Consider the following 288358-nt stretch of genomic DNA (forward strand, 5'->3'; position numbering starts at 1 on the left):
CGTGGGTTATTTTTACCAAAGATATGTAGCAGTATAACTTTTTGTCAAAATTTATGAAGAAAAAGGACTAAATTTGCAAAATGTTAAAATCGAAACTAAGAAAAATGCATTTTTTGATAATGATTACAACAAACAAATTGTGATATTATGGCTCAATCTTTTTTGGATAAGATGATATCTTGTGTAGATAGATAAATTAACAAGTGGTCTTGATACTCCTTTTTCCAGTCTTTTAAAATGTCTCAGCAGTATCACGTTTGTTTATAAAAATATTGCAATACCTTCTTATTGTCAGTATATCTGTATATCTTCTATAAACCTTTTTGTTTACAGTGCCCATGTTTTTTAAAGTAAAGCCCCGTACACACGTACCGATCGGCCGATTGTAGTATTGTTAGTATGATGCTTCCGACAGCGCACTTTCGGCCGAAAAGAATCTGTCGTGCAGGCATTAAAATTTTTGTTGGCCAACACCAGAACGGCCGATTGTTCGCCAGTCAGTACAGAATTCGGCCGACAATCAGCAGATTTGCAAGACTGGGCATGCTCAGAGAAGAAAAAACACAGGGAAAGTTAACCATCACATGGCATCACTTCTGCAGTCGGCGGACAAAATTCTTGTGCAGTCTTTTGCACTTTTCAGCGGACAGGACAGCCCTGGACAAAAGACGGCCGATCGGTCGACCGACGATTGGTACGTGTGTACGAGGCATTAGCCTTTGTAATAAAACCCATTAGGTTTAACATATTTTGTCATAAAGTGTCTCCAGTAACATTTTTTCTCGTAATCAGGGCTCATGTCTTCTTTAGTTTATCTCCAAGAAGACAATGACCAGCTGTGTACGCAGAAATTTGTGAATAGAGCCATAGCTTGTTCCCTTCAGCTTGCTTGTTGGTTTTTCTCATTGCCCAGAACAACGTTTTTACCACCGTACAAAGATTTTGTGTACCACTAGTAATAACTGATAGTTCCTTGTTTGGGAAGTAATTGTCTCCATTGTTCATCGCATGTAAAACGTCTTTGCAATGATTTGCTCTGTACACACTTTGTTTGCAGAGCACACTATGCAAGCTGAAAAGTCACTGTCTGTGATATAACTCTAAATCCCTGTACACACGGCCAGAATTTTGGGAGACATTTGCCAGTACAAAAAAAAACCGGCTGACATTCTGACCGTGTGTATGTCGGTCTGCCGACAAGCCGGCCATTCAGCTGGCTTTTGTCAGGTGTGCATGCCGGAAAACCAGCAGCCGACCGACTCCCACTTAGCACTCTCAGGGTCGTCCCCCTGTCAGAACACAACAGCTCAGCGGGGGAGATTGCTGGACTAACCTTGCATTGGTTAGTACAGCGGCTCCCAGGCCTGAGCTGTCAGTTTTTTTTTCCGCACATGAAAAAATAAACTGTAGCTTAAGGCTGGCCAAACATGGTGCAAATTTCTTTCCTGCAACCAGAAATTCTCACGATTCCCCCGTCCACACAGACAGCGCTGACAGGGGACTCCGCAATTATCTTCTTCTGGCAGCTATAATCACTGTCTGGGAGAAGACAGTGATTATAACCGCTAGCAATAATCGCAAGAGTATCCGGCATGCCGGTTATACTTAAATTGATAGATCAATCAACTTGGCACATTCAGCCTGCCCATTGACAGTTGGAATCCCAGCTGGGTCCTGCTGAACCACTTGAGATTTGAACCTTGTATGGCGGCCTAATACTGGGAAACCTTAACCACTTACCCACTGGGCACTTAAACCCCCTTCCTAACCAGACCAATTTTCAACATTCAGTGCTCTCACATTTTGAATGACAATTACTCATTACAACACTGTACCCATATGACATTTTTGTCCTTTCTTCCACACAAATAGAGCTTTCTTTCTGGTGGTGTTTAATCATCATTTTTTTTTTTTTTTTTGCACTATAAATGGAAAAAAAAAAGGAAAATGTTTTATTATGTAGATAGACTCAAGCAGTGAAAAGGAAATAGTAAAGGATAAAAATGATTGTTTGGTCTATAATTAATATTTTAATACAGATTGCTGGATGAAATTACACCTCCTTGTAGCTAAGTTTTCCCATTTAGATGCTGCTATACCAAAAGATTAAAAATTGCGATTAATGCTGCCTGGCCCTCAAAGACATTTTCATACCTCCTGAATAAAATAACATCGTTTAAATATTTATAGAATAAAAATTAGTTTTTCCTATAAAAATGGGATCCTATAAAATTAATTCTCTCCCTGAAAACCTGAATAGGGATAGTCTTCGAGTGCCACCTGGTTGAGCTAGTGTTTGTGCAAACAGATAGTCAATAACAATAAGTAAGCAGAATGACACCAAATCCACTTTTCTCTTACGTCCTCCGACAGTCGCCGCCTCTTCATATTCGTCACTAATGGGGTTATTGACCTTTTCTCCGTAGGAGTAGCTAGTCAACAGAATATATTAATATCAAAGCTTTTAGCATATCCCACCCCCAGGGGGTGGTCCCCTCAGTCAATACCTCCCTGCTTCCTGCATTTCCAACTCAGTTTCTAATGCCTAGCTCAGGAGTAGGTTGGGCTGTTCCTGTGCTGGGGCTCTTAGTCTCAGCTTCTTTTCTCTTTTTGATTTTATTTTAAGTTTTTTCTCTTTCTTTTACTTAGCTGTTTATTTTCAGCGTTAGTTAGTCTCTTCTGATGAAGATGATCGTGCGGAGCTGGGTCTCAGTCTGGCCACCCTGGATCCCAGGGCTCAGGGCCAGGGGCTTCCCAGCCTGCCATCGAGCGTTCAGCTTAGGTTTTGCCCTGGCACATTGAACGACCCATCCCTGTTTGCTGCAGGGATGCTATCGGTGAGGTGGCTACCTCACTGGACGCCATTGCGGTTTCGCACCGCAGTTCCGCTGCGTCATGCTTGCGACACTCCCTGTCCTCAGTGCAGCGGTTTGGTCGCTGGAGCAGGCTCCCCACGCCATCCGGACTGGTAAGTGTAACTCTATGTGGGGACCTGTCTATTTGGGTGTCAGTCTGGGACTGTGTGACCCTGCATGTCTGTGTGGCTGCTGTGCTCCCTGTCAGTTCCTGTGTGGACTTGCTGCCTGTGTGGGCTGTGAAGGGGGGGGGCTCTCCCCCTCTGCTGGGTGTCAGCATGAAGCAGTCAGATTTTAGGCATGCTGTGCGGCGATCCGCCATTTTTTTTGAGGCAAAATCATGGTGGCCGGTCCTGTGTGGTAATGCACGGCGTTTTTGGCGCCAAACGCCGCCATTTTGGCGGTGATCGATCAGGCCACATGTCGGCGCCGTGTTCTATTTGCCCAAGGAATCCTCAGCCGAGCGGCCATGTTTGTGTAGCCTTGCATAGGCTTCATAGGGGCGGTCAGTCTTGCATCACTTCCTTTTGCTCTGGGACAGTGATCGGTGCAGCAGCCTGTGTGATCTCTCCAGGTTTTTATCTTTCCTTTTTTCCTGTATCCCTTGCCCAGTTTCTTGTCCCTGCGGGGGTCGGTGTATTCAGTGGTTGCGGTGGGCTACGCTCGCCGCGATCTTAAAGGGGCAGTACCCCTTTCTTATTTTGCTGGGGCATGGATTCTCAGGATTGCAAGTTTCCTCCCACCTTGGTGGGGGGCCAAGGGGCTGCTGCTTCCCCCGAGGGGGCTGATCTGGCCACTATTGTGGCAAACTTAGCTGCTCAAGTGCAGATGCTGGTGGCTGATCGATCCACAAAATGGCCCAGAGTGTCTATTTCCTCTGATTCAGAGGGCGATGGGGCTGCTATGGCTGGAGTGCCCTTCTCAGGGTCTCACTCATCCCTAGATCTTGTGGGGTCTGACGGGGAGGCTGAGGTGGAAGGGGTTGATCATTCTCCCCCTGGCCCGTCTGAAGAGCTTGCACTCATGAATGAGTTGGTTGCTTCTATCAAGCAAACGCTGCATTTGCAGGATGAACCATGTCCTCCTGCTTTGATGTCCTCTTATGGGACGCAAAGGAAACGCAAAACATCGCAGGTTTTTCCTTGCTCTACGGAATTTCAGCGCTCGGTTGATGAGCAATGGCGCAATTTAAAGAAGCCTTTTGCTGTGCAGAGTAGGTTCAAGCTGCGTTATCCCTTTACACCAGCTACTGATGAGCGTTGCTGTGTGCCGCCTCAGGTGGATCACGCAGTGGCGATTTTGAATAAATCAACTGCGATCCCTGCTGAGGATACCCCGGTGTTCCGGGACCCGACGGACAGGAGATTGGAATCTCTGGCCCATCATGCTTATACGGTTGCTGGCTCTATGCTGAAGCCTATTTTTGTTTCCATTATGGCAGCCCAGGCTATTGCGGATTGGACGCAGGTGCTCAGGCGCACTCTGGTGGCTGACTCTGCCCCGCCGACAACTTTGGCTATGGTGGATCAGATTCATCAGGGTGTCATGTATTTGTGTGATGCGGACTTGGATTTAGTCCCTTTGGCTGCGCGTCTTTCTAGTGTGGCGGTCTTGAACCGTCGCCTGATATGGCTGAAATGTTGGTCTGTTGACCAATCTTCCCGCAAGACTTTGGCTAATTTGCCCTACGCGGGATCTCGCCTTTTTGGCGAATCTTTGGATACTCTGATAAAGGGTATTTCTGGGGGAAAGAGCACTCTCTTGCCCCAATCTCACAAGAATAAGTTTGTTCGTGGTAAGAAGAATGCCTCGTTTAGGCCCTCTCAGGGGTCCTTTCGTGCCTTTCGGTCGCACTATAAGGGCAAGCCCTTCAAGGGTCAAGGCTCCCAGAAGAAGCCGTGGACGGGTAAGCAGAAGTCTGGCCAGTCCGGGCCCGCTGCCCACAACAATGCGGCCTGAAGGGACGCCCTCACCCGGCTCTGGGGTGGGGGGACGTTTGCTCGGTTTTCTTCAACCCTGGCTGGACCGCATTCGGGACAGATGGGTTCAGGAAATCGTTCGATCTGGATACAAGATCGAGTTTCTTTCTCGGCCAGCGGGCAGGTTTTCCCCCTCAAACCTTCAGCTGACTCCGGAGCGCTTGCAGGATCTGCACCTGGCGGTGCGGGACCTGCGGGCCCAGGGAGTGGTGGTTCCGGTACCTCATCGGGACAGATTTCGGGGGTTCTATTCCAATCTGTTCACTGTGCCCAGAAAGGAGGGCAAGGTACGTCCGATTCTGGACTTAAAAGCTCTGAACCGCTTTGTGCGGGTTCGCAAGTTCCGCATGGAATCCCTGCGATCAGTGGTGGCTGCCCTGGTTCCGGGGGAATTCATGGCCTCCATCGACTTGAAGGATGCATACCTTCACATCCCCATTTTCGAGGGTCACCAGAGGTACCTTCGGTTTGCCATCGCGGAGGATCATTATCAATTACCGATATTCCATCCTGCTTTACAGTCGCTGGCTTTAACGGCTTGGCTGTTGAAAGCCAGGTCCTGAAGGATAGTGGTCTTTCCCCTGAGGTCATTCCTACCTTGATCAAGGCTAGGAAGGCTTCTTCGGGGAAGATTTACTACCGTACTTGGAAGGCTTACTTTGCCTGGTGTGAGTCCAGGGGGTATTCCCCCTCGCTCGTACTCGGTGTCGAGAGTGTTGGCTTTCCTTCAAACAGGCGTGGATCAGCGTTTGGCACTGGCCAGGATAAAGGGCCAGATTTCTGCACTGGCTGTTCTCTTTCAACGCCCTGTGGCGTCAAATTCCTTAATTCGCACCTTTGTTCAAGGGGTGCGGAGAGAGAGAGAGAGAGAGAGAGAGAGAGAGATTCTGGGCATTTATTTATGCATTTGCACCAATATATTGGTATTTATAACACCATTCATTTTTTGTTTTTTTCACTTATTTGTTTACCGGCACTGCATATACATTATATATTCCCCCATACCAACCACGGGGTGTCTTACATAAAGCACTTTAATTAGTGCATACAGTGGGTACGAAAAGTATTCAGACCCCCTTAAATTTTTAAATTTTTCACTCTTTGTTATATTGCAGCCATTTGCTAAAATCATTTACGTTCATTCTTCTTCCTCATGAATGTACACACAGCTCCCCATATTGACGGAAAAACACAGAATTGTTGACATTGTTGCAGATTTATTAAAAAAGAAAAACTGAAATATCACATGGTCCTAAGTATTCAGACCCTTTGCTGTGACATTCATATATTTAACTCAGGTGCTTTCCATTTCTTCTGATCATCCTTGAGATGGTTCTACACCTTCATTTGAGTCCAGCTGTGTTTGATTATACTGATTGGACTTGATTAGGAAAGCCACACACCTGTCTATATAAGACCTTCCAGATCACAATGCATGTCAGAGCAAATGAGAATCATGAGGTCAAAGGAACTGCCTGAAGAGCTCAGAGACAGAATTGTGGCAAGGCACAGATCTGGCCAAGGTTACAAAAAGATTTCTGCTGCACTTAAGGTTCCTAAGAGCACAGTGGCCTCCATAATCCTCAAATGGAAGACGTTTGGGACGACAAGAATCCTTCCTAGAGCTGGCCGTACGGCCAAACTGAGCAATCAGGAGAGAAGAGCCTTGGGGAGAGAGGTAAAGAAGAACCCAAAGATCACTGTGGCTGAGCTCCAGAGATGCAGTCAGGAGATGGGAGAAAGTTGTAGAAAGTCAACCCTCACTGCAGCCCTCCACCAGTCGGGGCTTTATGGCAGAGTGGCCCGACGGAAGCCTCTCCTCAGTGTAAGACACATGAAAGCCCGCATGGAGTTTGCTAAAAAACACCTGAAGGACTCCAAGATGGTGAGAAATAAGATTCTCTGGTCTGATGAGACCAAAATAGAACTTTTTGGCCTTAATTCTAAGCGGTATGTGTGGAGAAAACCAGGCACTGCTCATCACCTGTCCAATACAGTCCCAACAGTGAAGCATGGTGGTGGCAGCATCATGCTGTGGGGCTGTTTTTCAGCTGCAGGGACAGGACGACTGGTTGCAATCGAGGGAAAGATGAATGCGGCCAAGTACAGGGATATCCTGGACAAAAACCTTCTCCAGAGTGCTCTGGACCTCAGACTGGGCCGAAGGTTTACCTTCCAACAAGACAATGACCCTAAGCACACAGCTAAAATAACGAAGGAGTGGCTTCACAACAACTCCGTGACTGTTCTTGAATGGCCCAGCCAGAGCCCTGACTTAAACCCAATTGAGCATCTCTGGAGAGACCTAAAAATGGCTGCCCACCAACGTTTACCATCCAACCTGACAGAACTGGAGAGGATCTGCAAGGAGGAATGGCAGAGGATCCCCAAATCCAGGTGTGAAAGACTTGTTGCATCTTTCCCAAAAAGACTCCTGGCTGTATTAGATCAAAAGGGGGCTTCTACTAAATACTGAGCAAAGGGTCTGAATACTTAGGACCATGTGATATTTCAGTTTTTCTTTTTTAATAAATCTGCAACAATGTCAACAATTCTGTGTTTTTCTGTCCGTATGGGGTGCTATGTGTACATTCATGAGGAAGAAGAATGAACTTTAATGATTTTAGCAAATGGCTGCAATATAACAAAGAGTGAAAAATTTAAGGGGGTCTGAATACTTTCCGTACCCGCTGTATTTGCACATAAGGAATGCACGTTTGCACAGATATCTTTATTACTGTAAGGCTCCATTCACACCTGGGCGTTTTTGAGTGTTTTTCAGCTCAAAAAACGCTAAAAAAACGTTCCAAACCGCCCAACAAGTAAAACCCTATTCATTTAAATGGCCCCTGTTCACATCTGAGCGTTTTGCAAAACACCTGTAGCTGAAAAAAGTAAATGAGCTTCTTTTTGGGCTGATTACCAGCGTTTTTGATAGATGTCAATGCCTGCCTCCAAAAACGCCTGAAAATCACGGTTAAAATTGCGGTAAAAAAACACGGTAAAACGCTATGCTCAAGTATGAATGCAGCTTAAGTGTAAAGGTTTTACGTGAATAATTCAATACTCATATTGGATTATTTGTTTATTGTACTTATCACACCATCAATAGCTCTCCCTTCTATATATATATGAGCATTATTGAAGAAATATATTAGCTTACCTTACGCATCTATATCCCTGAAGCGCAGTACTCCCCCCCCCCCCCCCCCCCTATAATTTATACTCAGTGGGATGAATCTAGCCCAAGGATCCTCAAACTATGGCCCTCCAGCTATTGTGAAACTACACATCCCATGAGACATTGTAAAACTCTGACATTCACAGACATGACATGATGCGAATTGTAGTTCTTAAACCACTGGAGGGCCATAGTTTGAAGACCCCTGATCTAGTCTTTTCTCCTGTCTAATCTGAACCAACATCTGTACTTGAGTACCATCAGGGGGCAAAATCTCAGCCCCAGGTATTCTCTTCCAAAGACTGTTTGCTTCCTAAACCCAACATAGTTGTAGTAGTTACATAGACTCCAAGCCTGCCCCCCCTTTCCCCGGGGGGGGGGGGCTTCTACCTCCCCAAATGAAGAGTGCCCTATTGCTCTTCTCAGGCTTCATCTTCAAAAGCCAAAACTTAGCCCTTCTTTTTGGTGCAAGACTCCAATCCACAAAGTCTAACCCAAAGCCTTTTTCAAAATGAAGAGCACTCTCACTCCTAAGAGTAGGGGTATGTCTATTACAGTTTGCCTTTCTCTGGGTCACAGACATTGCAGACTTGTGTGTTCAACAGGTGGTTTCCAAATGGTGCAAAATAGAATTCCAGACTCTACCCCTCATAGTTTTTCTTCTCTCAAACCAACCAAAGTCTGCTCAAGGACAGTCTGATTTCCAGGCTGCCCTGAACCATCTCTTGACCCAGGGAGTGGTCACCCTGGTCCCTCAACAAATGCTTTTATTTTCCAAAGTTTCACATGGAATCTGCAGGGTCAGTTATTGCCTCTCTGATAGATGGGAATTTTAGCATCAATTGACAGCCAAGCTGCTTATCTACATATTCCCATTTACCCAACTCCTAAGTGCTCCCTTTGCTTTTCAGTAGGAAACAAACACTTCAGTTTTTTGCACTGCCATTGGCCTATCATCTTTAGTCAGAGTATTCACAAAGGTACTTGCACCCCTACCTGCCCTCTTAAGGGTATCTAGTTGACCTTCTTCTAAAGGACTTTGCAGCTATCTTTAAATGTCTAAAGGTCTCTTCAGATATTTTGGGACTTCAGGTGGGTAATCAACCTTCAGTTCAGTCATCACTGTATGGACTATGGGGAGTGGGCTCTTTATTCCAACATCTTTAATCCCCTATGTCTAATGGGGGGCCTCCAGATATGAACATCTTTGCCTCCAGGCTCAGCAACTAATTACCACTGTTTGTAGCTTGGGCCAAGGATCCTGTAGCACTGTCAATGGACGTTCTGGTAATTACCTGGACCCAGTTCAACTTGATATATGCCTTTCCTCAAGTGCGAGAGCAAGAGAGAAAAGTGGCGATTCTCATTGCACCAAAGTGGCACAGAAAAGCCTGGTACACAGACATATTCAAACTTTTCAAAGATTATCCCTGGTCTCATCCAAACAGAGCAGGCTGTCTCAGGACCACCTGTTCCACCCTGCTTTTCCCTTATTGGCTTTAATAACATGGCTGTTGAAATCCAGGCCTTGAGGGACAGGGTATCGACTTTTATGGAAATCCTTCTTTGCTGAACACAGGCACTTCATTCCCAGATATTAGTTTGTGCCTTGCATTCTCGTCTTCATACGATTGGGACTTGACCAGAATTTGAACCCTAACGTGGAATTCAAGCCTTATACTAACTGTTCTTTAAAAACTTCCATTCCCCCTTCACCTACCTATTCTGCCTATCTTGTGTAAAAATGATCTCTATACTTATCATTTTTAGTCTGGGCACATGATCCAGCAGCTCCAGTTCCCATGTCATGGAGAGCTTGACAGTGGCTGGTAATTCTGAGAACCATGACATCTATAGAGTCCTATGGCCCAGCCGTTTTCAGCACTTCCTCCTCTCCCCTGCAGTCGCACAGGGAAGCTGAAGCAGGATCACATTGCCTGTGCGGACTAAAGAAGGTAATTATACATATCCTTTTTACACAGGGTAGGAATAGTCGGTCTTAAGGAACCGGTTTTGGCCTTTTAGATTTTATTCTGAAAAATTTTGGCCTTGTTTTCTTTGGTAAAAATCTTTATTCAAAGTGTTTATTGGATCAGACCATCCTTTCAGCACCCTGTACTTCTTTGGGATCTTAATTTTATTCTCTCTGCCCTCCAGAAGCAACCCTTTGAACCCAACTGGGAATCCCCCCTTGGGGCTACTTTAAAGGTAGCCTTCTTAGTTGGTATAAAGTCTCTCAGGCATGTCCCTGGGGTAGTGGCCTTGTCTTGTAAATTGCCTTTCTGGATTCTTCACGAGGATAGGTAGTCTTGCACCCAAGGCCTTCCTTTCTACCTAAGGTTGTATCAGCCTTTCGTCTCAATAAAGACATGTTCTTTCCCTTTTTTGTGCCTTGCTTCTAAGCACCCCAAAGAGATTGATCTTCATTGCCTGGATGTTGCCAGAGCTGTCAGAGTTTATCTAAAAGCCACAACTTCTATCGGAAAGATGGACTCTCCCTTTCTTTTAATGAAAGGTCCTCACAAAGGCATCATCTATCAAAATCCACTATTGCTAGGTCGATAAAACCATCTCAAGGACTTACACTAACACAATTACATGCTCACTTCTCCATATGATTGGGTGTTTCTTAGGCATTCCAACCCCAAAACCTTAGTAGTTCAAAATTTTAAGGCTGCCCTCTGGTCTTCTGTTCTTATTTTCTCTTAGATTCTACCAGTTGGACATAGTTTTTTTCGAAGAGCACTCTAGATTGTGTCAGGTATTGCAGGGACATCCCAGGGTCTATGAAAGCCTAATAAAGGGAAAGGAATTGGCAGCACTCCAGGTTGAGTCAAAATCCAGATTTATTGACTGGACATCCAAATATGACAATCGTGACAAGATAGATGCATTTCACACACTGACTGTGTGCTTAATCATTACTAATGAAAGCCTAGCCTGTGTCCTGTATAAGATAAGGGTCTGATATTGATATTTAAGGATGGGGGACAAAAATGTGTGCATTTTATTTTTTCACCAAAGGTGAACTTTAATCCTTGCAGCGTGGCTGGGGGCCTGCTGCAAGAGTAGCTTTTTTTATTGTGCCTTAAGTTGCGATTGAATAAATTTCTCTTTTGCCAAATATCAGATACTTTTTTTTTTTTTTTTTTTGGTACGTCCCACTCAAAATTATATTTTAGGTTCTAGTAAATGCATGAAGGTAATTAACTCCTTTTTTTTTTTATACCCACCCCCTCTTTATCTGGATCTAAAAACACTTTAAATGATGTATCCAATGTGCTCATGTATTAAGTTAAACTAACAAGCCCTCTTTTTTTTCTTTTTCTTTTTTTTGCAGAATGGTTTGCTGTGCTGGATGATGATGTCTGGGTAAAGAGAGAGTTTCCTTTATCAAGTGTAAGATGGAAACTAACATGGTACAAACCTATAAGGAAGCTTGCTGGCCCATATTGTTGATATGGGAACGCATAACCCAGGCATATACTTCTGATTCTCCTCCTACGGACTGGGGTCTCCAAAAAGGAGAATTTGGATTCCAAACCTGGAAGTTCTCCTCAAACAACGAGAGATACACCGTGGGCTGGGATAAGGATCACTCTTACTGGAAAGTGAATTCTCCATTTGAAACGCATCTGTTTTTTATCGGGCCCCTTTTTATAGATAAATCAAGGGCAGGTCTACCTGTACCTCCTTTATTTACTGTGATAAACTCAGATAAGGATACCTTACTCCCTGCCAATCCTGCAAGGATTTCAGAAAAACTTGTAAAAATTGCACAATATGTGTTTAGGCCATTTACAACAAAGGTTGCTGATTCTACTACATCACAGCAGTGACCATTACTGTTAAGGTGCTGTATTTCCAGATGCCCTCAAAATGGCAACCCTTATGGACATTCTAGGTTTTATACAGATCAGGGGCACTTCTAGATGATGAGGTTGAAAGGTATATTCTTAAAATGATAGCTGATTTTATTTTATGCACTGGCTGCTGAACTGTTGGCGATTGCGGTGCGTTCTCACCCTGATATAAAGGGATTCCGTATAGGCACATTGACTGAGAAGATCAGTTTGTATGCGGACGACACGTGACTTTATCTTGCGGATATGGAGACCTCCTTAGCAACAGCCCTGACATTTAATCACCTGCTTTCGGGGTATTTTCAGGACTAAAGATTAACAGGGATAAATCTCACTGTTGACAGTGGTCCAACTTCCTTCTCCCATACTGCTATCCCTTTGCAAAGAGTGAGTTGTTTTAATTACCTTGGGGTTAAAATGACTAAATTCCCTTCAGACTACATCTCAGACAATTTACACCCTCTGACTTCACTGATTAAATCCAAATTGCATACCTGGGCTCGCCTGTCGATAGGGGTGATGGGGCTTGTGAACCCCATTAAAATGGTGCTTCTTCCCAAATTGTTGTATGTGTTATGGCATTCTCCAATTTATTTACCCCTCAAAATTTTAAGTTACTGGAGGCGCTACTTGGACCTTTTGTCTGGGGGAATACCGGGCATAAACTTCCGTGGCAGAAACTGAAATGTCCCACAGACCTTGGCGGAGTGGCACTTCCCGATATCAATACCTACTATTTGGCAGCACAGCTATCCCAGATGTTTCATGTCGATAAGGAGGATGGACATAGATTTCTGTCTCTGACCTGTCCGGTGTGGGATCCACACCCTAACAATCCCTTGTATGTCATACTGAGTGGGCTGCGGGGTGCTGAGTCATTGGGAGATCGTAACTCCTTATTACCAGTAGAGGAGGATCTGGGATGGGGTATCATCCAAGTTACAATTGACACAGGTTCACACGCACAGACGCTGCTGTGGCACAACACTTCCCTAATTTAGGCGTATACTGGACTCCCATGTATGGAATATTAGGGGGATATACTACTTGTCACATATTTTTTCCAATGCCTCTATGAAGTCCTTTAGCAGCCTGCAGGAGGAGTTTCACCTACCGAACACTATGCCCTTTAGGTATCTACAGATCCGCCCTGCCTTTCAAACACAATTTCCTACCTCTTTTCCATGACTGGATTCTGTATGTGTTCGAGATAGTTAGGGACGATAAATCTAGAGTGTTGATATCAACATTTTACGCGTTTCGACATGCGACCAGAATAGCGTATGCACTAAAGCCCTGCTGGGAGAGAGATGTAGAGGGTATGGATGATGAGGAATGGGGGGGAGACATTGGAGGCTGGTCGACTGATCGCACCTAAGCTATCACACTGCCTTACTCAGTTGTATATCGTACACCGCTCATATCTTACCCCTGTATGCCTTGCAAAATATAAGCCAGAACTGACTACTCTCTGTCCTCTGTGTGCAGAGAGCCCGGGCATTTTCTTTCATCTACTGTGGCAATGTATTCAAATTCAGGAAGCAAATAAATACATTTCTTCATGATTACATGGGTTCCCCTATTGCCCTACACCCTAAGCCCTGTTTATTGGATATACTTCCGGAGGAGGATAAAGATAAATTCACGAAGATCTTTCTTCATGAAACACTGTTTCTAGCTCGAATGCAGATAGCAAGACAATGAATGCCTTCACTGAAAGACTGAATTGCTGCAATAAATGACACCTTGCCTTATAAAAAGTTTCTATATACACATAGGGCATGTCCCCATAAATTTCATAAAATATGGGACAGATGGCTCCAAACCGCAGAGACTTGTATATAGCATGATGATCGAAATGTCAGGGCCCGGAGTATTCATAATGCCGCATGGTCTGTCTAATAGGATCTCTATTGTCCTCGCCTCGCTTTTTTACTCAGGGTATATTCATGTCTTATACATTTTAATCACTTTTATATATGGTGTCAAGTGCTCCTGCAAGGAACATGGTGATGACAGAAATGCAAGTTTATGTTATGTACTCCGTATCTTCTAAGTCACTGATGTGTATTGTACCCTATGGTTGTTAATTGTATAAAGTTTCAATAAAATATGTTGTTGAATTAAAAAAAATAAATTATAGCTGATGATTTTAAAATAATTATAAGATGTCTTCTAAAAGCTAACCTTTTGTCTTTATGTTTAATGCACACATGTGCAATTTGGACATCTGAGTGTAGAAGAATATGGCAACAAGGATCCTGTTAAGTCTTGGGACATTGAATCATAAAATTATAAATTAAGATATGCAGAATCAGCTAAAAATCCCCAAGATTTATCTGAAGACATCATCAACATCTGACCAGTGACCAAAGACTGCATAGTTTACACCTTTCTTCTTGTTAATGCTCATATCAATCATCCAGTAAATTGGGACACCTTTCAGCATACATCTGATGTCTGTTAATGATAGGCTACACTGCAATATGTCTTTAAATTAGACCTCGCTGACTATCTGTAGACTGGTAGCTGTACCTGTACTCCAAAAAAGGCTACAACGGTGACCACAGGGTATGTACTGTTTATAAGTACACCTAAGTATGCATCTTTGTGTAATAAAATACATTTTTTTTTTTTACACAAAGAATACTGAAAGAAGGCTTTGGCAGTGTCTTTATATAGACAACACTAAAATTCCACTTACTCTTATGGTGAAAGTCTGCCCCAGTGCCATTCCAAGTATCCTGATGAGCGATGCTTATATTTGGGGGCAAATAAAATGTTCCCTCCCTCGCTCAATGGTTACGCATGGTGGATTACTTAAGCCTTAAGAGTGAACATATGTAGCCAGGGGCTTCAACACTAAGCACTCTAAGATATGGGCCTGTTGGTTTGAGTTTAACCCCTTCCAGCTGCCACCTCCTGGCCCTTTAAGAAGTTCTAGATGCCGAGAGTTGGAGGTAGGCATATGGGTCATGTGACTGCTTTGATCAGCTGTCACATGATCCAAAAGTACTCGATCACGATTACGCGGGAACACGCAGAAATGGATGCACTTATTGGCTCCATGAAGGAGACTTTGAATCTTGACCATGAGCCATCTCAGTCAAGTTAGCTTGCTGCCTTCGGGTTCCGCAAAGCCCAGAAGTCGAGTCAGGTTTTCCCCTGCCTCGAGGAGTTTCACAAAATAGTGAATGACCTATGGCGTTGCATTAAACATATGCTGGTGGTGCCTAAGCGGTTTAACTACCGATATCCCTTTTGCGGATCCTGTAGACAAACAGTGGACAGTGTCATCTAAGGTGGACCACACTGTTTCTAGGCTGAATAAATCCACCTTGATGCCGGTGGAGGACTCTCTGGTGTTCAAGGATCCAGTAAATAGGTGTGTGGAGGTGCTTTCCCGCCACATGTATTTGGTGGCGGGCTCCCTGCTCAAACCTGTTTTTGCCTCGGTGATGGTGTCTCAGGCTGTCACAGCATGGTCCAAGGTGCTTCGGAGCACCCTGGTGGCAGTATCGGCCTTTCCGACTGCCCTTGACATGGTGGATCAAATGACCCAGGACGTGATGTACCTGTGACGTGGCCTTGGACGAGGTTCCGCTAGTCACATGGTTGTCTGCGTTTGGGGTTGTGGTCCGCCACATTATTTGGCTGAAGAGTTGGTCGGCTGACCACGCTACCAAAAAGACTGTCTGATGTCCCTTATGTGGGGAGTCGTCTTTTTAGGGATACTCTGGATGAATTGATCAAGGGGCTTACGGGCAGTAAGAGTACTCCTTTTGCCCCAAGCTTCTAAGGGAAAATCCACCCGCGCTAGGTGGGGGCCCTTCTTTTTATAGCTCATCGTGGGTCCTTTCGTGCCTTTTGGGGTACAGGATAAAGGAAAATCCTTCAAGGCCTCTGGTGGTCACAAGAAGCCGTGGTCGGGGAAGCCAAAGGCCGGTTCGGCGGCCCAGTCCACCTCTTCCTGAAGGGACGCCCTCACCCATTTCATGGGCGGGCGTACGTCTGCATTGTTTTCAGGAACCCTGATTGTCCAGAATTCAGGACAGGTGGGTTCACAAACCTATTCGTTCAGGGTACAAGATTGAGTTTCGATCTCGCCCCGCAGACAGGTTTTTTCCATCAAATCTCCATCTGACCCCAAATCGTGTCTTAGATCTCATGGGGGCGGTACAAGATCTTCTCACCCAAGGAGTCATTGTGCCAGTGCCTTCACGGGACAGGTTTCGCGGTTTTTATTCCAACCTGTTCATAGTGCCCAGAAAAGAGGGAAAAGTGCGTTTGATTCTGGACCTAAAGTCTCTGAACCGCTTTGTGAGGGTACAGAAGTTCCAGATGGAATCCATCAGGTCGGTGGTGGCGTAGTTGAGTCCAGGGGACTTCCTGGCCTCCATTGACTTGAAGGATGCGTATCTGCACATCCCTATCTACGAGGGTCATCAGAGATATCTCCGGTTTGCAGTGGCAGAGGAGCATTAACAGTTTGTGGCATTGCCCTTCGGTCTCGGTTCGGCTCCCATGGTATTCACCATGGTTTTGGCTCCAGTGCTGGCTTTACTGTGTTTAAAGGGGATTGCGGTCCTCGGTTATCTGGGCGACCTCCTGTTAAGGTCTAGCTCATGTGCCACTTTGACGAGTGATCTGTCGGTCACGGATCAGATGCTCCAGGAGTTCGGGTGGACCATCAACTTTCAGAATTCGGCTCTGACTCCTTCGGTTCGCCTCCCGTACCTGGGGATGGTCCTGGACTCCACTCAAAAGAAAGTCTTTCTCCTGGAGGACAAACTCCAGACCCTGCGGGATGAGATCAGGTCCCTCAGAAACAACAATCTCTCCTCTCTACGGGCCTGTATGTGGTTTCTGGGTCTGATGGTTTCGGCTTTCAAAGCCATCCCATTTTCTCAATTTCACACGAGAACTCTGCAAGTAGAGATCCTTGCCAGAAGGGACAGAACGCCTCAGTCGTTGGACAGGAGGATTTCTCTAAGCCACCTCGCAAGATCAGATCTTTTGTGGTGGCTCCTGTTCCCAACTTTGACACAAGGCAAATCCTTCCACCTCTGCTGTGGACGGTGCTCACCACGGATTCCAGCCTGTCGGGCTGGGGTAGAGTTCTGGGCACGCTTTGTGCCCAGGGGACATGGTTGGTGGAGGAGGCCTCCTTACCGATAAACGTCTTGGAGCTCCGTGCAATCAAACTCTGCCTGTTCCATTGGTCAACTCGGCTTCAGGGTTGCCCGGTTCGGGTATAGACAGACAACGCCATGGCGGTGGCTTACCTCAATCATTAAGGGGGCACCAAGAGTGCACAGGCCGCCAAGGAAGTGGCCGAGATCCTCTCTTGGGCTGAAACGCACGTTCTGGCGATTTCGGCCGTTCACATTCCCGGTGTGGAGAACTGGCAGGTGGACTATCTGAGTCGCCAGACACTGGACCAGGGAGAATGGTCCCCGCATCCGGAGGTGTTCCGTGCCGGGTGGGGGTCTCCGGGCGTGGACCTGTTCGTGTCTCGTCTCTACAACAAGGTGGTAAGGTTCGTGGCCAGAACCTGCGATCCTCTGGCGGACGCCCGATTAAACTGTTATCGAGGTTCCTCAGCAGGTTGGCATCATAACGGATGCAGGTTATTCTGGTAGCCCCAGACTGGCCGCGTCGGTCTTGGTACACAGACATCGTATATTCCTTTTCAGAGAAGCCTTAGTCTGACAAAAGGATCATATGGCACTATTACCATTCAGCACAATTTTTTATTGTTATATTTACTGTGGAACCTAAGGTGTTAATCCTCTGCCTTGCGTAAAAAGGCAGTTTGATCCTGTCTTCTCTGATCCTCCCCTTCTTCCACAGTCCCTAATCCATCTCCTGATAAGACCGAGCCTTTGGGGGCATTCTGCATATGCTCAGTTTAGTGTGTATTGGTAGAGAGTTTTTTTTTTCCTGGGAGGGGGCATGTAATTCGCACAGGTTCAATCAGCAGTGTCCACACAGAGGGTCAGGAGCCATGCAGCCTCATAGGACAGTAAGAGGAGAATGAACTCCTCCTACAAGCTTTAACCAGTGTTCAGCCGGACACTGATAGAAGTCACAAGACTGCTATATACTGCTTATGAAAAAGGGTTTTTAGCAGTTTATTTACTAAAATAATTGCATTTCCATGTTCTGTGTACTGTGGGTGACCAGATATAGTGAATGCAGGGTCCTGGCTTTAGTAACACTTTAAAGGACAGAAATAAAGGAACATTAGGGCTGGCCATACATAGAATATTTTTTCAGCCAGATAAAAAATATTGAATGGATTTCCCCATCCACACAGGTGGGATCGATGGAGGAATCTTCCACGCTGTGTTGTTGTATTCTGGTAGTGGAGATTCCTCCGCCGTCAGAATACACAACTCCATGAAATATGTCAAACCATGGCCTGGATGGAGCTGGGCTGAAGGTGCTTTTACTACCAATTGTCGAGTTTTGGTGTGCGGTGATTGGGACTCTTCTATTCTAATGTGTGTATTGAACCAGGGAGACGGGCTCCTCCCAAACAAACACCCTGTGGTGTAAGTCACCGAACCTGGATATTAAAACCTGGAGCGGCACCCAAAGTTTTTTCCTATATGGGATCACAGCTTAAGATGCAGCTAAAATTTTCTTCTGTTCTCTAAGCCTAACTTTTACAAAGTAAGGGAGGAAATTGGCATGGATTATAAAGTTCTTGATATAAAGCTATTTGCTCAGGTGTACTTTGTTCTTTGCCCTTAATTTACCGCTTTTTATTTACAAAGAAAAAACTGAGAGAGATGAGTTGGCATACAGAACTATTGCACGCTATGGAAAAATAGATCAGTTGCACATATAGCCTGCAGAAAATGGATTTCAGTACAGAATAAGACAGCAAGATGAAAGATGATAAGAGCAGTGACAGGGATGTTTGTGCAGTTGCAGTTCATTTTTCAAAAAAAGATCACAATCATTTGAAAGCACCCTTGGCAGCATTATAGCTTATCCCATCTCCTCTCACATTTACTTTTGCTTAATACCTTGGTCTGCATATAAATCTGAAAAAAACATAAATGCAAACACAAAATAAATATACTGCATTAACTGTATACAATTTTAAAAAATTTAATATTGTTTATGACCGTGGCCCTTCTAGCCTTTTCATGTAATGTGTTCGCAATGAGATTTCTGACAACCATTTGAACCAGTTTAAATGTAATTTAGTAATTAATAAAGTACAGCTTGTTACTAGGATTAATATATATGATTGCACATTATATTGTACAGTAGATTCCTACTGTTTGTTATTCTGAAGAAATAGCTGTTTGTCTGTGTCCATGTGCAAAGTTAATGGGAGTAATTTTATAATTATCAGTCAGCTGCTGCACCGTCAGGGCTCTAATGAGGAAAGTGGCAGGATCTGCATCCCTTTAAATGTGATTTCCCTTTGGGAGTATCTCACCAAAAATGAAATTTTTCTTGCAGGGGATGCCAAAAATCTGATATGTATCTTCTAGGAAAATCAAAGCCAATCACACAAGCACTAAATAGGGTTGCCACCTCATCCTTTTAAAACTGAGCACAATAATTACTCAGGTTCAGGGGCTAATTTAATGCAGATAAGGCACTAAGTGAGTTTAATTACCACCTTAATCAGCCACAGAAAAGGTGTAATTAGTATGTATTTGGTTTTAAAGGGATGAGATGGCAACCCTAGCAGGAAATTACATTTCTGGAGGGGTGTTCTATACACCATCTGTGTACAAAACTCTTCCAGGTTGCCATATTGCATTACATTTTACAGAAAACTACAGTGCTACAGATTGAAAAGGAAAGATCATTTTTAATAACATTTAATTACGATATTTTGCAATTGTATATGCTATATTTGTTTTTTTTTGGTATTTTCCCCCCACAGAAGTAGATGTGCCCTAATGTCGTGAGGTACAGCCCCTATGGGTGTGTCAAGTGAAAGCTTTCACTTCCTAGCTACTCCTAAAGAGGGCGCACATTACCCATTCATGAAGAAACATTAAGAGCTGCGTCTGTCAGAGGACTCAGAGAAAAGGATCCAATTATTTTTGTAACGAAACTTGGTTTTACATAGTAAAGATGTTACAGTGGGTACGGAAAGTATTCAGACCCCCTTAAATTTTTCACTCTTTGTTATATTGCAGCCATTTGCTAAAATCATTTAAGTTCATTCTTCTTCCTCATGAATGTACACATAGCACCCCATACTGACAGAAAAACACAGAATTGTTGACATTGTTGCAGATTTATTAAAAAAGAAAAACTGAAATATCACATGGTCCTAAGTATTCAGACCCTTTGCTCAGTATTTAGTAGAAGCCCCCTTTTGATCTAATACAGCCAGGAGTCTTTTTGGGAAAGATGCAACAAGTCTTTCACACCTGGATTTGGGGATCCTCTGCCATTCCTCCTTGCAGATCCTCTCCAGTTCTGTCAGGTTGGATGGTAAACGTTGGTGGACAGCCATTTTTAGGTCTCTCCAGAGATGCTCAATTGGGTTTAAGTCAGGGCCCTGGCTGGGCCATTCAAGAACAGTCACGGAGTTGTTGTGAAGCTACTCCTTCGTTATTTTAGCTGTGTGCTTAGGGTCATTGTCTTGTTGGAAGGTAAACCTTCGGCCCAGTCTGAGGTCCAGAGCACTCTGGAGAAGGTTTTTGTCCAGGATATCCCTGTACTTGGCCGCATTCATCTTTCCCTCGATTGCAACCAGTCGTCCTGTCCCTGCAGCTGAAAAACACCCCCACAGCATGATGCTGCCACCACCATGCTTCACTGTTGGGACTGTATTGGACAGGTGATGAGCAGTGCCTGGTTTTCTCCACACATACCGCTTAGAATTAAGGCCAAAAAGTTCTATTTTGGTCTCATCAGACCAGAGAATCTTATTTCTCACCATCTTGGAGTCCTTCAGGTGTTTTTTAGCAAACTCCATGCGGGCTTTCATGTGTCTTACACTGAGGAGAGGCTTCTGTCGGGCCACTCTGCCATAAAGCCCCGACTGGTGGAGGGCTGCAGTGATGGTTGACTTTCTACAACTTTCTCTTATCTCCTGACTGCATCTCTGGAGCTCAGCCACAGTGATCTTTGGGTTCTTCTTTACCTCTCTCACCAAGGCTCTTCTTCCCCGATAGCTCAGTTTGGCCGGACGGCCAGCTCTAGGAAGGGTTCTGGTCATCCCAAACGTCTTCCATTTGAGGATAATGGAGGCCACTGTGCTCTTAGGAACCTTAAGTGCAGCAGAAACCTTTTTGTAACCTTGGCCAGATCTGTGCCTTGCCACAATTCTGTCTCTGAGCTCTTCAGGCAGTTCCTTTGACCTCATGATTCTCATTTGCTCTGACATGCATTGTGATCTGGAAGGTCTTATATAGACAGGTGTGTGGCTTTCCTAATCAAGTCCAATCAGTATAATCAAACACAGCTGGACTCACTCAAATGAAGGTGTAGAACCATCTCAAGGATGATCATAAGAAATGGAAAGCACCTGAGTTAAATATATGAGTGTCACAGCAAAGGGTCTGAATACTTAGGACCATGTGATATTTCAGTTTTTCTTTTTTAATAAATCTGCAACAATGTCAACAATTCTGTGTTTTTCTGTCAGTATGGGGTGCTATGTGTACATTCATGAGGAAGAAGAATGAACTTAAATGATTTTAGCAAATGGCTGCAATATAACAAAGAGTGAAAAATTTAAGGGGGTCTGAATACTTTCCGTACCCACTGTATATAATGGGTAAATCTGTGTCTGTGTAGTTTGTTCAAACCTTACCATAAATAATAACATATTAGGTGTTTTTTTTTTTTTTTTTTTTTATCCCAGGAATGTGTGAGTTTTGAAATTCTAGACAAATGCTTAAATAATGCATTACATCTTAACTAAACACATTGGATTTTAGTCGACTAAAATGTAGGCAATTGCAGATGACTATGGGACTAAAACTAAAATAACGTTTTAGTCAAAAGACTAATACAATCACAGCTGATCACATGTAAACAAACTTGCTGTTTATCTGTAGTCCTTTCCTCACGTGCTGTATCTGTGTGAGTAAGGGTCCATTCGCGCAAGCTTTCCGATTCGGTCCGCCTGTCAGTTTTTCTGGCGGACCTGATCGAATGCTCCGTGCACCCCCATGAAGAGCTGGATGTCAGGACCCTAAGGCTCCTTTCACATGGGCTTTCCGATCAGGTCCGCCTGTCAGTTTTTTCAGGTGGACTTGATCAGATGGTCCATGACATGTTCGCTGACACCCGCTGCTCTCCGATCCTTTCCATGAAATCCAGACGAATGAAAACCCTATCTTCCATTCCTCTGGAGGATCTGATAGGATAGGATTGGTTGGAAATGAACAGGCGGTCTTTTTTCATCCGATCTCCCATAGAGGAGAGCAGGGATCTGACAGGTCTGTCTCTGCACACAGAGCGGAGACGGACCTGTCATCCGCTTGCTCAGCTGGGATCAGCAGGAAGATCCCCGCTGAGCAAAACTGAGTCAATCGGAAAGGCCCCTAAAGGAGGTCCGATAACCGGCAAGCCTGTCAGGACATTGTTTACACTGATAATCAGGGCAACGATCATGTCCTGACAATAAGTGCAGCCCCATCAGTGCACATCAGTGAAGAAGAAAAATTACCTATTTGCAAAATTTTATAACAGAAACTTAGAAACCCTTTTTTTTCCCTTCAAAATGTAGTCTTTTTTTTTTTGTTTAACAGAAAAATAAAGAAAACCCAGTGGTGAATAAATGCCACTAAAATAAAGCTCTATCTGTCTCAAAAAAATTATAAAACTTTCAAATGGGTACAGTTTTGCATGACTGAGCAGTTATCATTCAAATTGTGACAGGGTTGAAAGCTGAAAATAGGCCTGGGCTAGAAGGGGGTGAAAGTGAAAGAAGTGGTTAAACCCCCAAGTGTTTTTTTAAACCACCAATTTTCCTTTATAATGGCATTTCAAAATAACAAATAAAATTATACAGACAGATAAAAGATTAGGAGGTTAGGAGCTGCAGTGACTGGTCTTGAACTGGGAGGATCAGAGATTAGGTATATCTTGGCTCTCCAATTCTCTAGACAAAAACGAGCAGTTAACCCATGCAGTGAAGGCACAGCTTTAAGCCTCGTACACACGCAACGATTATCGGCCGACCGATCATCCAACATTTGTCCAAGTTGTGTTTTGTTGGTTGGAATGTGCCTAGACTGCACACTAATTTTCTCGGCCAACAAAATTCTACTTCAGAAGTGATGTCATGTGTTGGTTTGTTTTCTTTGTGTTTTTTCTTCACTAAGCATGCCCAGATTTGCTCATCAGATTTTTCCCTGTCGAAATCTGTACTGACAGCACGAAAATCTGCCGTTGTGTTGACGGCCAACAAAAATTTTATAGCCTGCACACCAGATTTTTTTCGGCCCGAAAAGTCGGAGTTGGTTGTCGGAAGCATCATACTAACAAGCCGAAAATTGGCAGATCGGACGTTGGCCGAAAATTTCCTGACAATTTTCGACGTGTGTGTACGGGGCATAAGTTTAATTATATTTGCCATCCTTTACCTCCCCGCTAATTAAATTTTTTCAATAAATCTTTCTGTTTTATTACATCCCTTATTCTCTATGCTTATCTATACAATGCAAGTAAATCATGACTGGTGGGGGGGGGGGGGGGTGTGGCTGCAGATTGCTTCCTGAAAACAGTAGACCACCCTAGGAAAAGCCCAAATGTGATACTAAGCCTTCATGATTGACAAAACAGAAATCCAGAGAGGAAAGGGTTAGATCAGGATTATGTGACCTTGGTACTCCAGCTGTTCTAAAACTACAAGTCCCACAAAGCTCTGTAAGACAACCACAGGCATGACTCCCAACGGCAGGATGGGATTTGTAGTTTCAGAACAGCTGGAATGCTAAGGTTGCCTATCTCTGGTTTAGATGATACTGGACATCCTCCAGCCAGGAAATGGGGTGGGCTTTTTCTGACTTGGGTTTCCGTTTATGAAACTGATTTTTTTTCTCATTTCACTTCTCGGCAGTTCTCCGAGGAAAATTATCACCTCTGGCACCCTGTTTATGAAATGGAGAACTTCACTTCTCACAGGGTAAACAGAGGAGAAGTGTTTCCTCGGAGAACGGCCGAGATCTGTGTACAAGTGAATGGGCCCCTGTAATCTCGTGAGACAAAGCGAGATTACAGTACGAGAAAATCACTGGTGCCCGTTTTTTAAGCAGTGATAGATTATCACTGCTGAATACACTGCATTTCACCCCCACTAATGTTAATAAAATAATTAGTCCCCATATATATATATATACTGTACACACACACATACAGTATCTCACAAAAGTGAGTACACCCCTCACATTTTTGTAAATATTTTATTATATCTTTTCATGTGACAACACTGAAGAAATTACGCTTTGCTACAATGTAAAGTATTGAGCGTACAGCTTGTATAAAAGTGTAAATTTGCTGTCTCCTCAAATTAAATAAACACATAACCATTAATGTCTAACGCACTGGTAACAAAAGTGAGTACACCCCTAAGTGAAAATATCCAAATTGGGCCCAATTAGCCATTTTCCCTCCCCGGTGTCATGTGACTCGTTAGTGTTACAAGGTCTCAGGTGTGAATGGGGAGCAGGTGTGTTAAATTTGGTGTTATCACTCTCACTCTCTCATAATGGTCACTGGAAGTTCAACATGGCACTTCATGACAAAGAACTCTCTGAGAATCTGAAAAAAAGAATTGTTGCTGTACATAAAGATGGCCTAGGCTATAGGAAGATTGCCAAGACCCTGAAACTGAGCTGCAGCACCGTGGGCAAGACCATACAGCGGTTTAACAGGACAGGTTCCACTCAGAATGAGCCTCGCCATGGTCGACCAAAGGAGTTGAGTGCACGTGCTCAGCGTCATATCGAGAGGTTGTCTTTGGAAAATAGACGTATGAGTGCTTCCAGCATTGCTGCAGAGGTTGATGGGGTGGGGGGGTCAGCTTGCCAATGCTCAGACCATACGCCACACACTGCATCAAATTGGTCTGCATGGCTGTCATCCCAGAAGGAAGCCTCTTCTAAAGATGATGCACTAGAAAGCCCGCAAACAGTTTGTTGAAGACAAGCAGACTAAGGACAGGGGTTACTGGAACCAAGTCCTGGGGTCTGATGAAACCAACTTATTTGGTTCAGATGGTGTCAAGAGTGTGTGGCGGCAACCAGATGAGGAGTATAAAGACAAGTGTGTCTTGCCTACAGTCAAGCATGGTGGTGGGAGTGTCATGGTCTGGGGCTACATGAGTGCTGCCGGCACTGGGGAGCTACAGTTCATTGAGGGAACCATGAATGCCAACATGTACTGTGACATACTGAAGCAGAGCATGATCCCCTCCCTTTCGGAGACTGGGCCGCAGGGCAGTATTTCAACATTATAACAACCTAAACACACCTCAAAGACGACCACTGCCTTGCTAAAGAAGCTGAGGGTAAAGGTGATGAACTGGACAAGCATGTCTCCAGACCTAAACCCTATTGAACATCTGTGGGGCATCCTTAAACGGAAGGTGGAGGAGGGCAAGGTCTCTAACATCCACCAGCTCCGTGATTTCGTCCTGGAGGAGTGGAAGAGGACTCCAGTGGCAATCTGTGAAGCTCTGATGAATTCCATGCCCAAGAGAGTTGAAGCAGTGCTGGAAAATAATGGTGGCCATACAAAATATTGACACTTTGGGCCCAATTTGGACAGTTTCACTTAGGGGTGTACTCACTTTTGTTGCCAGCAGGTTTAGACATTAATGGCTTTGTGTTGAGTTATTTTGAGGGGACAGCAAATTTACACTGTTATACAAGTTGTACACTCACTACTTTGCATTGTAGTAAAGTGTAATTTCTTCAGTATTTTCACATGAAAAAATATAATAAAATATTTACAAAAATGTAAGAGGTGTACTCACTTTTGTGAGATACTGTACTATATATATATATATATATATATATATTTACAGTATATACATGTATGTGTGTGTATAATATACATAAATATGGCAGGGAGACATGTTTACTGTGTTGGGGGGTCTGATCGAGGAAGAAGGATGTTGATAATCTTCCCTCTTCCCCCTCAGTTCTTCCCAGATTTACCACCTCTGGGTTGGGGAATCTGGGTGTGGGAATTCTGGCACAGATCGCCAGTGAAGTTCGGAGATCGCAGCTTCATAACCTTGCCGTTTCTGTGTCAGTCAATGACAGATTCTCTGTCACATGGGCTTTCCGATCAGGTCCGCCTGTCAGTTTTTTCAGGTGGACTTGATCAGATGGTCCATGCACCTCTATGGAGCAGCGGATATCAGCGGTGACATGTTCGCTGACACCCGCTGCTCTCCGATCCGATCCTTTCCATGAAATCCAGACGAATGAAAACCCTATCTTCCATTCGTCTGGAGGATCTGATCGGATAGGATTGGTTGGAAATGAACAGGCGGTCTGTTTTCATCCGATCTCCCATAGAGGAGAGCAGGGATCTGACAGGTCTGTCTCTGCACACAGAGCGGAGACGGACCTGTCATCCGCTTGCTCAGCTGGGATCAGCAGGAAGATCCCCGCTGAGCAAAACTGAGTCAATCGGAAAGCCCATGTGAAAGGCCCCTAAAGGAGGTCCGATAACCGGCAAGCCTGTCAGGACATTGTTTACACTGATAATCAGGGCAACGATCATGTCCTGACAATAAGTGCAGCCCCATCAGTGCACATCAGTGAAGAAGAAAAATTACCTATTTGCAAAATTTTATAACAGAAACTTAGAAACCCTTTTTTTTTCCCTTCAAAATGTAGTCTTTTTTTTTTGTTTAACAGAAAAATAAAGAAAACCCAGTGGTGAATAAATGCCACTAAAATAAAGCTCTATCTGTCTCAAAAAAATTATAAAACTTTCAAATGGGTACAGTTTTGCATGACTGAGCAGTTATCATTCAAATTGTGACAGGGTTGAAAGCTGAAAATAGGCCTGGGCTAGAAGGGGGTGAAAGTGAAAGAAGTGGTTAAACCCCCAAGTGTTTTTTTAAACCACCAATTTTCCTTTATAATGGCATTTCAAAATAACAAATAAAATTATACAGACAGATAAAAGATTAGGAGGTTAGGAGCTGCAGTGACTGGTCTTGAACTGGGAGGATCAGAGATTAGGTATATCTTGGCTCTCCAATTCTCTAGACAAAAACGAGCAGTTAACCCATGCAGTGAAGGCACAGCTTTAAGCCTCGTACACACGCAACGATTATCGGCCGACCGATCATCCAACATTTGTCCAAGTTGTGTTTTGTTGGTTGGAATGTGCCTAGACTGCACACTAATTTTCTCGGCCAACAAAATTCTACTTCAGAAGTGATGTCATGTGTTGGTTTGTTTTCTTTGTGTTTTTTCTTCACTAAGCATGCCCAGACTTGCTCATCAGATTTTTCCCTGTCGAAATCTGTACTGACAGCACGAAAATCGGCCGTTGTGTTGACGGCCAACAAAAATTTTATAGCCTGCACACCAGATTTTTTTCGGCCCGAAAAGTCGGAGTTGGTTGTCGGAAGCATCATACTAACAAGCCGAAAATTGGCAGATCGGACGTTGGCCGAAAATTTCCTGACAATTTTCGACGTGTGTGTACGGGGCATAAGTTTAATTATATTTGCCATCCTTTACCTCCCCGCTAATTAATTTTTTTCAATAAATCTTTCTGTTTTATTACATCCCTTATTCTCTATGCTTATCTATACAATGCAAGTAAATCATGACTGGTGGGGGGTGTGGCTGCAGATTGCTTCCTGAAAACAGTAGACCACCCTAGGAAAAGCCCAAATGTGATACTAAGCCTTCATGATTGACAAAACAGAAATCCAGAGAGGAAAGGGTTAGATCAGGATTATGTGACCTTGGTACTCCAGCTGTTCTAAAACTACAAGTCCCACAAAGCTCTGTAAGACAACCACAGGCATGACTCCCAACGGCAGGATGGGATTTGTAGTTTCAGAACAGCTGGAATGCCAAGGTTGCCTATCTCTGGTTTAGATGATACTGGACATCCTCCAGCCAGGAAATGGGGTGGGCTTTTTCTGACTTGGGTTTCCGTTTATGAAACTGATTTTTTTTTCTCATTTCACTTCTCGGCAGTTCTCCGAGGAAAATTATCACCTCTGGCACCCTGTTTATGAAATGGAGAACTTCACTTCTCACAGGGTAAACAGAGGAGAAGTGTTTCCTCGGAGAACGGCCGAGATCTGTGTACAAGTGAATGGGCCCCTGTAATCTCGTGAGACAAAGCGAGATTACAGTACGAGAAAATCACTGGTGCCCGTTTTTTAAGCAGTGATAGATTATCACTGCTGAGTACACTGCATTTCACCCCCACTAATGTTAATAAAATAATTAGTCCCCATATATATATATATATATATATACTGTACACACACACATACAGTATCTCACAAAAGTGAGTACACCCCTCACATTTTTGTAAATATTTTATTATATCTTTTCATGTGACAACACTGAAGAAATTACGCTTTGCTACAATGTAAAGTATTGAGCGTACAGCTTGTATAAAAGTGTAAATTTGCTGTCTCCTCAAATTAAATAAACACATAACCATTAATGTCTAAAGCACTGGTAACAAAAGTGAGTACACCCCTAAGTGAAAATATCCAAATTGGGCCCAATTAGCCATTTTCCCTCCCCGGTGTCATGTGACTCGTTAGTGTTACAAGGTCTCAGATGTGAATGGGGAGCAGGTGTGTTAAATTTGGTGTTATCACTCTCACTCTCTCATAATGGTCACTGGAAGTTCAACATGGCACTTCATGACAAAGAACTCTCTGAGAATCTGAAAAAAAGAATTGTTGCTGTACATAAAGATGGCCTAGGCTATAGGAAGATTGCCAAGACCCTGAAACTGAGCTGCAGCACCGTGGGCAAGACCATACAGCGGTTTAACAGGACAGGTTCCACTCAGAATGAGCCTCGCCATGGTCGACCAAAGGAGTTGAGTGCACGTGCTCAGCGTCATATCCAGAGGTTGTCTTTGGAAAATAGACATATGAGTGCTTCCAGCATTGCTGCAGAGGTTGATGGAGTGGGGGGGTCAGCTTGCCAATGCTCAGACCATACGCCACACACTGCATCAAATTGGTCTGCATGGCTGTCATCCCAGAAGGAAGCCTCTTCTAAAGATGATGCACTAGAAAGCCCGCAAACAGTTTGTTGAAGACAAGCAGACTAAGGACAGGGGTTACTGGAACCAAGTCCTGGGGTCTGATGAAACCAACTTATTTGGTTCAGATGGTGTCAAGAGTGTGTGGCGGCAACCAGATGAGGAGTATAAAGACAAGTGTGTCTTGCCTACAGTCAAGCATGGTGGTGGGAGTGTCATGGTCTGGGGCTGCATGAGTGCTGCCGGCACTGGGGAGCTACAGTTCATTGAGGGAACCATGAATGCCAACATGTACTGTGACATACTGAAGCAGAGCATGATCCCCTCCCTTTCGGAGACTGGGCCGCAGGGCAGTATTTCAACATTATAACAACCTAAACACACCTCAAAGACGACCACTGCCTTGCTAAAGAAGCTGAGGGTAAAGGTGATGAACTGGACAAGCATGTCTCCAGACCTAAACCCTATTGAACATCTGTGGGGCATCCTTAAACGGAAGGTGGAGGAGGGCAAGGTCTCTAACATCCACCAGCTCCGTGATTTCGTCCTGGAGGAGTGGAAGAGGACTCCAGTGGCAATCTGTGAAGCTCTGATGAATTCCATGCCCAAGAGAGTTGAAGCAGTGCTGGAAAACAGGGCCGATCCTAGGGTAACAGACGCCTGGGTGCAGAAATATTTATGGCGCCCCCCGTGTGGGCGTGGTCATTTTACTAACCCCTCCCCTTTCCTAATGGGACCTGGAGGGGGGTCTCTCCAAGGTACACAGAGAGGGCCTCTGTTAGAGAGTCTGTTAGAAAGAGCCTCCACCAGGCCCCATTAGAGACTACAATGGGGTTGTATCATGGGACCTGGAGGGGGGTCTCTCTAACAGAGGTCATCTCTGTGTGCATTTTAAAGTCTATGTTAGACAGACCCCCCACCAGGCCCCATTAGAGACTACAACGGAGTCTAATGGGACCTGGAGGGGGGTTTATCTTACAGAGGCCCTCTCTGTGCCTATTGGAGAGTCTCTGATAGAGTCCCCTCCAGCCCCCATGAGAAACTACATTAGAGTGTCACCGAACAATAGAAAAATAAACCATATTATATAAATTAATAGCACTTTGATGCCCAGGCCCAAGACTAGAAGACTTCACTTACCTTAAATAATGGGTACTGGGGCTGGTTGCTGGTCCTGGGGCCTGGCTTCTGGGGCTTTGCTGCTGGTCCTTAGGTCTGGCTGCTGGGGCTGGCCTGCTGGTCTTGGGGTCTGGCTGCTGGTCCTCCTGATTCCTGGTTGCTGGTCCTGGGGTCTGGCTGCTGGGGCCTTGGGGCTGGCTTCTGGTCCTGATTCTTGGCTGCCTGTCCTGATTCCTTGCTCCTCTGTGGTGTGCCGGTCTCTGTGGTATGCTGGACTCTGGGGTGTGCTGGACTCTGGGGTGTGCTGGACTCTGGGGTGTGCTGGACTCTGGGGTGTGCTGGGCTCTGGGGTGTGCTGGACTCTGGGGTGTGCTGGACTCTGGGGTGTGCTGGACTCTGGGGTGTGCTGGACTCTGGGGTGTGCTGGGCTCTGGGGTGTGCTGGACTCTGGGGTGTGCTGGACTCTGGGGTGTGCTGGACTCTGGGGTGTGCTGGGCTCTGGGGTGTGCTGGACTCTGGGGTGTGCTGGACTCTGTGGTATGCTGGACTCTGGGGTGTGCTGGACTCTGTGGTATGCTGGACTCTGGGGTGTGCTGGACTCTGGGGTGTGCTGGACTCTGGGGTGTGCTGGACTCTGTGGTATGCTGGACTCTGGGGTGTGCTGGACTCTGGGGTGTGCTGGACTCTGGGGTGTGCTGGACTCTGGGGTGTGCTGGGCTCTGGGGTGTGCTGGACTCTGGGGTGTGCTGGACTCTGGGGTGTGCTGGGCTCTGGGGTGTGCTGGACTCTGGGGTGTGCTGGACTCTGGGGTGTGCTGGACTCTGTGGTGTGCCGGTCTCTGTGGTATGCTGGACTCTGGGGTGTGCTGGACTCTGGGGTGTGCTGGACTCTGGGGTGTGCTGGACTCTGGGGTGTGCTGGGCTCTGGGGTGTGCTGGACTCTGGGGTGTGCTGGACTCTGGGGTGTGCTGGGCTCTGGGGTGTGCTGGACTCTGGGGTGTGCTGGACTCTGGGGTGTGCTGGACTCTGGGGTGTGCTGGGCTCTGGGGTGTGCTGGGCTCTGGGGTGTGCTGGGCTCTGTGATGCTGGGCTCTGGGGTGTGCTGGACTCTGGGGTATGCTGGGCTCTGGGGTGTGCTGGACTCTGGGGTGTGCTGGACTCTGGGGTGTGCTGGGCTCTGTGATGCTGGGCTCTGGGGTGTGCTGGGCTCTGGGGTATGCTGGGCTCTGTGATGCTCGGCTCTGGGGTGTGCTGGGCTCTGGGGTGTGCTGGACTCTGGGGTGTGCTGGGCTCTGGGGTGTGCTGGACTCTGGGGTGTGCTGGGCTCTGGGGTGTGCTGGACTCTGGGGTATGCTGGGCTCTGGGGTGTGCTGGACTCTGGGGTGTGCTGGACTCTGGGGTATGCTGGGCTCTGGGGTGTGCTGGGCTCTGGGGTGTGCTGGACTCTGGGGTGTGCTGGACTCTGGGGTATGCTGGGCTCTGGGGTGTGCTGGGCTCTGGGGTGTGCTGGACTCTGGGGTGTGCTGGACTCTGGGGTGTGCTGGACTCTGGGGTATGCTGGGCTCTGGGGTGTGCTGGGCTCTGGGGTGTGCTGGACTCTGGGGTGTGCTGGGCTCTGGGGTGTGCTGGACTCTGGGGTGTGCTGGGCTCTGTGATGCTGGGCTCTGGGGTGTGCTGGGCTCTGGGGTATGCTGGGCTCTGTGATGCTCGGCTCTGGGGTGTGCTGGACTCTGGGGTGTGCTGGGCTCTGGGGTGTGCTGGACTCTGGGGTGTGCTGGGCTCTGTGATGCTGGGCTCTGGGGTGTGCTGGGCTCTGGGGTATGCTGGGCTCTGTGATGCTCGGCTCTGGGGTGTGCTGGGCTCTGGGGTGTGCTGGGCTCTGGGGTGTGCTGGACTCTGGGGTGTGCTGGGCTCTGGGGTGTGCTGGACTCTGGGGTGTGCTGGGCTCTGTGATGCTGGGCTCTGGGGTGTGCTGGGCTCTGGGGTGTGCTGGGCTCTGGGGTATTCTGGGGTGTGCTGGGCTCTGGGGTGTGCTGGGCTCTGGGGTGTGCTGGGCTCTGGGGTGTGCTGGGCTCTGGGGTGTGCTGGACTCTGGGGTGTGCTGGGCTCTGTGATGCTGGGCTCTGGGGTGTGCTGGGCTCTGGGGTATGCTGGGCTCTGTGATGCTCGGCTCTGGGGTGTGCTGGGCTCTGGGGTGTGCTGGGCTCTGGGGTGTGCTGGGCTCTGCGGTGTGCTGGGCTCTGGGGTGTAAAGCTCTTGTGTGATATCTCAGCGGGGCTGCGGCTGTCACTGTGAGAACGGCGCCTCCATAGTCATGGCTCACAGACGGAGTGATATCACTAAGCCTCCATATACATGAGTTCTTTAGAGCCCATTCATATGTGGTGCAAACGTGTAACCTGTGCAGGGCGCTCTGTTATCAGCACAGGGATGTACGGGCGCTGTGTGCGTCCCTGTGCCAGCGCCCCATTCATTTCTATTGGAACCCGCATCTGTGTGTCATATTAGAATACAGAGGCTGTGTCCATGCAGTCTTATGTCCCAGTAGAAATGAATGAGGTGCTGGCACTGGGATGTGTACACCTATGTACCCCCCGTGCTGATAAAAGACAGCCCAGCATGGGAGACACATTGTTTGCACCCCTTGTTAATAGGTTTTTACTAAAAATAGAACAGCTGTCTGCACAGCTATATCAGTGACTAAAAAGCCTGAACTTTTTACCTGTTAGCTGAGTAGAGTGGTAGACTCAGCAGCACAGACACAGGAGGAGAGAGAGCACCATTCAACTTTGTTATACAGCTAGAGAGGAGAGGGTCAGAGGAAAGGGCACAGGAGGAGGGGTCACTACAGAGGAGGGATGAGCTCTGAGATCGTCCAGAGCAGGGAGAGATAAAAACAGAAGGCTGGGGGGGGGGAGGGTGCTGATGTCCCACGGACATCAGGAAACTGTGAGAGAAATCAGGAGTGATGAAAAGGATTAGATAGGGAGGGGGAAGCCGCTGTTCAGAAGCAGGAAAGTTATACAGTGAGCATCTATTCTGGAGTCATCAGGAAGCACTGATAGTCGGAGCTTTCCATCCTCACCTGCCCCGCCTCCTCCACTCTGTCACTTGGGGAATAGTACAGCGCGCTGTGCAGGCAGGGGGTGGGTGATACCATCTACTCTACATGTAGGTACATAGCCGCTCTCTGTCTCTTACATTCGGCAGCATATTCTGTGCAGGGCAGGGTTTTACCCATCAAACTGCGCCCTCTTCCCATACTGGTCCTGCTCAGTACTATGTGGAGCAGCGGCGATTCAATGAGAGGCAGAGTGGTGACACCCTCCCCCCGTGGACACCCTGGTGCGGTCCGCCCCGCCCCTCCCCTCAGCTCACAACTGCAATGTATATAGCAGCTCCGAGGCTGCAGTGAGAGACTTGCGGCCAGGAGAGGATAGTGCGCCCCCCACCAGGCGGCGCCTGGGCGCACTGCACCCGCAGCGCCCGCCTGGGATCGGCCCTGCTGGAAAATAATGGTGGCCATACAAAATATTGACACTTTGGGCCCAATTTGGACAGTTTCACTTAGGGGTGTACTCACTTTTGTTGCCAGCAGGTTTAGACATTAATGGCTGTGTGTTGAGTTATTTTGAGGGGACAGTACATTTACACTGTTATACAAGTTGTACACTCACTACTTTGCATTGTAGTAAAGTGTAATTTCTTCAGTATTTTCACATGAAAAAATATAATAAAATATTTACAAAAATGTAAGAGGTGTACTCACTTTTGTGAGATACTGTACTATATATATATATATATATATATATATATATATATATATATATATATATTTACAGTATATACATGTATGTGTGTGTATAATATACATAAATATGGCAGGGAGACATGTTTACTGTGTTGGGGGGTCTGATCGAGGAAGAAGGATGTTGATAATCTTCCCTCTTCCCCCTCAGTTCTTCCCAGATTTACCACCTCTGGGTTGGGGAATCGGGGTGTGGGAATTCTGGCACAGATCGCCAGTGAAGTTCGGAGATCGCAGCTTCATAACCTTGCCGTTTCTGTGTCAGTCAATGACAGATTCTCTGTGTGCAGGGATGATCAATAGAGAACATATTCTCTCCCGATCATCTCTGTTTCATAAACCAATAATCATCCGAGATGAGCTGCGATCAGCAGGATCACTGTTCATCTCAGTTTCATAAACGTCACCTGGCTCCAACTTTTAATGCACGCTGTGTGAAGCTCAGAGTGTGCAATTGAATCAGAGTACGCAATTTCTGTACAGGAGAGGAACCTGCACAGCCATGCAACTATAAAAGTGAGGCTGGAACCTGGAACCAGCTCCTTTTCCTTGAAAATTAACCCTTGCTGCTGCAGGAAAAAAATGTGTTCTGCAACACAGTTCAATGATTTGAACAGCCTGCACAGATATTTATTTTTTGACTGCTTTTACCTGACAGGGCTGCTGATAGGGGAGGACCACCAGTCCTCCTGTAGGGGGCCCGGGCACACAGGGGGCCCAGATAGCAGGAGGATCGGTGGAGCAGAAAAGGAACAATGCCCTCTGTGTCACTCACCCAGCAACTGAAAGCCAGTTTCTCCCCCTCTTTCCCTCCCCCTCCGGCTTTCAGTTGCTGGGTGAGAGACACAGTGGGCTGGATTTAGGGGGTGCTGGGGTGGGTTGTGCCCACCCAGAGTTCAGTTTTGCTGGCTGCTGCTGAGCTCCTTCCCCCGCCCCTGCTCCTGGCCGTACTCACAGCCAGGACTAGGAGATGGGAGGATGGGGCAGACAGAAGTGGCAGAGAGGAAAGAGCCAGGAGGTGTGCTGTGTTGTTTTCTCCCTCCTGTCAGAAGAGCATTTATCTATACAACACATGTGACAGGATCGCAGATTAAAAAAAAAAAATGACGTGGGGTATGATAAGGTATAAGGGGGAGGGAACGAGTGAGCGCCCCCCCCTCCTGAACCATACCAGGCCACTTGCCCTCAACATGGGGAGGGGTTCCCCCAAAGCACATTGTCCCCATGTTGATGGAGACAAGGGCCTCTTCCTGACAACCCTGGACTGTGGTTGTGGGGGTCTGCAGGTGGGGGGCTTATCGGATTCTGGAAGCCCCCTTTAACAAGTAGCCCCCATATCCAGCCCCCCCCCCCATGTGAATGGATATGATATCGGGTAGATCGTATCCTTACCCATTCACCAAAAAAATAAAAAAAAAGGAAAAACCACATAAGACAGTTTTTGACAAGTCCTTTATTAAAAAGTAAAAAAAAAATAGTGTCCATCGATGTAAATCCATCGTCAACCACAGCGAAACCCGCCAACCCGTAAAATAGAAAAAAATTCAAAAATGCTTCCGCCACTTCAGAGGCATCTCGCTGTATGCCATTCTTCAGCTTTGACAGCTGTTTTATAGGCAAGGGGCGGGGCTACCCAGTTATGCCACCCGGTGGCACCGCCCCCCTTCTGACGTCACTTGACCCCCAAAGCACCCTCCCCAGCCTGGTATGGTTCAGGAGGGGGGGGGGTGGGGTATTCGCTCATCCCCTCCTTATCCTGGCCTGCCAGGCTGCATGCTCGGATAAGGGCCTGGTATGGACCCCACACGTGGTTTTTTTTACATTTTGGCGTGAAGGGCCTGGTATGAACTGGGGGAGGTGGCTCTACGCCGTTTTTTTCTTGTTTTTTATCTGTAATGGCGGGAGCCGACAATACATTACAACTGCCAAGAGGTGTAAATTACATTTTTTCTATCGTTCATTGACAGACACGGCTCCAAATTCTTCTTTACCATTGGGTTATGCTGCCCCCTACAGGAGTAGGACACTAGGCAGGAAAAATCTTTACCACACCGATGGGGCAGTCCCTGGGGATATACACCCACTCACTTTGCTATAGGCATTCCGTTTTTTTCTGCCTAGTCAGGAGTAAGGACCCCTGCTGGGATTTCGGTCCTAGCATGTTTTTTATGTAAAAAGGGAACCTTTTTTCTCAAATGTTTTTTTTTAAGTTAGTTATGTTCCTGAGAGAACTAAAATCAACAGCTGGACTGGGCGTCGGACTGGATATTCTAGATCCTTATGGTCTCCCAGTCTGGCCAGCAAGCGTGTGCAGGTTGCAGCTCCGCACCAGGCCTCGCTACGACATAGCTCCACTGGACGGGGGCTGGGCCGCAAGTGAAACACCTCGCCAGAACGCACATGACCTGGTTTAACTTGAGTCGCAGCGTACCCCTTGGCCGACAGCACCCCCACCCTGGGTGGAGAGGTGGTCTGTCCAGAGTGGCACCCACCCTAATATCGTTGGTTTGGTGAGTAGTGTCCCCCCACATCTCTGGCAGCCTCGGGGTGGATGTGGGCCCTTCCCTGGTATGGTCGGACCCTCAGGTTATCTTCCATCCCCCATCCCCCCATATCTGGGGGGTCCCTAGGGACTGTTCCCCAGGGCTCCTCGGCAGGCCATCCTCCCCACTATTTCATAGGGGGGTTCCTACCTTAGTCAGATATGGTGACGGGGCTTGTAGTAGGCAACCTTGGGCAGGGCCCCCCTTGGGCGACCCTGCCAGGGCCCCCAATGCTGGATAGAACGCTGGACAACTCAGGGGATCCTGTAGACCGCATGGCGTGCTGAGGACACCACCATTTTCTTGTAGATCAGCTGTACAAGGCTCGGCAGCCATCTTTTAGTAGTTTCCTATTGAAATGCATTGGGAGGTTATTTTGTTGTGGTCTCCCTATTGAAATGCATTGGGCGGCCATTTTCTTGGCGCCCGAGAATGCTGTATAGCAGTGAGTGGCAAGTCTTTAACTCTGGTGCTGACCTAGGCACTTCCTCTTTCTGTGAGGATCGTTTTCTGAACACTTCAGACCGGCTCTGCCCTCCCTAATATCGGGCAGTGGTGAGCCTATTGGGGTCCCTGTAGGTCGCTCTATCACTCTGCTATATCGCAGTTTAGTGTGCTGGGACTTGTAGTACCGCTGGTGCAGCAGTGTGGTGCCGTTTTTTACAGTATGCCTTAAGTGATACTGCGCTGTCCCCGGGTTAACATGGAGTCCCAGGAGCAAGTATCACCTATTGATCCCCCTCCTTGGTGTTGCGGGGACCTCCGGGTTGCAACCCTTGTCTGCCTTAATGGCAGTTTTGTAGACCCTGGTGTCAAAAGTGGATATGGTCCTAAAAAAGTGGACTAACTGCCCTCACCTGCCTCATCTGTATCCTCAGATTCTGAGGTTGATATGGCCGCCACAGACATGAGTCACCCTGAGGGATCTGCGTCATCGTACTAATGGCGAGGATGAAATATCTTCATCTGCAGCTGTGCGGGAAGACGCGCTGGTGGAGGCACTTATAGTGTAAGTGTGGGAAACTGGCAGAGGATTTTACAGCGTCAGGGACGCAGGTGTATTTCGGCACACACAAATCTCCAAAGTTAGGCAAGTTTTTTCCCTTGTCTGGAATTTTTTGACAAACAATTGTCACTGAACAGTGGGGGAGCCTTAAAAACATGTTAGTGGTGCCGAAGCGCTTCAAGAGGCGCTATCTCTTTGCGGACGCTGTGGTCAAAAAATGGACCGTTCAACCGAAGATGGACCATTCGGTCTCCAAACTGAACAAATCTACTGTGGTCCCGGTGGAGGAGTCTCCAGTCTTTAAAGACCCTGTGGATAGAAGGATTAAGACTGTCCCACCACTTACATGTGATAGCGGACTCAATACTTAGACCGGTCTTCGCTATCACTCTGGTGTCCCAGACCATATTGTAATGGGAAAGTTAATAAAAAGGGGATTGGAAGCAGAACAGCTTCCACCTGGCCTAGCAGAGCTAACAGATCAAATGGTCTAAGCCTTACTGATTTGGAAGCAGAACAGCTTCCGCTGGGCCTAGCAGAGCTAACAGACCAAATGGTCTCAGCCTTACTATTTATATGTGATGCATCTTTAGATGCGGCCCCCCTTGCGGCTAGAGTATCCGTGGTAGGGGTAACCATTAGACGCATGGTGTGGCTAAAAATCTGGTCCAGGCTTCTAAAAAGGCTCTGTCAGATTTCCCCTTTACAGGGGACCGCCTGTTTGGTTCTTCTTTGGATGAACTTATCAAAGGACTTACTGGTTGGAAGAGTACTCTTCTTCTTAATCCACTAAGGGCAAGTCTCCATGTCAGACGGGGCCCTTATTTTTCAGCACACAGGCGGCCCTTTCATGCCTTCAGCATGCAGGAGAAAGGATCTAAGCCATTTAGATCATCTGGGAGTTCCAAGAAGACGTGGTCGGGTAAGCTGAGAGCAGTCCCCTCCAGATCTGTAGACAAGTCCCCTTCTGCATTATCCATAACTGGGGTGGGGGGGCGCCTTCGTTTCTTTCCGGGAACCATGAACCTTCTTGATTCAGGACAAATGGGTCCACTAACTAATTCAATCAGGTTACAAGATCGACCGTCGGACAGATTCTTCCCGTCCAATCTACACCTACCTCCAGATCGGTTAAGGGATCTACAAGAGGTGGTACAAGATCTGCTGTCGCAAAGGGTGATTGTGCCGGTTCCCTCTCAGGAACGCTTTCAGGGGTTCACTGTTCCCAGGAAAGAAGGCAAAGTGCGTCCAATCTTGGACCTCAAGGCTCTGAATTGCTTTGTACGCGTACAGAGGTTTCGAATGGAGTACATTCGCACGGTAGTAGCAGGGAGACTTTTTGGCCTCTATCGCTATCAAGAATGCATATCTGCACATCCCTATTTACGCTGGACACCAGCGTTTTCTTTGCTTCGCTGTAGGAGAGGAGCATTATCAATTTGTGGCATTACCCTTTGGTCTTACTTCCGCTCCAAGGGTCTTCACCAACGTGTTGGCTCTGATATTAGCATTACTGCGACAGCGCGGGATTGCGGTACTGGGGTACTTGGATGATCTCCTCTTAGGAGCAGGCTCATATTCAGGCATGTTGGGCAACTTATCAATCACTGTATGGACTCTGCAAGAGTTCAGTTGGAACATCAATTTCAAAAAATCTGCTCTGGTCCCATCTTCCAAACTGGATTATCTGTGACTGACTCTGGACTCACCCTCAGCCTCTGGAAAAGCTGCAAAAATTGCAGAGGGAAATTGCGCTTGCTGTTATCCATCAATCTGTCCTCTCTGCAGACTTGCATGCGGGCACTAGGCCTGATGGTGTTTACCTTTTGAGGCGGTTCTGTTTGCTCAGCGGTTCTGTTTGCTCAGTTACACACGAGACCTCTGCAAAGAGTAAGTTTTGTCAAGTGGAACAAAGATCCAAAATCTTTGGACAATCTGATTTGGCTGAGTCAAAACACAAGAAGTGCTCTACTGTGGTGGCTCGGTTCCTTGGCTCTGCGTCAGGGCAAGTCCTTCCTTCCCTTGTATTGGACCGTGGTTACCACGGATGCCAGCCTGTCCGGTTGGGGTGGAGTTCTTGGAAAGATGTGTGTCCAGGGGACCTGGACTCTGGAAGAGTCAGACTACCGATCAATATTCTGGAACTCAGAGAACTCAAATCGTCTGCAAGTATGCTAAATTCAGATTCAATCAGACAATGCCACGACCGTTCCTTACGTCAATCAAGGGGGCACCAAGAGTGTCCTGGCATCCTGGGAGGTGGTCAAGATCCTAAAATGGGCAGAAAACTTTGTTCCAGCCCTCTCCACCGTGCATATCACCGGAATGGAAAATTGGCAGGTGGATTACTTGAGTCGTCAGGTGTTGGATCAGGGGGAATGATCCCTTCACCCGGAGGTGTTTCACCTGTTGGTGGGGGACACCCGATGTGAACCTGTTAGCCTCTCGGCCCAACAAGAAGGTACAGAGATTTGTAGCCAGGTCTCAGGATCTTCTGGCCGACACCACAGATGCACTGGTGGTTCCTCGGGGTCAGTATCGGCTGATCTATGCGTTTCCTCTGCTAAAACATCTGCCGAGGCTTTTGCTCAGGATAGAGGTGGAGGAGATTTCAGTCATTCTGGTGGCTACAGACTGGCCTTGCCGGATTTGGTACGCCAATCAGGTAAGGTTGGTTGCCGGTGTTCCTTGGAGACTTCCTCTCAGGGAAGATCTGCTGTCTCAAGGGACGATCTTCCATCCTGCTTTACGGTCGCTAACTTTAACGGCATGGCTGTTGAAAGCCAGGTATTGAAGGATAGGGGTCTTTCCTTCCTACACTGTTGATGGCTGGAAAATCTACCTCTAGGAAGATGTATCATCGTACATGGAAAATGTACATCGCATGGTGTGAATCGATTAAGGTGCATCCACCCTCATTTTCAGAGGCTAGGATATTGGCTTTCCTCCAAAGAGGAGTTGAGCAGCGGCTGGCCTTGGGTACTAATAAATGCCAGGTGTCGGCCTTGGCGGTGTTTTTCAACGTCGTTTGGCTACGCATTCTTTGTTTCGCACCTTTATCCAGGGAGTTTGCCATATGACTCCTCCGATACAGTCCCCGTTATCTTTGTGGGATCTTAACCTGGTACTGTCAGTCCTTCAGAAACCTCCTTTTAAAAATATTAGGCTCTGCTTACACTGTCACAAAAGGTAGCCTTTTTGGTGGCTATTACCTCTGCGTGTAGAGTGTCTGAATTGGTGGCTCTGTCCTGCCGTTCACCTTATCTGGTGGTCCACAGAGCTAATCAGTCGTTTCTTCCTAAGGTGGTTTCTGATTTCTTTGAATGAAGACATTGTGCTGTCTTCACTTTGTCCTAAGCCCAAGCATCCTAAAGAAATTGCTTTGCTTTCTTTGGATGTGGTTCGGGCAGTTAGGGTTTACCTGGCGTCTACTGAGTCTTTCAGGAAATCAGACTCTTTTTGTCCTCATCGAAGGACCTCGGAAGGGATTGGCTGCGTCTGCTGTGACCATATCCAGATGGATCAGGCAGACGGTGGTACAGGCTTATTCACTTAAGGGTCAGATTCCACCTTTCCCTGTGAAGACGCATTCTACTAGGGCGCTGAGTGCTTCTTGGGCTTTTCGCCATCAGGCTTCAGTAATACAAGTTTGCAAGGTGGCAACTTGGTGGTCTGTGCACACATTTACAAAATTCTACAAAGTAAATGCGTTAGCATCCACTGGATGCTTCCTTTGGCCGCAAGGTTTTGCAGGCTGCCGTTAAAAAGAGAACCTGTTCTCTTTGAGGGTGTAGATTTTTTCTAGGTGATCTCCAGTTATTCCTGGTTGAGCTAGATGTTACCTTGTTGGATAGGTTGTAGCCTTTGGGAATTACGTTCTTTTCTGTGTTATTTTCCAACCCCTAATAGTAAAGATGAATATGGAGCTGTGTCTGTCAATGAACGATAAAGAAAACTGGATTTTTGACTAACCGAGAAATCCTTTTCTCTGAATTTCATGAACAGACGCAGCACCCACCCCTCTAAATATGAATTGGGTTGGGGTTATTTTCTTCTGACACTGCTTGCAACAAAACTGAATCCCTATAGCAGAGTGAGTGGGTGTATACCCCCAGGGACTGCCCCATAGGCATGGTAAAGATTTTTCCTGCCTAGTGTCCTACTCTTGTAGAAGGCAGCATAACCCAATGGTAAAGAAGAATATGGAGCTGCGTCTGTGAACAAACTTCAGAGAAAAGGATTTTACGGGAAGTCAAAAATCAATTTTTTCCTTTAGAAATGTCAGTATTGCTGCAGCTGGCTACATACATTGTACAAATGTGCCACTTTGCAAGCACATTAAGGGAACCCCCCAGGCACGATATTTAAAGTAATTTTTCATTTTTATTGTTTCACATTAAGCATTATTAAAATCACTGCTCCTGTAAAAACGATTGTTTAAATTTTTTTTTTTTCATTAATACATGTCCCCCAGGGCAGTACCCGGGTCCCCATACACTTTTTATGGCAATAACTTGCATATAAGCCTTTAAAATAAGGACTTTTGATTTTTCATGTTCGTGTCCCATAGACTTTAATAGAGTTCATATGTTCGCTAGAACTTTTCCCCTGCTTGAGATGCTCTGGTGCGAGCCGAGCAGGGGGGTTTTTGGCCCATCACTACTAGTTTCTTAATGTTCCTAGATCTGCTTACATTCACCATGATAAGGTACACCTCCTGGTTCCCTGAAAAGTTCCTTTTTCCTAGTGCTTCAATAGTAATGTAAAATATGTGAAAAGAGAGATATAAACTGATTTATAAAGGTTGAGCAGGGGGGTAGAAATGAGGAAGCAAGTTTCAAGCATCCCAGAGAAAAACTGTATTAACCGGTGAGCCATTAATCTCCCTGACATCCACTCAAGCCTACAATATACGTTTTGGGTGGATTGATGCTATAATATCAAGTAAGCAAATTACCAGTGAAAAAAAAGTGTATTAAAAAATTATGGTTTTACAAAATGAATTAATAAAAAAAAGTATTGAGTTAAATGCATTTTATATACACAGTGTTGCAATACATTGAATTCAAGCCTATCAGGTAAAAAAAAATCAATGAAACCTCAGAAAATGGACTATGAATTGGAAAACAGCAAGCACCCAATAGGAACAGAGCAAGTCAGCATCCAGAAGCACATCATAGGTATCATTGCCAAGTACTGGTAATGTTCCAGACAGTAGATAACCAATTGCAGACCAGAATTTTTGTGGTTTAGGTTCCACCTACTTTTTTCTAACTTCAGCAAGTTATGTTACAAGGTTAGTACCAGACTTTTTAACTTTGGAATTAGATCAGAGGATTTAGTGCCACTACATTATGCAGCAGTACAGGCTGCCAGATAATTTGACACGTACAGTATACAAGATTTATTATACATTTAATTAGAAGTAGTAATGACTGAAGCAGGAGAATCGCTAACAAATTTTTGACTTGCCTAATGAAAATAATTCAGATCTGATTTGCAGAGAATCAAGAAATTCAGGAACCTAGGCAATTGTAATTCATGAATATTATCATCCTCAGCATGAGCATGACCTCCGAATACAGATGCATTGTTAGGGGGCTTTCCATAAGAAACCTGGGCCCCTTATTTCCCATTGCCATTTGCAGGACTGGCTGACTATTACAATATTTTACCCCCTATCAAGGCCTTTTAAACCATGTGCTCAGTGCGCACTCTCCTTTAGCTGAACTCAACTAGAGTAGGAATGCATACTGCGCATGGTTGCAGCTTGAACATACCAGGGCAGTTGCTATGGATCTTAGTTGAAGCAAGTTGAGCACAAGTACAGGCATGGGCAATAAACGGCCTGAAGCAGCTGTTAGGGGTACTTATTTGTAATGTTTATCCCATCATGCAAACGGTAGGATGAAAGTAGGATGAGGAGTCAGCAGTTTTATAAGAGAGACCCCCCCCAACAGCTGCATCTGTAATGGAAGGACATGCACCATTTAAAAAAGGGGGAGCACTGGTGTGTACTATTCAGAGAATATGACATTGCAAGGGGATTTTTGGAAAATCTTAGCTTATGGTGAACTTATACTTTTACATCACTGGGAGCCTCCAGGGCCACACGACTAAGTTTGCCCAAGCTCAGGGCACACATGAAGCAGTCAAAGGGCTCTCTGAGTGGGAGTGCTGAAACTTCAACACCTCTGGGGCACCCATTCCAGCTGCACTTCAACTGAGAACTGCACTTCAGCTTTCAGGCTCACTCTGGGAGGTTGAAACAGGTGTATGGGTGCTCCACCTTCATGCATAACAGCTCTGCCTGGTGCTTAGACTCTGAGGCTGTTGACACCTCTATAACACATGGATCAAAGGAAGGATGGTTTGCACTCAGGATAGTATCCAAAAATAATCTTCCTTTATTGAAAAAGCATGTACAATTGCTGTAAAACATTCAACGCGTTTCAGCCATCAGGCCTTAATCATGGTCGCTCACATCCCCCTCCAGGAGGCCCAGATTCCTGTAATAGCATGAAAGACCCACAGACAGGAAGACATATTAACCTTTCTTGGTGTGACACAGGTACTGTAAGTGTGATAGGGTTTCCCTGTCACATTGTTCACAATTTCACATATTTGGAATAATTTTGAGGTTATGAATATGCAAGGGAAAATTAACATGTTACATTTTGTACTGACTGAATCACTTTAATCCAATCATCAGCATGGTGTCTATATTTAAACTGTATATGTAATACAGTATGTGAACTTCCAATAAACTTTAAATATGTGTTTTATCTGTTCACAATCACCCAGTACACTTGGCAGCTGTAAAGAAATCCTTTCACTGTGGCAGCATTCAATTTCAGCTGCTGTCATGTGATATGAGGGTCTCGGCTGAGAATTGCTGATCCAAATGGGTGACATCTATGTCATTTCCAATAGCACTATCGTGATGTGCATGAAGTAGGATGTCCCTGAAAATCAATACTATTTAGTCACATTGGTTAGTGATAAGGTCACAAAAGTCACTTTCAGGCTTTTTTACAGATAAGAGTAAAATAATTGCTACATGAGTTGGCTCTGCAGGACCTAAATTGCTCCACGATCCTGTTTTTCTATTGGCTTTATTTCTTCATTTCCTATGTATGCTTATCCACTCTTTATTTTACTCTCATTCTGCATGCCTTTTCATTTTATTCTATATGTTCATTAGTAGATTTTAGTCCATACTGTATTTATGGTGCTAGCTATAACCCTGTTCAGAAGACTCCTTAAACTAAATACTTCTTAGCTTGCATAGGTATACTGTATATTCTATAACACAAGATAATAACCAAATCTCAATGACATGGGTAAACTATTAACTAAATTGGTACTACTAGCTTAAAAAATGGGTACTATGCAAGGTAAAGTTTAAAGTGGTACTAAAGGTAAAATAAAAAATGACATATACAGTATGATGCAGTCTATTACCGGCATTAGGGCCAGGTTCACACTAGCTGTGCCTGTGGCTCACAGCAGGGCGTCTGGTGCATCCCTGCTTTCCGCTTCAGGTACGAATCTGGTCCGAATTTTTTTTGCCTGAATTCAGACCTGAAACTGAGCCAAAAACACACAGGACCCTTTCCTAATGCGGACCGCGGGCGCTCTCCATTTAGAGCCGGCCACACTCTCCTGTCATGCGATAAACTCTCATCCAATTCACATAAGTGCAATCCTAGCTTTAAAGTGGTTGTAAAGTCAGAATTCTATGCATTGAGATAAAGAAAACCTTCCATGTGCAGCAGCCCCCCTCAGCCCCTCTAATACTTACTGGAGCCCATCTCTATCCAGCGATGTTGCAGGAGTGCCTCGGCTGCCTGAGACTCTCCCTCCTCCTTGGCTTAGACAGCAGTGTGGCGCCATTAGCTCCCGCTGCTGTCAATCAAATTAAGTGAGCAAATAAGGAGAAAGAGGAACGGGACCGAACCGCAGCTCCATGTCTGAATGGTCACACGGAGCTTTGGCTCGGTTTGGGTGCCCCCATAGCAAGCTGCTTGCTGTGGGGGCACTTAACAGGTGGGAGGGGCCAGGAGAGCCAAAGAGGGACCCGAGAAAAGGAGGATCCTGGGTGCTTTGTGCAAAACCGCTTCACAGGGCAGGTAAGTATGACATGTTTGGTGTTTTTAACAAAATAAAAAAAGCAAGGCTTTACAATCCCTCGTCTGGCTGTACTTCTTCTGTGGATCACAGGAGTCCCATTCGTTCTGCACTCTTGTGACCAGGCCTGGCCTTTGGGGTGTGCGAGCTGTGTGGCCGCACAGGGCTCCATGGGCAACAGGGACGAAGTGCAGCCATCACAGCTCGCAGCAGTCAGTTACTCACAGCCAGGACGAGTCACAGCAGGACTGTCTGAAGATGGGGCCGGCTGAAGATCAACGCACCTGGAAAAAAATGGCCACGGCTGGCCTGGCAGGTGCACTGCGCATGCAGCTCGAGAAAGCCCATACATGCTTGGCTATTCTCGGGCAGATGGTGCATGCGCGGTGACGTGTTGGCGCCGGGCGGCGCCATTTTTAAATGCAAGGCGCCTCACCAAACGGTAAGTGAGACCCCTCTGCAGCCCCTCCATCTCCTCGGGAGATGCAGTGCTGCGGGCATGGTACAGGAGATTCTCCATATTTCTATGGTCTGGTAACCTGACAACCCTGAGTCACATGATCGGCGGCCATATTTACATAGTTTTGACTCGCTAAGGTGAATATCCTTTATAATATAACAAGCGCATAATACGTGTCAAAAAGATTCCATATTTTAACAGTATATGCTCCAGAACTGATATTAAAAAGGGGGAATATATGTATCACTTGAAAATTACTTGATATTTCATCCCTGGGCTCACTTCATCATTATAGTCTCGGGGGGGGGGGGGGGTGTCATATGGTCAACCAGCCCTATTAATGTTATTGCAGGGGCATACATTACAGCAATAGTCCATATGGAAGGGGCATGCATGTTGCAACAATTTACCATATAATACATTTATACATATTGTGGTGGACGCTCATTGCTTGAAATTAGTATATATAATATATATATATATACCATTAAAACCAATAAAATTTAATTTAAAATTGAAAACACACTACAATTTAAAAATAAAAATAATAAAAATACAATTACTAATGTATGAAGAGGAATATGAATATAAATTAGACCTATGTTAGGATGCTTAATAAAGTGTGTAATAATAGTGGATATATTGGAACAAGAGGTGTACAAAAAAGGAGGTTCTTTGAGATAAACAGAAACTGCTCCCCAAAACAGTGTACATGTAAACAAAATGTTGGTTGATGCTAGCAGGTGGTTAGCTGGTAAAGGTTATATTCTACTAATGCATGATCACATAATATTAACCACTTGCTGCCGGCCCACTGTCAAATGATGGCGGAGCGTTGTGGCTCTTGTTCTGGGAGGACTTCATATGACATCGCCCCTGAACGACTACTCTTGCGCGCCCGTGGGGCACGCAGCGTGGCGAACGCAGTCACGCTGTGTTCCTAGGACACGGTGCAAACCCCGATCTTGGTAAAGAGCCAATGACATGGCTCTTTATCCATGTGATCGGCTGTGTCCAATTACAGCTGGTCACATGTAAACGCAGAAGTGCCATTTATATTAAGTATAAGTACAATAAATTGTCCCTAGTATGTATGTGTATGAATGTTTAATGTAAATGTATACTATATGTAAAGTATATGTAAATGTCTACACTGTAAAGTGACGACCCTATATAAGTACCTGAAGTAAATAAATAAAATTCACCAGGTGAAAATAAAAAAAAAAGAATAAAAAAATAAAAACAAAAAAACGAATGACATTTAAGGATAGGTAAACTGCAATATATTAAATGTTTGTTTTTGTGTTAAGCTATGACATTAAAGCATATCTAATCTGTTCATTCTGTAACTGACCAGCAAACAAGCAGGTTTCATATTCATCCAGTACACTTGGCAGTTGATAAGAAACCATTTCACTGTGGCTGTGTCAATCGCATTCCAGTCGCTGTCATGTGATATGAGGGTCATGGCTGAGTGTTACTCAAACCAAATAAGTGGCTTCTATGTCCATGATTTTCCAATACTGTTATGATGGATGATTTATAAAATGATGTCTGTGAAAATCAAAACTATTAATCAGATTTCTTTGTGAAATTTTCAGAATAGTCACTTTTAGGCTCTTATAAAGACTATTATTGTTCTTGCTACATTGGTTGGCTCTGCAGCTCTTAAAATGCTCCAAAAACATCTTACCTAAATGTATTTCCTAGGCATCCTTAACCACTTTAAGACCGGAAGGATTTGCTCCCTTAACCACTTAAGCCCCGGAGGATTTGGCTGCTCAAAGACCAGGGCCTATTTTGCGATTCGGCACTGCGTGACTTTAACGGACAATTGCACGGTCGTACTCAAATGAAATTGACATCCTTTTTTTCCCCACAAACAGAGCTTTCTTTTGGTGGTATTTGATCACCTGTGCGATTTTTATCTTTTGCGCTATAAACAAAAAAAGAGCAATAGTTTTGAAAAAATAACAATATTTTTCAAATTTTTTTATATGAAATTCCCCCCAAAAAATGTAAAAATCATCTTGTTTACATAAGCAGGCGGGTCTTCTCACACTTTCCCCGACGATCGGAGAAGAGAGGAGGCAATCGCCGCCTCTCCTCCTCCGGCCCCACTCCCGCTTTGTCTAAACGCAGCGGGAGTGCGCCTCCGGCGGCGCGTGTGTGCCGCCAAATATTACTTGGAGTCCAGATCTACGTCGCTGGACCCAGGGGAGCCGCAATGCCGCAGTAGGATTACTGTCGGCAGTCGGCAAGTGGTTAACAAAGTATATAGTACCCCTAGCCAATCACCAAAAAAGTGAATAACCAACATGACAAGCATTTGACAATTTCTTTATTAAAAATAAAAAAAGAGTGTCCCTTGATGTAAATCCGCTGTCAATCACGCCGCCCGCTGCATCACCAACCCGAAAAACAAAAACACTCCTGCCTCCTGTGAGGCCCCCCGTCAAATGCTTCCTCTGCGCTTTGACATTTCTTATATAGGTAAAGGGGCAGGGCCACCGTGCCACGTCATCCAGTGGCACTGTCCCCTTCTAACGTAACATGCCCAGCATGCACCAGTCTGTGATGTCAGAAGGAGGCGGTGCCACCAGGGGACGTAGGCACATGGCCCAGCCCCTTACCAATATAAGAAATGTTAAAGGGCAGAGGAGGCATTCGGCGGGAGGCCTCCCAGAAGGCGGGAGCGTTTTTGATTTCTTTGATGTTTTGGGTCAGCGGGCAACATGATTAACGATGGATTTACATCGGGACACTATTTGTTTATTTTTTAATAAAGGATTTGTCAAAAACTTGATTGTTTAAAAAAATAAAATAAATATTGATACATGTCTCACAGGGCAGTGCCTAGATCCACATAGCCCTTTTTTGGCCAATTACTTGCATATAAGCCCCAGAATTGATTTTTCCTCTTCAGCTCCCATAGACTTTAATGGGGTTCACTGTTCAGGTTAGAACATTTCCCCTGTTCGGGAATTCTGCTGCGAACCAAACAGGGGTGTGTTCGGCCCATCTCTAATGATAACCATACCCCAACAACGTGTATTAACTATCAACCATACCTGTAGAAAAAACTCTCAAACAAATCCTAACTACAAACTTTACAGAATTATACAAGATATATATATAGCTTACTACTGCCAAAGAGAACCTGTTAGCTCATGCTAATATCGACCAGAATCAAGCTGTATTGTCCATTATCTACTAAATAAAACAATAAAAAAATTATTCTTAATGAATGAAAAGCCATCTCTCCATTTACCTAATTTTTACTCTATAGTTTGTATATAGTGTAACTCAATCAATAAAATGTATGTGTTTATAAGTCATATGCTACCTAAAGAGGTAGACTACACTACACTCCTCTGGTATTTTTTTCATTCCTTCTTTTCTGTTGGTTTATCTGCAATAAACATACTCGCACACCCAGCAAATCCAGTGCTGATCTGCTGTGATCCGCCACTCCGCTGCACACAAGGTCTTGGGCCACCATGTTCCTCTGTGACGTCACTAGGAGATAACTGCCTTTTCCTGGTTCTTACAGCCCCTCCTCCCCCTCACCCCAAATACACACCACCAGTTCCACCCTCCTCCAGCGTTATGTATGCATCAGCTGAAGCCACCAGGGTTATGTAATGTGGACATGCCAGGAGGCTGCAGCAGCAGGGTATCATCGTGTTTGCCTAGAGGAAAATTGAGGCAGAGGGGTGGACTGGGAAATGAAAAGAAGGTAAATAAACACAAAAAAAGTTCAAAAGTCATTTTATCTTTATTGCAGAAGGGAAAGGATTTCATTTTTTGTGTAAAGGTCTGCGCTAAAGTACATGTAAACCTTTGACCAAATGACATGTAGATTGCTAAAGCAATGTGTATCATAAGGAACAGGGCTGGTACAAGGATTTTTATTATTTTGCCGCCCCCTTGGCTTCGCCCCTGACTCCACCCCTTTGCCCTGCCCATGTATACGGTAAGGATGGCGAAGGGGGGAAGATTTTGCGGCGTTTCTCCACTTATTTCTTCAGCCGTGGTCTGCAGGCCCACACCTGCGCCTCTTGACCCAGCCTGAAGAGAAATAGCGGCAGCCCTGGCTCGCTTCTTCACACCAGTCGTGGTCCACAGGTATATGGACAGGCTAGGGTAGAATATAGAAAGGCTAGAGTCGAATATGGACAGGCTAGGGCAGTAAATAGACAGGCTAGAGTAGTAGATAGACAGGACGGGGTAGTAAATGGACAGGCTAGGGTAGTATATAGACAGACTAAGGTAGTATATAGACAACCTAGGGTAGTATATTGACAGGCTAGGGTAGTTTACGGTCAGGCTAGGGTAGCATATGGACAGGCTAGGGTAGTATATAGACAGGCTAGGGTAGTATATAGATAGGCTAGGGTAGTAAATGGACAGGCTAGGGTAGTAAATGGACAGGCTAGGGTAGTATATATAGACAGGCTGGGGTAGTATATAGACAGGCTAGGGTAGTAAATGGACAGGCTAGGGTAGTAACTAGACAGGCTAGGGTAGTAAATAGACAGGCTAAGGTAGTATATAGACTGGCTAGGGTAGTATATGGACAGGCTGTGGTAGTTTATGGACAGGCTAGTGTAGTATATGCACAGGCTAGGGTAGTATATGGACAGGCTAGGGTAGTATATGCACAGGCTAGGGTAGTGTAGAGACAGGCTAGGGTAGTAAAACGACAGGCTAGGGTACTATATAGACAGGCTAGGGTAGTGTATAGACAGGCTAGGGTAGTATATGCATGGGCTAGGGTAGTTTATGGACAGGCTAGGGTAGTAAATAGATAGGCTAGGGTAGTATATAGACAGGCTAGGGTAGTATATGGATGAGCTAGGGTAGTATATGGATGGGCTAAGTTACTATATAGACAGGGTAGGGTAGTATATGGACAGGCTAGGGTAGTATATAAACAGGCTAAGGTAGTAAATAGACAGGGTAGGGTAGTGTATAGACAGGCTAGGGTAGTATATGGACAGGCTAGGGTAGTATATTAACTTTTAGCTTGAGCATTACAGGTTAGTAAAATTTGGGCTTATCTATAAATAAATGACCTTAGCAACCAGTCAGCAGATCAGCAGCCACTACTAAAATATGATGGATTCCCTCTGTGCTCTCTCATATATCCTGCTGCTACAGTACTAACCTACCAGGTAACCTTCCTGATGCTCTTGCTCTCTCTCAGTCTGCAGAGTTTCACCTCACGCATGAACTAGAGAAGGAGGCAGGCTAGGAATGAGGCTGATTACAACCCTTTCTCCAGTCCAGTCCAATGGAAATACTCGCCTCGCATGCTCCACCCCTGTTTTCTGTGTCTTGTGGGTACCCCAGCCCCTACAGTGGCTCAGCTCTTCATGAGTGACAGTATGACTCTATGTGCAAGCAGCCCACGGTACTGCCTGTGCTATATTGAGGGCAGCATGGCGGCCTTTTAAAAGAGCCTCAGCGTGTAGCAGAATTCGCCACCCTGTCCCACTGGCCCAGTCCGCCCCTGCCGGCATGGCATCCTTGACTGATGTGCACTCTAGGCCAGCGCCGGACCTGATAAGAAATTGTCTCTTATTATGCATAACATACAGTGTTGATGTACTTTTTATGTAATCATGTTATTTTTTTCCTGTTATTCTTCTGTATTATCTGGCTGATTATGCCGGCTTACCACTTCCTGGTTTAAATCTGACCACAGGTGGGCTGTGCAAGCAAACACCCCCATCTGATGTTTGCATGATGCTATGTCCCCACCCCTCTGATGCGTGTGTGTAACCATGCCCTCTGCCCAGCCAATGTAGCCATGCCCCAGCCCATACAATGTGGACACACCCACCTGCAGGTTCATGATATGTTAAGGAAGGAAAAGTGACCTGCATCTCACAAGCTTCAAAAAGTTATAAATTAGCAATATGGATTATTTTTAAGTCCATATTTTTCTATTTGTATATCAATATAGAAATACTTGTATTCACAACTACTTTTTTCATCCTTTGTTGCTTCATCTTTGCAGCCACTTCATATCTACATGCACCCCTTCCAGCAACTGCTGCATGTCGTTTTTCATGGTGGGTTTCCCACAGTGGAACATGCCTGTGCAATGTCAAGAAAGCCGGAGGCAGGATCAATAGATATAAATTTTCTGTAATTAAAGAGACAAATTTAAAAATATTGTTTTTATATAAAGATTTAACACACATTTTTGTGTAAACAGTTGTCTAGAAAACTTAAGCAATCTATGACTGTACAAACAGGGGACTTTACTTCGGAATAACAACCATATATCTGTATGTGACAGACTGTCTGGCACCCCGCCTGGTTGCCTCCGCCAAGGTACAGCTCCCTTTACACTGGAACCAAGAACTAGATGAAACTAGCTTAGGTGCAAACTGGAACTCTTCATTAAAGATTTACACAGAACATACAGTATACCTAACAAATGCAGATAAGAACTGAACTTGATCACATTATCTTAAACAATGCAAAACTCAAACAATGTTCCAGCAGTCTGAAAAAGTTGAATTAATTATTTTTTTTTTTACATTTCTTGAGGGATATTGTTTTATAAATAATACTGTCCTAAGTGGAGGAGCTTCTCTAACCCAGACTGCAGGAGGGCCACCATATTTCCTCTGACCATTAACCTTTACAAGTTTAATATTACACATTTCCATCCACTGCAGAAGGGAAGCTTTATTGTCTTAATTCGGAGAATTATTCCAAGCCTCGCTCTCAGCATTCATCGCGTTGTCCATTATTAGAGAATGATCTGCTCTCTCCATGGGATCAGAGGCTGAGCTGAGCTCTTTTCCATTCTCTGATTGGGAGAAGCAGAGAAAACCCCCAGTCTCCTCAATGGGCTATAAATAGTGGGTAGAAGGCTAGCCCTTAGTCCCCTCCAAAAGCCCCTGGCCTGGGTTTGTCATACCACATATACACTGAAACTAAAAAATGATGAATCATGAAACCAATAGTTCATTATTATTCTTCTTATCTCAGATTAAAAGCAATGATAAAGAACTATGCATGGGTAACTTTGTTTAAGAAAGGGAGAATTCTAATAAAGAAAAATAAACATTTGTTTTATTCATTATAATTTGTTAGTTTTATTAGTTTTAGTGTATATATGGTTTTAAAATAGCATGTCCCACACATACTGCAGAATGTTTAAGGAAATCAAATTCCCTTATTTTTGCATTTTTACAGAGGTCAGGATTTCAACTTCATTGCTTTGAAGGATCTTGCTGATTCTACCTGAACCTGTTGAGAAATATCTGTCTGAAGGTAAAAAGGGAAACTTCAAGAAATGCTTTGTCAACATGTAAAATAGGCTTTGAAATATTTTATTTTGTTCTTTTGCAGGACCAAAGACAGGTTGTTATGTGCTCCTCAAGGTAGTCACCCTCATGATATAGCATGTGACATAATGCATGTGACACTGTAGACAAGTAGAAGCCTGAAAAAAAAAAAAATGATGCCAGTATGTCACATGATTCAACTGGTATCCTAATGATGTATCTGCAAGAGAACTCTATTTCTGCAATTTGTTTTTCAGGTTAAAATTTTCCATAGCTGTCATGTGAGGTGATAAGCCTTGTGATCAGCAACCCTTAAACTAGATTGCAAAATGTGCTTTTTTCTAAATTCCCCCCCCCCCCCCTCTTTAAATCCCTTTTATGAAGCTTTGCTATGGATGGCTTCCAAATCATCACCCTTCCCACCTATCCCATTCTCTACACACCCACCATCCCTGCCAGTAGAAAGCCAGAATTATAGAAGTTACAAAATGTACTTGTCAGGGTTCTTCATGCATATTAGAGGGGAAAAAGAGAGAAAAACACACATGTATACAAAACATGCTGTTCAAATATATTTATTTTATGTTGATCAGTTAGACATCTCTGTCTCAATGTACACATGGCATATAGGTTTATCCCTAGAGCACCCTTAACAAGGCAAAGAAATATTGATTTGAAAGTGACTGCAAAACAGTCTGTACTTTTGAATACATTGGGTTTTGAATCAGAGCAGGACATTTGTCAACACAAAATCCTCAACACTAATTATCTATCAGTCCGGTAGAGTTAAATATTTTATGGCAGACATCATTGTTCGATTAGGAAGTGCAAATTCATTTGTGCTATCCACTTCACCAGAACTGTGTTTTGAAATAGCTAAACAATATCTAACAATTTCACTCTTTACCCAGCCCTGGACATTCTGTAACCTTAACTATTTCAAAGCACCAACAAGGGAAGCTTTGTGTGCGGCCGATGCCAGCCACCCCTGCACTGCTCATCTCCAGGGATTTGAGATTTGAATTGGTCATCTGGCAAATCACATAGGTGCCAAAAAATATTTGCCTGCCCAAGTGGATCTCTCAGTCTGAGATCTATACTGGACATCTTAGCTTTCATAAGTCTTCTTTATAAAAACAATAAAATTCTTGGCATTGTATAGGTTTTCTTATAGCCATTGTTTTTAGACACAGATATGGCATCAGTTTATTTAATACTGGCCCTAAATTGTTTGTGCACAAATGTAGGCTGGTGGCTTTTGTATTTCAGGGCTTCATTTTTCTGTCTAGTTTTCACCAACACCCATCTGTAGTGGAACAAGGACCAATTCAGGATCTTATTAGAATTTTGTAGTATGGCATAACAACAATTGGCAATATCACAAGTTGTGAATGTAACTAGTGCCAGTGGTGTCCAAGTTGTGATGAAGCCAGCACCAGAAACGTCAGACCACGTGTACCTGAATTGAATGGGTCAGCAAGTGCTGGAACATGACCGAAACTGGATGCAAGGTGGAAAAGAGCACCTACAAAGCACTTTCAACTGCATTTGTGTCCTCAGGTGTTTAGTGTATCTTTCTCTAAGAACAAAAGTGTAATATGTTAAATTTTTATGTTACCTGTAAATCCTGGCAATAACACACTAGGGTGACATTACACTGTACATAGGAAGTAGCAGTGCTGTCATCAGGTTTGTTTGGACTAAAGAACACCCTGCTCTCCTCACCTCTCTGACATGGGGGAAGGTATTCTGTAGTTCAGAGTGGTGAACTGGGCAAAGCTGATAAAAATGCTCCAAAGAGAGTGCACAGAAAGTTAGGAGTTCACTAGATTTCCTGAAAGATTATTTATCTAGCAGATATAACAAAATGCATTTAATGGTATAATTAACAGACCTAAAGGAGGATTATAAATAAAGTTCACTGTTAGCGTTTAAATACAATTGAACCAAATTGACAGCATCCTGCTAGTATAGCAAGATATTAAAGTGGTTCTAAAGGCAGGAGGCAGAAAGTTTTTTATCCTAATGCATTTTACGCATTAGGATAAAAAAAACCTTCTGTGTGCAGCTGCCCCTCTCAGCCCCCTAATACTTTCCTGAGCCCCATCTCAATCCATTAATGTTGCACTAGAGCCTTGGCTGTCTGGGACTCTCCTTCCTGATTGACTGAGACACAGCAGTGGGTGCCATTGGCTCCCGCTGCTGCAAATCAAAGTCAGTGAGCCAATGAGGAGAGAGGGGGCTGGGCCGAGCTGCGGCTCCATGTCTGAATGGACACACATAGCAGCGGCTTGGGTGCCCTCATAGCAAGCTGCTTGCTGTGGTGTCACTCGGCAGGAGGGAGGGGCCAGGAGCACCAGCGAGGGACCCTAGCAGAGGAGGATCTGGGCTGCTCTGTGCAAAACCACTGCACAGATCAGGCAAATATGACACTAGAAAGAAACTCCCAATAGCTAGTATTCAACGAGTAGCTTAAAGAGTAGCCCTATGCGCTTAGGAGTATATAACTCTAGATGACAGTATGCTGCTACTTGATTGGTAAAGTCTTAGTAATAAATGAAATTAAATTTAGATGGTATGATCACATATATCAAAATTTCAGGAGCGCAAGGATGGTGGTAACGCCTAGCCACCAAGAAATTGCTTATGAGTAACTTTAGGGACACAGACCTTAATGCAAAATAAATGGCTGTAAAATATAACCTAAAACCAACAATCAATCATAAAAAAGTCCATAAGCGTTCATCTACTCAAGCAGAAAATCAATGCAGTTTTCCTCCAGGGAAGGAAACATCAGTGATCTTAATGGGGATACCCCCACTCTCTACCACCACCATGCCAGGGAAAGTAGCTGGATAGGGAACTCACTAGATATCAGTGCCTCCCCACTCTCGTGGAGCAGGCATATAAGGCATAAAATGAAGAAATTCCTCCTGCACAGCTCTGCCAATGTCTCCAGCACAACTCCTCTCTCCCGTATATGTGAAGAAAAAATGTACCTCCACTAGTGTGATACCGTTTTTTATCATTTATTCAAATAAAACGTCACGTAGTACACTCACTTGTTATTAGATGAAACGTGCACAAAAAGCGAGAGATGATGGACCCCTTCGGTCATTCAGTTAGCTCCATGCCAAATCAGAAGTCCCTCCGGATGTAACCACGACTCAGCACTACAATCTCTATGGACGCCGTATGGTCACGCCCGACGCGTTTCATCATATAAGACTTCGTCATTGCGGGACCCCCAATGACGAAGTTGGATATGACGAAATGGGTCGGGCGTGACCATACACAAAGTCAACTAAAGTCAACTAAAAAGGTTAAAATCACAAAAGAAAGACATACTGAACAAAGCATACCCTGCTTTGGGGGTTCTGCTCAATACAAGAGAGCAAGTTGCTCCCCGGAAGGTGTGAGGGTAGGGCACCAGGAAAAGTGCATAGTGAACAAAGCATAGAGAAAGCTAAAGAAGGTAGAAGAAAAAGAAGAAGGGAAGGAGTGATAAGGATAAAAAGAGGGGGAGGGGAATAGAAAAGGGGGGCAGCATTGGCGGGTGAAGGGGTAAGGCCAGAGGAAGTATGATCAGAGACATGGGCGTTAATGGTCAGCATAGGCGATATACAGCACATTAAGTGGGCAACTGGATTCCCCACCAACATAGGGGATAGTCCAGTTGTGTTTAGCTCTCTAGAAGTGGCCAATATTCTGAGGAAAAAGGTGAAATCCAGCCAGAAGAACCACACTTTGCTATATTGTTCCTCCTTGTATTTCAAGCCGAAGACCTCAAGACAGAGGAGTGGTTTGTTTCCAACAGAGGGAAATACAGACCCCACCTACATTGAGGAGGGATCTTTTCATGCAGAATGGTGTCAGGTGAAAAAGGAAATCCTCTGGGTTGTCTCCCGGGTAATGTTGGCTAATTTGAAAATAACCTGTCCTGTTTCACTGATTTTCAGAAATCATGGCTTTGTGGACATGTTGATAGGTTGACCATGACTCCAGCAGAGGGGAGAGCATCATGGGAATTTCTTGTTCAGGGTTGTAGGCACCAGATACCACCTAGAGAGAATTCTGAACTCTGATTTGTGCTGCACATTGAGGCTTCGTGGGCAAAGAATAGAATGCTGTCATTTTGTGCAAGGGTAAACTCTCTGCCTATGTTTTTTTTTTTTTTCCGAACAGTGTTCTTTTAACCCTTTCCTGCTCTATCCAAAATAATAAATATGCATTGGCTTCGGATGTCCTTTAATTCAGCAATATCAATGACCTGAAAGATCAACTTCTCAGTAAGGACATAGATCTTTAGCAGTGCTGGCTAATTTAATACAAGTTTTAACCACTTTACCACCGGAGGATTTTGCTGTCTTACGTCCAGGCCACTTTTTGCGATTCGGCGCTGTGCGACTTTAACTGACAATTGCGCGGTCGTGCGACGCCGTACCCAAACGAAATTTACGTCCTTTTTTTCTCACAAACAGAGCTTTCTTTTGGTGGTATTTGATCACCTGTGCGATTTTTAATTTTTGCGCTATAAACAAAAAAAGAGCGTTTATTTTGAAAAATTAACAATATTTTTTAACATTTTTTTATATGAAATTCCTCCCAAAAAATATGTAAAAATCAATTTTTTTTTAAATTTTTGGCCAATTTGTTTTCTGCTACCTATGTTTGGTAAAAAAATCACAATAAGCGTATTTTGATTGGTTTGCGCAAAAGTTATTGCGCTTACTAACTAAGGGAAAGATTTCTGTCATTTTTGGTGTTTTTTTTTTTTTAACGAGTAATGGCGGCGATCTGCGATTTTTTTTGTGGGACTGCGACATTGCGGCAGACAGATCGGACCCTTGACTGACATTTTTTACACTTTTGGGGTTACCAGTGACATTACTGCAGTAATCAGTGCTATATATATGCACTGTTACTGTAAAAATGACACTGGCAGGGAAGGGGTTAATTTTATTGGAGAGGGAGGGGTTAATGTATGCCTGGTGCTTACTGACGTGTGGGGGGGGGGAGGTGACTGAGTGAGTCAGGGACAGATCGGATGTCCAGCTATGCTGAACACTCCGATCTGTCACTCCCTGTCATTTAGGAGATCCGCCCGCTCTGTTTACACAGGCGGGCGGATCTCCAAACTAGATTTACCGTCGATCGGGGAAGAGCGGCGGCGATCGCCGCCGCTCCACCCCTGGCCCGACTCCCGCTGTGAATGAAAACAGCGGGAGTGCGCCTACGGCGGCGCGCGAGCGCCGCCTACAGGGGGAGGAGTCCAGCGACGTAGGTCTACGTCGCTGGACGATAATGAGCCACTGTGCCGCAGTAGAGGCACAGTGAGCGGTCGTAAAGTGGTTAAAGGCTGTTCCTGATTTCCAAGCAGCTATATGTAAGGGTACACTGGTGCAACCTTCTTTCTTCCTTTCACTATGTTTTTTTGTGGGTGATTTACCATCAACTCAAAAATCAGAAAGTATACAATGGAGCAAAGCAATGCCTACTTGCCATATGGAAATTATTTTATTAAATACTGTATACTGTACATTGTATATTTTAAATAGAAATAGTTTTATAATATTTTCTTAACCGTTACATTGCCGCCAAATGTTTATGAATGGCCAAGTGGCAGACAGTTATTTCCTCAGTGCCATGCATACACATTGCTGGAGAAATCACCTGTGTGCAACCATTGCATCCATTAATGGTGATCTAAGCTGTCAATAGACAGCTCAGTTTACAGACACAGTAAATAGAGCCAATTTGAGTGGCTCTGTACCAGAGGATCATTGAAATCAGCAATCAAAGAAATCACAAACATAAACACACTACTGATTATATTGTTAATACTATCTCTTCCTTATATCTCGTATTGTCCTGGCAATTTTTTTGATTTGTTTTATAACAGAATGTAAGGGAAACTGATTTTTTTTTTTGCAAAATGTTTCTTCTTCTTTTCTTTGTAAGTATAAAAAAAATATATATAAACAGTGGCTATTAAAGAGGATCTTCACTGCATTTGAGCACCACAAACTAAAAATGCTGTTTTAATATTCAAAGCAAACATCCCCATCCATCCATGTCTAATAGCAAATGATTCATGTAGCATTTACTTCCTGCCCTTAACTCAAGTATGCATGCAGGAGAGTGTGCTTAGCTGAGAAAACCCCTCCTCCCCTCCTGAAGACTCCTGCAATGTAGGACATCATTTGCCTAGGCATGGAAACCAGGAAGTAATTAAAGAAATGTAAAAAAAAAAAGTTTAAAACAAGTAAATATAATATACTTTCCTATCTATTTACTAATATTAGCAGCATGAGGATTAAAATGTTGATTGGGAGAGTGAAACTCCTCTTTAACTACCACCAAAAGAAGGCTCTATCTGTCTCAAACAAACTGATATAAAATGAATTTGAATACAGTGCTACATGGCCGAGTAGTTGTCAGTAAAATCTATCACAACACAGTATATTAAAAAATGGCCCATATAAATATTTACACCTAATCAATAAAGTATGATTCTTATTCTTAAAGGAGTTGTTAAGTCAGAAGATTTTTTATCTTTATGCATTCTATGCATTAAGTTTAAAAGCCTTCTGTGAGTAGCAGCCCCCCTAATACTTACCTGAGTCCCATCTCTGTCCAGCGATGTCCACGAGTGTCTCTGCCAACCGAGACTCTTCCTCCTGATTGGCTGAGACACAACAGCGGCACCATTGGCTCCTGCCAATCAAAGGCAGTCAACCAATCAGGAGAGAGAGGGGGTGGGCCGGTCTGCAGCTTCATATCTGAATGGACTTAGGGAGCTGTGGCTGGGTGTCAGGGAAATGGCCCTAGGAGAACTGGCAGCATTGCCAGTAATAGCAATGGACGCTCCTGGCTCAATTGACACAGCCCTCTGCTGGCCTGTCAGGGAAATGGCCATGGGAGAACTGGCAACATTGCCAGTAATAGCAATGGATGCTCCTGGCTCACTTGACACAGCCCTCTGCTGGCCTATAAAAGGTGGCCATAGGATCAGACTCATTGCTGGATTACCTCTCAGCTTCCCTATGTTCCTGTGCTTCCTGTATTCTGTTTGGATTTCCTGTTGTGACCTCGGCTTGTTCCTGACTCCGTTTGATCTCCTGCTCCTGGTTTGACCCTTGGCTTCTTCCACTGACCTTGGCTATTCTGGTTGTCTCCTGTGCATGACCTCGGCTTGTACCATGGTTCCTGCTGCCTGCTCCAGACCTCGGCCAGTTTCTGTCTCCGCTACCAGAGACTATTCCTCGGCACAAGGTAGCCCACCTGCTCCAGAGCCCTTGAAGACTCCTACCCTGCTTTGGTTCCAGTTTGTTCCAGTTCACTCTTGGATTGCTCCTAGATCTACCTACCTGCCTGCAGCTGGTAACCCATGCCACTTTGGACACCACACCCTCTGTACCATCTCCAGGGGTGTGCCGCACTAAGCCGCAAGGGGAGCCCTCTCAGCATCTCGGCCTTGGATCAGGTCACCCTGACCCTGGGCTTGGGTGCTCCCATAGCAAGCTGCTTGCTGTGGGGGCACTCACCAGGGGAGAGGGGCCAGGAGCACAGAAGAGGGACCTGAGAAGAGGAGGATCTGGGCTGCTCTGTGCAAATCCACCTGCACAGAGGAGGTAAGTATAACATGTTTGTTATTTTTATTGAACAAAAAAAAAATGAGACTTTTCAATCACTTTAAGTGCACTAAACCATAGCAACCAATCAGAATCAATCTACTGCCTGTCTAACCTCAGAAGAGTTATTTCTGAGTTTATAAAAGTTTAAACAAATTCCCCCACACAAGTGAGGTGGATGGAGGAGTTTCCCCAACTGTGCTACTGTATTCTGACAGCAGGGACTTTTTGGATGATTGAATGAAAGTTTTTCAACAGTCCCATTCGATAGCAGTTGATCTACCAATCGACCTCTGTTGAAGAGGGGGGACCACCAACACAGATCATGTGTACTCAATTTAATTAAGCCAAGCAGGATCCTTATTTGACTTATGGTTGTTGATTTGAGGAAAACAAATCACCGTCAGCATGTTAGTTTACTTTCTCTTACTTACCTTGCTTTTAGTACGAACATTCATACAAAAAAATCTCATTGGTATATTCCATAATGCCATCAAAGACTTGACAAATGTTGTTCAAATGTATTTTCAAATTTTGTTTGCTTTTTACATTTGATTTTGGAATGAGTGGACTTTCCAAAAGGAAAACCACATGGACTGAAATTATTTTCGAATGAATTTTCTCATCACTGTGGTTGGAGACAATTGTCGATTTGGCCCCATTAAAAATTAGAAAACCAATAAACGTTCCAAAATTCAACATTTTCATAAGAAATTTTACAAGTGCATGGCCATTCTTACTGTGTGTATATCAATAATTAATGAAATGCTGCAGGAGAGTGAGGGCCAAACATTTATATTTGCATAGTAGTGTTAATTGCTAAGGATTTAGGTGCACCCTAGAAGATAATAAAGGATATGTACAAACACCTCTGGTTGCTCACACTAATAAACTGATATCAGTTTGCATTATCTGTTTAAGAATATCTAATTAAATAAGACTATTTGCTAAATATCAGTGCTGAGTACATTTTTAAATGTAAGCAGTGTAAGTATTTGAATTTGACTTGGTATCAGCTTCTTGCAGTCCCTATATGACTGGAATTGGAGAGGAAGAAGCAGTACAAGGAGACAATAAGTTCATGTACCAGCAAGAAGCATGTTGATAGGAAGAGAAATCAAAGTGACAGAAAGATGAGTGGGTGGTCTGGCGGTCCCTGATCTCCCTCTGTATTACTTGGCTGCTCAGCTATCCCATTTCTACCACTTGGATAAACAGGACAATCTGAGGTGCCGTCTTTTGGTTTGTGTAGACTCTGGTTTCTCTGTTCCCCACCCATTCTGTGACCTCCTACGGGGGGTGAGGGGATCCCACAGGTCCTCACCGCGTGGGGGTCTCTTACATAATTATAGACGTGTCTGGGACTTGGCGATGCAGAAACTGGGCTGTGAGGTCTTGCACGCTGATACACCATTGTGGTTTAATAAAACTTTGCCTGAACTTTTGCAGATACCGGATCCTGGAGTTTGGGTGTCCAGGGGCGTCTTCCTGCTCTCCCATGTGTTACATCGGGGGGCAGTGAAGACCTACAGCCAACTTAAGCAGGAGTTTGCCCTCCCGCCTCATATGTATTTTCGATACCTGCAGCTTAGTCACGCGCTGCAGGCCCAGTTTCCGGTGGACTGTCCGGTGGTGGAGCCCTTAGACCTGACTAGGGTTCTCATGGGCGCAGACCACTGTAAACTAATTGCCCTACTGTATGAAATGTTGCTTACACCCGCGGCCACCAATGTACTGCTGGGTGCCAAATGTGCTTCCCCTAAAATGTCAGATCGTTTCACTCAAGTTTGTATCCTTCATCGTGCATATCTTACTCCTGAACGCATGGCTAAGTTCCGACCCACCCAGACGTCCCATTGCCCCAAATGCCTGCTCTCGACTGGCACATTCGACCATCTGCTGTGGCACTGTCCGCGTGTGCGTGGGTTCTGGGCCCAGGTGGTCCAGTTCCTCCATGACCAGATGGGTGCGCCTGTGACACTCGACCCCAGACTATGCTTACTGGGACTCCTTCCAGATGTTGAGATCAACAAGCACATGGCTCAGTTCCTACAGGAGACTCTGTTCCTGGCCCGTAAATTACTGGCCAGGAATTGGATCCAACAGGTGGTGCCTACCTTGGCAGCGTGGATTAGTGAAATTAATAGCACTCTCCCCTATAAGAAAATTATCTATATTAACAGGGGCTGCCCGGGTAAATATATTAAAGTGTGGGATAGGTGGCTTAATTCTTCCACTACTTGTACGTCATGATCTCCAATGTAATGTGTGGATGCCTGCTGCTTATGTACATGCATTGCTTCATTATTGCTTTGTATTGTTGTCAGATGGCATTGAGTGTCAAGTTTCACAGACTGGATTATTTTATGTTGATTATCTTGCAGCCATTTATTGTTGTATATCTTCTGTTCTGTCTCAGTACACAATAAAGTTGTTTTGATTGAAAAAAAGATGAGATCATCACTGTGCTGCTTCTTCTTTCACTGTCCAGTCTCAGCCTGGGGCAGGTCCAGGGCGAGTTGGGCTCAGAAAAAGTGAGATGAATGATGTTGGCCATAAGACTGAGGGCATATAGTTGTATGATTATGAATAATATTTCTCTGATCACCCTAAATTCAATTAGGCCCTGGATTGGTTAATTTCTTAGAGTTTATTTTTTCTTTAGCTTGCTACCAGTAAAACCATAAAAAAGCAGTTTCCCTGAGAATTAAAATGGGAATAGGGGTCGTTCACAACACAGAGCACATTACTGTGCACATAATGGGATTGATTTACTAAAACTGGAGAGGGAAAAATCTGGTGCAGCTGTGCATGATAGCCAATCACCTTCTAACTTCAGCTTGTTCAATTAAGCTTTGCCAAAAAAATAAAAACGGAAGCTGATTGGTTTGTTTGCAGAGCTGCACCAGATTCTGCACTCTCCAGTTTTATTAAATCAACCCCAATGTGTGTGCACTGGTATGTGGTGTGAAGGCTTGCTGCCATGTGCTACTATGCATTGTTAAAACGCATTGCAGTGCTTGTTTTTTTTCCATCTTTTTTTAAAAAAAACCTCCATGTTATTCTTTGTTGTGCCGCGTGTTGTGATGCCCAACACAGTCCAGTGCTGCTGGGTTCAACAACCTCTTACAATGAACATATAAAAGACTCCTTGCAAACCAACAACTTAAAAAACATGTCTTAAATGTGCTTTCCATTATTTAGATTATTTTTTTTTTTTTACTTACCAGATAATTAAAAAGGAGTCAAGCTTCAATTACTTTAACACCAGGCACTTTTACCCTCTTCCTGCTCAGGCTAATTTGCAGATTTCAGAGCTGTCAAACTTTGAATGACAATTGCGTGGTCATGCAACACTATACTCAAATTACATTTTTATCATTTTTGTTTAGATAGATAGAGCTTTCTTTTGGTTGTATTTAGTCACCACTGTTTTTTTTCCCTACGAAAAAAGATCGAAAATGTTAAAAAGAAAATGTTTTTCTTACTAAGTAATTTTTCTTCTTCACTGATGTGCGTCTGCATTAGTGGGCACTGAGAAGGCTGCACTGATATGCACTAATGAGGCTGCGCTGATGAGGCACTTTTGGGCACTGATGAGGAGGCACTGCACTAATGAGGCGGCACTAATAGGTGTCACTGATAGGCAACACTTATAGGTGGCACTGATAGGCAGCACTGATGGGCATTGATAAGCTGAACTGATGGGCACTGATTGGCACTGATGGAGCTGCACTGATAACCAGGGCACTGATGATTAATGTAAACAATGTACTTACTGTGCCCTGTCAGCCTTGCTGGTTATCTGATCTCCTTTCCTCACATAGAGACAGCCTGTGAGGAAGGGAATACTGATATCTGGCAAGTCTGTGTACATATGACCAGCTGTGATTGGACACAATTGATCACATGGTAAGGGACCACTGCGATTGGCCCTTTACCACGATCCGTGATCAACAGTGGTTAAAGAGCGTGCCCATGGACGTCCACCTATAACTGGAAAGCCGTTCTGTATACCTTTTCTGAAGCCACTCTGGTCCAGGATCCAGCGGCAGATGCTGTGTGCAGGAGACAGCTGACAACAGCTGTGAAATGCCTGGGAAGTGACATATGTTTTTTCAACCCATAGAGTTATTATGGGGCTTCCGTTGTTGGCTTCCTCTCCTGCACACACCTACACACAGAACTCGCCGCTAACAGCTCAGCGTGGGACTGGACCTGAGTGGCTGCTGAAAAAGTATGTACAGCAATTTTTGCTTTACAGGGCTAGATAGATTAGTCTTAGAATGTGGCTGCAAGTAGATTTATAGTTAGTTAGTTTTTGGCTGAACTTCTACTTCAAGAAAGTTTGATACTGGAGTTTATTACCCTCCATAAATCTTCTTGTACACACATCTACTTCCTTTAACCTAATCATATCTATTTTGCATTGTTATTGGTCATAGGACTTTGTATTGTTACCTTGATGCCGTAAGATTTTTAATTAAATTGACTGGATAATATTTTAAATAGAGTACTCTTAACTACTTGAGTACTAGTGACCTTGTGGCATCACCGTTCTGGCATGCTGGGTCAATGATGTCATCAGGAGGCAGGGTCCCCCACTGATGTCATTGGGAGACTCCGCCCCTTACCTATTTAAGAAATGTTAGACGGAGGAGCAAGCAGTCGTCGGGGGAATCTTTTCTTTTTTTAGGTCCCCCTTCTCTAAAGTACCCCCCCATGTTGAGGGCATGTGGCCTTGTATGATTCTGGAGGGGGGCAGCTCACACATCCCCCCCTTTCCTGGCCTGCCAGACTGCATGCTCGAATAAGGGTCTGGTTGTGATTTTGGGGGGGACCTCTCGTTGTTTTGTTTTTCAATTTTGGCAGGGGGTTCCCTTTGGAATCCATATCAGGCCTGAAGGGCCTGGTATGGGTTGGGGGGGCCCCATGCTGTTTTTTTTTTTAATTTTCTAGTCCCAAAATTCTTTTGTTCACATTTCAGCTCTCAGCGGGAAAGCCCGCTGACAGCTGATGAGCCATCGTTTGTGAAGGACAAGGTTGCCGCCTTCCTGACCCCGCTCCTCAACAACCAGCTACAGTATTCTTCACACAGAATTTGAATCAGTCGACCAATTTTCAACGGATCCAAATTCAAATGGTTTCAAAAATTTTGAATTAGTTAGAAAATGAATACAAGAAAATAAATTAAATGAAATTCATTACTATTTCATTCGGTGATTCGGATACATCCGAATCTCCAAATACCCAAAAATCTGTCCGAGTTTACATTCGGACTGAAACGAATTGCACATGTCTATAAATGAGATTTGTTTTTTACTATGTCTCAGTGCCTCCCCTATGGGTTGGTTCAAAAGGGCCTGCGAAGGAGATTTTTTTAGGTTTAAGCAGTTATATTTGACTTTGATGCATTGCTAGTCAACTTATTCCATTTATTCAGATCTCGATTCTCGTCCAAATCTCGTTCCCTAGTCATGTAAGATGGTTTTTCAGACCTCAAGTTGAGCAAGACATATTTTGCTGAAATGTAACCTGGTATCTTGTCAACATTTCTACAACAATACTACATTGACATCATGGTCATTAAATCTGATTGACGTTCTATCTTGCTTAAGAAATCCGTTAACTGAGTATGGCGAAAATGTTCCACAGTGGGCAATTGATATTTTTTGTAAATATTTTCTCGACAAGATTCCCTGGTCATTGCAAATATCAGCTATTTGTATATATCTATTTGTTGAAGTGAGGCCTGGGGTGAAAATTGGATTGTTTAGTATAGCGGTCTAACAGGCTATAGTGAGATATGAAATTATGAGCTGTAATCAAGCAATTCCACATATTTACAAAAAATTACAAAGATGGGCATAAGATTGTAGGCCCGTCTTTAACTGGCATCCACATAAGGTGACTGACTGATCTCAGACTACAAGAATATGATTCAATTAACATCCAAGTTGGGTTTGATTGTTTTGAGTGGTATTTAATGAGATGTGACAATTATGCTGTCTGAAAGTATTTCAACAGATCAGGCATTCCTAAGCCCCTTCTGTATTGGAGAGGAAACTGATATCCTTTTTAATAATCTGTAACCCATCTGAAACAGATATGCATAGAGAATGGAACTATACAGTCAAGCAGGAGAGAGCAAGCAGTATAACCCAGCACCATCCATGCCTACTAGGCCTCCTGTTTAAATGTTAATATAGTAATAGGTCACAATGGATAGAATAAAAAATACACTTTGTGTCTCACAGTCTATAATTCTACAAGGGTTTTGAAAGTGTTGATAAATTTTTCTAAACTAAAAATCATTTAAAATCTCAAATAACTCTATGGGGAAGATTGAAAACTGGTGCACACAGAATCTGGCGCAGCTGTATATTGTAGCCTATCAATTTCTAGTTTTGAACAAACCGATCGGCTACTATGCACCTGATTCTGTGTGCACAAGTTTTAGTAAATCTCCCATTATATGTTTTAAAAAAATATAACTTGGTACATTTACTTATGCTCATTGCGAAATTTATTCATCATAATGTTTTTGCTGTGTTCTCTTATGTGTGCATAGACTCAAAACTAAGGAACTCTTTAGTTTATTGTACTTTTAGGTTAAAAAGGCTGTTTCAGGACAGTGCAATAGTTTATGTTGTCCTATTCTATTGATTGCCTTACATAGGCTAGTATGGTTTTACTGATAAAAAAGCAGAGGTCTTATTGAGTTGTCTGTTTGAACATCACTTCAAAAGATAATGTTTATTCTATGTTGCAACCAAGTCACACAGACACGTATAATATCAAGGATTGAGTTCAGTGTAAAAGAGGGTGGTGATACAGGCAAGGCGGAGTTTGGCTTCAATTTATTTAATGCCCACATAGGTGCAAATATTAGCAAATGTGACTTGGGCACAATTCTCTTTCTCACCAGCGGCTCTGAGGAAGAAGCATCTCATACCACCTCTTGATCAGAAAGAGCTGAACAGCACCTCAGGGCCCCAAACATGACTCGGATTTTGTCTGTGTTTAAGACAGCCAAGACAGGGGTTCTCAATGCAGCAGCCCATCGTTACCGGGGCTTTTCCAAAGCCGGCGTTCGGCTTATGAGCGTCAAGGTATAAATCTATGTTTTACTTGTTCAAACATTACTATTTTTTTTAAACTTTCAGCTTATGGTATCTATTTGTTTTATTATTTTCGCTTTGATTAAATGTATTGATTGTCCATGCCAAGCAAAAAGGTGTAAAAGATACACTATATCATATAGGTGTATCTTAACCTGAAACCAATGCAGAGCAAACTGTTTGCACTTTCCTAACACCAGCCCATGTTTAATCCATTTAACATGGCCAACATTTTTTGCAGTAATTGAGAATAGATATCACCCCATTTTTTTACTCAATATATTCTGTAGTATAGGAAAAAATTATTGATATTGCTGTGCCTATAGAAGTATGAGGTCTTTACTCGTGAAAAATATTAGACTAGTAGGTACCTTACCAAGAGTCAGTTGGCACTGGGAACAATTTTGATTTTCTTCTTTGTGATTTGGCCTATAGATACATAGTTACTTAGTTAGTGAGGTTGAAAAAAGACACCAGTACATCAAGTTTAACCTATGATGAGTATGTGTATAAGTGTTTATGTCAATAGTACATTGTATACCCTTGTATGCTGTGGTCGTTAAGGTGCCCATCTAATAGTTTTTTTTAAAGTATCGATGCTACCCGCTGACACCGCTGCTTGTGAAAGAGAATTCCACATCCTTACCGCTCTGACGATATAGAACCCTTTATGCAATTAAAGGTTAAACCGCCTTTCTTCTAATGGCCACGAGTCCTTTTATATTCCCTTTCGCTGAATAGTTTGTTCCCTATGCTAGGGTAGTCATTTTAGTATTTGTACATTGATAACATATCCCCTCTCAAGCGTCTCTTCTCCAGAGAGAAAAGGTTCAATGCTTGTAGTTTCTCCTCATAGCTGAGATCCTCCAGTCCCTTTATTAGCTTTGTTGCCCTTCTCTGGACTCTAACCAGTTTCAGCACATCCTTCCTTAGGACCTTTGCTCAGAACTGGACAGCATACTCGAGATGCCGCCGGACCAGAGTCTTGTAGAGTGGAAGAATTATCGTTTTATCTCTGGAGTCAATCCCATTTTTAATACATGCCAGTATTCTGTTGGCTTTGCTTGCAGCAGTTTGACCTTGCATGCCATTGCTGAGCTTGTTGTTTACTAGGACCCCCAGGTCATTTGCCATCTTAAATTTCCCCAAAGGCTTTCCCCCTAGTGAGTAACTTGCGTTCATATTTCTGGTACCCAAATGCATTACCTTCAATTTTTCAACATTAAACCTCATTTGACATGTAGATGCCCACCCCATTATTTTGTTCAGGTCTTCTTGTAGGATTTCCACACCCTGAGTAGAAGTTATTGCCCTGCTTAATTTAGTACTGTTCGCAAATACGCAGCTATGTGTTTTTTTTCCGTGTGCTACTTTAGCCGCCTTGATTGCTCTCTTACATTTCTTATTGCATTATTTGCAATGTTGGAATACTGCAAATTACCCCTCAGCCTTGTATTTTTTGAAGGCCTTTTCTTTAGTTTTTATATGCATTTTTACGTTGGAGTTTAGCCACCCAGGGTTTATTTTAGCTCTTTTAAACGTTTTCCCCATTGAAATGCACTGGCCAATATATTTTTTTAGTATGTTCTTAAAGCACTCCCATTTTTCCTCCGTGTTCTTTGTTCCTAGAATTTTATCCCATTGTATATCATCTAACAAAGAGTGCAGTTTAGGGAAGTTGGCTCTTTTTAAATTCATTGTCCTTGTATTTCCCTTGTGTTTCCTATTTCTATGAATTATACTGAAACTAATTGACCCATGGTTACTGTTTACTAAGTTGCCCCGTATTTCTACATCCGTGATCAGGTCTGTATTTTTAGTAATGAGTAAGTCTAGTAACGCATTGTTTCTTGTCAGTGTGTTCACCATCTGACCCATGAAATTGTCCTGTAAAACATTTAAGAAATGGCAAGCCTTAGATGAATGCACGGTACCTTCTGCCCAGTCTATATCTGGATAATTAAATTCTCCCATTATAATGATATTTCCCATTCTTGCTGCCATTCCAAGCTGTGATAGGAGGTCCCCCTCCCCCTCCTCCACCTGGTTGGGGGGCCTATAGAATACGCCCAATATTACTTTCCCCATAGTACCTTCCCTTTGAAGCTAAACCCATAGGGATTCTACCTCCTCCCTAGCTCCATTCTTGATATTGTCCCTCATATTCACTTTCACATTGTTCTTGATATACAGGCATACCCCTCCCCCTTTTTTACCCTCTCTATATCTGCGATAAAGGGAATACACCTGAATGATTACCAGCCAATCATGAAAGCTGTCAAACCAAGTCTCTGAAATTCCCACAAAATCGAAATCCTCCTCATACATTAGCAGCTCCAGTTCTTCCATCTTGTTGGCCAGACTTCTAGCATTGGCATACAAACCTCGTAATTTTGTCCGGTTGCATACTATATCTTCGTTAGATGTTATGAGGCTGCACTTTCGATTTGTCAGCCTACCTACCTTGAGTTTTGGATCTCTGGTCACCCTACTGCTAATGCCCCCAATAATGCCCACTGAACCTTGCTCCCCGCTGGCTAATTTTACATCTACTCAGGTACTCACACTACTCAGGTACTCAAACTACTCAGGTACTCACAATCCTCAGGTACTCACAATCCTCAGGTGCACACATTACTCAGGTACTCACACTACTCAGGTTCTCACAATCCTCAGGTCCTCACACTACTCAGGTACACACAGTACTCAGGTACTCACAATACTCAGGTACTCCCGCTACTCAGGTACACACATTACTCAGGTACTCGCACTACTCAGGTTCTTACAATCCTCAGGTACTCACACTACTCAGGTACACACATTACTCAGGTACTCACACTACTCAGGTACTCACAATACTCAGGTACACACTACTCAGGTACTCACACTACACCCCCCTCAACCAGCATCCTCACTACACACAGTCATTCTTCACAGTCACAGTCTTTTTTACTATTTTGTGTCTCTGTGCTCCTGCTCAGCCGGCCCTGTAAACTGACACTGACACTTGCAGGACTTGTCAGCGGCTTCGTTCTCCCTCAGTCAGCCTGCTTCTCTGTCACAATTCCACACTCCCTCGCACAGCAATTTCACTTACCCGCCACCCCAGTCAACCTTTCCCTTCTTGGTCTCCCAGTCCCGCTGTCACTCCCGCCGCACTTGATCTCCGGGTTGCCTGCCGCTGCTCCTGGTACCCTGGTCACCCGCCGCCACTGCCTCTAGTGATACGCTTCTTGGCCCCCCGGGTCCCCAGCCACCGCTGCCTCTCATTCTCGGTCTCAGTCAGCAGCAGCTATCATTGAGCACAGCTCTCACTCCACATCATGCTGTCTCAGTAACAGCACTTCCACCTTCCTCTTGGCAAGTAACAGCACCACCAGCTGGACGAGTGCAGCCTTTGCTTTGGATAAATCACTACTATATTTTTTTATTGTAAAAAACATCCACAAGCATGGCAATGATGGACTTTACCCTAGCGCCACCCCCATTAATGCATTTCACCCAACTGGACTTAGTCGAAGAGTCAGGCCTAGTCATTGAGTTCAAAAACGAAGGGATTTCCAGTCACTACTTACCAACCAGCCAGCAACCAGCCAGCAACCAGCCAAATTAACCTGTCTAACAGTATGCGTTAAAAACAGGGGTTTAGTTGCACACATTTGCAAATACATGCGTAAGCTGCAGGCCGCGCCAAGGCACCCTGATATCTGCAGTCCCTAACTCTACCTTTAAAGAGTCTCCACAATGGGAGCACATGCATTCTGATGAGATAGATGGAGGACAGGTGACTGGAGGGAGCCCACCCCTCCTTAAAGGCGCAGGGTCACACTGAACACCCAGCACATAGCACAATGGCATCGAAGGTGTCAGTGCGTTGCCTGACCAATATAAATGTTATATAATATTGCAAAAAGTGGTCACCTCCTCCACCTATAACTGGTTTAGATAGTAAGGAGCGCTGGAAGGGCAAACGCAGATCAAAAACGAAGGGATTTCCAGTCACTACTTACCAACCAGCCAGCAACCAGCCAAATTAACCTGTCTAACAGTATGCGTTAAAAACAGGGGTTTAGTTGCACACATTTGCAAATACATGCGTAAGCTGCCGGCCGCGCCAAGGCACACTGATATCTGCAGTCCCTGACTCTACCTTTAAAGAGTCTCCACAATGGGAGCACATGCATTCTGATGAGATAGATGGAGGACAGGTGACTGGAGGGAGCCCACCCCTCCTTAAAGGCGCAGGGTCACACTGAACACCCAGCACATAGCACAATGGCAGCGAAGGTGTCAGTGCGTTGCCTGACCAATATAAACGTTATACGATATTGCAAAAAGTGGTCACCTCCTCCACCTATAACTGGTCTAGATAGTAAGGAGCACTGGAAGGGCAAACGCAGATCAAAAACGAAGGGATTTCCAGTCACTACTTACCAACCAGCCAGCAACCAGCAAAATTAACCTGTCTAACAGTATGCGTTAAAAACAGGGGTTTAGTTGCACACATGTGCAAATACATGCGTAAGCTGCAGGCCGCGCCAAGGCACCCTGATATCTGCAGTCCCTAACTCTACCTTTAAAGAGTCTCCACAATGGGAGCACATGCATTCTAATGAGATAGATGGAGGACAGGTGACTGGAGGGAGCCCACCTCTCCTTAAAGGCGCAGGGTCACACTGAACACCCAGCACATAGCACAATGGCAGCGAAGGTGTCAGTGCGTTGCCTCACCAATATAAACGTTATACGATATTGCAAAAAGTGGTCACCTCCTCCACCTATAACTGGTCTAGATAGTAAGGAGCACTGAAAGGGCATTGAGATGATAGTAATTCACAAGCAGTGAACTCTTTTTTTAATATTCATGTATATTAAATTGCTTGAGCTGTCACAAAGAGATTGTATATAATCCCTCTTACAATGAATTACATCTCTCACTAATGACTCAATTGAAAATTTTCTTGCAATAAAATACATATGTTTTGCTTCATGGAAATGCAGTTCAAATAGAGTTTCCTTTTTTTGCTTATGTAGCTAGTTTACAGAAGTACTGCAGTTAAAAAAAAGGGTTGTTTAGCATTTTTTTGTGTGGTAATATAGATCAACTATACTAATTTCGATATATTAACAGAGGCATGGACTCCATACAGTATATATATTAACAGAGAAATGGACTCCAGAGATAGAGAGATATAATTTTACCCCTGTACAAATCATTAGTAAGACCCCATCTGGAATATGTAGTTCAGTTTTGGGCACCAGTTCTTAACCTCTTTACGACCGCCTGCCCACCGCAGATGTACTGCGGCAGGCAGCCACTCCTGTACGAATCGCCATAACTGTACGGTGGTCGCGAGCAGGAGGCTAGGGGGTTCGTTCTGTGGGGAAGCCGATGCAGCGGGCAGGAGGCTCCGATTGCCCCCTGACACCCGCGATTGTTCCCCACTGATAAAGAAGAACGGTCAGCTGTTGTAAACACAGCTGACCGTTCTTCTCCCTGGAGTGATCATAGAGCCCATGTGTTCCTTCTATATAGGATCACATGTCTCTATGGTCATTTCAGAAACCACGCCAACCGACAGTTAGAATCACTCCCCTAGGCTCACATTTAACCCCTTGATCACCCACAGGGTTAACCCCTTCCCTGCCAATGGCAATTATTACAGTAACAGTGCATATTTCTAGAACTGATTACTGTAGTAATGTCACTGGCACCCCCAAAAGTGTCAAAAATGTCAGTTAGGGGTCCGATCTGTCCACCGTAATGTTGCAGTCCCGAAAAAAATTGCAGATTGCCGCCATTAATAATAAAAAAAACAATAAAAATGACAAATCTTTCCCGTAGTTAGTAGACGCAATAACTTTTGCACAAACCAATCAAAATACGCTTTTTGCAATTTTTTTTGCCAAAAATATGTAGCAGAAAACAAATTGGCCTAAAATGTTAAAAATTTAGATTTTTAATTTTTTTTGGGGAATGTTATATAGCAGAATTTGAAAAATATTGATTTTTTTTCAGAATTGTCGCTATTTTTTTGTGTATAGCACAAAAAATAAAAATCGCACAGGTGATCAAATACCACCAAAAGAAAGCTCTATTTATGGGGAAAAAATGGCTTAAATTTAGTTTCGGTACAGTGTTGCACGACCGCGCAATTGTCAGTTAAAATCATGCAGTGCCAAGTTGAAAAACTGGCCTGGTCTTTAAGGGGGCAAATCCTTCCGGTCTTAAAATGGTTAAAAAGGATATCGGGGAACTGGAGAAAGGACAGAGAATGGCAACTAAACTGATAAGAGGCATGGAGGAGCTCAGCTATGAGGAAAGATTAGAGGAACTGAATTTATTCTCTCTTGAGAAGAGGAGAGTAAGGGGGGATATGATCTCCATATATAAATACATAAGGGGTCCATATAGTGAACTTGGTGTTGAATTGTTCACTTTAAGGTCAGCACAGAGAACAAGGGGGGCTCTTTATGTCTAGAGGAAAACAGATTTTGTCTCCAAATACGGAAAGGTTTCTTTGCCGTAAGAGCTGTGAAAATGTGGAATAGACTCCCTCCAGAGATGGTTCTGGCTAGCTCAGTAGATTGCTTTTAAAAAGGCCTGGATTCTTTCCTGGGCGTACATAATATAAATGGGTACTAATATTTATAGGTAAAGTTGATCCAGGGAATATCTGATTGCCTCTCGGGGAATCAAGAAGGATTTTTTCCCCCTGCTGTAGCAAATTGGATCATGCTTTGCTGGGGTTTTTTGCCTTCTTCAGGATCAACTGCGGGTATAGGATTGTGTATATGGGATTGTATGGTTGGGTTTTCTTTTCCTGTTTTTTTTTTTTGTTTTTTATTGGTTGATCCTGATGGACTTGTGTCTTTTTTCAACCTGATTAACTATGTAAATGACAAATGCACAAAAACATATATATCATGCAGTTTTGTGCATTTTAACAGCAGGTGTACACAGGAAAATGATTATTTTAACAGCAGGTGTACACAGGAAAATGATTATTCTGAATGTTTCTCTGATAAGCCTGCGTAAAACATGAGTGTAGGCATATTTTATGCATTATGCAAAGTGAGAGAAACATTCAAAATAGGGATTTCCATTGTTCCATGCATTTAAAATCCACATAAAACATGTTACTACTAAACATAGAGGCAGAAGAGCAGTAAAATACCTCTACATTACCCAAATTAAATTGACAGCATTGTTTTATTCATTATGTCATTTGTGGCCAGGCGTAAATTGCACTCAAAATCTAAACTTGTTTGTTCAGTAAAACAGTACAAAGAATAATGATGCTGTCCCAGGTGCAGCAGCACATAGCATCCATTCCGATTTTAGTTGTAGGTGACAGGCTACTGTGGGTTTAATGCACGGTAATGTTCTTTAAATTGATATAAGAAAATCCATAAATTAAGCACAAAGCTAGATTGGCACTTGTATTTGTAAGGTACGCTTTTTAAAAAAATAAATCAATTAACATTTTGTAAAGTAATCAGGGAAGAGAGAGTATCACATAGGCAAACAAAAGCAGGGATGTTTTTTTAGCATTCAGTATGTAGCAGTGCTAAATCACCTCTTCAAACTACAATGTTTTTTTTTTTTTAAAGAAAGATAGCTCATGCATTTTTGTGCATTTATTTAGGTGACAGGTGAGCCATTGTCAATGAATGTCCTGCCTTGGTAGAAAGTGCTGACATGGCAAAAGTTGGCTTCATGATAAGTTATCTTTTACGCTCACTGCCCATGCACACTGCTCATGTATTTACATTGTAGTTATTACTAAATAATGGGTGCAAAGTAAGCATCAAATATTTAACCATTGTGTTTAACATCAACAGACTACCAGCATTCCGTTCTGCCATGGAATCTCTTAAAATATTTTTGTATGGCTGATGTTGAATGCTCATATATCATATTCATTTTTAAACTGATTTTTTAAACTATAATAAACAAAATATTTAATTGAATCATTCAAAATAATTTCACAAAACCATTTAATCATTAAGCAGTTCGAATAAGGTATGTTCTACAGCATGAGGCATCGGGTCGGAGTTCACCAATGTCATTCATCACTCAATGACTCCTGTTGGAGTCACAGTGAGATTTTATCTCAGATTTGCTTGACACAGCACTCTGAGGAGAGGTCAAGGACAGATAATAGCAAAAATGCAAAACTGCAGAATTAGGCAGGCAGATGTAGACTATATAGGTCAAACATCTCTTGGTTTATACACAAAGAAGCAACATCAAGGCAAAATAACTTTAAAATCTTGTTTTAAAGGTCTGAATTGTTCTCCCAGCTTGTCTGTTGGATTAAAGCAATACTAAGTCCTAAAGCAAAAATGTTATATATTGCAGCTTACCTGTTCTTAGATGTCGTGGCTGCCTTTTTTTTGGGGCTTTTACCTTTTATTTTAAATTGTTGATCCTGACACTAAATCTGTTATTTTTTATTTTTTGTATAACTTTGATCCCAAAAGGAAAAAGCCTGTTGCTGTTAATGCCTAAAATGTATTAGCTGAAGTTCCGCTTTAATTGATTAGTAAAATCCATCTAAATCTGTTAGTGCATCTAACACTACCATCTCTGCAGATTGACAATGCTGCTGTCCAAAGGTGTCTCGGTTACTCCTCGTTCCAGCGTAGAGACACCCTAAGACAGGAAGTGTGTTACTGTCAGAATTATCAAGTGAAAATAAAGGAAAAAACTTAAAAAAAAAAGAATGCAGCCCTCATATTTAAAGGTTTGTTAAGCTGCAATATAATAAATTTAAATTAGTATTTTTAAAATTCTGTTTTTGAGTTTAAAATCGCTTTAATGGTACTCAGAAAGGAGTGAACTTGAATTTTCCGATGCCATGTAAAAAGTAAGCTGTTACTATTCTCACCTTTGACTTGGATCCTTGATAGTCTGTCTTTAGTTTCTGATCTATAGTCTTTTGGAATTTATGTTTGGTTTCCTAACATAAATTGCTCATTGGCAACTGAACATCATTGATTCAGAGAAAACATTCCTGGCAACAAACATGAGGAAAAATTTCCCCCCAAGTTGGTACTCTTTTTGTCATGCAAGTTACATGTAATCAGAATAATATATAAAAATATTCTCTCAACTTTCATATTTTATTTTCATATTTAAATTTGTATTTTTTTATATAGATTTTTTTAGTATATTTTTTTATATACAGTTTTTTACATTAAACATGTTCCTTTTTTATTTTTAATTTTTTGCATATATATTATTTTTTTCATACATAAACTGTTATTATTCTTACATTTGACTTGGAGCCTTGATGGTCTGTCTTTAGTTTCTGATCTATAGTCTTTTGGGATTTATGTTTGGTTTCCTAACATAAATAGCGCATTGGCAACTGAACATCAATAATATAGAGGAAACATTCCTGGCAATAAACATGAGGAAAAATTTTCCCCAAGTTGCTACTCTTTTTGTCATGCAAGTTACATGTAATCAGAATGATGTATAAAAAGATTCTCTCAATTTTCATATTTTTTTAATGAATGACCTTTAGTTTTCCAGTGTATTGTGTCAAAGGAGAATCGTATTTCATATACACATAGAAAAAATGCAACACCACATCTCTCCCAAAAATATGTTTCAGTACAGATACTGATATCAATTATCACACTTTTTTTGGCTCCACATATGGGGATTGTTTTACTAAAAACAAATAGGCTGTTCACTTTGCAAGAGAAGTTGCAGTTTGCACAGTAACTTTCCCCAGTGTTTAGTGAATGTTTTTCTTTTCTCAATAATTTTTATTATTTTCAAATCAATTTTACACACATCAATTAAAAAAAAAAAAGAAATTCCTTCAACATTACAAACTCATCACCTTCCCCCCCCCCCATGTCCCACCACTCCTCATCCCTTAATCCCCCTACCATCCACTCCCTTCCCCAGTTGCGCTCTGCTCCACCCGTATGTGATTTAGCGTACCCCAGTCTTTAGTCGCCCCCCTGATTTTTCCATATGTCTATGTAGTCTCTTGTCTTTTTAAAGTCTGTCCATTTTCTCCATTTATTGGATAAATTGTCCACTTGTTCCTCATCTCTGCTGCACAAATATTCCATATCATAAATATATTCAACTCTACCACACCATTCCCTAAAGGTAGGGCTTTCTGTGTCGAGCCATCTTTTTGGCATTGTCCCTTTCGCTGCATTTAACAGGCTGGGAACTATTGAATTACTGTATTGCTTTTGGGGTCTATTTGTTCTATGAAATAAACATGTCCAGAGGTTATCCATAATATTCTCACCTGTGATTTTTCAGCATCAATTGATAGCAAGAGGGCTGGGGCTTCTCGTTCTATAGATTTATGTAATAACAGTTGGGTTCTTCTCTTATTGTCCTTACCTTCTCTTCCCGAAATAAAACCTGTCTGATATGCATGGATCCATTCTACCATTAGGTCCCTCAGTTGAGCTGCTAATATTTTTGCATTTTGTTTTGTATTTGTATTTAATAATGCTATTGGCCTATAATTAGAGCATAGGGTTACATCTTTCTCATCTTTAGGTATTACTGTTATATAAGCCTGCAGTAATTCAACTCTCACCTCCCCCTTTTCACTTATCTCATTCATATATGAGCAAAGTTTTGGGACCAATATTTCCTTAAATCTCCTAACGTAAAGTAACAAGTGGTATATCCGTCTGGCCTGGGGCTTTTCCCAGTTGGAGAGTTCTTTAATGCTTCCCGTACTTCCTTCTGAGAGATTGGTGTCTCTAAAGCTAATAATTTTTCTGTTTCTATTTTAGGTAGCTTTGAATCCTTTATATATTCTTGTATCTCATGTTTTCTATATTGTTTGGTCTCTTGTGTATCTTTTTGGCGAACAGTATATAAAGTTTTGTAATAATTTTGAAAGGCTCTAGCTATGTCTCTTGTTGAAAACACCATTTCCCCTTTACCATTCTTTATTTTTTCTATATAGTTATTTGATTATTTTACCTTTTAATAATCTTGCTAAATATTTTCAGAGTTTATTTCCCCATTTGTATCTTTCCCCCACGACTCTATTAACGCATCGTCTGGTCGCTTCCTCCAACAATTCCCTCAATTTATCTCTTTTTAACACTAAGGCTTTTTGTGTCTCAGCATCCAGGTTCCCTTTATGCTTCTGTTCTAACTCATGTATTTCTGTTATTATTTTATTCATATAGATAGTTCTTTCCTTTTTTTTTTCTTGAGCCTATTGAGATAAATATTCCTCTAATATATGCTTTATGTGCCTCCCAGATTGTGGCTAGGGAGAAATCAGGGATTTCATTTATTAGGAAGTATTTATCCAGTTCTTCCTTTACTCTTCTTCCAACTTCCTCATCCTGCAGTAGTTGTTCATTTATTCTCCATGTATTAACCTTTCTATGGACCTCTGGGAGTTTTATTTCCATGGCAATTGGAGCATGGTCAGAGATGGTCAGTGTCCCTATTGATGTACTAACCACTGTTTCTATCAGCCTATGCTCTATCATTATGAAGTCTAATCTTGAGTACATTGAGTGCACGGGGGAGTAGAAAGAGTAATCCCTCTAACCCGGGTGTTGAATTCTCCATGCATCTACCAACTGGCATAGAAAAAGTTTATTCTTTACTTTCCTGAGCTGGAGTCCTCCCATCGCCCGCACACTCTATGTACAGTTCTGAGATGGATCCATGCAAAAATTAAAATCTACCGCCAAGAATAAGTTACCTTTTTTAAAGAAAGACCATTTGTTTAGTACTTTCCTTAAATACTCTTTTGGATTTTTATTTTGTCAATATATATTTGCTAGGGTGCAGTCTATACCCTGTAATTGTCCCTTAAGAAGATGTCAGGGTCGACCAGTGGCGTACCTAGAGCATTTGGCACCCGGGGCGGATCCTATATCTGGCACCCCCCCCCCCCCCCCCGACTTTAAAATGTAAAAACACCCACAAAAAAATGTAATGTTTTCAAGAATATTTTTTGCACAAATTTCACAGCCCCCCATCCCCCCATCACAGTGCCCCTTGCAGTCTGCCCTCCGTCTCTCTAATCACAGTTCCCCCTTTTGCACTCTCTGCCTCCCCTGCACAGTCCTACCTTCAGCATAGATAGATAGCTAATATTAGCAATGTGTTTAAGTTTGAGTAAGAGATTGGAGACTTGCTAAAGGAGATATTCAGAGACTACAGACATGATACAGTAGATGGTCAGAGACTGCATACGTGATACAGTAGATGGTCAGAGACTGCATACGTGATACAGGAGATGGTCAGAGACTGCAGACATGATACAGGAGATGGCCAGAGACTGCAGACATGATACAGGAGATGGTCAGAGACTGCAGACATGAAACAGGAGATGGTCAGAGACTGCAGACGTGATACAGGAGATGGTCAGAGACTGCAGACGTGATACAGGAGATGGTCAGAGACTGCAGATATGATACAGGAGATGGTCAGAGACTACAGACATGATACAGGAGACGGTCAGAGACTACAGACATGATACAGTAGATGGTCAGAGACTACAGACATGATACAGTAGATGGTCAGAGACTACAGACGTGATACAGTAGATGGTCAGAGACTGCAGACATGATACAGTAGATGCTCAGAGACTGAGGACATGATAGAAGATAGAAGAGCACTAGGGGGGCCGGAGAGCACAGACGAAGCAGAGAGCACTGGAGGTGCTGAAGGGCACGGTGGGGGGGGGGGAACTGGAGAGAATTAAGAGGGTTTGGAAAGCTTTGTAGGGGGGTTGGAAGGTGCAGGGGGTGGATTGCACTGGGGGGGACAGGGAGCACTTGGGGGGGCGAGCAGGGAAAACCAGGGGGGTGGAGAGCACTGGGGGGACAGGGAGCACTTAGGGGGGTGGGCAAGGAAAATCAGGGGGGTGGAGAGCACTGGGGGGACAGGGAGTACTTGGGGGGCGAGCAGGGAAAATCAGGGGGGTGGAGAGCACTGGGGGGACGGGGAGCACTTAGGGGGGTGGGCAAGGAAAATCGGGGGGTGGAGAGCACTGGGGGGACGGGGAGCACTTAGGGGGGTGGGCAAGGAAAATCGGGGGGTGGAGAGCACTGGGGGGATGGGGAGCACTTAGGGGGGAGGGAGAAAGCACTGTGGGGAGTTGAAGAGCATGGGGGGGGCTAAAGAACAGGGGGGGGGGTCTAGTGCACTGGGGGGAGAGGGGCTAAAAGCACTGAGGGAGGGATTAGGAGCACTGGAGGAGGTTAAGAACTTTGGGGGGGCCAGCAAAAGAAGTTGTATAGGAAGGGGATGGGGCAGCTGCATATAGATGAATTGATCTTTCCCTATTCTTCCTGTAGGAGGGAGAGGAGGAGAATCAGTTATTCAGCAGGAAGCTGCAGGAAGAATAGAGAAAGATGAATTCCTCTATATGTAGCAGCCCCATCCCCCTCCTATCCAGCACACACTTTTGCAATGGGCACTCACCTTCTTCCCGCCGAGGCTCCGCCCCTTATTCCCGCCGCGGCTCCACCCCCTTATTCCCGCCGCGGCTCCACCCCCTTATTCCTGCTGTGGCTCCGCCCCCCACTAGCAGCACGGACTGAAGGAGCTGCCAGCCACTGCAGCTGCCTTCACACTGTGGGATCTGTCTGACTCTGAACACACCGGGCAGGACACCGGCTGACACCCCCCAGTGAGTGGCACCCGGGGCGGGCCGCACCCCCGCCCCCCCCATTGGTACGCCACTGGGGTCGACCAATCTTTCCTCCAGTGAGAACCTTATATCTCTAGCTAGACCAATTGCCACCCTCTTTGCTCTCTTAATTGGTGAATCACCATAATACCAAGTCGGATAATATTTTGAATATACTTTCACTTTCCTGCAGGAAGACAATTTTAGCAGAGTTGCATCTAAGCTCCGCCAATTTTTTATGTCTTTTAGATGGCGTATTTAGTCCTCTAACATTATATGATAGTATTTTCAAGCAACTAATTTTATCTCCCTGTCTCCTCTCACTTCCCGCCATTAGTTACCCCCCCCATCCACCATCCAGACATGAGGAGACAGGGGGCCACTTCCATAGCACTTCTACAGGAATCCGCAATCTAATTTATTAGGGGTGGCAACATCAAGTAGCATAACCACATATTCTACACAACTGTATTTTCCCTTTCCCTAAACAAATAACCTCCACATCCCCCCCCCTTCTCCCCACCTTAATGTTGTTCCAACCAATTTTTGGTTGTCAAGTGGAAGATAGAAGGTTTACCCATTGGTTCCCACCACTCCTTTACCATGGGGTGATGCTCTACCTACCAGTTTGTAAGATACCCTCCCTCTCATTGAGTGAAAGGAATTTGGGCCCAGTCGAGCTGCCAAACTAAAGTTACTCCTCCATCTTTAAATTTCTCCTTCCTCTGCCATCTCACTCTCCGGCCCCCTGCCTCCTCCAATCCCTCACCCGCTCCCCCTTCCCCTCTGAGTGTTTAGTGAATGTGATGAAAATTCACTTTGCAACGAATACCCAATCACATGCAAGGAAAATAAAGAACAGCATTTCTGCATGCACACAATTGGATAATAGAAGAAAACTCGTTTACAAAGGTCTGGGGAAAATCCCCTTGCAAAGTGAACAGTCTATTTGCCTTTAGTAAATCAACCTCAATATGTCAAGCATTTTGTCCGCATCTGTATGTAATCCACCACCGCTTTAGTGCCAGCACTTGCCCTCAAATTTACATCTCTCGCTATATGAGAACTAGGTCACATATGCCCTTGATCAGTATAAAGCCATCCTCTCAATGCTCTCAAAAGTCTTAGCACAGTTTAATCATATATGAAGCAAAAATAAAGCACAGTGGAATACTAAAATAATATAAAGTCACCGAAAGCCACTCATCATAACAGGTCCACACAACACTACTAAATGCACTTGTTCATCCACGATCCTCTTCTAAACATACAGACCTGAAGTGTAAAAGATAAAGAAGTAGTGTATAGCCCTAAAGAAGTGGTGGAGGAAATCTTTAGACTCAGCTTTGATGGTTTAGACAGTTTTGATACACAGAGTTGTAATATTGATATATTCGATATTAGAATTTGCAGTGGATAATTTTTTTAAGAGATGTTGTGTTCGTGAGGCCCTAAACTCATTAAATATATATATATATATATATATATATATATATATATATATATATATATATATATATATAAAATGTTGCTAAGGTGCTTAATATGTGGGTGTAGACAGCATTATCTAAAGAAGTGACCATTTGTCTGCATTATTGGTGTTTTAAATTATTAAATATAAAAATTTGCAAAAGGTTATGGTATTTTTTTTACTGCCCATCTGTACACCCATGTGATGGGTACCTTTGCAACAAACAGGCTGTTTTGAGCACCAATATTACTTCTACTATTCCAACAACTCTTACTGAATTAAGGGCAGGGGCCCCTGAGCATCGAAAGTGACCACAGAGTGACCCATTAATCTGCATTCATAAGGTAAAGATACACCAAGTGCAATTGTAATCTAAAGCACTACAGGCTTTTTTTTCCCCAAAAGCCATTGGTCAAGCTTCTGCACATTTACAAAGAATGTTGTTGCAGTAACTGAAATATGTTACTATACAAAAGCTTCTGTACTGAATTATGTTTTTGTAGTGTTATTTTCTCTGAAAAAGTAGGAAATGGGATTAAATAAAAAAAGAAACAGAATTAGAACAGGAGAGTCCCCTGCAATATAGCATTACCATGGTAGGTATTAGATGTAATTATTTGGCCTCAAATACTAATACTCCAAATACTATGTACCTTACATCCAGGGAGATTGATATAAACCACAAATAAGGTAATGTAAACTTAAGTGTAGACACAGTGGATCACAAAACAGCCTGTAGTGCTTTAGATTACTATTGCACTTAGTGTATCTTTACCTTATCACACATAAGAAATGCATTAGACTTTATTGTCCTATGATGCAGGCATGCTTCAAAATGCAGCTTTTATGTTAGTATCAGGCATCAAATGATTTAAATGTATACATTTTTACCATGTATTCACTTCAGGGCCGGTTTTAGACAAAGTGTGGCCCTGGGCAAACCTAAAAGTGGGGCCCCAAATATTTTTATATTCTACCAAAAATATAGGCACCATATATGGTGATATGCTGCGCGGCACCCAATTGCACCAACCGGCAAGGGAAAGGGAAGAGAGGGGCTGTGTCCTTCCACAGGTACGCTAGGAATCTGTAAGATCGGTGCTATGGGCTCCTGACAGTGACGTGGCCCCTTTGTAAAATCTTTAGACACAAGGAACAAAAGTGCAATAATTTATAAACAAGTGCAATATAAATAATTCACAAACCAAGACCAGTGCATTACAAAAATCATACATAGACAAAACCAGAGCATTACAATAGTAAATTGCCAGGTCTAGGTGGGGTAGGGTTGCTACCTCACCCCTTTAATCCAGGACACATACGAATTACCAGTGGCGGCTGGTGCTCAAAATTTTTTTTTTGGGGGGGGGGGGGGGGGGCGCAAACAGAAAAATGTAATAGGCATTGCTTTGCGGCAAAAAACGCTGTAAAAAATTGCGTGACTTAACAAACAATCATTAGGTTGGTTCAAGATTGACCAGCGTGTCCCCATTCACTGCACAGTGACCAGCATGTCCCCCATCAATGCACAGTGTCCACAATGCACAGTGACCAGCATGTCCTCCATCAATGCACAGTGACCAGCATGTCCCCATTCAATGCACAGTGACCAGTATGTCCCCATTCAATGCACAGTGTCCAGCATGTCCCCCATCAATGCACAGTGACCAGCATGTCCCCCATCAATGCACAGTGTCCAGCATGTCCCCCATCAATGCACAGTGTCCAGCATGTCCCCCATCAATGCACAGTGTCCAGCATGTCCCCATTCAATGCACAGTGACCAGCATGTCCCCCACCAATGCACAGTGACCAGCATGTCCCCATTCAATGCACAGTGACCAGCATGTCCCCATCAATGCACAGTGACCAGCATGTCCCCCATCAATGCACAGTGACCTGACCAGCATGTCCCCATCAATGCACAGTGACCTGACCAGCATGTCCCCATCAATGCACAGTGACCAGCATGTCCCCCATCAATGCACAGTGACCTGACCAGCATGTCCAGATCAATGCACAGTGACCAGCATGTCCCCCATCAATGCACAGTGACCTGACCAGCATGTCCCCTATCAATGCACAGTGACCTGACCAGCATGTCCCCATCAATGCACAGTGACCAGCATGTCCCCCATCAATGCACAGTGACCTGACCAGCATGTCCCCCATCAATGCACAGTGACCTGACCAGCATGTCCCCATTCAATGCACAGTGACCTGACCAGCATGTCCCCCATCAATGCACAGTGACCTGACCAGCATGTCCCCATTCAATGCACATTGACCTGACAAGCATGTCCCCCATCAATGCACAGTGACCTAACCATTATGTCCCCCATCAATGCAGTGTCCAGCATGTCCCCATCAATGCGTGACCCCCCCCAGAGGACTTCACTTACCTCTGGTGCCACTGCCGTCACCGTGTCTGGCGTGCTGCTCGGGACTCGGTCGGACGTCTTCTCCCTCCGAGTCCTCGTCTCGACCTGCATGCGCGCTGCCCGTCACCGTCCCGACTCCCTGGCGACCGTGCTGCTCGGGAGTCGACTTCTTCCTCCTCCATGGCGCTGCGACTCGGTCGGCGCCGCCCGCTGCCTCTTCTCTGACGGCGTACGGGAAGGTGTGGTGAATTTGGTGGGGGGATCACATATTAGGGTGGGGGTGTCAGTGGTGAATTGTGTGGTTTTGGGGGGGGGGCTACACCGCCACTGTATCATACCCCCCCCCCCCGCACACAATTCACCACTGATCTCCTCACCAAATTCACCACTACTGTGTCATTCCCTCCGAATGACACAGCAGTGGTGAATTTGATGAGATTACATATTGGTGGGGGTGTCAGTGGTAAATCGTGTGGTGGTGGGGGGGGGGGGAATGACACAGCGGTGGTGAATTTTGTGGGGAAATCACATATTGGTAGGGGGTTTGTGCCACAGACAGACCCCCCTACCAATATGTGATTTCCCCACAAAATTCACCACCGCTGTGTCATTCCCACCCCTACACCACCACTGACACCCCCACCAATATGTGATCATGTCCCCCAAATTCCCCACTGCTGTGTCATACCCCCCACACCACCACCAATATGTGATGTCCCCCAAGTTCACCACTGCTGTGTGTGTCGTTGTCCCCCCATCACACAATTCACCACTGACAAACCCACCAATATGTGCTCTCCCCCAAGTTCACCACTGGCACTATGGTGAATTTAGGGGAGATCACATGTTGGTGGGGGTGTCAGTGGATGTGGTAGTTAGCTGGGCTTGCTTATTATCTACTCACTGACCTCTGTCACCACTTATGAGGACACCATAGAAAGGCAGCGCCGCCGGGCCCCTCCTCCCACAGATGCAGCGCTGGCCACCGGGCTCCTCCTCCCACTTCCATAGCACGGCCGCCGGGTCCCTTCCCTCCTCCCACTTCAATGCCATTGGCCGCCGGGTCCCTTCCCTCCTCCCACTTCAGTAGTGACAGCCGCCGGGCCCCTCCCCTCCTCACACTTCAATATAGAACTGGCCGCTGGGCCCCGCCCCCTAATTCTATAGCGGCGGACGCAGGGCCCCTCCACTCCTCCCACTTAGCGCTGGTCGCCGAGCGGCAGTTCCCGGCGATAGCCCGATGTTGTCTCACTCTGAGACAACATCAGGTGAATTAGTGCTGTACTGGGCGGCGGGTTCCCTTCCCGTCCGAAGTGCCCGACCGACCGGCGACCGCTCAGTCCGCCCCTGGAGCCCGCTGGCCGCTGCTGACAGTGGCCCGGGGTCCCTGGACATTCGGGGGCCCTGGGCAGTTTCCCAGTTTGCCCCCCCCCCCTAACGCCGGCCCTGATTCACTTACTGCCCAAATTGCTGATATTAGCCCCTTAGACCTCTGCTTTTGTTAGAACATTAAACATAGCTTATTTGTAGCTTTGCCAGCTATCAGGGCTGAAAACTGGACAATTGTAAGTTGTGCAGTTAAAATCAATTTGCACATTATTAGTTATATATATAATAGTTGTATGTTGATTGTCCTGCTTTTTATTTGCTACTTTTGGTGTGCCAGGTATGAACAAGAGGTATGCTGGTGCCCTGTGAGAAGGTTTTAATACCAATGCCAGAAAACTTGTTCAAATAAAATCAATCACAGTTGTGGCTAGTAGGACTTGCTAGAGAGATTTGAACTGTATAAGTCTGTGAAAAAGTTGAAGTAGGATATTATTTACACAAAAGTTTTTCTAAACATAATATTACGTCTAAGAAGAGGAAATCAATTTAGATATAAAATATTACTGATTTTTGCTAGCAGACATTTAAATATAAATGTATTTTATGGACTAGGTTAGCACTAATATTGCCATCCCCTTATGGAAGAATCACTTAATCTGGAAACCAGTTTTTATCATAATAAAGACCTAAATATTAAATAAATTCCATGCACACTAAGGAAAGGTCAGACACCAATGCTATTCATATAGTAATTTATAGTAATGTTTTCATATAATATTTTCATCTTCAATGTTTTATTGTAAACCAAACTTTAAAATATGTAATGAATGTATTTTTCTTTATTATTTACTATATTTATAAAATCAAATATACTTTAAACTTCATACTATTGATTGTGTGTTTGTGCTAATGATTACACTTGTTCTATTTAGGCGCACACTGCTAATTTAGTGTTGGAAGATGGTACAAAAATCAAAGGATATTCTTTTGGGCACCCTACATCTGTTGCCGGTGAGGTCATCTTTAACACTGGATTGGGCGGGTGAGTAAAACCTAAAATTCTAAAAAAAATAGTTTTAAATACTGTATATTGGAACTGGCCATACATAAGCCTACATGTCCACTTAGTGTAAGAGATCATTTTTTTTCCATCAACACTTTAAATTGTTTTATTTTGCTTTATCATAGATAAGTAATTATATATTAAAAGTACGCAACAAGTATAAAACAGTATATCATAAGAAAGATTTGACCAGCCTACCCTTAATATGTTAGTTCCTCCTTCAAGTGGAGGCACTGATCCTTATTAAGTGTATGTGGATAGATGTTCTCTTAGGACCTATGGAAATAAGAAATGATTGAGCAGTGCTGCAGTGGGTAGTTAACATGGAGACAGTAAGGCGAGATTAACACTAACCTGTGTTAGTGCTTTTGTAGTGCACCGAATGCAAACCATTTTAAATACATGTAAACCCTAACTGAACCCCATTTACTATGCTAAAGCACCGTATATTACAAGCTTTAAAAGCCATTTTTTTTATATAAGATGCTGTTGTCACAATAATTAATTCTTTATTGCATTTCAGGGCTACTAATCTCAAACAGCCTCATGGCAACTATATTTTGCCCTCCAGGAGCTGTTGCAAGTTATTTCTCAGAGTGGGTTTCCTCAAGGTGACAACTGTGAGCCATGCCTAAGCAATGTGTATTGGTCACAGCGGAAGATTTCCAAAAACTGGAGCACTCAGAATCTGGTACAGCTGTGCATGGTAGCCAATCAGTTTCTAACTTCAGCTTGTTCAATTAAGCTTTGACAATAAAGCCTGGAACCTGTTAGGTTTTGTGCAGAGATGCACCAGATTTTGCAGTCTCCAGTTTTAGTAAATCCCTCCCATAATGTCTAACATGACAGTGTGTGTGAAAGTGTGACAAAGCAGAAGACCAATTGGAAGATAAGGACAAACCATAGTCACACTAGTGCCAGAACAGGGACTTCCATGGAGGATCATCAGGTATTATTTTATTAAGAAAGTATAACCCAACAGATTATAGTGCAGGGGGCTGCATGAGCCAAAACATTTTCAACTGAAAAGCAGTGAGAAATTTTCTTTCTACTGAGAGACGAAATAAGGCAGAGAATGCAACAGAATTTCCAGACTTTGTGAGCATACTCAGCGAACAATGGTTGTGGAGAGGACATGGATGTTGTTCAATGTACAATTGGTGTGGTGGAATTTTGGGCTCCACACAATAAAGAATCTCTTTAGGGGTAATTGAACTTGTGTGTTCAGGAGAAGGTTACATGGGAAACCAATGTGTGTTTAATGGGGGTATGATATCGCTGTTTAAAGTATATATGTAGGCAAAACTTTAATTTTATTTTGGACGGTTAGACCCTCTGTTAAGTTGTTATTGCTGTCTTTGTCTTTCTCTTTGTTACTGAGAAAGAAAATTCTAAATTTCGTCCCCATACCAAGAGATATAGGGAAATCTTTCAAAGGGCACACCATAAACAGGGACAATGCTCTAAGATGGGGGAAAAAAAACTCACTTTGGGAGATTTCCTTCAACATCCTGTTACATCTCTGTGGCGTAAAGGAAAAGGAAATAACCCCAACGGTACACAGACAGCAAAAGATAAGATGGCAGGGCTTTTAATCATACCCTACTCTGTCCAAAACGTAATGTTTTGTTATATGTAGCCAGATTCTGGACTACAGTTACAGAAGAAGACCTTTCCCTCTTTACAATTGGTTTACTTTCATGTTCTGCTGTTTTGCTGAATGTTGTGTTGCACTATCCCCTCCAGTCAGGAGAGGGATAACTATAGTTTGAAAAGCCTATGGATTCTTATGCAGAACGCTAAGGGTCATAGGATTTGAAGTCCAAGAAGTAAGCCATGTTGTGGACCTTATTTCACTGTAATTCCCAAGAGACATTGGGGCGAGGAGGAGAAGGAGTGCAGCTGTTTTTTTGAGATTGTTCAGCCAGGCTATCTCTTTTGATGCTGAGGGAACTGATGGAACTGATGGGAGCACGTCTGCTGCACACAGACCAGACTCCTGAGAGGCCAGACCAGCAAAGACATCCGAGGCAGCACAGACGACAGCGATCGTATCTGCACCGTTACTGCAGGGAGACCAGAGCATCCTATCACCCTCTACTTCCCATCACTGGATCTCCAGAGGCAATCTGAGGAAAAGGGGCCCCCTTTGTACAGTGAGAGTGGACAGCGGCACCACAGGGACTGGTGAGAGGCACTATCAGTTGTTCACACTGCTAGCAGGAAGTAACTGGAGGCAGGACATTAGGTATACTGCACCTATACTGCACCTATATCACACCTTTGCTGCATTTTTACTGTAGCTATACTACATCAAAACTGTTGTTAAGTGCACCAATGCTTCTCAAATGGCCCCAACGGTATCTGGCAGAAGAACAGCCCCTCCAAAAAACGATCCATTTGTTTCCTTCTCTCCTTTCCTTCATTTCTCTAGACTATGTTTTAGGGCGCCATCAGCAACAGAGGTGCTCAAAGATCTGGCATCCCTGCCAGTACCTTACATCAGGGCCATCTTACCGAATGGGCATGCTGGGCAGTTGCCCGGGGGCTCCACTTGGCCAATGACCCAGCCCCTGCCAAGCATTAGTCCCAATTCCCGTGTGCATCCTGCTGATGAACTTAGCAGCTGGCAAGCACCTGTCAGCCCTGCACTGCTGTCAGGCCACTTGGGCCTTGGAGTGGGAGTCCACAACTGCAGGAATGCCTGTCAGCCTCCATGGGAACAGGCACACACAGGACAGTCGAGTCTGACTCCTGTCTGTGTGTGTGTGTTCACTGAACCCAGCCGCCCAACTTGGAAGCTGTCATTAGCCTGGCACTGCTGCATCAATAAATATAGCCTTAGCGATAATTAGCATTTTTATTCTCATGGGTGATTGTGTAGGCAGGGCCCCAGAGCACTGCATTGCCCGGGGCCCTTTAATGCTCTTAAGATGGCACTGCTATACATGGCTGCAAGAATTTGCACTGGCACATAACAAATGCACAGGTTCGGGCCATAACACGGTGCAAATTTATGCACATCCACAGCTTAGTTTGGCACCAAACGCCCTTTAAGGAAGCCAGTCAGTATCTGCTAAATTATATATGAAAATCTAGCCAAGGCATTCATCCGTCCCTCTTTCTTACCAGGTATCTTCTTTGTCAAAAATAAAGATCGTTCTCTCAGACCATGTGTTGATTACAGAGAACTCATTAAAATTACTATTAAAAATAGGAACCCGCTTCCTCTTGTCCCTGAGCTATTTCAGAGATTCCGAACAGCCCGAGTATTCATGAAGTTGGACTTATGGGGGGGCCTACAACCTAGTTCGTGTTAGGGAAAGTGATGAATGGAAGACAGCCTTCCTATCGCGCTTCTGTCATTTTGAGTACATCGTGATGTCCTTCCAGCTTGGTAATGCTCCCGCAACGTTTCAACACTTTGTGAATGACATCTTCAGAGAGTACCTTGATCTGTTCCTAACTGTCTTTCTGGATGATGTACTAATTTTTTCAGCTTCACTTGAACTCAACATCAGTAAAGTACTAACTACTCTAATAACTCATGGCTTATATGCCAAAGCGGAGAAGTGTGAGTTTGAGAAGCAGTCAATCCAGTTTTGAGACTCATAATCTCCACTGAGGGGATTTATCTAGGTCCTCAGAAGGTCTCAGCAATTCTGGAGTGGCCTGAAACTTCTGACAGAAAAGGCGTCCAAAGATTTGTAGGCTTCGCCAACCTATATCGGAAATTTATTGTAGATTTTTCAACCATCATTGTCCCAAATTCACTCAGCATTCACGCCAGCATACATGTTTTCTCTGGAACCAGGAATCTCAAGCAGCGTTTGAACAGCTCAAAGCTCTATTAACCTCTGCTCCTTTGTTGCAACATCTGGACTCAGCCCTCCCCTTAGTCTTTAAGGTAGACGCATCCGAAGTGGCAACAGGAGCCGTGCTCTCTCAGCGTCAGGGCCCAAAGGCTCTGCTTCATTTGGTAGCCTTTTGTTTTAGGAAACTGAACCAGGTTGAAAGAAATTACTATGTGGGCAATAAAGAACTCCTGGCAATCAAAGTAGCTTTCGAAGAATTGAGGTACCTGTTGGAGGGCGCTAGTCACCCAATTATGATCTTTACGAATCATAAAAATCTGGAATATTTACAGATTTATTTCCACTTAACCTATCGCCCAGGATCCAAGAACAGGAAGGCTGATCCAACCCAGTCTAAAGTTATCCATCAAGCAGGCTTCTACATTATATTTTGATTCTGAACATGACTCATTAGGGAGGCAGGATGGATTGTTGTGGCACCAGGATAAGGTCTTCGTACCTCAGGAGGCAAGATTTCAAGTTCTCAGGGCATTCCATGACCACCAAATGCTGGACATTTTGGGACTCAAAAAACAAGTGAGCTCATCCAGCGGTCCTTTTTGTGGCCTAACCTTAGTCGGGACTATAGAGCCTATGTCAAATCTTGCACAGTATGTATATGTAGCAAAGGCAACAAAACTAAGGCCTGGGGAATATTGAGACCCTTACCTATCCATAATCATCTCTGGGAAATAATTGCCATGGACTTTATTGTAGACTTGCCCCCCTCTTTGATAACGCCCATAATAGGCGGGCAAAACGTGTTGACGTAATTCCGGGCAGACGATCATCACACCATGTCACTTCCTGAAACCACCGTGGAACGCGCGTCGGCAGCGTACCCGGAAGTGGACCGAGTCGGTGTGTCTTTTGGCTGTACACAAACGCTGATATATGTTTTACTTCTGTGAGTAGTTTCAGTTTATTTTTATCTATTAAACACCTTACGGGCTTCACTATATTTGGCTCCTTTCCTCCTTGTATGAGTATTTTACCAAGAGGAAAACATAGAGAAAGCTGGAGGTGTTTTGGAGGCTATGTTAACTCATCCATCCCTACTGGCACTGTGGAGAATCACTGCATCTTAAAGGCTTGATCATATTTTAAGTCTGGTGAGTGCACCCCCAAAAGGGGTTCCCTTGAAAGCACCTTGGCACGTGTGTGAAGCACTTCAAGCACTTATTTCAGCACTTTTAGCTCAATTTCAAGTGGATTATTAATTTTGGACTGCACAGTATCCAGCACTTTTGCACTATGAACGTACTATGAAAGCACTCTAATTTACCTTATTTGTGCACTTTATTAATTATTATTTATTTATCTGACACTATTGTATGAATTGGTTTTTATATTTATATATTTGAGATTTTAGCACTGGTACACTTTATTATCTATTATTATTGTGATTACTTATGCCTGATAGCGCTGTCTTTAATCGTTTTACTATCCTTCCTTGGTTTTTACCTAAGTGAGCAGCAGCTGCAGGAAATAGTAATTTATATATCTTTTACCTTAGCGCGGATTTTAACACATTTAGTTTTACACTGTGCTACTTCCTGTTCCACCTTCAGCCCTCTCTCCATTGGCCTCCAGCACCAGGTTCGTAAAACTATGGTCCAGGCCTAGCATAGTCGCCAATAATGTACTTTGACAATATAGTTCCTGCACATTGGCAGCATAGTTTGATAAATTAAGCTATATTACTGCTCACTGGTGACCTTGCTACTGTTGCTGATATGGATGCCAAGTGTCATCTCGTGTCTAGTCCCTATTACTAATTATTTTGCATGCTGAATCGTGTTACTACCGTTGTTAATCAATTTTTCTGCTTACCTTTTTACCAACCATATCAGGTGACAATATGTTACATTTCCCTTTATTAACTGGTTTAATGCCTGTTTTCTTTTATATAGTACTACTACTGGGTACTAAGTATTACTTTCAGTGATTTTCAGGGATATTGCATGCTCTTTAGAGTCTAGTTCACCTAGGGCCTGAAGTTCTTGAAGAGCTTGAGTCAAAGAGCAGAGGGCCCATCCTAACCAGCAGCTCTTACAGACGTAGCGCTACATATACATACTGTACACTTTAAGCATGGTCTATGCAGCTAAATTTAAAACTGGAGGCAAAATCCTTATTAAAATGCATTATATTATAAAGGAGGTAAGAAAGCTGTAGATTTAAAAATATTGAATATTACCTTTGAAATTACATTAATGTGCTAAAGTTCATAGGGGAATTTAGTACTTCGGTTTACGTATACTGCATGCACTAAGATGCAAGTGGATCCATCCAGAGCAAGGTTCAACAAAATTGTACTCCAATTCCTATGTTCAGATAAATATGCTTTATTTTCTAGACAGAGATGTCCGGTCTATTTACTCTTCCACCTTGTGTTTCTAGATATGTAGAAGCTGTGACAGATCCAAGCTATCATGGTCAGATTCTCACTCTTACCAACCCAATAATTGGAAATGGCGGTGCGCCCGACACCAAGGCCCGAGATGCTTATGGCCTCATGAAATACATTGAGTCAGAGAATATCCAGGTAAAAGGTCTTGCCATGCTTTCATTTTTTCCCCTATTTCTTTGTACTGTATGAACTTTCTCTTTAAATATTTGTATTGGCCTGGTGCCAAGATAAAATAAATAACTGACACTCTCTGTGAAAATGTACAGTTTGGCGTATTTCCCACTGTGATCATGCAAACTCTGTGTGTCTTCTGTGTGCAGGAATTAACATGAGAACTTTGTACTAGATATGGTCAGTTGCAAGGTCAGGTATATAGGTGACCCATAGAAACAAATAACTCATCAGTATTCACTAGAATGTCCATATTCTGTGCAAGAGCTGCATTTAGACATCATGTATACCAGAATGATAATGCCCTCTTGCACAAGCTTTCTCCCTGTCTCATGAGATTTTTTTTTTTTAAATCAGCTACATCTATAATGTATTTTAGGTGAAAATATACTGGCTGTCTTATATTCACGTGTAATTTTCAATTGTACAGACCAACCAACAAACAAAAGGGAGAGATTTTTTATTTCTTTAATTACAGTGAGTCTTCTGACTCTTCTTAACATACCCTGCACACACTCCCCCCCCCCCCCCATGGCGTAGCGTGGGTTGTCAGCGGCCGGGGCAAGGGAAGAAATTTAGCACTCCCTGAGCCTCTTCCACTAGTACAGTAGTACTGACAAAACTGATTCCAACACTGAGCACTACCCTAACCTATCTGATTCCTACACTGACGTACCCGACCACTACACAAACCTACCTGATTCCTACACTGACCACTACACTGACCTACCTGACCACTACACTAACCTAACTGATTCCTACGCTGACCTACCTGATTCCTACACTGACCTTCCTGACCACTACACTAACCTACGGGATCCTACGCTGACCTCCCTGATTCCTTTACTGACCACTACACTGACCTACCTGACCACTACACTAACCTAACTGATTCCTACGCTGACCTACCTGATTCCTACATTGACCTTCCTGACCACTACACTAACCTAAGGGATCCTACGCTGACCTACCTGATTCCTAGACAGTCCACTACAATAAACCACCTGATTCCTACATTGACCTCCCTGATTCTTACACTGACCACTACACGGATCTACCTGATTCCTACACTGTCCACTACACTGACCTACCTGATTCCTACACTGACCACTACACTAACCTACCTGATTCCTACACTTATCTACTTGATTCCTACACTGACCACTACACTGACCTACCTGATTCCTATACTGACCACTACACTAACCTATTTGATTCCTACAGTGACTTACCTAACCACTACACCAACCTTTCTAATTCCTGCGCTGACCTACCTGATTCCTACACTGATCTACCTTACTGCTACACTAACCTACCTGATTCCTACGCTGACCTACCTGATTCCTACACTGTCCACTACTCTAACCTACCTGATTCCTACACTGACCTCCCTGATTCTTATACTGACCACTACACTGATCTACCTGATTCCTACACTGACCTCCCTGATTCTTATACTGACCACTACACTAATCTACCTGATTCCTACACTGACCTAGCTGATTCCCACACTGACCACTACACTAACCTACCTGATTCCTTCACTAACATACCTGACCACTACGCTAACCTACCTGATTCCTATATTGACCACTACATTGACCTTCCTGTACCTCTGCAATCCTATAAATACATATGTTGGTTATTGTATTCTAGACACCGTCATAAGATTTAATGGGGAGTGCAGGTCCAAGCTTCTAAAGAGCACTGTAGAAACCACACTGCAATAGATCAATAGACACACACAACTGCAAACGGCTGCAAAACACCTATTATGGCTTAATCTATGCATCTCTATAATTTAAATATCCCAATAATGCCAGAATAAAAGTAATTATGCCTTATCAATGTGTTTCTGCATTTACTGATACGTTTTTTTTTTTCTTAGGCATCTGGTCTGCTGGTGCTCGATTACAGTCATGAGTACAATCACTGGGGGGCAGTCAAGTCACTATCTGAATGGCTGCATGAAGAAAAGGTTTGTATTCGATCCTCTGGTTCACAGGGGGAGAAGAAAAGAAAGCATATGTCTTATACAAATGATTGATTTCTTAACATTTCTTTTTAATCAGAATTTCCTAAAAAAGGTTTATACCTACTCATGGTACTACTATGACCTTCTCTTAAAATAAAAAAGTAAAAAAAACAAAAAAAGATATATAAATAAATATATATAAAGATAGAAAGATATATATAGATATATATATATATATATATAGAAATATATATAAAGATAGAAAGATATATATAGATATATAAATAAATATGTATTTATATATATATATATATATATATATATATATATATATATATATATATATATATATATATATAGAGTAAAACCTAGGTTTGAGAGTAACTTGGTTTGAGAGCGCTTTGCAAGACAAGCACATTTTTTAAATAAATTTTGACTTGATATACAAGCGATGTCTTGATATACAAGTAGCGTCATGTATAAAAAAGAAGAGAGGAGCCTCTAAAGTGTAGCAATATGGTTACATTTAATGAAGGTTCAATATTTAGCAACTCAAATGGTTGATGATTAAAACACATCTAAGAATGCAGGTATCTGGGGTAAAGCTGTCCACATAGACCATCCTCTGCACAGCCATCTTCATCATCCCTTCCCCCGCTGCACTCCACGAGTGATTCAAAGGCTCACTTTCAGATCACTCTACTGCAGGCTATTCTTCCCGGTCACGATTGTAGACTGACAGTGGTGAGAGCCGGTGGTTCAGAAGATGGTCTATGTGGACAGCTTTATCCCGGATGCCTGCATACTTAGGTGTGCCTATTTTAATTATCAACCATGTGAGTTGCTAAATGTTGAACCTTCATTAAATGTAACCATATTGCTACACTTAGAGGCGCCTCTCATCTCTCTTATATTCTGTAGCTCTGCTAGATTTTGCTTCTAATCCCCTTGGGAAGGCTGCATATTGTGGATGGACATTTTATGGTTACACAACCTATCACATTGCTATAATCTTTGTATATAGACTATAAACTGAAGGACTTGTGGAACAAATCATCTGAGCTTCCATTATTTCTTATGGGGACATTCACTTTGATATAAGAGTGCTTTGGATTACAAGCATGTTTCCAGAACGAATTATGCTCGCAATCCAAGGTTTTACTGTATATATATATATACAGGGCTCAAAATTTTAAGCCCTGAGCCACTAGCCAGGCCTTAAGAGTTACTTGCCACCAGTTTCCCCATCCAACCCCTGCCCTGCCTCTAAGTCCGCCCCTAAACACAGCCTCATCAGTGGCCTGAAGTGCAGCCTCATCAATGCAGCCTATTAGTGCCCATCAGTGCAGCACATCAGTGCCCATCAGTGCTGCCTCAACTGGGCAGCTTACCAGTGCCGCCTCATCAGTGGCCATCAGTGCAGCCTATCAGTGCCTATTAATGCAGCCTACAATTGCCCATCAGTTCAGCCTATCATTGCCCATCAGTGCAGCATAGCATTGCCCATCAGTGCAGACTATTATTGCCCACCAGTGCAGCTCATCATTGCCCATCAGTGTAGCCTATAAGTGCCCATAAGTGTAGCATATCTGTGCCCATCAATGCAGCCTATCATTGCCCATCAGTGCACCATATCATTGCCCATCAATGCAGCCTATCATTGTCCATCAGTGCAGCCTATCATTGCCCATCAGTGCAGTGTATCAGTGCCTATTATTGCAGTGTATCAGCCAGGAAACTGTCAGCCTAGTCCACCTCTGCTTCACACTCGCCCTCCACCAATTTCCACTCGCCAAATGTGAGCAGGCCAGTGGAAATTTTGAGGGCTGTATATATATATATATATATATATATATATATATATACAGTATACTGTATGTACTGCACCACTTATACGTGAATGGATCTGCACTTTTCTTTTAACCCTGCATTATGAGAAATTTAGTTGCAGAGCTGCCACTCTAAAATAGGCTGTCACTACATTGCACTGCCTGCATTACATTGGTAGAAAGAAATGTTGCAGGGGTGAGGCTATAAGTAGTGTCAGGGCTGATTCGCAAGCTTGTAGCTTGCCAGTAAGCCCCTGACCACACCTAGTCCTGCCCACTGCTTTCTGGATTGAGAGTGCTCGGGGCCGCTGATGGGGGGGGGGGGGGTGGCACCAGTCCTCCTGTAGGGGGCCCGGGCACACAGGGGGGCCCCAACAGCAGGAGCAATTGGTGCCTTCGGGCAGAGGGGCAATTACAGAAAGAAGCCCTGTGCGGCTCTCTGCAGCAGCTGAAAGCCATTCCCCCCCTCCTGCCAGCTTTCAGCTGCTGCAGGGAGAGACACAGACACAGGGCATCGTTCCTGTAATTACTTCTCTGACACCGATCCCCCTCCCTGTTCTGCCTGCTTCTGATTTCCCCCCCATTTGCCCTCCTTTTACTGTGCCAATCCCCCTCCCGCAGCACTGCAGGCTTCCCTGTCCTGTAAACAAAAAAACTAATTGCATAAAAAATAATAATCTTTAAACATTTGTAATAAATCATTTAAAAATATTGTAAAATAAAATAATTGTAAACATTTTTTGAAAAAATAAAAAAAATGTTAAATGTAAAAAACAATTAAAAAGGGCTAATTCACACAGGTTCTCTGTTATGTTTGTGTCCGCTAATAATGATTTTAGTGTACTTTTTGTGAAAATAATGTCTTGATATATTCCAGGCTGTACAGGGCCCCGTGATTTCTAACCGCAGCCCTGAGAGCGCTGTCTCTGAAACTGAAACCCTCCCACTGTGAGCTGTAGTGCCTGGGAGGGGTAACTTGTGAGATATAAATAAAGGAGGATTTGGCTCAGTCAGTGCCGGTTCACACTATAGCGTGTGCTGCGATCGCATGTAATATTGGAGCGCACTGCTCCTTCATTACATGCGATCGGATGTGCAGTGTGAATTCAGCCATACACTTTGTATGCCTAAATTCGCACTGCACCCGCACAAAAGTCGCACATGACCCTTTTTTTCAGCCGCATCAGGATCGGATCGCACAGTGGTTCACACTTGTGCGATCCGATCCTGTGCGAACTGTCAGATCGCACTGCGATATGCGATCAAACTGGGGGTGTCGTTAACATTTAATTGACACTCCCTGCGTATCGCATATGGCAGTGTGAACTGCCAGATGTGCGTTTGCGATGCAGGAACAGGCTGCGAATTCACAGCCTTCCCGCATCGCACAAGTGTGACCCGGCACTCAAGGAGAATAAAAAAAATGCTTTGTTTACTTTATCAGACTTGTGCTTCATATAGTCACTGGAGTGTGTCCTGTTATACAGGAGCCTTTATTTGCACTGCATATTTAAATATTTTGTCCCGGTTCACACTTGTGCGATGCGGGAAGGCTCCGAATTACATGCGATCGCCGCAGACGCACAAATGTGAACCGGCCCTATATTGCATTTTTTTATACAGTACATTACAGAAAAAGGATACAGTACATGTCTTACCAAAAGCTTATACATACAAACATAAACCCACAAGATGTGACACATAAGGAAACATTTATTTCTATTTAAGACCTGGTTCACAACATTGCAACTTAATTGCTCTATTTCAGGGCGACTTCAAAGCCGACTATCAGTGCGATTTCATGTGCAACTTGCTGACATCTGTGCAACTTCATTTAACAGATATCAATGCAAGTTGCACTTAAACCACACAGAAACATAAACATTTTTAAAAGTTTCAATTTTGGTGCGACTTGTCATGCGACTATGAACTGTCAAGTCGCATGACAAGTTGCACTGGTGTGAACCAGGGCTTAGTCGATCAGGATAGTGAGGCAATTAACCATTTTTCTGTCCCAGTAACTAACTGTGTATCCTTATCAATTGGTTTATAGCACAAATAGAAATTACAGTGTAATATTAGAGAGACAATTTTTACATATTGTATACAGCAGTTTTTTACACTTCTTAGTCATCATCAGTGCAATATCTAGGTTTGCAGTTTGAGAAGCAAAAAGAAAGCATAACGAGTCAAAGTACATATATACTGTATACATTTATATACACACAACATTAAAAAAAAAAAATATATATATATATATATATAAAAAAAATATATATATAATATATACATACATACAGTATATATATATATACACAGGTTTCCGTGTCTGCTCTAGGTGTGTTCAGGTAAAATTTCCAGATCCCACAATATAGGAATTGATTTTAGATTTGCAACAGGCAACTTGTATAACATTGCCATCTTGTGGCTATTCAGTTTTGATGCAACGTGCCAGAACTGTACGAGAAACATATAGTACATTTTTAAAGGGCTTGATTGTAATATGAATACTGAAATTAAAAGGGTCTTTTACTTATTCTCAATGTTGTCACACCAATCATTCTCCCATTATCAGCAAAAACAAAGTCCAATAAGCCTTTCAGTTTTCACATTGTTGCAATATGGTAAACCAGGGTAGGTCAAGTAACAGTGTTGTTGCGCTGGAAATTTGCAAGCTCCAGTGGTGAAAGTCTGGCAATACATATATGCTATCCAGTTATTTCAAGCCACACTAAAATGTTTGTCCTGCCATTAAGTAAAGAACAGTGTAGGGTTAAAGAGGAACTTTACTCAACCTAACTGTTTTTATCCTCGTCCATATATGTTTTCAAACCTTTCAACATATTAGCCAGTATTATTCTCAACTTTCAAATTTTAACTCTTTAATTTTTTCTCCTTATTAGGTTCCTGCACTTTGTGGGATTGATACCAGAATGCTTGCAAAAAAGATCAGAGACAACAAGGTAGTCTTACTTTTGCTTATTTAGAAGGATATTATTATCTTTTACTGTGTTTAGGACTAAAGAATGCCAACAGCACTCATATTTGGAAATTTACAGTTCTCAGCCAAAGATTGATATTTTGAAAAATTTCAGCTCTGTATACACCTACTAATTCTGCCAAGTGTAAGTGCAAATTGTACAATGTGTCAACCTTGAAATGCATAATAACATAAAACATGTGCAATGCTCTGTGTTATTTATATTAAAAAAAAATATTTCAAAGTAGGGTCGCTGGAACACTTTTTTTCAATGGCAACTGGAGATATAATCCAGTTTTTGAGAAATTAGCATATTTTAAATCTACCCGGCAACAGTGGACGTAAGAGAATGGATTTATGTGATTGGCTGGCCGTTAATTATTCACAGACACTTTGCCGGGTTGCCTGGTAACCATTTAGTATTTAGTGGAGGCAGAGTAGATGTAGTTTTCGCTACTCCCGATGACGTCAGTGTGACGAAACGTGTCGAGAGCGTAACCACATTACTTCCGCCTTTTGGTCTGTCAGATTGGGACGCACATCCGGCGGGTGGAACGCACGGCGTTCCGGATACATACCGCGCGAGAGAAAGTTGCGGTTCCTAAGCCAGACAGACACGCTTGTTTGACTCTACCAATGTGAGTACCTGATTTTTTTAGTGAATGGTTAAAATCCTGTTTGTTTTTTATTGCTATCTTGGTTGCCGATAAGGGCATTCACTTCCCCAGTTTATCTTGGTGACCATTGTCACTGGGACAAAATGTGATGGGTAATCCAAAATGTTACAGTGAACTGGATGGACTATTGTCTTTATTCAACCTTACCTACTAGGTAACTATGTAACTATATGTAGGTGAAGAGAAATCTCCCAGTGGTGACAACACCATTCTGGTGATAGCTATCTAATAGAGGATCACTTAGTGTTGTGTGACAAGGGAACGCACAGACAGAAAAATAAGACTTTTTTTTTTCAACACTCTGCTCTATCCAAGTAAAAAGAACTCAGCAGCTATTTATGGGCTTAAGACTAGAATCACAGAGCAAAGTAGGGAACACAGAAGTTTATAATGTTAAAGAGTCTGATGGAGGCTGCAGGGCCTGAACAGAGACAAGGTAGGAGTCCAGAGGCATAACTAGAACCTTCAGGGCCCCAGTGCAAGAAACACTGAAGGGACCCCCTGACCCCCCCCCCCTTCCATCCAAGTTTGGGGCTTCCAGTTCTGGGAGGGCATCCATGGATATCTCCCCAGAACCCTGCCTCCCACATGCCCCCTGGGGCACGCATCCAGCATGCTCTGTGACTGCTGTGTTCTTCAGACAATCACAGTGGTCCCTTACCATGTGATCAGCTGATCACATGTAAACAGACTTGTTGTTTATCGGCACTCCTCTCTTCCCACGCTGTATCTGTGTGAAAGGAGAGCCGTTAACCAGCAAGACTGTCAAAACATTGTTTACACTGATAATAAGGGCTATGATCATCAGTGTCCTGTTTATCAGTGCAGCCCCATCAGTGTCAGTGCTGCCAATCAGTGCTACCTATCAGTGCTCATGAATGCCAACTATCAGTGCTCATCAATTCTGCCTATCAGTGCCCATTAGTACTGCCTATCAGTGCCTCCTATCAGTGCCACCTATCAGTGCTCATCAATACCGCCTATCAGTGATCATCAATGCTCATCAGTGATGCCTATCAGTGCTCATCAATGCTGCCTACCAGTGCCCATCAGTGCTGCCTATCAGTGCCACCTATCAGTGCTCATCAATACCGCCTATCAGTGATCATCAATGCTCATCAGTGATGCCTATCAGTGCTCATCAATGCTGCCTATCAGTGCCCATCAGTGCTGCCTATCAGTGCCACCTATCAATGCTCATCAATGCTGCCTATCAGTCCTGCCTATCAGTACTCATCAATGCTGCCTATCAGTGCCACCCATCTGTGCTGCCTATCGGTGCCCATTAGTGCTGCCTATCAGGGCCACCTATCAGTGCTCATCAATGCTGCCTATCAGTGCTGCCTATCAATGCCACCTATCAGTGGTCATCAATGTCGCCTATAAGTGCCCATCAATGTCGCCTATCAGTGCCCATCAGCAGTACTCTGAGCTGAGAGTGTCTCTCTCATACAGCTCAGACTCAGAGCCTGCACTGACAGTCCCTCCTACCTTGCACAGATAGAAGACAGCCAATCTGCTCCTTCTCCTCCCGCCCCTCTCCTGTGTGCACCGCGGGAAGGGTGAAGCTCAGCAGCTGAATGTGATCTTTCACACTGCCTGCGGTGCACACAGGAGAGGGGGGGAAGAGAAGATCTGCTGTCTACTATCCATGCAAGGAGGAGGGACTATCAGTACAGACTCTGAGCCACTGACAGAACGAGCAGGCCCCCTTCTCTCACAGTGACCGCCTCCTCCCCTCGCAGTGACAGAATGGGAGGGCGGGGACAGGCCCCCTCCTCTTGCAGTGACCACCCCCTCCCCTCACAGTGACAGAACGGCGGGCCCCCCACAGTGGCGGAACCACAGGGCCCAGTCACAAGTGCTACTGCTGTGACCCTGGTAGTTTCGCCACTGTAGGAGTCACAGGCTGCTGAAGAGGTAAGTATGCTATTTCTTCCTTTGTAGGAAATAGTTTTGAGCAGTTTTTGGAGTGATACATTTTCTTTCAGCAAAATACAAAGCCACCATCCATTTAATGCATTTAAACTGAACACTGCTCCTGGATTACTCTCCCTAGAGAATGGCACTTCCACTAGGCAGCACAACTAGGAGGTTCTAAATTTCAAACAGAACACTTTTTTTTTTTTAACTAAGTAAATTAAACTCTCCAAAAGTATTTTTCCCATAGCAAAATGCCAAACTTTTAACCTTTTACACTTAACAAACTGAGCCCTTAATATATATCTATTTATTTTAAAAAAAAGTGTATTACAATGTTTTATAATTCATGTCCCAAGGTGATAATAAGATGATTTGCAAACATAGCATTTCATTTTTTTGCTAAGAAAATAATTAAACTAGTCAGCTTATCTGCAGTTCCACGTGTTAACTGTTTTCCAGAGTGCTGCAATATTAAATAAAAAAAAATAACACTAACCTTGGACTCCTGCTGTTCTATTGTATGCTAATGCCTTTCCAAGCAGAATTGCTAACTGACAGCTGCTATAACCTATTTCTCAAATTAAAAAAACCTATTGTTTCTAAAATATGCAAATAAATGACCCCTCTACAACATGTAAAGAAACTACATTTTCTGTTAAAGAAGCCTGCATTTATTATGGTTTGGAAATCTTGCTTTCCTTTGAGAATACCAAGGTTCACACACATCTCTAACAATAGGATGCCATTAAAGTAAACCTGAACTGGGTCTTTACATATTTCTTTCCTAAAGTAAAAATAGTTTTATATATTTTTTTTTAATCAGGTAAATATTTAATGTTGTATATTAAAATTTTTTAATTCTAATTTTGGATCAGCAGTTAGAATTTTAGGCCCATTTTCACTTGTTTTCTTGGGCCTTTATTTCTTTTTTGTTGTAAAAACATGTTTACTAAGTTCACTAGCTCAAGGTGAAATAGATCCCCATAGAGATTCTGAAGGCACTAATGCTTTTTTCGGTTGCTCTAAAGAAACCAAATTACCTACTTGAAAATTTCAGGTGAAAGCATGTTAAGATAAAGCATTTTAAATGCTCACTTTTGCTGATCATAAATGATATTTTTTTCACTTTCACTTCAATGGGCTTTGACTTCCGGAAGATTTACCCCCCTTCATGACCAGGCCATTTTTTGCGATTTGGCATTGTGTTAATTTCACTGTTAAACACTGTACCCAAATAAAATTTATGTAATTTTTTTTCCCAAAAATAGAGCTTTCTTTTGGTGGTATTTGATCACTAATGCGTTTTTTTTTTTTTTTTTTTTTTTTTGCGCTATAAACAGAAAAAGACAGACAATTCTTTCAGTTATAAAACACATAAAATGAAAAAAAAATTAAAAAATCTAATTTCATCACAATTTAGATCAATATATATTCTGCTACATGTTTTTGGTAAAAAAAAAATCTCTATAAGCATATATTGTTTGGATTAAGCTAAAGTTATAGCCACTACAAACTATGACATATTCTTTTGGACATTTTTTTTTTTTTAATACTAGTAATTACAGTGATTTATAGCGGAACTGACATTTGTGGGAACCAGTGACACTAATACAGTGTACAGTGCTAAAAAAATATGCACTGTCACTGTACTAATGACACTGGCTGGGAAGGAGTTAAACATCTAGGGCGATCAAAGGGTTTACTGTGTGCCTAGCCAATGTTTTTGTGTACACAGTGTGCTGCTTTCATTAAGGGGAGATATTGATTCTAGTCTCTGCTTTGCAGAGACACAGAATAGTTCCTTCCCCCCCATCAGAACTGAGATAACCCTTGTTTATCTCAGTTCTCTTGTGTTTTACTGAGATCGCCGGCTGCTGGAGGACATCAAGTCCCCCCGAGACCCACAAATCAGCTTCTGCCGTGAATTATCACAGCAGAAGCGGCCCGCCAGCAGGGCGTGTTCCCCCTACAGTCAAAAATGTAGAATCACATATAAATGTGTGTGATCTTGTGCACAGCTGCCGCCCTGTAGCAGTAAATCTGCTATGGGGCGGTTGGGAAGTGGTTAACTAAATATGGCTACTCCAGGAACAGTTAATTTCCCAGCACAACCCTCTCTCTCCCCTTGCACATCATAGCTCTCTTCTCTTCTGGGACTGTTTAGCTACTGTCTGTTCTGGCCAAGCTCCTCTGCTCATCCCCTCACATCTCCACATAACCTTTTATGTAGCTACATAGTTACATAGTTAGATAGGTTGAAAAAAGACACCAGTCCATCCAGTTCAACCTTTGATGAGTGTGTGTGTTTATGTCAATAGTACATTGTATACCCATGTATGTTGAGGTAGTTAAGGTGCCCATCTAATAGTTTTTTGAAACTATCGATGCTCCCTGCTGATGCCACTGCTTGTGGAAGAGAATACCACATCCCTATCGCTCTGATGGTAAAGAGCCCCTTTATGCAGTTTAAGGTTAAACTGCTTCTCTTCTAATTTTAGTGAATGGCTGCGTGTCTTTTTAAATACCCTTTCGCTGAAAAGTTTTTTCCCTATGCCAGGGTCGCCAGTACGGTATTTGTACATTTATATTATATCCCCTCTCAAGTGTCTACTCCCCAGAGAGAATAGGTTCAAATGCCTTTGCAATGCCTGGGTTCACACTGCTGCGCTGTGATGTGGTGCGAATTTGATGTAGGTTTTTGTCCAGGGTGAGGTGCAAATTTATGTTGCGATTTGTGGTGTGGAGGTGTGAACAAATTTGCATCGCACCCGCAGCAAAGAACAACAGGAGTCTTTTTGTTTTACCCGCATCAAATTCACAACACTGATATGTGAACCAAACACATAGATATCTGTTAAGTGACATTATTTAAGTCATTATTTAAGTGACATTGGAATCTTGGGCTCCCTAACCACATATAAACCGCTCAAGATTAGCAGCAGTGTGAACCCAGGCTTAAAGAAGACCTGAACTGTGGAAGAAGTTCTGGAAAAAAAAGGCAAAGGACTAGTCACTGGTATTCCTTGTAACCTCCTTGCAGTTCTTTTTTTCCATGTAATTTCTATTACATTATTTTTCCATTACTGACTTACCCTGCCTTATCTCATCCTGTGGGGTTGATCTACTAAAGGCAAATAAGCTGTTCACTTTTCTAGGAAAGTTGCCCCAGAACTTAGTGAATATGAGGAAGTTTACTTTTGCATGAACACCCAAGCACATGCAAGCAAATGTTTCCCTGCACATGATTGAATGATAGAATCAGCAGAGCTTTAACTTATTCACTCAGCTTTGGAGAAATTTGGCTTGCAAAGTGCAATTTCCTTTGCAAAATGAACAGCCCATTTGCCTTTAGTACATCAACCCCTGTGTCTCTGTGGGAAGGCAGCCACCTTGGTAGAGGCAGGGCTTTTCTTCCTCATAAATTATAAAATAGAACAGAGGGCGCAAAGGCCTAGTGCATTATCCCCAATAAAAAACTTTAAAAGATAAAAATGTAAGTATTATACTCACAAAAACATCCATGTATCACAACTTTTTATAAAAGACAGCAGCTTAGGTCAATGAGGAGACATTCACATAACAGGTAAAAAATCCAGCAGTACAGCAGGCTAATGTGTTTTGAAGTTTGCCTCAGCCTCTGAGGAAGAGGCAAGACTGGAAACACGTTAGCCTGTTGTACTGGTTAACTTTTTACCTGTTATGTGAATGTCTCATCATGGAACTAAGCTGCTATCTTTCATGAAAGGTTGTGATACATGCTTGTTTTTGTGAGTATAAGCCCCCGTTCACACTAAGGCGACCTGTGAGGCGACCTGGTCGCCTCACAGGTCGCCTCCCATAGGGAAGCTGCGGACCCGTTCTAATAGGAGCGACACAAGTCGCTCCGACTTAGAAAAAGGGTCCGGAGCTTCTTTGGGGCGACCGCCATAGACTTCAATGTTATGAAGTCCGTAGCGGCCGCTCAGAGGTCCCGGTCGCCCCGGGAAGTAGCGTCGCGGTAGTGTGAACCGGCGCTGATACTTACATTTTTATCTATTAAAGTTTTTATTGAGGATAATGCACTAGGCCTGTGCGCTGTCTGTTCTATTTTGTAACTTCAGTGCATCTAGACTTCAGTAATTAGACGGCAGCAAGGTGTGGCCTATCCAGATAAGCCAAGATGACATTCTAGATTAAAAACCGCATCCAGGCCCACTACTAAGCTCAGTTTTGAACTTTGACTTTCCTTCCTCATGTCTTAGCTGCCACCTAATGACTGCTGTTTCAACCACTGGTGAAAGAGTAATTAAGAAGCAGCAGGAGAGATTCAGAAAGCACAGATCTGCTGACTGAATGAAGCAGAAGCATGAGGATTCTTGCAGTGCAGGTCCAAATTCCTCTCCAGCAAAGTCAATGACATCACCAAATCTCTCTCCAAATCCCATGGTAGACTTAAGCCCCGTATACAAGAGTCTAAATTCGGCCGGGATTTTTCGTCCGACGACCGATCTGCCGATTTCCGGCTTGTTAGTATGATGCTTCCGACAACCGACTCCGACTTTTCGGCCGAAAAAATCCTGGTGTGCAGGCTATAAAATTTTTGTCGACCATCAAAACACGTCCGATTTTCGTCTCATTAGTACAGATTTCGATGGGGAAAAATCTTATGAGCAAGACTAGGCATGCTCAGAGATGAAAGAACACATACAAAGCAATCCAACACATGACATCACTTCTGAAGTAGAATTCTGTCGTGCGGGAAAATTCGTGTGCAGTCTAGAGCACATTCCAACCAACAGACACCACTCTGGACAAAAGACAGACGACCGGTCGTCGGAAATTCGTTGCGTGTGTTCCAGGCTTAAGTTCCTTAGATTCACACTGCAGATATATATCTATAAGTCTGTAAGCACAGAAAGTGCACTGTTATTTTTCTGGAGGAATTTCAGGCAAAATGTACACACTTACAGGGTCCTGCTTAGGCAAAATTTGTATTTCTAGATGTTCCCCAAAACATAACAAATCTTTACTTTTAGAGCTCAGGCCCACTTTAATACTAATGTTTGCATATTTTTTCATAATGGCCTAGTGTTATACAATGTGATCCTAGGGACGAGGTGCACAATTTGCATGGGTCATTGACCAGAGAGATTCTTTTAGAGAGAAGCACTCTTTTCTCATTACAAGACTCTAATTATATATAATTGTTATAATTTGAAAACGTTATTAATTTAAACTTGGGTAAACATTGAACACATCAGGAAATATGTTATAGGTAGAAGTGTTTATAATGATGAATCATCACAAAGCTAGTCAATTTACCCTGAGCAAATGGTGAAAAATGCATAGTGAGGTTGCCTCTATTGAAAATTAAATTTCAAACAATCAATAGATCCCAAAATATACCTGCAGTTATATGTAGTTCTCAACTGTTTCTGGTAAGGTTCAACTTTACCCTTGCTCATCCCACCTCCTGAGTTCACTAATGTTAAATGATGTCATCCATCAAATTAAAGAAACAAATGGGATGTCAGGAGGAGGTGGAACTAAACTTACATTTTACAATAACATCTTAATTTTCTTTATGTAGGGAGTTGTACTTGGTAAAATTGAATTTGAAGGCCAACCTGTGGAATTTAATGATCCAAACAAAAGAAACCTTATTGCAGAAGTGTCCACAAAGGTAAGAAACACTTGCGGTTTCATATATCATTACCTTTCCTATGTTTGATATTATTGAAATGATCTTGGTTTCTATTTTAACCTACCATATTTATGGAGGTATGCTACCATGTATTTGACAAATGTAATATTGTAAAGCAAGTTGGTTAAATAATTACCCGAATCAAATAATAGTTATAAGTTATTAATGATGAAAATGTATTCAGTGTAAGGTATAATTTATATAAAACTAGTTAAAGTGTGACCACAGAAGCAATTGTGGTCATGAATACAGTCTGCTGTCTGGTAAGTCTGAGGATGGACTACAGTGGCAGGGTGTTTACTGTACAGTAGGAGAAGCAAGTGTACAAGGTGGAGCAACATGGAGTATATATTGTACAATATAGTTTACTGAGTGACACTGTACACTTCAGTGGACCCCACCATATTATCCCTGTGTTTCCATTCCTAATCCATACCTTTTGTTTGCTTTGCCCCCAGCTGTCCTGATAAGTATTGCTACTGTGCCAAGTGTGCACCTTGACTACTCCAAAGCTGTAGAAGCAATAGCCTAAATTCTCTTCTGTTTTTGGGGTGTTGTACATCAGTGCAGGGACAAAGGCACCCGTTGCCCTTTGCCCCAAAGTTTTCAAGTCAATGTGCACCTTATAATCTTCTGCAGCTGGGATCCCACTCCAAACTGACACTGTGCTTGTCACAGCCTCAATAAGCAGCTAAGGGTTTATCGTGGACCCGGATGTGCGCAGGGTCATCTCCGCCCTCCGGTCTATGGCTGTTGCATGTAAGACATGCTTGGAAAAACATCTTAAGCTGATACACCTGATAAAGTTTGTACAATCCAAGGAGACAACATGTATATCCAAACAGAAAAAAGACCAGCACACCAAGAAAAGTAGATCTCTGATTTTTTTAAATCTTAGTAGCAAAACATAGCACGTGCAATAAAAAAACACTAATGTCTCAGAGATTCACAGGTGCCTTTTCCCAAGGCAACCTCTCTCCTGCTGCCTCTGTCTGCAGGACCCAGGAAGCAATAAAATCACTGAAAGGAGAGGGGTGAGGAGGGTGATAGGGGAAGATGATGGGCCAGTCACACAATGTTTGTGTTGCCTGCCTCTCAACCACTTCAGTAATGCTATCATCAAAGTCAAAGCATACAGTTGTTTTTTGGGTGAACTGTAGGGTGTTCGGAACATTTCTGCTTCACACACATTCCTATTGGCTAACTGTTGGCCCATACTCATACTCATACTGATGGGCCAAGAGCAAGGATGAGGAGGGCCAGGAGAGAGGGCATGTTCCAGCATTAGCTAGAAGTAGTGTACTACTGTTCTGGACTGAGTGACTATATAGCATTGAAGGGGGACATCCAGGGGGAAAATTAACATGGGGGGAAGGAAAATGGGACAGTTAATGTCCATAAGCAATTTAAGTAAATGCCCAGAAGTCCCACATTATGTTATAGAAAACATTGCAAACAATATCACTCATCTTTAGTATAATGTCAATGTCTGGCCAGTACTGCTCTAAAATTTATAGAACTAAGAATTTTTTTGCTGTTTTGCAATGTCAGAAGCAGTGTTGGCCTTTAAAGCAGATCTCCTGGGGTAGAGCAGTAAGCAAAATATGCTGACAGCATCTGAAAACAAACTGAGTTATATACAAGATGTAACTGCTATTTAATTTATTATTATTCCCAGCAGGGGAACATCATGTCCTCTGTCCCACTGCTGTGTTCCTTCCTTTCATCAACCTTAATTGACATCATGCTTTAGATGAGATTGTGATTCTTAATATACCTTGAACTCAGTTCCAAATGTGGAGGATTCACTACCCAATCAGCAGTGGGGTATTGATTCTGAATTGATTCTGATTGATTGTGCAATCTGTTACAGTTTACTGCTAGCAGCTGCAACTGTACAGCTTTTTAGGTATCATACGAACAGAATAATATCCTTTCAGAAGTAAACAGTAATGATAGTAATGAGAAGGTGAGAATGAGGCATCTACGCACATTCAGGAAAAATTCTAACAACCCTGGAGAAGATGACTATTGCAGACATATTAAAGCCCAACTCGGGGCCAAAAAAAAAAGACACCTTTCCTACCCCTCATATAGCATTATATGTGTTCAAAAAATATGTTCTGGTAGCAATAAAAGATTTTAAGCTGTTCTCTGTTCTTTTCACTGGTCCGGCTGACCGGTCCTGTGTCTGTCTCTCACATGCCCTCATTTCTAAATGCTGTAGGACCCAGTGATAAGCCCTTCTGACAGCTGATGGGCAGTGCCCATGTCACCAGGAAGCAATGTGGGTACTGCAAACCAGACCCTTCACCCTCCAAAACACATAAAGGATACCTAGGGCCTGACCTGTCACTGAACCAGATTTTTAGACATGTAATTGTTTTTATTTCTAGATCTAGACTGGGTATTTGTTGGAAGGTTTTTTTCTCCTCCCTGGAAATGAGCTTTAAGTGTTTTGTACTTTAGAGGCTTTCAAAAAGGAATTTACAAAATTATTAAGTTTGAATATATTTCACTATTAGTGGCAATCTTCACTACCAGATCAAATATCATGCAATTTCAGAACATCATGTAATTACCCTAAAATCTTCTTGAGCTTAGCATCTTGAAAAATAGCACAATCATATTGTTAGTATGCATTGTCCTGCCTTGGGCTATATTGAAGACAACCCATTCAATCATCCCTGTTTTACAGTCACCTTAATAAAGGGCCTGGATTTGTAATTTCATGGTTTATTAGGGAGGTTGGCTGTCTGAATGCATTAAGAGGCTGACACATTTTCGCTTGATACCAGGCGCAACAGGAAGTATGTTCATAACTTAAGCTTGAAGGCTCTTAAAGCCATCTAGTAAAATAAACTTGACAATAATGAAATTTACCAGTGGCAATAATTAGTGAATGCAGTAATCTGTCTGCATCAGTGATAAACAGCCGCTTAATATAAATCAGCGTGAGGTACATTTGTTTTCAGCAAGAGCCAAAAATTGATTTCTTAACATCTGCTTCTGCCTCTTTCATTAAAGCGCTGTTCACACCAATAAAGCGGACTCAAAATATTTTAGCAGATGAAGTTTGGATATAAAGATTATAAAATGTTTCCAGTTGATGTTCAAGGTATCACACTTAGTCAGAGGTTTCCTACAAGGCCTAAAGGCTTGTTTAAAAAGGAATTGCAGTAAAATGTAAATGGGCTCATTTTGATAAGACAAGGAATGATTTATGAAGCTCTGTAACCCCTACTGACAAATTGGAATCTACATTTTGCCGGTCAAATTGGCCATGATAGTATATACATGATATTTGCACATTCTGGCAGACTTTGCCCCTAGTTTGTCCACCTTCTGTGATACAAGGTCTGCATTCCCCCTCTGTTGTCAATGTGGCCATCTTCTTCTGGTTTTCATCAAGCCCAATGTACTAGGGTTGGATCATAAAGAATTAATAAATTGTTAACTATAGTTTTTGCCCAAGAAACACAAACAGACTGTTATTCCATTCAAACTTATTTAATGAATATGCATGACTTTTAAAGATCAGGCAGTGGTCACCATGTTTAGCTACCTCTAGATTACCCACATAACTATGATTACTGAAAATGAGATTAAGAAAATCAGCCTTGGAGGTGGAATGCCTGTGGCAACTCCTTAGCCCTAGTTCACACCAATGCAGCTTTGAAAGTGTGCTACTTCAGCCTAATTTCAATGTGCAGCTTGCTTGACATCTGTGCGACTTTATTTACACAGCTACCAATCAAATCCACTGATACAGCGCTACTCACATATGAATATTCATGTGTATGCTCAAATCCAGCAAAAGTAAAGTGCATGCATAAAAAATCAAAGTGCTATAATAGCGCAAGGAGTAACATCCAATGGTGTAAAGCTAATACTATCCGATATTACTATAATTTATCTAATACTCATGTTAGTGAATCCAAAATAGATATTATAATAGTATTGCACTGTATTTTATATACCAATGTGCAAATAACGCAAATACTAAAGTGCATAAAAATCCAAATATACAGTATGTGCAAATTGTATACAATGTTAAAGCATCATTCAAAATAAAGTGCAAGTAATAGTGAAAACACAATGTCAGTCCATAACATGCATCCGACAATAGACAGGTGTCTCTTCAGAGTCCTGTAAGTGCACAGGTAATTCACAGGTAAATTGAAGGTGCTTGTGATCCCTCCACCAAATATAGATGGCCTCTCAACTCACACTTAGACCCGTGTTTTACCACAAGGTCATATACGCTGTTCCCCTGTGGGGCTATATGGGATCACACCGCCAAATCCAGGGCTTTCTTTAAAATACTTTGAAGGTTGCTAATCTCCTTTCCTCCTGCTTTGAAAGCTCTGTATGCAAGTATATAGAGAGAAGAAGGAAGAAATCTAATGCTCTACGTTTAAACCATAATTTATTATGTAAGTAAAAAGATACACTCAGAGACCAGGCACATAAAGCCGTGTGAGCTGTACAGGCGTGTAGTAGTGAGACAGGTCCGCATCCTGAGCTGGCTGCCAGGTCTCGTCCTATTCGGAGTCTCCGCCCCCCCTATACGTGTTGCGTCACTTGCTTTACCCTAACTCCCTACTGAGGTACCACTGCTTGTTCTATTAGAATAGAGACTGCCATTTGAGGGTTCTATTTGTTTTAGCTTTGTGGTGTTCTTCTCTTTCACTATTTCAGTAGCAGCAAGATCTTAGTTTGTAAGGTATCTTTTCATTCCATTTTTTATTTGCCTAATTTTTAGTTTTTTTAGTGTATCTATTTTGAGGTTTCATATTGTTTTGTATATTATTTCATATGAAATATTGTGTGCTATTAGGTTTGTTTTTCTGTTCTTTAAATATAATAATATGTTTTGGCTTATGTTGAAATAATTAAATTGCCTTCAACCAAGAACAAGAGCATTAAAAGGGAACGGAGATTTTTCAGACTGTCACTTGTTCATGTTATTTTAGGAAGTCAAAGTATTTGGCAAAGGGAATTCTGTCAGAATCGTGGCAGTAGACTGTGGAGTAAAGCACAACATCATCCGTCAGTTGGTTAAGGTGAGTGTACTATATCCTATGTTGAGTTAGATGTACCCTTGGCTTAACTTTCCATTTTCCCCAGTGTGTGTTTTTTTTTCTTGTCAATTGTACATTATTCTATATTAGTAATCCAATACTAGTACTATGTGGAGCTCATATTATGGACTAAGAGCCGGTTCACGCTGGGGCGACTTGTCAGGCGACCTGGTCGCCTGACAAGTCGCCGTGGGTCACCTGCCATAGATTAGCACAGGACCAGTTCTAATAGGAGCGACACAAGTCGCTCCGACTTAGAAAAAGGGTCCTGTACTACTTTGGGGCGACCTGGAGCGACCTGCATTGACTTCAATGATATGAAGTCTGTGCATGCCGCTCCGAGGTCGCGGTGCACAACTTCACAGGTCGCCCCGGCAAGTCGGGTCGCTCCTATGTGAACCGGCTCTAACTCTCCGTAGGAACAAATGAAAGAGTACATGTCTGAGCAAATCCTGCAGCATTTTGACCATATGCTGGGCTATCTAGACTATGATATCTTGCTGGATTATTGACAGTTGAGTATTAAACTTTATGGATGGGTGGGTGGTAGACAGTACAGTAAGTTTATTTATACCACTATTTATTATACTGTTATAAAATGCATACAGTAACACGTGTGGTATAATATCAATGTCTACAATGCCGGTAATCAAATACATTTTCAGCATTGTCAAGGCTATCACCATTTAAAAGTTTTACTGACAATCTGATCAAAGCGAAGATTCTAATTTTTTCAATGACACATTTTTTACTGTAACAAAGTTTGGAGAGATGTACTACTATAGAGCAGGCCGCAGGGAATGTTAATAATGGTTTTGTAACACCACAGAAGCTGAGAATCACTGGTCTGACACTTTTGTATGTGATTACATAGTTTGAAGTAGTGTAATTTCCATTAATATCTGTTCTTTTACTACCATCTGTTGACAAGTAAACCTAGTTATCATTTTGAAAAAAGGTTTATAACAGGATAGAGGTTACAGGGTTTGTGATTGCAAGTCACAGGGCTTATTTTCTGGAGCGAAGAAAATAGACTTGTAACATACTATGTAACATTGTTCTGTTGCAGATTAAAAAAGAAAAGTCAACTCTTAACTGACAGATTCAGACAATAGTACTATTTTTGGCACATTTTTTAATAAATCAATGCCTATGAAAAATGAGATTGATTATTTTTTAGATATACAGTACCTGTAAAAGAAAATAGCTTGATGTAAACCGCTGCATCAATGTGTGTTAATGTATTGGAATTTTTTTTTTATATATAGTTTGTAAATACATCTGTACATGGGAGCAACCCTATCTGCTCATTGCATAGTATGTCTGTAAGGTACTCATTTGTCCAGGTCATGGTATAGCTAGTACTAGGTAATTATATTTAACTGGATTTTTTCTGTGATGTTTAAGATGTTTCGTAGCTTATCCACTTTTTCAGTTCTAGTGAGTGTCAGGAACTTACATCAGAATTTATCTCTACACAGGTAGCACAGACACCATGATCCAATCACCAAGGAATATATTAAGACTAATGTTGATTTTCCAAGAACAGGATGGGAAGTGTGGAACCACCATGTTCTAGTTACATAATCCCATCTTTGTTATCCGGAAGTCTACATAGATGTTAAAAAGAAGGGTGAAGTGGGGGATAGGGTCTCAAAGTTGCCCGTATCTCAAAAAGAGGGAAGGGGACAGACTAGGGTACGCTTCAAAACAACAATCTTTATTCAAAATATTATAGCATAGTAACATTAACAATAGGTGGTGAATATAGTGTTAACAATAGGGAATATAGTGTTTTCTAAAAAAATGACAACGTTGTCTACTTAAAAATACATGCCTGGACTCATGATCATCTTAGTACGTCCACACGATATGATGTTAACTAGCCGGCAGTCAAACACTATAGCTGTGGAAAGTAAACAAGGGGCCGAAGGAAGTACTGGGAAACCCCTAGGGTACTGACATGGTAGCCTGTATGTACCTGACTGGGGACCTCCAGGCTCTCTATTTGCCCATTACCCACAGATAATAAAGTCATGCAGTAACACCCATCAGACAATTGACAAAGGTAATGTGGCAAAGTGCTGTGGGTGAGAATGTGGTCCCAATAGAAAGTTCCAGCTAAGAAGCTTGCTTGAGAATAATTTTTGAGTCACTGGTGACAGAGGATAGCCGTGGGCCAAGTGGGCAAATAAGTAAGGCCATGTTGGCAGCAGTATTCTGGATGGTAAAAGAGGCAAAAGTTCAAACATATACAGGCATTGGATCTTAAAGTTATAGCTGGGTAATTATAGGCTTGTGCACTAAGCAATTTTAGGACAACTAGTTCTATCCCTGCCTACCTGTCCAGGCAATATCACTGTGTGTGCTTGGTACTGTGACCTAATAGAAGAAGTTCACATCCACTGTACGCAACATGCTTCGAATCCCATTGTAAGGAACTCACGGTTTGAAGATTCGAGAAAGAAGTGATTCGTTCTGGAATGACATCAATCTCTTGCTGCTTTCAGTAGTGTCAGATCTAGGGTTCTTCTGTTGGGTATCAGGAAATGGACTGCTCACTTTTGAGCACTGGGTATAAACCAGCAAGGGGCCGTACGGCCGTTCACTTACAGTTTCTGGTTTGAATCCACTTCTGGTTCGCCGTAAGGTACTCAAGGCTGAGTGATGGTAAAGGGCCCTGACAGGATCAGGGTGGCGGGCATGCGTGGGTGCTGACATCGACGTGTTAAAGCTGTGAATTGTAAAAAATGCATTTTATGTGGCAGACAAATGTTTTCTGTTACTAATATCAGACAAATTATGTAAAAGGCTCCTACCCCTCTTCTGGTTGTTCTAGTTTGATGTAGATGACTTGTTTTATGCCTCTTGCGAACCAGTTCTGTACACCCCTCTGTCTTGAAAGAATGCCTTTCCCCTAAGGTGTAGGAACAATTTGATCTCCTTGGTTTGGTCATTCCTTTGTTCATAGGTTGTTTTTTCCACAATGTGCAGCTGTTTATATTCCTCGCTACACTACACTGCATGACAGGTCACTTCACTTGTGTTTGAGTTTTGGGTCATTTGGATGTAGCTTGTTTCACGCTGTATTGCTGGAATTGAATATAGGGATGGGATGTTATTTAAAGATTCTTCTGAGTTTTCGGGCAATCAGTTTACATACGGGATGACTATATTCCTCCCTATGTCAGGTTTCTATTGCTGTCTATGTCTCGGTTTTGAGACTCTACCATTTTCTGTTCTAATGACCATTGAACAGAGAAAATCTATTATTTTACAGCTATCACTGGAACATGAGGTGAGGGTAAATCCTCCATCAAGATCTTCTGTTCCATAAAGGATTTCCCTTCATTTTCAGGGGATTTCTACTTGCCTATGCTTTTGCTTTTGGGACAGAGAGCAAAGGGAATTTTGCAAATTGGGAACACAGAAAGCAAAATGAGCAGTGCAAAGATTCTAACCCTCTTCCACCCTATTCAAAATGTAATAAAATAGTTTCAAGTTTTATTCTCACAAAAAAACCTAATTCTTTAACTTTAAGCCCTGTTCAGCACTCTTTATGGAGATGTGAGACAGGGTCTTATAATGCCAAGCCTACATTGCAATGTTTGTGTTACAAATGTGTAATGCCGAAACAAATTGAATCTCCCAACATGCTAGCACACAATTACAATGACACCATTGATGCTGTGCAACATGAACACATGAAATTCACCTTGGCCATGTAAAAAAGAATAAACTCACTAATAATACATTGTTATAGGACCTTGGCAAAAATGTTCAGTAACAGGAAAAATTATGTATTTTACATTCATCTGTTCAAAGTACTTTTAGCTTCCTATGTTTTCCTTTTTCCTTCCTGCAATGAGGGGCAGAAGTAAAGCCAGTCCTTTGGAATCATGACTATAATTTGACCTTAATCGGTTCAAAGTACTTAATAAAGAAAAACATCCACTTCAGCTCCCTATTAATGTGCATTTTTTTCCTGTAGAGAGGTGCAGAGGTACACCTTGTCCCTTGGAATCATGACTTCTCTCAGATGGAATATGATGGTCTCCTAATCACAAGTGGCCCTGGAAACCCAGAGTTAGCAAAGCCTCTAATACAAAATCTCAAGAAGGTGAGTGAGCCCTGCACACAATTCCCATTATGTATTTCAACCAATTTATCATATTTTTTTATGTGGAGAGCTGACTTTTATTTCTAAATAATTTCTAGGTCTTCCAGAGTGACCGCCCTGAGCCTGTGTTTGGTATCTGTAAAGGGAATGAAATTGCAGCTTTGGCAGCTGGTGGCAAGACATATAGACTGCCCATGGCTAACAGGTAGGATGTTGCAGTGATGAAAGTGAATATAATAGTTTTAAGTTTAAAATACTGAAGTTTATATCTTCGAGAAATAAATATTACAAAAATTAAAAAGTTAATGCAAAAAAAGTTAAAAAACAATGCTAAGGAAAAAACATGAAAAAAATTAAAAAATAAATAAATATGTGTATGCATATAAATATTTTCCAGTGATGATTTCAGCTGGTTACCACCTGTCACTTCCATAGTATTCCATAGTATGAGAACATCTATATTATGTCTTTGTATACTTTTTATGAAAAATGCTAAATATAATTACGGTAAATATTAGTATTAACACATGATTTTGAGGAACTCTAAAAAACTACTCTTTTTAAGGCTCAACTTCAGCCAATAAAAAGAGTTAGGAAGATGAAGCATTTCTGTCAAATTTTCATTGCTGTCATTGACCCTGCTAATGAATTTTTACCTCACTTCCTGCCCTTGTGACATAGTGTAACAGCAGGACAAGAAACAAGAATGGTTGTCACTGAGACAGAAAGACATAGACAGGAAAAGCAACTGGACAGAGGACCAACAACTTTCCCATTTTACTGAGAAAAAAAATAATCAGTGTATGCCCCAAGGAGAGATTTTCCAAAAATTACTATTCCAAAAGAAAGTGGGGGGAAATATATTCAATGGGATCAAAGGCCACAGGAAAAACATGACAGGGATTCTATCCCCACCTCACTCTTTCCACAACTAAAAGAACATTTGGCTGGAATTTCACTGCCTGTGATGCATAATTTACAATATAGCTATATACATAGAAAAGAATACCTGTGTAAAAAAATGTAGCTGCAACTGATATCAATCAGTGCTAAGTTTAAAATTCTATCTGTTTTTAGACATGTCTGTTATGATGCATTTTAAAACTATCCAGTCTTTACGCCAATCTGGTACTTCAGATACAACTAGGCTTGTCTCTAATGTCCTTCTGATCCCTTTGTATTGGTTTGGACTTAGCTTATCTTCTAACTATTGCTAATATGTTACCCCTGGTTAATTATTGGCTAGAACTTGGGTCTCGTTTCTTTGTCTGAGGATTTACCCTCACCTGCTCTGATCTTCCTACCCAGTTGTCGAACTTTGATTGTCTGTGGCCTTCACCTCTAGTTTGAACATGATTACTACACTGTCTAAACATACATTTTTTTTTTTACCTGGTCCTGTCCGATTGCTATCGGTCTCCAGACGAGTAATTTAGAGGATCATAGCCTGAAATTTGTCCTTTAGCCACTAGGCCCTTTTAGAACCTCAGTGTAAGCATTCTGCTACCCTGCTGGTTAAAGAGAAGATCCATCTAAGTCTATGGCATTAATAGTTTGCAACCTCCATGTAAATAATTTTTCACATTTGATTTATCGTTGATTTTCTGTTGAAGTACTCATATACGAGAAGTTATGATCTAAAGTTGCAAAAAAAATTTATCTTTTTTTAGGTTTGCGTAAGAATCCGCTGTACAATTACTTTTAAACAAACACTTTGACTAAGAACTTCAGAATGTAAAAACATTCCTTGGCAGCCAAGTCTACGAACCAGTGAGCACATTATTCAAAGCAACAGTAAAACTTGAAAACACTCCGGGAAGCCTTAATGCACATCAGTGGTTAGTAAAGCTTCAAAAAGAGTGCTCACTCGTTCCTGGCTGGGCTGTCAGGGATTGTTTTTTTTGCATTCTGAGGTCACATTAACAGTCTGACAAGGACTGAGATTCTATAAAAGAGGTGCATTGGGTCCTCTATACGTTAGCAGGGGCCATATCTGAAGTACTTTGACTAAGATTTTTTTTTAACAGAGTAATAAACAAATTAGAGATTGCCAATAATTTGCTTCCATACTCACAATGAGAAGCAATGTGAAAAAACGACATACCTGTACAGGGGTTAAAGGTGGCACCATAATAAAGATTTAGACTTGTACATCATGGTGTAAATGAATAACATGAAAAGCATGAAATATATTTATTCTCCATATAATCTTCAAAGTACCAGAATGACTAGTCCCTGTAACATATTACCCTTTTTTCTTCTTTATAGAGGGCAGAACCAACCTGTTACAAACACCTTGAATGGCCAAGCTTTCATTACTGCTCAGAACCATGCTTATGCAGTGGATAGCAATTCTCTACCTGCAGGCTGGAAACCACTTTTTGTAAACATCAATGACCAGAGCAATGAGGTGACTTCAGTTCCTGGGGATGTACTGTTTCAATAAGAACAACATATATTCCTTCATCTATCTTTCTTTTCACAGGGGATTATGCATGAGACCAAACCAATCTTCACTGCGCAATTCCGCCCTGAGGCCAACCCTGGGCCTGTTGACACAGAGGTACAGTACACCAATGTACATGGAAGCATTAGATATAGCCATAATAAGATTACTATGACCTTGCTGGGAAAGGTTACCAGGATTACGTTTTTTTCTGCAAGCTTACTAAATCAATGCTTTTGTTAGATCATATTCTGAACTACTTTGTTCTTCATTTTAGTTCCTATTTGATGTCTACATGTCACTGATAAAGAAGGGTAAAGGCACCACCCTGGCATCTGTAATGCCCAAACCAGCTCTGCAGTCTAAACGGATTGAAGTAAGTAGCCCTGTTGAACGGGGGTACATTTGCTGGATTGGATATATTTTAGAGTAAACAAAAATTAAATAATGCCTGGCTGGAAAATGTACTTACCAACCAGCAACAGTCATTAATTAAATCTGTCAGGGTGATAAGGAGTGATTGTGTTCTCTTTTGAAGACACTGTGACTTTACAAAACAAACTCTAAGATTCTCTGAATTATCTTTTCAGCTGGCAAAATAGTGGCACTATTCCTGCAACAAATAAAAAAAATACCTCTAGTTCATAGATAATGAAATTGAAGATAAATAAGACCAACTGTAGGTTAATGTAAAGGGACAGGAAGAGTGCCTATCTCTGTACGCTGTGTAGCTGGCAGCATGTTTGCCACCGCTAACCCCCACACCTGTCACCTGTTCTTAAAGGATGCTGTTGGCTTTACAGCCAAAAGCCTCCTAGCAACCAATGAAGCTGAGAGCGGGCAGAGACTGATGGGGAAATGGAGACACTAGCTCCTCATTAGGTTTGCTCCCTCCTTGTGATTGACAGCAGGGACTGGATGGGTTCTATAGCCAATAGCAGGCTGTCTATTGGCTATGGATCTGCATGTTGCCTGCTGTTAACCACAAGGAGAGCAAACCTGATAGGGAACTAGTATCTCTGAATACCCATCAGGCTCCACTCACTCAGCCTAAAAAGTCTGTGACTGCGGTGCTGTGCATGTGACAGCTTCAACGGTGGGGAGGGAGTTCAGTTTACTGAGGAAGTGGAGTCTGTATGGACACAATGGCCTCATTACGCTACACACACAGTGATTGCCACAAATTTATGTACCTATTTCCAACAGATACATGAATCTGTCGCATGTACTGATATTTGATGTGTGGAGACACAGCGGAATTCTAAAGACTGTCAAAGACTCGTTGTCTGCCTCTAAAAAGTCAGTATGGAGTACTTTGAAGAGAGGAGAATGGAGGGAAGCAAGTTATTGTTATATTGTTAAAAATTTCAGCTTGAGTCAAAAATTAAAAAAGTGTTTTTTGAACAAAGTATATAAGGAAAGCCTAAAAACATTTAAAAAGGAACACATAGCTCCACACGCTGCTTGCATATGGAAATACATTTTTTTTATAGTAGGGTAATGAATGGCTGTGCTTTTCAGTTTTGACTTTAATCAGTGCTGATTGGTGAGCATATTATTCCAACAAATTTTAAACTATCCTGCCATTGATGATTTTGTTGTTATTTTTCATGAGGTATTGGCCAAAAACAGTAAAACTAAATATTGCTAGTAGCTACAATCATAAACTTAGCCTTATTAAGCCTTGTATCTGTGTCAATAGAAGGACAGCAGGGCACACCAGAGGGGTGCTAGGGAAGCAATATAGAGGCAAGGCCATCATAATATAGGGGGATCTTCCTTGTGTTCCTATGAACTGTGTTTCTTGTTATGCTAGCCTCACCTATTTTAAGTATTTCCAATGTCCTTCTGTCTATTTTTCTATTTTAAAACCTCATTTTTTAATACCCTGCTGTTCATTAAATCTTATACTATGTAGGTAGGTAAAGTCCTCATCCTGGGCTCTGGAGGTCTCTCTATTGGACAAGCAGGGGAGTTTGATTATTCTGGATCACAGGCAGTTAAAGCTATGAAAGTAAGTGCATTTTTTTTAATATGATTAGATACAGTGGTTATAGGAAATCTAGACTTTGTATATGAATAGAAATAATATACATATAATGTTGTTAAGCAACATGAGTGTCAATAAATGTGCACAGGTCTCGGTCATCTGAGGAAGCAGGAGGGTGGACAGTTGCTTACCTCCACACCTTCCTTTCTAGCTTGGATGGAAATAGAATTACCTGAGCTTAGTCTAAACAGAGGAAATCTAAAATTGCTGTTTAATATAATGCTGTAAGACCAACATCATAGTATACTCCTAAGCAGTGGCAGATTGCAAAAATGGCAGAACTGGCAGCTGCCTGGGCCCTCAGATTCCAGGGAGCCCATGGAATTCAAAAAAGTTCTGCACTTCAGTGCTCTTCATACTAAGTCAATTTCAGCGTTGCAAGTTTGTACCCTTTTTTTTGGGGGGGGGGGGGGGGGGGGTGATCAACAATGGCAGCCTTTGTATTTATGTATAAAGGTTTCCATTAGGATTTTATTACAGTCATATCCAAACTGCCCTGGGCCAATAGTATAAAAAAAATCACTATTGCTCCTAGGGCCTGCACCGTTACATTATTCTGTTTCTACTCCACCATGAAAGTACTAAATGAAATAGGATGTGTTGTCACATGATTTGCAGGATGCAGAAAAAAAAAATCATTCAGTGAAGATCATTGTGTTAAATTATTAATTTGTTATTTTAGAAGCCAAGGACAACATTTTCATTGACAATGAGCAAGCTGGGCAGCCAAAGAAGGGCAGTGGGGAGGTCAATCAAAAATAGAAATTCAGTAGCAAATAAAAGTAAACAACTTTACTGAAAGATTCATATTGCATTAAAGTAGACTTGTTAGACTTGTAACTACAGCTCTTACAGTGAGTAATGATATGGCACTGGTCTGATAGGATATGTTGGGTGCTAGAGAATAAAAATGATTAATAACACACTATTCTACACGTGTATGTTGCTAAAAGACAGAAGTTGATTGTACATTAATTGTTTTGTTGTTGCATATCTAATGAAATTTTTGTCCCATAGGAAGAAAATGTGAAAACAGTTCTTATGAACCCCAACATTGCCTCTGTCCAGACTAATGAGGTGGGCATCAAGCAAGCTGACACGGTCTACTTCTTGCCTATCACACCACAGTTTGTCACTGAAGTCATTAAGGCAGAAAGACCTGACGGAATTATCCTGGGAATGGGTGGACAGACAGCTCTGAACTGCGGTGAGTACAGCCCAAATCTGGTAATACATGGTTAGAATTGTGTTTGAAAATATTCATTTTCAAAACATTTGATTTTCTAATGGTTAATGGGGATAAGTTGACAATCGTTTTCAACTGTAGTGACAGGAAAACCTTAAGGCAATGGATAGGTTTTTTTTCTTGTTTCTGAACAATTGTCTAACTGCTAGGAAAAGTTGAAATCCAGTCGAATACTGTCTAAGCTTTAACCTAATCCCACCCCCATTCTAAGCCATATTCTAACTACCCTGTAAAGGAAATATATCTATACTTACCTATTCTGGGGGCGATCTGGTCCAGCCACATAATCGGCTCCCAATACTCTCAATACAGTCTGAGAAAGCACAGATAAACAGAGAACACACCAGTAGTGTCCAGTAAGGCTACATAAGGAATGTATCCCCTGTCTGAGTTTAGCTATACCCAGCTCATTTCCTGTACACATGTGATTCCAGTTAATCAGCTGTGAGCTATCATTGCACACTTACAGGGATCTGAAGTTGCCCACAATGATACAACTACCCTCCCCATCCTAAATACAGGAGAGAGGTGGTAGAGGCTGAAATTAAACAGAAGGATATTTTGACTAGTTTGGAAAAGTGTATCAAAAAACATTAAAAGATTACTTAAATTTGGTTAAATTTTCCTAGGTATGATGCCTTAGGGCCTGTTACAAAAAATAAGGAAAAACACATGAAAAACAACAAAAATGTTATCCTACAAACAATACCTGTGGATTTGAATTAGACAAACTCTTCTTTGTAGTTCATTCTTTTTTTTATCTATGGCAGGTGTTGAACTTTTCAAACGAGGGGTACTCAAGGAATACGGAGTACGGGTTTTGGGCACTTCAGTGGAGTCCATCATGTTTACAGAAGACAGACAGCTCTTCTCTGACAAATTAAATGAAATTAAGGAACCTATTGCCCCCAGTTTTGCTGTGGAATCGGTAAGGCTGATTTTTACATGTGGCATTAAAAAGAAAAATGTGAATTATGTAATGCCTCACCAATAAAGGATGTTGCTTTTAGATTGAGCCTCAAAGTGATTGTAAGGTTTCATTTTTTTTCCTATAATAATAACAAACTTACCTGCTCTGTTGCAGTGGTTTTGCACAGAGTGGCCCAGATCCTCCTCTTCTTCTGTGTCCATTCAGACACGGAGCCCAACCCCGGCCCTCCTCTGCCCCTCTCTCTCCTGATTGGCTTGTTGACTTTGATTGACAGCAGCGGTAGCCAATCAGGAGGGAGAATCTCAGACAGCTGAGACACTCGTGGACATTGCTGGACAGAGAGGGACCTCAGTTAAGTATTAGGGGGGCTGAGGAGGGCTACTGCACACAAAAGGCTTTTTATCTTAATGCATAGATTAAATTTAGATAAAAGCCTTCTGACTTTATAACCACTTTTAACTGGAACTAAAGTAAAAAATGCTTACCTCTGTTCTAATGGTCTGAAGTCTGCGAGGTCCCCTGCCTGCATCTTCTCCTTGTCTTCTTCCGTTTACTGGTCTTTGGTAGTTTTGATTGACTGGTGCCTGCTACTAGCATTTTTTTTATCAACTATAATTCCAGTTTATTCTTTTAAAGATGACTAATGTAAGCTCTAATAAGCAGGGCCCTCTGACTCCTCCTCCTGTATTGAATTGTATTGCAACTGTATTGTCTGCCCTCATGTTGTAAAGCACTGTGCTAACTGTTGGCGCTATATAAATCTTGTATAATAATAATAATAATAATAATAATAATAATAATAATAATAATAATGTGCAGAGTGATGGAAGCAGGCACAGTATAAAAGCAAAATCTACTATTAACATTCTACAACAGTGGATCTCAACCAGGGTTCTGTGGAACCCTAGGGTCCCTCCAGAGGTTGCTAGGGGTTCCTTGAGCAATGAGCAATTTCTGCCTCTCAGATAAATTTCCCTGACACCATTGATCTTTTTAGCTATCTGGAAGAAGGTAATTCTTCCCAGTGTCCACAAGTGTTAGAAGCATTGTTCCCACTGACGATCATACTAATGTATCATGAGTTGTAAATATAGTCATTTTTAGCAGGGTTCCCTGAGACCTGAAAATTATTTCAAGGGTTCCTCTGTGTTGAAAAGGTTGAGAAAGGCTGTTCTACAATATTGAGAAACTGCTCCAACATTCATATTATTTCATAATAAATGTTGTCAGGTGTGAAGTTAGATTACAGGGATAATCAAGTTTATAATCGTTTTACACAAAGCCTGCTCTATCTTCCTTTACCATAATAAAATAACAGTTTGGAGTGGAGGTGTTGATCTAATTGGAGTGAAAGAAAATATTGGAAATATTAGACATAGTGGTTGATTTACTAGAGGTAAATAGACTGTAGGGGTTATTTACTAAAACTGTATCTATAGCTAAATGTTATTTTAAGCTTTGGATTAAACTGGGAAGGATCAGAATCCCTATCAGGTTTTTGGCTGTCTGGAGAATTCCCCTCACTTCCTGTCCGTAGGGATAACGTTTTCAACTCTCCAGTGGCTGCACTGTTTCATTTTTTATTGCTGTTTCCCTGTTGCAAATTTTCTCCATGTTTCCTGTCTAGTAAAGGTTGTCCCCAGAACATGAAGTATGGGAAAAAGTCTCTAACAGAGTCCCAGATTGCAGTAAAACTGGAAAAACATTCTCATCCTTCCCTACTCTAAGTAAAGCTAGAAAAATAAAAAACAAAAAAGGTTTTGACTGTAGATACAGTTTTGGCTTTAAACAAAGTATGTCTCTTCTGCATTAAAAATCCTGCCTGCTCAGCCATTTGTATTTTTTACATAAAGTTCACTTTAAGGTAAAAAACCTTAAGCCTTTAAATCCTTTTTAACAACAGATAGTGCAAAAAGTCAGAAAGTGACATTTATTCTGATCTTTGCTGCAAATAAGTTAATAAAAGAAATGTATTTTGGATATATGGCTGTTAGGTAACAGTTGAACCTTTTCCTCATTATTTTAACTGTCTTATCTGTCTGACCTAATATGTTAGGTAATAAAGCTTTTTTTCTTGTAGGTAAAAGATGCTTTGGAAGCAGCTAATAAAATTGGGTATCCTGTCATGATTCGATCTGCCTATGCCTTAGGTGGTCTGGGGTCAGGACTTTGTCCCGATAAGGAAACACTCACGGACCTGGCAACAAAGGTAAAAATGACTAGGCTTTTCAGAGCACGGGAAATTAACCGTAGTCCATTCATATCTCCTAAGTTACATTTGCAGAATTGTACTGACTTAATGGACCAATTTAATGGTTCTGAATGCCGAAGCTCAAGCTAAAAATAAAATGAAATAAAATAAAATAATGCAATAGGATAAAGTATGTTGAATGGCTAAAAATGAATAAAGTTGCAAAAGGTTAAAACGCCATTCAGTCTATTTTTTACCATCTGCATCCCACTGAGGCAGTTTCCCTTCACTTTCTGTCCTGCAAACACAACAGAAAATAAAGTAAATCTTACTAAAGTGAGGGAAATACCAATCTAAGACAATTGTCAAAGAAACATGTGTTTCCATTGCATAATTTACCCTTACCTCTTGCTGTGGTTATAACTCTAAAAATTTGGACTTCTATTTTTTTGTCTCAGTGACAATGGTCGCTAGGCAATTAGAGGGATGAATCTTGCCAGCAGGTTCATGGACTTGAATAAAACATGACAGTGGGTCTATCTGTTCACTACTCTCTAAATTTATCAAAAAAAAAAGAAGTTGTGTTTGTATATATGCAGTATATATATATATATGTATATATACAGTATCTCATGAAAGTGAATACACCCCTCACATTTTTGTAAATATTTTATTATATCTTTTCATGTGACAACACTGAAGAAATGACACTTTGCTACAATGTAAAATAGTGAGTGTACAGCTTGTATAAGGGCTCTTTCACACGGTCCGCTCCGTAGGCGGATCCGTGTTGCTCAGCAGGTATTGATCCGCGATCCCCACTGAGCCGGGCGGATGACAGCTCCGTCTCCGCTTGCAGAGCGGAGAGGGAGGTGTCTCAGCCCCCGCTGCCCTCTATGGGGGATCGGATGAGAGCGGACCGCTTGTCCGCTCTCATCAGATCCAATCCGCTCCGATTACTGAACGGATGGAAAAATAGGGTTTCCATCCATTCAGATTTCAAGCACAGGATCGGATGCGGATGGCAGCGGGTGTCAGCGGAGGTGTCTCCGCTGACACCCGCTGCCCCATAGAGCTGCATGGAGGATCCGATCAGATCCGCATAAAAAACTGACAGGCGGATCTGATCGGATCGCCCGTGTGAAAGAGCCCTACCAGTGTAAATTTGCTGTCCCCTCAAAGTAACTCAACACACAGCCATTAATGTCTAAACCACTGGTACCTCATAGAAATGGGAAAATGCAGCCAATAGAGATGTCGCAAACCTAAAATTTGCCGTTCGCGAACGGCGAACGCGAACCTCCGCAAATGTTCGCGAACGGGCGAACCGGGCGAACCGCTATAGACTTCAATAGGCAGGCGAATTTTAAAACCCACAGGGACTCTTTCTGGCTACAATAGTAATGGAAAAGTTGTTTCAAGGGGACTAACACCTGGACTGTGGCATGCCGGAGGGGGATCCATGGCAAAACTCCCATGGAAAATTACGTAGTTGACACAGAGTCGGGTTTTAATCCATAAAGGGCATAAATCACCTAACATTCCTAAATTGTTTAGCATAACGTGCTTTAAAACATCCAGTGTATGTATATGATCAGGTATGATGTTGTATCAATCAGGTAGTTTAAGGGTTACGTCCGCTTCACAGTGACAGACCAAACTCTGACAGACCAAACTCCCCGTTTAACGCACCACAAACAACCGCAAACAGTCCATTTGCAGTGGGTACAGTACAGTCTGTGGACCTGACACTCACTGGCAGGTAACTATAAAAAATATATATTTTTTTAATTTGCAAGGTGCTGTGCCACCGTATATATATGAGTGGTGGGCACTGCAGTGGGCACAGTACACTCTGTGGACCTGACACTCACTGGCAGGCCAGGCAATTGCAATTATAAAAAATATATATTTTTTTTAATTTGCAAGGTGCTGTGCCACCGTATAAATCAGTGGTGGGCACTGCAGTGGGCACAGTACACTCTGTGGACCTGAGACTCACTGGCAGCCGGCAGGCAACTGCAATTCTGACAGAGGAAAAAAAAATTATTTTTTAAACTGCAAGGTACTGTGCCACCCGATATGAGTGTGGTGTGCAAACAGTACAGTCTGTGGTGGGTCTGTGGCCTCTCACACACAGCGGGCAGGCAACTGCACAATATATATATATATATATATATATATGTATATAAAAAAAATTGACTGAAATACCAGCCCTAAAAAGGGCTTTTTGGGGTGCTGTCAGGATGCTGTCCTTACAGCAGGAGTGGACCGAGAACATTATCTAACAACTGTCCCTATTAACAGCAGCAGCAGCAGCACTCTCTCAGCTGCTCTCACTAACACACTGCTTCAGAATGATCTAAGATGGATGCTGCCCTTGCTTTTTTATAGGAGGTGGGAGGGGGTGGGAGGGAGGGTATGCTGATTGGCTGGAATGTGTCTGCTGACTGTGAGGTACAGGGTCAAAGTTTGCCTCAATGATGAAGTAAAGGGGGCGGACCGAACATCGCATATGTTCGCCCACAGTGGCGGACGTGAACAAGCGATGTTCGCCGGGAACTGTTCGCCGGCGAATAGTTCGGGACATCTCTAGCAGCCAACCCGTGGTTTTGTTTAGCAGAGTAGTGTGAAGCTGCTCTAATATAGCACAGTTGCTAAATTTTACTGTTTCTTTCTCCATGGAAGTCAGTCTGGTCAAACTGATAAAATTTATATTTTTCCTCCTGTATTAAATTGTTTTGTAACTGTACTGTTTGCCCTAATTTTGTAAAGTGATGCACAAACTGTTGGCGCTGTATAAATCCAGTATAATGATAATAATAATATAGCCCCAAAAACAGGACAAAGGTGTAAATCAAATTTTACTTCTCATAAAAGACGTCTGCTTAAATGATATCTAACTTTAATAACAAGAGAGTGCATGTATTCATTGTGTTTGTGTAAGAATGTGTATAAAGGCTGCAGATTGTCAAATATAGTAGTCAAGGTATTATCAAAAAATGTAATACAAATCACAGTTGGTAGCATACACTATCCTTGCATGGACATTTATTTTAGGATTATAATAAAATATGTAGAACCAATCAAAGAAACTTTATTGTTACACTTCATTTTCATCTTCTTCTTGCAAATCATGTTTTATATTAATATTAGACCATGCAAAATTTACACAGTGTAATTGTTTTTAACTCTGACAATTTCTATTTTAAAGGCTCTGGCAATGACCAACCAGATTTTGGTGGAACGTTCAGTAGTAGGCTGGAAAGAGATTGAGTATGAGGTAGTAAGAGACGCAGCAGATAACTGTGTTACCGTCTGCAACATGGAAAATGTTGATGCTATGGGGGTCCATACAGGTAAACATTTGTGTTTCCCTATGTGAAATTGTATATGTGTACTACTGACAATGTATTTTATTTTAAACACCATCAGTAACATTTATTAAAAGATGAAGATGAGAATCTTATAAACAATGTAAAAACTCTAAAAACTGCAATAAATGGAACCTCACAAAATGAGTATAGCCACTACACTAAGTCCAAAAAACATCAGTCTTCAGTTTCTGTGATACAACAACCACACCGTTGTGTGAAAAGTGATTCAAAAACTTCACTCTTCATTATGTGTTATATGTGCACCCACCATGTAGGTGAAAAACCTGCTCACCTCCTTATAAGACCTCATACATTGGTCATAACTCACTTGTTACACTTTCCCCAAATGTATACAATGACTCGTTAATTCTCCTCCACTTGATCCAGATTCTACTACACCCTTCTCCTCCGCAACGCTCAGGCCTCAGAATGTAGATAGGATAAAACAAAAAAGCATAACTATAGTGCTCTCTACTTTCTCTTTATTATCGCCCAAAAGGTTAAACAAACTTACAGGGTATAAAAACAGCAACACTCATAGTATCTGTACTGGCTCACCACATAAACTTCCAAAATGGCCACAGGGTGATGTCACAGGCTCAGCTGCACCCTCCTATACACGGTATGACCTGTGATTGGTCTTCCTCAGTAGGTGGAGACTCATCACATTGGATATACTTTATATACATTTGGATATAGAGGACAAATCACATCTAATGGGAAGAAAAAAGTAATAGAAAATGAACTATTGCTAATGAAAAAGTTGAGATCGAAATTAACATCTAAGCCAGTTGGGCCGTGACGTCACCCATGCCATTTTGGACGTTTATGTGGTGAGCCATGGCCAGGTCTTCTAAGGCGGTGAGCAGGTTTTTCACCTAATGGTGGAGGCACATATGGCACATAAGGAAGAATTAAGATTTTAAATCACTTTTCACACAGCAGTGTGTTTGTTATATCACAGAAACTAAAGACTGTTGTTAAGTGTTTTTTGGACTTACATTTATTTTTGTTAATCACATATTGTTGCGCTACCCTAATTTTGTGTGGTATGTTTATCTGGTGAGGATGTTGTGGAATCACCTGTTAAGTGTTTGAGCAGCAACAAAAATAGAAGTATTTAATATATACTGTATTTTAGTTTTTAATTATAGTTTACTAATTGGGAGGCTGCAATGATTGCACTTTTTGTTATAAATGGAGCCTGTCAGGGTTGGAATTTGGAACCTGCTACTGGTGAGCGTCAGAGGTGACATGATATCTGACCAGTGCTGGGACAAGGTCATCCAGCGTTCAGGGCAAATATGCCAAACTGCGCCCCCTGCTTACCTTAGGGTTAGGGTCAGGGCACCCCCATCCCTGCAATAACCCATTGTGCCCAGGGCAGCCAACCCTCCTGCCCATCCCTTGTCCTGGCCCTGTATCTGACAGTGGCCAGATAATCATGTGCCTGACTTCACACACGTTTTTTGATTCACTGAGGGAGTAGAACATTTCCATTTACAAAGTAAACACAGTTTCACTTTATTCATTAAGCTAAATGAACATTATTTTGCAGTGAACACATTCCACTTGTTTAGTAAATCATCCTCCATGTTGCCCTTCTTTTGAGTGTACAGAATAAATCATCCTCTGCTGATTTCTATCATCCAATCATGTAAAAACAAAAATGCTGTTTTTTATTTTCCCTGCATGTCCCCCTCAGATCTACAGCAACTGCATTCCCGAGTGCACTTGCAGTGCACTTGTAGAGTGCACTGTGGATTTGCCTTTAGTAAATAAACCCCATTGCCTTTTATTCTTCTCTCCCACCACTGAAATACTGATGTTATGCTGCACCATTCTCCTCTGGCCAATAGGGGGACTGCTAACGTCAAGCACCCTATAGACTTCTTTGCAGAACGCTGAGAATCCTGGAAGTTGTAGTTTGAGACAGCAACCATGTAATGAGGCCAATTGACACCTTACACTACAGATTCCAATATGCACTGTGCAGTGAAAGTGAGAGGTGAATTTTATTATATGCCCTGGAAAGTTCTTCCTCCTGGCGCCAAAGGAGTTGGTTTTGTTTGAATGCGGGAATACATGAGACCATACCAGCGGAGCGCTGATCCTTAGACTGGGAGTGAAGACACCCGAGGCATTGCAGCACTGCCCACATCACAGCACCTGCACAACTGCCACAGAGAAATAGGAGCATCCACTCACTATCTGTTTGCCACCACTGATTACTACTGCTCACTGCTGCACTTAAGGTGGTGTCAGGTAGAAAAGCCTGATATGATGAGGAAGGCCCCTCTTCCACCTCTGAGTTGGGGCCCCTGATAGAGTTGAAAGGTAGCACAGAAGTGCAGAGTGGCATGAGTGCCTGTTAGTCTTGCTAGCAGCAGAGCTTCACAGGATATCCGGGCCAAGCAGAGGACTATTGTCAGTGGATCACAGCAGATCAGGGATGCCGTGTAGCAACCGGTGAGCAGTAGGCAGGAGCAGGCCAGCACTGGCGACAGTAGATGGGCAAAGCACAGGCCGGTAGCAGACATATGGAAAGCAGGAACCAGTAGATAGTAGGCAGACACTTGCAGCTGGCAATCCAGCAATGACTGGAACAGAATCAGGCAGGCAGGTTCATTCACACGCAGATGGGTCAGATACAGATACCCAAGCAAGAGCAAAGTTAGCGTTTAGGCCAGGTCGGTCACAGATCAGTGAAGCAGCAGCAATGGACACAGGTAGAATTGAAGGTGAGGGGCAAGCTAGAATCAGTGCAGGCAGAGTTCAAGAGTAGTCAAGGCAAGCCGAGTCAGTAACTGGAGTCAAATGTGGAGTAACAGGTTGCAGGTATGCACAGGAATGCTGTAGACAAGACAACAGTGGATCATAGTACAGGCTCAGTTTAAATAGCCCACTTGGGCAAGTGTGGGCAGCAGATGCGTGTGCGTGCGCACACAGATGCGCATGCAAATGTGCAAACATGCATAAGCACATGCACCTTTCCTACGTGCCCATAAGGGATCATAAATTAGCTTGCGACTATGCACAGGAAGCCATTTAGAAGAACCATTTTAGCTGCTGGTATGCATTTCCCGACAAGCAGCCATGCTACTGTTTATGCTGATCTGGATGCCAAATGTCAACCTATGCCTAGTTTTTAATGATAATCACTTTGTGTTCTAAACTGTGTTTTTGCCTTTGTTAATCCATTTTATGCTTGCCTAGCTACCAACCATATTGGATGACAATATATTAGGTTTGCCTTTACTATCTGATTTGGTGCCTGTTTTCTTTGACATAGCGCTACTGCTGTGCTACTCTCTGTGATTTCCTGTGCTGTTGTATGTTTGTACACTAAACCTGGTGTGTCAGTTTTCTTTGGAAAAGGTTAAGGCAAAGAACAGAGGACCCATCCTAATCAACAACTGTTACGGGGGTAGCACTACATGTACATTTTAAATTGACACTTTGCATATCCACTTTTCTAATAACCAACCCAAACAGGAAGGTAAACTTACTAATCCCCGTTTCTTCACTTGCTCTCGCTCTATTCCCACTCCTTTGGAGCACCCCTCTGGTGCCCTAACAGAGTGGGCTTTCTGCACATCGGGTAGAATTTGACCTCACCCATAGAGCAGTGTTAGGGACTGAGTATCCAATCTCCAAGCCTTAACACTGTCACATGAGGAGGGACAGTGACATGATCCACCCAGGTAAGCTCCAACTGACACTGAATCTTACCCAGGGTTGACTTCTGCAGAAGGGAGGCAGAAAGAGAGGGTGAATGAATGAGTATACCTTGCTAAGGAGTCTATCAGCAGACACTATTAATCTGCTCTAAATAGTAAGTGACAGTGGAATTGATTTACTAAAACTGGGGAGTGTAAAATCTGGTGCAGCTGTACATGGTAACCAATCCGCTTCCAACATCAGCTTGTTTAATTAAGCTTTGAAAAAAAAAACATGTAAGCTGATTAGTTTGTAATTGAATGCAAAGCTGCACCAGATTTTGCACTCTTCAGTTTTGGTAAATTTTACCAATGTCTCTGTAGCACCCTACAAGCTACAGGTAGGTGCCAGGTAAAAGTATAGTGTGCCTTGGCTACCTAACAGCAGGGCCATGATTTCAGCAGGCTGTCATGTCTCCCAGGTGTGTCTGATGAGAGAGGAGTTTCTCCACTGGCTCCATGAGAGGATTCTCATTGGACAGTGGAGGAAACCCAATCAGAGACACACTCAGGCCTGTATCTACCCCAGAAGGCAGATTCTGCCACAGAGGATTCTGGGAGTGGGTATAAGTTCTGAAGGAATGCATGACGCAGCATCTTTGGCGGGAAGCAGAGTCCCAGGAGGGAGAGTACTGCTGTCTCTCCTCCTGAGGAAGCAGGTGTCCCGGGTGGTGGCCTGGGAATCCAAAGAGAGCGGAGCTGAACTGCAGAGGGGATCTGGTATGCCGAGAACCAGCACAGAGAGAGGGGTCCAGTTCCAGGAAAGCCTACAAAGGTCGTGAGTACTGTGGACTGCCCCTGGGGGTCTGCCTAGTGTAACTCCGGAGAAAGATCTAGGGATCCAGGAGTCAGCTAACTGTTAAAGGGGGTGCCTAGTCAGAGGACCCTGAAGTATTAGAGGGGGTACCTGCAATTTGGGCCCTGAAGAGTCAGTGAACAGTGTGAAGTGTACAGAGTTGAGAGTTGCAGCAGCACAAGTAGTGACAAGGAGCTACCTCAGCCAGTGAAGGGTTGCAGGGAGCTGTTCAGTGACTTTTGAGCTAAATCGAATATCAGAGTTCTACAGTCCTGGAGTTTCTGAGCTAACAAACAACTTAAAGTCGAGGTTCCAGCACTAATTCAGTCAGGAAGCGCTGGACGGCATTCAGCTGGCACCAAGACAGCATTAATGAGCTTTTTTTGTACAAAGTCCCAGTTAAGCCTAGAAGAGCCAGAGGAGTATCCCACTCATTCCCTTCTCCAATCCCCTAAATACAATAAAACAAAACAAACCAAAGATGCCGGGATGGTCATTCTCTCAGATCTCACACCTGGGTTCGCAACTCAAATGCGTTGGAAGTGTTACCGGTACTGATGGCAGACCCATCATGGAAATATTGCTACATCTCTTTAACCTTTATCCTCATGCTAACCTCTGAAACAAACTTGTAATCTGACCAAATCTCTAAACCTAAATCCCACGTATAAAAACATACAGTAGCCCTTTATCTTAACATTAAAATTCTGAAAAATATCCTGACTGTTAGACAAATTAATTATTTTAGCAATAATTGTTTATATTGAAGTTCATTTTTTGTTCAAATCTAAGTTGAAGTAAAGGAAGGAGCTATTAACTAACATTTTTGTACAAAATGTACAATCACGTATTTAAATTATGCATATAATATATGTTCTTCTTTTGTCCTGTTGTATATTCTGGTTAATCAATCAATCCTATAAGATATGCCTCACTTTCAAAGATTCTGAAAACAGAACTGCCTTTGTTACTCCACAACAACCAATTTTCCCTTCTCTTTCCAGCTAATATTTTGGTTGCCTTTAACTAAAAGTAAGGTATACCATGCCTCACCTGGTGTTTTTAGGGAGCCCATGCAAGCTTGTCTATTTATAGGATGATGTTTAACTGTTGTCATTTTTTCTTTGATGAACAGGGGACTCGATAGTTGTCGCTCCTTGCCAGACTTTGTCCAATGAGGAGTGCCAGATGCTGAGAGCAGTCTCCATCAAAGTTGTACGCCACTTGGGTATTGTTGGAGAATGTAATATCCAGTTTGCTCTTCATCCAACCTCACTGGAGTATGTCATCATTGAAGTCAATGCTCGACTCTCTCGTAGTTCAGCTTTGGCATCCAAAGCCACTGGGTAAGTTAACACTTGGGATTAGGATACTGATGATTCGAAAATCTCAACTGCAGTACATATATTATATATTAATATCTACTTTTTAGCTACCCTCTGGCCTTCATTGCTGCCAAAATTGCCTTGGGAATTCCTTTGCCAGAAATTAGGAATGTTGTGTCAGGGAAGACCACTGCCTGCTTTGAGCCCAGTCTAGACTACATGGTGACCAAGATACCTCGTTGGGATTTGGACCGTTTCCATGGTGCTTCAGGATTAATTGGCAGCTCAATGAAAAGTGTAGGAGAGGTAAGCAGCAGTAACTGTGCACTGTAGCCCTTACAGGCAGACCATCTTATTTTCTTTTTTTGTTTTTTCTTCTGTGTAATTTTATAACTACATTTTAATGACCACCCTTTATAGGTCATGGCCATTGGTCGAACCTTTGAGGAAAGCTTTCAGAAAGCCCTAAGGATGTGCCACCCATCAGTAGATGGCTTCACATCAAACCTTCCAATGAACAAAGCATGGCCAGCAGATGTCAACCTAAGGAAAGAGATGGCCGAACCCACCAGTACCCGTATGTACAGCATGGCCAAGGTAAAGATTAAAGTTTAGTAGAGGGAAGTGAAAATGACAGAAAAAAAAATTGAAGGTATAAAAAGACAATAAAAATGTATGGAAGTGAAACAGACACATGTTATATATTAATATCAAGGTCAACTTCATATTGCCAATGCAAGTAGCTAGTATTAAAATTTATAATAAGAAACATATGAAAATATTGCCTTTTTCCTAAAAGTATTCTCCATTGTTTTATATCAGGCTATACAAAGTGGAATTTCCTTAGATGAAATAAACAATCTGACAGCTATTGATAAGTGGTTCCTGTACAAGATGCAAGGAATCCTCAACATGGAGAAGACCTTGAAAGGAAGCAAAAGGTAAAGTGCATAATGCAGTATCAGAATGTACTACCTGGCCATTGTAGTTTTTTATATTTTCATTTTGGCAGAAAAAACTGTATGTCAGTCCAAGAATTATTCTGATTACTCTTTTTAGATCACAATTAATGAGAACCATACCGTTCTTTAATACAGCCAGTATTAGTGATACAATTATTGCAAGCTTAAAATGATGTTGTCATTGTCACACCACAGTGTTGCCTATTTTGCCAGTGCACTGCTGCATGTTCCAATACATGTGAAAGCTTCTAGGAGTTGCATCCTAGCAGACTTATCAAGGACCCTTGGCAAGGACAGAAACAATTTCAAGGTCATAGTGGGAGTAATAGAGCAAAAGCTTGGGCCACCTAATAGGGACCCATTAAGTCACATCTTTACCAAATTATCATTTATCTATATGCGTGAACAAGAAAGAAACTTGAAGTATTCTTAATCTTTTGTACCTGATTTGAAAGAGATAAAATAAAAAAAGGAAGATCGTAAGGCAGTAGCTAAAAATAGAAAGAGCAGAAAGAAATCAGACACCTACAATTGTACAGTTTTTTCTAAAACCATTACATTCTGTGGCAGATCTACTTTTATTATAATCAGCTAGATGCTTCTATTTTGAAGTTACTGATTAAGAGCCATAGATGGCAATGTTACAGAAGATTTAAAGAGGAATTTGTTAACAATATCCAATGAGCACCTAGTTTCTTTGCAATGAGATAGCATTAAATATGCAAGTCCAGTACTAACACTCTCTTGAGCAGTGTGCCTGACTTGGAATCACGTGTACATACATAAGCTGCTCTAGATCTTCTGTTGCTAACACCCAGTATTGTGAAGGAGTAATTTCATTGCTCACATGTACTAAAGTACCTCTAACAAAAGAGGGGTCCTGAGAGAAGTTCAAATAAGTATAAAGTAGTAAGGTTTACCCACCAAGGGTATGGAATCTAGAAAGGTTTTTACTAAATTATTATCGAAAAAGAAAAAAAAAACAGCCAACATGTATCAGATACCCCTTCATCAGGACTTTTGTTTTATGTGACTTAAAAATCTTACCAGTCTAATAAAGGTCTTGCCTACCAGCATAACTGCTAACAAAGGACATTTTGAGGTTGCGTAATATATAAGCCGTCTTGAAGGGGGAGCGTCTAAACCCTTGAAAAATATTGGTATTTTTTTTTAGTGTTCTGTTCAGTTATTGAATTCAAAACCATTATGGACTCTAAAACCACTGGAGTGGTGCTCTTGCTGCTTCTGACATATTTTAGCACTGGAATTATATCAGATACAAATAGGTTGATTTACCAAAGGAGTGGAAGCTATTTACTTAGTAAAATCAATATTCATTTTGAAAAGTACCAATAGTTAATAATGTGAACCTGTAATGTGTGAAGGAAAAAAAGAAAAAATTGATGTTTCCTGGAACATAAATTGAAGTGAACACATCCGTTATCCTGTTTACTAAGCTCAGTAAACATTCACTTTTGGTAGGTGATCTGTCTCTGTTTCTTTAAGCTGGCCAAACACTTTTCATTTTTTTTTCAGCTTGCTTTGATTTTTTAATTGATGTCAGTCGGTGTTTTACCTACTGAATACATTTTGGCTGGTTCATCAGAAACGGGCCAAACTTAGCTCTGTGTAAGGCTAGATTATGTCAGTCCACCTCAAAGAGTAGAATTATTTAAGAAAATATCTTATTCAGTCCAAAACAATCTAGTAACTAAATAATACCATCAGCACACGATAAATGAGCAAATTCATTAAAAACAACACAACACTACAAAAAAAAAAGAAATAAGGCACACCTCCAAGAGCCTAATGTTGTTGTAAAAGCTTTTCCTTTTATTTGGTAGTAGTGATCTCCAGTTCCTATGCAAACAGATGTACGAACAGGTGGCAGAGATAGTAGGGTTGTGGGTAGTGGACAACACCGCCTCCTCTGATTTACTGCAATAGCACAAATAATTCACTTAACCTCATCAGTACTTGGCAAGCTGGAAGATTAATATTCGCCAGACAGATAAACATAAGATAAGCAGGCATTGCAGTCATCCACTTGCCTGAGTTGTTGGATGCCCAGTAATGTGCATTGCATTTTGATACATTTCATTACATCAACATGAAAGGCACTCATAAGTATCATAGGGCAGACAAATGCAGCATCTGCTTTCCAGAGCTACAGTATGAGCAGCATGTTAAATATCGCATACTCTTGTCCAATAAAATTACGTATTTAAAGAGCGTGTTTACAATTTTGCTGCAAGCTTCAGAATAGTTATTGCTAATGTTTATGCATAACACTATAACACTTCAGCTTATTCTGCTGTATGTTAGAATATATCAATTTTGGCAGAAGGGCAGCAGAAATGAGTAGAGCACACAAATTATGTAACTGAGCTTCCCATTTTATAAGCATCTATAATTTAGGACTAGAAAAGATGAAATTGCAAAGGAAAAGCATGTTTACTTTTTTTTTTCTTTTGCTTTATTTTATTACAAGTAGAGTCCACACATATTTTATCCTTCAATTGATCACAGGGTGACTTGCAGTGTTTTGCTACACATTTATTTTGCTGCCCTCCAGGGATAATATATATTTATATAGCATATATTTAAATATAACTACTTGTGTGTTGACAGTTAACAGAAGCTCTTAACTCTCTCTTTCATATCAATAATTATCAGCGATCATACACATGGATGACAAATTCCGGTATATGCTCTTTAATGCTAGCCAAATAGTATTATGACCAACGAACAAATGTGTACTTATTTATGACCTGGTCTATTTGGGATGATTATTTTGGGGCCTTTGAGTGGTTCATTCAACACTGATATGTGTTTCTGACCTGTCAGATACTATTTTAGATGGACACTGATTATGTTGAATGTTCCATTTCACTTGAACTTATCATGGGGAAGACAGAGTGGAAGGTGACTGTAGAGTTTTGGAGGGGGAATAATGAGATCCCTTGGTGGCTGGGAAGGTGGAGAAGGTAATTGTATGACTAGATGGAAATAAGGAGAAACTGAGAGTTAGTTACTGGGGGGCAGTTTGAGAGGGGATCATCTCAGGAATGTGTGTGTTGGGGGGGGGGGGGGGGAGGGGTGAACAGAGTGGCAGGTGATTGTGGAAGCTGGAAGCTGATGTTGAAGCTGTTATTACCAGAAGTAGGCAGTGCAAAAGCTGTTTTTGGTGAAGGTCTCAAAGGGGCCCAACGGGAAAAGAGATTTAAGTTGATTGTGGTAGGAGGGCAGAGCAGGAGAGGAATGAGAATGGACTGGCTCTAGAAAAGAGGTCTCCGAGCTTTCTAAACAAAGGGAAAAATTACTGTCCTTCAGACTTTAGGGAAGGGGGCAGACTGTGGTCAGTGGGAGTAGAAAATGCCTTGGCATTAATGGGAGTAATCAATGCCCTATCATTGGCTATAGTGGGAAGAATTTCCCCCATCATTGGTATCAGTCGGAGGAGTTGTGCCCCATCCTTGGTTTCCGAGGAAGGAATGGTGCTTATCATTGGTATTACTGGGATGAAAATTGTCCTCTAAATGGTATCAGCAGGAAGAATAATACTCCATAATTGGTGTCAGTGTAAGGCATAGTCCCCCATCATTGGTGTCATTGGGTGAAAGTGCCCCCCTATTGTTAGTATCAATGGGAGGAATAGTCCCCCATAATTGGTGTCATCGGCAGGATTGATGCCCCATCATTAGTGTCAGTAGGTAGAATAGTTTCCCCAAGAGCCGGATAAACGCAGGCAAACGGTGGCATCCAGCCCCTGGGCCACAGTTTGGAGAACACTGCTTTAGACATGAGTGCAGAGAATGTGTTGATTTAGAACAGGGGTGTAGAGAAAATATTGGCTATAGAACAGGGGTGTGGAGAATGTGTTGTCTCTGGAACAGGGGCTGCAGAGAATGTGTTGGCTTTATAACAGAGATGCAGAGAATTTGTTGGTTCTTGGACAGGAGTGCAGAGAATATGTTGGCTGTAGAACAGCAATGCAGAGAATGTATTGGCATTAGAACAGGAGTGTAGGGATTGTGTTGGCTGTAGAACAGGGGTGCAGAGAATGTGTTGTGAGGTGGATAGTGGTGATAGAATAATGTGTGGATGAAAATGTGCACATTGCAGAAGAGAGTGTTATTGTATAAGGCATGGACACAGCTGATTGAACAATGTATATCCTAGGAACTGTTACACTTGTAGTGCAAAACTCTGGAAGGAGTTGGAAAGGTGGCATATATACTACTCTGCTACATTTAGTCCTAGTAGCCGAACCTTTAAGCAGTAAATTTTGAAGCTGGAGCCTCTACTTATTAGGAGAAAGAACTGAGAATTGCATGTACTGTTAACAAATACTTACGGCTGGCGCTCACATGTGACTTGGGCAGGTGCTCAGGGATTATTACTGAGATGTGGGCTATGTGTTTTGCACTGGGCTCTCACAGGAAACAACTTCACATAATGTCAGAATCCTACAGTGAAATAGGAAGTTGCAACCTCTCTTTATACTACAGTGGAAGGTCTGATTTACAAAGAAAATAGACCATGTGGATATGGTAACAAACCTGGTTTTATTTTTCAAGTACGGAAAGAAATTTGACTGGTTGTGATGGATAATTATTTCAGTGTTGCTCTAGTTTATTTGCTTAATTTTGTTTATAAATCAACCCCATTTATATTAAGTATCATCTTTGTTCATACCGTTTTGATCACTTGCAATACACTGCTTTAAAGTGTATGGATAGCAAAAACCTTTTTTTCCAGTTTTGAAAGGAATAGAAAAAGACTAGAATACCTGTGGTTTTTATAGTTGTCTGTGTGTGGCTACGTAGGTGAACCATTTGCATTTGACCCAGTGACTACCTGCTAAGATGGGAAGTCCAAAATGTTACAGTTGTCATAGAACAAGATGTGAGGGCCAGGACTCCTATTTTAAAGACAACTACCTATATACTGTAAGAGACAAATATTTTTGGTATCTTTGGGATAGGTAGTGAAGGGAAATCTACCTAAGGAGACAGAGGTTTAACCCTCCCCTGCTGTGTCCTAAAAAACATTTTTTGTGTATTTCAGTATGATTGCCTTAACAACTGTTGGGACTGCCATGACTTGTTGGTTCTAGTTGACAGCAACAGTTTAGATCTTCTTTATTGATTGTCTTGAGTTGTACCCATACTAGGATCCTTGGACCTACCAATAATATAATAATTTATTATTTGTCCAAGCAGTTTTGCCATCCTTCTGATGATGTTTCTATTTATTATCAGAAATACAACAAGGGAAGTCTAATACTATTACTTTGCCTAAAGGCTTAGCTAAGTCCACTCAGGGTACTCACAGTTGGTTAAAGGAAGTACCCAGAGTGAACATATCACATATATGAATACAACTAAAATGGTGACTGAAGCACAGGCATCAGAAGGTGCTTACAAGCTCATTTTATATGCTCCATATTAGCCTTGGTATACCCAGGTAAACTCCAGAACTTGAGAGAATTGGCACAAGAGTCTTGATTTTTGCTTTGACTTAAGGCTAAGGCAGACTCCCAGTGAAGTATTTCCCTCAACATTTCACTGTCAAAAAGCAAACCTTGATTGGCTACCAGGCTCTGAGCATCTGAGTATCAGAGTATATAGTACTCATGGTTTCACCAACCAGGTGATGGAGTTGTGCTGATGTCAATGAGTACAGGCTGTAAGAAAAAGTCATTAGGCAGAAAACAAAAGAAAGAGAGCGCACACCGCCCTAGTGTAACACCATTTAATGAAAATAATTAGAGCCATAAAAAACAGGTACTCACAAACAAGTATAGTGTCATGCATGGAAATGATATCCCCCGATCTCATGTGTGTAGGGTACTCTCCTCCTTGCTGGCAGCTCAGCTGTTCGTTCCCGCAGTAGTACGTGGATATATCCGTTACGTTATCCACGTACTACTGCGGGAACGAACAGCTGATCCGCCGGCAAGGAGGAGAGTACCCTACACACATCAGATCGGGGGATATCATTTCCATGCATGACACTATACTTGTTTGTGAGTACCTGTTTTTTATGGCTCTAATTATTTTCATTAAATGGTGTTACACTAGGGCGGTGTGCGCTCTCTTTCTTTTGTTTTCTGCCTAATTTCTCTGCCTCATATCCCATGGAGGGTTAAGAGAGCTGCCACGCTTTTACTCATGTGTTTCACCACTGGCCAAACTACAAGGTTCCCCAGCTTGAGAATTAATCTCCAGGATCTGCGCAGGGACTGGTAATGTGTTTCTCTTTTAAGAAAAAGTCATTAACTATTATGCAATAAACTATTAACTGACTTCTCAAAACTTTTTGGAACTAGTCATTCAGCCATTTGAGATGAACGAGAATATATAGTGTTGGACAGCTGAAACACCTCAACATCAAACCCTAGAATTCATAAAAGCCCATAGATCATTTATTTGTGGGTGGGCTGACCCGTAAAAGATTATTTACAATTCCTTAAGGAGTAAGTTTACATTTAAAGGAAGCTTTTCTGAGGTTTCTGAGATTTTGCTGGGTACAATGGGTGATAAGTTGACACATGAATTACCTACAGTGGCTGCTAGAATCACTCTAATCTGATTGTAAAAAACTTTGCATGCAAAGATTTAATTTTTATTTTACTTTAAGTACACGTAAATCCAGCTACTAAAATTTCATACAAACTTTAACATGTTAATATTATTTTGAAAGTAATTTTCAACATTTTTAAAATGTGGCTGCTATCTGCAGCATTAGATGAGCTTCTTATTCATTTACACGCTGGTGTCAATGAAAAAGCAATTAACGCAATGACTGATAACCTGCTCTGCCAAAATGTCAAATATATGAATGAAAAAAAAAGAGGATAGTGCACTGGACATGCCACACATAACGATCATTATGCTCTACTACAGAAATATATATATATATATATATATATATATATATATATATATATATATATATATATATTTATATATATATATATATATGTATATATATATATATATTGTAGATATATATATACTGTAGATATATATATTCAAAAATCAGGATAGCAGCTTGCACAGTGTTCTCTTTTTATGTCTCTCAAGCTCTGCATTTTCCTCATCTATCTCCATTTAAGATGATGATAATTCCTTCATAAATCTGAGGGTGTCTTTTAGTGTCTATATAAAAAGCAAAGGAATAGATAGCAGTAAATCTATGTTCTTGGCTGTATATTATCCTCAGCAGCTTGCTGACTCCTTTTGACCTTTCATGGTTTATGATGTTCACTCATCCTCCCTTGTTGCATTCTACTGTAAACCATAAGTTGACAAATGTTAGAAGTGTTGAATAGCCACAAGAGGGCATTACATACCCAGGTAATAAGACTATAGTATATTAATGTCAAGAAAAAAAAAGAGACCTGGATTTTATTTTGTATCTTTATGTAGTTGGGAAACATAAATATTTTAAATATGAAAAATCTGCTATAGTTACGATGCTTTTTGGCAACTGAAATTGATCACTATCCATCCATTTTGCCTTGACAGTATTATATTATATATATATATATATATATATATATATATATATATATATATATATATATATATATATATATATACATACATACAGTATATATATATATATATATATATATATATATATATATATATATATATATATATATATATATATATATATATATATATGTGTGTGTGTGTACGACCCATTCGATCATTTTGGGCATTTAAAAGGTGAAAGGCCTGGAAGTTGACTATTAACTAGAGAAAAAGAAAATGAGTTTTTTTGGGGTACCATATCATTTTCACCTTTCATTTTATGCATTGTATGTAGTTTATGAGTCATCATCTGGGGAATGAGTCAAACATCCTGATGGCCTGGACAATTTTAGAATCAATAGGACAATGACTGTACATAATGACAGATACTGGCATATCAAATATAGAGTTTCTGCCCATCAATGTTGGGTTTCGTGCTTTGTCCATTTGGAATATGAATAGGAATTTGTCAGTCCAGAAGCGTCCAGAAGTCTTTTGACTTGGATACATAGTCATTGCCTTTAACAAGGGGAAGTATATTTTACTAAATATATGAAAACTTCCAATTCCCCTTCATGATAGCATGCTAAACCTATGAGGAAACACCTGAAGCACCTATACACCAAGATAGCAGACCCTAGAACCTTTCTCTTGGACTGATTATTATTATATACACAACCCTCACCTCACCCTAGATAATCCCCCACACACATTGCCAAGTATGAAATGACATAAGAAAGTATGTAAGAAATTACTTTAAAGTGTTTTTCAAGCCAAAAATTTTCTTTTTTTTTCTCATTTTAGATAGCATAGGGAAGAGTTAGAACCTCTATCTGGTTTGTTAGAGAAATTCCCCTTACTTCCTGTGCTATCATTATTTTAACCAGGCAGGAAGTGAGGGCAAATATTCATCAGAAACAGAGACACAAAGAAACACTTTTTGGGTAGAGAAGGGTAACGATAGATTCCCTGTCAGATTTTTATTACAGATAAAAAAAGGAAGTAGAGTATTCTTACAGCCCAAAAAAAGAGGAACAAGATCCCTGAAAGCAAATATAAAGCAGCTCAACCGAATTAGACAATCCCTCCACAAGTCAGCGCTCACAAAATGCATAAGAATCACTAGCCATCCCAAAAACATAAAAAATAAATCCACTCCTGTTGTAATAAAATATGCATATGCCTCCTTCTATCTCACCTCTTCTTTATGACCTATCTTTCTTCTTATTTCATTCCTTTTCTTTTCCACTTCTTCCCCTTACCCCTATTGGTTTGAAACAAGTTACAGTTTGGCCACCTTGTTAGATGCCTCAGAGATGTTACAGTTCTACTTTTTATATTTTAAAGAGAGCGTATAGCCATTCTGCTCCAGTTTGCTGTTGAGCAACTCTAGGCGAATCTGTTCTACTTTATCTCTGTCCTTTTAGATTACTCGTGCCTTATTAATGATATGCAGACAACTGCATCTTTTGTGTTGTATGCTTTGATACCCCCCCCCCCCCCCCACTTAACCTATGTTAAGTGGGGGGGGGAGTAATATAGGTTGGGGGGTTTCCCTTGCTCCACAGGTGACAGTTAGTTCTCCCAATGGGGTTGCCTGGGGGATACAGGGGGCCATCCCAATCAATTCCTCTCGGAGGGGGGTATAATTATCCTGTTTGATGCAGTTGATTGTCCTAGTTGTGCCATATGATGGTAACATTTCCCTCTGCAATCCTGATTGTTACTTACCAATACAATACTGCGTTTTTCTGATGATTGTACTCTTTAGTGTTGAAAATGAATAAAAGATTTTGGGCTCACGGGCGATCCGATCAGATCTGCCTGTCAGTTTTTTAGGCGGATCTGATCGGATCCTCCATGCAGCTCTATGGGGCAGCGGATGTTAGCGGAGACACCTCCGCTTACACCCGCTGCCATCCGTATCCCATCCTGTCCGTGAAATCTGGACGAATGGAAACCCTATTTTTCCATCGGATCGGATCGGATGAGAGCGGACAAGCGGTCCGCTCTCATCCGATCCCCCATAGAGAGCAGCGCGTGCTGTCACACCTCCTTCTCCGCACTGCAAGCGGAGACAGAGCTGTCATCCGCCGGCTCAGCGGGGATCGGCGGATCGATCCCCGCTGAGCAGCACAGATCCGTCTACGGAGGTGGACCGTGTGAAAGAGCCCTTTAAAAGAAAAAAAATCCAACAGCTATAATAAAAAAACAAACAAAAAAAGAAACATTTACCCTGACTTACACTTAACATCTTTTTTGAACCACAACTCTGACCCAGACCACAGTGGCGGTACCCTCACAGGCACTGATTTTTCTGAGGGTTGACATGTTCAAGTACAGTGGGACTGATTCACTAATGCTTTAGTGAATAGGCCAAGGATGGGATATCTCCCAAATGCCTGAATGGACGTACCATCACATTTATGAAACTGTAGATGACTGTCTCTAACCCAACATAGCAGCTTAGTGTTGAAATGCCAGATTCATGATGGTGGTTTGAAGCGTGTCTGTGGTGTCCAATGATCCACCAGCTAGGCATTTTTGGAAACTGAGTATATATGTGGATTGGTTATTTCTAAACTGGTAGTAAAGGTTTATACTAACTATTCCTGAAAACATTCCCTCCCCCTCCTGCTACCTATTCTGCATACTCTATAAAAAATCTACATACTTACCTATTTTTATTCCATTCTAGTCTGGTCACATGATCCTGCAGCTCCAGCCCAGCTGCTGTTGGCACTGCCTCCTCTCCCCTGCAGCAGCCTTTCACTGACACAGCAAAGCCAAGCAGCAGGATCATGTGATTGGACCAAAGCAGATTAAAAATAGGTAAGAATACAGATTTTTTTTAATACAGGGTATCTAGGAGGAGAAGAGGAGGGGGGGTTGTTTTTAGGGAAGGTTAGTATTAGCCTTATCTTTCACTTAAAGCAGAAGATTGATAGCTATGTAATTAGTATGGTGGTTTACATCTTATAGGTGCAAAGTACAGTGCTTTTCAGTCTGAAAACATTATTAACAGACCTGAATCAGAGAGCTGACCCAAAGCAAGATGGAAGGGAGGCCGCACGCATGCGTGGTACCCAGGCAGCGATCTCACATTAGCTTTCTGCTTGCCTGTGTAGCGGTACATGGATTTCTTCCTAAAAGTGTGTCAGTGACTGCTGAACTGAACTGAGATACTAACAGAAGATGTGTTGTAATACAGGATCTCATATATTAAATATATCATATTTGCTCTGAAAATCTTAATCTATTGGTGGGTAGTGATGGCGCGAACATAAAATTTGCCGTTCGCAAACGGCGAACGCGAACATCGGCGAATGTTCGCGAACCGGCGAACATTGCGAACCGCCATAGACTTTAATAGGCAGGCGAATTTTAAAACCCACAGGGACTCCTTCTGGCCACAATAGTAATGGAAAAGTTGTTTCAAGGGGACTAACACCTGGACTGTGGCATGCCGGAGGGGGATCCATGGCAAAACTCCCATGGAAAATTACGTAGTTGACGCAGAGTCGGGTTTTATTCCATAAAGGGCATAAATCACCTAACATTCCTAAATTGTTTGGAATAACGTGCTTTAAAACATCCAGTGTGTGTATACGATCAGGTATGATGTTGTATCGATCAGGTAGTGTAAGGGTTACGCCCGCTTCACAGTGACAGACCAAACTCCCCGTTTAACGCACCGCAAACAACCGCAAACAGACCAGAACCGACCAAAATGGGACAGGAACTGGGCTTTAAGGGTTAGGGTTAGGTTTAGTGTTAGGGGCTAGGGTTAGGGTTACGGTGAGATACTTAGGGTTAGAGTTAGTAACCCTACCCCTACGCCTCTAACCCTAACCGTCTAACCCTAAGCACTAACAATAACCCTAACCCTAGCCCTAACCCTAACCCTAACCCTAGCCCTAACCCTAATTCTAATTTTTTTCTGGTTCTGGACATGCTACAGAGCTGAAACTTCACAGGTACACTTTTTAGACCCCCAGACACTGAATCACACAAAAAAAGTTCTTAAAAATTGTAATTTTTTGATAGAGAGCCAATTATTGGAAAAATTAAAAAAAAAAAAAAAATGTCTTTGGATTTAGTGTCCGGTGGGTCTAAAAAGTGTACCTGTGAAGTTTCAGCTCTGTAGCATGTCTGGAACCAGAAAAAATTACGAATTAGGGTTAGGGCTAGGGTTAGGCTTAGGGCTAGGGTTAGGGTTAGGGCTAGGATTAGGGTTAGGGTTAGGGCTAGGGTTAGGGTTTTTTTTATGGCTAGGCTTAGAGGGTTAGGGTTAAGGTTAGAGGGTTAGGGTTATGGTTAGAGGGTTAGGTTTAGTGTTAGGGGCTAGGGTTAGGGTTACGGTGAGATACTTAGGGTTAGAGTTAGTAGCCCTACCCCTACCCCTCTAACTCTAACCCTCTAACCCTAAGCACTAAAAAAAGCCCCTAACCTTAGCCCTGACCCTAACCCTAGCCCTAACCCTAACCCTAGCCCTAACCCTAATTCTATTTTTTTTCTGGTTCTGGACATGCTACAGAGCTGAAACTTCACAGGTACACTTTTTAGACCCCCCCAGACACTAAATCACACAAAAAAAAGTTATTAAAAATTGTCCTTTTTGATAGAGAGCCAATGATTGGAAAAATAAAAAAAAAATAAAAATAAAACATTTCTTTGGATTTAGCATCTGGGGGGGGGGGTCTAAAAAGTGTACCTGTGAAGTTTCAGCTCTGTAGCATGTCCGGAACCAGAAAAAATTACGAATTAGGGTTAGGGCTAGGGTTAGGCTTAGGGCTAGGGTTAGGGTTAGGGTTAGGGTTAGGGCTAGGGTTAGGGTTAGGGCTAGGGTTAGGTTTAGGGTTAGGGTTATTTTTATGGCTAGGCTTAGAGGGTTAGGTTTAAGGTTAGAGGGTTAGGGTTATGGTTAGAGGGTTAGGTTTAGTGTTAGGGGCTAGGGTTAGGGTTACGGTGAGATACTTAGGGTTAGAGTTAGTAGCCCTACCCCTACCCCTCTAACTCTAACCCTCTAACCCTAAGCACTAAAAATAACCCTAACCTTAGCCCTGACCCTAACCCTAGCCCTAACCCTAACCCTAGCCCTAACCCTAATTCTATTTTTTTTCTGGTTCTGGACATGCTACAGAGCTGAAACTTCACAGGTACACTTTTTAGACACCCCAGACAATAAATCCAAAGAAATTTTTTTTTAAGTTTTTTTTTTTAATTTTTCCAATAATTGACTCTCTATCAAAAATGACAATTTTTAAGAACTTTTTTGTGTGATTTAGTGTCTAGGGGGTCTAAAAAGTGTACCTGTGAAGTTCCAGCTCTGTAGCATGTCCAGAACCAGAAAAAAAGATAATTTTTCAGTAGAGCAGGGATGGTGGGAACCCCTTTTACACCTATATGATCTTTTTTTTCTGGTTCTGGACATGCTACAGAGCTGAAACTTCACAGGTACGCTTTTTAGACCCCCCCCAGACACTAATCCAAAAAAAGTCATGCCTGCCACCGTATATATCAGTAGTGGGTGTGCAGTGGCACTGCAGTGGGCACAGTACACTCTGTCCAAACAAGGGAGACCGCTCTAGGTGAGGCTGGGATCAGGTGCTGGTCGGATCCGCAATCCAAGGTAGCTTCAAACAAAAGAAATGACCGCACTTCCGATAACTTCAAAGAAAAGGAGTGTCTTTATTCCACATCAATCGAGTTAGCAAATACAAATACACACTGTGAGTGCAGGACAATCGGTGGACGCGTTTCACGACTGGATATGTCGCTTATTCATCACCAAATTCACTCTGGATGTGCATCGGCCATATATACACCCCATACATACCGCTGGCAACAATTGGAGTCATCAAGCTAGTTGTTCCTCCCTTTGGTCAGCTGTTGGGAATCTACGGCTAGATTGCACAGACAGGGTGATCCCAACAAAATCCAAACTTAAAAACACTTGTGAAAAAACATTTTACATATATATAGATATCAATCAAATGAATATCCTTAGTGGTAAGTGCTAAAGTGAAAAAATAATCAAGAATAAAAACATATATTCAGTGTATATAATACATTAATTATATATATGAAAAAGATATATGCATGTATAAAATATAAATAAAAAGAATATGTGTTGAAAAAACCTTTGTGAGTGACTTGAAAATGATGTTGATATACTATAAAATATTGATTGGTCATGTGCCATGTCACAAAAAATTCTTGATGTCTAAATGAGCCGTTTAACCGGCCGCAAAAACGATGTATTGTATTCAGAAAAGGAGCAGTTTAAATATCCAATATGCAAAAATGTGGAAAAAGTAAAAAGCTCTAATCTGTAAATTTCTGCCCAACAATCATGTGCAAAATAATGCGGTGGTATATTTTTGAAAAAATAAGAAGAAAAAGTGAAAAAATAAAAAAATGAAAAATGAATAAAAAATTCACAGTGTATATGAATTGTGATTTTTTTATTCATTTTTCATTTTTTTATTTTTTCACTTTTTCTTCTTATTTTTTCAAAAATATACCACCGCATTATTTTGCACATGATTGTTGGGCAGAAATTTACAGATTAGAGCTTTTTACTTTTTCCACATTTTTGCATATTGGATATTTAAACTGCTCCTTTTCTGAATACAATACATCGTTTTTGCGGCCGGTTAAACGGCTCTTTTAGACATCAAGAATTTTTTGTGACATGGCACATGACCAATCAATATTTTATAGTATATCAACATCATTTTCAAGTCACTCACAAAGGTTTTTTCAACACATATTCTTTTTATTTATATTTTATACATGCATATATCTTTTTCATATATATAATTATTGTATTATATACACTGAATATATGTTTTTATTCTTGATTATTTTTTCACTTTAGCACTTACCACTAAGGATATTCATTTGATTGATATCTATATATATGTAAAATGTTTTTTCACAAGTGTTTTTAAGTTTGGATTTTGTTGGGATCACCCTGTCTGTGCAATCTAGCCGTAGATTCCCAACAGCTGACCAAAGGGAGGAACAACTAGCTTGATGACTCCAATTGTTGCCAGCGGTATGTATGGGGTGTATATATGGCCGATGCACATCCAGAATGAATTTGGTGATGAATAAGCGACATATCCAGTCGTGAAACGCGTCCACCGATTGTCCTGCACTCACAGTGTGTATTTGTATTTGCCAACTCGATTGATGTGGAATAAAGACACTCCTTTTCTTTGAAGTTATCGGAAGTGCGGTCATTTCTTTTGTTTGAAGCTACCTTGGATTGCGGATCCGACCAGCACCTGATCCCAGCCTCACCTAGAGCGGTCTCCCTTGTTTGGATTCTGCCTATTCTTCCGTGATTTCAGACCAGCTCGGTGAGTTTTTCATGATATATTTATTTGGAGTTTATATTCCTATACATCATTGTTCACCTGAACAAAGGCAATTTGATATATCACCACACCTGTGAATTGCACATATGGACATGGAAGAACCATCCACAAGTAGGACTCTAAGAGACTTGAATACAAATCCCTTTAGAAGCAATGCACATGCAATTTTAAAGCAAACGAGGGAGGATATTTCAGTCTCTATTAAACCACTGTTCTACAAATTAGAAAAACTTATGGTGAAAGAAATTAAAGCATATTGGGAAAAAACCACCATCAATGAATATCTGGATTTGGAGCGTATCCCGAGAGGTTTACGTATAAAAAAGTTTCCCACATTTGATCTCTTCAATGAAGAATTAAAAAAGCAGTGGACTGATACACTTTCCACCTGTTCCTTCAAACTCATGAAGCTTATAGTAGACTCGAAAACATTGGAACTAAAGAGGTTACAGGATGAAATCTCTAAATTACAGGAAGAAATTACTCCATTAAAAAGTAACCCTTTGTTTACGGATTTGGATCTTAAATTAAATGATAAAATAAATAAATTGGAAACTAACACGATTAGCGGCAAAAAAGAGAAGCTACTAAGAGATAAAGTTGACTATGAAACAAACAATGTCTATATCTGGAAAAAAACAAACACCTGGAGCCGCCACTATCAAAAGAAAAAAGTCAGCTTTTCAGACCCGGAGGCCACGGGCACTGACACATCAGTAGCATATACATCGTCCGATACGTCTATTGACTACACACAGACGCCCAGACCACATCCTGGTTCCTTTAATGAGTCAAAAAACGAGCCAAGAAGGGGCAGAAATGTAACAAAAAAGAAAAAAACACCAAGAAGGCCAAAACAAGGAGAGGAGGAAAGAAGAACCAGCGATCCATCAAATGGTCAATACAATCTGAGGACACATCGCAAGTAATGCTCAACAATGTAGTAAATTTATCTCAGCGGAGTCTCACTTTAGATGAAACATCTTTATTATCCAAAGGACTTAATTTTTGTCCCTACACTCATTTTGACCCCTTTGATACTACACTACATATCAACAAATTTGTACGAAATTTAACCCTAAAGAGACATTTTTTTGTGGACCCTGAGGACAATATAACTGAGGGAATCGATCTGGACTCTAATCCTCCTGATAACAGCCAAATACATTCTCCGACTTTATCTTTTCGTGAACAATGTGCTGTGTCGGAGCTAGAGGAGCTAATCCATGAATCACATTCAATATATCCCGACAGAGATGAGGGAACACAACGGGTTAATTTGAATATACCATCATCTTTTTATCCCATACAATCCCGATCGGCTGAAATGGATAAGTTCCAGAAACTAGTCGAAAATGACATTTTTGAGCTGGCTTCCAACCTGTCCACATATGTAAATACCAATGCAGACAATTTGTCCATAAATGAAAGGAAATCGTTGAAATTATTACAGGAAGATGACTCCATCATCATCAAAAATGCGGACAAGGGGGGAGCCGTGGTTGTCCTCGATAAAATACATTATAAAGCTGAAGCTTTGAGACAACTGACTGACACAAATACATACCAACCGTTAAAAAGTGATCCGACCAACAAGTTCAAGAATGTCCTAAAGCAGCTCGTTAAGAAAGGGGCAGCCATAGGTGCCTTTTCCATCAAGGAATCTGAAAATATGATCCCAGAGTTCCCAATAACACCAATTTTTCACCACCTGCCAAAGATACACAAGGGATTGGATCCAGTACATGGACGCCCAATTGTAGCAGGCATTGGCTCCCTGAACGAACGACTAGGAGAATGGTTGGATGGACAACTCCAATATATAGTGCAAGTTCTTCCAAGCTATTTGAAAGATTCAAACCATCTGTTAAAAATTATGGATTCGTTTGTGTGGTCCGAGGAGTACAGCTGGATCACGTGTGACGTGTCCAGTCTGTACTCCTCCATTCCACACACATTAGCTTTGGAAGCGGTTGGTTACAGCTTAGAAACATATACAGAGATGTCATCTACCTTACAGGCTTTTTTGATAGAAATTCTTGATTATTTATTAACACATAACTATTTTGCTTTTGATGGTGTGTTCTACCTCCAAAGATGCGGGGCAGCGATGGGAGCCAAGTTCTCACCTTCCCTAGCCAACCTTTACATGGGTTGGTGGGAGAGGTCCCGCATCTTTGGAGGTGGAAACCCATATAGGGATAACATTTTTTTGTACCGTCGCTATATTGACGATTTACTATTTATTTGTCACAAATCTGTCGATCTTGAATTATTTACTTTGTTTTTGAACAATAACGACTTAAACCTCTCCTTTACGGGCGTTTCCAGTCCGGATAAAATTGCATTTCTGGACATAACCTTGAGTCATGTAGGAGATAGAGTTGTTTCCTCCCTATATAGAAAGCCCCAGGCAGGCAATAGCCTATTGCATGCAAAGTCGGGACACCCTCTCCACACAATAAAAGGGATCCCTGTGGGGCAGTTTTTGAGGCTCAGAAGGATTTGCAGTAACAGTGATACTTTTAAAGAGGAATCATATTCCCTATACCAACGCTTTCTCCAGAGAGGCTATCCCAAGTGGATGTTGGACAGAGCCTATCGATTAGCCCTTGAGAGAAATCGCACTGATCTTCTGCAACTCACTGCATCCAATCAAACTGCATCCACAAACCAGGAATTTGACCCCAATGTTATACAAAGGACAAAGGGTCCCTCCAGTGACAAGAATATAAGTAGAAAAAAAAGAAAATTTAAAAAAGATAAATCTACACCTTCGGTCACGTTGGCATTACCATATAGTCTAGAATTTAACCATATAAAATCTATAATAAATAAACATCTACCTATTTTATATCTAGACCATGCATGTAATGAAATTCTGGGAAAGGGACTAAATATTGTGGCAAAAAGGGCGGTTACTTTGGGAAATGTATTGTCCCCTAGTATGTATCAAACTAAGAAGGTTCCCCCATCGTTAACATGGCTACACTGTAGAGGAAACTACAGATGTGGGGCACAAGACTGTGTCACTTGTCCCCATATTTTAAAAAGTCCTCATTTTCAATCCACTTTTAGTGGCAGGACCTACAAAATAGACAAGTTTTTTAACTGCAACTCTGATTATATCGTATATTTGATCACCTGCAAAAAGTGTTCAACCCAATATGTGGGCAGAACAACGAGGAGACTCAAGGATAGATTTAGAGAACACTTAAGCGACATTCGTTGTTTTAAATCAACTAATGTCGCTCGTCATTTCAACGGCCTACATGAAGGTGATATTTCCCTGGTCATGGTTCAGGTCATTGAAAAAATCTCAAAACCTAAAAGAGGAGGAGATATTTTTCAGATACTTTGCAAACGTGAAGTTTTCTGGATATTCAAACTCCGTACAAGAATACCCGAAGGTATGAATTTTGAGTGGGACGTGACACATTTTTATACCTAAACGTCCACTAGTTACACTAGTATTCATATCAGTTCAACATCTGTCCAGAATAATGATCATTACCAACATTCCCCTGCTTTGATAAAATTCATACAAGATATCCAGTGATAATCTTTCATATAGGAATATCTGAGACCATTTTATCCTAGCTAGAATGTATATATATAAGCACTTTAATGGCACCTATTAAGTTTTTCTCAAGATCTGTGAGAATCATAGAGATGACTCCGGACTCCACATGCTCGTATAGGATGTACATATATATGTGATAAAATATTGGATGCATTCTAGTTAGAGTCCTGGAGTCATCTGTAGTACCATAGATTTTCAATATTAAAATACATAATTATAACAACATATTGGAGGTTCATTCCCAATTTTTTCTCCCCTGCCTCTGGGATTCATGGAAGATGTCAGTATTCATAGTGATAAAATAGATTATAATAAAATAAAACAATACAATAATCAAATCTTAGATTGTTTAGATTGATTTAGATAAGATAAACTTCCATGTATACCCATAGACTGGCCGATTTTAACACATCGGGTATCCTATTAGCATGTTTAACTAATTTAAATCGTGAGCTAATTTTGGCCAAATTTACCCTATTAATATATAGTGATCTGTACCCGATTCTTCCTTGTTTTTGTATTTCTTTTTCTTCCCAAACAATCCCCTCTCCCCCTCTTTTTGGACGGCCTTTTCTTTGTAAGGCTTTTCTTCTAAAAAGAGGTTTTGTGGTTTTAACACTATATGAGAAATTCAACCATGAGAAAGGAGTTGCACACTGACATTAGTAACATGTTTCAATATAGCAATGGGTTGCTACAATGTGTCCACATTGATTAGCACCCATCGCTGTTTATACAACTTAAGAAAAATAAGATAAATATAAACTATGTCACTGTGCATTGCATTTTTAGATTAGTCACATTTGATTATGTTGAATCGGGTATATCCATTAATATATGGAGATAATAATAATAATTTTTTTATACATACGATTCACACACATGTGACTATCTCTTATATAATTTTACTAGTGTTTCACCATCTGTAAATGTTTCACGGAAACATATCCTTGAGACATCGATGCGGTAATTCATATACACTGTGAATTTTTTATTCATTTTTCATTTTTTTATTTTTTCACTTTTTCTTCTTATTTTTTCAAAAATATACCACCGCATTATTTTGCACATGATTGTTGGGCAGAAATTTACAGATTAGAGCTTTTTACTTTTTCCACATTTTTGCATATTGGATATTTAAACTGCTCCTTTTCTGAATACAATACATCGTTTTTGCGGCCGGTTAAACGGCTCTTTTAGACATCAAGAATTTTTTGTGACATGGCACATGACCAATCAATATTTTATAGTATATCAACATCATTTTCAAGTCACTCACAAAGGTTTTTTCAACACATATTCTTTTTATTTATATTTTATACATGCATATATCTTTTTCATATATATAATTAATGTATTATATACACTGAATATATGTTTTTATTCTTGATTATTTTTTCACTTTAGCACTTACCACTAAGGATATTCATTTGATTGATATCTATATATATGTAAAATGTTTTTTCACAAGTGTTTTTAAGTTTGGATTTTGTTGGGATCACCCTGTCTGTGCAATCTAGCCGTAGATTCCCAACAGCTGACCAAAGGGAGGAACAACTAGCTTGATGACTCCAATTGTTGCCAGCGGTATGTATGGGGTGTATATATGGCCGATGCACATCCAGAGTGAATTTGGTGATGAATAAGCGACATATCCAGTCGTGAAACGCGTCCACCGATTGTCCTGCACTCACAGTGTGTATTTGTATTTGCCAACTCGATTGATGTGGAATAAAGACACTCCTTTTCTTTGAAGTTATCGGAAGTGCGGTCATTTCTTTTGTTTGACAGTACACTCTGTGGACCTGACAGTCACTGGCAGCCCAGGCAACTGCAATAATAAAAAATATTTTTTTTTTTCAATTTGCAACAAGATGCTGTGCCACCGTATATATATCAGTGGTGGGCAGTGCACTGCAGTGGGTACAGTGCACTCTGTGGACCTGACACAGCACTCACTGCAATTATGACAGAGGAAAAGAAAAAATATTTTTTAAAATGCAAGGTACTGTGCCTGTGCCACCCAAAATGAGTGTGGTGTGCACACAGTACAGTCTGTGGTGGGTCTGTGGCCTCTCACACACAGCGGGCAGGTAACTGCAGTGCACAATATATATATATATATATATATATATATATATAAAATACTCAAATACCAGCCCTCAAAAGGGCTTTTGGGGACAATAGATATATATATATATATCCAAAAATAACCTCAAATACCAGCCCTAGGAAGGGCTTTTTGGGGTGCTGTCCTTACAGCAGGAGTGTACCAAGAACACTGGCTAACAACAAGACCGGGAACACTGACTAACTGTCACTAGCTATAACAGCAGCAGCAGCAGCAGCAGCAGCAGCACTTTCCCTGCTCTCAGTAACACAGAAATGATCTAAGATGGATGCTGCCCTTGCTTATTTATAGGAGGTGGGAGGGTGTGGGAGGGAGGGTATGCTGATTGGCCTGGAATGTGTCTGCTGACTGTGAGATTCAGGGTCAAAGTTTGCCTCAATGATGATGTATAGGAGGCGGACCGAACAACGCATATGTTCGCCCGCAGCGGCGAACATGTGAAGTTCGCCGGGAGCTGTAGCCGGCGAACAGTTCGGGACATCTCTATTGGTGGGGAAGAAGAACCTACTTGAATTCCCAATGCTGACACTAGGATATATCAGTTTTATGGTGTCAGGTAACATATACAGCAGGCATAGTGATATGTGATATGTACAGGAATAAAAAAGTGGTATAGTGAAAGACAAACATATTCCCACATAATCACAAGGTCTAGCTTACACACTTGCATTATCTACATCTTCAATTATTTCCTATCCACATGAACATTTTTTGAAATGTTCTTGGAAAGAACACGTTTTGCTAATATTTTAAAGCTCAACTCCAGCCAAAACATTTGTTGTGCCTTAGAAGAAAGGGTAAATGGCCTGTCCTGGACAAGCAATCAGGCCCTAAGAAGCCAGCACTGTGCATCCTCCAGTCTAATGCTGTCAGGAATCAGGACAGTGCATTGCAGCGATGAAGTGGAGATTATATAAGTTTAAAGCACTTCATGGCACTTAGCTTCATGACTGTGATGATTGCGTCTGCACTCATTTCTCATGCCTCTCCTAATGTTATAGGTCTTTTATTGTAGTTTTAATTAACAACAGCACTATATCCAGTCCCTGGAAATAATATGACTAAAGGCCTGTGAGGTTACCATGGATACTGTGGTATTTGGTGGGTTCATCTTTGAAATTTGATTTAGTATATAAAACACAAATTTAGAGACAAAATGATTTAGGTCACACAACCAATGTGTTAGCAAAGTATCTCAAATCATTAGTTTCTAGAATTGGGGCTTGTTTTTTAGACCTGAGATGTCTGGCACCAGATAAAGTAAGCATGAAGCAGAAAGGCCACATCAGGACGTAGATTATTGATCATAGTTAAACGTTAGGGTCAGGTGAAGTGTTTAAGTATAACTAAATGATTTAGTTAGGTGGAATTTTAGTGCCACACCTCAAATTGAACATATTTACATTTCTGAAAGGGTCCAGGACCTATGCGAATGGCAGGATTTTCACAGCACAACAAAAGAATATGTAGTTAAAAAAATACAAAATGAACTTATACAAAAATAACAGCTCAAACAAGTGACATACCATATATAAAAAAATTCCATATATAAATAAACAATAAATAATTAATTAATAAATTAATGAATACAGACAATCAATCAATCAGTGCAAAAATATGTGAAAAAGTGAATAGTGGTACATAAAAAGTCTCTGGTGTAGAAAAGCCACAAAAGATATCCAAAAACTCGGGAAAGTCCTTTAGGGAAGCACTACTGTTGTTCACCCAGATACAGATCACCTTCACTCTTCCACCCAGTGTGTGCAAAATACCACTTAATAATACCAAAATAAGCGGTATTTTGCACACACTGGGGGGAAGAGTGAAGGTGATCTGTAATTGTATACTTTTTACATAGATTTCTTCCGCACACTCTTGGATTTTGATCCACTTTTTCAGGAGTTCAGTAGCAGAACCAAACTCCTGATGGCAAACATTGAACAGTAGTATGCTTATTACAGCTTGGGCAAGAACCCTGCTGGGAATAGTTCATATATTGAACAATGTAAATTGTAATAGTTGTCTTTTTAAAAAAAGAATGTTGTAATAAACGTTGTATTAAGTATAACTGAAGTCTAGACTTTTTATTTTTTTGTTTTGGATAGTGGAGAAGGATTAGAACACCTGCCAGGTTATTGTTGCTGTCTATGTCCCCATTCGGAAGATTCCCTCTCTATTTGTCCTGGTAACCAATATTGTTTAAAGTTAAAGTGTAATAAAATCACAAATTTTGAGTTGTCACCAGAACAGGAATATTGGGGAAATGGTCCAATGAGGACACTCGTTCTGATGACTTTGGTGACAATGAGGGATTTCCTCACATTGCAGGAATTTCCTCTCACTTCCTGTTGTGGCTATGGGACAAGTGAAGGGAAATCTTCCCACTGGGACACAGACAGCATAAAATACCTGACAGGGGTTATTACCCTCCAGTATTCTATCCAAATGAAAAAAAAGAAATTGCCTTTAGTTTTACTTCTATTTAGAGGTAAAGTAGTGTTAGGAGGGTGGTTAAGAAATAAGAGCTTGTTAATGTGTTCAGGTAGGGGTTAGGGATAGCATGCAGCTAGGGACACTTTGGGATCATTCTCATTTTAATATTTTTGGCACTGAAAGCCCTACATAGAGAGCTATTATGCTAAAAAAAATAACATACCATTAAACTAAGCTTTGATTAGAGTACTGGTGTTATCATCCAAAGTGCAAGATAATGCATCAAGAGCAATATTGGCTTAAGAGCTGTTATTTGATTTGAAAGAAGTCATATCAGGCTCAGCTCAGGTTGTAACAATCATTGTTTGCCATAACAGGCATTATTTAGCTAAAATTAATAGTCCTATAGCTAAAAAAATATTTTTTAAAAAACATACCGTTTCCCCGTAAAGAAGACCTACACTGAAAATAAGATTTACTGTTATTTTCGAGGAGGGCTGCAATTTAAGCCCTACCCCGAAAATAAGCCCTAGTTTACTGTTTCTTAAATCATAGAATCCACTTTATTAGTGTTTTATATAACGTCCAGTATGTGTTTCTGCAATAGAATAGTGTGAAATACCTCCTGTAGCTGATCTCCCGCTCTGCTGTCCTTCTCTCATAGCTGTCAGAAGGGGATCCCAGCCCCTCCCCTCTGCATTGTTCAGAGTGTGTCACAGAAGCGCCGAGTATTAGATTAGAATTGTGTGAAATACCTTTGTTACAGCACCGCTCGACGCTTCAGTGACCCCCCCAGCTGTCAGCGGGGGAGAAGAGAAGGACAGCAGCGGGAAATCAGCTGAGTGTCAAGCGGCACTGTACCAAAGGTATTTCACACCATTCTAATCTAATACTCGGTGCTTTTGTGACCCGCTCTGAACACTGCATCATTTGGGAGATGCAAAATACTGGAATTCAAGGAGATATTGCAGAGAAAACGAAAAGAGGGCGCACCAACCCTGTGCATTAGCCAAATGGTGTTTATTAATGTAAAAAATGAAAGAAATATACTCACAAACAAATCAGTCATAAAAGCATTTCAATGTCCACGATGGACACAAAGCAACCAGGTCATTGAGACTGTGTCCAGCATGCCAGGGGACCCTACAGATGGCTGACACCTTTTGAGGCAGGAATCCCCTCTTCCTCAGAGCCAATCCCAAGAGCCTCTTCCTCAGGGCCAATTGACTCTGAGGAAGAGGGGATCCCCCCTCGAAACACGTCAGCCATCTGTAGGGTCCCCCGGCGTGCTGGACACAGTCCCGGTGACCTGGTTTTGCTTGTGTCCATCGTGGGCTTTGAAATGCTTTTATGACTGATTTGTTTTTGAGTATATTTCTTTCATTTTTTTACATTAATAAACAGCACTTGGGTAATGTGCAAGGTTGGTGCGCCCTCTTTTCATTTTCTCTGCAGTGTTTCCATTAGGTGTTCCCCGACCCTTGGAAGGAAGCAAGATCTGTGCAATTACCCAGAGCCATAGAAATCCTAGACAACATCCACCGCTGTCACATCACTTTTGAGCGCAGAAGAGTCTGTTTTGTTAATAATGCAAGGAGATATGCCAGGAAAGTCAAAGGGGATTTTTAAAGGAAACAAGTAAAGTACCCCTATTTTGTGCAGGTAAAACTAAGCTATTGGTATTATATGCTGACTGTTATGTGGCCATAACAGAATATAGATGGAAAGTGGTAAATTCTAGGATTGATGATTTGGCTATACTGGGACTGGTAACTATGTAGTTTAAGCTATCATAATTGATAAACCGTATGCTACTTTGAAGATTTTTCGAATGTTTATGTAAATATTCAGGCTTTGCAGTTTGCCAATTCATCTGGCTCTTAAACGTATTTTTTCAAAATGAACTGCCACTAATGTCAATTTTGTGCTGGGATTTCATCTGAAAGTTTCTGCAAATACGACGTCCATCATTCGGAGGTGACTATAAAGGAGGGCAAATACATTATGTGCTCAAGAAGATTGCTAATAGACCTGTAACGTCTAGCACAACATTAAGTGCAAGTAGACACAGAACAAGAAGCCACATTTATCAATGCTATTTAGGAAAACCTTGAATCTCCTAGTATATGTGCTTTCACGGTGTGTCCTTAAAGTGGTTGTAAAGCTGGAAGTTTTTTTTTTACCTTAATACATTCTATGCATTAAAGTGGTTGTATCCTCACAACAAAAAAACAACAAAAAAAAAAACCTGCAGGACAAAGGCATAATGAGCTAGTATGCATCGCATACTAGCTCATTATGAAATACTTACCTTAAAACGAAGCCCCGACACAGTCGCCCGGACAGCGCTGAGGGAGCTGTCATGTTCCCTCTGCGTCTCTTCTGGGCTCGGTGGCTCCGGCGCTGTGAGTGGCCGGAGCCGCGATGACGTCACTCATGCGCGCTGGAGATTACTTTCCGGCAAGGAGCCGGCAAAGAGCTCTGAAGGTCCGCCGGACCTTCAGAGCACATGCGCCGCTGGTGTCCGCGGCTGCATGCAGAGTGAATATCTCTTAAACCATGCAGGTTTAGGAGATATTAATTTTACCTACAGGTAAGCCTTATTATGGCAGAGTATACTATCGCTTTAAGATGGAAAAACCTTCTGTGTTCTACTCCCCCCCAGCCCCCTTTATATTTACCTCTGAGCCTGCTTTTGATACAGCTTTGTGCATGGGAGCAGTGTCTCTCTCTGCTCTCTCTCTCCTCATAGGCTAAGAGACAGCAGTGGAAGTCATTGCTCCTGGTGCTGTCAATCATAGCCAGTGAGGAGAAAGTGGGGGGGTGGGCCTAAGCCGCACTCTTTGTGGAAATAAATAGGTGGCTCGGGAGAGAGCCCAAATGAGTTTCCCCTGATAGCAAGTGGCTTGTTATGGGGGCACTTGGCTGGGGGGAAGATCCAGAAGCGCTGGCGGGTAACCTGAGAAAGGGAAGGATTAAGTATTAGTTAATAAATATAATACAAATGAAATAAATAAAAAAAAAAAGGACTGGTAGGTTTACAATCATTTTAATGCTTCAAAATCTTTTTAGGATGATTCTTTAAAACAGCATTAACTTTACTTTCAATGTGTAAAAGAAATTGTGTCAAACTAACAAGCTGAGCTAACAGCCAACCGATGGGAAAGGACTGCCCGCCTTCCTTCCTTGCTGTGCCTGGCATTTACATGTCCTAGGAAATGTCTACCTCTCTTTTATATATATTGAATAAAGTTTAGTAATAGTGTAACAGAATGCAAATTCATGCATGATTTCTGAAGTAAATGTGCAGCTTTAGTGTTATGTAAGCCCCAGTTTTTACATAAAAAGCCCATTTCAACTATTTACACAAAAAAACTAATTAAACATAACCTGTACTGAAAGTTTCACATATAAACTGCTATGCTTTTTTGGGATCCTTGTCATAATGGGGACCCAGAATAATGGAAAACAAACTGCAAATCCCAGAAATATGGTGCATTCACATTAAGGTCCAAGGATATACGTAATAAGATGTCATAGGGCCCCATAGCAGCATTCCCCCTTTGCAGAACCCAGTTTTTTAGAGACCCTGCCCCCAAACCATTCATTTCAACAATATCCCATGAAGTCATATGTGCAATAAAGTATTTTATGCATGTAATTTAAAAATCTCCCCTGTGTACACTTCAAAAAGCCCTGAGAATACCACTGGGTGCTGCCATCTTGGAGGTGATGTCAATAGCTCCAGCAGGCTCGGAGCTGCTGCTCATGTAACACTTCATGGTATTTCCTTTAACACCTTCCCCAGCAGCTATGTAAAAGTGTATGAAGTGAGGGGGTGGAGGAGTGGGAGCAACACAGACCATAATTATGCACCCTAAGAAGAGGAAATGGCTATGACATGGAAGGAGGAAGGAGTAACTATGTTAGTGCTAGGAAATCGACTCCTGGAGTGTTCAAATTCCCTAGCAAGGTAACAGGGCTTCTAACAAACTGGTGGACAACAGCCTCTACTTCAACCCTAATACAATGCCCTAATTATATTACCTTTACATTGCTGTTCAGTGGTTAAAAGGGCCCTCTATATATTGATGTTCCATTGGTGAAAAGCTCTTTTTTTTAGACAGTAGTGTCCCCTTTTACATTAGTGAAAGTGTGGCTACTCACTTTATGTTTTGTAACAATTCTGCTAAATTTGGCAGAGCAAATCACAAATGCTAGTGCAAGTACTGACAAAACATGAAAAATTTACTGACGAGCACATTTTTTACTGCCAACCTAAAAAATGACAAAATGCCTATTAAAAACTAAGACAATTGATGTTTAAACAGCATAAACACAATATGGACTGAGGGTGGACTGAGATTGGCAATCTCGTGAGCAGTGAGTGAGTTACTGGGTGGAGATGGTGGTGGAGAAAATAGGGTGTTAAAAGTAGAGAAAAGACAACAAGGACTAGAGGACAGATTATTAATGAGTGTGACAAAGTAGGCTTTTTTGGCAGCATGGAGAGAGGAATTATATTTTAAGAAGGCAGATTTATATAGGGTGAATACTTGCTGGGATTTGGTTTTACACCACAATCGCTCCAGTGCACAGCTATGTCTCTTATGATTTCTGATGTCGTCAGTCTGCCAAGGTTGTAATGGTCGGAGCCTGAATCTTCGTGTAGTAAGAGGAGCAAGAGTATCCAGTGTGGATGAAAGTGAACAGTTGTAGTTAGTCATGGCCATGCCAGGGCAAGACGGGCGAGATTTTGTCATTGAGCTTCAGAGTAATACACAGTGCATTGAAAGAAATGCCCCCTTTTCTTTAGTTATTAGTGCTGGCAAAGATTTTGGGGGTGCATTGCTGGTTACTGAGTAGCAGCTGATGGCAGCTGGAAATGCTGGCATAGCTAGGGGATCAATCCTCAGAAAAGGCTGTGCCTGCTGATCTTGGGTTTACTATTTCACAGCAGAAAGGAGTTTAAAGAGAAAAGACAAAGTAGAATATTTTTTCACCAAAGTGTAGCTCTGGTTCACCCTTTCTCCATCTCTCATCCCGATGTAAAAGAGGCTATGATGGAAAAAATGCCCCTGCTTAGGTCTTCAAAATAATATAAGTTGTCCATCCTGCCCAAAGAGCAGATCCCAATGAAGATGAGTGTCATAACAGACCTTTCTGATTTTGATGATCAAGGTATACATGAAATTAGCCAAAAACCTGAAATTTGTATATTCTGTCGATGCACATTTATTGCTCAAACACTTTTAAAGTAAAGCCAATGACCTCTGAACTTGAGCGATACTACTGATGGAAATTTCACATGCTGTAATTGAGTTATAATTGAGTAGTCTAAACTCAACCCACTAGTGCATGGAAGTCCTGTATTCTGTAATCTCGCTGTAGGGAAATGTTTCTGCATTAGATGTATAATTGATAAGTTTCTGAGTATTTAAGGCTGGGCATGAAAATGTCCTCAGTGATATTTGTTTAAAGCTGAAAAAGTCTCAGTTCAGTGCTGAAAGACATGCTTTATACTATGGCCTCTTGAATGATCAACCCTGTCACTAATACAAGCGATAAGAAGGACAAGGTGGCATGAGGGACATAAGCTGGTGCCTGGGTGATTGGAATGCATCCTGCGCACATCCAGTGCCTGCCACGATTCCCCAGGCTCCCCTTCTGACAGGTGAAAATGTACTCATTAAGTGAAATTTTATTCATCCTTCTTTTATCATGTATTATTGAACACGGCATGTAAGGAGTGCAGGAATTTTCAAAGTGGGTGAAATCTTAGGCAAACATCAAGCAGGCTTGATATATGTGGCACCGGACTGAAAAGCAGGCATGCTTTATAAACCAGAAACAAGACATGTTCAGGCTTATTAAAAGTACAGAGCAAGAGAGTGAGAGAGCAAGAGGAAGTTTCTATAGTAACCAATCAAAATCATTTTGGTTTTATTCTAGCTTCAATAAAGTGGATTCTGATTGGTTGCTATGGGTTACTATGTGTGCTTTTTGTTCTTGTGCTATTCTTCAATGGTATATACCTGTCAATTTACTCTGCACCGTTATTGCCCCTATGGTTAATAAAAACTAGGATTAAAGGACAGGAATGTATATTGTAAGGTTTCTAAACAGATCCTTGACTATATTCTAGTGAATCTGTGCCAGAGGAAACACTGCGGAGGGCCAAGCAAATTGGGTTTTCTGATCGTTATATTGGGAAATGCCTGGGGCTTTCTGAAGCTCAAACCAGAGAGCTTAGATTGAACAAGAATGTCAAGCCTTGGGTCAAACAGGTAAGCAAATTTTCCCTAATAATACAAACCGTCAAGCTCCACAGGCTAGAAAAGTTAATAAAGCTAAATTATTTGTTAAGTATATGCAAAAAACGTAATAAACTATGGCTTGTATTAAGTGTTAGGAATAATGTAAAACTTTCTTTTCAAGTTCTGCTGTATCTAGTGCCATATGATTGAGTTTGTGGAACTATAGATTACTGGGACTTGCAATAAATAGGATATGGGACCTTTGATTTGCCAAGTCTGATATTCAGTCCCACCACTAGGACATGTGGCTGTCTGAACCTAACTAGTAAAACGGATCATGCATAAAAAAAAAACAAAAAAAAAAACACAAATGAACCAAAACATGTAATTTATATGCTGTTAAAGACTAGTTAAACCTTTTTAACTGTATTTAGGGTGTAATATGTAACTAAGCACCCAAACGCTCACCCCTAAGCTCCCCAGGCCACCAAAACCTGACTGCAGGCAGGGGTTTCTCTCCCCTGCAGCTGCTATAGTTGCATCATTGATTTGCAGATATGTGATTGAATAAACTACAAGTCCCATCTGCCACTGCAGCGTAGACTTTTAGTTCTCAATGGACTACGAGTGCGCTGATTAGCACACTAGTAGTTCATAAACCCTTCCTGCAGCTCAGTAACTGAAATTTCATACAGAGGTGCTGGCAGAGAGCTGTAGGAAGCGTCTGTAGGTGCCTGGCATTGTATCCATGATCCACTGATCACAGGTGGAAATTTTTTCAGGCCCCTGTTTAAAAAAAATATAAATTCACATTTTTTATCTGCAAAAACATGTGCTTTCATTATTTCTTTTGTAAGGTTAAACTTATTTCTAGTGAAACTATACTCATCTTGGATCCAGCAATGGGGTGTCCCTGAGCTCTTTGCTTGGCCGCTGACATATTTGGGCGGCCGACTTCCGGGTCTTGATCCCCGGCTGCTTTCATTGACCCGTGCGGGATGACGCAACTACCGCGCATGCGCCAGAGTTCAGTCAGATATAGCATTGCCGAAGTTGCACAGTGGGCTGGGTATGCGCAGAAGGACAGGCAAGTAAGTAACTTTAGTGCAGAAGAGATGAAGCATGTCTCTTCTCTATTAAAATTCCTGCCGGTTTGCCCATTTTTAATTTTTCTCTTTAGGCAAATAAAACTACAAGGAAATCCCATATAAATTACACACTCTAGGACCTATGTATTATTGTTATCTGGCTTTCTAGCTCAATACCTGTTCTTCTATCCTTTTAGAGTTATAGAAATTTAAATCATAGAGAGACATTACTGACTTATTGTTTGTGTGTGAGAGATAACATTTTGCTATGAGAGCCTTATTAATACTACACTTTTTGAATGAAGGCACACGAAAATGTGTGCTTAAGCAGCCTATTCACTCACATATATAAAGAGCCCAAATATTGTGTGTGTGTTGCGGGGGATGAAGTGTTACAGGAAGTGGGATTTGTAAAAGTGTTTATCTTGCACCAAAAGGAACATGAATCTTCAAATACACTGTAAAGCCCCTTGAATGTTGGCATACACTAATTGATGTCTATACATGTTTTTACAGAAGTCTAAACTATATAGAAATTCATTTTATATTGTAAAGTTGTAATACTGAGGTCTTGGCACCTAGCTATATCATTAAAATGCCAGATATTGAGTTGGTAATAAATCTGTAGGGTTATGTTACAGCCCTATTATGGGTGGTGTGGTGTAGTTCCTGATTGCACCTTTAGATGTCCTCTTAGTTCTTTGCTTCTTTGCTTTCTTCACTGCTGCCGCTTGACAGGGGAACCTGTCATTCAGTGAGGGTAAAGCGTTAAAACCAGAAGTGTGTTGGCAATCGGCATGTATTTATTTTCCTCATTAGGTAGATGGGCGTTGGGCAATGTAATAAATGTGATTCTGTATCGCTGGACGACATGATTGACGTTGGATGTATATTTTGGGACTTTTTTTGAGTGTTCTTATTTATACTTTACATTTTATTTGTAATGGTTAGGGATACTTTCATTCAAATAGGGGGCGACCAGTATCTGGGTGTTCCCTTATTGTTAAAGGGGGCTTCAAGATTTTGATTTACTCCCCATAAGCTGATCCTCACAACCAATTGGACAGAATTGTTGGGAAGAGGACCCTGTCTCTTTCAACATGGAGACAAGGTGCTTTGCCAGAGGGTCTCCCGTAGCAAGGTACCTTCATATTTTCAGCGCATGAGGCCTGGTATGGCTTGGAGGGGAGGGGGGTGTGTCTGCACGCTTGTTCTAGCCCTTCCCTAGCCATTTGTTTGACAACCCTTTGCCTACTAGACTAAAGACTAAAAAATGGCAATTATTGTTTTCAACATTTGGCTCCTAATGACTTGGTTTTTAGTTTTTGCACCAGAACTTTAGTAATGTTCGCTGAACCCATGTTACAAAGTTACATAGTTAGTGAGGTTGAAAAAAGACACCAGTCCATCCAGTTCAACTCTTGATTAGGGATGATCGAACTTTTGAAAAGTTCGGTTCGACCAGAACACTCGAATTTCCCGAAAGTTTGGTTCGGATTCCAAAACCCCATTGAAATCAATGGGACCCGAACTTCTGGAATCAAAAAACACCATTTTGAAGCCCTAAAACCCAATAAATGCCCCTAAAAAGTGCATAGGGTTCTGGGTCATGCCCCAGGGACTATGAATCAGGCAGAAAAAAGTTCTTAAAAATTGTCGTTTTTGATAGAGAGCCAATTATTGAAAAAATGATTGAAAAGAAAAGAGATTTCTTTGGATTTAGTGTCTCTGGAGTCTAAAAAGTGTACCTGTGCAGTTTCAGCTCTGTAGCATGTCCAGAACCAGAAAAAAAAACATACTGTTTTTCTTAGAATTTCAATAGCGCAGGGATGGTGTTACCCTCCTTTCACACCTGGGCGTTTTTGTTTCAGGCGTTTTTCAGGCGTTTTTTGGGTGTTTTTTTTAAACTTCTGTACAGGGGTGTATATATATATATATATATATATATATATATATATACATACACATATATATACTGTGTATATATATATATATATATATATATATATATATATATATATACATATATATACATATATATGTGTATATATGTATACCCCTAACCCAGAATCTGCATAATGGGGTCACCCGGACATGGCAGAGTTCGGTCACCCTGACATGGCAGAGTCAGTTCACCCTAATCTACACTACGGTCACCCTGACATGACAGAGTTGGTTCACCCTAAACTACACTACGGTCACCCTGACATGGCAGAGTCAGTTCACCCTAAACTACACTACGGTCACCCTGACATGGCAGAGTCAGTTCACCCTAAACTACACTACGGTCACCCTGACATGGCAGAGTTTGGTCACCCTGACATGGCAGAGTCAGTTCACCTAAAACTACACTACGGTCACCCTGACATGGCAGAGTCAGGTTTTCCTAAACTACACTACGGTCACCCTGACATGGCAGAGTCAGTTCACCCTAAACTACACTACGCTCACCCTGACATGGCAGAGTCAGGTCTTCCTAAACTACACTACGGTCACCCTGACATGGCAGAGTCAGGTCACCCTAAACTACACTACGGTCACCCTGACACCTAAAGGTATCCCTACAAGAACTAGATTATTGAATCTAACTATAGTGGTATATAGTACCCTAACTACACTGCATATCCCTTTCCTCACACTAAAAGAACAGCTCCATACACAAGCAGCAGTAGAAAAACAAATGCTTCCACTCTCTTCCACAGCCTCTGTATTACAGTGCTAGAGGTTTGGCGGGGCTATGTTATATACTGGGGGGTGTATTCACTCCTGATTGGCCTCTGGACCCTGTAGTCACTCCATTCACATTCCTAGCAGACTCCTGCCCCCTCAATTGGCTTTTACTGACGTTTCTGGGCCAATCACGGGCTTTCCTGTCCCATTGCATTTTGGGCAGTTCTGGTGGCCGAATTCCGAACTTTTACCGCAAAAAGTTCGGAATTCGGCCGAATTTTGAACACCCAATGTTCGGGTCGAACCGATGGTCGTCCCGAACCGTTCGATCATCATCCCTACTCTTGATGTGTGTGTGTGTGTGTTTGCTGTTGTAGCACCCTCCTAGGTAGGTGCTAGTGAGAGAGTATAGGTTTTGGCTCTGTCTGCCTATCAGAGGAGCAGCAGGCAAATCTATATTGCTCTCTGTTTATTGGAGAGCAGGATCTGTTAGTGAGGTCTGCTCAGTATGTGATTCATTATGTCCAGAAAGTGTTTCACACTGGTCCAATAGGGAAACATGTTGGACAGTGGGAGGAAACCTGACAAATGGATGCATAGGCTTTGGTACAGTCCTGGTGATTGGCAAGGGCAGGTCACCTCAGTGAATTCTGGGATACTGTATAAAAGCCAGGAGCACATGTGCTGCAAGGTCCTTGGCTGGTAAGCAGAGTCTTGGAGGGAGGGTGGCGGCTACCTCCTCCTCTGTAGCAGTGGCACGTGGCCTCAGGGGGTCGTCCTGAGGGCCAGAGGAATGGAGCTGAACCCAGAGGTCCAGGAGAGCTGACTGAGGGGGAGACACTGGAGACCCTAGAAAAACAGTATTGTGAGTACAGGGGATCGTGTCAATCCTGAGGGGGGCCACTCCAAGAGTAGGATAGTCAGTGGATGGGTGTCGGCAGTCCATAAAGAGAATTTACTAGCAAAGTGTCTTGAAGGTAATTTAGTTCATCAAGTCATCTTGAAAGAGACTAAACTCTAAGCCCACCTAAGTGGCAAGGTGGATTACCAGCCTGGCTGTACCAAGAGTTAGAAGTCCTCCATTTTGTGAATAGTTAATCTGGAGAATCCCACTATTCCCTTCCCCCATCCCTAATTGATTAAATAAAATACAAAACAACTACATACCCCTGGACGGAGTATTGACTGAGCCAAGAAGTAAAGTGATAGACTGTGACTGTCAAAGTTGCTATAGGTAACCCAGGGGGACACGTAAGTGTGAAATCCAGCACTCCTCAAGGGGGAAGTGCTACACTGTTAACCGTACATTCTATACCCCTGTATGTTGTGGTCTTTAAGGTGCCCATCTAATAGTTTTTTGAAACTATCGATGCTCCCTGCTGATACCACTGCTTGTGGAAAAGAATTCCACATCCTTACCGCTCTGACAGTAAAGAATGTTGGCTTATCACTTTTGGGGAACAAGAAATAAGTGTAAAGAATGCCTTGGTTAGGGGTCTGGTGGTGCTCGGGAGAAGGAGGGTGGACCACCTGCAGGTTGTAACTGTTCATCTGTCTGGACTATGTGCCTGGAGACCCATGTCACCATACTGATGTTTAAAAAGGCCTGAAATAAGCACTGCAAGCTTTGCCCCATAACAACCTGTAGGTTTTTACTTTGATGATCAAAAAATAACATGTTCATTAAATTGGTTGCTAAGCATGACATAGTTCACATTTCAGACACCATGACAAATGAAGCTATTCATATTAAATGTAAAAGCTATTCATGTTAAATATGAAAAAAAAAAAAAAAAAAAAAACAACGCACGGTTGGTTTTGTAGCAGGAATAAAGGATGTTTGCTATGGAGGACATTCGGGACATTACTAAAAAGCAATAACAAATGGTTTACCTTTACAACCCTGTGAAGACAGATTACATTAACACAATATTTACACACTAGAATTGAATAGGAAAAATTGGACATGGCTCAGAATTTAAATGATCTCAGAGGCAAAATTAAAATGCAAAAGAGGAACATTTCAGCATAACACAAGAGCCATGACACCATGGTCATACTTTGAAGTTCTGATTGTCAGACTTGGAAACACTCAAAGTGATTGTCAGACTTGAAAATATATAAAGATATCTTACGCATATTTAAAATCTCACTGAACTTGTCAATAGAGCTGTATCACATCTAAAACATCTCCCTGTCAAATAATTTTGAAAAAAAACCTTTTTTAGCTTTTAGGTATGTGACGAGTGAAACTATACAACTGTATATGGCTCTCAAACTGATGTATTACATGTATACAACTCACTATTTAATATGGGTTAGATAATCTAGTGCACTTGTAATCTGACAGCATTATACAGTATATGTAGTATAAGATTGTGAACACCTGACCACCACACCTACAGTATGTGGCCCAACGTATGTGGACACCCTACAGATATAGAAAATGATGCACTTCAACCATGTAGCAACAAATTGAGAAAGGGCATTTTCTGTTCCAACATGGCTGTGCCCTTGGGCACAAAGATAGGCCTATAAAGACCGGTTTTGACAAGTTTGGTGTTGAGGAAGTCAAGTTGGATGAATATATTGATAATTGGAGCAACAATTGCGAACCAGGGCTTCTGCACAGGGTGTACACATGGTCCTCCTCTGAAGAGAAAGAACACTTGACCTGATCCCCTGAGGCGCAAGGCTCCTGACAGGAACTGGGGTACTCACTGGCCCACCTGATGGAAACCAAGTGGATCCCTTTCTTTGGAAGGCATGCTGAAACAGACCAAACCCAAGTACTAGGTGGGGCTACCCCAAAGAGAGACTCCATGGGAGGGGAGAACCTGACCAGAAGGCCACATGCCCTCCCCTTCAAGACTTTCAGGGCAGTCATGGGGACCTAAACCCTACTAATCAGGGAGTGAGAAAGTGCATACGTGCTGTGCAAAAAGTGCAGTGACAAATACAGAAATTAAAAAGGGAAATGGATAAGTGCATGTGCCATAATAAAATACTATGGCAGGCCCTTCGGCCAGGAGTAAACAAAAAACCTCTGGTCCTAGCCAAAAGGCCTGGCCCTAGAGGCAGGTGTGAAAAAAGTGTGTACATAGTGCACTGGCCATAGTACCAAAAACCCAAGGTGAGCTCCCTCACCTTAGAATTTAGGCACCCCTGCACTACCACCCGAGGGGCATGCACACCACGGGCTTCTTTCACAGCCCGGTCGTTGGCCAGACCAATGCAGCCCCATCCCTATCAGGAAGGCATCAGAAGTTAAAGAACTTAGGGAGAGCCTTGCCTTCAACCGGGGACAAGCCTCGTGCACCAGGCCAGAATCAACCCGGGAGGAAAAGGCCTTTCCACCGCCCCCACAGTTACCACCTAATTACATCAGGAATTACTAACTGACTCCCCAATTGGCGGAAGGGAGTCAGGGTTCTAACTCCGACAACTGATACTACACTTGATCTTAGCTAAAAGGCAGAGAAGTGACAGACCCACTCCAAAACCTTGTGGAAAGCCTTCCTCAAAGGAGTGAAGGCTGCTATAAACACAAGGGAGGTGCATGCATCTCTATATTTAAGCTCACAGTTTCAAAATGGGACGTTCAAAAAATTCATATAGGTGTGATGTTTAGGTGTCCTCCAAATTTTGGCCATATAGTGCATATAGTGCAGGGAATAAAAGTAAACTCCTGCATAAGTAATGTTTGTATATTTTGGAAGAATAATAATAACTTGTGACAAATCAGAGCAATATTCAACATGTGATGAAAAGCGCATAAGCATAGGTTAGCTGCCACAAAAGCTGCATATCAAAATGGATCAGTAGATCCACAGATATAGGCAGCAAGGCTTTAGCAGGCTTTAATGAAACTTCAGCACAACCTGAAAGTTTTTGATAACCTGCTAAAGCCTCCTAGCAGCTTTTTTAAAATGACAGCCAGCGTTCCCATTATGATCTGTGTTTACCATTCTGAACCAGAGCTGAACAGTGTTTGAAAAGCCTCAGCAAAGCTACTTGAATGTTAACAAAATGCTTTGTAAAACCTTTTTGTACACACTTCTTGTACCAACTGAAGCCAGAGTTTACATGATTTAACCACTTCCCCCAAATGGATGTAACCGTGCATCCTTGGGGTTCAGTGGTAATACAGGGATGATGCCTGCACCTACAGGCATCATCCCATTTTCATTTTGTTCAGCCGCTGATTCTTTTATTGGCAGAAGTGATCTGAGTTTCTAATTAGATCATTTCTGTGGGTGGCAGAAGGGGATCCAACCCCTCTCTCGTCGCTGCCTCTCCCTGGCTCTCCGGTCCCATCGCGGAGGCCGGGAGTGATGCGGCAGGCGGCGATGGCTGCCTGGTACAGAAAGAGAGGAACTGATGTTGTTCCCCTCTCTCTGTAACCCTGGAAACCGGGAGCGACGAGTATTCATCACTTCCGGTTCCACCACTTTGTTTAACTGGCCCCCAGCGGCCAGAGAAGCAGCCGATCAGTCTGATCTCAGTCCGATCGGCTGCATGGGGGGGCCAGAGGAGAGATTTGGGGTTTAATAGGCCCCAAAACTCCTCATCAAGAGGACCTGTCACAGCCCATACTGTCACAAGGGATGTTGTTAATTCCTTGTGATAGCATTAAAATTATTCCAAAAAAAGTGTAAAGAAAAAGTTTTTTTTGAATAAAATAAATAATAATAATAAAAAAATTGAAAGTGCCCTGTCCCACTGTGCTTACACGCAAATGCGAACGCATACGTTACTCCTGCATGCATATATAAACGGTGATCACACCACACATGTGAGGTAATGTCATGAATGTCAGAGCGAGAGCAATAATTCTAGCACCTGACCTCCTGTGCAACTTTAACCACTTAAGCCCCGGAAGATTTTACCCCCATTCCGACCAGGGGGTATTTTGCGATTCGGCACTGCGTGAATTTAACGCACAATTGCGCGGTCGTGCGACGCTGTACCTAAACGAATTTGACGTCCTTTTTTTCCCACAAACAGAGCTTTCTTTTGGTGGTATTTGATCACCTGTGCGATTTTTTGATCACGCGCTATAAACAAAAAAAGAGCGTCAATTTTGCAAAAATAGCAATATTTTTCACATTTTTTTATATGAAATTCCCCCAAAAAAAAATGTAAAAATCAAAATTTTTAAAAATTTTCGGCCAATTTATTTTATGCTACCTATGTTTGGTAAAAAAAATCGCAAAAAGCGTATTTTGATTGGTTTGCGCAAAAGTTATCGCGTTTACTAACAAAGGGAAAGATTTTTGTCATTTTTGTTGTTTTTTTTTTTAACGCGTAATGGCGGCGATCTGCGATTTTTTTTGCGGTACTGCGACATTGCGGCGGACAGATCGGACCCTTGACTGACATTTTTGACACTTTTGGGGTTACCAGTGACATTTCTACAGTAATCAGTGCTATACATATGCACTGTTACTGTAAAAATACACTGGTAGTGAAGGGGTTAACTTTATTTGGAAGGGAGGGGCTGTGTGTGTCCCTAGGGGCGTGGTTTCTACTGTGATTGGCTGTGGCTCTAGCTGTAAGGACACTGATCAACGGATCTACATACCAGATCCGTTTTATCAGTGTCTTTGCAGCGAGGAGAATGACAGGCAGTTTGTTTACACAAGCTGCCTGACATTCTCCCTCTCCCCCGCCGATCGCCGAGTGACCGGCGGACATCGGGTCCGCTGGTCACACGCGCGGGGGGGGTCCGTGACCACGCGGGAGCGGGAGCGCGCCCCGGGGGGTGCGCGCTCGCTCCCTAGACCCTCACAAGCAAGCAACGTAGCCCTACGTTAGTTTGCCTGTGAGGGGCTGACCGCCGACGTAGATAGTCGTGCGGCGGTCGGCAAGTGGTTAAACTGATAAAAACTGTAAAAGCATTTAAAGCATCACCTATGGAGAATTTTAAACACGGTAGATTGTCGCCATTCCATGGGCAGATGCAATTTTAAAGCATGACATGTTAGATATCTATTTACTCAGTGTAACATCATCCTTCACATTATACAAAAAAACTGGGCTAAATTTACTCCTTTTTTTTTTCTTTTTAATTCATGAAAGTGTTTTTTTTTTTTTCTAAAAAAATTGCGTTTGAAAAACTACTGCGCAAATACTGTGTGACATAAAAAATTACAACACACACCATTTTTTTCTATAGGATCTCTGCTTAAAAATATGTATATAACGTTTGGTAGTTCTAAGTAATTTTCTAGCAAAAAAAAATAGTTTTTTACTTATAGGAGCGTAGTGTCAGAACAGTCTTGGGAAGGAGGTGGTTAAAGTGTCCCTGTCAGCTTAAAAAACTATCTATACTAACTTTCCCTGCATGAGAACAGGTAGGTTCTTGTTTTAAACTGACGGGGTAACTTCAAAGAACATAAGCCATTGAGTAAACTAAAAAATGATTAAAAGGGACACGACTGCTTTCTTTAGCCTATATACAAACAACTTTTCTGACAGCATGTGGTTGCTGCTAAGATCCCCAGCTGTTCAGGAGCCGCTGTACTAACAATTGTATTCTGACCGGGGGACTGCCCTTCACGCCAAAACACTCATCAGGAGACGGGCAGGAGACCTTTTTTGGTCATGAGCCTTCGACAGAAGCCAGCCAAACATCAGGCTTCTGTCGGACCTTCGGCCATACACATGGGCTGAATGTCAGCCGGTTTCTATTGAATCATGCCAGCCGACATTCGGCCCATGTATACTAGGCTTTAGAGGCCAGAGATAAATTTCTAGATGAATGTAAGACTGGCATGTGCTGAACACTGGTATTCCATTGGCAAAAGGAGGTTGAGCTACCGACCGGGTGCCATCATCCAAATTAACTCACAAGAAAAAAGGAAATGTCAGTTGGTGGACCAACTAGACATAACAAAAAGAACTGGCCTTTCGGAGGCACATCATAAGATGGATACATGCAACTCAGATTCTTAAAAAAGAATACTTTTATTAAACACAATGTTAAAATCAGTAAGAGATAAAAACCTCAACACTAAACAAAATTCAGTACATGGAAAAATAAATAAAAGAAAGGCCACAAGCCATATCAATACACAATTGTACACTCCTATAAATTGGAGAATCTATCTGGTTTCAGGTCAAAGATTTGTACTTGACTTGAAGAGTAATTCTGATTAGAGGTTGACGCGTTTCGCGGTAAGCTTCATCAGGGTCATTATTAATCAGGACAATTCTTCTCTGATATGCGTATGGCAACAAATGGCTTTTGGGTGGACACAGGAGACAGGTAAGAAGTAGGACACCTTAGATGGACATTGTGAGCTCATAGCGTGTAACCCAAGCTTCCTTGCAATGCAGGATCGGGGACAGGAATATTGTATTTCCAGGATTCAGGCGCAATGGCTGGCAATTGGGTAATATTGGTGAATATCAAATTAATTCCCTAACAGTCACTATTTAGGAATATACCCTGGGATATATGGTGTGGTGAATCTGGTAAGATCAAGATGCATTACTTCAGGGTGGGTATACTCAAATAGGTGGGTCCATCATGACCCTGCAGGTCCCCAGACACAAAAGGAGGGAGACACAACACTAATAAACAGCAGTAATGATGTGGTTAAGTGGGGTGGCTGATAGAAGGTGGTCGGTGACATATAGGAGTATTGTCACCTCCTCAAGGGCCCATAGTCTGTCTCCAACCCAGACAAAGGCATCCAAAATCTTCTCCCCAGCTATTTGGTGTACCTGTCCCTGCTTGTGTCGCCAGGGACATGTACACCAAAGCTGGGGAGAAGATTTTGGATGCCTTCGTCCATCTAAGGCGTCCTACTTCTTACCTGTCCCCTGGGTCCGCCCAAAAGCCATTTGTTGCCATACGCATATCAGAGAAGAATTGTCCTCATTAATAATGGTCCTGACGAAGCTTACCGCAAAACGCGTCAACCTCTAATCAGAATTACTCTTCAAGTCAACTACAAATCTTTGACCAGAAACCAAATAAATTCTCCAATTTATACGAGTGTACAATTGTGTATTGATATGGCTTGTGGCCTTTCTTTTATTTATTTTTCCATGTACTGAATTTTGTTTAGTGTTGAGGTTTTTACCTCTTACTGATTTTAACATTGTGTTTAATAAAAGTATTCCTTTTTAATAATCCGAGTTGCATGTATCTATCTTATGATGTGCCTCCGAAAGTCCAGTTCTTTTTGTTATGTCTAGTTGGTCCACCAACTGACATTTCCTTTTTTTCTGGTATTCCATTGATTAATATAATTGATTGATACAATCAGGGCTCATTCATACTATTCCCGTTCTTCTGTGTTGCGTCATTGCACATGTGTTAATGTGCATTGCATTAAGCAGCCTATTTAAATGAATAAGATGCCAACACATTAGAACAGAAAAAAATAGAACAGTTAACATTTTTTTGTAATGCAGGACATGGTAGGGCACTACTGTGCATTTTGATAAAATGTAACAGAGCTGCATTGGCAAAGTAAGTTGGTCTGCCATTAGGAAAGAATTGCACCAAATTTCACCAATACGCAAAATGTACAAAAAAATGATTTACCACATCAAAACAGTGTGATTGGGCCCTAAAATAATACCTGTAAACTTTTTTCAGCATACAATGTAACATTTTTGCTGTACAGCAGACTCCATAAGGTTTCCCCTCCTACCTGAAAGGTTCATCCATCTCTCCATTGTGCTACTGAATCCTGCTGAATATTCTATGCAAATACAGATTTGTTGGTATTTGCATATAGCTATAGACACAAATTCCTGTTTTGGTTTACAGCTACATTATGAAAAGAAGCTTGCATCAGATGGATACTTGTAACGCAGTGCCATTTTAACTGGCTACTTTCTGCTATATTTGTTTTGCATTGAATAGCATTGGATATGTGAATAACCTGTCATATGTGCTTTGTAAACTACTGGAATTTACTACTATGATCTTTTCGGCTGGAGCATGCATTGTGTTCAGGGATACTGTGGCAGGAGATCAACCTAATCTGTAATCTATATTGTCAGATGCACTGTCAAAATTGTCTGACTCTTATCCTTCATTTTACAATGAAGAAATGCATTTAGATAACATACCATGAAAGAAAAATAAACACATTTTAAGTTGGACATAAACAGATTTTTGTCAGTTTTGAAAAAATACAATATTTTCTATTCTTTAAAAATTCCATTCACCAAGGTCTATTGTGATTTTGACCCTATTTTGTCTGTAACCAACTACACTTTTTCCTAATGTCTGAAATTTGAAGCCATACTGGAAAACTGTATGCATCAGATGTTAACCTATACACTGCTTTAAAGTATATCTAAAGCCAAAGCTCTTTTCTTGTTTTGCATAGAATAGGTAAGGATTAAAACAAACCTTTTTTTGTATTCAGTTTCCCATTCGGAAAATTTCCTATCACTTGTTATCCTGGAGACACAACAGGAAGTGAAAGGAAATCTCTCCAACATGGGAGAAACCCTGTCTTAAACAAGTGTCACATGAGTATCTGTCCCCATTAGTCGATCCCCTCCTCTATTCCTTTTCTGGTACCACATCCATATTTTTTGGATTCTGGCAAAGGGCTGGATGTGTTTCCAACTGCAAGATAACAGCTATTAAAATTTATAAGAAGTAATATTGTAGAATGTTGAACCAAGGAGTTATTCAATTGTCACTAAAGGTTAATTAAAGATAATTAAAGACTCTCCCTTGTTTATCAAACTGGGCCTCCTTTTTTTAAGAGGTGTTTGCCTTCTTCCAGCAATCCTGGATGGATAGGTGTCTTTTATCAACCTAATTAACTATGTTATTATTTATGGAGTTATATACTTGATCTTTCTACCTGTTGATAAAATATCAGCCCCACAGGGAGCAAGCAGTTTTAATGAGTCAATGGGCTTAGAGGGGTTGATTTACTAAAGACAAGTAGACCACTCAGTTTGCAAGAGCTTTGTGAATGAGGTCAAGCTTTGCTGACTTCCGTCATACAATTTTTTAAAATTATCCTTGCACATAATTGGGTTATCTTTCCAAAGTTGAATGTTATCTCATTTACTAAGCTCTCGGGCAAATTACTTTGCAAAGTACAACTTCACTTGCAAAGTGAACAGCCTATTTGTCTTTAGTAAATCAACCCTATAGACTTGCATTGTTAAAGTGAGCAGTAAAGCACATTCATTGTGTAGCACTGCAAAACAGGAAACAGAGTCTGTATACTGTATGTAATGAACAAGTTTTGATGCCCCCTTTTATATATACTGTATAACTGCAGACTTTACAGATTTTTAAGACATGAACACTAACACATGAACAAGTTTATTTACATTAAGATTTTATGTGTCTTTAAACGTCAAAAATACTATATTCCATTTAACCACATTCAACTTTTGAAACTGTCACATCACTTTCATAAATTGCATATATTTATTGCCAGCATATGGGCAGCATATGGCTAACATAAGCCACTTATCTTTGGTCTCTTGCATAACAAAATCATGCTGTCCTAATCCACAAGACTTCTTTCACTAGATTGACAATTGACTGAGCCAATGAAATTGCTGGTCAAATGTATATACTAAGCATTCTGATTGGCTGTGATTATATTAAATAACCATAAAGGGATTGAGTTTTAATTTATATCATCCTACAGATTAACCTGCACATTGTCAAGCAATTTCATTTTCCATTTTCATCATTCCTTATTTCACCCACAAAGCAATTTCGGCTATGCTCTTTGAGAGCTCCCATTGAAACTGTGGCGTTCCGCCGAAGTGGCAATTAAACAGTATATAAAAACCTGTAATCATGAAACATCAGGAGCTGACCTGGTTTAAACATGCAGCATCTGGCTCTAGAAAACTAGCCTCGCAGCCATCTCCCGAGGTGCTAACATTGTTTTATGGGCTAATACTTTATTTTAAGTGCCCCATCATTACCAAAGTAATTTTGCATTCATGGCAAGCTCTTCTATTTTAATGAAGTTACTTGGTATGCGCAGTTGTAATGCAGATGCATTTGTACTCTTGATCCTGTCATCTACCATGAGGTAATACAATCCTGAGGTGATCAAATTATTATGGCACCCTTTCATTGCTGAAACACATAATGCCCTGTCTAAGTCCAAGAGGAGAGTGTGGAATCCAACCAGTAAGTAAAAATTGGATGAGATCTTGTTGATGCCAGCTCCAACTTATTTGAAACATACTACTCAGCAACAATGTAGGGATTAGCTTACTATATTTTTAGTTGAACAAATAAATAACTGATATTTATTTAATAAAAGGATGGAGCATGCATGATATTATATAATCATTGTGTATGTGTGTATAACTTTTTCAGAGAACATATCTAGTTTGTTTAAATGAACCTATGACTTCTTGATAGTAGTGGAATTTGCTACCTCTTCTCAGATCACACAAATTCCTATTGACCAATGAGGCAGCCCATGATAATGAAGCTTCAAAGCCTTTTTTTGAGAAATGGCCAGGTTGTTGGTGAAGGTGCTGCCATTTATACTGATAGACCTGGACAGATAATCTGTAGCAATACCTCCCCTAAAAATCAATTCACTTCAGCATGGCAAAGGTCAATGAACTAAGGGATGTAAAATGCATGACTATATGGGAGAAGGTTGACTTTCTACTTGAGAACCTTTTTTGAATTGGATCTGTTTATTTTCATTGTTCTGGACTAAGTTGATCCTTTTATTTACTGCTGATTCTTGAAAGGCATTGAGTTGCCTGACTAAACTGTACTTCTTTTGCTCCTCAGATTGATACGTTGGCTGCTGAGTACCCAGCAATTACAAACTACCTCTACCTCACCTACAATGGACAGGTATTGTTTTGGAATACATTTTGGTGCTATGGTTCTAGTTTTAGGCCAACTGCTTGAAAAATAAAATAATACCTAAAATTATAACTGGAATCTGCAGGGCTTCTCAAGCAATCAGATTTCTCTATATATTTCCTGACTTCGTTGCTGCCTCATTGGGGTTTTTTCTCACCTCTCGTTTTAATATTAAGGAAAGTACAATTTTGACAGGGAGAATGTAACCTTTTTGTAATGACAGTGTCAGTTCAGGAGGGTTGGGGATGGATGAATTAGAGGAGTTTTCTTTAAAGGATATGGGAAAACATTGTAATTTTTAAAGGAGGTATATGGTATAGGTCAGTGATGGCAAACCTTGGCACCCCAGATGTTTTGGAACTGCATTTACCATGATGCTCACCTACACTGCAAAGTAAAGGAGCATCATGGGAAATGTAGTCCTAAAACATCTGGGGTGCCAAGGTTCGCCATCACTGGTATAGGTCATGCTTTAAATCTAATTTTATTCTGATATTTTCACCCCTAAGTTTGAATAGGAAAGGTCATGGTGTGTTCTTTTCTATTTCGGTGGCTCAGTTTTAAAGGCAACTGAAAAGAGGTTCTTTGCTGGCTTTCTTATTCTAGATATTATCCAAAATTTCACAGTCATTGTGCAAATGAGGCAATTTATTACAGCAACATGAATTTGTTGAACATTTGTTCACTGCAATGATCCATTCATGCGCAGGGAAATAAAAACAAATAGGAACAAATCCTGCACATGACTGGAAGTTTAAAGTAAACCCAAGTTCAGGTCACTTCACTTTGATATATCACCCAAAACCTCCCAATCGAATGGGATATATTTGGTAGAATATGCATGGGAAGGTCTGGATGTCTTTCTATTCTAGGAGATTTCCTTTAATCCTCAAAACACTTTCAGTACCTGAAACCATTCCTCATGTTCTGCTCAAGGGAAAATGTCACACTGAAGGGTAACCATTATACTTTTGGGCTGAAGATTTACAAACGTAATGGAATCATAAGTTTTGATGACACTCAGAAATATACTGAGCACCATCCAGTAATGATTTTTATGATCCATTTCTCTTCACAATGGTTAATACATCTTCTCATTTCTCTTCCAGGAGCATGATATAAAGTTTGATGACCACGGAATGATGGTTCTAGGTTGTGGCCCGTATCATATAGGTATTGTCTGAGTCCAGCTATTTTCCGATTTTATATACAACAGAAAAAGTTTATAAAGCTAAACTGCAATAAGAGGTGTTTACTGTAATTCAAAGTTGAAGAGAAGTTTAGGAAAGTATAGAAAAGCTGTATTTAAGTCTCTTTCTTTACCTTTCACTGAAAATCTTCAAACTTATTTTAAAACAGTGTTCCATTTTATTACTTGTAATCCTTGTGTATCCTAATTTCCCCTGGCTTCCAAAAAATTTAGAGAAAAAAGAATTACTACAATTGAAATCCACACTATCTCAGGGTATAATATTCAATGCAGTCTTAATTCTCAGTCACTAGGTAGAATAAAGAATAGCCATCTACTAGTTCTGATAGAGTTTAGGCATGTGTTAGTAGGGAAGGCACAGACTGCACAAAGAAAAAACGGAAGGGTCAAAAATGTGACCTCTTGCCCAAAAGATGTCCCCTGATTATACTAGACCAGACAGAGTATTGATATTATGTGGCTTCCTAATATCTTATACTTTAATACTATCTGTTATTTTCCTGTGCTTCCAATATTTTTCCTGTACTACCAACATATAGGGGTTGATTTACTAAAGGAAAATAAACTGTGCACTTTGCCAAAGCAGTTGCTTCAGAGCATAGTAAATTTGCTGATTTCCATCGTCCAATCATGTGCAAGCAAATATGCTGTTATTTCTATTTTCCTTGCATGTGATTGGGCATTCTTTGCAAAGTAAAGCTTTACCTCATTTACTAAGCTCTAGAGAAACTGTACTTCCAGAGTGCAACTGCACGTTGCAAATTGCACAGTCTATTTGCCTTTACTAAATCAACCCTATAGTGTGTAGTTGATTTTTGACAAGGTAAATTTGGCTATAGAATATTGGATGCCCTGATATCCAGTACCTACACTTTCAAAAGCTCTGTATACCAATAGCGTCACCTGTTTAGAAAGAAGGATCGTAACTTTGTGGCAATAAAATTAGAATGACTCAAAGAGAATGTCTGGTCACTAATACATTGTGTCAGTAACAGGATTGTCCTATTTATTTGCTTGTAATATTTTATTGCACATATTTGTGTTCACAATGCTTGAAGAATAAATGTTTGCTGATCAGGAAGTTAAGTAATATTTTGGTAAGTAGGTCAAGGTTTATGTTTCTTTATCATTAAAAAGATTGTTTGCCCCATGACCAGCAGAAAAAATGGTATACCAACAGAATTAAAAAAGTTGGTGATGGATGTAGTAGTATAGTTCTTATTTAAGACAGGCATCATTGATTCCCCAAGGCAAATGATCCCTTGTTTTAAGCCATAGATAGGCAGATGTCACACTGAAAATAGTGCTTGATAGGGAGTCTACCTATGCAAATTTTCTTGCAGGGTCCAACAGCAGTTTGGCTGATGTGTGTTAGAGCTGCAAATATTTCTCATTTTCTCTATAGATCAGTGCTTGCATATATCGTCTAATAAATAGAATTTGTTTTATGTGAAAAAGAGGTCTTCTAGCACTTAAAAGTTCCCCCCAAGCAAGCCCAGAGCAGCCTGGACCTCAACTGACCCTTTCGACCAGTCCTTGAATCAATCATTTATCCTACAAGGATTAGCTTGTTTATTGACATTCAGCAACAGAGAGTAATAACATTTTAATAGGTTACCAGAAATTTTTAAAGCAAACCTGTTATGATGAAAGAAACACAAAGAATGCCATTGCTCGCCTCTCCTTCTGAAAATGTTAGTTGTCTGTACTCTTTTGCTTCAATCCTTTAAATTAGTGGCTCATAAAAGTATCCAGAAAAGGATTTGTGACTGTTCTTTGACTATACTCATAGGGGTGGATTTACTAAAATTGGAGAATGCGAAATCTGGTGCAGGTCTGCATAGAAACCAATCAGCTTCCAGTTTTTTTTTTCAAAGCTTAATTGAACAAGCTGAAGTTAAAAGCTGATTGGCTAACATGCACAGCTGCACCATATTTTGCACTATCCAGTTTTAGTAAATCAACCCCATAATGCCTACTTGTTCTGGTCAATGACTAGGAAAGTATTGGAAGACAGTGGATCAGAAAGCTGCAAGGCAACTAGTATTTTTAGAATAAAGTCAGTAATGGCAGCTTTCATATTTCTTTTATCAACGTTTTAATTTAAATGATAATAACATTGCCAATAATAATTCATGACATGTGTAGCACCACCCCCGCAGGAGCTGCTGATTATATTATTGGGTCTACACCCTGCCTAACAACCCAATCAAATTGGCTCGATCCCTCCTCAGGCACAACTGACCCAGAATAGGACTGGACTATCAAATAGATACACAGGTTGGAATACAATACTTCACTATGCAACAATACCTTGTTACCTTCTTGAATAGTAGTCCTTCTGGGTGACACAATGGAACAACGCACAAGATTGTAATTAACCAAACTTAGTTTACTATGTATCAAATTGAATAGGGGAGATACAATACAATACAATACAAGTCCATAAAAGGTTATTTAAAACAGCTTTAAAAAGGTAAAAGAATACCCCCACACTCCTCCTGCATTAAGGCTAGACACAGTACCAGGTAGGTGGGCCTATCTGAGTCCCTCCCCCAGAGTTCTCTTCTTTCTTGTTGATCTTCGCTAGCAAGGTTATTGAATAGAGCTCATTTGTAATCCAGATTAGGAATAAAGATCAAGAGAGAAAAAAACAACGAGCTGTTAGTTGTCACCGCAGGGTGTCTGCGTAACTGAGCAATAACTTCTGCGAGAGAGATAAGCCTCTGGCGACTCCTTTACAGACCTTATTGTTTGTCTATGAGTCTCCTGAGAGAGTATGGTGATAAACCCCGGGGTTTTATCACATCCTGCTGCGCTACCGCTATCTGTAGATAAAACTGTCTCTTCAGCAGATAAAGTCAGTTATTGGGCATGTGCCCTCTCACCACCAGAAGTTTCTCCTTCGCGCGCTTCCACTGCGATCTCAGTCCTTTGGCTATATGCCAGCCGCGCGGGGTCCTTCTGGCGGATGACTTCCGGTCTCGGCAAACAGCAGTATGACCTCCAGGAATGTGCCTCGTGCTTGAGATGGGACGGTTCCACGTCGTCCCTCCAGGCTAAAAGGCTCTGGCCCAATATCCAGTGTCAGTCCTTCACTCTCGCTCGCTGGTTCCTCAGAGTCCAGCGCAGAAAGCCCCCCCCCTTCGCGCGCTTCTCTCTTCCTTTAAATAACCTCCCCCATAGTGCCGTGCGGTGCAGCCGTGCACCCTGGATCTTGCAAAGCAGCCTGGGAGATGTAGTTTCTTCATCTTGTGAAAAGGAAGTCACAGCCTGGGAAATTCCATGCAGCTACCACTAGAGGGAGCCTAGTTCCTGGATCTTGCAAAGCAGCCTGGGAGATGTAGTTTCTTCATCTTGTGAAAAGGAAGTCACAGCCCGGGAAATTCCATGCAGCTACCACTAGAGGGAGCCTAGTTCCTTCCCACATATCAAACAGTGTCTTTAGGCATGTTTAACCCCGCTACACACTCCCCCCACTTGAGAAACTTTGGTCCCCAAAGAGGTCAACAGTATGTACCCTAGTGCATAGGTTGGCATTATACAACAAAAACATTAACATTTTGCTGAAATAAGTCAATCTGAATACATCCAATTTTGTATTCTAATAGCAGTGCAACAGTAAAACGATAAAGTGCAATTAATAAGCAAATAAGTGATTTCTACAGTGTTAATATAGTGCTGATTTCTAGTGCTTTTATATAGTGCTCCTTTAAAAAGCACATGTGCCTTTGCAATTTCTTAAACACTTACATCTTAAAGTTTGTGTTGAAAAAAAAAACATCAAAAGGTGAGAAAGGGAAAAAAACATATAGTGAGGTCAGAGCAACAAAATGTGCGCAAACATTAACTCACAAAGTAAACCAAATTGTGAACATCAAAAACTGTGCTTATTATAATGGCCAAACCCAATATCCTTATGTACAAACTTAAATGCAAACGTTTTCTACTTCAATACTTTGTTCTCATGATCTCTCACAGACCCCCCAAAACTTGGGTGGCTTGTACAGTTGTGCCTGGGGGTGAGCTAGGGTTGTCCCCCACCAAATCTACAGTGGAGGAACTAGGCTGGTCAGGAGACCTTTTGGAGATAAAAACAGCTTCTTCCGAACATTCACCCAATTGATCATAGGTCAGTCTCTTAGGTGGGTGAATGACTCTCCTTTCCCTCTGTTCCCGTGGAGGCATGCTCTCAGAGGTACTAGGATCAGGCACTTCTGAGGATTCTTCCATGTCCCCCTCCTCATGTTCCAACACAGAGGCACCTGATGGTTCAAGAGAGGTCAGTTCTTCTTCAGAGAAGGGTGCAACCTCCTCCTCAGGATCTTCATCCTCAGCTGCTTCTTCTGGAAGCATATGAAAGGGTATGAATTCAGGGGCTTCTGCCCGAAGGGCTCCTCTATCAGCCAAGTCAGACGAAGACAGGGAGGCAGGTGTGGGTTCTGGCAACTGAGATGACCACAACCAGTCGGGTACCTCCTCTTCATCTTCCAAATCTTCAGATGGAGAACTTCCCTCTCCCTCATCTGGGAGCATCGTCTGAGATCTGGTAACTGGTCTGGACCGGCGAGAAGTCGAAGGGGCCGCTGACAAGTCTTCCACAGGGGGCATACGAACCGCTTCAGAGAGAGGCAGCAAATGGTTCCGATGCCAAGCCTTCAATGGACCCACACTTCCCTCAGGCCGAATTTGGTACACAGGAAGGTTTGGCAGTTGCTTGCAGATAACATAAGGTTGGGACTTCCAGCGGTCTGCCAACTTGTGTTTTCCCGGGACACCCAAGTTTCTCAACAAAACCCTGTCCCCTGGTTGCAGGTCATGGATCCGAACTTTTAGGTCGAAATTTTTTTTATTCCGCAGTCCACGTTGATCAGATGTGGCCTGAGCCTTGTCATAGGCCGCTTTCAGACTCTTCCGCAGTCGGTCCACATATCCTCTATGCGATGCTGAAGAGGTATGATCAGGCGAAATGCCAAAGGCCAAATCCACTGGCAACCGAGCCTCCCTTCCAAACATCAGCCGATAAGGGGAATATCCAGTAGCATCACTGACAGTGCTGTTGTAGGCATGCACAATGGCAGCTACGTGCTTGCCCCAATGCTGTTTCTTCTCTGAGCTCAAAGTCCCCAACATATCCAAAAGAGTCCTGTTAAATCGTTCAGGCTGGGCATCCCCCTGTGGATGGTAGGGAGTGGTTCTAGTCTTTTGAATGCCTAACATATCTAACAGTCTCTTGATCAGTCTGCTTTCAAAGTCCCTTCCCTGATCAGAATGGAGGCGTTGTGGTAACCCATAATGTACAAAGAACTTCTCTACAAGAACTTTGGCTACCGTTGAGGCCTTCTGATCCCTTGTTGGGAATGCTTGAGCATATCTGGTAAAATGGTCTGTTACCACAAGGACATTCCCCTGGCCACTCAGATCAGGCTCTAAGCAAAGGAAATCAATGCACACCAGCTCCATGGGTCCCTGACTTTGTAGATGGCCCATTGGGGCTGCTTGACGTGGCAGAGTCTTCCTCTGTATACACCGGACACAAGAATGACAGTATCCTTCAACTTCGGCCCTCATACAAGGCCAGTAGAACCTGTCCCTGACAAGCTGAAAGGTTCTTTCGGGCCCCAGATGGCCATGATTATCATGAAGAGCGGCCAGAACTCCCTCTCTGTATTTAGCTGGTAAGAACAGTTGCCACTTCTCCTCCAGATCTTCAGATGGACCTCTCCGGTAGGCCACTCCTTCTCTGATCTGTAACCGGGTCCACTCTCTATGCAACAGACGGGCCCCCTGAGGGGAGTCAGTTAGAAGCAACTCAGGGCTCTGGATCTCCAGAGCTTCCAAGAGAAGTTTTCCCAAAGGGTCTTCCAACTGCTCCTTCCGCAAGTCCCTTTTGGACAGCCGGGGGAAACCCTCCCCTTCAACTTGGGTCACCTGGCAGTAGCATTTGGGTACTCCGATAGCCGAAACCCCAATCTCTTCTGCTCTTGACCCTCCTCGGGATCGAAATTCAGTTCCCTGATATAGGGCACGCACCCCTTCTGGAGCCAAATGAGTCCATTCTTCCGCAGGTTCCTGTGGAACATGCAACCTTCTGGATAGGGCATCTGCATCCCTATTTCCGATTCCTGGCCGATACTTCAGGCTAAAATTGAAGCTAGAGAGGGCAGCCAACCATCGATGTCCTGTTGCATCCAGCTTGGCCGTAGTCAACAGATAGGTGAGGGGATTATTATCTGTCTTGACAATGAATTCAGCTCCGTACAGGTAGTCTTTCAATTTGTCAACCACTGCCCACTTCAAGGCCAAGAATTCAAGTTTGTGAGTAGGATAATTCCTTTCAGCAGGCAATAGGCTTCTGCTCACATAGGCAACAGGTCGCAGATGACCCTCATGCTCCTGATAAAGTACCCCCCCCAGCCCATCTCGGCTGGCATCAACATGCAGTTCATATGGTTTTGTGGGGTCCGCATAGGCCAACACAGGGGCAGTGGTTAGGGTTTCCTTCAGCTGGACAAAGGCCCCTTCGCATTCCGGGGTCCACTGATCCTGGATGGATTCCTTAGCCTTCCGGGGGCCTATGGTGGACTTCGCCGGCTTTACCAACTCAGGGACATCATCTTCTTCATTCTTCAGGAGCTCATTTAGGGGTCGGGCAATCTGGGCGAACCCCTCCACAAACCTCCTGTAATAGGAGCAAAAGCCCAAGAATGACCGGAGTTCGGTCACATTTGTGGGTCTCGGCCAGGAAGCAACAGCATCCAGCTTGTCCGGGTCAGTGGCCACCCCTTCTTCAGACACGATATGGCCCAGGTAATGGACCGAGGACTGATAGAATTGGCACTTCTCAGGAGAAAGTTTCAGACCTTCTTCATGTAGCCTCTTCAAGACCTTTTCCAACCTCTCCTCATGTTCTTCTAAAGTTCTGCCAAACACGATAACATCATCCAAGTATACCAGTACCTCTATCAAATTCATATCTCCAACGGTCCTCTCCATCAGCCTTTGGAAGGTAGCAGGGGCCCCGGACAACCCCTGAGGCATGCGATTGAACTCAAAGAACCCCACAGGGGTGATGAAGGCTGTTTTCTCCCGATCTTCAGGGTGCATGGGGATCTGATAATACCCACTCTTTAAGTCCATCACACTGAACCACTTCGCCCCTGACAGACTCTGTAGGGCATCTTCGATTCGAGGAGTGGTATACTGGTCTGGGATGGTTCTTCTGTTCAGCGTTCGGTAGTCGATACAAAGCCTCAAAGATCCATTTTTCTTCCGGACTACCACTATCGGGGAAGCATACGGGCTCCTGGATTCTCGGATAATCCCGATCTTTTTGAGCTCTGCCAGCTGTTGACGTAGATCTTCTAAGTCACCTAAGGGGACTCGCCGGACTCTCTCCCTGAAAGGCTTGTCCTCACTCAGGCGGATCTTATGAGTAGCGCTCCTGGCACATCCCACGTCAAACTCGTCCTTAGAGAATATTTCCCTACATCGAGCAAGTTGTGCCTTGGCCCTCTTCACCCATTCCGGCGGGAGGGCAGCGTTTCCAGAGCAAAGCTCCTCTATAACCGCTTCACCCTGTTCCTTTTCTTTGAAATCAATGGGGGCAACTGGGGTAGCCGGGTTGACTTGGCCCAGGAGCACTCTGGCCGGTACCTTCACTGGTGTAATAGAGGTGTTTCTGACACTCACTAAAACCCTTCCACGGTTTTCCTGTAACACCTTCAAAGGGATCACCTCAGGGATCACTTCTATCCCTCTCTGTCTCTCCTTTTGACCTGATTCAAAGATAATGAAGGGACCCGGCTGTTGCCATGTGAGTTTAACAGAAGCCTTAAAACAGGCCACCTCTCCTGGCTGTAAGACCTTTTCTGCTCTATCCAGCTTCCAGAGTCGTCCAACTCCTTCTGCGGGGGCCTCTTGCTCCAACACTAATCGTTGGTAGGCCTGCCGTAGCATGGGATGGATCCTTGGCGCCTGAGCATCTTGTCCCTGGACCAGTTGTATCAGAAGGCGCCTTACCAGGTCAGTGTTTGTTCCTACGATGAGAGAGCTTTTGTTGGCCCCTGGTGGACGAGGACAGACCACCGCTAAGGTGTCGAAGGTTTCCGCTTCACCAGCCACTGATGGATCAAAGGTCAACTTGATTGGCAGATACCCGTCATAGGGAAAACTTTGGGTCCCAATACCCCATATCTCCAGATCTTCCAACTTCTGCAAAGGTAGATGGGTAAGATATTTATCATAGAAGTCTCTATACAAAAGAGTCACCTGGGCCCCTGTGTCAAGGAGGGCTCTTGTGTAAATTCCTTCCACCTGAACCGAGACCACTGGGGAGGGCCCGACCAAGTTAGTTGGGAATTCTCTTGATGTAGCCTGGTTGTCTGATTCAGTTCTCTGTACCCTGGCCCTCTTCTCCTTTTTCTTCCTTGATCTGGGCCCCCGCTGAACCCGGTGTGCATTGACTTTCCTTCCCTCAGTAACCCGGAGTCTAGAACTGAGGGTATTATATTTGGGTCTGACCCCCTGACTCAGTTTCCCTGATCCTGCACCACTTCTGGAGTCCCTTAAGACTGGCGGACACCCGGTTGACTCCTTCACCGGTGTCCTCTGAAGTTTCCCGCTGGCTCGCGAGGTTTCGCGGCAGCATTTCCTGAGCTGGGACATACCCTTCTAACATGCCCAACTCCCCCGCAGTTGAAACAAGTTAACAATCTTGCAGGCCGTGGCTCTGGATCTGTGCTGAGACTAACAGGTTCATCTGGCCTCTCCGATATACTCCCCTTGGGTAGAGTGGATACCTGACCAGTCAGGATGGACACCATTTCTATCAACTGAGACACTTGGGTCTTTAGGAGTTCAACTTGAGAGTCACCCTCTTCCACACTTATCACTCCAACCCGGGCAGTTGAGTCAAACTGCCGACTTTTCTTCTTGTTGTCCAACATAACCTCTTCCTCTCTGACCATTCGAATCAGATCGGGGTATTCTAGAATGCCGCCATCTCGACGAGTTCGTAACAGTATGGCAATGGGATCTAAAGGTTGAGCCCCTTTCAGAACCTGTCGTGCACGAGTCTCATCTATTTTCCGGTGGTCTATTCCTTTCTTTAACAGAATCTGGTGGATAATCCTATCCAGACGTTTAATGAATTCGGACAACTTCTCCCCCTCTTCTTGATAACAGTGGTCCAACTGGTAGAGAAGTTCAGCCGCGTTCTCCGTCCGACCAAACACATCTTGCAGAATGTCCAAATAATCCTGTGCAGTGCAGTTCTTCTTGCTAAGCTTTAGATTACGTACAGCCTCTAATGCAGGTCCCCTTAAACTCTCTGTGATTCTCTGCTTCTTGTGCTGTTCTGGTACCTCCCATTCCTCCAAAGCCTGAGTGGCGGTATCTAACCACTCTTCGAACCCATCTTCTGCTGAAGGCACAGGCTGTTTCCCAGAGAATGTCCGGAGCTTCCTATATCCAGTCATCAAATAGCTCGAGGAGTCCCTACTACATTTTGCCACAATCTCCCCAAGAACAGCACACAGTTCTGAGCTAAAAGTCGACAAAGGTGATGACTCAGGATGCCCTTCTTGGACACCTTTTTCTTGGCTGGATACCCCAGGGGTGGTGGATGAGGGACCCGCAATAGGAACTCCTGGATGTATCAGGAAAAGTTCTGTTTGGTCAGTAGTTTTTACACTGTTTCCGTTGAAATAATCAGGGACCCCCTTCCTCCACTCACACAGTGCATACGTGTGTGGGACAGTGGTGTCAGTTTTCATGTCAATCACCCAAAATTTCCTGTCTGTGGATAGTGCCCTCAAAACAGGGAGGAGCTTTTCTTCAGTCCAGGCTTCTCCCTTGATTTCAACCACCAGGCCATTTTCCACTATGACATTCTCTTCCTTGCACCACTCAGCAGCAGCGACAGGATCCATTTCTGCGTGGGAGGGGATTCTATGGCTGAGAGGGTTGTATTGCAGGACTGTAGAAATCCCGGACGAGCCCCCACGTGTAGCACCACCCCCGCAGGAGCTGCTGATTATATTATTGGGTCTACACCCTGCCTAACAACCCAATCAAATTGGCTCGATCCCTCCTCAGGCACAACTGACCCAGAATAGGACTGGACTATCAAATAGATACACAGGTTGGAATACAATACTTCACTATGCAACAATACCTTGTTACCTTCTTGAATAGTAGTCCTTCTGGGTGACACAATGGAACAACGCACAAGATTGTAATTAACCAAACTTAGTTTACTATGTATCAAATTGAATAGGGGAGATACAATACAATACAATACAAGTCCATAAAAGGTTATTTAAAACAGCTTTAAAAAGGTAAAAGAATACCCCCACACTCCTCCTGCATTAAGGCTAGACACAGTACCAGGTAGGTGGGCCTATCTGAGTCCCTCCCCCAGAGTTCTCTTCTTTCTTGTTGATCTTCGCTAGCAAGGTTATTGAATAGAGCTCATTTGTAATCCAGATTAGGAATAAAGATCAAGAGAGAAAAAAACAACGAGCTGTTAGTTGTCACCGCAGGGTGTCTGCGTAACTGAGCAATAACTTCTGCGAGAGAGATAAGCCTCTGGCGACTCCTTTACAGACCTTATTGTTTGTCTATGAGTCTCCTGAGAGAGTATGGTGATAAACCCCGGGGTTTTATCACATCCTGCTGCGCTACCGCTATCTGTAGATAAAACTGTCTCTTCAGCAGATAAAGTCAGTTATTGGGCATGTGCCCTCTCACCACCAGAAGTTTCTCCTTCGCGCGCTTCCACTGCGATCTCAGTCCTTTGGCTATATGCCAGCCGCGCGGGGTCCTTCTGGCGGATGACTTCCGGTCTCGGCAAACAGCAGTATGACCTCCAGGAATGTGCCTCGTGCTTGAGATGGGACGGTTCCACGTCGTCCCTCCAGGCTAAAAGGCTCTGGCCCAATATCCAGTGTCAGTCCTTCACTCTCGCTCGCTGGTTCCTCAGAGTCCAGCGCAGAAAGCCCCCCCCCTTCGCGCGCTTCTCTCTTCCTTTAAATAACCTCCCCCATAGTGCCGTGCGGTGCAGCCGTGCACCCTGGATCTTGCAAAGCAGCCTGGGAGATGTAGTTTCTTCATCTTGTGAAAAGGAAGTCACAGCCTGGGAAATTCCATGCAGCTACCACTAGAGGGAGCCTAGTTCCTGGATCTTGCAAAGCAGCCTGGGAGATGTAGTTTCTTCATCTTGTGAAAAGGAAGTCACAGCCCGGGAAATTCCATGCAGCTACCACTAGAGGGAGCCTAGTTCCTTCCCACATATCAAACAGTGTCTTTAGGCATGTTTAACCCCGCTACACATGTTTAGGTCTCTAGCCGCAGCTTCAGGTGCTTAGGGCAGTCAGTAATGACAATCTGCCATTGCCACATCTACCCCAAAATAAGGTGGGGCTGGTTGCTAGAAGAAGTTATGACAGTCCATGATGAAGACTTAGATTTTGTGTTCATGAGCTTTGACAGCTGTGTTTTAGAGATCTGCGTCCTTATTTCTTGTGCCTATTCAGGGACCTTTAGCAACCACAATATAATATCAACACCTGTGAGTTTTGACTGTAATTTTTTTAGAAAAACACATTCCAACTATTTTGAATGTTCTCCATGGGCTTGTAGAATTCTTCGAAAGAGGAAATTGTTAAAAAACACAACAAAGGGCTTGTTGCATATTATTAAAATAAGTTCCCCAGTGGTTGAGAATATAAACTGACACCATCAATTTCTGGTGCAAGATATATGACATTTATGCTGTAAAAAAAAATTATATATATATATATATATATATATATATATATATATATATATATATATATATATATATATATAAAATTAGTTCTCAAAGAGCACATTTTATATGTACCCAAGTTCAAAAATATAAAAAATTGCAGCTTACCAGTGTTTAGATGTAGTGGCTCCATTCGTTTCTTTTTTTCCCCCTTTATTTTCTCCTGGTGAACCTGCTAGTTACACATGTCCTGTCCTAGGATAACAACAGTTACTGTATGTTATCTATCGAGTTGCAATGTTTAGAACCCCTAGGGAAGGATGTATGTTAAAAATACAGAACACACATTGTCCTCTCCTTAAGGTTCATACATAGGGGAAAGGTGTTTGTAGTCCCCAGAGAGAGTTGGGACTGATGCTAACTGGTAGCAGTACATCCGTTAGAAAGATCACAGGAAGTTATCTGCTCAATAGATATATGGCAGGACCACGGTTATTTTTTGTCTTTATCAAACAGATAAAGCCCTTCAATAGTATATTTCACAGACCAAGAGGGGGGAAATAAGAAAAGTTAATTGTTCAGGATTTCATAAACTTTTTAAACTGAATAATATCAAGAAACATTTTTTAGTGAGGAATTTGAAACCTGTTTTTCTGGCTAACAGATGCTCCACTGATTTAAAATGGTGACCCCACAATTTTTTTATTGCCTTTAGTTCCTTTGTGTTTTGAATGGCCTTAATTTGGTTATTTTTTTAAAACAAACTGCTCTTATATATATCTGTATATTCCAAATCAAAAGCTCACAAGATATCCAAAGCCATAATTAACAAATAAAATGCCTCCCATACTGTATAAGGCTGATATATGAACAGTTGCTTCCGATATTATCACTTCCAAAGATAATTGTCTCAGTTTCTAGAACCTCTAATGAGACACATTTTCAACACTGGTGAGAAGCAGAAATGACATCTGGCCAAACACACCATCTCTCACATTCTGTAAAGAACGGACAGTTGGTGCTGCCATTTGTTCAGATTAACACTTTCAGTTGAAATGATATAAATGTTGCTGTTTGATGGGAAACAAATGTTTGATCCAAGGTGACAGTTAGACACAATCACAATCCAGCCTCATTTTCTTTTTTAACTGTTTACATTATTCAATGTTATCTAATATATTATAAATATATTACTTCCAGCCAAATTTTTTCTCCCTTTTGCATAAAGAAGGGTTCCAAATACCGTCAGGTTGTAATGCCTTGTGTGTCTCTATTTGCGCTTGTCCTATTAATTTCATGTGCCTGTGACACTGTCAAAAGGACAGAAAGTGTTGGAAAATCCCTTCAATTAGAAAACCAGCAAGCAAATCACTTTTTTAGTAGAAGAGGAAAGGGATAGAACATATGGCATTGTTTTATTAATGTCCGGTTGTTGCTGTCCTAAAGACACCTATCCCCCAGTTCCTTTGGGGTCAAAGACAATAGACGGAATTTTTAACTCTCCCTTGTGGCAGCCAAAACTAAAAAAAGATTTCAACTGGTGTTTGGTTTAACCGGTGAGATCTTTGCACTTGGGTTTCCAACTGTGCTTACCTGCATTTATTAGAAGAGTGTCTCTTAGTCACTTATAAGATTCTCCTTCTCCTTTAGGCCTCTCATAAACAACCTGCTATTTGCAAGCCAAGGGGCCAATATAATCATTTTTTATATATTAATTATTTATATATGTGGAAAACCCTACACTGCAGCAGTAGTTCAGCCAAGACAGGGAGAGAATTATGAGGTTGGTTTGGTTGTTTCATAATTATCTGTCCTCATACAAACAGCATTACATTTCACAGCATGCGGCAGAATGAGTGAGACTCTCCCGCTGTTAGGGGAAGTGAGTAAATTGAAGTTACAGTGCTTGTATCAAAAAAAAAATATCTTCATTTTTTTCCTTTATAATGTTTTTTTGTCTTTCTTTATGATTCAGGCAGCAGTGTCGAGTTTGATTGGTGTGCCGTTTCCAGCATCCGCACATTGCGTCAGCTCGGCAAGAGAACTGTGGTGGTGAACTGCAACCCTGAGACTGTCAGCACAGACTTTGATGAGTGTGACAAACTTTACTTCGAAGAGCTGTCACAGGAAAGAATCATGGATGTGTTCCAACAGGAGGTGAATGAGTGACACATATGCTAAAGTTTCGAAATTTTTGATGAACTTAGGATAAAAGTACATCCGAACTAGCTGGCATATATGCTTCACACTTTACCAGTTTGATGAAAGACTTTTTTTGTGAGCTACAAAACAATTTATTTTCTTACAGAATCTATAGAGGTACAGTTAAGAAACAAAGTAATACAATATATACAATATATATAATAGTATACAATACTAGTAATATACTCAGCAAACGTAAAGGGAGTGTTTCCCACAGGCACCTGTTCAGTTATTTAAGCCTGCAACTGTATATTACTGCATATCTTAAGCTCAAGCAACATATTCATTTCTATATACAGGGTCTAGCAAAAAAGATGTCAATTTACGGACAAGAAAGAAAAGTTCTAACTTGCACAGCACAGCAAGGTTTACCTTAAAGTAGAACTTTGCCCTGAATTGAAAAACTTGCAAGCAGGACACATTTTATATTGCAGAAGAGGCATACTGGGGTGGATTTACTAAAGGCAAATAGACTGTGCACTTTGCAAGTACAATTGCACTTATTTTCCCCAGAGCTTAGTAAATGTGGTAAAGTTATGCTGATTTCCATCATCCAATCATATGCAGGCAAGAATGCGTTTTTTTTTTTATTTTCCTTCCACCTGATTGGGTATTCTTTGCAAAGTGAAGTTTTATCATCTTTACATTTATAAAGAAATTAGTTCAACTGTATTTCCAAAGTGCACGGTATATTTAGTTTTAGTAGATCCACCCCACAATGTCTATTCTGCAAAAAAGGCTTCTTACCTTCATCCTTTCAAGATGTTTTAGAATATAAACTGAGCTGTGCATGCACAGTTAGCCTGGCCATACACAGTGCAGATTTATTTCCTGCAACAGTGTTGACCGGGGTATCAGCCATGGTCTTCTCCTGGTGGGGGGGTTTGGGGGCGGGCAGGGAAAGCTGTTCCCACTGGGAGGAGACAGTGATTACTGCTAGCGGCTCCAAGAGAATCCAGCAGGTTTGTACTCAAGACGATCCATTGATCAACTTGGTACATTCAGCCAGCCCATTAATGGTTCCAATCTCAGGCTGTATATGGCCGACCTAAGCCTTGTAAGTGGATGGCTTTTCCAATATAGCCTCTAAGGAATAGCCGTGCATTCACAATACCAGCCAGCCCAACGGACTCAGAAGAGGACTTGAGCCCTGCCTGGTGTAGGACACAGCTCCTGGGCCAAATAGTCTGCGTTTCTAAGGTAAGTTAAAGAGGGGTATAGGTGGCAGGTACGAGGGGTTAAGGAGGTTAGGGTTAGTTATCAATACACATAGCCTGGAACCTTTAAATCATGCAGAGGATGAAAGAAACTGTTTAACAATGATCCCATATTGTGGTAAGTGCAGTTATCATTAAAAAAATATACCATCTTGGCAGCATTATATAATCATTGCTGATCATATACAGTGAGAGCTGTTTTGGCATACAGATGACAATTATTAGCAGATTAAATATAATACAATTTAATTTCCTGAGACAGTTGGCACCTTTAATCTCAAAATGATAAAAACCCAATTAAGCAAATGTCTGTGTATTCAAATTTCCCTTACCAAAAATAGACTTGAATTCGAAACCATTTAGTTCCAGCTGCACATATAGAACGACATACTGTGGCTGATTTTTTTTTTTTTTTTCATTTGGTATTGTTTAATGCTATTAAAACAAAAAAGGAAATAAAGAGAAAAATAGATTTGTATGCAGAAGATTGATAAGAAAATTACAAAGAAGGGAGGGTGCATTTTTCCTTTATTAATATAAGGTATAAAAACATACTCACAAAAGCTGTATATACACAAGCATATAGTAAATCCCACAGCAGTATCTTAGACCTCTAGGACTTGTATAACCAATATGGCTAACACATTTCAAGAGATGCACCCTCTTCCTCAGACCTGCAGAGCTAAGCTCTGGTCTGGTCTTTTAGCAAACAAATATGAACAACAGTATATTATTAATGAGGAACTCCCCTAAACAGTTAAATACAATATATATATATATATATATATATATATACACACACGTTTGTTAGCTCTAAAGGTAGATGCACTTTCAAGTGATTCACATCAGTCAGCACTTCAGTTTTAGGGCATGACAGCCCACTTATATTAAAAGGCAAATAAAAAATCTGTAACAAATAGGGATTCCCAAACAGGGGTTCTTCTCCAGGAAATACACAAACAGAAGATGCTAGCCGACCTGCCTCTTAAGCTCTCACTCAGCTTTAGTTGCAGTACCTCTGCTCTTTATGCTGGTCTCCCTGCTCTGGCCTTGGTCTTCAGGCCATTACCTGTCTCTGGCAGACACACACATGCTCTGGCTGCCCCATGCAGCCTCTCTGACTACTGGAGGGGATTGGAGTCCTCCTGACTCCCATGCACAGACCTCCTGTCTGTTGGGTGGAACTATCTCCAACTGGGAACCCTGAGGTATTCCCATACCTCCCCTTATAAAGCCTATGTGTACCTGAGCACACACCTTGCTGGTCATCCACAAAACTTGTACACCGGGTTGGAGATTCCATCCCACCCAAGACATTATGGAATCTCCAAACTACAGAGCCCCATCCAAGAATACCAAAACCTGGAGAAAGCTGCAAAAGCAGTTTTCTCCACTCCACAGTTGCACTCTGTAGTTCTGCACGGAGCCAATGTTCACACCCTGTGTCCTTTAACTGACCACCTTTGTAGTGACAGAGTTTCATCCTGTCACTATATATATATATATATATATATATATATATGTCTTATTTGCCTACCAAAGGATTAGTAATTTTGGCCAGTCATTCCTCTTCATCAGTAATTACTAGCTAAGACCACTGAGAATGGTCTATGAAAGGTTTGTGTAATAATTTCTGTATTTTTTAAAATATGTGCATTTACTAAAGGTCTGTATAATTTTTTAAGTACATAAGGTGGTATTAATATTATACACTGTTGTTTGCTTTGAGCCCCTGTAAGTCTATGAACAGCATGCCTTATTATCATCATAAATGAGTTTGACAAATTTTTATCCTATCTCTTACCAGCAATGCGATGGCTGCATCATCTCTGTTGGAGGGCAGATCCCCAACAACTTGGCTGTGCCATTGTACAAAAACGGGGTGAAGATCATGGGCACCAGCCCACTGCAGATTGATCGGGCAGAAGATCGCTCCATATTTTCAGCTATTCTGGACGAGCTTCAGGTTGCACAGGCTCCATGGAAAGCTGTTAATTCTCTGGTAAGATTCATATCTCCAATGGGTTTACTTGGGTTTTTTGTTCTAACATTATGTTTTATGCTTAAAGCATTCATTAACTTTAAACATGTGTGTTTCTTCCCTCTATAGGATGATGCGTTGCAGTTTACAAAGACTGTTGGCTATCCATGCTTGCTGCGTCCCTCCTATGTACTCAGGTAATCCAGAAATACAGAGTCTCCTCTATAAGGTTTAAGACTGCTACCCTGCCTGCAAGTGCAATCCTGCTGGGTATTCTACTGTCCCTGCACGTTCTGTGCTTTTTTTTTGGGATAGTAACATCAGGGTATCTAGATCCAGGAACCCAGATTTTAAACCTAGTTTTAAATGTATCTTGCTGCTCTCATAAAATCACAAGGGATGCTCTTGAAAACCTTAACGACCAAATATATGTAAGAGAGCGCACGCTAATCTTTTGATAATTCACAAGCAACTTTAAAAAATAAAACTCTGTGTAAAATGCACTCATAAAGAATCAGTAGATGTTGGGCAGCCACAGTGTGTATGAGCCTAATTTATACCTACTCTCTGTGAGTGCATGTTATACATTTTTTATGTGTTTATGTCGATGATAATAATGTGAACTCATGACTTTAGCATACCCGGTAAAAGCTTGTAGCTTTGTTAATCCATTATAAATCTGTGCTTCCTTTGTGTTACCACAGTGGATCGGCAATGAATGTAGTGTATGGAGAGGAAGAACTGAAGACTTTCCTAGCTGAAGCGACACGTGTTTCACAGGTAAAAAGAATTAGTCATTATAACTTTGTCTGAGAAGAGGATTGTGTCTGTATATTAGCTCTGGCACATAATCTACTAAATTAGGCAATACTTTATGGCCTTTTCAGTGAAACAAGAATATCCTGGCAAAGTATTGTTGTTTTTTGGCATCCTTTATTGAATATGTCTAATTGCAGAAGAATTGTGGCAACTGGATAGGTCATCTTGTAGAGCCAGTTGCTGTGGGCATTCTGGTTACCTGTGGCACTAATGCTGTTCCTAAATATGACTTCTCATTGGCCTAGTGATCCAAGTATAACTTTCAGTGCTGCTCTAAACTGAGACAAAATCTCCCTGCCGGTTGCAGTGAAGGGTGCAAATCGTCTGTGCACCATTCAGGGGTGCAGGAACATTAGCAGAGAAAGGAAGGAACACCGCTCACTGACCCAGTGCATGAATATGTCTATAAATGTGGCCTCAGCCAATGCTACTCCAGCCATTCCCTCTGACACGTTTTGTCCCACACATCAATCAGGGCCTGATCACAGACTAGTCTAGATAATGCAATGCCTGAATTTCATTTTTTTGTATTGTGCGCATTTTTTTTCTTGCACAATTTCACAACTAACTTGCTCTAAAACATCCTGTATATTATAAAATCTAAAGTTGGGTACAACCTCTGCAAACAATGTACCTGCAAAAACTGCGCCTAGAGCTTCAGTCTGCTATTGCGCTGAGCCAGCTCAGTTCAAATTGGGGACTCTCTGAGATGGATTTACTAAAGGCATATAGACTGTGCACTTTGCAAAGTGCAGTTACACTCTGCAAGTGCAGTTGCTCCAGAGCTTGGTAAATGAGCAGAAACTCTGCTGACTTCCATCATCCAATCATGTGCAACCAAAATTGCAGTTTTTAAAATTTTCCTTGCATGTGATTAGGTATTCTTTGCAAAGTGAAGATTTATTACTAACCTCTGGAGCAACTTCACTTTGCAAAGTGCACAGTCTATTTACATTTACTAAATCAACCCCTTACTTAGGATTGCTCTGGTCAGAGCTTACACAGACACTATACCCGCCCACATGTGACAGTGTTTGAGCAGGTGATTGGCCACATATGCACTATACACCCTACATCATGGAAAGATAGGAAGCAAGTCACATGCTCCCAATTTTTTTTTTTTTTTTAATTAGCACCAGGGATAGTACTCACAAAAATTATGATTATTCAATGTGCTGGTAAGAGCTCTGTACCTTGAAATATTTGTTCCACTGCCCAGGATACCCCCACAGCTGTGATCTTATATTGCTGCGGAGGTTAAATGAGTGGCTTCATCTGTCGTAGGCACTTGTCAAAAGTGTTAACTAGGCTCTCTTATTTTGCCCCTAGTGCTCAATTTATAGAAGCTGTACTATCAGTTCTATGAATGGAGGAGGCAAACTTTTCATTAATCCGCCCATCCTCCATTCAAAGAGTGCTTTCTTTTGCTCTTTCATTGCTCATTCATTCAAAAATAATCACCAAACTTCAACTTTAACCAAGGTGAGATATGTAACTGCAACTAATGAACAAGTATATATCGGGTTATGTCAAATTCACCACCTACATGCTTGTTCTGTTTTGCTTATAGGAGCTAATAGATTCTTAAAGGATAAGTTCACTTTAAAAAAAAATAAATAAATGTTCATTTTTTGCAAGTAAAAAAATGTGCATTTACAATTTTTTTGTTGCAGGAGCCTGGAAAGCATTGCATCAGTGATCAGCAGATTGCTGATCCCATGCAGGTCCCTTGCACACTGTCAGCATATGGGTTTACCCGTACATCCACAGCACCGTGGTAATTCATTTAGATCTACAAGTCGACATCCGCTAAGGATGAGCACAGAGATGTGTGTCTGAAGGACGCAGCCGCGTGGGCGGAGCCTCGCTGTTTTCAAACAGTGGCGGCTAGTACAGATAACTTCTCCACATACTGCTGTCACAGGAAGGGGGGGGGGGGTGGCAGTGGTCAGCGGTAACAGAACTGGGAACATGTTACATGTTCCACCCTAAAATCGGGTGGAACATGTAACATGTTCCAAAAGGTGACCTTATCCTTTAAATGTAAAATTACTAATATTTAATAAAAACAAAAGTAAGGAAACATCTGGCTAGTGACAATAGGCTGCAAAGACAATTCTGCTTCCAGACACTAAATTACACGCGGCCCAACTTCATTAAAAGTACCAAAAATAAAGCTACTGCTTCACAAATGATACACTTCCAAGGTAAACCTGCAGATCTTTATCTCTATAACAAATTGGCAAATAAATACACCAGAGGTCAAATATAATTTAACATCTGTTATTTGCACTTGCTAAGTGGAAGTAATATGTTTATTATTTGTCTTGTCCCTTCGGCTTTATTGCTACATAATCTCCACCTTGAACCACTACTGATAAATACCAGCAATGTGTTTTCTATGTAAATGTTATGTATTGACATATCTAGCTAAAAGTGGTATCATACATAATTCATGATCAACTGGCAGCAAAATGTGCGCACTATGCCAACTCTCAGGGTAATGTTCCTTGTTTTCATATTAGTGTCTCTTTTAGACCTGGGTGGGGGATTTATGTATATCCTGCAGGGCTTTTCTTCACAAGATGAAAGCTTTTGCTTTTGCATTTAACATTGCACATTCAAGGTGGTAAAAAGATGAGCAGCATTTACAAGGAAGATGGGTTTAATCTGTGATGGAGTGATGCTAAGGGATACAGCCTTAGAGCTACAGGAATTTCATATCAAGTTCAATAGTCCTAGCAAATATAACAGGAAAGTCAGTTTTTCCATATGGTTGCACCCACATCAAGCGCCTTGCCACTTATTTACATCCATATGGGCTTTATAAATAGAGTTTGTAACAGAAGTGTTAGATGTTGTAATCAAGCTGTGTCTATTTTTTCATTCAATCTGTGGATTGACTTGGTTTGCCTATTATTTTGACAGGAGCATCCCGTTGTGATCACCAAGTTTATCGAAGGTGCCCGAGAGGTAGAGATGGATGCAGTTGCCAAGGAAGGGCGTGTAAGTATTATCCTTACAGTTTCTAAAATACAGGACTCATGTGACAGGATTCCTTCTCCTGGGCATAAATTGATTAAAGAAGCCCATTTAGTTTTTTCCAGTTTATGCTTAGGGCAACTTAAGCCCAAACATACCTATTTTTTCCTAATCCTTAATGTATTGTTTAAATCCAATTTCAAAGTCTGATCACTAATTACTTGGATACTAAATGGGTGGGATGGTGACTATAGCTGTACAATAACTAAAATTGCAAACTGAGGCCTAGACTGACTTATTTTTTCATAAGTGTGCATATATTGTTTAACCAATTACCGACCACCCTATAGCAGTTTTACTGCTACAGGGCGGCCGCGCTGAGCACGATCACCTATATATATATATATATATATATATATATATATATATATACATGATCCTGCACTTCTGGGTAGTGGGCACAAGTGTGCTTGACCGCCGCTGGCTCGCTCCTGCTGTGATTCAACACAGTGGGTACCGCGGACTGGATGTCCGCCGGCATACGCTGATCGTTCGGTACACAGGCAGAATGGCGATCTGTGCCTTATGTAAACAAGGCAGATTGCCGTTCTGTCAGTAGGGAAGGCATGGATCCTTTATACCTGCAAATAAGAGACACAGATCCATGTCTTTCCCTAGTAAAAGCACCTCCCACGCTACACAAAATAACTAGCTAGCCACACAGCTAACCCTTTCATCGCCCCTGATGTTAACCCCTTTCCAGCCAGTGTCATTAGTACAGTGACAGTGCATATTTTTAGCACTGATTACTGTATTAAGCCCCGTACACACGCATCGAAAATTGGCAGGGAATTTTCGTCCAACGTCCGATCTGCCGATTTTCGGCTTGTTAGTATGATGCTTCCGACAACCGACTCCGACTTTTCGGCCGAAAAAAATCTGGTGTGCAGACTATAAAAATTTTGTTGGCCGTCAAAACACGGCTGATTTTCGTGCAGTCAGTACAGATTTCGACAGGGAAAAATCTGATGAGCAAGTCTGGGCATGCTCAGAGAAGAAAGAACACAAAGAAAGCAAACCAACACATGACATCACTTCTGAAGTAGATTTTTGTTGGGCGAGAAAATTCGTGTGCAGTCTAGGCACATTCCAACCAACAAAAAAACACTCTTGACAAAAGTCGGCCGATTGGTCGGCCGATAATCGTTGCGTGTGTACGGGGCTTTAGTTTCACTGGTTCCCAAAAAAGTGTCAGAGGTGTCTGTTAGTGTCACATTTGTCCACCGCAATATTGCAGTCCCACTATTGCTGATCCCCTCCATTACTAGTAATAAAATAATTAAAAATTCTATAAATATATCCCCTAGTTTATAGACGCTATAACATTTGCGCAAACCAATCATTATACTTATTGCTTATTGAGATTTGTTTTTACCAAAAATATGTAGCAGAATACATATTTGCCTTAATTGATGAAGAAATTAGATTTTTTTACATTTTTTTTTATTGGATATGTTATATAGCAGAAAGTAAAAAATTGTTTTTTTTTTTTTAAATGGTGGACGTTTTTTGTTTCAAGCTCAAAAAATCAAAACGCAGAGATGATCAAACATCACCAAAAGAAAGCTCTATTTGTGGGAAAAAAAAGGACATACATTTTATTTGGGTACAGCGTTGCACGACTGCGCAATTTCCAGTTGTAGTAACGCAGTGCTGTATCGCAAAAAAATGTCCTGGTCATGAAAGGGGGGGGGGGATAAATCTTCTAGAGCTGAAGTGGTTAAATATAATTTAAAACCTGATCACTAATCACTTGGATACTAAATGAGTGGGGTGGAGAATATTGCCATACAATACAATAACTAAACTTGTATGCAGACTAATTTCATTTTACCAAGTACAGAATAAAAGTTTGACTTGGAAGCTGAATGTCTGGATTCTTGAGCTTGGGCATATGTGTGAATGGATGAGTGAATTCAACACAAGTTGGATCATGCAGTTCAGTCTTAGCAGGCATAGTCAATTTTGATCCTGATAGAATAGAAATACAAGATCTGAAACTGCTGACTTCTCTCTAAAATGATAGTTGCTTCATGTTGAGTTGTGACTCTACTAAAGTCTCTATCCTCATAATACCAGGGACAATGTTGTTGTTTTAACTTTACCAAGTAATACTAAAAAAAGAAAAAAAAAAAAACCACACCAGATCTGGTGAATAAACTGGCAAATTGCCTAATATTATCTCATCTCTAATAAAGTTGAAATCTTTGTGAACTAACACACTTTTTGGTGGGCACCACCATCACATACAGACTTCTTACAACATTTGGAATCCCTGACAGGGGAGGCCTCCCATGAGCTATACTCATGTCTGTCTGGAAAAGATAAGCTGTTTTTGGCTGGATAGGAATACAGGCAGTCTACTGTGAGCTGAAGATCCAACTTACAGCGTAGTATGTAAAGTGTAGGCACTGTCAGGGGCTCCTAATTATCATTTTCAACTTGCTTAAAGGGGACTTCCAGCCTGTAAAAAAAAAAAAAAAATACTATGGCTGCTGACTTTTAATTTAAGGACACTTACCTGTCCAGGGATCCCACAATGTTCGCACCCCTAGTCGATTTGTCAATTGGCTTTGGGTCCAGGTGATGGCATCTTCACTAAGGAAAACAGGAATAGGAAATAGCATGTTTCCTACTGTGCATGTGGGAGTTGCGCTGCGCTTTCTGAATGCTCCCGCTGTCTTCCAGGACCTGTGTTTCTCCCAGAAGGCAGCAGGGGGAAGGAGGAGGGGCTGGAAATTTTGTAGATCGCAGCAATCGCTATGGGGGTCAGAGGGGCGGAGTTGACCTTACACAGCGAGTTGTGCTCCAATCTTACCTTGAAGTGGGTACCTGTTTTTGACAGGTATCCGCTCCCCCCAAAAAATGCAAAATGTGGTAGCTGAGGGGGGGAGGGTGCGAACAAGCGGAGCTTCTTCTTTTGAGTGGAGCCCCGCTTTAACTAAAATCTTTATTAGTTTTGAACAAAGTTGCTCTTGATAATGCATTCATGAAGGGAGATTTCATTTTTGCCATGTCTCTGATTGGAAAGAGTTTATAATCTCTCCACTCTATCCAAAAATACATCTGAATCCTAGGCAGATAAAATAGACACAAATTAGTGTTTGCTGATACAGTGCCTTAAAAAAGTATTCATACCCCTTGACATTTTCCACATTTTGTCATGTTACAACCAAAAACGTAAATTTTTTTGGGGGGTTTTATGTGATAGACCAATACAAAGTGGCACATAATTGTGAAGTCGAAGGAAAATGATAAATGGTTTTCAAATTTTTTTACAAATAAATATCTGAAAGGTGAGGCGTGCATTTGTATTCAGCCCCTTTACTCTGATACCCCTAACTAAAATCTAGTGGAACCAATTGACTTCAGAAGTCACCTAATTAGTAAATAGAGTCCACCTGTGTGTAAATGAATCTCAGCATAAAAACAGGTGTTCTGTGAAGCCCTAAGAGGTTTGTTAGAGAACCCTAATGAACAAATAGCATCATGAAAGCCAAGGAAAACACCAGATAGGTCAGAGATAAAGTTGTGGAGAAGTTTAAAGCAGGGTTAGGCTATAAAAAATATCCCAAGCTTTGAACATCTCATGGAGCACTGTTCAATCTATCATCCATAAATGGAAAGAGTATGGCACAACTACAAACCTACCAAGACATGGCTGTCCACCTAAACTGACAGGCCGGGCAAGGAGATCATTAATCAGAGAAGCAGCCAAGAGGCCCATGGGAACTCTGGAGGGATTGGGATTTCTTATGACTTTTTTTTTATTAGTTGTGCACTCCAAAAATCTGGCTTTTATGGAAGAGTGTCAAGAAGAAGACCATTGTTGAAACAAAGCCATAAGAAGTCCCATTTGCAGTTTGCGAGAAGCCATGTGGGGGACACAGCAAACATGTGGAAGAAGGTGCTCTGGTCAGATGGGATCCAAATTGATCTATTTGGCATAAAAGCAAAACGCTGCATGTGGCGGAAAACAAACACTGCACATTACCCTGAACACACCATCCCCACTGTGAAACATAGAGGTGGCAGCATCATGTTGTGGGGATGCTTTTCCTTAGCAGGGGCAGGGAAGCTGGGTAGCGTTGATGGGAAGATGGATGAAGCCAAATACAGGGCAATCTTAGAAGAAAACCTGTTAAAGTCTGCAAAAGACTTTAGACTGGGGCGAAGGTTCACCTTCCAGCAGGACAACGGCCCTAAACATACAGCCAGAGCCACAATGGAATGGTTTAGATCAAAGCATATTCATGTGTTAGAATGGCCCAGTCAAAGTCTAGACCTAAATCCAAGTGAGAGTCTGTGGCAAGACTTGAAAATTGCTGTTCATAGACGCTCTCCATCCAATCTGACTGAGCTTGAGATATTTCGTGAAAAAGAATTGGCAAAAAATGTACTCACTAGATGTGCAAAACTGGTAGAGACATACCCAAAAAGACTTGCAGGTGTAATTACAGCAAACGGTGGTTCTACAAAGTATTGAGCTGAATACAAATGCACGCCGCACTTTTCAAATATTTTTTTTTTTTTTAAATTTGGAAAACCATTTATAATTTTCCTTCCACTTCACAATTATGTGACACTTTGTGTTGGTCTATCACATAAAATCCCAATAAAATACATTTACGTTTTTGCTTGTAACATTACAAAATGTGGAAAGTTTCAAGGGGTATGAATACTTTTTTAATGCACTGTATATAAACAAATGTATTTGTTAAATGCAAAAAGTGTAAGTCCCTGAATGTAACTTGGTAACAGCCTCTTGCAGTTCCTGTATAGCAGAGCAGAGACTGGAAGAAGTAGAAGCAGAGAAGCCAGTCAGTTGTGCTGCAGTGCCCTTGTGCTAAGATGCAACATGCATATAGGAAGAAAGAAAGTGAAAGAGAGATGAGCTCATTAGTCTGTTGTCTATACTTTCACTGTCCAGTTACAGGCTGGGGGATGAATAAGACCTCTATAATGTGTTACCTAAATGAAGCAGAGAAAAAATAAGTCTCCTGCCCTGCCAAATAGGGCAGTGCCATGTCACTGGATAGATAAAAAAGCAATCCTTTGGCATGTAAACAATTTCCCATTTGTGTTTCTTCTGAGTAGTGACTTGTTTGCCTGGAGTTCAGTTTATTAATGAATAGCTAGCCTCTCACTTTAACCCTTTCAGGTCCGCCCCATAGCAGTTTAACTGCTACAGGGCTGCACCTGTGTGCCGGATCACGTATTTATACATGCATGGCGGGAGCCCAACGGCAGGTACCGCAGACTCAAAAATATGTAGCAGAATAGATAGTGGCCTTAGTTGATGAACAAATCTGTTTTTTTTTCTTCAATTTTTTTCTGGATATGTTTTATAGCAGAAAGTAAAAAAATATAATTTTTTTTCCCCAAAAATTGTCGGTCTTTTTTTGTTCATAGCGCAAAAATCAAAAATCGCAGAGGTCAATAAATCCCACCAAAAGATAGCACTATTTGTGGGAAAAAAATGATGTACAGTGTCGCATGACCGGACAATTGTCAGTTAAAATAACGCAGTGCCATATGGCAAAAAATGGTCAGGAAGGGGAGGGAGGAGTAAATCTTCCGGAGGTCAAGTGGTTAAAAAGTTATTGCTGTTTCTGTGAGATATTATTTTTAGGAGTCTACAGATAATAATAAAAACCTGACAGCATATTGGGCTGGAATTCCTCATTAAACACATGTTATGAAACTTTCAGGTCATCCAACACAAATGAAGAATCCTTTTCTTAACCCGATTATAAGAAAAAGTATTTCTGTATGTTCATTCTCTTCACAGGTCATCTCCCATGCTATTTCTGAGCATGTTGAGGATGCTGGAGTTCATTCTGGAGACGCCACCCTCATGATCCCCACACAGTCAATCAGCCAGGGAGCAATAGAGAAAGTAAGACTTTGTTTCAAGTTCTGTAAAACAACTACAACAAAATGTGAAAAGAAAAATTTATAGGAAAAAAAATCTTTATACTACAGACCATATTCTAATGATTTTCTGTTTCATTATGTAACCTTTCAGTATCTTTTATGCAATTTAAAAACAAACGTGATAAAGTTAATTGCAATTGTTTGAAAAAAAAACCAAGGCCTGCATATACTGTGCCTTTTGAGCTACTTACGCCCTGCAAATGGGCTGGTGTCTGCAGAGGCATGAACGCCAAGACATGTGCTATGCAGATATATTTACAGTTTATACTATATATATTCTCCAACATTGGGTAGTTATTTTGGGAAGTTCTCAATAGCAGTCTGGGACTAATGCTAATGATGAATGCCATGATTTATTTGTATGTAGAACTTTCAAACATGTGGGGACAGGAAGTTGTGAGCAAATTTCCTGTACCTCATTTTTAAAAATAAAAGCCACAAGTAACCTGTCCTTCACCAGATTCCCTCACGGTATGCATTGGATTTGATTTACTAAAATGTGGTAAAAATTAATTTTGAAATAAATACCCCATAACTAGCAAGGAAAACAAATATATATATATACATATGCTTGCACATGATAATGGAAGTCAGCAGAGCTTCATCTTATTCCCTTTTAAAGTGAAATTTCCTTTCAAATTGAGCAGGCTGTACCTCTTTCTTGTATGATTAGAAAATCAACCCCATTATCTTCATTCTGCACCTTTTCTTCGGGTTTAGTTAAGCTGCCTTTGACTATTTGTGACACTCTCAAAGAGCAGTCAAAACAAATCCTTTGTCCTCGTTACAAGTGAAGTAATTGACCTGGAACTTCATATAAGTGGTGGGTAAAGTATTTGTAAAGCCCAACTTTTTCTCATTGTTTCTTTTTGTTTTGGATAGGGTAGGGAGTAGTGATCGACCAATTATCAGCAAAGCCGATATATTGAGGGCCGATCTGCACTTTCTCCGATATATTGGAATCGGCCACCAAGGTGACCAATATTGCCGATATTTCGGGAAAGTGCTTGTACCGGAGTGATGCCTGCAGCTAGAGGCATCACCCCGGTACCGACATCCATAGCCGACAGTCGGCTCTCTTGTAATGACAACCGATGCAGCTAAAAAGCCGTTCGGCTGTCATTACAAGGAGCGGGAGGGGACGCCCCCCCCTCCTGCCACCTTCCGCGGCTCGTCCTGGTCTCCCGTCCCACCTGTAGACCCGGGCAACCAGCCTGCACAGCCGCCGAAGGCCCGATCAAAGCCACATTCAGCCCCACATTCGGTCTCCATGTAAAAACCCGGAAGTGATGTAATTAAATCACTTCCGGGTACTCGGCGCCAGATTAAAAAAAATAACAGCATTCAAAACAGCCAAACTTGACGTTTTGAATGCTTTTAAGTGCAGAGGAGGGCTTTAGGGTCTTTTAGACCCCCAGATCCCTCCACAAGAGTACCTGTCAAGTGATTAAAATAAAAAATAAAACATTTTTAAATGTACGAAAATATCGGCCGATACCGATATGCAATGGCCAAAATATCGGTATCGGCAACGAAACACCGATATCGGTCGATCACTAGTAGGGAGTCCGTTTATATTTTGCTGTCGGTGTCCCTTTGGGCAGATTATTTTTTTTTTTAGTTACTATCCTGTATTCACATGAGAGACAATCTTTATAAAGTGGTGGGAACTTCTTAGACAGTTATCACTGGAACAGGAGTCATCATTGGGAAATTTACCCCCAAATCCTGTTCTGTAGACAACTCTAACATATTGGCTTTATATACATTTTTACAGACTTCCCTTGTAGTAAAGCTGAAAGCTTAGATGCTATTTAAATGTGTCTCTTGAAAGAGGGTCAGGGTAGGCCCTAGGTGCTCTTCCTCATCACAAATTCTTTTAAAAACATGGGATATAAATTCCCATATAAATATACAGTCAGGGAAGTTGAATATTTGTTTTTTTCTTTTTTTACAGCCATGTTTTTACAAGCATATTTCACAAGTCTCACTTTGGTTCTTTATAAAGAAAATGTAATCCACAAAAATATCTGTACTGTAAAAAAGAAGGGATATCCACTTAAAATCTCGGTTGTAATTAAAAAAAGCAAAAACATAAAATTGTTATCTATTTTGCAGAATTTACAAACAGCAAAAGAGTAACTAAATAGAAAATAAAAATATAACAAAATAAATACCTCCTATTTGCCAAGATAGTATCACTGGTACAATATTATCTTGGCAATATTTCATTTAAGAATATGACTTTTTGTTTCCCAACGACAGCGTCATCAATTTTGAAATCTGGGAAAGGTGTGGTAACTAGCTTTCTAAGGTCATCAGTCTGTTTATGGATCAGTAAAACCTTTTAGAAATGTAATGTATAGGACAAAGAAGATTATGGATGGAACTGTGTGATTGCCTTACATAACTAAACTGTCTGTCCAAAAAATACTGAAAGTGGCTCACCAACACTAACCTCATTCCTGTAATTTGCAGGTGAAAATTGCTACTAAGAAAATTGCAAACGCTTTTGCTATTTCTGGACCCTTCAATGTGCAGTTCCTTGTTAGAGGAAATGATGTTCTGGTAAGTAAACATGTGGCATTCCTGCAACTAACTCACTTCCTTGCTGGAGTGATCAAAATGATCTTCAAAGACATTAGCAAAGCCTTGCTGGTGCTTTTGTCTAAACCATGAATGTGTGAGTGTCGTGAAAAAATTATGTTTAGCTTTTAAAATTAAGTTTAAATACAGATATGGACAATTTTTGGATATTATTATTATAGGCATGGATTATAGGCAAGGATATGTACATATCCTCTGAATGAGTGGGTGGGGTTGCCTTTAAACATTTGTCTGCCAAAGGCAAACCTTAAGGCTTGGTTCACACTAGCCAACTCCAAAGTTGCGCGGTTTTCAGTGCAACTGTCGAGTCCGACTTTGATACGACTTTTGAGTGACTTTGATACAACATTTATACTCTCTGGCTCTGAAGTCTTATCAAAGTCAGATCAAAGTAGTGCAGGAACTTTTTATGAAGTTGCAGCCACTTCAGTAGTATCAATGGGATTGGCTCTCATAGACATACATGACATATTACATATCCTGCAACTTTAAGTCTCACAATTTGGATCCTAAGTCGCGGGAGCGTGAACCTAGCCTTAAGGCCCCTTTCACACAAGGGAGTCCTTCGGCGGTGGCGTTTATCTCAGCGGGGGATCGATCTGCCGATCCCCCGCTGAGCAGGCAGATAGCAGCTCTGTCTCCACGCTGTGTGCGGAGACAGAGTTGTCAGGTCCCCGCTGTTCTCTATGGAGGAATCGGATGGGAACAGACCGCCTGTCCATTCTCATCTGATCCCATCCGATCTGATCCGCTGGATGGATGGAAAATAAGGTTTCCATTCGTCCAGATTTGACGGACCAGATCGGATGTCAGCGGACATGTCTCCGCTGACATCCGATGACCCATAGAGATGCATGGGGCATCCGTTCAGATCTGCCTGAAAAACTGACAGGCGGATCTGAATGGTCCGCTAGTGTGAAAAGGGCCTTATGGTTGCCCTTCATACTTTTTCACCAGGTGGGAACCATAATAATTTCAAAATGAAACCCTAGGTCCCAGGGCACACTGATGCATTGTAGGATTTGCAGCTATTCCTGTGAGTTTCCCCAAACAACATCACAATCACACTCCGATAATGCAAACTGCTGTGGGTGTCAAAATTAAGTTAGCGACACTCCAAAAATGGGTGTGAACACCCATACGATCCGATTACAGGGGGGCAAAAAACTTTTTTTTTGCATGGGTGTGATTGCAGCTTTACAAAATGACTGGGCTCAAAATGCACCGCAAAGAATCGCATGTGATTTGGACAGAAATGTGGTGTGATTCCTATCCGAACCACATACAGTTCCCCTCACAGCATCAGTGTGAACCTAGGTTCAATAATAAATTCAACACAAAACTGAAAATAATTTTAGAAATGCTAAATTGGGGCTTACTTTTTGGAAAGACTTTACCACCTATATCTATGTGGTATATACAATACAGCATGCAAAGTGGGGCGCTCAGGAGTATTTAAAGTATAGCACAGTGTACACAATGGAAGTCAGCAGAGCTTCAATGGGGAGGTCAGAAGTATATAATGTAAAAAAAAAAAAGCAGCATACAGAGTGGGGTGGTCAGGAATTAAATACAATATAGAATGCAGATTAGAGTAGTCAGGAGTATGTAAAGCACACCACAGTGTACAGATCTGGTAGGTCAGGTGTATGCGAAGGAAAAAAGATTATTTAATGATGATAAAATGACTTGTAAATCACCCACATTAACTGCTTGGAACCTGAATTTTAGGCTTGTCATCAACTGATATTGTGCACAGCAGTGGAGCAGATTGAAGTGTTTGTGGATACTGTGGTCTTAGTAGTGTTCTTTTCTTGCATTGCAGGAGATGTTGGATTCTCCATTGTAGGCTTCCTGCTAAGAGAGGAGTTCACTAACACTTCCATAACATACCAATTCTAACCAACAACAGTGCAATTTTATCAGTGCAATGCAACCAATTGTTGTGCAGTTATTTCTACATTCACCAAGTACTAGGCCACAGAGTGCCTCTTGGACACTTTAGAAAACATTCTGTATTTTAAAAGTTAAACAAAGCCTCTGCCTCATTTAGTATACTAATAACCTTTATCATTGTCATTTGACAAAAGCACATATCCAGAAATCAGGCAGGCCTGAGAAAGGGGCCACTGACACCCCCCCCTCCTCTCCTCTTAACTGCTGTTCTTTCTTCATACAAGGCCATAGTGCAGGAATGCCTTGGGATCCATTGGCACAGCATTTTGCCGTTTAAGTTCTCAACATGTTCCAGCGCAAAAAAGCATGGGGCCCAGTTCCAATGTCTACTATTTCCCTTCCAATGTCTACTATTTCCCTTCCAATGTCCACTACTTTTTCCGGTGCAGTTTTGGATCTGTAATGGTAATTGAAATCCTCCTAGGACTACTATCAATAGTTAAGCCTCGTACACACGCAACGATTATCGGCCGACCGATCGGCCGTCTTTTGTCCAGTGTTGTTGTGTTGGTTGAAATGTGCTCTAGACTGCACACAAATTTTCTCGGCCAACAAAAACCAACTTCAGAAGTGATGTCATGTGCTGGTTTACTTTCCGTGTGTTTTTTCTTTTCTGAGCATGCCCAGTCTTGCTCATCAGATTTTTGTCTGCCGAAATCTGTACTGACTGACGGAAAATCGGCCGTTCTGTTGACGGCCAGCAAAAATTTTATAGCCTGCACACCAGATTTTGTTCAGCCGAAAAGTCGGAGTCGGTTGTCGAAAGCATCATACTAACAAGCCGAAAATCGGCCGATCGGACGTTGCCCGAAAATTCACGGCCAACTATCGATTCATGTGTACGAGGCATTAGTTTATGCTGTCCCTGACTGCTAGACCATAATCCACCTGTGCCTCTTGTTGTTTATAGAATTCTCCCATTTGCCCTATTCTAACATAGCTCTGTTCCCAACATATTACTGTGGTTACAGTGGGGAAAATAATTATTTGATCCCCTGCAGATTTCTTAGGTTTGCCCACTTACAAAGAAATTAAGGGTCTATAATTTTTATCATAGGTGTTTTTTAAATGATAGAGACAGAATATCAACCAAAAATCCTGAAAAACACATGATATAAATTGAGTTGCAGTTTAGTGAGTAAAATAAGTATTTGATCCCCAAGCAAAACATGACTTAGTACTTAGTGGAGAAACCCTTGTTGGCAAGTACAGAGGTTACCAGGTTGCACACATCTTAGGAGGGATTTTGGTCCACTCTTTTTACAGATCTTCTCTAAATCCTTAGGGATTCTTGGCTGTCACACGGCAACTTGAAGTTTCAGCTCCCTCCATACATTTTCTATAGGATTAAGGTCTAGAGACTGGCTGGGCCACTCCATGAACCCCTAATTCTTACCTGAGCCCCTCTCTGTCCAGCGATGTCCACGAGTCAATCGGCTGTACGGGACTCTCCCTCCTGATTGGCTGAGATACAGCCGCGGCGCCATTGGCACCTGCGGCTTTCAATCAAAGTCAGTGAGGCAATCAGGAGAGAGAGGGGATGGGGCCAAACGTCAGCTCCGTGTCAAAATGGAGCTGCAGCTCGGCTCGGGTGCCCCCATAGCAAGTTGCTTGCTGTGGGGGCACTAGATAGGAGGGAAGGGCCAGGAGCAGCAATGAGGGACCCAAGAAGAGGAGGATCCATGCGGCCCTGTGCAAAACCAACTGCACAGAGGAGGTAAGTATAACAGGTTTGTTATTTTTTTTTTTTTTTTTACAAGGACAAGACTTTACAATCACTTTAAACTGAGCTTTGCCTAATGGTATTAGAACATATCGCAGCTTGACATGCTGTTTTCTCAATGATCTTTAGTTAATAAAGCAAAAGACTATGTGCAAAGTACAGTAACCCACAGAAAGGGCAATCATTGTTCATCTTTTTGACTGCTGGAATCCAGTACAAAATGTTAAATGTGATTGGTTGCTTTAAAGCATTTAGGGACAAGATAGAAAATGTTTTTGTAATGGGAAGTTCTACACAGCAGATACTACATTTTGTTGAAGTGAAGGCCAGAAAGAAGAACTAGAATGAACAAGCTGCATGTACCCTGTTAAAGAATCTTATACTTGTCCTCTGTGTGACACACTTTTCTCAGTAGCCTCCAATATATTTTTTCAGCCTCCTATTTCTCTCTCCTGAGATTGTATTGCTATGATTGTCATTGCCTGCAGCCATGCTATCAGGATATGAGTCTGGCAGATGTAGAATAACACATAAACAATCTAAGAAGAGTGGAACACAGGCATCTTGCCATAATATTAATACTTGAGAATGTATTATATTTTGCTTAAACAGCGCTGTTAAAATACTGCTTACAGGCAGCACTATCCACACCATCTATGCGAAACAAGCCCATGGCAGTTACTTTACAGGGAGCCAGATAGGCACTATCAAAGGTGGGCAATGATTGTCTATAACTAATAATAGATATATGTCATTTAGATTAGGTAGTGAGACTGAGTCATTCATACACTGACAGATATTTGGTATTGTACTTCAGGGTGAAGAGAATATATTACAAATTCCAGCAGCACTGTATGTAATAGCCAGAAAAAAAGCTCAGCAGATGATATAAGACAGATGACTCTTAAAGTAGAACTAAATTCAAAACCTTTTTTTTTTAGTTTTGGATAGAGAGGAGATGGGTTAGAATGGTTGTCAGTTTTTATTGCTGTCTGTGCCCCTGTTAGGGAGATTCATCCTCTCTATTTGTACTGTGTACCATTATCATTGTAAATTAAAATAAAAATAAATAAATTTGGGTTGTCCCCAGAAAAGTAATGGAGGGGACATCTTCCAATGTTCTTGTAACCTGGGGGTCTCCCATAGAGTCCCTAATTTGCAGGAAATTCTTCTCACTTCTTGTTTTAGCTATAGGACAGAAAGTGAATCTTCCCATTGAGACAAAGAGGCCAAAAAAAATAAAAATAAAACACCTCCCTTCCAAAATGAAAAAAAAAAAACTTCACCAGGGGGGGTATTTAAAAAAAAAAAATATGGCAAGCTGTTTTTCACTGTTTGTACATTCATTCTGTGCAAATGGGAGAAAATAGAATGTTATTAGGTTATTTTCTTTCCATGGATGGATGTTCCTCATTCATACAGAATATAGCGAATCAAGAAAATATCAAATTATGCCCATGAGATGGAGCTGATGATCATAGAAAATACTTATTTATTATAAACATCAGCTCCATCTCCTGGCCATGATGCTGTATCTTCTTAACCACTTAAGCCCCGGAAGATTTTACCCCCTTCCTGACCAGGGGGTATTTTGCGATTCGGCACTGCGTGATTTTAATGGACAATTGCGCGGTCGTGCGACGCTGTACCCAAACAAATTTGACGTCCTTTTTTTCCCACAAACAGAGCTTTCTTTTGGTGGTATTTGATCACCTGTGCGATTTTTTGATCATGCGCTATAAACAAAAAAAGAGCGAAAATTTTGCAAAAATAACAATATTTTTCACATTTTCTTATATGAAATTCCCCCCCAAAAAAATGTAAAAATCAAAATTGTTTTAAATTTTTGGCCAATTTGTTTTCTGCTACCTATGTTTGGTAAAAAAAATCACAATAAGCTTATTTTGATTGGTTTGCGCAAAAGTTATTGCGTTTACTAACTAAGGGAAAGATTTTTGTCAATTTTGTTGTTTTTTTTAACGCGTAATGGCGGCGATCTGCAATTTTTTTTGTGGTACTGCGACATTGCGGCGGACAGATCGGACCCTTGACTGACATTTTTGACATTTTTGGGGGTACCAGTGACATTACTACAGTAATCAGTGCTATACATATGCACTGTTACTGTAAAAATGACACTGGGAGGGAAGGGGTTAACTTTATTGGAGAGGGAGGGGTTAAGTGTGTCCCTAGGGGCGTGTTTCTAACTGTCATTGGATGTGGCTAGTGGTGTAACAGCACAGATCAACGGTCCTACATAGCAGGACCGAGTGATCTGTGCTTTTACACAGGGGAGAATGACAGGCGGCTTTGTTTACATTAGCCGCCTGCCTTTCTCCCTCTCTACCCGACGATCGGGAGTGACCGGCGGACATCAGGTCCGCCGGTCACACGCGCCGGCTTTGTCGGGTACGAGCGGGGGCGGGAGCGCGCCTCCGGCGGCGCACGCTCGCCTCTGGCGGCGCACGATCGCCCCCTATTCGCTCCCAGGCTAGTGACGTACCGGTACGTTACTTTGCCTGGGAGGGGCTGGCCGCCGTATATAGTCAGGCGGCGGTCGGCAAGTGGTTAATTCACTCCATGAACAACATTCAACCTGGAAAGAAAATAGCCCAATAGCATTTCCCCTTTCACAAACAACAAATGTACATGTAGTTTCACAGGATGAATAGCTCTAAAAATGTGTTTTTATAAATACACCCCTAAGCATTACTATTTAGTAGATACAATGATTTCTCATTTACTATATACTATATATATAGCATAGTTACTATATACTATATTTAATGGACGGTAGGTACACAGTTGTATTTCAGATATTAATACAATTACAGATGAGAAGCAAATGACTTTGGTGGTCACGTGAGTTTACAAAATAATCACATTTTTTAGGAGCCGCTCATGTTGCTTCTTCCTCCTGTTTCTGGAGCTGCATGCAGACAGCTGTATGTGACTGCCTGCATAATGCCAGCATCTCCACGCTCTGTCAGCAGACTATTGATCTGTCAGTCATTATTCTGAGACAAACTTGACAAGGCATTGATAAGAAAAGAGCCCCTATCAGACAATATAATACAGTGCTACCAGGGTGCTGTCACAAAAGGAACGTGTCACCTGTCAGAATGTACAGGTGTTAGACACAGATCAGAAAACCATAGGTGCTGGGCTATTTTGTGTAGCAGATTCTCTTTAAAGGTGCACTTTGTGGCTTTCAGTACGTTTATGACCTGTGTTTTCAGCAATGATGAATGCAGGCCTAAGAATTTTCAGTGTTCTCATATAGAAGAAATATTGGCTCCATTTCATGCATGTAAGAAGTAATGATTTTATGTCAGAATTTTTAATTTTTTTTTTTGGGATGTGTATACATATGAGAAAGAATGTGGACTTATCTTGTAAAGGTACATGTAAAAGGTCCATCCTGTAACCTAAAAAAAAAAATCAGCCCTGTCTAGTAGACCTGTAGTGGGATAAAGGGATCAGCATGTAGCAAAGTTTGTAGTATGTAATGAGCTAATATGGCCACTATAATGTACAAATGAAATGTACACAGGATAAAGGTTTTGCAAACATTAAATCCCAACTGGAATCTCACACCTTTTTTTTCTCTTTTCCCTGCTCTGCCATTTGTTAAAATTTTTTGGCCGATTTTTGCTTGGCTATGCCGTAAAATAACTTTTTAGTTAAGTGGTAATGTTCTTCCTGCTTTCCTTTTTCAGTGTTCTGCACTTGCATAGCTAAGTAGTGGCTACACCACTTCTCAAAATAGTCCTCATGCAGACTTGTAGTGCTGCATGTTGTTCTTTCGGTACTTGCGTGAGTTTCCTTCCACATTCTAAAGACATGCTGATAGGCTGATTGTTTCTTATCTAAACTGGCCCTAGTATGTGTGTTTATGTATGTAGCAGTACCCTTGTAGGGGGTGGCAGATGACAGGGTTCCCCACTGCTGCACAGCCAGGCACACACCAGCTTCAGCTTGCATCCGGACACATTGAGCTTTGTTTTTATGTTTTATTAGGGGGGTAATAACTTGGATAAGGATAGGGTTTATAGAATGCCCAACTTAAAAGCAACAAAATCAGGGACAAGTTCCTCTCTATGTACACAGCTCCACTTTATTCTTCTCCTTTACTCTGTACAACTTTAATTGATTCCTCCTCCGTGGATTGTACCGCTCTTAGATCAGCAACAGCCCCTTACAGGCTTGGAACCCTCAGCCCTTTAGAACGTAGCACAATGTAATGTGAACTGTATCCTTGAGTACCTCCACTCCCTGTAGACACTGGTCCTAGCTCTAGCATGCAATGCTAGCCCACCTGGCATCCTCTTCACCAGCCCACCTGGTTGTATCTTCATCAGTCTACTTGACTGACTCTCCGGAGATTCTCCCAGGCCAAGGTAGGGAAGGTTTAAGTACACCACTATCCCCCAGAGAGACCTGCTACCTTGTAAGTCCCTGCACTGTGCTGTAGTACTCAGCACTGTCCTCTCCTTGCTCCCACTGCCTCTCAGAAAAGTCTCGTTCCAACTTCTCCTGTGGTAGGATCTTTCAAGGCCAGCACCTGAGCCCCAGCCTAAGGTAGAGCCTCTCCCTGCAGTTGTCCCTCGAGGGTCACTGACAGTCTTCTCAGCACTGGATCTCCATCATCCACTCCACTCCCTTCCCAGCATACTGGAAAGGACAAGGGGTGTGGCGCTGCCAAGGTGGTTGGTGAATGGATATAATGTGTAAAAAATGTAAAAAATGTCAAGAGACAGCTGAAAGGTACCAATGAATAATAAATATGCCACTGATGGTAAAACTCCAGTAAAAAATGGTAAATTAAATTGGTGTTGTATAGAAAAGGCAAAACACATAAAATGGATAATAAAAGGTAAAGTTCAAGTGATATTGGTGCAAAAAAGCATATAGTATACAAAACCACTAGCCAAAGGTGAGTGGCCAGTATTTAAGGAGTGTAGACTAACCTGGTGGGAATCAGTGATGGTGAACACTAGATAGGTCTAACAGACGGGTGCAGGATGTAATCGTAAATACACAACTTAAATAGTAAATAAAATCAAGTGGTCACTGATTGATCTTGAATATATATAGATAAAGTGGCAGTGCATCCAGATAGTGTGCAAAAACAATATGTTGACTATATATAAATAGTAGCAGCAGTCCATATATATCGTGCAGCACAATTAGTAAATCCTTAAGTGATGGTGACAGTGGTAACCCTGTGGTGGGTATAATGGTGTGGTGCTCGTGATCCCTGGGGTAAGCAGCACACTCACCGGAAATACCCGGCCCACACAGGGGTATAGGGCAGGTATAAATAGGTATATTCCTCCGGTGGGTCCTGGGTCCCTTTGGGGGTCTCGGCTTGGCAATCCCGAATGGGTATCCTTGGGGCCTCACTAGATTTCCATGGGAGGGGATAGGGGCATCCTAAACGGTCTTCCAATCCTGTGTAAAGGTCCCCTTAGGGGTCCTACTCCGGGTTCTCCTTGGGGTCTTTGCACAGATATATATATATATTTAGGATATGTCTATATGTAGCACTTTATAAGTTAGAGAATTCTGACATTTTCCATGTTTATAGCGCGGCAGTTGTTCTTGATTTTCTAGTTGTTTAACAAAATTGTAGTATTGTAGTGTCAGCAGCTGCTTCTGCAGACAGTGGCGCAGTAATGTTTTATTATTATTATTATTATTCAGGATTTCTATAGCGCCAGCAATTTACGCAGCGCTTTACAATGTTAGAGGGAGACAATACAGTTACAATACAATAAAATACAAGAGGATTAAGAGGGCCCTGCTCAGAAGAGCTTACAATCTAATGGGGTGGGGCAGGTGGTACAAGAGGTTGTAACAGTAGGGAATGAGCTGATGGAAGATTAGTTGGTGGTGTGATAGGCTTCCCTGAAGAAATGAGTTTTCAGGCGTCGCCTGAAAGCAGCTAAAGTAGGGGATAGCCGTACAGGTTGAGGTAGAGCATTCCAGAGGATGGGAGAGGCCCTGGAGAAATCCTGGAGACGAGCATGGGAGGAGGAGACAAGGGAGCTTGAGAGTCGGAGGTCTTGAGAGGAGTGGAGAGGACGGTTTGGGTGATATTTGGAGACAAGATTGGTGATGTAGCTTCTGGGCAGAGTTGTGAATGGCTTTGTATGTTGTGGTTAGTATTTTGAATTTAATTCGCTGGGCAATCGGGAGCCAGTGTAGGGATTTATATACAATGTTTATATACATTTAACGCTAATCTATAAATTTCACATAAAAAAAATCCTGAAGAAATGATAAAGAGAGATTTTAAAAAAGTGTCTTGCATACGTTTAAAGGTAGTGCAGCATTCACCAAATTCATGTACCTGTCCAGAACTTGTACTTAAACATGCTGCCTCACTTTTAGATAGCATGCAAGGCACTTTCGCAAAATCTGTCTTTGTATGCCAAAACAAAGTTGGTGTTAATTAGCTCCACTTGTATAAGATACAAACTGTTGGTATTTAATTTAGAATTTGGTGCATAAGTTGTTTTTAGAACCAAAACTATCACAGATGGTTTTTGAATTAGGTGCAACACATTACCAAGAGCAATTAACATCAGAAGTGCTGCAGCAGCTTTATTTCCCCACTATATCTTCCTTTTATTTTTTTTTTTATTTTGTTTTTTATTTATTTTTTTTTTAAAAAATAAAAGTGAGAAAACACCAACTAGGAGATGTAAGGAATAGATGTCTGATGCACACTATGCCCAGGAAGCAGGACCACCTTGAGGTGTCAAGCAGTGGCACCCTTAACTGTAATAGGTGAACATTTAAAGACACAGCAAAAATATAAATATATAAAAGCTACCATTTTACCTACCAAAGGATATACAAAAAACATGCCTGCATTTATGCTTTTATTTTATATTTCGATGGGAATGACACGTTCATTAGGTATATCCACATTGGGGAGTTAATTACCATGAGCAGTATATCTTCCTTTTAAAGGATAAGTTCACCTTTCATAACATGTTACACATGTTACACCTATATTTTGGGTGGAGAATGTAACATGTTATGAATAGAGTTGAGCGGACACCTGGATATCTGTGTTCGGCGGGTTCTGCCCCGGTCCCGGACTTTTTCCGAACTTTACCCGGACACCGAACCCCATTGAAGTCAATGGGAAACCCGAACTTTCAGGCACTAAAATGGCTCTAAAACACCAATGGAAAGGGCTAGAGTGCTGAAAATGGCAGCAAAATGTATATAAGAGCATGGCAAGTGCTCTTAAAAAAAAAATTCCCCTTTAAATTAATTTTTTAATAGCAGATTAGAACAGCAATCTGTAGTGAAATATAGCTGAACGCTGCACACAACAGACTGATAAAAATAGATTTTTTTCTCCCTCCTCCTCCTCCTCCTCAGTGGGCTCAAGTGAGGGCAAAAAGATTGTTCACTGCACCACCCCCCACACAGCAAAATCGATGTAGACTGTCCCTGCCTAATCTCCAGCCTGTACCTAATATGCTCAATAAGATCGTTCACTGCACCACCCCCCAGACATCAAAATCGATGGTAGAAGACTGACCCTGCCTAATCTCCAGCCTCGCCTAAAATGCTCTAATAACTTTCCCTGCCTGCACTCCGACCTGTCCCTGAATTCTATTCGGACACAATTTTTCACAGAATCACTGTCTGTCCCTAATCAGCAGCCAGCACGTATGATGTGTGCTCTGTCCCTAAACTACAGCAGAATGACGCGGCGCGCTGAGGCTCTCGAACTTATAAAGATATGGGTCACATGCTTCAGATGGCCAATCACAGCTACTAATACGTTAGTAGGCATGGCTGTGATGGCGCACACCAGTTAAACGCTTGTTGATTGGCTGTTGAAAGCCCGCCATTAAAAGCGCGCCATTACATACAAAACAGGAAATAAAATGACCGAGTGTTCGGGTAACAAAAATCCAATTATTCGGTACGAACACGAATAATACAGTCCGTGTTCGCTCAACACTAGTTATGAATGCATTTATTATTTTTTGTCAAAGGGTGAACTTATCCTTTAAGGGAGTAAATCACTGATCAGCTTAACTCCATTAGTATACAAATTTACTTTTTTTCAGGAGAAAAGGCCTAGTGTAAGAAATAACAAATCCAATAGTTTGCTTTCAAAAGAAGAAATATGTACATTCTCCATGGTTATGCTTTCTATGGTCAGAAACAGCACAGCATACTTTAACTGAAATGCAAGTGCAAATGTACTCAGAATGATGCATCTCAGTTTAATTAGGGCTATATTAATATTTTAAAGGCCATTTAGGTACTGATATCAGGTTTATCTCAATGGATGGACAGAAAACTGTACTTGTAATGATACCGTTACCACAAAGATTTCTAAATAATCCTAAATATTTTTTTTTTTTTTTGAAATGTTCAAGATTTATCCTACTGCTCTGATAAATAATTTCCTTCAGTACTGAACACTGTAATTACTAGCTGAAGTAGCAGCTGTAGCTTCAATAAAGTATAAGTACCATTTTGTATGAAACGGGAAGGACATTCTAAATGATTGTCATAGAGTTTGGTGTGTATAGATCCCAAGGGATGACATATTTTTTATTGGAAAATAATTTGCAGAGGTGTTAAGGATATGCACCTTAGTGACCTTGCATGCCATTCACTGGACTTGAAGTTAAAGAGTTTTCTATTAAAGTGTATCACAGAGCAAAAAAAAAAAAAATAATAATATACAGAAATTCTCTGTTCTCATTCTCAATTCTCATGTTATATTACTTTTACAAATTATCAAACTACAGAAGAATAACGGTTTATCTGACCTCCTATTTGAGCTAGCAGCATTGTTCCTTTGCTGCTATGAAATCCAGTGTTATCAGCCTTACCTACTGGACTATAGAACGCTGCCTACCCCCTGCCGCTCTCTATCTCATTCTATAGCCATTCCTTGATTTCTTTCTCAGCAAAACAATAGCTACTGCCTTGACTCCAAATAGCCTCCTCACACACTGCGTGTAGGGAAAAGCCTCTTAGAAAATGTAGATCTGGGAGCATGTCTATGTAATCAGGATCTTAGCTCCCAGCAGCTGCCCCTGCAAAAACTTTAGAGGCTTGGGTATGATGTCTAAGGGAATAATAAAAGTTGTTTCTTGCTGTAGGAACAAGGAAAAAAAAATGGGACATGCACTTCATAGAAAGGGGGGTAACTTTGGGGCATATTTATACAAATCCTATAGGTTTTTTTTTAGATGTGAGTTTTGCTGTTACTTAACAACAATGATCTGTTTCCTAGGTGATTGAATGCAACCTAAGAGCTTCTCGCTCCTTCCCATTTGTGTCCAAGACTTTGGGCATTGACTTCATTGATGTGGCCACAAAAGTCATGGTTGGAGAAAAAATTGATGAATCTTCCCTACCAACATTAGAAAGACCTATTATCCCTGCTGATTATGTGGGAATCAAGGTAGGATTCTGAATTTGGACCCTAAAAACAAATTGAGACTACTTTTGTATTTATTTAATTTGTGGCCCATTATTTTATAGGCTCCCATGTTTTCCTGGCCCCGCCTTAGAGGAGCTGATCCAGTTCTGAGGTGTGAGATGGCTTCCACTGGAGAGGTAAAATTATCTCCATAATAACTTTTGTACATTACTTTTAAAATGTGTTCTATGTGCTCCGGTCTCAGTGTGTTGATTGGTAAAACAAACATTCTTTCATGTTCTTGGTTACAATTTTCATTGGTTTACCCTTTACAGGTGAGGATGTATTATCCAAAACCTAAACTCTTTGATTTGTTGTTACTGTGTGCTCATGCTTGGCATGTGCCCAAACTCTTTGATCTGTTGTTACTGTGTGCTCTTGCTTGGCATGTGCCCAAGCTCTTTGATCTGTTGTTACTTGTTACTCTATGCCCTTGCTTGGCATGTGCCCATTCTTCTTTAAAGTACATCTGTAGCCAGAATATAAATATTAAAGTATTTTACAGATTCTTACAGCTGAATTCTAAATATAAAGGAAACACATGAATTCAGATCTGTATTAATTGATAAAGTCTTTTTTTAATGTAAGTAGTGTCAGTACCTGAATTTGACTTACAGTCGTTGTACAGCACAGTTCAGATTAAGAGAGGAAGAAAGAGTGCAAAGAGTCAATCAGTTCATGTGCTAACAAGAAGCATGCTAATAGAATGAGACAGCAGAGTGCCAGATCAGTTAAACATTCTGCTACATCTTCTTTACTGTCCAGTCACAGGCTGGGGGTGGATCAGTGACTGGACAGTGAAGACAGACTAGGCAGAGGAAATGGGTTGAATGTTTTTGGTCATCACTTAACCCAGAATATTGAGGAAGTCTAGTGGCAGAAACAAAATACAACAGGGTACAGCTCTAGATTGATGGTGAGAATTGCAGTAAAGCTGCTTCTTTTATCTCTTAATAATGGGCTATAATTATTTTTTACTGAAGACCTTCAACAACCAGAAAAAGAGTTAAAAAAAAAACTACTGTCCTTTGTAGCTGTAGGCATTGTGGAAAAACTTTTTAAAGTATTCAAAGTTCACAACAGAGGCACTAAATTTGCAACTCCTTTTTCATTTATTTTTTTAGGCAGTAGGGAAATGGTAGCCTAACAAACTTCTACTGTAAACAAACACAAGGTGCTAAAATATTTAATTTTAAAGATTGCTTTCTCCACGGTGCCTGTAGCTACAGAGATCAAGCTTGTTTTAAAGCTCTTTCACAGCTTGTTAAGAATATGTAAATACTGCAATGTTCACTATCTGGTCAGGTGTATTATAAGGCTAAGAATATCTAACCACTAAACCATCTTTATATGTCCAACATACAGGGGAAGATTTACTCAAACTGAAATTCTCAGAATCTGGCGCAGCTGTGCATTGTAGTCAATAGGCTTCCAAAAAAGCAAAAAGCTTGTTCAATAAAGCTTTGACAATAAAACCTGGAAGCTGATTGGTCTCTATGCAGAACTGCACCAAATGTTGTACCATGTAGTTTTAGTAAATAACCCCACAGTGTTTTGTGCATATACCCAAGATGTAGGCTGTGAGCATAGCTGTAAGTTTATTTCTGGATCTCTCATGTGTAACCATCTTAAAATTTCAAACCCTTTTTCAAGTTCCAAAGGGCTTTATTTATCATTGCGTCTAAAAGAATAATAATGTTATTGCTGCCATGATCAAATATTGGTATTCCTATTCTCTAATTACACAACGATAGTGAAAGAAATAATCTGACTGCTAATAATGGCAACCAGTATTCATATTCCTGTAGATTATGTGTAGAAAAGGGCGTAAATTCTGCAATTCAAGGGTTGCAGAAAGAGTTTTTCATCAGTTAGGCATGCTGAATGTGTGTAACCTCGTACACTTGAGATTCTGCAGGGCTGGGAAAGACAGGAGGTTTGCAAGCCCAAGCAGTGCATCTTTGAAAATTATCAGAGTTTTTAGAGAAGTGGTTTGATAGAGGTATGCTTGCAGGGGATTAATTATTATACTAATACATGAGCACACACTGGAAATCGGGGGGAAAATGTGAGCATTTGAGCAACACACTGGCAAGCATGGAAATATGTGGGAAACAGACTGATGCTCATCAGCTGTCATAATTTCAATGTGTTGCCCATGCTTTTGTTCATGTATTGTCACTAGCAATACATAGGCAAAAAATATGGCCAAAGTAAAGGAGACATATACCAGCAGTTGATCAACAAATGTGGGTAACACACTGGCAATTCTGTGTGGCAAACAAATTAGAAATTGTTGCATTAAATGGGCATTAAACTGGTAATTTAATGGGCAACAATATGGTAGTTGTGGCAACACCTGGGCAATAAATGGGAAAATAGAATAATGTATATGCATATAATATTATATGCACCAAACAGGCAATCAAGACAGCACACATGCAATAAACAAGCAGGGGCAGCAATATATTAGGAGTGAAATGCAAGGAAATGCAAGGACAGTAACTGGAACCCAGTCTGTCAGTGGGTGTCACTACCCCATCAGCCATTTGATGCCTGGGTCAAAGGGAACGGCAGTAGACCTGAAGGCCTAGCAATCTTATTACCTAGCCTGAGTCTCCAGGTAGATTCCTGCAGAAGTCCCTAACAAGAAAATAAGAATAATGGCAATTTGGGGATTTTTGCTATTGGGAAAACCAGATGTGGCAGATGAACACCCAGGAAAAATGTATGCATACTCATAAAATAGATCCTGCCCCCTGAGTCCCAACATGTTTTGCTTGGCTACAGAGTACATTTCATAATTACATGGGTAACTATACTTTCATTGCCTTGCAAAGGTGGCCTGCTTTGGACAAAACATCTACTCTGCATTCCTGAAAGCCATGATCTCCACTGGTTTCAAGCTGCCTCAGAAAGGAATTCTCATTGGAATCCAGGCAAGTGGTGTCACATTCTGATGTTATTGTGGTTTGATGGTATAAGGGCAGACCTAAAATTCAGAGAAGGGCTTCTGGAAGATATATGAAGCTGATGACGAAGTACCTTAATAGATGTTTCTCAAGTGCTTTTACTTACTAAAATTATTCTGCTAGTATGCTAATCCTGATTACTGTTTTATACACATGGGGATTGTTTGATTTCCCAAACAAGTCCACAAGTGTTCTGAGTGTTCCAATTAGCCTGCAAATGAGCAATCTTGCCTGGAGCCGCCTTGGCATTTGTCCAAAACTCAACGGATCCTTTGGGTACCTCAAAAGATAGCTGATATTAAGGAATGCTCCCATAGTCGCACATGCTAGAGATTAGGAATTTATACTCCCAGAAGGAGCTGCATGAAAAAGCATAAGCTACAAGCTTAGGGTGCCCTGTATGGTTTTGCAATTCAGATGAAAAGGATTTGTAAAAGCTGCACCAACACAGACACTGCAGTCCACCGTCATTTGTGTACACTTAAGCAAGGATGAAAAAAAAAAAAATAACAAGAAGTTCATCAGTTTATGACTAGGAAGAAAGTGGCACATGGGAGGAGGAATTCCCTACAAATGCAATAAAAATCCCCAGCCTTCAGTCCTGCTAGATAACAAAGAAATCTGAACCCTGCATCTAATGTGCAATAAAACCAGAGGTCTCAGTTGCACAGTTGCATACATGCAATTTATATAGTTTAAACATGTATTTCTGAATATACTCTTTTATTTTTCTTCTAGAATTCCTTCCGGCCCCACTTCCTTGGAACTGCCCAAACACTTAAAGATGAAGGATTCAAGGTATGGAAAAGTATATCCTGTTCATTAAAGTGATTGTAAAGTCTGTTTTTTTTTTTTTTTAAATAACAAACATGTTATACATACCTTCCCTGTGTAGTGGTTTTGCACAGGGCAGCCCGGACCCCCTCTTTGCTGCTCCTGGCCCTCCCTCCTGTTGAGTGCCCTCAGAGCAAGCAGCTTCCTCTGGGGGCACCCGAGTCAAGCTGCAGCTCCATGTATCCATTCAGACACGGCCCTGCCATTCGGCCCTGCCCCCTCTCTCTCCTGATTGGCTAAATTACTTTGATTGACAGCCGTGGGAGCCAATGGCACCACTGCTGTGTCTCAGCCAATCAGGAGGGAGAGTCCCGGAAGGTGTAAATAAACACTGCAACGCTTTGTATTTAGCTCCTGTGCCTCCTATCCCACAACTAACCACTGCAACCGAGATCATCCCTATCCCCCCACTACCACCAATATCATCCCTATCCCACCACCGCCACCAATGTCATCCGTATTCCACCATCGCCACCGATGTCATCCCTATCGCATGTCCACTGATATCATCCCTATCCCACAACCAACCACTGCCACGTCTGGGGCTATATGTGCCTATAGACGAATGCCTGTGATACAGAATTAGGGATGCCCTAATAACGTTCTGTAAAAACACAACAGATAGAGGGCGCACCAGCCAAGTGCATTCTCCCAATGTAACATTTATTGTAAAGTAAGAGTAAGTCTACTCACAAACACCATATCAATCAAAGCTCATGAAGATAGCAGAGTTCATCGGCCCACTCTGCATGGTCCTGTGCTCAGAAGAACACGACCTGGACCTAGGGTTTAGCTCTGAGGAAGAGGACACTACCCTCGAAATGTGTAAGCCAGGTTGGATCCAGGTTATGTCCTTCCAAGCCCAGGTGCATCCGGATTGCACCGATGAACTCTGATATCCTAATGAGCTTTAGTTGCTATGGTGTTTGTGAGTAGACTTACTTTTTTTTACAATAAATGTTACATCTGGTTAACGCACTGTTGTGTTTTTCTTCTCCAATTATTTTTTTATTGAAAAATATTTGCATAGAACATAATAGAGCACAAAACAGTACCAGAAGGTATGAATTAAATAACAGTCAGAAGGTTTACAGTTTCACAGGTTAATTTTTAGATATGGAAAGAGCAAACATACTTAAATCTGACTTATTGACGACAGGATATGTAACTGACAAAACAGGAATCAAGTGAAACTAGTACAAAAGGAAACAAAATAAAAAGGTATATAAAAAAAAAAGGTATAAAATAAAAAGGTATAAAAAAAAGGTTTAAGCAATGGCTGACCAATGTTTGGGAAAGGAAAAGGGATGATACTGAGGAGGTGTCAAATAGGATTATTGTGTCTTAAACTTCTATTACCACATTTGTTAGCCAACAATAATTCATATATTGTAGATGATGCGTTTGTATGATTTTTGAGGGCTTCCGAAATATTCAGAGCTCTGTTGGACTTCCAACCCCTTTTTATAAGTAATCTAGCTGCTAACAGGATGTGAGTGACCACCATTTAGTGGGATGGAGGGAATTTGTCGATGTCAAGGTTCAGTATCGCCATTGCAGGATTGGGAGAGGTAAGTATACCCATAGTGTTGGAGATACTGTCGAAAATACTGTTCCAGAAGCTGGTGAGATGTCTACAGAACCAAAACATATGCATGATATTACCAACCGCTCCACAGGCTGTTGTGTTTTTTAAACTCTCAGTGAGCATGAGGCCTAATATGTAAAATTTATACCTGGTTTTCATCTTCTGTTATACAGCTATATGCTACTGAAGCTACTGCAGACTGGCTCAATGCAAATGATGTCCCTGCCACCCCTGTTGCTTGGCCCTCCCAGGAAGAGCAATCTGGACCTTCTTCAATATACAAGTAAGTCAAATTATTGAAACTGAAATAGCTTGAGTCACTTATGCCCTATACACACGTGCAGATTATCTGCAGACTTTTGTCTGCAGACTTACCTTTTCTATGTAGTGCAAGGGCCTGCCGGATTGCATACAAATTGAAAATGTTTAGGTTTGACCTCATATTATATGGTTTTGGTAAGTCTGCAGACAAAAGTCTGCAGATAATCTGCATGTGTGTATGGGGCATTAGTCTTATTAGATATGAGACAGGTAAATGCTGTGGTTTTCTTTTTGCTAGGCAAACATACACTGGAAAATGCCATTATTAAGTAGCACATATCATCTGATACTAAGATTTTTGATTGAGCATTTGTTTTTGTTTTGTTTTTTTACTATAAGGGGCATAACTCTACCTATTTCAGACAAAAAAAGTCAGTTTGACTCATATATGGCATGTTAGGTAATTAAATTCTATTTTATCATCACAATGAAGCATAGAAGGAACATGCCAAACCATAGGGAAGTTTTCTTTTCTTTTTTTTTTTTAATTCCAGCTGTTTTTGGGTGCATCCATGGGCAGTTAAGGGGCACTGACATTGTGTTTGGAATCTAAAGTTATATGATATGTGGCTAACCTGTACTGGCTTCCCTTCTACAGGTTGATTAAAGAAGGCAACATTGACATGGTAATCAACCTGCCAAATAATAACACCAAATATGTAGGTGATAACTTTGTGATAAGGAGGACTGCAGTAGACACTGGCACTGCTTTGCTCACCAACTTCCAGGTAGGTCATCATACACAACTAAACCAAAACAGTGCTAAAGAGCCCACATATTACACAGAGAAATAAATTACAAGTATCAAATAGCCAATGTATTTATTAGTTGTATGGTTGTCAAAAGAAGCACATTACTCGTCAACTCATTGAAAATTCCTGTTGGCTACAAGACTGTTTTTATCTTATTTTGAAAATAAATTGAATAAAATTAATTTTTTATATATTTTTTCCAGCACTGTGCTGTTTGAAGTTTTAGTAAAATCAAACAATGTGCAAAGCACAGTGAAGTCAAAACCAATCAGAATTTATCTTGTAGTTATCTACAGTACATTAAAATACATCTGATTGGCTGCTCAAACCAGTGCTCTTTGTACTGCCAAATTTTAAAAAATGTGATTCGTAGTCCAGAAACAAGAATCTTGTAAATGCATAATTCTTCTTTACTGGTATTCAGCCAAGCAGTAGACATCCTTTAGGTTCTTCTGAGCCCTTCCAGTTCATCTACCATTATACCATGTGAGATAAATCACTGATTTACCTAACCTTACTCTAGATAATGCTATTCATTTTCCAACTCACATTTTTATTAGAACTAATTTTTTGCCGATATCATATTCCTCTGAGCTTTATAACACTGTGCATTTCAACCCTGTATTACTTATATTTAGATTTGCCACAGTCTTTTTTGGGACACAGTTGTCAAAGTTTCATTACTTAAACTGACAAAACTGTGTGCGTTTTATTTGTAAAATGTTCTTTCCTATTTTCCAGTACATTTAATCAATAAACCTCACTATGCTGCTAACAATTCAAATGCACAGTGCACACATCAACCATTCCTTCAAGACTTTATACCTATAAATATTGTTTTTCTTTCCTGTAATTTATCATCATGGTCTTTGTATAATTTGTAGGTGGTCAAAATGTTCGCTGAAGCTATTAAATACTCTGGAGACCTGGATGCCAAGAGCCTTTTCCACTACAGACAGTTTGGTGCCGCCAAATCCTCCTAGGGATCTGAACTATTCAGAAGCAGCTTTCTAAAAAACAAAAAGGGACTGGCTGACCGCTGAAGGTCTTGTGCTGGTTTTCTGTTTACTGTCACTTGTGTCTATGCTTGTATGAAGAACACAAATGTCTATTTGATTATGTCTTTGCAGTTATGAACTTGTGGATGCTAGAATATTTTGGTACATAAAAATATATACTTTTAAAGATGCAACCAAAACAGTAATTTTTTAATTCTTTGGAGACTGAGATATCTACTGAAATCAGAAGTAGTTAAACAGTGTAAAAGCAGAGCAAGAACAAAATAATTGGTCATTTGAATGGGATAACATTTGCATTATACTCCATTCACATAAAACTGGTACCCTTTTAACCCAACAATATTTCAATGTAGCAATGATTACATTGAGCTAGAGTACTTTTTTCTTACATGCTATTAGAAGAGCAGGACACGAGCTAATACATGAGTTTTTAGTAAATATGGCTCTAAATACAACCAACACCAGCTACTGTTAGGAGAAGCAGGAAGAATCCTTGCTAAAACACCTCCGCAAATCTTAGTAGAAATAATGCACAAAAAATGGTTATTCACAGAAAATGCATCTAAGAAGATACTAAACGTCTATACTTCTTTTTCTATACTTTTACCTCCCCTCCTCTATTTAAAATTTAAAGGTTTACAAATCATCTTAAGGCTGGTCATACACTATACAATTTTCTTATTCAATTTCCTTTAGATTTACCTTAAACTATGTAGTGCAAGGGCCTGCCTGATTGCATACAAATTGAAAGTGTTTAGGTTTGACCTCATATTATATGGTTTTGGTCAATCTAAAGGAAAGTTGAACAAGAAAATTGTATAGTGTATGGCCAGCCTAAGCTCTACTGTCTATATTTTATCCAGACTGCCCCAAAAAAATTCAGAGTAAAGATCTAAGGAAAAACGGTGTGTATACTGGTCTTGTAAACATTGCACATGTTAATACATGTTGATACACTCAAATATTTTGAAGACTTTTAGGCAAAAAAAAAAGCAAGCGAATCACCAGAAATTTTCTTTTTAAAGAAAAAACATGTTAGTGTCACCATAGTTTTCTTAAGAACTGTTACTGTCAGGCCTTCCATAACTTACAAACATTGTTTTTCTGTGTATATGAATTAGAATGTAAGAAAACAAACTGTAATTGACAAATAAAACCACTTTTTTTTCAACAAATATTTTGAATGTCTTATTGTTTATATGACACAAGCTGAAAATTGCATTTTGATTATATTCTTTAAGAAGATCTTAACACCTTCACCTAATCCCCATTCTTTATCCCCATCTCAATTAAGATTTGTAATGACCACTAGGGAGTTCTTATTGTTCAGGTGGTATGTACTCAAAGGTAGAGAGCTGCAGTAGTAAAAAAAAGTATAAAAAAAAGTGAAACCAGGATCAGGGAGACACGCAGACCTAAATGTTCTATTTTCATGGTACTGAGCAACATAGCCATCTGGCAATTACCTAATTCAACACCAATAGGTTGTTATATCTCCTGGTAGTATGAGATAAATATGATCACCATAGTAAATCCCTTAGGATGCATGCAGGGTGCTCTTAGGTTGACATTTTGATTTCAAATTCTGTGTCTAGTTCACACATGTAAGGCTATCTGCTTTATATTCCATTTTATATGTATGATTTTTCTTTTCTTTTTTTTTTTTTTTTACCCTTAATACATTCCAGTTTATGAACTTTATTTCAGAAAAAAAAAGCTTACGATTTACCAGAATAAGAGAAGAGTACAGTTGTTTTTTGGTCATAATTAATAAAATATATATGATGTGATTACTGGCAGTTACAAGTGTTTAAAGAATAAGTTCCCCCTTTGTAACATGTTACATGTTACACCCATATTCAGAACCCATGTTTTGTGAAATGAAAACTACAAGATCAGACAGCCTTTGTGGCTGTCAGTGTGTAGTTCTTAATGAACTACCACGGTGCTGTTGAGCGCTGTGGTAATTCATTGATGCTCCCTATTAATGTGTAATTGCTTAATCGCAGGATGTACAGCCAAACAGCTTACACACAGAGCCTGCAAGAGCCCTGTATAGCACCCACTATCTGCTGATCATGGTGCAATGCTTTCCAGGCTCCCAATTAAAAAAATAATAAATGCACATTTTTTTTTACCTGCAAAAGAGATGTGCATTTATTATTTGTGTGAACTTATTCTATTATAATAAGAGGAGAGGATGCCGTGTGACCAGTGAGCAAGAACAGGAAGGGAGGTCGCTGGGGGCTGTGTGATCAATAAACAAATGTAAAGTGAGAGGATGATGTGGTATGATGAGTGATCAGTGTGTGACAGGAGGAGGAGAAGACAATGGGGGCCTAGTGATTAGTAGGGATGATCGAACTTTTCAAAAGTTCGGTTCGGCCAGAACATCCGAACTTCCCGAAAGTTTGGCCCGGATTTCAGAACCCCATTGAAATCAATGGGACCCGAACTTTGGTAATCAAAAAACACAATTTTGAAGCCCTAAAACCCAATAAATGCCCCTAAAAAGTGCCTAGGGTTCCGGGTTATGCCCCAGGGACTATTAATCACACAAAAAAAGTTCTTAAAAATTGTCATTTTTGATAGAGAGCCAATTATTGAAAATATTAAAAAAAAAATTCTTTGTATTTAGTGTCTGGGGGGGGGTCTAAAAAGTGTACCTGTGAAGTTTCAGCTCTGTAGCATGTCCAGAACCAGAAAAAAAAGATCGTTTGTAATAGGTCACTTATAGAACAGGGATATGGCTCCGCTATTTTCACACCTTTAGTTTAGTAGCAAGCATTTTTTTGGGCATTTTTTGGGGACTTTGGAGGCAGGCAAAACATCTGAACTTCTGTGTAGGGGTATATATACATACACCCATGTCTGTATATATACACATACACATATATAGGTGTGAAAATAGCAGAAATCTATGCTTGCGCTAATTCACACTAATATGGCTTCTCTCCTATAACACCTATATATGTGTATGTGTATAAATACATATAAGTGTGTGTGTATATATAACCCTATACAGAAGTTCAGATGTTTTGCCTGCCTCCAAAGACCCCAAAAAAATGCCCAAAAAAATGCCTGCGCCAAAAAAAAAAAAATGCCCAAGTGTGTTCTTGCAGGCGTTTTTTTGGGCATTTTTTTGGGGTCTTTGGAGGCAGGCAAAACATGAACTTCTGTATAGGGTTATATATACACACACACTTATATGTATTTATACACATACACATATATAGGGGTTATAGGAGAGAAGCCATATTAGTGTGAACTAGCGCAAGCATAGATTTCTGCTATTTTCACACCTATATATGTGTATGTGTATATATATACAGACATGGGTGTATGTATATATACCCCTACACAGAAGTTCAGATGTTATGCCTGCTTCCAAAGACGCCCAAAAAATGCCCAAAAAAATGCCAGCTACAAAAACGCCCAGGTGTGTTTTTGCAGCTGACGTTTTTTTTGGGCATTTTTTTGGGGTCTTTGGAGGCAGGCAAAACATCTGAACTTCTGTATAGGGGAATATATACACACACACTTGTATGTATTTATACACATACACACATATAGGTGTTATAGGAGCGGAGACATATGCCTGTTAATTATTTAATTAGCGCAAGCATATGTTTCTGCTACTTTCACACCTATATATGTGTATGTGTATATATACAGACATGGCTGTATGTATATATACACCTACACAGATGTTCAGATGTCATGCATGACTCCAAACATCTCCTCAAAAAAGCCCTATAAACGCCTGCAGCAAAAATCATGCTCACAGGCGAGAAGCCATATCAGTGCACTGAATGTGACCTAAGAGAAACAATATTTTCTCTATAGCGGTCACCCTGATATGGAAGGGTTTTGTCACCCTGCCATAGCAGTCAGAGTCAGTTAACCCTACTCTACACTACGGTCCCTTTACACTTAAAACTTTCCCTACAGAAACTAAATTATTAAAGCTAACTATAGTGGAAAATATCACCCTAACTACACTAGATATCCCTTTCCTCACACTAAAAATTGCTAAATGACACTTTGTAGTAGAAGTAACAGAGCTGCTTCCACTCTCTTCCATGTCCCTGTATAACAATGCTAGGAATTTGGCGGGGGCTATCTTATATACTGGGGGGCGTATTCACTAATGATTTGCCTATGGACCCCCTAGTCACTCCAATCACATTCCTAGCATTCTCCTGCCCCCTCAATTGGCTTTTACTGATGGTTCTGGTCCAATCACGGGCTTTTAAAGCCCATTTCCTGAACCATTGCATTTTGATCGGTTCTGGTTGCCGAATTCCAAACTTTTTCAGCAAAAAGTTCGGAATTCGGCCGAACCTCGAACAGCCAATGTTCGGGTCGAACCGATGGTCGACCCAAACCGTTCGATCATCCCTAGTGATTAGTAGGACAAGAGCAGGAAAAAAAGGACAACGGGGGCTGTGTTATCAGGAAGCAAGAGATCCCAAACAGTTAAGGAAAGTGTTAAATGTAGAATAAAGTAAGGAGGTTTAACAGCAAATTATAATAAATAATTCTTAATTCTTCCTGATTTATCTACATTAGGGTAGCAGGTCAAATGTTTAACAGGAGTTGTTATAAGACCCAATGCACATCTTGCTTCATGTATACGTTCGTTAAAGAGCCTTTCAACGTTGGATACTGCTGTGCAAGATGTGAGATGGTTGTTTATTTGGAAGCCCAGATCCTCGATCTAAAGAATCAACTGGCAACACTGCAATGGATCAACAACCTGGAAAGGAGTTTGGACATTACTCAGCAGGTGCTGGCTGGGGCCAGTATAGATGGGGTGGGGATAAGGAGGTGCAGGAACCGGAGGTAGGTAGTAAGGAGGGGCAGAGGGATACAAGGAGGGGCAGAGACAAGAACATTAGAGAGGCTAGTCAATAGGGTGGTACATCCCAATAAATATGCCAGGTTGCATGATATTGGGTATATCAGTTCAGTGGTGGCGTTGCTGGAGCAGACTTCTTCCCCTAGCTGCCAGTGGAATCACTGCTCTAGTGAGGATGGGTACAGGCAAGGTTAGGCAGATACTGGTGATAGGAAACTCAGTTATCAAAAGGATAGGGCAATCTGTCAAAAAGACTGTTATCGCCTAACGGTATGTTGTTTACTGTGCACCAGGGTTTGACACATCATGGATTAGATGGACAGATTGTTGGGTGGGACTGGGGAGGACCCAGCTATCATGGCACATATTGTTACCAATGACAAGGTTAGAGGTAGATGGAGTATACTAAAAATAATTATTTCCCAGGACTTGACCCCTGACGCACAGCAAGAGTGAAACGCAAAATCAGGAACAGTCTGGGTCAAGTCCAGAAGCGGGTAGTCATCCAAGCTGGGATCGAGTCTAGAAGTGTCAGGTCATGCACGGAGGAACACTGAGAATAGAAGACTGCTAGCAGTGATGCACCTTGGAGCACAAACACAAGGGCAAGGACTGCAAGCCCTCAGATGATATATATCAGGGGTCTTCAAACTATGGCCCTCCAGTTGTTCAGGAACTACAGTTTCCATTATGCCTAGTCATGTCTCTGAATGTCAAAGTTTTACAATGCCTCATGGGATGTGTAGTTCAGCAACAGCTGGAGGGCCATAGTTTGAGGATCCCTGATATATATAGTCAGGTGTGCAATATCATCATTGAGCGACGCCCCGGAAGCAGGCAAGTGATGATGCAAACGGAGTTTATAGGAGACAGCAGTCTGCCCATGTCCAAGATGCCAACAGGAAGGCAAGGTAAGACCTTGACACAGATAAATGAGGAGGATTTTGACTTCATGGGAGTAACAGAGACCTGATTTGACAGCACACTTGACAGGCTTGCGGCTATCTGGCTTAAGCATCAAAAGGGAAGATACAAAATGGAAATTAATAGTGGAGGTATGCTACAAGCCACCTACCTTGAAGGATAAATAGGAGGCTGATACCATTTCACAGTTATAAATGGTGGTGAGGCAGGGCAATGTTATTTTCATGTTGGACTTCAATTACCAGATATTGACTAAGCAGATGTAACTGCTCACTCCTCTAAGGCTCGGCACTTCTTAAATGTCTTGTGGGACAAATTTACGTGTCAGTTGGTGGATGCCCCAACAACCAAGGCTCTGCTTGACCTACTAATCACAAACAACCCAGAGTTGATAGATGATGTAGAAGTAAGGGATAACTTAGGAAACAGGGGTCACAGAGGAATTAGGTATACTCTAAATGACAGAAAAAGCAGACACAAGGGTAGGACAAGTACATTTCAAGAGAGCTAACTTAACCAAACTGCTCTTCATAATTCATGACATTAAAAGGGAAGCTATTCTGGAAACAAAAAACACAGAGGAAAAGTGAAAGCTCTTTTAGAACATTTTAAATAATGGCATTAGCTAGTGTATTCCAATGGGCAAGAAATATAAAATAACTAAGGTTAAATCTGGGTAGCTACATTTGAGTGTAAAAGGCACATTAAAGAGAAAAAAACTAACCTTGAAAAATATATGGCAGAGGGAACATTGTCAAAATTCCAGCACTACAAATAACACAATAAGAAATGCAAGAGCATGATTAGGGCAGCAAAAATAGAACACTAGAGACACAGCACAAGAGGGTAAAAAGAATCCCAAAAAGCAGAGCATATTGGTCAAATAAAGGATGCTCAAGGAATGTTGGTTACAAGTGACAAGGAGAAGGCAACTGCATTAAAAACATTCTTCTCCGTTTTTACTATGCAAAAAGAGGGGTGTAATTGACAAGATGGTATTGTTAGCAACACAGCGAGGAGTGTACCTTAGAGACTAGAAAAATTTAATGTGAAAAATCCTCTGGACCAGAGGGCTTACACCTGAGAGTTCTTAAAGAAGTTAGTCAGGTCATTGCTAACTGCTATTCCTAATCTTTAAAGTAAGCTTACTGACTGGAATAGTCAGCAGATTGGTGAAAAGATCACATGGTACCAAAATTCCAGAATGGGCCAAGATACATACCTGGAAACTATAGACCAGCCAGCCTAACATCAATAGTTTGTAAACTGTTGGAGGGGATGATAAAGGACCATATCTAAGAATTTACTAATACGAATAGTATCATTAGAAATAACCAGCATGGATTTATGAGATTGCTTTTTGCCAGACCAACCTATAAACAATTTATAATGAAGTGAGCTGTAATCTGGATAAAGGAAGCCTTGTGGAAGTAATATATCTAGACTTCACCAAAGCATTTGACAGGGTACCCCACAAATGCTTCATCCACATATTGAAGTCTATTGGCATTGATAATATATGCACCTGGATAGAAAGCTAGTTACAGGGGTGTGTCCATAGGGTGGTGATAAATAACATATATTCTGTGTGGTCTGGAGTTTTACGTGGGGTACCCCAGGGCTCTGTTCTGGGACTAATCCTGTTTAACCTATTCATATTTGATATAGAGGTTGGGATAAATAGTTCAATGGCATAAACGTTCACATGGCAAATGAGGTTCAATGTAGGGAAATGTGAAGTAATGCACTTGGAGGCTAAGAATATGAATGCAAGCCACATGCTAGAGGGAGAACCTCTGGGATAATTGAGGATGGAAAAAGATCTGGGGGCCCTAATTATTGACAGACTCAGCAATAGCATGCAATGCCAAGCTGCAGCAAACAAGGTCAGTAGAATATTAACATGCATTAAAAAGGGTATTTATACACGAGATAAAACTATAATTCTACCACTTTACATAACTCTAGTTTGCATCTTTCGTATGCCATCCAGTCTCGGTCATAAGGTCAGATGTGCTGGAACTGGAGAGAGTCCAGAGAAGGCCAACAAAACTAATAATGAGACCAGAGGACCTCAGTTATGGGAAGCATTTATAAACATTAAAGGAGTTGTAAAGGCAGAAGCTCTTACAACTTAATACAAATATTACATTCTATGCAATAAGATGAAAAGCCTTCTGTGTGCAGCAGCCTCCCCAGCACCCCCTAACACTTACCTGAGCCTCATCTCTGCCCAGCGATGTCCCTCGGCCATCCGGGAGTCTCCTTCCTGATTGGCTGAGACACAGCAGCTGTGCCATTGGCGCTGTCAATCAAACTCAGTTAGCCAATCAGGAAAGAGAGGGAAAGAAAATTGACTAAATTAATACAGCTCGGGTGCCTCCATAGCAAGCTGCTTGCTGTGGGGCACTCGACAGGAGGGAGGGGCTAGGAGCAGTGAAGAGGGTCCCGAGAAGAGGAGGATCCGGGCTTCCTTGTGCAAAACCACTTCACAGGGCAGGTAAGTATAACATGTTTGTTATTTAAAAAAAAAAAAAAAAACTAGACTTTACAATCACTTCAAACTTATTCTCCCTTCCCTGGAGAACAGATGCCTAAGAGGAGATACGATAGCGATATACAATTATCTAAATGGTGATTCCAACAGGAGGAAACTATTCAGTCTCAAGCCACTCAAGAAAAAATGTGGTCACTCCTGAACACGTGAAATTGGACGAGAAGTGGCTTAACCTTAAATAGCGTGAGGGGTTATTTACTGTTAAAGAGGTAAGGATGTGGAACTCCCTTCCACAATCAGTGATTTCAGCGGGAACTAATTTAACCCCTTCACCCTGACATAACACAAATAATGGGCCTCACTGTACTCGGCATTTTTTATGTGGGGCCTCACATATGTGTCTCTCACTTTGGTGCTAGCAGCTTACCACACATCACTTTCCCAGCACAGAGCCGGGGTCTCACCAAGAGCACAGGGCCCGGTACTAACTATCTTGACCCTACCACATACTTCAGTGATCAGTCACTGTGAAATCTGCCCTGTGTTTTTTTCTTTCTGTGAATGGAGAAGGATACAATGTATCTTTCTCGCTCCTTGCAGAAAGATCAAGTGTTTGTAAAAAATCTTTAAAATAAATATATAATGTTTTAGGTAGGACAAAAAAAATAAAAACATGTGCACTATTACTTCTGGTCTGTACTATCGGTACAAACAACCAATAACATTGGTATTGCTCCAATTGTCAGGAGCAGGAGAAGTTATTTTGAGTTGTTCTTTGGTGGTAGGTTATGGTAGTAACAAAAACATCTACAGTTAATATTAAAAAATATATATATTTTTTACTATTTTGGGCTTTTTTTGCTTTGATTAAAAAAAGAAAAAATCAGGAGATATACAGTACATAACTATTTACTACCAAATCAAAGCCCAATTTGTCCTGAAAAAAGGTATAGTCCACCTGGATGCACAAAGTAGTTGTGATGATATACTGTACACAGTTTTACTAACACATGTCAAAATTTCAAAATTGTGCTTAGGCATTTAGATATATTTTACCCTTTGGTGTGAAGGGGTTTAAGAAAAAAAAAAACTTTATATGGGCATCTTAAAAAAAACAATATACAGGGATCTGGGAAGTGGTAGAGACATAAATACACACATCTTAACACCAACACACTCACACAGGTTGAACTAGATGGGTAGGTGTCTTTATTCAACCTTACCAACTATAAAACTATGAAATATGTATCACATAATGTGTGCCACAGCGTTGCAATGATTGGTGGCCATGGTGAGAGTCAAGTCACCGGTCAGCAATGAAATATTATTATGTTACCCTTCTGCCCCTGCTGTACGTCAGGTCCACGGAAGTTTCTTGTCTGGTTAACATTACCATGACCTGTGGTCCTGCATTGTATGCAAGGATGTTATCTATCCCTAAGGATGTTATCTATCCCTATCTACATTCCAAGAGTGTTGGAGAGTGTAGGAGAGCAGGGTACGGGGAAATTGATGAATAAGATACATTTTGCTGCCTAATCCTGTCCTCCAGACAAAATTAACCACTTAAGCCCCGGAAGATTTTACCCCCTTCCTGACCAGGGCCTATTTTGCGATTCGGCACTGCGTGACTTTAACGGACAATTGCGCGGTCGTGCGACGCTGTACCTAAACGAATTTGACGTCCTTTTTTTCCCACAAACAGAGCTTTCTTTGTGGTATTTGATCACCTGTGCGATTTTTTGATCATGCGCTATAAACAAAAAAAGAGCGTCAATTTTGCAAAAACAACAATATTTTTCACATTTTTTTTTATGAAATTCCCCCCCAAAAAATGTAAAAATCTAAATTTTTTAACATTTTTGGCCAATTTGTTTTATGCTACATATGTTTGGTAAAAAAATCGCAAAAAGTGTATTTTGTTTGGTTTGCGCAAAAGTTATCGCGTTTACTAACAAAGGGAAAGATTTTTGTCATTTTTGTTGTTGTTTTTTTTAACGCGTAATGGCGGCGATCTGCGATTTTTATGCGGTACTGCGACATTGCGGCGGACAGATCGGACCCTTGACTGACATTTTTGGGGTTACCAGTGACATTTCTACAGTAATCAGTGCTATACATATGCACTGTTACTGTAAAATTACAATGGCAGTGAAGGGGTTAACTTTTTTTGAGAGGGAGGGGTTATGTGTGTCCCTAGGGGCGTGATTCTAACTGTGATTGGCTGTGGCTTGAGGTGTAGGAACAGTGATCAACGGTCCTACATAGTAGAACCGTATGATCACTATTCCTACACAGGGGAGAATGACAGGCGGCTTTTTTACATCAGCCGTCTGCCTTTCTCCCTCTGCACCGACGATCGACCTAGTGACCGGCGGACATTGGGTCCGCCGGTCACATGCGCGGGGGGGGTCCGTGACCGAGCGGGAGCGGGAGTGGGAGCGCGCCTCCGGGGGTGCGCGCTTGCTCCCTAGACCCTCACAGGCTAGCGACCTAGTACTACGTCGCTCTGCCTGTGAGGGGCTGACTGCCCAGCTAAATAGTCGTGCGGCAGTCGGCAAGTGGTTAAACAAACATTTAATCCTAAATGCTTTGGGATTGTGTTGTACGCCCTGTTCTATGGCTGCATTTGCTTGCAATTCCCAGCTGTCATTTTTACTGCTGGAACATGTTTTATTAGTCCCGGTTCACATTTGTGCGATGCGGGAACGCTGCGAATATGCAGCGTGATCCCGCATCGCATCCGCACCCCTGGCAGTTCACAATGCCATATGGGATACGCATGGGGCGTCAATTAAAAGTTAACGACGCCCCCAGTTGCGATTGCATATCGCAGTGTGATATGCAAGTTCGCACAGAATCGGATCGCACTAGTGTGAACCTCTATGCGATCCGATTCTGCTGCGGATAAAAAAAAAGGGTCGGTGCGTGTTTAGTGCGGATGCGGTGCGAATTCAGCCATACAAAGTGTATGGCTGAAATTTGCACTGCACATGATATCGCATGTAATTTAGGAGCAGTGCGCTCCGAATTACATGCAATCTCTGTGATCGCACTAATGTGAACCGGGGCTAAAATACACAGGAACAGATCTTTCTTGTTCCCGTCTAAACTGATATACTCACAGAGCAGCCTGCACAGTCTCAAAAAGAGTAAGGCTCCATGTACACGGGACGTTAGAAAAAACGTCCTGCAAAGCTATTTCTGATGCCGGGAAAAAGCAGCTGTTAAACGTGCTTTCAGTAGCTTTTTCCATTTGCGTTATTGCACGTTTGGCCACGTTGCTTTTAGCAGCGTTTTTCTGCCTCCATTCAAAATCAATGGTTCCCTATGGGAGCCTATTGATTTGAATGGAAGTCACACCGCAAGTCGGATCCGACTTGCAGCACGACCTGCACTGTGAGAATCTTGAGGGGGAACTCCACGCCAAAAATGGGAAAAAAACTGCGTGGGGGTCCCCCCCAGGTTCCAAACCAGGCCCTTCGGGTCCGGTATGGAATTTGAGGGTAGCCCACACCGAAAAAACGGCGTGGGGTCCCCCCGTGAATCCATACCAAACCCTTACCTGAGCATGCAGCCCGGCAGGCCAGGAAAGGGGAGGGGACGAGCGAGCGGCCCCACCCCCCCTGGACCACACCAGGCCACATGCCCTCAACATGGGGGGGTGTTGGTGCTTTGGGGCAGGGGGAGCTCTGCACCCCCCACCTCAAAGCACCTTGCCCCCATGTTGATGAGGACAAGGGCCTCATCCCCACAACCCTGTCCGGTGGTTGTCTGTGGGCAGGGGGCTCATCGGAATCTGGAAGTCCCCTTTAACAAGGGGGCCCCCCAGATCCAGGACCCCCTCCCTATGTGAATGGGTATGGGGTACACTGTACCCCTACTCATTCACCACATAAAAGGCAGTGTATGGAAATAACGACAGGAGACGTTTTGGAAAGTTTATTAAAAATCTTCATCCGGCTCTTCTTGTCTTCTCCTCTCCGGTCTTCTGCTCTTTTGCTGTCCGCTCCTCTCCGGGGTCTTCTGCTCTTTTGCTGTCCGCCCTTCTGCTGTCCTCTCTTCTTTTCTTCTCCTCTACGGTCTTCTGCTCTTTTGCTGTCGGCTCTTCTTATTCCTCCGGTCCTCCTCCGAAGATGTCTCCGGTCTCTGCAGCTTATTATATATCCATTAGGGGCGTGGCCACCGATGACGTGATCGGGAGGCCCCGCCCCCTCATGTCACAGATGATGTAATCTGTGACATGAGGGGGCGGGGCCTCCCAATGACATCATCGGGGGCCACGCCCCTAATGGCTATATAATAAGCTGCAGAGACCGGAGACCGGCATAATCACCGGAGACGTCGGAGGAGGAGGACCGGAGGAAGAAGAAGAGCGCCAAAGATGCAGTATGCAGGACATTTCAAAATGCACCTCCCCTGTAATGCAGTGGTGTGAGTCCCAATGGATTTAAAGATAAACACGCTTAGTTAACCTTTTTTAGCCCTTATTAGCCCCTTTCTCCCCTCTCTCCTTAGTTAATTTTTCGTTGCTGTTTTTTATTTCAATTTTTTTTAACTAGAAATTTTTATTTTATTTCTTACATTTTTAGTGATACATTTAAAAAAGCACAACATTGAAAAAATCACATTTTTATTTTATTTGCTATACTATGCAATAGAAACAAAATTGGGGTGTCATTATACACAGCAGAAATTGTGCTTTTTTGGAAGTTAAAGTAATTTTAAAGTCAGAAGGTTTTTTTTTTTTTTATCTTAATGCATTAAGATAAAAAGCCTTCTGTGTGTAGCAGCCCCCCTCAGCCCCTCTAATACTTAGAGTCCTATCTAGATCCAGAGATGTTGCAAGAGTGTCTCCGCTGCCCAGAACTTTCCTCCTGATTGACTGACACAGCAGTGCTGCGCCATTGGCTCCCGCTGCTGTCAAAAAAAGTCAATTAGCCAAGGAGGAGAGAAGAGGACAGGGCCAGGCGGGGGCGTAGGTCCTTGTCTATATGGGAGCTGTGGCTCGGTTCAGGTGCCCCTATAGCATGCTGCTTGCTGTGGGGGCACTCAACAGAAGGGAGGGGCCAGGAGCACCATAAAGTATCCGAGAAAAGGAGGATCTGGGCTGCTCTGTGCAAAACCACTGCACAGAGCGGGTAAGTATAACATGTTTGTTGTTTTTAACTAAAAAAAAAAAACAAGACTTTAGTATCACTTTAATTTATATATTTATATAAAAAAAAAAACTGTGCGAATGTCTCTGCATTCACAAAAACAACGCAAATATTCCCCCGTAATGTTTTCACTACATGCAAAATGTAATTTTCGAATTATTTCCTATGATTGTCAGCTCCATAATTTTAGCTCCATCATTTTTATAATAGAGCCATAATTTTCCAGAAATATTGCAATCAAGGAAATACATTATGGCCTCTAAATGGAGGTGACAATCATAGTAAATACAATAAGAAAAATAAATTTCACCAAGAGTAAAAACAATACAGGGATTATATGCAACATTTGTGGGAATGCTGGGATGTTCGCACAGCAGTGTTTTTTTTATATAAATAAAATAGACCCCTTGTCGTTAAAAGACTAACACTGGTCAAACTAGAAAATAGAAATAATATTTTTTTTTCGTTTGCTTTTTTTTGTTACAGCTTTCGTCTATAGGTTACATAGAGAATAGCATTCTTTTTTCAAGACAATATTGCCAAGTGAAAGAGTTTTTTTGTACTGAAAAATAAATAACCACAATATATATTCTTAAGTAATGTCAAAGTTATCGCTGAATCAATAAGCTGAAATGTAAAAATTGCACCTAGTCCAGTCCCATACACAAACAACCCATTCATGGTATATGGGCCTCAGCCCCCATGTGAATGAGGCCTAAAAGTCAGCTATCCCAGCAGCCCTCTGTCAGGGTGTTTAACCACTTCTGGACCGGAAGGATTTGCCCCCCTTAATGACCAGGCCATTTTTTGTGAATCGACACTGCGTTACTTTAATTGACAACTGCGCGGTCATGCGTCGCTGTACCCAAATAAAATTGACGTCCTTTTTTTTCCCTCAAACAGGGCTTTCTTTTGGTGGTATTTGATCACCTCTGCATTTGTTTGATTATGCGCTATATTTTGAAAAAAAAAATCAATATTTTTCACTTTCTGCTATATAACATTCCCAATAAAAAATTTTTTTAAATCAAATTGTTTCATTATTTTTGGCCAATTTGTATTTTGCCACATATTTTTGGTTAAAAAAAATCCCAATAAGTGTATTTTGAATGGTTTGCGCAAATGTTATCGCGTCTGAAAACTATGGGAAAGATTTATGTTATTTTTATTTATTTATTTATTTTTACTAGTAGTGGCGGCGATCTGCGATTTTTAGTGGGACTACGACATTGTGGCGGACAGATCGGACCCCTAACTGACATTTTTGGGGGGGACCAGTGACATTACTACAGTAACCAGTGCTAAAAATATGCACTGTTACTGTAATAATGACACTGGCAGGGAAGGGGTTAACACCAGGGGGGATCAAAGGGTTAAATATGCACCTAGGGGGTGTTTCTAACTGTTAAGGGGGCCAGACTTGGTGGATGGAAACAGGGCTCCTGTGTTTAGTGATAACAGGAACAAGGGAGCCCTGTTTCAATTACTGACAGAAGACGGTGTGCCTTTTGTAAACACGGCACACCGTCTTCTGTCAGTCCCTGCAGCGAGCGCTGGGTTCCAGGCAGCCATCGCGGCCGCAGGACCCGTTGCTTAGCTGCAGGGCTAGAGAACGGGCGCATGATCGTGCCTCCGGCGGCACATACGCGCGCCCTAGACCTGCTCCCGCGAGCCACTGTACGGGTATGGCGGTTTGTGCAGGAGAGCCAGCCTGCCACAGTAAATATGTGGCGGCTGTCCTTTAAGCAGTTAGGAGTTAGCAGCGAAAGACAGCGTATGGTAATTTTAGAGAGAGGAAGTTAGTACTAAATAATGGATATGTAAAAAGAGCAAGTATTTTATTGGATAATCTAATCAGCAGATGGTAACAGTATTACATTATGGTTGAAATACCCATTCATTAGATACATTTATACATTAGGGATACAGTTGAGGTATAGCACACATATAAAGATGTGAAGTTTGGTTTGTAAAAAATCATAATAGTATACCTCCATTATAGGCATAAATTAATGTAGAGACAAACATTTAGGCACTTGATAAAATCAAAAAGATTGCATCCTATTGTGCTCTACGCGTTTTGTGAAATTCACTTCTTCAGGAGCAGGTGCAATCCATATATAGATCAACTCAGACTTTTACCATATGTTGTTTAGAACCAAGGGCCTTCTGGAAATGTCTACCCTGGGAACTGTGGAAGCAACACCAATGCACGTCAGATAAAAATACAAGGACTGCAGAAAAAGTGCAGATCTCAATTGAGGGATTACTGATGGCTCAGCTAGCCATCCAAATATGATTCTTGTGTTATCTGATGTGTCCATGGCCAGAAGTAGGATGCCAAAAGATAGCAGTCTGAGTTGATCTATATATGGATTGCATCTGCTCCTAAGGAAGTGAATTTCAGGAAACGTGTAGCAGAAAAGAATGTAATCTTTTTGGTTTTATCGTGTGTTTAAATGTTTGTCTCAATTTTATTCATGCCTATCATTGAGATATACTATTATGATTTTTTACAATCCAAATTTCACATCTCTATAAGTGTGCTATGGCTCAACTGTACCATTTATGTATAGATGCATATTATGAATTGTTTCAACCATGATGTAATACTGTTACCATATGCTGATTAGATTATCCAATAAAATACTTCTTCTTATTACATATCCATCTTTTTGTATATGTACGTACACCATGTTTATACGTAATACACCAACGGTTGGTTACACTTCTCATTCAAAGTCCCAAACCTTTCTTCCTGTTTCCTCACAAATAAGGATGGAGGCACATTAGTATATGAGCCTCATTTAAAGTCCCAGACCCTTCCTTCTATTTAATTTTTCTGGGGTCAGCAGCAGCCGTGTGAAGGTGTTAGTGATATTGGAAAAGCTGCACTTTGTGTCATAGGCAGCAAAGCACCAAAACCCCCATCCAATTCTCTCCATAACAGCACCATAGTTGATTGCAATCTCTGCCAGCAGCATATCAATTGTAATAAATCTATCGGTCATTCGTGTACCACATGTATGGAGAGACACAAGGTTGCTCCACACAGGACTTGGTGGGAGCAACACATGAAAAAATGTACACTTCTTTCACTATTTCCTACTACGTTGTACTTCTACTCCTCCCCCATCTGCAGCCATCTCCATCTCCCTATCTGCAGCCTCAGCTTTACATTACAGACGTCCATTGGGGAAGAGGGTCAGCATGGGGCCATGCATAGGGACAAGTGTAGGCTGCAACCTTCCTCTGATTCTGCACACCCCACCCTGCCATTTCTAGGTGCATCACTGATTAGGCAAGTGTCAAGTCAGCCCTATATCCAGCTATTCAATGACAGCTTGGAAAAAATGTCTGGCTTTACAGCTGTTCCTGTTGCATCTGGTGGGATCTTCCCCCCATCTGTGACTTTTTGGCCTATGCTATGTAGCAGAAGCAGATTCTTGGCTGCCATTTTTTCACCCAGAAGTCCAACCCTGCCCTCAGCCATCACATGGAAGCTAATGACTCCATGTCACTAGACCAGCGGCAAAGTCCACATGATCACACAGATACATGGTCCATCAAGCATGTGCAGGTAACTCTGCTGGTGTCCAGGATGAATGCAGGCTTGGACACAATGGAGAGGTAGCCGCCCTTAGGTGTGAGTGATAGGATCATCAAGAGTTGGGTCCACTTCTGGAGTGTTACAAATCCTCCAGGGCCACCAGGACTTCTGTAAGGACTTTTAGAACTCCAATGTTCAAAATCCCTGCTAGAGCTTTCAGAACTTTTAGTTGCATAGTGTCAAGGTCTTCCCTTGCCCTCCTGTTGGCAGCCTTCTTGGACATGTGCAGACTGCGGCCTCTTATAAACTCTGATTGCATCATCACTTGCCTGTTGCCTGGGTGTCACATAGTTATAAATGCTGCACACCTGACAATATCTATCACCTAATGAGTTGCAGTCCTTGCCCTTGTGTTTGTGCTCCAAGGTGCATCTCTGCTAGCAGTCTTCTGTTCTCCATGTTCCTCCGTGTATGACCTGGCTTAGCTGATGACTCTCCTGGCTCTTGTCCCCGCATCGGCAGACGACTTGGCATCGGTAGACTACCCCCTTCTTGACTTGACCCCGGCTTGGATGACTACCCGCTTCTGGACATGACCCTTGCTTATTCCTGCTCTCACTACCTCATTCTTGCTGTGTGTTTATTGTTGTTTGCTCCAATAAACTGCTTTATTTTACCTGCATTCCCACGTGGTCTGGTTTCCTGGCACCCTGAAACATATTCCCTTTACATAATTCTTTCCTGATCTCCCAGTATCCCTGCCAGTGCTTCTAATGGCACCTGCAGAATCATTGCCAGTACTTTCAATGTTGCTGGCAGAATTCCTGCCTGGATTTCTAGTATCCTTGTCATTACCTGTAATAGTACTCGCAGATATATTTCCAGTTTTCCCAGGTCCAGTCATACCTGAAATGATGCTCTTTGACTAAGAGGGGTATTTAGGAATTAGCCCTGGAAGGGACTGATGCTATGTCTTCTTGCCACCCACCCTGCTTTGTGCAAAAAAAGCTATATACACTTATGATTGCTGACCCAAATTGACATGACTACTCTCTTGCCTAGAATCATATCATTGTTGAAGAGATTGCCAATTATACTTCTTATATTGATAAAAGACGTGATTGGTCCTAGTGACCTTGGGACTCTGGTGAGTGCATTTAGATTGTTGCATGTGGTGGAGCACTTGTTTTTATTTGGAGAAAAGCATGATTCAAGTCCTTAGGATTCCTCTTTCAGACAGCATGGTGGATAGTCATAAAGACGGACAGTACATTATAGTGGACTTTATTGTTTTTTTTTTCCATTTTTTCTATTTTTTAATTTTGTTGCAATTTTATGTCATTTATATACACTAAGTATGCACATTTGTAAAATATTTTTTGCACAATTCCAGTATTGGTTGCGGCACATGAGCGTATTGGGCGGGGCTGGGGAGAATACGGCGGTCATGGTGCATGTGGGCACCAACGACCAAGTAAGAGGAAGGTGGAGGATCCTAAAGAACGATTTCAAGGACTTAGGGAATAGATTGAGGAATAGGATCTCCAAGGTGGTTTTCTCTGAAATACTGCTGGTACCTCGAGCCACACAAGAGAGGCAAAAGGAGATTAGGGAACTTAACAAGTGGCTAAGGAACTGGTATAGGAAGGAGGGGTTTGGGCTCCTGGAGAACTGGGCTGACTTCTCAGTCGGCTACCGGCTCTTTAATAAGGACGGCTGCACATTAATGGGGACGGTACAGCTCTTTTGGAGAGAAAGATGGCCACCGAGTTGAAGGGGCTTTTAAACTAGGAGATAGCGGGCAGGGTTCAGAAGTAGAGTCAGTCAGGAGGGAACAAAGGACAGAAGGTATTATTGGGACCAGCAGTGATGGTAGATCCGTAACATCAATTGGGGGGTCTGTGACGGCAAACCACAGAACAAACAGGAATAAAAATAAGCACCATTCAATATCAACTTCCATAAAACTAAGAGGGGTATCTGCAAATGCCAAAGAGAGGAGGTAGAGCTGGAATTTTTATCACTGTTGGGAAAAGTGGCAAAGCTGGGATCATTCATCATATTAGGGGACTTCAATTATCCCGACATTGACTGGGAAGAGGGGACTACTCACTCACAGAAGGCCGTCTCTTCATGGAAACCTTACATGACAACTACATGTCTCAGTTGGTGGATTCTCCTACTAGAGAAAATGCTTGACTGTAGGCAAGACACACTTGTCTTTGTACTCCATGCATGTGTTTGTATGCACATTACTTTTAATCCTGACCCCCTATATGTGTACAATCAGAACTGCTTGTTCATAGTACCAGCAAGAAATTTCTGTTCCTCTGAAAAGTGATCCATGCTCAGATTTGACAAGCAATATGCTGCCTCCTCACCACCTGTTTTAACCCCCTAAATGCATCATCACTATGCTGCAATTGTGTGCAATGCACTCCTTTGCTGGGTGGTTGTAATGCAGCCCCATTCACCTGGGGATATACTTCCAACCACAGCCATGGCATGTGTACACCCCCAGCTGCTTTCTTTGGAGCTACAGGGGGAACAGTTGGGGGTGGTAAAAACACAGCTAAAGCGTTTGGATTTACAACCGCTCAACCTCACATGTAAGCAAGTCTTTGGTTCACATTTGTGCAGCTGTGTGCTGCGTATAGGGCAGCAAATTCATTTCAGTTGGATGCTCCACAGAAACATAGGGAAAAAGTTCCCTTATCTTTTTGTTGTTTTTGTTTTCCAATGCACAGGGGTACCATTAAGAATGAATGACACCCCTGTGTGTTTGTCTGCGTGTAAGGAACACGTGCAATTTTTTTTTGCGTGCATACCATGACATAGAGTAATTATGAACCAAGCCTTAGACTGGGGTGCCTCCAGACTGCAAATAGTTTCAAGGGTTCACTGACTAGAAAAAGATTGAGAAACGCTGGCATAGAGGAACACATCTCTCCATTTTTCCTCCTGCAGCCAGTGAATGCCTATGGGAGGGAGAGGAGGAGAAGTGGGGGGGAATGAAGAGATTGATTCCTTTATATGCAGCTGCCCCCACAGCTCCTCCTATGCAGCTTCTTTCTGCTGCCCCCCCCCCATGTGCTCTCCAGCCCCCCTGTGATTTTTCCTGCCCCCCCCCTCGTCCCCACAGCTCTGCAAGGTTCCCCCTCCCCTCTCCCACCAGCTGTTGTGGGCGATCTGTCAGGATGAAGCCTTTCCGTACTGATCACTGACTCTGTCTATTCATGACTGAAACATAGTAAACTGTATTTACAATGCTTCAGTTTGTGAATGAATAGGAAGCTCTGTACATAGATTTTCCTATCCATTTATTCTATGCAGCTGAGGCTTCAGAGAAGAAAATGGAGGGCTGTGTCCTCCATCTCCTTCCTCTGTGTTCCCAGATGTGCCTTGCCTGGCTAATGCCCTTAACCTGATAGTGTTGAGGTTCCTAATCAGAGCTCATCCTGCCATAACAGAGGAAGAATAAGACACCAGGATGCTGCCGTGCAATCTGTTAATCTTGTTTTCACAGACTGCTAATATACCCTTTCACAGCCATCATGGCTTGGGGCCTCCTGTCCAGGGCTTTTTTTTAACCAGGAAATGGCAGAACTCTGTTTCAATACTTCTGGTACTGGTTCCTTGCCCGCCACTCACTACTGTCACTTACACACACAGAAGTCTGGCTTCTGTGTGTACAAGTGACAGCGTACTGCTTCTGGTGCTCACAGAACCCTTCCTGCCCTGCATATTCTTGTGAGAGCCAATGGAAGTATGGTTTAAGCAGAAATCTTTGTGGGCTGCACTACATTTTCTACTGTAGGTCAGGAGAGGCAGGTAAGAGATGCCAAAAGGCTTTGTGTGCATAGAAACCTGTTTTTACCTGTTTTATAATAAATTGAATGGTTTTGATGGTATCACACAATGTTGAGTTTTTGATTGCTTTTATATTACCTGAGTGGAGGAGAAGATCAGAGGAAATCTGAACCTGTGACACTAAGGATTTTTCAAGCCAAGCGCCTTTTGGCCTTAAAACTTAGTTGGGTCATTTTTCTTCGATGAGTGTATCTGTGGACACAGGTGTGGGGCACAGCATTGCTTTTTATAGAGATTTTACAGAGGTGCTTCTGAAAAATGAATACTTATACATACAATATACTCTACATTGTAAAACATCTTTTGAAGAGACTTTCATTTATTTGATTTCACTCAAGCCTAACTGTACAAATAAAGTTTTTTGGACTTTTGTTGTACAAGTGTCAGATTGAGAATGTGAGAGGATTTAGTAAGTGCACTTGAATTTTTCTTTGATGTTTTTTTTCCACAGAAAAAAAAAAAGAGTCCAGAAGAAACAACTGACCAGGTCACCTTGTGAAAATGAACCAAATCTTGGACCAGCGATAACTACCAAGACCCTGCCGCAGATGCTAATGATCAAGTGTTGGTTTGGATTCTAGGTCCAGCAATGTTATCATATTGTACAGCTTCAGCAAATACCACCCCCTGCCACCACTACCATCCTTTGCCCCCATGAGCATACCCTAACCACATTAACACTTTCTTCTATGGCTGCTGGTCTGACACCGTAACCATTTTCTGACACCACTTTAGGCTAAGCAGCAATACTATTTTGTACTGGCTCCATTGCTGTAGTCCATCACTACAGTACTTTTAACTTAGCACACCAAATTTTTCCACAGCTGTTTCACAACTCGCAATTACCTGCAGTAGTCACTGCTTGACACTCACAAATAGGGCCCATGGCTGCACCTAGCCGCTGAGAGCCGCAGCAGGAACTGCCTTCACAATTTGCTCCAGCTTTAATCAGTGATGCAAATGTAGGCTCAGGGTCCATTCACACTAGCGCGACTTGTCAGGCGACAAGTCGCGGTCGGTCGCCTGCCATTGATTAGCACAGGACCCGTTCTAATAGGAGCGACACAAGTCGCTCCGACTTAGAAAAAGGGTCCTATACTACTTTGGGGCGACCTGGAGGCGACTTGCATTGACTTCAATTATATGAAGTCCGTGCAAGTCGCGCCGAGGTCGCCCCAGCAAGTCGTGTCGCCCCTGTCTGAATGGGCTCTAAATGCTACGTTGGCCATTGTTTGTGTTCCATTATTTCGTAACACTTAAGGGTGTATTACAAAACATTCCAGAGCAATTTGACCTATGAAACTGCATGAATATTTGTTCTGTGTGAATGGGGGGAAAACCAAACATTATTAGGCTTTTTCTCGCCAGTTAAAGTGTTATTTATTAATGAAAAGTTGCTTCTGGAAAATACCACATTATGGCCAACAGATAGAGCTGACATTTATAGTCAATAAGTAGGAAAGAGCTCAACACCACACTGTTTAATTGTTTGGTGGGAGCATCATGTATAGTCATGTATACAGTAGTAGCAGTAGAGAACCCACCATGTCCTTAACAAACAGTGAAGTCACCCATCATGTAAACAAAGGGACGTGTTTAATGTGACATAACTAGAAAATATGGCCACATGGCTAAATTTTTGGATAATGACAAATATGGTGTTATTTTTAAGGTTTGGCGAATGTCCTCCAATTTGCACTTGGGTACGTTCTGCTTTTCCCTACTGACCACCAGTATAGGGGCTGCTCCACAGATCTTTAATGGACATTATATTGGCCACCCATGTAAGGGGGCATTTCTTTACTGACTGCTAATACCAGGGGAAACTAAATTTTTCACTGTCATCGTTTATTTCCTTGTTATTATTTGATTCGCTGCATGGTTATTTTTGAAAACGACTTTGTCATTTATAGCAGGGGTGTCAAAAACTGTTCTTTCTGAGTGTCATACATATATATACACTAAATACGCCACATTTTTTCATTTATTATTTTATTTGCAATTTACTGATCATGCTAATGTATCGGGAGCTGTTTAATATAACAACATTATTTTAAGGGTTTCTTTGTTGTAAAAAAGTAGAGAAAGGCTTCTCTAAGCACATAATCCTAAGCACTAAGCATTGATATAAATATAAAATGTCCAAGGATCAAAATCCAAATTGAATTCATAGAAACTAAAGCCTTTTCTGGTAAAGACTGTTTGCAGTGCCTTCAATCAATTTTCCCCAAATGATTTTAAAAATGTATTTCTGTTTTGGAAGAAATCGATTTTATTGGGTATTTGGAGCTAAAAATCTAGGCTCACGGCCCAGAATTTTCTGGCCTAGACACTCCTAACCCTGCTCTGAATCATGTAAATATGGCAGGGAGATCAAATGCGTAATATCTATGAGTATCTCTAACCTCCAATATATCAGATTAACATTTATTTCAGCCAAACAGATTTTGTTCAATATTTTGTTACCACCCGAGGAATTAGATTAGCCATTTTTGTCCTTTTCCTATTTTTGTATGTTGATTTAATTTTCTGTCCGAATTCCACCACCCACTGTTTTGCTGTATACAAGAAGATGCTGCAGAAATTATAAGTTCACATTATGCTATAGGATTAGTTATTTCTATGGGTGTATTTATAGAAATATCAGCATCATAAAAGAGATGGAATACAATGTTATTGAAAGTAATGATGCTCAGAAAAGAAGTCTTCCATAACATCTATGACTGTCTCTGAAATCCTGCTAAATTAGAGAAGATGTGCTCCTTATTCTCAGCTCCAAGCAGCTGCTGCAGGCCCTTGAACTGCATGGTAGTCCTCTCTGATAATGGATGCTGATATTATACCAAGGACAATCCAAGCTCTGAATAAAGCTAATGTTCTCTAATTACACCCCAAAGTGCTATTGCTCGGCAGGCTGTGCCAGATACCCACAGCTGCAGGTGCCAGTCTCTAACACAATCAGCCAGATAAAGCTTCCTAATTACACCCGACATTACGTCGCAGCTAATGGGATGCCATTGACTCAGATCACTTGTTCTGTGTTCCCCTGCTTTGTTTCGCTGCTGCACACTACATGCCTGTGAGCTTCGCCAGCTCATATCCTGCACTCTTACACAAAGTGACTTTGTTCCGCAAGCCTAGCAAGGCATAAAATGCTTCTGCAGGTTCCTGCCACCTGGAACGGGTTCACTTATGGAACAGCACTTCTGCTTTTTAACCTGTGATAAGGAGCAACAAATGCTGTATGACAATATAGATTTTTACTTCAAGTACACACTTTAAAGAGGAACTGTAGTCTGCTCACTTGATTTGTAAATATCTTTGCCATTCTGAAGCTTCCTTTCAAACACTTTGTATATTCTTTTATATATGCTGTCATTCTGTACTTGCCACATATAATGCAGAAATCTCCCTCCACTAAGTCTGGCTGCAGCCATTTTAACTGTGGGCAGCTGAAGCTGCTGACTGTTCACTTCCTGGATTTACACAAACACAGACACACACAGATATATATATATATATATATATATATATATATATATAAATATACACACACAGACAGACAGACACACACACACACATATATACAGACAGACACACACCACTGCTTGCCTGCAAATTTTTCCTCTCTAGATGAATACTTATGGATCTCTGCAGTCTCCCGTTATCTCTGCCCCCTCCAACTCTGCAGCTGGCATGGGCTCTTCTATGACCCATCCCTCCCTCCATGGGTGTCCACAGAACTTTTTTCAGGGGGGGCATCATTTTAAGGTTAACCATGTTCCACCCCTTTTCGCCCCCATAGATCCCCCTTTAGAGCAGGCCAGGTCAGGGTCCCCCATAAATCCCCTTTAGAGCAGGCCAGGGTCCCTATAGATCCTTCTTTAACCTTACCTTTTCACCTATATTCCCCTTGCTACCGGATGGTTCTGCACCACCAGGTACTTCAGGCTCTCCCTGTAAAGAATATATATATATATATATATATATATATATATATATACACATATATATATATATATATATATATATATATATATATATATTTAGCCAATATGACTCCCTTTAGAGCAAGCCAATATTCCCATAGATCCCCTTTAGAGTAGGCAAGGTCCCATAGATCCCCCTTTAGAGCAAGCCAGGCCAGGGTCCCCCATAGATCCCCTTTAGAGCAGGGTCCCTGTAGATCCCCCTTTAGAGCAGGCCAGGCCAGGGTGCCCCATAGATCCCCTTTAGAGCAGGGTCCCCGTAGATCCCCCTTTAGAGCAGGCCAGGCCAGGGTCCCCCATAGATTCCCCTTTAGATCAGGGTCCCCATAGATTCCCCTCTTAGCTCAGGCCAGGACATTTCAAGCGGGAGAGTGAGAGAGAGAAAGAGCTGTGCATGATGTCATTAGCCTAGGCTAATGACCAGACAAGAAAGAAGAAATGGGCTATATAAGGTATTTCCTGGCAGAAACAAAATGTTTTACTATCCAAAGGTAAAACAACAAGGGCAGAAGATTTAGTAGATTTAATAGATGGAAAGATGAAAAATTGACTGAAGAGCTGCTTTAAGCACAAAGATGGACACAAAAGTCATCAATGCAGGCCAAAACATAGAAAGTTAAATAAGTAATGGGATTTACTAAATATGGCCCTATGATATATGGAATTGTGTTAGAAAAGTGTAACTTCTGCTTTAAGCCCTCCTCACCCCCGTACATGCCACATTTGGCATGTTACTTTTTTTGGGGGGAGGGGCAGGTGACTAGTTTTGACAGGTTCCCGCTCCCACTTTTGCTTGAGCGGAAGTTCACCTCTCCCCCTCCCTCCCTGCAATCTTCTGGGACACGTCACAGGTCCCAGAAGATTGCCAGCCACTGAGGAAGTGCAGCGCGACTCGCGCATGCGTAGTGCACACCTGGCTGTGATGCCACAAGCTGTCACAGCCAGGTGCCCGCACTTGTGATTCAGGCACTGTCGAGAGGAAAGGGAGAGGAGCAAAGCTTCGGGTGGCCGTATTGCTGGATCATGGGACAGATGAGTGTGTGTTTATTAAAAGTCAGCAGCTACACTTTTTGTAGATGCTGACTTTTAATAAACCTAAAAATGACTGGAACTCCGCTTTAAGCACCTCAGAGTGCATTGGCAGCACATTCATTTTGAATAGTAATAAAACTGAATGCATTTAGTGTGTTTAGAAAAATGCACAGTAATGCGTTAGAAAATGCACATTGAAGTCCCTCAAACTGTAAATGGAACCTGAAGCATATTTGGACCCAAATGGATTTGCATTGTAACTATATTGTCATTTTTATATTGTAAAGTTCTGTGCAAACTGTTGGTTCTATAAAGATCATGTATAATAATAATAATCTTCTAATCCTGTAAAGAAAACATTCCTGCCCCTGGGTATCTATGTTCATTCCTCCCTAGTATTTTTGGAGGGAGCCATGTTATTACCCAAGATGGACTGCAAATGTGTCTGCCTTTTTTTTTTTTTTAACATTTTACATATTTTATTACCACAATTTTACAGAATACAAAAAAATGTTCTTTAAAAAAAATTACAGTATTAATGACTTGTGTAGTGTAGCCTAAACATTAAATTAATGGGACTTTTGACCCCCCCCCCCGCAAAATCCACCTCCCCGATGCCCACTGATAGACACAGCTCCTGACTACCCCCAACCACCAGGCCACACTGCCTCCCACAGGACACCAGGCAGGAAAAAGTCCCAACACGCCCACGGGCATCTCCAGGTAGCACACACCCACCCCCAGCCACATGCCCTGTTACAAACAGTGTCAGAAGAAAGCCAACTCAACAGAGGGGTGATTGCTGTGTCTGTCAATGAACACCAAAGAAATGGATTCCACGGCTAGGCAAAAATCCCATTTTCTCCTTCGTTCATCGACAGACACAGCTCCTGACTCTTCTCAACCGTTGGGATGTCCCAAAACAGTGTTTAACATGAGGGGTGGGAAAAAAAATGAAAAAAAATTCCCAAGGCTAACCATAGCCAACCAGGTAACATGGAGCTCAACTGTAAACAACTGGAGCTCATCTGAAAAAAACAATACACCTTCAAAGAGGACCAGGTCCTCTAAACAGCAGCCAGCAAAACCTTGTGGCCAAAAGAAACATCTGCAGATGCCAACACATCCACTTTATAAAAATTTTGTAAAAGTGTGCACCGACGACCAGTTAACCGCCTTGCAAACCTGCATCACTGACATTTGATGACAGAAGCCCAGGAGACACTGAGTGCCCTAGTAGAGTGCTCCTTGACAGGGAAAGGAGGAACCTGACCCCTGATGCAATAGGCCTGAACCACCGTTTGTCTGATCCATCTGGAAATGGTTGCAGAAGAACCCTTTATTCACATCAATTAATTAGGGGATGGGAGGATTACACAAGAGAGATCACATTGTTTTTCCTTGCAGTTATTTTACAGGAAGTGATGGCTGTAGAATTCCACCACAGTACATTTCCTACCAGAAATTCAGTGTGACAAATTTCTGCAATCATCACATCCAAGGTCTGGTAAGCTGCAATATATTAAATGTGTGATTTTGGCTTTGTTATAATTTAAAAGAGGCCAGAGCAATGGATTCCCTATCAAGTTTGAGGGATTTGCTGATATGGAAACCTCTGTTCCCATCAGTTTATGTTCTAGAAGGGTAAATATGAATCAATTAAAATGAAAACTAGAAACCCAATTTCTAAAAAGGTTCAATTACAGCTACATTCTTTTTGTGGATAGAGAGGAAATGGTTAGCATTCTGCTTACATGTGGTCTGTGTATTACATAGTTACATATAGTTACATAGTTAGTGAGGTTGAAAAAAGACACAAGTCCATCTAGTTCAACCAAAAAAAGGGGGGGGGGGGGGAGTCATACAATCCCATATACCCAATCCTATACCCAAAGTTGGTCCAGAGGAAGGCAACAAAAAAAACCTCAGCAAATCATGATCCAATTTGCTCCAGCTATGTAAAAACTTCCTTCCGGATGCCCCAAGAGGCAATTGGATATTCCCTGGATAAACTTTACCTTTAAATGTTAGTATCCAGTTATATTATGTACATTTAGGAAAGAATCCAGGACTGTTTTAAAGCAATCCACTGAGCTGGATAGAAACAGCTCCTGAGGAAGTCTATTTCACATTTTCACAGCTCTTACTGTGAAGAAACCCTGTCCTCTATGATGACCTTAATGTGAATAACTCAACACCAAGTTCACTATGTGTACCACTTATTATTATTAAGAAAATTTCGAATAACTTGCTGTTCTTTCTGACATATCCCCAGTGGAAACACATACGGATTCTAAACCCTTAAAACTTTGTTTAAAATATGTTTGTTTTTTTTGCTGTCTATACAGAATATCTTTATCTCTATATGTCGATTCAAGCAGAATGTGGTCATTATGGACTAATACCATACAATTTCCTTTCCTGGAGTCAGAGGATTTAGAATGTTAAACTGTTATTCCAGTGGTATATTTGAATTAAGTTGTAATGTGAAAGAGAATTGACAGTTACTGTGGTCCTGAAAGTGTTTACAGCAATTGGTAAAATTTTATTTTTTTCACCTTTCCATAGCTCAAAATGTTCTTGATAAGAGATCATTTGTTTGATTTTTAAACAATACAATGTTATAATGTGAGAAATCATCCTTATAACTTCAATTAAATGTCAAAAGTTTGCAGGATACTGCACAGTAGAAACCTGAACCGTTACCAGATGCCATTGCTCGTCTTTTTTAGAAAACCTTCTAGGTATCCTAGGGAGCAATTTGCACTTCTGTCAATGCAGGTGTTAGCAGCCTGTCAATGAGAAAAGAAAACTGCTCCAGAGAGCTACAAGATTATTTACAAATCATATAGCAAATCTGGATTTTAGTTTTAGCAACAGAAACAGAATGCTCATGATTATAGGAATTTAATACGGTAAATAACTTGCAGCCTTGGTACATCTGAACTAAATATCACTACACACCTGTCACTACACAAAGTTAACCCTCTACATATTGCATTGAATTTTCTGAAGGTCTTCAAAGAGAACCGGTCAGGCAGGGGCATTTGTAAGGATCTGAGTCTCTACTCTTACACTGTTTTAACAGTACTGCCTTACTTCTCAGAGATAAGTGTGTGTGCTGTTATTTCCTTGTACATTCTCCCTGTCAGAAAATGAATGTAAGTTCAATGTTAGGCTGTAAGGCCCCTATGGAGGTTGACTTGCCTCCTGCTCAGGGCTGATAGCTGCCACTATGATCTTAATTAACTAGAGACTGTTTCTAGCAAAAAAAAAAAAATTTCTCACACATCATTGGGTTGCAAGGTTAACATACACTTTGAAAAGTGTAAATTCACTTTGCTAAGTGAACTCTGTTTTATATATTTTCCAGTCTTACTATGGTTCTTACTCTTGATCCAATAATCAGGTACTAATCAATGAATGTGAATGATCAGTGCAATCACTATCCAAAAGACAGTGTTGTAATATATATGGTACTACTCAAAATGTGAAAAAATCACTCAGAAATGTAGCTTGCTTTAGCACCTTCACAGTGATTTAACCTCACATTATTAAACAAATAACTAAAACAATAGTGTAGCAGCAAACAGTTTTAGGAGAACATAAATGGATTCCGGATGCAGACTTCAGGAAAACAAACCTTTTTATTCGATAACGAAGAAGACTTAGCAAGACTCATGTCTCAAGCTTGCTAAGCACCCAAATAGGCATGTACATCACATAGATATCAGCAATTGCGTCAAAGATACATATTTTCCTAAACTAGTTTGGCAAGCAATACATATTTTTATATCTCTATACAGATGTTCCCTGTAACATCTTATTTGTGGCAATTAACATTCCTGGTTTCACACTTATCTGTATTCTCGTTAGTTACAGGAAAACATAGAGAAAGAGATAGAGGGAGAGAAGGGAGGTCTAAGCTGCGCAGTTATTTTTGACCTTGTACAGTTCTACTGGGATTGTCAGAATCAACCATTTTGTTTTGCTAATTATTCACCATTTTAGAAGGCTTTGAGGTGATGCCACATTAGTGCAGCTCAGCATATAAGATACAAGTGTCCATACAAAAGTCCTTTACATTGTGTTCACCAAAAGAAGGCCACGAGTGCCAAGATTTGGCAGAACTCAGTCCCTATTGCCACAATTAGAAAATAAAAGAGACTATGCTAATGGGACTTTTCAGAGCTACACCAAGAAAGTTAATAGCACGTTACATAAAAAAATACAAAGTTTATTCCATAATCAGGTTAACAATAGACACAGAAAATAATTCATATGTCATATGTCATAATATAAAAGAACACATACAGTATGTAGTTTGAGTAGGATCTGGATTCCTTTTTTTCTGGGTCCTGAAACACCAGGTCATCATTATCTTCTTGCTCTTAACACAACAGGTGAAGACTCCTCTGATTTATTCATTTATTCACTCTGAGTAGACCAGTGTTGAAGTCAAATTTACTGGCAGGACGCCCAAAATTTACAAACAGCACCATTTTTTTTCTGTAAAAAATCATGCATTTTTACTGACAGTGAGACAAATGTTTTACTGACACTGCAAAAAAAATACATAAAATGGCTGTTTTCAGTGCAAAACAGTGCAACTAACAATATTTAAACTACCAAACCGGTCATGCTCCCCGGCTAAACATTGATTCATGAAATGCATCAAGATATCAACCTCACATGCATGTTTCCACACACAGCTGCAAAGTTGTTTACATTCAATTAATATATATATCTACCTATATATGTATGTTTTACATTATGATATATGAATTATTTACTGTGTCTATTTTGAACCTGATTATGGAATAAACTTTGTATATTTTTTATGTAAAATGGTATGAATTTTCTTGGCATAACTCTCAAAAGTCCCATGGGCATAGTTTCTTTTCCTTTCAATTGTATTCCACATAACTGGTATACAATAGTGTACCTCTTCCCAAAACCACATGCAGACACCACATGCCAAAATGGCTACTAACCTTCTTTTTTTATGACCACCCTATTAGACTGAGGTACTGCTTACTGCCAACTTCGATTGGGGCAGCATTTCCTTTTGAGGAGACCAGTCACCCTATTTGTCTATCTGTGCACTGCATGACCGGTCTCCTTAACTCCACCTAATAGTTCTACAAACTTTGCTAAAAGTAGAGGATAAATGAAGTTGGCTTATGGCATCAACTTCCCACAGAAGAAAGTAGGTAAAATTTAAAGAAATAAAAACAACATGGGTTCTGTAGAAGGGCAGGGAGAGATTTAGACTTAAGTTCAGATTCAAACCCAACTGTGATCAATTAATGCAATCAACTATTAAATCATAAAACACAAAAATACAAAAACAATGTACTAAAAGGGTTGCTTGCCAACACTAATAAGTGATTTCACCAAACATACAGTATTGTGTTATAAAACGACTAAAGATAATGTAGCGCAACTCCAAACTAAATCACTCAAATTAAGTAAAAATGACTACATCAAACTTATACTCTTACTTCACCGGTGATTTTAAACATGCAAACATATATATGTGAAAAACATTATTTGTGAAATAGTGCAACAAGCTAAAGTGTTCAAATATAAATATCTCCAGATGTAAAAAAAGGAAATATATAGGTGAAACAGTCCAACTTCTAAATGAATCACTGCTGTGTCTAAATAAAATTATCCAAATAAATGTGACTCCACCACCTATGCAGACTGCCCGCTCACCTCACTGGTATGACCCCTGCATCACCAGGAGGTCACAACACACAGTTTTCCATTTAAGGAAATGGAGATTTCAGATACCACTTCTTGATCCTCACTGCTTTATGTTCAAGTATGTGGGTCTTGAATATAACCAATATACATATAGGGGCAAAAAGAGCACACAGGACCTAGTGTTCTCCCTTTGGAAACATATTTAATATAGCAGAAAAAAGTATTGCACATACAAGAAAAGCATTCAGGCCAGTGCTAGCTTTGTATCGCATGTAGTACCATATAGTACAATGGCCACCACTCAGCCGAGTACAAAAATGGCCAAGGAATGACATCACATACGGGACTCCACCTCCTATACGCATTGCATCCTATGGTCGGGGCTTCCTCAGTAGGTTTAGTTAATTTTAGATCAGAGATGGGCTTTAAAGTGTATGTTGACCCTAACAATGAACTTCTTTTATTTGCTCCATTTTAGTTTGTTATACACTTCTGGAAGTGTTTTGTTATATCCATTCAATAAGAGCAAGAAATATCTATTGAGCCTGGCAGAAATCTTGTCAGTTGACAATTTCTTGTGCTCTCTGCTCTTTGCAGTGCGATGCATTCTTATTAGTTACATTCTTGTGAGATATTTTGAGGACCATAGCCCCCCTCCTCTCTATATTACGAGGAAGAAGAGAAGAGGAGGTGTTTGTAGTCCAGTCATATGGTGACAATGCTGCTTTGCCATAGATACAGTAAGCAATGACTGAGCACTAGCCCCCTAGGACAGGAAGAGTGTTACTAGCAGAATAACCATGTGAAAATAAAGAATAAATAATAAAGAAAGCAGCCACCATGTCTGGACTGCTGGATGAGGGTAAAACTATCAATAACAAAGCCTATACTATTACCCTAATCCTAAAAAGCCTTTGGTTATATGTTTATCCACATTGTGTTTAAGCAGGAGATAGGATGGCCTTACAGCCTAACACTAAGCCTACACATCTGCTCTGGCAAAGAGAATACAAGTAACCAAGGTTACTCACTGCATTCAACACTGGGAACTGGCACAGAAAATTGCTCTTCGTTGATATCTCACCCCAAATCGTTTAGGCCAGATCTCCCCCTCTCACTACCCGATGTGTTGGAGAGGCTGCGGTCAGACTGGTAATTTAATCCATATTCTGTGACCATATAAAAACATTGTAAGTTTTTGGAGGAAAATCTTCCAAATATTATCGGAGGTGACGGGGATACTACTGAGACCTGATCCAGCTCTGGCGATCCTGAATCTGGATATTGATCTAATACCTAACTCAATGCATGCAGTGTTTACACACATTCTCCTTGCAGCCAGGCTCATTGTAGCCAGACAATGGAAAGCTTGGTGTGCTCCCAACCCCTCAGAGGTTATCATTCTCATTAATCTCCACCATTCATATGAGAGAACTCTTGCATCATGGAATGGCCAAGTCGTGTCATTTGATAATCAGTGGCTCCCTTGGTCCCATTGGACTAATAGGTCAAACTTGAAACTTCAAATACTCTGAAATGCTGTGTATTGGAATTCATTATTGTTGTTGTCCTATGATCTGACATCCATGCTCCAGTGATTTGAGTTTGAGTTCTTGTATTTAAATATTTATTGTATTTAACTTGAGTATTGTATTTAACTCCTTGACTTGACTGATTGTTTCCTATGCCAATTCTGGCCTTTGCTTTATACTTGCATACCTTGTACCCACTGGTTGCAGACAGTGTGTTACCTTTTTTGAAAACTCAATAAAAATTTGCAAGCTTTGTTTTTATTATTGTCTTTTTGAAGCTTCAGGGGCGTTTCTAGATTTTTCCCCACTATATGGAATATGTCAAAATGATGAATATATAAACAAGACACTGCAAATATTTCTTTATTGCTTTACTCTTTACATTGTTAGTCACAATAAAAGGCACCTTTACATTGGTGAGCATTATAAATCTTTTCTTTACATTGGTGGTCATTATAAATCTTTTCCTTACATTGGTGATCTGCGTAAATAATACACTGGTAGTCAGTCAAGTAGTGTCCCCATAGATTGGTGGTCACTGGAAAATAACTATCCACTTACTTTGGAAAATGCAGATTATGCTGGTACAGCTGATGACATCACTGAGTGAAACTATGACCTTTCCAATCCTATGGAACTCCTTACCCCTATCTGTGAGATTATCTCCCACCCTTTTAGCTTTTAGGCGATCTCTGAAAACCCTCCTTTTCAAAGAAGCCTATCCTACCAGCCCCTAATAAATGTACCTCCATTTTCTCCATCAACCCATCCCCCACGGTTATTGCCTTTTGTTTCACTTTACCCTCCCTTCTAGATTGTAAGCTCTGACGAGCAGGGCCCTCTATTTCCTCCTGTTCTGAACTATATTGTAACTGTATTGTCTTCCCTCAAATTGTAAAGCGCTGCGCAAACTGTTGGCGCTATATAAATCCTGTATAATAATAATAATAATGATGGACCCGCTGGGTGGAAAATGCCTTTCAGAAGTAACAGCCTTGAGTCTGGTCATCAGAGCCCTGGGGTAATTTAATCCAGTGGGAATAGTTGCACAGGTAAGGAGACTGGTGCTGCATTCCCACAAAGCAGTATGAGCTATGAGCTGCTATAGTGGTAGTTCTGCCCTTGCCTCTGACAAATTTGCAGAAAAATGCATATAACTAAAATCTCTGAACAGTTATCTGAGCCCTAGACACTGTATAGAGTTACTCAGTTATTCAACATAGATAGTTGAGCTGGTTTCCATTGTTTTTTTTTAATTGAATACAAATTATGGAAGACATGCTAACTTTTTTTTTATCTAACTCATAATTTGCTGCATGGCCAAGGGTAACCTTTTTGTTTTGTTCTTTTTTTTCTTTTTGGTGATTCCCTGTAACCCTCATAATGCTTAAGTAAGGTCAGGTGTGTACTTGCTCTGGGACAGTAAGCCCTCGTTCACACTGAACATGGCTTTGAAATCGTGCTTCTTCATCTGAAATCTCACAATTTCAAAGCCACATTTCCGTCTGACTTCGGGGGCGACTTGAAGGACATCAGTGCGGGTTTATGCTCAGGAGTCTATTGAAGTCGCCCCCGAAGTCACCAAAATAGTGCAGGAACTAGTTTTGGAAATCGGTGTGGCGCTGCAAAGTCGGCGTCGCACTGATTGGGATGGTACCATTGTCATATCGCATGTCAAATCGCGCTAAAGTGAACGGGGGCTTAGAGGCAAACGACTGTGCAGTATTATCCCTGGTACCCATGTTACGTTTTTTTATTTTATTTAACCCAGCAGGCTGAATGAAAAAAAAAAAAAACGGAGGAGGTCGGTATATTAGCTATGCGATGTTAGTACAGTTATATCCTCACTGTGCAATTGTGGTCTGGCAGGGGGACCGCCCCCCCCAGCTGAATGAAAAAAAAAACGGAGGAGGTCGGTATATTAGCTATGCGATGTTAGTACAGTTATATATCCCGCAGCTATTGTCGGATACCAATTGGCTGCCGATTTTCCAGCATGCTTGTTTAACAAATGGTAATGAGATCGGCTTCTGATGAACAAGCAGCTGTACACATGGCCAAATGTCGCCCGGGTTCTACGGTACCGGCTGATTTTGGTTGTTATTCGGCGTGTGTGTATGGGGCTTTACACCAGAAAAAGGGAGAAGTGTGATAATGTGATTTACAAAACACAGAACCCGACAATGGGAAAACCTAAACAAATGTAAGTAGCGTTGCATTGTGCGCAAATAAATATTGTTTTACGGACTTCACTATGCCAGCCCTTTATTTTGTTTGAGCCTCAAACATCATATGTTAGCTGGTGGGCAATGGAGTGTGGCATCAACAAGGAGGACCATTGATATTCACTTCACTAATCTTAAGTTTTATTGACCCCAGACTGAAATAGCTGAGGGTCCAATATTTCTGGCGAGTTGGAACACAGGAAGGGAGTGAAGCAACCCGCACCGGTTGGTGTTTTTCCAGCACTTTATATTTTCAAGCACATCTATGCACTTTTATAGACATTTAAAGCACTGCTGCACTTATAGATGTAGAATATTTTAGCACGTTATTTATATATTGTTGCACTTGTGCACTTTTTTGCCTACGTTTTTAGAAAAGCGTCGTTTTATTGTTTTTTATTTATTTCTTAGTCATACTTAGTGAATAGCAGCTGCCTATTATTATTTTACTTGATAGCACTTTATGGATGTTTTGCACATACATTTTCTCTGTATATGTTTAAATTTCACATATGCAAGCTCTGTTTTTATTAATATCTAAAACCTCAATGAAAAGGAGATCCTGTGATCTACTATGCCTAAAGACTGCAGCCTGTACTAATCACTCCCTAATCAATGAGTGTGAAAAACATAAATAAGATATAAAAAGTTCCTATTGCCTATATATATTCTAATTTAAGACTTAGTATACGTGCATTATTAGTTACGGTCCCAAATAGTCTGCGACTTTTTAAATAATAAATGTTTTAAATTTCCTAGCATAATTTTATATTCATATATTTTTATCACTTTGTTATTGTGTTTAATGACAACAAATTTGTTTGTAAGACGAATGGCCAGTTTTCACCTATGAGTACAAATTCATCACTGACAGTATCACAGCATCTATTTAAAAGCAGTGGACACATAGACATTATAGATATGCCCACAACATTATGGCGGCGCCCTGTGATCTATAAGAAAATGGCGCCTGTATTATCCCATATAAAGCCGATCAACCGACCAATCAGATCCTCCTGAGGAAGACACACAGTCCCTTGTGTCGTCAGCATGTGAGTGGAATTTACTACTTTTAAAATAAAGCCGATTTTATGATACGATACCTGCACTATGGATGTCTGCTTTTTTTTCCCATTTGAGAGAACAGCTGATGGTATACATCTAATATTGGGAGTTTGTTTAGAATAAGGAAAAAGGAGACCTTACATCATAACCCTGTGAGGGTTTACCTGTGTAGCAAGGTTTCCAGGCCTGTGGCCTGATACGGGTCTACCATTGTTACCAGTTACCTCTCCAGCCCATGTGAGCTGCGACCCTGGGTGTGAGAACTGAGACATTGACAACTCCGGCATCTTGCTTTGTGGTTTTATTGTAGATAAGGGGATGGGAGCAGGGAATGAGTGGGATACTCCTTAGGCTCAACTAAATACACTTAGGACTTTATCCATTAAAAATGTCTGTTAACGCTACCTTGACGCCAGCCGACGCTAGCCAATGCTCACTGACTCTCAGAACACACTGTAACTTGATAGAAGTGCTGGATCCTCGACTTTAAGTCCAGAAGATCCAGGACTGTGGATTATAGAACTACTGACACTGCGGTACTGCAAAATCACTGACTACTTTCCCCCCAGCTTTGCACAGGCTTGAGGTAGTCTGTTGTAGGTTCCTGTATGGCTGCAACTCTCAACTGACACTCTGTACAATTCAGGGCTCAAACTGCAGATGCCCCCTTTAACCTTGAACTCTTCGGGGTTTACTGACTCTGTACCCCCTCAGCAACTTCAGGGTCCTCAACCTAGGTACCCCTTTACTCAGCTAGCTGGCACTGGATCCTAGAACCTCTTCCGGAGTGGTCCCCTCTGACTCTAGGCAGACCCCCAGGGGCAATCCTCAGTACTCACGGCCTGTGTAGGCTTTCCTAGGACTGAACCCCTCTCACTTTCCACAGGCTCTCGGCACACCGGATCCCCTCAGCTCAACTCAGCACTCTCTGGATTCCCAGGCGGCACCCCAAGACATCCACTTCCTCAAACAGGAGGAGAGACAGCCGTTCTCTCCCTCCTGGGACTCTGCTCCCGCCAAAGACGCTGTATCACGCACTTTCCCCAAACTTATATCCACTCCCAGAATCCTTTGTGGCATAATCTGCCTCCTGGGGTAGCTACAAGCTTGAATGTGTCCCCTGATTGGGCTTCCTCCACTACCCTATGAGAAGCCTCTCATATGAGTCAGTGGGGAGACTTCCCCCTCAGCAAACACATCTGGAACCCTTGACACCCTAATTAACAGAAATCACGGCCCTGCTGTTAGGCAGGCAAGGCCCATTATACATTTACCTAGCAACTACCTGTAGGGTGCTACACCTGCATATATAGACCAAGCTTAATTGCAAGGTCGCACATAGTGAGGTGAGCACCCACCCATTGGAGGGGTCATGAGAGTGGAGGTGACAAGCCGTTATTTAATCTATATATCACAATTTATCACTGGTGATTGATTCTGTTTGATTAACAACTTTTGAAAGGAATTTTTTTTCTGTTTTCACATTTGCTTTAGTGATTAATCACTGATTGCACACATTGAAATTGTATATCATTTGTAATTTTTTTTTTTTAGTTTTATGAACACCAATTATGTAATTATTTATGTATTTAATTAATTTAAATATGTAATAACACAGATCAATTATAACATTTTTTACATACTGTGCAGCACTTTTTATATCTTATCTTATTAATATCTAAAACCTTTCATGGTTTGTTCAAAAACTTCATACTAATAATGACCATTCTTACAGGTGGAAGATGGAAAGTGTGAACATAAGAAAGAAACATTTTTTACGTGGTGAAAACAATAATGTGTTCATGATTAGAGTTGAGCAGACACCTGGATGTTCGGGTTCGACGGGTTTCGGGCCGAACTTCGCAAAAAAGTTCAAAATCGGGACCCGAACTTAACCCGAACTTGACCCCGAACCCCATTGAAGTCAATGGGGACCCGAACTTTTGAGCACTAAAATGGCCCTAAAAAAGTATTGGAAAGGGCTAGAGGGCTGCAAATGGCAGCAAAATGTTGTTAGGAGCATGGCAAGTGCTCTGCAAACAAATGTGGATAGGGAAATAACTTAAAATAACATAAAATACATAAAAATAAAAAATAATAATCTTGATCTAGGAGGACCAGGTCCATATGGAGTAGAAAGGAAGTTAAGGGGGCGGTGGTTGGGGCGGTGTAGGTGGAAGCGGCGGTGGAGGAGGACGAGGTAGCCAACACTGGTTTTTGTTTTTCATTTCATTTTCTTTTAAATTAGGGTACACCCCAAAAGAGTGAGAAAGATCAAAAATACAACAATGGCTGGGTAAGGCCAGTATAAATATCTATTCTGCACAAGGTACAGACAATCCCTGTGGGATCCATGCCTGGTTCATTTTAATGAACGTGAGCTTGTCCACATTGGCTCTGGACAGGCGACTGCGCTTGTCTGTGATAATGCTCCCTGACGTGCTAAATACACGTTCAGATAATACACTGGCTGCAGGGCAGGCCAGCACCTCCAAGGCCTAAAGGGCAAGCTCAGGCCATGTGCCCAATTTGGAGACCCAGAAGTTGAAGGGGGCAGACCCGTCATTCAGGACGTCTAGGCGTGTGCACACATACTGCTCCACCATGTTGGTGAAATGCTGCCTCCTGCTAAGACGTTCCATATCAGCTGGTGGTGCTGGTTGTTGTGGCGTGTTGACAAAGTTTTTCCACATACCGGCCATGCTAACCCTGCCTTCTTAGGTGCTGGCGGTGCCCCGGCTGCATTGGCGACCTCTTCTCCTCCTCTGCCTTTGCCTTGTGCTTCCACTGTGCCCCCGCTGTCAGGTGGGAATGCCACCAGCAGCGCGTCTACAAGCGTGCGCTTGTACTTGCGCATCTTACGATCACGCTCCAGTGAGGGAATTAAGGATGGTACATTGTCCTTGTAACATGGATCTAGCAGCGTGGCCACCCAGTAATCCGCACAAGTTATAATGTGGGAAACTTGGCGGTCATTGTGGAGACACTGCAGCATGTAATCGCTCATGTGTGCCAGGCTGCCCAGAGGCAATGAAAAGCTGTCCTCATTCTCCACCTCGTCATCCTCCATAACTGTGCCCTTGCTGGACAATTTTGTACCTGCGTTTTTGGGCGCAGGAACCCACCCTTGGAGCCACTTATGAATGACTGCCCTGAAAACATTGGAAATGATCCCTCTTCCTCCTCCTCCTGTACCACATCCTCTTCCATCATCGCCCAAATCGTTTTTTCAAGGAGGGATAGAAGTGGGATAGTAACGCTGAGAACGGCGTCATCGGCACTGGCCATGTTGGTGGAGTACTCGAAACAGCGCAACAAGGCACACAGGTCTCGCATGGAGGCCCAGTTATTGGTGGTGAAGTGGTGCTGTTCCGCAGAGCGACTCGTGCGTGCTATAGCTGAGACTCCACTATCGCCTGCTGCTGCTCGCACAGTCTGGCCAGCATGTGCAAGGTGGAGTTCCACCTTGTGGGCATGTCACATATGAGGCGGTGAGGGGGAAGGCCGAAGTTACGCTGCAGCGCTGACAGGCGAGCAGCAGCAGGGAGAGAACACCTAAAGCGCGCACAGACAGCCCGCACTTTCTGCAGCAGCTCTGACATATCGGGGTAATCTTTAAGGAACCTCTGTACCACCAAATTCAGCACATGCGCCAGGCAAGGGATGTGCATCAAACCGGCTAGGCCCAGAGCTGCTACGAGATTTCTCCCATTATCGCACACCACCAGGCCGGGCTTGAGGCTCACTGGCACCAACCACTCATCGGTCTGTTGTTCCATGCCCCTCCACAACTCCTGCGTGGTGTGGGGTTTTTCCCCCAAACAGGCAAGTTTTAAAACTGCCTGCTGTCGTTTACCCCTGGCTATGCTGAAGTTGGTGGTGAAGGTGTTACGCTGACCGGATGAGGAGGCTGTAGAGGATGAGGAAGCTGAGTAGGAGGAGTTAGCAACAGGAGGCAAACTGAAGTGCCCTGCAATCCTCGGTGGTGGAAGGACATGCGCCAAAATGCTATCCGCCTCAGGCCCAGCCACCACTGCATTTACCCAGTGTGCTGTTAGGGAGATATAACGTCCCTGACCGTGCTTACTGGTCCACGTATCCGTAGTTAGGTGGACCTTGCCACAGATGGCATTGCGCAGTGCACACCTGATTTTGTCCCCCACTTGGTTGTGCAGGGAAGGGATGGCTCGCCTGGAAAAGTAGTGGCAGCTGGGCACGACGTACTGTGGGACAGCCACCGCTATACGGCTTTTAAAACTCTGCGTCTCCACCCGACAGAATGACAGCATTTCAAAGGCCAGGAATTTTGAAATGCTGGCATTAAGGGCCAGGGATCGCGGGTGGGTAGGGGGGTACTTCCTCTTCCGCTCCAGTGTTTGGGAGATAGAGAGCAGAAGGAGGAGCCAGATACCTTTCTTGGTTTTTGAGGTGTCTACTCCACTGCAGCTCATGCTTTGCACTTAGATGCCAGGTTGAGAACGTTGAGAACGTTTATGCCTCGCTTCAGGCTCTGATTGCACAGCATGCAAACCACTCGTGTCCTGTCATCAGCACATTGTCTGAAGAACTGCCACGCTGGGGAGCTCCTTGGAGCTGGCTTTGGTGTGCTCGGTCCCTTGCTGGGTTGGGCAGTAGCAGGCGTACTGTCTAGGGGATGGTCGCTCCGCTTTTGCACCCTGCTCACTCTTCTGCTGTGCTGGTGGCTCTTTGTGACCACCGCCTCTTCCTCTGAACTACACAGGTCACCTGCATGACATTGATTCCATATGGGGTCGAGGACCTCATCGTCCTCCACATCATCTTCCACCCAGTCTTCATCCCTGCCCTCCTTGAGGGTCTGCACAATTCCGAAAGCCGCAGCAGTTGGCACCTGTGTTTCGTCATCATCCGAGACATGCTGCGATGGTCCTCCCATGTACTCATCTTAAAACATAAGTGGTTGGGCATCAGTGCACTCAATTGCTTCCACTTCTGGGGCAGGGCTAGGTGGATGGCCCTGGGAAACCCTGCTAACAGAGTCATCAAAAAGCAGAAGAGACTGCTGCATGACTTGGGGCTCAGACTGCTTGGCTGATTTGCAAGGGGGTGAGGTGAAAGACTGATGGACATTGGCTGCAGGTGCCAACTCTGATCTTTCAGCAAGAGACTAGGTGGGAGACAATGTGACGGAACTGGAGGCACTGTCAGCAACCCAATCTACTATCGCCTGTACTTGTTCTGGCCTCAACATTTGTAGAACCGAATTAGGCCCAACCAAATACTGCTGCAAGGTTCTGTCGCCTACTCGCACCTGAGGAAAGTGTTTCACTTGTGCGCATAGCTGGCACAGATCGACCATGTCCTCTCCTTGCAACAGGAGCTCCACCAGCACCATGACCGGGGGCCGTCCCTTATTTGACATTCTCCTCATATTTCTCAAATTTAGGATCTTGCCCAAAAAGGGTGTTTTTTTTCTAACACAATATGACAGCAGTATATAACACTTGAATTCTACACGTACAGATGCAGCAAGGGCTATAAAATTGTGGATTTTAGCCCAAAAAGGGTTGTTTTTTAAAAACCCAGAAAATTATAGCTATATAGCTTAAAATGCACACTGAATAATGCGGCAGAGGCCCCAGATGGAGGGTATTGCCAAAAATGGGTGTTTTTTCAAAGCCTGAAAATTCTTGAAGTATTTCAAGCTGGTTTTTATCACAGATGCACCAAGCAAGGGCTGTAAAATTGTGTATTTTGCCCAAAAAGGGTTTTTTTTAATAACACAATATAACATCAGTATATAACGCTTGAATTCTACACGTACAGATGCAGCAAGGGCTATAAAATTGTGGATTTTTGCCCAAAAAGGGTGTTTTTAAAAAGCCAGAAAATTATAGCTATATAGCTTAAAATGCACAATGAATAATGCTGCAGAGGCCCCAGACGGAGGGTATTGCCAAAAAAGGGTGTCAAAAATGTCACAAAAGCACATATGCAGTGCAGGCGCATTGAGCTTGCATAAAATAAGCCCCCCCCCCCGCCGTCCACCAAACTAACAGACGGATAAAAGCTATTTTTCTCTGTCACTGGACTCAGGGCAGGGTAAAAAGATTGTGCACTGTGCCCACACAACAAAATCTATGTAGATCGCACACTGACTGAGTTCTGATTAAAGAATAAAGCATTTAGGTGTCCGCTCAACTCTAATTCTGTCCACTCCAATTCTCTCCCTCAAAGCAGCAGCCGCAGCCTTTCCCTACACTAGATAGAGGAGAGTGACGTGACTCCAGCTTATATAGAGGCTGGGTCACATGCTGCAGTGGCCAATCACAGCCATGCCATTAGTAGGCATGGCTGTGATGGCTTCTAAGGGCACATGAGTTAAACGCTTGTTGATTGGCTGCCCTACAGCTTTTTTTTATGTGCCATTAAATTGCCGAACACCAAACCCGATACCGAACATACAGTAAAATGTTCGAGTTCGGGTCCAGGTACCAAAAACCCGAAAGTCCGGTACAAACCTGATCTTTACAGTTCAGGTTCGCTCAACCCTATTCATGATACATTTAATGCTGGATTTGAGTAATTATGTATGTGATGATATGTTAATTTTTTACATAAGATATATTCTTGATATTTTCAATAAAATAGGCAAAAAATGGCCATCTGAATCATAACATATCATAGTGTCCTGTTTGTACGTCTGGCTGCTTTATCATTGTATATTCATTCAACGGTACAATTAGACATAAACCAAGGAACAGATTATGTTTCCACCACAGTGTTCTTGGCTTGTTGCCTTTTAGATGCTTGATGTGAATAACACAATATAGGCAAGAGCTTAGTGATTTGTTTTCATGGTTTACTTTTTAGCAGACAACAAAACAGTCAAGCCTGTTGTTTCTGAAACTAAAGAACTACTTTAAATTGAGTTTGCTGAGCTTAGATACTGTATACTATGGGCATTTTGAATGTCCTCCAGCTATACTGTAAAACCAGAATATTGTGTTCTGAGCTGTTTAATGCTGGTAGGATTCAATGCGTTAAAGTGCACCGTTAAAATGTAACTACACACAACTACACTACTTTGATGTAGTTACACTTATTCTTTAGTCCACTCAGCCCTTAGTTCAGCAAGTTTGAAGGTGTGTGACCTTGTCAGCTGGGCTCACAATGAATGACACTTCAGCCCACTCTTCCAATGCACAACACAGTGCAATGCAATACGAAAAGTACTGCAGGTCAGATTTTAGATCAATGATGGCTCTGAGTGGTGTTAATGGGCCATAACCAAGTGGCTGTAAATCTCAGTCATGAAATCTGAACAAAACACATATATCTGTAGTGTTTACTGGTCTATCTCCAAAACTCTAAATGTTGTTTCTCTTTGATGCTTTGTTCCTCTGTTATCAGCATGAGTCACTTCTAAGAAGTTTTCGTAACCCATGAGATACATTTGTGATGGGGGGGGGGAGGGGGGAGAGCTGAGCTATTTAGAACACAGCTCTGCTTTCTTCCTACGTTCCTGTGCAGTGTGTGGAGGGGGTGTGTCCCTTTCCTCCAACCAGCTCTCACACAGTGTAACTGCAGCTCTCCGGCCCCTCCTCTATGCTCATTACTAAGCATTTTACCACAAATCTGCACTTTTAAAGGGATGTAGGAAAGGAAAGACTGCAGATAAACAAGTAAAACGTATGTAGGAGGATTTGTTATATCTCTGTGTAACACCTGAAGCTATTCACTTCACTGAGTATATGAGAGGGTTTACAACAACTTTAACTTTAATATTTTAAAAGTAGAATTCCAGCCTAAAAATAAAAACATTAAGATGAATACTGTTCCCTTTTTAGCCTAAAAGTCACCTAGGTGTTCCTCTCCAATTTAGTTACACTTTGGTGCATGGGCTTAACCTTCCCCACCTTCATTACTAAGCCCTGCATCATCATTTCCTGATCCAATGCAGGGCTGCTAACCTATAACAGCATTTATTATGTACTGCAAAAATATAGAAAATTGACTGAATCCCTAAATTATCACCGAAGCTCTCACTGAAAATTTTAAAAAGTGCAGACGTCAGCTCTATATAATGCATTGCACAGTATATTACATAGTTACATACATAGTTAATCTGGTTAGTCCATCCAGTTTATCCAAAATGAAGAGGCAATCGGATATTTCCTGGATCAACTTTACCTATAAATATTATTAACCAGTTATATTATGTCCATTTGAAAAAGATTTCAGGCCTTTTTGCTTTTTTTGAATTGGCCAGAACCAGCTCTTGAGGGAGTTTATTCCACAGTTTCACAGCTCTTACTGTGAAGAAGCTTTTCTGTATTTGGAGATTAAATCTCTTTTCCTCCAGATGTAAAGAGTGCACCTTGTTCTTTGTGATGACCTTAAAAAGAAAAACTCGACACCAAGTTTACTATATGGGCCACTTATGTACTTATACATGTTGATCATATCCCCCCTTAATCTCCTCTTGTCAAGAGAGAATAATTTCAGTTCCTCTAATCTTTCCTCATAGCTAAGCTACTCCATTCCCCTTATCAGTTTAATTGCTCTTTTCTGCACTTTCTCCAGTTCCCCAATATCCCTTTTGTGAACTGGTGCCAGAAACTAAACTGCATATTCCAGATGAGGTCTTACTAATGATTTGTACAGGTGCAAAATGATATCTCTTTCTCTGCAGTCCATACATTTTTTAATACAAGAAAGAATTTTGTTTGCTTTGAAAACCGCTGCTTGGCATTGCATGCCATTATTAAGCTTATGATCCACCAGAACACCCAGATCCTTCTCTACCATTGATTTCCCCCAGTTGTACTCCTTCTAGTATGTATGATGCATGCATATTCTTAGCCCCCATATGCTTAATTTTACATTTATCAACATTAAACCTCAATTGCCCAATAGTTGCCCAATTCAACAGTGCATTGAGGTTGGTTTGAACATTGGAGACATCCTGTAAGGATGTTTTTCTACTTCATAGCTTGGTATCATCTGCAAAGACTGAAATAGTACCTTTAATAACAGACCCTATATCATTTATAAATATGTTAAAAAGTAAGGGTCCCAACAAGACCATTCAGAGTATGAATCATTAACCACTACTCTCTGAATACGGTCTTTTAGCAGTTTTCTATCCATTTTTGTTCTGGTTTCCTCTCACAACCTGAAAACCTTCTTGTAGGTTTATTGTTCAAATTAGCTCTATAGAGTGTTTAGATATATATGTTTTAAAGGACTATAAAAAGGGACAATAGATCATAAGCTGGCAAGAAATAGTGTTATTGGTTCAATGGTAAGTACTTCATACAGTGTTGCTGAAAGGAAAAGTATAGTACATTTATACACTTTATCTGACTTTCACATTTTTTACAATTTTTTTCTCACCAAGTTTTGCTTTGTATTGAATGTAGGGATTTGCAGTTTAACCACTAGAGGGAGGTTTGCATTTGACTTACCCATATTCAACCTCCCTGCTTAACAACTGTTGAGTAGAGATGTATAAACATTTTGAGCCAAGCAAAAATTTTGCCCGAACTTTGCCTGTTAGGCCATTTGGTGAACATCCAAATTTGCGGGTAGCTCGGCAGTCTGTTCGCCCACCGAGCGCACCACAATGCACTGCACACTTTACAGTGCATTCTAGGGCCCTAATTTGATGACTACTGGTCAGGTGCAAGGCTTTGTCAATTACCACTGTCAGAGCCCTGATTGGACAAAATAATGATGACTTTCTCCAGTCACAGCTCAGTACTCATCACCCCACACTATAAAAGGTTCCTTCCCACAGGAAGCCTTTGCAGTGTGAAGTTGTAGATAGAGCAGGACTTATTTTTCTACTAGTCGTTAGTGTGTTCACTTATTGTGACTCTGAGTGTAGAGTGTTAGTTTAGTGTTAGTATAGTGTATGAGAATGGTGTGTCAGCATAGTGTGTTAGTGTAGTGCAGTGTTTAACCAGTTCGGCTCAGGAGCAATTTTTTTTCTTTGTCGCATATACATAAAAATCCTAATTTTTGGAAATACAATTACATTAATTACCCAAAACATTATATATTTTCTGAAAGCAGAGGTCCTGTAGAATAAAAAGGTGATAGTTACAAATTTTTGTTTCACATGATATTTGCGCAACTGTTTATTAAACGCAAATTTTCCGTAAAAATAGTAATTAAAATTTATTTTAGTGCAAAACCACGCCATATATTACCCATTTTTGGTTAAAATATAAAAGATGAGGTTGCATCGACTAAATAGATACCTAACATTCCATGTTTTAAAATTGCATAGTGTGGCCGGCTGTGTGAAAGTGGTTGGCAGCTATAGAGCAACCGCATTACTTTCACTGTGAAGCTGGTTGCCGGCTCTACAAATCCTGCACAGGCTGATGGCTGTGATCAGCTTGTAAACAAAGGTTTACTCTTTGGACTTTCATAGTACGCCCAAAGAGCTAAACTGGTTAACACAGCTTTACATAAAATTTGAGTGTAGAGTTTTATTTTAGTGTTAGAATAGTGTGTGAGAATAGTGTGTCAGTGCAGTGTATAAAACAGCATAGTAAAACATTTAGTGCTGTATACCATTTTTTTTTGGTTGCTGTGTTTTTTTTTGTCTTTTTTTTGTCCACTGTCTGCCCCCTTTGTTTAAAATTGTCAGTGGCAGTTCTTCTGTCTGACACACTGGTGTTTCCCTCTTTTTTTTTTTTTTTCTTTTCTATCATTTTTACATTTCTTTCATCGTCAGTCCTCAATTTAAAGTGCAACAAACACCACTTTTAAAGTGCATCCAAGTACACATTTCCCAGTATCGAAAAAATAAATAAATAAATACACTGCCACCCACATGCCCATTATCTAAATTCCAGCTTGTCCAAATTGCTGGCTTTACAATTCCTGCCTTTTTGTCTGGTGGATTCTGCCCCTTTTGTAAATTTGCAGAATGTTCTGTGGCACAATGGCAGGTTCACAGTCGCTATTTTTTTTTCACATAAGGCTATTCCAGCTCTGTACCATCACGTAGAAGGCAATATTTTGGCTTCATTGGGCAAGGCAATAAGCCGCAAGGTCTACCTTATTGCTGACTTATAGTCCAGCAAGCATGGTCAGGGACCATGTATTTCATTCACAGCACACTGGGTAAATCTGCTTGCACTAGGAAGGATGCAGGACAGGGATCAGTGCTGGAGCTTGTTTTGCTAGTGGTGATGATCCAAGATCTGTCAGCTGGTGGTAATGATGCAGGATCTGTTAGCTCCACCCACTACTCCTCCATGCCCTCCTCTGCTGGGTTGTCTTATGAATCACCAGTACCCCCTAAACGTTCAAGGGGCTATTAAACAAGTAAGGCTAAAAGATGCAATGCAGATTCTGGTCTTTCTAGGGGACAAGAGGCACACCAGAGCAGAGATTTATTCAGCTCTGCAGGGGCAGGCCAAGAGGTAGTTCACACCACAGAAGCTTGAGCCAGGAATGGTGGTATGCGATAATGGCACTAACTTTCTGTCAGCCCTTCGACAGGGAAAGTTAACACATTTGCCATGCCCAGCTCATATTTAGTGGTGCAGCGTTTCTTAAACAGGTACCGAGGTTTTCAAGATCTTCTAAATCAGGCCATAAGAGTCTGTAGCCATTTCAGGCAGTCATACACAGCTAGTGTTTGGATGGCTGAAATTCAACCTGCCCGTAAAATGCCTGATTTGTGACATGCCCACAAGGTGGAAGTCAACTTTGGCAATGTGGCAGCACCTGCACATGCAGCAGAGGGACATCAACAAGTACCTGTGTAAGTATGGCACAAGGGCAGGCTCAGGGCATCTCTGGTTTTTTTCCTCATGCCAATGGCTGCTGATAAAGAAAGCATAAACTGTACTATCACCATTTAAGGAGGCCACAAGGATGGTGACCTGTGACAATGCTTGCATCAGTGACACAATTCCTCTTGTGTTCCTGCTGGAGCATACTCTGCATCTCATTATGGACAGGGCACTTAAGGCAGAGCAGCGGGAGTAAGAGGAGGACTTCCTTTCCTCTCAAGGCTCACTTTATGCAGACACCTTCCTTGCAACACCACAGAACACACAAGAAGAGAGGGAGGAGGATTATGGCAGTTTTTGAGGCATTGAAGCAGAGGAAGACATAGGTCATATATGTTTTTTAATCCCCAGAAACCTTGGGAGTAGTATGTGGCTGGAAGGAGGCAGTTCCAGATACTTTAATCCTCAGTGACCCTGAGAACTCTGCTTCTCATGCCTCTGCAAACTTGCAGTGCATGGGCTTCCTTATTCTTCAAAGCCTTCGAAAGGACCCTGAAATTTGAGGCATCAAGGATAAGCATCATTATTGGTTGGCAACCCTCCTTGTCCACTGTTACAAGGGGAAAGTCTTGGAACCCATCCCGCCCTCACAGAGAAAGCAGAGGAGGACATATCTTGAGGACACCTTAAAGAGGAGTTTATATAATGCCTTTCCAGACTCTGGTAGGGTACAGTCTCATGGAAAAGCTTGTTTTGAGGCTTCTGTTGGTCAAAGGAGGAGCAGTGGAGAAGGATGCATTTCAAAATGTTTTTAGTCCTTGTCGCCCAGAGCTTTCAGATTTAACATCCAATCGGCAGTGTCTGCATCAAATGATGAAAGATTATCTAGGGGCAAAAACAGGCACGGAGAGCTTTCCAGTAGCTGATCCACTGGGTTTCTGGGTCATAACTGGCCAGAACTTGCCCAGTATGCCATTGAGCTTCTGGGCTGCCCTGCATCCAGTGTGCTTTCCAAACGGGCATTCAGTGCTGCCAGAGGTTTTGTGACAGATAAAAGAGCGTGTCTGTCCATGGACTCCATTGACCAGCTGACATTTGTTAAAATAATCAGTCCTGGATTAGCAGAAGCTACCAAGCCCCTGATGCCGAAATCACTGATTAAGTGTTATAGGGATCTCAAATCTATGCAAGACTGTTTAGACTGCCTAGCTTTGTGGGTGTTGATTTTAACTTGAAGTAATTTTTTGGTATAGGTTTCATGGGCACAATTAACACCCAATGACCATTTTTTTCGGGGCTTCAAATTAAAATTTTTTTACAGCAAGGCCAATTCTTGCTTTCATCAAGAGTACCTCTAGAAGGTTACAGGGTGAAGGCACCAACAATACCCAAAAAATTTTTTTACGCAACTGCTTGACATGGGGGTCAAGTGTCATCAGTCCCTGCCCTCAAGGAGCTTACAATCTAAGGTCCCTAACTCACATTCATACATACATAGTAGGGCCAATTTTTTTATTTTTTTTTACAGGATCCAATTAACCTACCAGCATGTCTTTGGAGTGTGGGAGGAAACCGGAGTACCCGGAAGAAACCCACGCAGGCACAGGGAGGACATGCAAACTCCAGGCAGGTAGTGTGATGAGTGAGATACGAACCAGTGACCCTCTTGCTGCTAGGTGAAAGTGCTAACCACTACACCACTGTGCCGCCCATTTTATCCAAAACATCTCTAATTTTGTTCCGAGTGCATTAAAATGTGGCCTCATCATACAGACTGACTCCCCAGGCCATTGTTTACTAAATATAGAAAGCTTTGAGGGAAAATCAATTTAAATTAAATTTTTTTATAATTGTTAGTTTTGCTGCAACAGTACAGTTCTATACACGGTACAGATGTGCCACTTTACAGGCAGACTAAGGAGACCCCCCAGGCACTATATTTAAAGGAATTTTTCCTTTTTATTGTTTTACTTTAATCATCAATAAAATCAATGCATCTTTAAAACCATCTTTTTGAAGTTTTGTTTGCATTGGTACATGTCCCCCAGGGCAGTGCCCAGGCCTCCATACCCCTTTTATGGCCAATAACTTGCATATAAGCCTTCAAAATGGGGACTTTTGATTTTTCCTGTTTGAGCCCTATAGACTTCAAAGGGGTTCGTAATTTGGGTCCGAACTTTGGCGATGTTTGAGAGTTCTGGCGCAAACCGAACAGGGGGTCGTTGGGCCCATCTCTAATGTTCAGATAAGATATCAGCCACACAAGAAGTGCATTGTTTTCAATAAGTTAACTGACTCATAGACCCGCATTATAAGAGCTGTAAAGCACAACCACTGCATAACACTACAAAGCATGAAACAAACTGCAAATATATAATAAGCCAACAAAGCTGCCTACATGTATAATAAAACCTAATTACGGAGTTTTTTTTTTAAAAACATTAAGACAGATTTATAAAAAGGTATACATTTTTAAATTATTACTAATAGTCTGATCTGTTTTAAACATATACATTGTCATTGTAAATAATTTTATTCTTAGTATGTAAGCACATTTTTAATAGGTAACACAACAATTAAAAAAATAAATAAATCAATAATTTTTTGTATTGAAAGTATACCATATGAATTACATTTTAATGAAAAATGTAGAACATTAAAAAAAAATAAAAAGGTCTGAAAAGCAGATAATTTGTTTCATTTTTTTTAAACCATATGTAGTTGAACACTGGTCTCTGTTAATACATTAGTAAATTCTCCCATGCTTCATCTGTTGAATCCGAGCCGCAAGTAATTAACATCTTATTGGATAGAGGGAGACGCTAGGCAGAGAGATAGAGAAAAGCATGGAGCTGCCTCTGTTCCTTCTTATCTGTACGTAGAAGGCTGGAAGTGTGCTGTGCTATCTGCCATCATGAGAGAAAAAAAAAATCCTATTAACATTAATTGGAGGATTTTAACTCCTCAAAGAAGCGGTAATTGAATTGCATTGTCTTCTAAGTGATTAGGATTAATTGCTTCCGCCGTATCACTTTTCTGTTCATTATCTTCTGTAAGTGGGACAATTTTCTTGTTTCACAGAGTTCATCCATCTAATACAAACCCTCCTGCTGGCCGTGTGCTGTCTGCCAAGGCAACAGTAACTGCATCTGCCCAGGGACCAGGGAGGGGAGCGTTGCAAGTATTGCTGCCTTACGTACTAGGGAAAAGGCCTTGTCATTAGAATGGCTTTATCGTCTTCAGAGACAATTTTATACAGCTGAGGGTAGAAGAGTATGCAGACTGCTTGTCACCCTCTCCTTCACCTTATGGAAAGGTTAACAACAGAGGCAAGGAAGGAAAGACATATCTGATTTAGGCATCTTTACATTATAGTGCATTGTGTGAACAGTACGTGTATTGTACATAGCTGCTGGTGGTACATTTGGAATGGAAGTTGATATGTATATATATCCTTAAATAAAACCTGTAGTGGTTTTTATTATGGTCTGGAATAAAAATATTATTTTTTTTTAATTTTAAAAAGGGAAAATGTCAAATATTGCATATTAAGCCTCATGCACACAGGACATCTGTAAAAGCCCCTCTGAACACGAGAGCTCCTGGCAGGAAAATGCTGCTCCTCGTATAGCTGCAAAGGGTGGGCAAACTTAATATTGAACCCTATGGACTAAGACTGGGATGCCATTAAAGTTCATGTGCGTGTAAAAGCAGCCATCCCACAACTTTTGGTAATATAGTGTATGTTCTAACAAGGGATTAGACCAAGGGTGTCCAAACTATGGCCCTCCAGCTGTTCAGGAACTACAATTCCCATCATGCCTAGTCATGACTGTGAATGTCAGAGATTTACAATGCCTCATGGGATGTGTAGTCCTGCAACAGATGATGGCAAATGCTGGCATCACATTTTAAATGCCTTCGAACCCAGTGATCAACCAGTTTCCCTGAGAGTAGTGAAGAGGCAGATATCTTCTGGATCCAAATACAAGAGATCCTTACAAAATCTACCTGACAATTGAGCCATAGGCTGGCCCTGAACCTAACAGGAAAAGCTCTTTAGCAGGACATGGCCTCACATTTATTTATTTCAGTGAAATGTAACCAGCTACAAATATTCATACTATGATTAGAAATACAGTTTATAAAAAGCCAAAAGTTATTCTTGTATAGAATTTGGTTCAAACCCTGCCTTTTTTGCTGTCTGTGTACAGTACCACCGGGGATATTTCCCATTACTTACAGTCCCAGAAATCCAAAAGGAAGTTAGGGAAATCTCCGAAAATGGAATTCCCCTTTTTGACAGGTGTCCCCAGAATTAGTGTCCCCAAGATTTTCTCTCATCTCTTGTGGGTATAACTCAAAAATTGTGGAATTCCCTTCACTTTCATTTCATATTTTTTGTTTTTAAATCAACAAAACAGCAGACAGTACATGTATACAAGGTCCATAAACTAATGCTACAGTACTTAGGAGATCAATAAACAGAAGAAACTACAATGTAGACAACAGGATGCCATTTTTTCATACAGTATCTCACAAAAGTGAGTACACCCCTCACATTTTTGTAAATATTTTAATTATACCTTTTCATGTGACAACACTAAAGAAATTACACTTTGCTACAATGTAAAGTAGCGAGTGTACAGCTTGTATAACAGTGTAAATTTGTTGTCCCCTCAAAATAACTCAATGCACAGCCATTAATGTCTAAACCGCTGGCAACAAAAGTGAGTACACCTCTATGTGAAAATGTCCAAATTAGGCCCAATTAGCCCTTTTCCCTCCCCGGTGTCATGTGACCCGTTAGTGTTACAAGACCTAAGGTGTGAATGTTACAAGGTCTAAGGTGGTGAGCAGGTGTGTTAAAGTTGGTGTTATCATTTTCACTCTCCCATACTGCTCACTGTCAACTTGGCACCTCATGGCAAAGAACTCTCTGAGGATCTGAAAAAAAGAATTGTTGCTCTACATAAAGATGGCCTAGGCTATAAGAAGTTTGTCAAGACCCTGTAAATGAGCTGCAGCATGGTGGCCAAGACCATACAGCAGTTTAACAGGACAGGTTCCACTCAGAAGAACAGGCCTCGCCATGGTCGACCAAAGAAGTTGAGTCCACGTCCTCAGCATCATATCCAGAGGTTGTCTTTGGGAAATAGACGTATGAGTGCTGCCAGCATTGCTGCAGAGGTTGAAGGAGTGGGGGGTCAGCCTGTCAGTGCTCAGACCATTCGCAACACACTGCATCAAATTGGTCTGCATGGCTGTCGTCCCAGAAGGAAGCCTCTTCTAAAGATGATGCACAACAAAGCCAGATGCACAACAAAGCCCGCAAACAGTTTGCTGAAGACAAGCAGACGAAGGACATGGATTACTGGAACCATGTCCTGTGGTCTGATGAGACCAAGATAAACATATTTGGTTCACATGGTGTCAAGCCTATGTGGCGGCAACCAGGTGAGGAGTACAAAGACAAGTGTGTCTTGCCTACAGTCAAGCATGGTGGTGGGAGTGTCATGGTCTGGGGCTGCATGAGTGCTGCCGGCACCGGGGAGCTTCAGTTCCTTGAGGGAACCATAAATGCCAAAATATACTGTGACATACTGAAGCAGAGCATGATCTGGGCCGCAGGGCAGTATTCCAAAATTATAACGACCCCAAGACGACCACTGCCTTGCTATAGAAGCTGAGGGTAAAGGTGATGGACTGGATAAGCATGTCTCCAGACCTAAACCCTATTGAGCATCTGTGGGGCATCCTCAAATGGAAGGTGGAGGAGCTCAAGATCTCTAACATCCAAGAGCTCCGTGATGTCATCATGGAGGAGTGGAAGAGGACTCCAGTGGTGACCTGTGAAGCTCTGGTGAACTTCATGCCCAAGAGGGTTAAGGCAGTGCTGGAAAATAATGGTGGCCACACAAAATATTGACACTTTGGGCCCAATTTAAACGTTTTCACTTAGGGGTGTACTCA

General features: G+C 41.8%; 1 protein-coding gene and 1 pseudogene across 2 annotated transcripts; both read left to right on the forward strand.

Moving 5' to 3' along the window:
- Positions 1–11207: 11207 nt before the first annotated feature.
- Positions 11208–11876, forward strand: LOC309557718 (annotated as a pseudogene). The gene is made up of 2 exons: positions 11208–11217; positions 11356–11876. The product of its transcript is annotated as an uncharacterized misc_RNA (transcript).
- Positions 11877–67989: 56113 nt separating this feature from the next.
- CPS1 (carbamoyl-phosphate synthase 1) lies at positions 67990–234383 on the forward strand. Its single transcript, XM_082261903.1, has 38 exons — positions 67990–68210; positions 87994–88103; positions 94382–94526; positions 96451–96540; positions 101270–101329; positions 109516–109608; positions 114606–114695; positions 118705–118833; positions 118932–119038; positions 121102–121243; positions 121319–121396; positions 121557–121655; positions 123198–123293; positions 124347–124536; positions 125346–125503; positions 127587–127715; positions 130912–131056; positions 136725–136935; positions 137022–137220; positions 137335–137511; positions 137737–137855; positions 167104–167245; positions 182747–182812; positions 183934–183997; positions 197762–197943; positions 201013–201207; positions 201316–201383; positions 201891–201966; positions 204934–205011; positions 210839–210946; positions 213463–213552; positions 226557–226727; positions 226808–226882; positions 229586–229684; positions 230456–230515; positions 232313–232422; positions 233059–233188; positions 234097–234383. The coding sequence occupies exons 1-38, from the start codon at positions 68100–68102 to the stop codon at positions 234193–234195; spliced, it is 4491 nt and encodes a 1496-aa protein (XP_082118029.1). The 5' UTR covers positions 67990–68099; the 3' UTR covers positions 234196–234383.
- The last annotated feature ends 53975 nt before the right edge of the window (positions 234384–288358 follow it).

Source organism: Pelophylax lessonae (genome assembly GCF_965119305.1).
Source record: "Pelophylax lessonae genome assembly, chromosome: 6".
In the NCBI taxonomy this organism is placed as follows: Eukaryota; Metazoa; Chordata; class Amphibia; order Anura; family Ranidae; genus Pelophylax; species Pelophylax lessonae.

Coding starts and splice junctions, on each gene's coding strand:
- CPS1 (XM_082261903.1), top strand. CDS start 68,100: ATGACTCGGATTTTGTCTGTGTTTAAGACAGCCAAGACAGGGGTTCTC. Junction 137,512..137,736: donor GTATGTACAGCATGGCCAAG/GTAAAGATTAAA, acceptor GTTTTATATCAG/GCTATACAAAGTGGAATTTC. Junction 226,883..229,585: donor AGATGGCTTCCACTGGAGAG/GTAAAATTATCT, acceptor TGCCTTGCAAAG/GTGGCCTGCTTTGGACAAAA.